The sequence below is a fragment of the Strongylocentrotus purpuratus genome, unplaced genomic scaffold, assembly GCF_000002235.5.
Source record: "Strongylocentrotus purpuratus isolate Spur 01 unplaced genomic scaffold, Spur_5.0 spur5_scaffold_4, whole genome shotgun sequence".
NCBI lineage: Eukaryota > Metazoa > Echinodermata > Echinoidea > Camarodonta > Strongylocentrotidae > Strongylocentrotus > Strongylocentrotus purpuratus.
Window position 1 is genome coordinate 10,515,427 of NW_022145610.1, and position 257,475 is coordinate 10,772,901.

At 37.1% G+C, this 257,475-nt stretch overlaps 10 protein-coding genes across 11 annotated transcripts; 7 read left to right on the plus strand and 3 right to left on the minus strand.

Moving 5' to 3' along the window:
* The first annotated feature begins 6,066 nt into the window (after nt 1-6,066).
* Nucleotides 6,067-7,539, plus strand: LOC752029 (beta-1,3-galactosyltransferase 1-like). The gene has a single exon (XM_011662877.2). The coding sequence runs from the start codon at nt 6,283-6,285 to the stop codon at nt 7,435-7,437; it is 1,155 nt and encodes a 384-aa protein (XP_011661179.2). The 5' UTR covers nt 6,067-6,282; the 3' UTR covers nt 7,438-7,539.
* A 23,540-nt stretch (nt 7,540-31,079) lies between these two features.
* LOC115929304 (protein crumbs-like) lies at nt 31,080-62,173 on the plus strand. Its single transcript, XM_030998027.1, has 11 exons — nt 31,080-31,323; nt 49,530-50,054; nt 50,687-50,809; nt 51,283-51,501; nt 52,241-53,021; nt 54,495-54,509; nt 56,460-57,820; nt 58,610-59,362; nt 60,099-61,036; nt 61,424-61,763; nt 62,148-62,173. The coding sequence occupies exons 1-11, from the start codon at nt 31,269-31,271 to the stop codon at nt 62,171-62,173; spliced, it is 5,136 nt and encodes a 1,711-aa protein (XP_030853887.1). The 5' UTR covers nt 31,080-31,268.
* Nucleotides 62,174-62,261: 88 nt separating this feature from the next.
* On the plus strand, nt 62,262-84,197 carry LOC752446 (fibropellin-1). 2 transcript variants are annotated; one of them, XM_030998139.1, is made up of 6 exons: nt 62,262-62,466; nt 66,829-67,170; nt 72,305-72,550; nt 73,313-73,534; nt 78,500-78,765; nt 79,557-84,197. In XM_030998139.1, the coding sequence occupies exons 1-6, from the start codon at nt 62,277-62,279 to the stop codon at nt 79,770-79,772; spliced, it is 1,482 nt and encodes a 493-aa protein (XP_030853999.1). In that variant the 5' UTR covers nt 62,262-62,276; the 3' UTR covers nt 79,773-84,197. The 2 variants fall into 2 exon arrangements, with proteins under 2 accessions (XP_030853999.1, XP_030854000.1); XM_030998140.1 differs by lacking the exon at nt 66,829-67,170.
* Nucleotides 84,198-89,389: 5,192 nt separating this feature from the next.
* On the minus strand, nt 89,390-117,179 carry LOC752457 (manganese-transporting ATPase 13A1). The gene is made up of 27 exons (XM_030997757.1): nt 116,920-117,179; nt 113,944-114,033; nt 113,093-113,286; nt 112,063-112,182; nt 111,300-111,408; nt 110,413-110,589; nt 109,566-109,695; nt 108,560-108,615; nt 107,573-107,699; nt 106,641-106,778; nt 105,849-105,969; nt 104,663-104,817; nt 103,652-103,836; nt 102,467-102,577; nt 101,816-101,941; nt 100,767-100,875; nt 99,835-99,947; nt 98,938-99,030; nt 97,981-98,077; nt 97,262-97,326; nt 96,303-96,458; nt 95,098-95,215; nt 93,173-93,369; nt 92,241-92,383; nt 91,387-91,498; nt 90,669-90,812; nt 89,390-89,715 (listed from the first exon to the last, which is right to left on the minus strand). Exons 1-27 carry the CDS (start codon nt 117,172-117,174, stop codon nt 89,605-89,607), a joined length of 3,552 nt encoding a protein of 1,183 aa, XP_030853617.1. The 5' UTR covers nt 117,175-117,179; the 3' UTR covers nt 89,390-89,604.
* A 199-nt stretch (nt 117,180-117,378) lies between these two features.
* LOC591001 (anaphase-promoting complex subunit 2) lies at nt 117,379-142,671 on the plus strand. The gene is made up of 14 exons (XM_030997641.1): nt 117,379-117,466; nt 118,280-118,857; nt 119,324-119,394; nt 119,511-119,572; nt 120,798-120,953; nt 121,813-121,954; nt 134,431-134,548; nt 135,125-135,300; nt 135,917-136,154; nt 136,746-137,022; nt 137,950-138,066; nt 138,535-138,673; nt 139,572-139,810; nt 140,670-142,671. Exons 1-14 carry the CDS (start codon nt 117,392-117,394, stop codon nt 140,877-140,879), a joined length of 2,598 nt encoding a protein of 865 aa, XP_030853501.1. The 5' UTR covers nt 117,379-117,391; the 3' UTR covers nt 140,880-142,671.
* A 2,853-nt stretch (nt 142,672-145,524) lies between these two features.
* LOC590919 (pappalysin-1) lies at nt 145,525-155,264 on the minus strand. The gene is made up of 12 exons (XM_011664393.2): nt 155,233-155,264; nt 154,783-154,911; nt 154,396-154,493; nt 153,064-153,263; nt 152,350-152,433; nt 151,559-152,056; nt 150,652-150,817; nt 149,832-150,033; nt 148,882-149,053; nt 147,915-148,050; nt 146,863-147,035; nt 145,525-145,883 (listed from the first exon to the last, which is right to left on the minus strand). The coding sequence occupies exons 1-12, from the start codon at nt 155,262-155,264 to the stop codon at nt 145,668-145,670; spliced, it is 2,106 nt and encodes a 701-aa protein (XP_011662695.1). The 3' UTR covers nt 145,525-145,667.
* A 1,596-nt stretch (nt 155,265-156,860) lies between these two features.
* On the minus strand, nt 156,861-170,427 carry LOC105437602 (pappalysin-1). Its single transcript, XM_030998028.1, has 6 exons — nt 169,626-170,427; nt 160,344-161,226; nt 159,302-159,478; nt 158,645-158,790; nt 157,758-157,992; nt 156,861-157,128 (listed from the first exon to the last, which is right to left on the minus strand). The coding sequence occupies exons 1-6, from the start codon at nt 170,089-170,091 to the stop codon at nt 156,861-156,863; spliced, it is 2,175 nt and encodes a 724-aa protein (XP_030853888.1). The 5' UTR covers nt 170,092-170,427.
* Nucleotides 170,428-178,807: 8,380 nt separating this feature from the next.
* Nucleotides 178,808-193,768, plus strand: LOC581336 (guanine nucleotide-binding protein-like 1). The gene is made up of 11 exons (XM_011664378.2): nt 178,808-179,115; nt 182,829-182,979; nt 183,816-183,903; nt 184,570-184,767; nt 185,567-185,855; nt 187,608-187,694; nt 188,315-188,467; nt 189,350-189,528; nt 189,918-190,089; nt 191,111-191,251; nt 192,537-193,768. Exons 1-11 carry the CDS (start codon nt 178,995-178,997, stop codon nt 192,797-192,799), a joined length of 1,842 nt encoding a protein of 613 aa, XP_011662680.2. The 5' UTR covers nt 178,808-178,994; the 3' UTR covers nt 192,800-193,768.
* Nucleotides 193,769-200,922: 7,154 nt separating this feature from the next.
* LOC115929226 (alpha-tubulin N-acetyltransferase 1-like) lies at nt 200,923-215,749 on the plus strand. The gene is made up of 10 exons (XM_030997809.1): nt 200,923-201,153; nt 202,202-202,265; nt 203,285-203,376; nt 206,980-207,151; nt 207,978-208,079; nt 210,396-210,504; nt 211,349-211,541; nt 212,667-212,812; nt 213,695-213,911; nt 214,849-215,749. The coding sequence occupies exons 1-10, from the start codon at nt 201,062-201,064 to the stop codon at nt 215,177-215,179; spliced, it is 1,518 nt and encodes a 505-aa protein (XP_030853669.1). The 5' UTR covers nt 200,923-201,061; the 3' UTR covers nt 215,180-215,749.
* Nucleotides 215,750-223,211: 7,462 nt separating this feature from the next.
* Nucleotides 223,212-244,252, plus strand: LOC115929170 (sulfhydryl oxidase 2-like). The gene is made up of 11 exons (XM_030997589.1): nt 223,212-223,496; nt 230,350-230,450; nt 231,948-232,002; nt 235,414-235,519; nt 236,660-236,753; nt 237,441-237,586; nt 238,095-238,748; nt 239,287-239,416; nt 240,299-240,418; nt 241,290-241,428; nt 241,894-244,252. The coding sequence occupies exons 1-11, from the start codon at nt 223,250-223,252 to the stop codon at nt 242,529-242,531; spliced, it is 2,430 nt and encodes an 809-aa protein (XP_030853449.1). The 5' UTR covers nt 223,212-223,249; the 3' UTR covers nt 242,532-244,252.
* Nucleotides 244,253-257,475: the final 13,223 nt, after the last annotated feature.

The following is a 257,475-nucleotide window of genomic DNA, read 5'->3' on the forward strand; positions in this document are numbered from 1 at the left end:
CTTATTTATTTCTATTAGTAGGCTGATGACAGCTAGTGCACGCACAGATTACCTGCCTCACACTGTGTACACTGCCAAACTTGAAAATTAGACTATTTACAACTCAAGCATTATAGGTTTGAAAGCTGGTACGGGCTTAGTTTTTTTCACACAAAATGTAAGTTAATACTTTTAGCCAGGTATCTGTGAATTTTCAAATCGTAGGTCATAAGGATTTTTATATATTTTTAAATCTGATTTTTTTTTTCCAGTGCAGCGCCTTGTATGTGTTGTAGTATCACCACAGACAAAATTACTACACGCGCCGTAAAAATGGACTTTCCTTATAATTATGTTTCATTCAATGGAGATCGATGACCTTACAATACAGGCTAGCTGTGATCGTTCTCATGTACGTACAGTGCTATTATATTGAAATTGCAGTTTTGTTTCGTTTGGGAGATCTATACATTACAAAATTCAAAGTCAACTCAAAATGAATAATCTACTCAATTTCAGAGAATGCTTCAAGAGGCGTTAAATAGTCATCTTTTTTTTAATAATAATAATAATAATAATAATAATAATAACAATAATAATATTAATAATAATAATAATAATATACCAGAATATACCAGATTTGAGTAGTTAAATACAGTTTCGATGCATAAGCTCGTATTAGAAGTCCATCGACTGAAACACTAATATCTCAAGTGTCTGTCATTTGAAAACGTTAACACATATACTGACTAGATGTCCCGTACTCGTACATTATTGGCAGACAGGTCAAATGGCTTTCGTGAAAAAATATAAATATTACGGAAAACGTGTATTTTCATGTTGCTAATTTGCATATTTAATGACAAATTACCTAATGTTTTGCGCAGATACAAAATAGTCTCCAAGATAAACATTCTTGTATAGTTTCAGCTTAAAAGAACATTTACAAAGTCCAGATGTTAGGTATGCACATATTAATTACGGCTTTTAGTCACATTCTGGACATTATTTTCTGCACCTGCAGATGTGTCAACTGTCAAGTTGAACAAATTGGCATTTTTGACAACTCCGTGTGTTGAAATACAACCAGTCTGGTCATTGAAACTAACTTTACTTTGAAGCACTATAACCTTCTTACAGAAAATGCAAAGATTTAGGTTTTCAATACTAAATAGCCATGTAAAATTAGACAAAGGTAATTTTTACCTTACTTTTTCCTCATTTTTATGGCAGGTTTTTTCGGTGAATAGTCGATATTGTTTTAGTTTTTTTCCCTCAAGAACCACTAAACCGATTTGAAAATGTTGGTAGCAAAATAAAGCATTTAATTGGTCTTTCGTACAAAATCAAAATTAAACATTTGTGATGTATTCTTATTTTTGGGGTACTCCACTTACTATTAGTAATTGAGATTTGGGCGAACGTGATCAGGAAGAAAAATGTTATTTATGGGAATTTATGTAAACCATTTTTTTTTTAAAGATGTGAATTCACGAACAGTTCAAATTTTAATACTTTTTAGATCACCAAAGGCTCAAAGAGTAATGTGTATGAAGCAGAAAAGGAGAAGGAGAAGAAGAAGAAGAAAAAAACATTGGCTCAATAGTTTGTTTTACCTATTATGTTTAGATTGGTTGGTGTTGGTGGAAGATTTATATTCCGTTGTAATTTCAATGTAGGTCTACCACCTTTTTATGTGCATAATTTGTTGGTGTGGCAAGATATTGACAGTTGTTAGAATTGTGGAGAAAATAAAAATAATCCTTTCTTTTTGATAACGATTTCTTTTTTTGTGCATCAATGCTAAAATGATTTTTGTAAAGTTTGTATTAAAAAATATTTACAAGTCAAATCATGTAGTTGATGATGCAAAAGTAAGACCGTTGTCATAGTATTAGCGTAATAAAAATGTTAATGAATCATTGTATGTATATTTCTAGACAAGAATTAATATGATCAAGAACTCCAATTTAACAATAAAGTTAAAAGTTAAGATATCTTTTTGTGACTACAGTTTTCATCTTTAATTACGAAACTTCGAGAGTTGTCATGTACGTTGCTGCATGGCGCACTTTTTATTTTAAAAAAAATTATGTTAACGCTGGCTACAGACAATTTAGGTTCATACTACAGTGTACCAAGTAGAAACGGAAACATGTTCGCATATATTTTCAGATTGAATACAAATGAAGTATTCACGGCAGGAAGTAATCCATGTGTTTGATTGAAACAGCAACAATATCCCAACAATAAATATGATCAAGAAATGCTCCATGGAATGCTCCTCAGGGAGTGGAGATTGTGTGCACAGTTCTGTGCGGGCGAGTATTGAATCCAATGATCGGGGTAATAGTATTTGTTTGTTTTTTCTTTTTACATGGTAATAATGCATTTAATACTAATCACCTTTCAATGGTACACACATTTGAATATAGCCGATATGGAAAGATACCAAATACATTGTATTTCTCCTCATAATTCATTAAAACGATTAAATATACAGATATTGTAGTTTTTCCTTACTATTTATCATTATCATTATCATTACCATTTGAATATATGTGATTTCCAAGCAAGCATTATTATGCATTACAATTTGGGGTGAAATGATGAAACTTGCCCATTGAAAATTGGATTTTTAAATGTTATTTAACAAGTGCTTGTTTTTTTGTAGAGAAATAAGTCCATATCTGACATGCAGGCCCGTGATCATGCTTAATATGAATAAAAATTCCACTACCTGGTAACATTATTTTTCCAAACCTGTAGAAATAGTACAGGTGGTTTTAAAAATAAACACAAACATGGGTGTCGATCCCGGGGGATGGGGGATGTATCCCCCCCCCCCAATATTTCAGATGGGGGGGGGGGGGTGGCCTGTACAATCACCCCCCCCCCCCCCCAATAATTCACTATCAAAAAAAATGAAGAGAAAAATTAATGAGAGCCCGATGAGAGTAGTTAATGGTTATTACTCGCAAGATGACCAACAATATACACATTTTGCTATCTCATTTTCATAATACATATATATATATATATATATATATACGAAGTAAATGAGACAACTGTATATGAGACAAGAATAAATTGAATTCTCGCTCATACGGCTTCATCAGGAATTTATGAATTTATTCAATTTATTCAATCAACAGCATCATAGAAATGCAGTGCGCCAAATGTAAAGGCGCAGCGTTAAAAAGCAATGAGCTAAAGGTTAAGCGCGAAGCGCAAAAGTAGCAATCTGCATCAAACAATTATTTTGGACAGTGTAGACATAGATGAACTCTGTGACGAATTCGTGATTAGATCGGAGACAAGGAGAAAGATTTTCGGACATTAGTATGACTTATAAGATAGTTCACTAGTTGCTATGTTGTTTCCGTTCACCCTTTTTAAAATTCACGGCATTGTATCTCTATTAATTTTTCATTTTTTTCACTCATTTTATTTCCTGATATTTCATAAAACATTTTTGGAGATAAATTACAATGTCACATCTTATTTTTGTTTTATTGAAAAGCTGATGTAGGCCTATGTCACTGGTGTACTGGTGGGGGGGGGGGGCTTGGGGGCGCCAGCCCCCGAAATATATCACATGATTTTCAACAAAATTCGCGTTTCTCCATTTCTGTTGCAAACTGACACATTCCCAAACAGCCAGGAAGAGCATATATTTTGTATAGTCGCTAATGGGCCTAATTAGTGGCCGATACCACCAACAGTAGTATACAATTCCTTTCCAGAAGCTATTGCGACAAGCTCTGCCGGGAGATAACATGATACCCACCACTCGGGCTGTGCATGCACAAATTTGCGAACGAACATCAAGTGGGGAAACTGAATTCAGACAAGGATTAATATAGAGAACAGTACAACGGATCGTCCTCTTTCTCTAATAATTTAGTGAAACGGCAAAGCTAGGATTAAGAGTTATAATTAAATAAAACGTCAAAGTACACGATACAACGAATCGTCATCTTTTTCTAATAATTTAAGGAAACATGAAAGATTCCGTACTACGCGCGGGATGGGCGAAAATGATTTCAGACGTGATTTAAGAGTAATAATTAAATGAAACGTCAAAGCTTCGAGCGGGTTGAACTGAAATCAGACAAGGACACGATACAACGAATCGTCTTCCTTCTCTAATAATTAAATGAAACGGTAAAGCTTCCGCGCTTCGCGCGGGAAGGGCGAAAATGAATACAGACAATAGAGTATTAATTAAATGAAACGTGAAAGCTTCCGCGCGGCGGGGGGGGGGGGGGGGGGGGGGGGGGGACTGAATTCAGACGAGGAGTAAGAGTCGAGAATGGTACATCGAATCGTCTTCTTTCTTTAATAATCTAATGAAACATCAGAGCTTTCGCGGTACGCGCGGAGGAAGGGGAACTTGACTCAAACAAGGATTAAGAGTCGAGAACGGTCCAACGAATCGTCTTCTTTCTCTAATAATTTAATAAAACGTCAAAGGGAAACTGCCTCCTCCCTGCACCCAACCTCCTAGGGAGCGCGCTCTGTAAGTGATTCGCGAGCTCACTACCGCCCCCCCCCCCCCTAAAATGCATGGAGAGGGGGTGCAATTAACCTGCCACACGCTTCTACCTCTTGGTTGCTTTGATCCATTGCCGAAAATATTTTGGCACCAATCATCCCCCCCCCCCCCCCCCCCAACCACGGATACAAATCGACACCCTTGAACACAAAACACCTGAAATTCAGGAGTGTTGAACCACCACCGAGAGTATTGAGGACGGGTGCATATACAGTCTTTATTCCCGTATCCATTTTTCGCCATACATGTTTCTTGCCAAGAGAGGGCAGCATGCAACAGTAACCATGAATGGTTGAGAATCGTAACTTTTAGGATACTGCACGGAGGAATGAAAGAAATAGAAGTTGGAGGAGTCAGAGAGTCAGGCGCGGATCCAGGATTTCTTAGGGGGAGGGGGGGGGGGCCCAAATTTGAAATTATGCGAGCCAAATATTGGTACGTAATGGTTACACAACGTTCGGAGGGGGGGGGGGTAGACAAACAAAAAAAATCCCCATCACCCCCATTCTAACATGCAGGCCCCGCTGAACGTTTCTCGGCGGGGGTCAAGGGGTGGAGCCCCCAGAAGCTCAGGGGGTATAATCATTTAATTACTGTCAGATGAGCAAATATTGATACCTTATTTGTGACAATGGCAGGACACAAATTGGTGTGGGGTCCAGGGGTTGGAGCCCCCAGAAGCTCAGGGATTACACATTAAATTACCGTCAGATGAGCATATTTTGATACCTTATTTGTGAAGCTGGCGGGCTACGAATTGACGTGGGGTCCAGGGGGCAAAGCCCCCGGGAGCTCAGTGGTTTTATACATTTAATTATCGTCAGATGAGCATATTTTATACCTTATTTGGGACATTTGCAGGACACAAATTGGCGTAGGGTCCTGGAGGCGAAGCCCACGGAAGCTCAGGGTTGTGAGCAATAAATTACGGTCAGAAGAGCATATTTTGATACATATTTTGTGGCACTGGTAGGTCACTAATGGTGTGGGGTCCAGGGGGCGGAGCCATCAGGAGCTCAGGGACTTTAGGTATTAAATTACCGTCAGATGAGCATCCAGGTGCCTGACTTTGGGCCCTAGGTGAAATACAGGGGGGAGAGCGCCCGGGAGCTCAGGGGTTCTAACTTCTAGGGCATTTAATCACGGTCAGATGAGCAATTTTTTTTTTTGGCCCCGGAAATTGGAAAATTACGTCGTCAGATATTTCGTTAAGTGGCTTTGGGGGGGGGGGGGTAGGGGGGGGGGGGTAGGAACACTTTTTGTTGTTGTTGCTTTCTTTAGAACAAAACCAAAAAAAAAACAAATCTTCCCCCTTTTTTTCCTTCTTTTTTTTTGCCAGGGGGGGGGGCGGGCCCCGCCCCCCCCCCCCCCCTGGATCCGTCACTGCTCATCACAGTCTTTGAAGCTCAAAACAGTTTCAAATATCCAACGCTCAAAGAAATCCATACGGAAATCCAATCTATACTGTATGTTTACAGGCAATGCAGTTACTGCGGCCCAGCTTGAGCGCGCATTTGAAATCTTGTACGCTATGTGTGTGTGCAAAAGTCGCGGAGGGGTTAGGAGTACTATCAAACCCTTTGACGCAATGATAGATCGAAATGCTCCTTGTCATGTGATATAGTTTTGACCAATCAGTGAATGACATTCTATGTGTGAGGTTTATAATATTCACTGGCGCCTACCTTCGCTCCAAAACATACTTTCGACTCCCCGTATCATCTCATCATTCGTCTTTCGTCAACATGTGGTCCATAAAGCGGATTTTCTTCCGCATGTCTTTAGTGTTTTCTGCATTTATCTTTCTCAATTACTGCAGGAACTTCACAACGCTTTCTGAAGAAAAAAACAAGCTTCATGACGTTAAGATTACTCTGATCAAAGCGCATTCTGAAGAAGAAAAAAAGCTAGATGAAGTAAAGATTACTCTGATCAAAGCGCATTCTGAAGAAGAAAAAAAGCAACATGAAGTAAAGAGTACTCTGACCGAAACGCATTCGGAAGTGAAAAAAAAGCTACATGAAAAAGAGAAGCTGCTTGGTTGGAGACGGAATGTTCAATGGGAGTCCAAATTAGACCAGCATGAGTATCGCTATCTCATCAACCAGGAGAATGGATGCAAGAAATCGGAAAGCATCACCTTGCTTATCTGCGTAATTTCTAAAATGAGTGGTGCAAAACAGAGGAATGTCATCAGAGAAACATACGGCGCGGCAGTGGTTAAGTACAATGTTTCTGCGAAGATTTTTTTCCTTACTGGAATCTCCGGGGACAATAATTCAACTCTGCAAGCTCAGCTACAAAGTGAGGCTGATATTCACGGAGATATTCTACAAGAGGACTTTATTGATAGCTACTACAATCTAACCACTAAACTCATAATGGCCGCCAAATGGGCATCCACATTCTGTAAAAACAGTAATTATGTAATGTCAATAGATGACGATGTCACTCTGGACATCGTTAACCTCGTCAGCGACCTCGAAGCAAATGTCGTTCTTTCAAAGTTTGTGTTAGCCGAGCCTACATTTGGCTGGAAACCTATTCGGAATCCTGGAAACAAGTGGTATACTCCATATGAATTGTATCCGAAGAAGACATGGCCTCCTTTTCCTCGAGGATACGCGTATATCCTCTCCATAGATGTTGCCCATGATATCTATCGTGCCTCTCAGAAATTGGCTGCACCGATACCCTGGGAAGATGTCTATTGTGGTATGCTCTTACAGAAAGTAGGGGTGAAGATGACGGATATAATATCTTGGTTTCAGACTAGACATGGACATGAGAAACAAGTGGCTCCATTGGGAGCTCGAGACCACTATGCGATTTGGGATAAGCCCCCAATACAGACCTGGAAAGCAATTATTGAACAAAGATACAAGAACATTCACTTGTAGCGAAGTTTGCCTGTCCAGGAAAAATTACTTGTTTTCGAGTGTTTCCTGGAGCTGCTTTGTCCTGTTGCTGGTTAGGAAGTTGGTTCGACATAACGGGTGTCTGTTTGTTGAACTTGTGATAATGTCATGCTCAAATAGTTTCAATTAGGTGTAATTATAGGTGAATTGGTTTACTTTCCTATAAATATTTTTAGTTATTTGCTTATCTATTTTGTTATTTATTATGTTGTATATACTATTCAAATAAGTCATGATTTTAAAGCGCATAGAGAAATTTTCAATTTATTATGCGTTTAATAAATATTCTCTATCATTATTTTTAGAATGAGGCTGGACAAAATACTGCAAATATTCAAAATCAAAATTGAAAATAAGAATTATCATAAGTTCAAGTAATATATATATGATTACTATAACAACAATTATTATTACAAGTAAGGATATGATTACAATTTTTAAAAAGTCAGTAAAAGAACACTTGAAAGTGAAGCAAAATAACCAGCGCTAAAGATAAAACTCTGTTATTTATTCATTGTCAGATAAAATGAAATGAAGCTATGTTATATCATATGGAAATTAAAAAATACCCGAGCAGATGCATAAACAACAAAATAAATTCAAACAACACAAAATGAACACACCAAAAGAATAATAGTTTTCTGATAGCAATACATTTTGTAAAGATTAGTCTTTTGATTCTGTTTCGAATTTATTTTTGTTCAGAGTTTTGAAACGATTGGGGACGTCGTTTCGCAAATAGGTCAAAGTTTTATATACACAAGTAAATAGATGTCAGTTATGAACGGGAGTCTTTCACAGGATATACTTTCAAATCCAACGTAGGGTGCAACAACGTGATCCTCTGTCGCCTTATTTATTTCTATTAGTAGGCTGATGACAGCTAGTGCACGCACAGATTACCTGCCTCACACTGTGTACACTGCCAAACTTGAAAATTAGACTATTTACAACTCAAGCATTATAGGTTTGAAAGCTGGTACGGGCTTAGTTTTTTTCACACAAAATGTAAGTTAATACTTTCAGCCAGGTATCTGTGAATTTTCAAATCGTAGGTCATAAGGATTTTTATATATTTTTAAATCTGATTTTTTTTTTTCCAGTGCAGCGCCTTGTATGTGTTGTAGTATCACCACAGACAAAATTACTACACGCGCCGTAAAAATGGACTTTCCTTATAATTATGTTTCATTCAATGGAGATCGATGACCTTACAATACAGGCTAGCTGTGATCGTTCTCATGTACGTACAGTTCTATTATATTGAAATTGCAGTTTTGTTTCGTTTGGGAGATCTACATTACAAAATTCAAAGTCAACTCAAAATGAATAATCTACTCAATTTCAGAGAATGCTTCAAGAGGCGTTAAATAGTCATCTTTTTTTAAATAATAATAATAATAATAATAATAATAATAATAACAATAATAATAATAATAATAATAATAATAATAATATACCAGAATATACCAGATTTGAGTAGTTAAATACAGTTTCGATGCATAAGCTCGTATTAGAAGTCCATCGACTGAAACACTAATATCTCAAGTGTCTGTCATTTGAAAACGTTAACACATATACTGACTAGATGTCCCGTACTCGTACATTATTGGCAGACAGGTCAAATGGCTTTCGTGAAAAAATATAAATATTACGGAAAACGTGTATTTTCATGTTGCTAATTTGCATATTTAATGACAAATTACCTAATGTTTTGCGCAGATACAAAATAGTCTCCAAGATAAACATTCTTGTATAGTTTCAGCTTAAAAGAACATTTACAAAGTCCAGATGTTAGGTATGCACATATTAATTACGGCTTTTAGTCACATTCTGGACATTATTTTCTGCACCTGCAGATGTGTCAATTACTGTCAAGTTGAACAAATTGGCATTTTTGACAACTCCGTGTGTTGAAATACAACCAGTCTGGTCATTGAAACTAACTTTACTTTGAAGCACTATAACCTTCTTACAGAAAATGCAAAGATTTAGGTTTTCAATACTAAATAGCCATGTAAAATTAGACAAAGGTAATTTTTACCTTACTTTTTCCTCATTTTTATGGCAGGTTTTTTCGGTGAATAGTCGATATTGTTTTAGTTTTTTTCCCTCAAGAACCACTAAACCGATTTGAAAATGTTGGTAGCAAAATAAAGCATTTAATTGGTCTTTCGTACAAAATCAAAATTAAACATGTGTGATGTATTCTTATTTTTGGGGTACTCCACTTACTATTAGTAATTGAGATTTGGGCGAACGTGATCAGGAAGAAAAATGTTATTTATGGGAATTTATGTAAACCATTTTTTTTTTAAAGATGTGAATTCACGAACAGTTCAAATTTTAATACTTTTTAGATCACCAAAGGCTCAAAGAGTAATGTGTATGAAGCAGAAAAGGAGAAGGAGAAGAAGAAGAAGAAAAAAACATTGGCTCAATAGTTTGTTTTACCTATTATGTTTAGATTGGTTGGTGTTGGTGGAAGATTTATATTCCGTTGTAATTTCAATGTAGGTCTACCACCTTTTTATGTGCATAATTTGTTGGTGTGGCAAGATATTGACAGTTGATAGAATTGTGGGGAAAATAAAAATAATCCTTTCTTTTTGATAACGAATTCTTTTTTTGTGCATCAATGCCAAAATGATTTTTGTAAAGTTTGTATTAAAAAATATTTACAAGTCAAATCATGTAGTTGATGATGCAAAAGTAAGACCGTTGTCATAGTATTAGCGTAATAAAAATGCTAATGAATCATTGTATGTATATTTCTAGACAAGAATTAATATGATCAAGAACTCCAATTTTACAATAAAGTTAAAAGTTAAGATATCTTTTTGTGACTACAGTTTTCATCTTTAATTACGAAACTTCGAGAGTTGTCATGTACGTTGCTGCATGGCGCACTTTTTATTTAAAAAAAATTATGTTAACGCTGGCTACAGACAATTTATGTTCATACTATAGTGTACCAAGAAGAAACGGAAACATGTTCGCATATATTTTCAGATTGTGTGCACACTGTGTACGGGCAAGTATTGAATCCAATGATCGGGGTAATAGTATTTGTTTGTTTTTTCTTTTTACATGGTAATAATGCATTTAATACTAATCACCTTTCAATGGTACACACATTTGAATATAGCCGATATGGAAAGATACCAAATACATTGTATTTCTCCTCATAATTCATTGAAACGATTAAATATACAGATATTGTAGTTTTTCCTTACTATTTATCATTATCATTATCATTACCATTTGAATATATGTGATTTCCAAGCAAGCATTATTATGCATTACAATTTGGGGTGAAATGATGAAACTTGCCCATTGAAAATTGGATTTTTAAATGTTATTTAACAAGTGCTTGTTTTTTTGTAGAGAAATAAGTCCATATCTGACATGCAGGCCCGTGATCATGCTTAATATGAATAAAAATTCCACTACCTGGTAACATTATTTTTCCAAACCTGTAGAAATAGTACAGGTGGTTTTAAAAATAAACACAAACATGGGTGTCGATCCCGGGGGATGGGGGATGTATCCCCCCCCCCCAATATTTCAGATGGGGGGGGGGGTGGCCTGTACAATCATCCCCCCCCCCAATAATTCACTATCAAAAAAAAATGAAGAGAAAAATTAATGAGAGCCCGATGAGAGTAGTTAATGGTTATTACTCGCAAGATGACCAACAATATACACATTTTGCTATCTCATTTTCATAATACATATATATATATATATATATATATATATACGAAGTAAATGAGACAACTGTATATGAGACAAGAATAAATTGAATTCTCGCTCATACGGCTTCATCAGGAATTTATGAATTTATTCAATTTATTCAATCAACAGCATCATAGAAATGCAGTGCGCCAAATGTAAAGGCGCAGCGTTAAAAAGCAATGAGCTAAAGGTTAAGCGCGAAGCGCAAAAGTAGCAATCTGCATCAAACAATTATTTTGGACAGTGTAGACATAGATGAACTCTGTGACGAATTCGTGATTAGATCGGAGACAAGGAGAAAGATTTTCGGACATTAGTATGACTTATAAGATAGTTCACTAGTTGCTATGTTGTTTCCGTTCACCCTTTTTAAAATTCACGGCATTGTATCTCTATTAATTTTTCATTTTTTCACTCATTTTATTTCCTGATATTTCATAAAACATTTTTGGAGATAAATTACAATGTCACATCTTATTTTTGTTTTATTGAAAAGCTGATGTAGGCCTATGTCACTGGTGTACTGGTGGGGGGGGGGGCTTGGGGGCGCCAGCCCCCGAAATATATCACATGATTTTCAACAAAATTCGCGTTTCTCCATTTCTGTTGCAAACTGACACATTCCCAAACAGCCAGGAAGAGCATATATTTTGTATAGTCGCTAATGGGCCTAATTAGTGGCCGATACCACCAACAGTAGTATACAATTCCTTTCCAGAAGCTATTGCGACAAGCTCTGCCGGGAGATAACATGATACCCACCACTCGGGCTGTGCATGCACAAATTTGCGAACGAACATCAAGTGGGGAAACTGAATTCAGACAAGGATTAATATAGAGAACAGTACAACGGATCGTCCTCTTTCTCTAATAATTTAGTGAAACGGCAAAGCTAGGATTAAGAGTTATAATTAAATAAAACGTCAAAGTACACGATACAACGAATCGTCATCTTTTTCTAATAATTTAAGGAAACATGAAAGATTCCGTACTACGCGCGGGATGGGCGAAAATGATTTCAGACGTGATTTAAGAGTAATAATTAAATGAAACGTCAAAGCTTCCGAGCGGGTTGAACTGAAATCAGACAAGGACACGATACAACGAATCGTCTTCCTTCTCTAATAATTAAATGAAACGGTAAAGCTTCCGCGCTTCGCGCGGGAAGGGCGAAAATGAATACAGACAATAGAGTATTAATTAAATGAAACGTGAAAGCTTCCGCGCGGCGGGGGGGGGGGGCTGAATTCAGACGAGGAGTAAGAGTCGAGAATGGTACATCGAATCGTCTTCTTTCTTTAATAATCTAATGAAACATCAGAGCTTTCGCGGTACGCGCGGAGGAAGGGGAACTTGACTCAAACAAGGATTAAGAGTCGAGAACGGTCCAACGAATCGTCTTCTTTCTCTAATAATTTAATAAAACGTCAAAGGGAAACTGCCTCCTCCCTGCACCCAACCTCCTAGGGAGCGCGCTCTGTAAGTGATTCGCGAGCTCACTACCGCCCCCCCCCCCCTAAAATGAAATCCTGGCTACGCGCTTGGAGAGGGGGTGCAATTAACCTGCCACACGCTTCTACCTCTTGGTTGCTTTGATCCATTGCCGAAAATATTTTGGCACCAATCATCCCCCCCCCCCCCAACCACGGATACAAATCGACACCCTTGAACACAAAACACCTGAAATTCAGGAGTGTTGAACCACCACCGAGAGTATTGAGGACGGGTGCATATACAGTCTTTATTCCCGTATCCATTTTTCGCCATACATGTTTCTTGCCAAGAGAGGGCAGCATGCAACAGTAACCATGAATGGTTGAGAATCGTAACTTTTAGGATACTGCACGGAGGAATGAAAGAAATAGAAGTTGGAGGAGTCAGAGAGTCAGGCGCGTATCCAGGATTTCTTAGGGGGGAGGGGGGGCCCAAATTTGAAATTATGCGAGCCAAATATTGGTACGTAATGGTTACACAACGTTCGGAGGGGGGGGGGGTAGACAAACAAAAAAAATCCCCATCACCCCCATTCTAACATGCAGGCCCCGCTGAACGTTTCTCGGCGGGGGTCAAGGGGTGGAGCCCCCAGAAGCTCAGGGGGTATAATCATTTAATTACTGTCAGATGAGCAAATATTGATACCTTATTTGTGACAATGGCAGGACACAAATTGGTGTGGGGTCCAGGGGTTGGAGCCCCCAGAAGCTCAGGGATTACACATTAAATTACCGTCAGATGAGCATATTTTGATACCTTATTTGTGAAGCTGGCGGGCTACGAATTGACGTGGGGTCCAGGGGGCAAAGCCCCCGGGAGCTCAGCGGTTTTATACATTTAATTATCGTCAGATGAGCATATTTTATACCTTATTTGGGACATTTGCAGGACACGAATTGGCGTAGGGTCCTGGAGGCGAAGCCCACGGAAGCTCAGGGTTGTGAGCAATAAATTACGGTCAGAAGAGCATATTTTGATACATATTTTGTGGCACTGGTAGGTCACTAATGGTGTGGGGTCCAGGGGGCGGAGCCATCAGGAGCTCAGGGACTTTAGGTATTAAATTACCGTCAGATGAGCATCCAGGTGCCTGACTTTGGGCCCTAGGTGAAATACAGGGGGGAGAGCGCCCGGGAGCTCAGGGGTTCTAACTTCTAGGGCATTTAATCACGGTCAGATGAGCAAAATTTTTTTTTGGTCCCGGAAATTGGAAAATTACGTCGTCAGATATTTCGTTAAGTGGCTTTGGGGGGGGGGGGGGTAGGGGGGGGGGGTAGGAACACTTTTTGTTGTTGTTGCTTTCTTTAGAACAAAACCAAAAAAAAAAAAAATCTTCCCCCTTTTTTTCCTTCTTTTTTTTTGCCAGGGGGGGGGGCGGGCCCCGCCCCCCCCCCCCCCTGGATCCGTCACTGCTTATCACAGTCTTTGAAGCTCAAAACAGTTTCAAATATCCAACGCTCAAAGAAATCCATACGGAAATCCAATCTATACTGTATGTTTACAGGCAATGCAGTTACTGCGGCCCAGCTTGAGCGCGCATTTGAAATCTTGTACGCTATGTGTGTGTGCAAAAGTCGCGGAGGGGTTAGGAGTACTATCAAACCCTTTGACGCAATGATAGATCGAAATGCTCCTTGTCATGTGATATAGTTTTGACCAATCAGTGAATGACATTCTATGTGTGAGGTTTATAATATTCACTGGCGCCTACCTTCGCTCCAAAACATACTTTCGACTCCCCGTATCATCTCATCATTCGTCTTTCGTCAACATGTGGTCCATAAAGCGGATTTTCTTCCGCATGTGTTTTCTGCATTTATCTTTCTCAATTACTGCAGGAACTTCACAACGCTTTCTGAAGAAAAAAACAAGCTTCATGACGTTAAGATTACTCTGATCAAAGCGCATTCTGAAGAAGAAAAAAAGCTAGATGAAGTAAAGATTACTCTGATCAAAGCGCATTCTGAAGAAGAAAAAAAGCAACATGAAGTAAAGAGTACTCTGACCGAAACGCATTCGGAAGTGAAAAAAAAGCTACATGAAAAAGAGAAGCTGCTTGGTTGGAGACGGAATGTTCAATGGGAGTCCAAATTAGACCAGCATGAGTATCGCTATCTCATCAACCAGGAGAATGGATGCAAGAAATCGGAAAGCATCACCTTGCTTATCTGCGTAATTTCTAAAATGAGTGGTGTAAAACAGAGGAATGTCATCAGAGAAACATACGGCGCGGCAGTGGTTAAGTACAATGTTTCTGCGAAGATTTTTTTTCCTTACTGGAATCTCCGGGGACTATAATTCAACTCTGCAAGCTCAGCTACAAAGTGAGGCTGATATTCACGGAGATATTCTACAAGAGGACTTTATTGATAGCTACTACAATCTAACCACTAAACTCATAATGGCCGCCAAATGGGCATCCACATTCTGTAAAAACAGTAATTATGTAATGTCAATAGATGACGATGTCACTCTGGACATCGTTAACCTCGTCAGCGACCTCGAAGCAAATGTCGTTCTTTCAAAGTTTGTGTTAGCCGAGCCTACATTTGGCTGGAAACCTATTCGGAATCCTGGAAACAAGTGGTATACTCCATATGAATTGTATCCGAAGAAGACATGGCCTCCTTTTCCTCGAGGATACGCGTATATCCTCTCCATAGATGTTGCCAATGATATCTATCGTGCCTCTCAGAAATTGGCTGCACCGATACCCTGGGAAGATGTTTATTGTGGTATGCTCTTACAGGCAGTAGGGGTGAAGATGACGGATATAATGTCTTGGTTTCAGACTAGACATGGACATGAGAAACAAGTGGCTCCATTGGGAGCGCGAGACCACTATGCGATTTGGGATAAGCCCCCAATACGGAGCTGGACAGCAATTATTGAACAAAGATACAAGAACATTCACTTGTAGCGAAGTTTGCCTGTCCAGGAAAATTACTTGTTTTCGAGGGTTTCCTGGAGCTGCTTTGTCCTTTTGCTGGTTAGGAAGTTGCAGTTTCGACATATGGGTGTCTGTTTGTTGAACTTGTGATAATGTCATGCTCAAATAGTTTCAATTAGGTGTAATTATAGGTGAATTGGTTTACTTTCCTATAAATATTTTTAGTTATTTGCTTATCTATTTTGTTATTTATTATGTTGTATATACTATTCAAATAAGTCATGATTTTAAAGCGCATAGAGAAATTTTCAATTTATTATGCGTTTAATAAATATTCTCTATCATTATTTTTAGAATGAGGCTGGACAAAATACTGCAAATATTCAAAATCAAATTTGAAAATAAGAATTATCATAAGTTCAAGTAATATATATATGATTACTATAGCAACAATTATTATTACAATTAAGGATATGATTACAATTTTTAAAAAGTCAGTAAAAGAACACTTGAAAGTGAAGCAAAATAACCAGCACTAAAGATAAAACTGTTATTTATTCATTGTCAGATAAAATGAAATGAAGCTTTGTTATATCATATGGAAATTAAAAAATACCCGAGTAGATGCATCAACAACAAAATAAATTCAAACAACACAAAATAACACACCGAAAGAATAATAGTTTTCTGATAGCAATACATTTTGTAAAGATTAGTCTTTTGATTTTGTTTCGTATTTATTTTTGTTCAGAGTTTTGAAACGATTGGGGACGTCGTTTCGCAAATAGGTCAAAGTTTTATATACACAAGTAGGCCTAAATAGATGTCAGTTATGAACGGGAGTCATTCACAGGATATACTTCCAAATCCAACGTAGGCTGCAACAACGGGATCCTCTTTCGCCTTATTTATTTCTATGTAGGCTGATGATGACAGCTAATGCACGCACAGATAACCTGCCTCACACTGTGTACACTGCCAAACTTGAAAATTTGACTATTTACAACTCAAGAATTATAGGTTTGAAAGCTGGTATACGGGCTTAGTTGTTTTCACACAAAATGTAAGTTAATACTTGTAGCCAGGTATCTGTGAATTTTCAAATCGTAGGTCATAAGGGTTTTTATATATTTTTTAATCTGAATTTGTTTTTCCAGTGCAGCGCCTTGTATGTGTTGTAGTTCTATAAAGCTTGATGTCTTATGGTAATTTAAGCAATCTATGCAACAATTTCTGAATTTTAGCGACAATCGTTCGCCTTTGCTGCTCTTTAATACTATTACGACGTGCAGTAACAAATTGAAATTTCAGAACTCATGATAAATTCCTTTAACAGTTGATTCCACAAGGTTGATTCTATTGTTCGGGTTATTTAGCAGAACGAGATAGAAATTGATATTCTCATGGCTAACGACTTTGCGTTAGTAGTTGTTCATCGTCTCTACAATGCTATTTGAACAATATTTGGTGACAAAAGATGGCATTTCTATGTAGCGTCAAAAGCCATCAAGTAACGAAAACATGGCACATAAAAAGATTCACAGTACTGGGTCTGATTTAAAGAAAACTTAATTTGAACCCGGCCATATTCTCTCTCTCTCTCTCTCTCTGTCGCTCTCGTTTGCCATTGCCTCCATTTTCCCTCGTTTCCTTCATTCTTACCACGGAATATGTAATGTGTATGCACGTGTATGCCTCAATCATTGAGAATATACTCACTAATATCGCTGAAATGATTCTTCTCCTACCCCTTTTTCTTCATTTACTTCTTCTTAGTAGTTGTAGTTGTAGTAGTAGTAATCCCAGGACCAAAATCCAGTTGAAACCAATTGGAGCAAAACCAATTGAAACCAGTTGCCAACTGGTTTCAATAGGGAAATTGGAACAACTGGTTCCAATTGAAACCAGTTGAAACAAATAGCCAACTGGTTCCAATTGAAACCAGTTGAAACCAATTGCCAACTGGTTCCAGTTGCCTAATTGGTTTCAACTGGAACCAGTTGTTCCAATTTCCCTATTGAAACCAGTTGGCTTCAATTGGTTTCAACTGGTTTCAATTGGTTTCAATTGGATCCAATTGACTTACAGTTGGCATAAACTTAATTAGTTATAAGTTAATTAGCTCTTGCACTAATTATTGCTCATGTCAACACAGAAGCATTGTCATATGTGTCTACATTAAGTACAATGTAAAGGGCATTATAATATGTAGATCATATTGTATAACAAGGAAGGCATTGGTTATATATGTTTGTATTTGATGTATTTTGTACATGGTTAGTGTTTTACTAATCAACTTTTAATCTGTGTAATTAAACAAATATGTTACTTATGAACATGCTCATCATTGCTAATTATTCTTTAAATTTATCTAAAACAAATGCATTACTTGCAAATGAAAATTAATTAATAAATACATTGTAAATCAACATAAATTACATAAAACATTGATCTGCACACAAGCAGATAATATGCAAATTAACTGGTTTCAATTGGATCCAGTTGGGTAACTGGAAATATTTTCCAATTGGAACCAGTTGGGTAACTGGAAATGACTTCTAACTGGAACCAATTGGGTAACTGGAAATGAATTCTAACTGGAACCAGTTGGGTTACTGGAAATGAGTTCTAACTGGAAATGAATTCTAACTGGAACCAGTTGGGTAACTGGAAATGAGTTCTAACTGGAAATGAATTCTAACTGGAACCAGTTGGGTAACTGGAAATGACTTCTTACTGGAAATGAATGCTAACTGGAACCAGTTGGGTAACTGGAAATGAATTCTAACTGGAACCAGTTGGCTAACTGGAAATGAATTCTAACTGGAACCAGTTGGGTAACTAGAAATGAATGCTAACTGGAACCAGTTGGGTAACTGGAAATGAATTCTAACTGGAACCAGTTGAACTTCTAACTGGAACCAGTTGGGTAACTTGAAATGACTTCTAACTGGAACCAATTGAGTAACTGGAAAAATTATCTTACTGGTTCCAGTTGCACTTCTTATTGGTTTGAACTGGAAATGAGTACCCATAACAATATTTTCCAGTTCGGCAATTGGTTTCAACTGGAAATTTTCTATTCCAATTGAAACCAATTGAAACCAATTGAAACCAGTTGAAACCAATTGAAACCAGTTGGAGATTTCAACTGGTTTCAATTGGATTTTGGTCCTGGGTATATAGCAGCAGTATCATAATAATCATTATTATTATCATTGTTATATTTATTATTATAGTAAATATCGTAATTATAATCATTATTATAGTAAGTATGTGTTATTGTTATTATTCTTATATTTATTTGTATGCTTCTTCTTCTTATCATTATTATCGTATACACAATACGTCATGTGCCAAGACTTTATTGCTATGATACATCCAAGATGTCTACCAAAACTGTCAATTCGTTGCTGAAATATTATCAAGCCAAAAGAAGGAACATTAGAATTTCTATTTTAAATTGAACTAAATTATATAGGAGAAATAAATAGAGAATACAATCATGATTTTAGAACTAGGGGATTAACTGTTACACCCCTATGGCGTGTAGGGATGGTTACTGTAAATAACTGGAAATAATCAAAGATGAGGAGAAACAAGTCAGTTGGTGCACTCAGTGCTCACTCAAAATGTAGAATGACACATTTATTATCTCCATAATAAATATCAACGAATAACAGAAATCATCATACAATAGCAATATTGTAAGAACAAACATTCTAGAATTATAATGTTTCCATCTTCTTATCCTAATGGATACATAACCATAACAATTAATATCAAACGTCATGTACATCACACTTCTTAACAATTTCATCCTTAAGCATGTTCCTTTGAAATTGCTAAATACTACCTGTGAATGTATTATATACGTTAACCAATTACAATATACATTATATAAAACCCGAGCACTAACCCGGTTCATGTTTATATTTAAGATACCATGTTCATATAAACCATGACTTTTCCTTTATCTATCCTTATGCTCTCATGGGCATACATACTCAAAAAGAAGTCATACTATTATTATCAAACAGTATCCAAGTAAACTCCCTTAAATAATCAAGGATTATTTAATACAAGTTCTATTATACCATCCAGTAATACCTATATGAAACAACATGAACCTTAAAATGTAGTTCAACAAGCTACTAAACTGAATCTCAAAACTAGTAATGACACTTTTAATCATCACATCAAAATGACTACTCTAATAACAAACTAACTACTAAATACTATGGATGGAATACCAGTAAAATGTATTACTTTAGCATGAATATATAACTTATACAATATCCATGTATACATACTAATATCAAAATACATTGATAGAAATGATATTGTCTTACCTGGAAATAATCAAAGATGAGGAGAAACAAGTCAGTTGGTGTACTCAGTGCTCACTCAAAATGTAGAATGACACATGTTGCACACTATATGCTGACCGATCCCTGCTCAAGTCTTAATCTCCAAGTTCGTCCATTTTATGCTGGTAGGGTAATGTTTACTAAACTGGGGGGATTAATCCTTAGCCTGTACTTCTGAGGATGTGCTCACTGGACATAGCAAACTCACATAAACTTACTAAACAATACAAAGTTAGGAAAAAAGGGGTGGGCATTTACTAACTAAAGTGGAGTGGGCATTTATTAGGGAGTCATCAAGGAGTATATCTCTATAGGGGTATAACACAGCACAAGAGTATATCTCTATAGGGTAACCCGACACAAGCTCCGCCGACGATTGCTCCGCCGACATTTACTCCGCAAAACGTGACAACTGCTCCGCGACATTTGCTCCGCGACATTTGCTCCGCCGACAATTGCTTCGCCGACATTTGCTCCGCCGACATTTGCTCCGCCGACATTTGCTCCGCCGACAATTGCTCCGCCGACAATTACTCCACCGACATTTGCTCCGCCGACAATTGCTCCGCCGACAATTGCTCCGCAAAACGCGACAATTGCTCCGGTGACAAATGCTCCTCGAACGACAGTTGCTCCGCCGACATTTGCTCCGCCGACAATTGCTCCGCCGACAATTGCTCCGCAAAACGCGACAATTGCTCCGGTGACAAATGCTCCTCGAACGACAGTTGCTCCGCCGACATTTGCTCCGCCGACAATTGCTCCGCCGACATTTGCTCCGCCGACAATTGCTCCGCAAAACGCGATAATTGCTCCGGTGACATTTGCTCCGCCGACAATTATTGCTCCGCCAACAGTTGCTCCGCCGACATTTGCTCCGCCTGAAGCGACACTTTTTGAACAAGTATAGGTTGGCTGGTCTAACTAAAATTTGAGCCAAAATAATGGGCAAATTTAAGATAGCTTATTGTCTCAGCTACAACATACTCAAAGTTCAGCGTAAACTAAGCTAAAACGACGGAGATATTGCTCGCGAAAGACGGGAATGTAGAATCCAGTTTTGAAAAAAGTCATGTCCCGTAGAGAATACACGCAAAAAGTGAAAAATTGATATTCCTCCTTTAATCACAAAAATACGCCATGATGCTTTTGTCAAAATGAAAAATTGTGAAGGCTGCATTCGTAAAAGATTGTCCCAGCTATAGAACATATCAAAATTTGGAAGAAAATCGATCAATATTTACAGAGATACAATCAATTTTCAAAAAATATGCTGTCGTCATAATATGCAAATTAAAATTATGAGTTCGGAGGCCATTATGATGACGTCATGAGTTAATTGAGGGTCAAATGAGACAAGAAATCATATTTCCAATTCATACTCTACAAAATATGAAACAAAATTTGGGGTCACCTAACATCCTAAAGAGCTACAATGGATTCTGTATAGGCATGTTTTTGCCCATATATGCTATGTATTACAAGAGCTCGCACGCACGGACGTGTATCTTAAACGGACGCTCACTCCGTTATTAATGGTCAAAAATATGTTAACAAGGTATCAAAATGCTTGGGAAATATGATGACAAAGAAAAATTGGCGATTCTTTGTTGCAAAATGCCAGAACGCGCGAAAACACGCGCGCATGCGCGTGTGCGAGATTTTTTTAATAAAATGCTTAAAATTGCCTAAAACGTATGTAAAATTATTTTGAGACTATTTTGAGCATTTTAATTTTTTGCGCGGACGTACGCGCACGCGCGCGTTTTTTGACCTGAAATTGACCGGACGAATATTAACCTTAATCATGATAAATATGAATCAAAAATGGCTTTTGGTTATGAAGATAATGATCATGAGTTGATTTTCAGAAAAATTTACAAAATGGCGCCTAGATGACGTCATCAGTGAAGGTCATAGTTGAAAACGTTATTGTGTTTTGTACATATGCCTATACATAATTATATGTGTGCCAAATTTGAAGGCATTTGAGTGAGCCATTTTCAAGTAATCGTGCTTACAAAAAAAGTGGTTAGAAATAAGAAAAATATTCTAACGAAAACATAAGGTGATCTGTATTATATACAGCCCATCTGATAATACATTACATTTATAATGCGCTTCATACAATGTTTCTAAACGCAAGAGAAAGAATAAAGGATAAGGATGTAGGAGGAAAAAGGAGTTACCTAGAGGAGTTAACAATAAAGAATAATAAAGGCGATTTTGACAAAATTATAAGGTGGTCTGTATAACATACAGCCCACCTGATAATAAATAAATAAATAAACAAAGGCAATTCTAACGAAATTATAAGGTGGTCTGTAAGATATACAGCCCACCTGATAATTACAAAAATAACATTAGTAACACCACTAACCATAATAATAATTGTTGTCATTATTATTGTGATACTGCTTCTAATACTACTCCTACTACATGTACTAGGAAGAAGGAGGGTAAGAGGAAGAATCTTATTGTTTATTTTCTGTATTATCGAGGCATACAAATGCACAGGGAGGTAAAAGAGATAAAAGTAAGGCGACGAAGAGGGAGAGAGAGGGAGAGAGAACGAGAGGGGATAGCCTATGGCCCGGGTTCAAATTCAGTTCTCTTTAATTTATTTGACCCAGTACTGATGATCATAATTTTATCTACCATGTGATTGCCATGTGTACGCCACACCAAATAGCACTAGCTAATATTTTGTTATTGTTGTCAAGAACTTATTGGCATGCAGCCAGTAGATTTTCATCATGTGCTTGATCTTGTATTGAAAAAAAGATCAAACACATCATCATAATCGACAGAGTGCAACCAAAAAATTCTTAACAACAATTGAAATTTCTTTCAGGAAGTCTAACACTAAAAGCTGTTTTTGATTCAAAGAGCATCGTAGAGACGATGAACAAATAAGAATAATAATACATTCACTTCTATTTTCCCCGCCAAATAATCCGAACAAAAGAATCAACCGAGGGTAATCAACTGTTAAACGAATTTATCATGAGTCCTTGAAAAATTAATTAATACTGCTTGACAAATATTATTGAAGAACAGCAAAGGCAAACACGATTGTCGCTACAATTCAGAAATCATTGCTTGCATTGCTTTTCTCTCAAAATTACCGTGAGATATCAAGCTACATAGAACTATGATCGACACAAAAGATATTGTCTTGAAAACAGTCAGAAACATTAGAACTTGAATTAATAAAACATAATGCAAATGAATAAGACTAGAATGAATAGGACACAAGTTAATTTCTACCATTTAAATCATCCAGTACCAAATACCTGAGCAAAATTCGAACCAGATGCATTTAATGGTAAACTTAAAGACAATGATTCATGACAATTGTCAATTGTCATGAGTTTATCGTCTAGACGTTTTGCAAAAGATAATCAGAATAATAATGATCAGAATGATATCTCTACTATAAGGCCTAATTCTACATCTACTTTACTACACTACTGCCATTGTAGATTATGCTGATAATACAGATGATAATAATGATATGATAACAATTATAATAATACTATATACTTATACTAATCGTCATCGAAATCATCATGTTCATATTCATAATGATCACAATAATAATGATTATAATAATTACAATGATAACTTTTCTTAACGATAATAATCATGATAAGGATAATAATCACAATAACAAACATAATAATTACAAAAATAACATTAGTAACACCACCAACCATCATAATCATTGTTTTCATTATTATTGTGATACTGCTTCTAGTACTACTCCTACTACATGTACTAGGAAGGAGGGGAAGAGGAAGAATCTTATTGTTTATTTTTTGTTTTATCGAGGCATACAAATGCACAGGGAGGTAAAAGAGATAAAAGTAAGGCGACGAAGAGGGAGAGAGAGGGAGAGAGAACGAGAGGGGGTAGCCTATGGCCCGGGTTCAAATTCAGTTCTCTTTAATTTATTTGACCCAGTACTGATGATCATAATTTTATCTACCATGTGATTGCCATGTGTACGCCACACCGAATAGCACTAGCTCATATTTTGTTATTGTTGTCAAGAACTTATTGGCATGCAGCCAGTAGATTTTCATCATGACTGTGTTTGATCTTGTATTGAAAAAAAGATCAAACACATCATCATAATCTACAGAGTGCAACCAAAAAATTCTTAACAACAATTGAAATTTCTTTCGGGAAGCCTAACACTAAAAGCTGTTTTTGATTCAAAGAGCATCGTAGAGACAATGAACAAATAAGAATAATAATACATTCACTTCTATTTTCCTCGCCAAATAATCCGAACAAAAGAATCAACCGAGGGTAATCAACTGTTAAACGAATTTATCATGAGTCATTGAAAAATTAATTAATACTGCTTGTCAAATATTATTGAAGAACAGCAAAGGCGAACGCGATTGTCGCTACAATTCAGAAATCATTGCTTGCATTGCTTTTCTCTCAAAATTACCGTGAGATATCAAGCTACATAGAACTGATCGACACAAAAGATATTGTCTTGAAAACAGTCAGAAACATTGAATGAATAAAACATATAATGCAAATGAATAAGACTAGAATGAATAGGACACAAGTTAATTTCTACCATTTAAATCATCCAGTACCAAATACCTGAGCAAAATTCGAACCAGATGCATTTAATGGTAAATTAAAGACAATGATTCATGACAATTGTCAATTGTCATGAGTTTATCGTCTAGACGTTTTGCAAAAGATAATCAGAATAATAATGATCAGAATGATACCTCTACTACTATAGGCCTACTTCTACATGACTATACTATACTACTGCCATTGTAGAATATATGCTGATAATACAGATAATGATATGATTAACAATTATAACTAGACTTTAATTCGTCACTTTGACGAATTAGGTGATACGTATGCTATTTTTGTATCATGAAAGTGTGCCGATCATGATCTAATGATAATATTCATAAATACGATAATAAAGATATTGATGATGATGATGTATTGTTTTAAATGACGATGATTAACAATTATAACTAGACTTTAATTCGTCACTTTGACGAATTAGGTGATACGTATGCTATTTTTGTATCATGAAAGTGTGCCGATCATGATCTTATGATAATATTGAAATACGATAATAAAGATATTGATGATGATGATTTATTGTTTTAAATGACGATGACAATGATTAAAAGTGGTAAAGCGCCCCCTTCAGGTATTCGATAGACAATTGTTATATAATTAATTTACTAAACAAGCTCAAATTTTCGCCTGATTGCAGAGCCTACCAATCATTTAACTGATATTTCGACGCACTACATACGCAACATAATGAACAAGTCTAGACTGGAATGTAGTATCATTCACCTCCCATAGGCATAAGACGCATACTTCCACTACCTTGTAACATTATTTTTCCAAACCTGTATAAATAGTACAGGTGGCTTTAAAAACAAACACATAACACCTGAAATTAATGAATGTTGAACCACCACCGAGACTATTGAGGACGGGTGCATAATAAGTCTTTATTTCCGTATCCATTTTTCGCCATACATGTTTCTTGCCAAGATAAGTCTTTATTTATTTATTTATTTATTTTTTTTTTTTCAATGATATTTTATTTTCTGCTTTTCACAAACAAGAACAAAATTTATAATAACAAACAATAACAAAATCAATACATAAAATAATCCGCATGTTCATATTATTCCATAGAATATGATTTTACATTCACAGCTAAATAATACAAAAGAACTTTTACTATTTACATCGATACTTACACCAATGTTCAAGACACTCCTATAATGTTTAAAACAAAAGATGGCGCTAGACCGCATTTGACAAGTTTTTTTCCTTTTCTTCCTTTCCCCAATAATATTTCATTTTCTCCATTGCTTTTCACAAACAATAACAAAATCAATACATAAAAAAATCTGCATGTTAATATTATTATATAGAATATGATTTTACATTCACATCTAAATAATACAAATGAACTTTTGCTATTTACATCAAATAAAGGATGAAACATGCATGCATGAAAAAGGCATGAACATAAAAAGACATTTAAGAGAAGAAAAAAAATGAAAAAATGAAAAATACTTACATACACACATACACACACGTGCACAGACACCCACTTAAAACATGCCTACATTTTGTGGGAATCTCGACCATTATATCAGCCATGTCCATTCCATTGCTTCTATTCGCTTTCCTTATTTTATCTATTCTGCACGAAGCTATTCTAAATTGTCCCACTTTCTAAAATGATATGTGAGTGTACCTCGGTCCCCAGCTAATTTCTTCTCCTCCTTTCTATTTTCTAATAATCTTTTCTTAATCTCCAAATAAGTTGGTGGTTTTTGTCTATTTTTACTATCTATAAATATCATATATTTTATCAAAATTATGATATGATTTAATAACTGTTCCTTCCCTATGTTAAACTCAACTACCCCTACATGGATACCTTTCCAATTTATATTTGTAATCTCTACTAAATTAAATAAATTCCCACACTCTTCCCAAATTGGTTTTACTTTCTCACAAAGACAAAATAAATGCTCATAAGTTTCTTCATATTTACCACAAAAAGAACATAAATTACTATCAACCATTTTAAATGTATATAAATGTAATTTAGTATATATAATATTATAAAGCATTTTAAATTGAAATTCTCTAAGCTTACTATTCAAAGTGCACTTTCTAAGTCTTAAAAATATTAGTTGTATATCTTTTCCATGAATATTATAAGTCTGTTCTAAATGTCGTTCTGCATACGATTTTTCTACTCTCTTATTTAATAAAAAAGCGTATATAATTTTTGAGGTTATTTGATCTAACATATATACCTTTTCAAACATATTAATATCCTTATCTAATTCCCTATCTATATTTGAGTGAGTATTTTTATTTAAAAATTGTTTCCATGAAGACGGGATGCCAAGAAAAATATGTTGTATTTTACTAATTTATAAACTATTTAAACCTTTTCTTTGAAATTCCTCATTAGATTTTATATTACCTTCCTTATCAACAATATGATGCAACTTATACACATTTTTGTTAAATAATCCCTCATCAAAAGGAACATGACCATCGATAAAAACAAATCTATTACTATAGATAATCTCATTCCTCCTAGAAACACTTTCCTTTAACAAAAATATTCTCGTAGCCATCCAAACATCCAACATGTCTCTATAAAATGCTGGTAACACTAATTCAGATATACCTACGGTTGCATTATTATAAAATATCAAAATTCCTCCAGCATCTTTAGTTAAATAATTAAAATATTGTTTCCATCCCATGTTTGCATCCCCCGTTAAAAGTCTCTTTACCCACATAATCCTCTGCACTAAAATAAATAAATGAAAGTCCGTTAATCTTAGTCCACCTCTACAATAATCCAAGAACATTACATTTCGCTTTATCTTATCATTTCCTTTCCACAAAAAGTCAAAAACCAGTTTATCCAAATCTGTAAATACCCAATTTGGTACTGGTGTCAGCGCCGATACATAAATCAATTTTGACAAAATAAATGTTTTTATCAATTGAATTTTCCCCATTAAAGTTAAATCTCTTTGTTTCCACCAAGACAACAACTTTTTTATTTTACTCAAAATTTCCTTATAATTTGTCCTTTCCTGAATTTCAACATCTAAAGAAAAATATATACCTAAAATCTTGACCATTTGTACTACTTTACCAAATGGAAGAGCAATATTTTTATTTTGAGAAGGGCCCAACAATAATATAAAAGTTTTTTCTTTATTAATTTTTAATCCAGAATTTCTAGCAAAATTTTCAAACAGTTCCCCCACCTTTTTAAATGAATTTGAGTCCCGAATAAAGAGAGTCATATCATCTGCATAAAGAATTTGTTTTACATGTACGTTATTAAAAGTAAATCCTTGAATTTCAGGGTCTTTATATATTGAACGAGCTAAAATTTCAATACAAAGTATAAACAAATATGCGGACAGGGGGTCCCCCTGTCTAACACCTCTCTTAATATCAAAGTACCCAGTAGATGAGCCCCCATTAAAGACACAACTTTGAGCATTATTATATATAGTCTCCACCCATCTACAAAATGATGGTCCAAAACCAAATGTAAACAAAACCTTCTGCAAAAAAGTATGTGAAACTGAATCGAAAGCCTTTTCAAAATCAATTATCATCATATATCCAGGTATTTCATTGACTGATGTATGATGAATTATATCATCTATCATTCTAATTGCTTCACCTATATTTCGATCCTTTAGATAACCCACCTGGTCGACAGAAATTAAATCATTTAAAACTTTTTTAATCCTTATAGAAAGCACTTTAGTCAAAATTTTGTAGTCTACATTCAATAAAGATATTGGTCTATAATTTTTTATAAATAAGGGATCTTTTCCTTCTTTATGAATCAAACTAATTCCCGTATTCATTCTTCGCCATCTTGCCAAGAGAGGGCAGCATGCAACAATAACCCAAAATGGTTGAGAATCGTAACGTTTAGGATAATGCAGGGAATAGAAGTTGGAGGAGTCAGAGAGTCACATACATACATAAGCTACACAGAGAGGATGAGAGAGAGAGAGAGAGAGAGAGTGAGAGAGAGAGAGAGAGAGAGAGAGAAGGAGAGAGAGAGAGAGAGAGAGAGAGAGAGGGGGGGGGGGGGTGCAGGCGCGGATCCAGGGGGTCCCCCCCCCCCCCCCCCCCCCCCCCCCCCCCCCCTGGAAGAAAAAAAAGACGGGCAAAAAAAAAATCTCTCTTTTTCCTATACCAAATGCCCTTTCCTGGCCTGAATCAATATTTCTCAATAGTTGTTCAAACCTTTCTGGGTACAATCAGTGAATTGAAATGGAAATTAAAAAAAGATAATCTTCTTCTCAAGATTCAAGATTTATTTCTTTCTTTCCACTTACATAATACATTAATGAACAATAACAACTTCATCGTCCACTAGAATAAATTCTTTAACAATAACAAAAAAGTTATAAAGACGTTGAAAATGTGGAAAAGAGGTCACAGTGGTCTATAAAAAAAAAAAGCACAGCTTGTTAAACACAGACCACCTTTACAGGAACAACAACAATTAAAGAAAAAAAAGAATTACTATACAGGGGGAGGGGCAGTGGCGGATCCAGGGAATGGCCCGGGCCCCCGCCCTTGAGAAAAAAAAATCATGTAAAAACACCTTTTTAGGGGGTTGGCCCCCCCCCCTCCCTGGCGCCCAAGGGGGGGGGGGGGGTGCAAATTTTAAAATTCCGAGGACCAAAAAGAAAAAAAAGGGCTCACTACCCCCCCCCCCCCCCCCTCTCCACTGAGCGACTTTTCGGGAATAAAAAAAAAATGAAAAAAAATAATGCTCACTTCTTCAGCTGTAATAACACAATGGCCAATCATTTTGCAGTTTCTCGATACAATTCTTTAGTATTAAACTGTACCCATAGAGATATATACTTGTAAGTAGTATATATCTCTATAACTGTACCATACTACATGTAGTTTACAAGTAGTTTACACACATAAAGATGAAAACACCATGCAACATAATTATAATATGCGCTTATTGTGCTAGCACCTCTAGCATCTGTTTTAATTGAAGGACTTTACCTGTTTTAATTAAAAGATTTTTCAAAGTACACCAGAATCTTTTTTGCACCTAGTATAAAACCATTTATACACCCCTTTTCAATATAATTTACCTTTTATGTTCACTAAAATGCACCTTTCTTGTACTTTAATTCTTTGTACACTTTCACAACAGAGCTATTTAAAATACATGATGAATATGAATAATGAAAACAATTGAAAACCTATCTAATGTCTGAATTCCTTATTTAAGACGTAGTGTATTTCACAATCTGATGTAATTAACGTTGTTGAATTATATTTAATTATGTCATATTATTTTCGTTCAACGTACTTACCTTGTTAGGCGCCTTGAGCATCTCTTGGGGTGGATATGTGCGCATTATAAATGTTGTTATTATTATTAGTAGTATTATTACGGGTATGAATACACACAAGGGCCAATAGGTATAGAGGTTTGCATCTGATTGAAGCCTGTATTGTTCTAACCCATAGAGGTACAGAGTTTTTGAAAGGTTTAAATGAGTCAGGATTTCGTCCTCAAATTGGCAACAACTGTATCTGTATTTCACTCCTATTTGATAAATGTATATCAAATGACCTACCGGTAATATAAAAAAATTTATACACTCCTTTTCATATGGCAAAATACTTCCTTTATGTTTACTCTATAGGCTTTAACCAATATTCTTGTACTTTCTTTGTACACTTTTAAAGAGAGCTTTTTCAAATACAATGATGAATACACACAAGGTCCAATAACTAGAGTTTAGGCCCCGGATTTATTTAGAGATGGGAGAGATGTAGGCTCGAGAATTAAGGAGCAAATCCCAAAATCCCGGAGAAAATGAGGGAGAAAAGAGGGGAAAGGAATAAATGAAAATAGGGACCCATGTCTAAGGATTTTTTTTTAATGAAAAGGGGACCAATGTCTAAGGATCTTTCCTGAAAAAGTCACCCTTCCGAGCAGCACATCCCCGTATACCTAATATACGTGAGTACCCCCCCCCCCCCATTTTCCGTTTTCTATTCTTTTGAGAAAAAATGTAAGAGCTGAGAGGGGGTATACCCCATTTGGTGACACCTTTCCCATGGCCCAAAAAAAATCCAAGATCGGTTGAACTTTTTTAGACCACTCCCCAGGACGTCGATCGATTACATGTATGTGCCCCCCTCCCCCCCCCCCCCAACATCAAACTCTGGCTACGACAAGAAGGGGGAGGGGAAGGGGGGGGGGGGGTGATGGGCGTGACCCGTCTTCTAACTTTGTGGAATTTAGCAAGTCTAATCACGTGTCGTACTTTGCCGATATGTAGACTAATATTTTTTAAATCTGGCAATATTTTATATGAAATAATAAGGAAAAAGTCAACCTTAATATTGAATAAATTAAAAATGATATTTTGTGTCAAATATTCACTTTTAAAATTAAATAATTAAATCAATTGAGATTGAGAATATATTAATCTGTAAGACGGCTACTTCGATATCTGATCGCGAAAACTAAATTTGTGGTTACGTACATGCATGATGACCGATGATCACAGCATCATCGTAACGGTATGTGGAACCGAAACCGGACATTTGATGAAATGTGGACATTTTAATAATGGATAATCTCTACTGGCTACCCATTTTTCTTCATTAACCAATTTTATTTAGTGGAATTTCGATTGTTGTGGACTTTAACAAAAGAGACATTTGCAAGTAGACGAAATAACAATATGAATTTCGAATCCATCTCGCGGCGTTTGCCGTTATTGGCCTCCGTATTATTGGGTAAGTTGCTCCAGCTGCGCCGCCACAAACTCCCCGATGAGCAAGGCCAAGGCGCCGTCGCTACTTCGTAGTTTTTGGGCTATGCGACCAGCGCGGCGCCAGGTTCTTCTCCTTCTTCTTCTTCTGTTGAAGTAGACCCTACAGGCCACCATGTTGTTTGTGTTTCTTCGTATTTTTTGTGCAGATATATATGTACAGTGATGTGGAAGACTATTTTTAAAACTAGTTGGACCTACATAGTCAATACATACATGTAGCATAGCTTCTTTTTCAAACAAGTTGTTGTCATATTGATCAAGTTGATACAGTCGTCCAAACCTGGAGCGCAATTTTTTAAGGAACATTAAATTATTACATCCATGACTCCTGTAGTCTGTACAATTTTACAAAATATAATAATGAGTAGACTAGGCCTAGAAAATTCAAAAACTACTAAAATTGTAAGAAAACTAACTTCATTTGATTTTGAGTGTAAAAATTAAATTATAGTGAGTTAACACTAATAACAGATGATTTATCCAAATGATAAATCCGTCAATTGTTACATAAATATCACCAATGGCAAGGCAAGTACTACTACTAGATTATTTCTAGATCTATCTTAATTATTATTAGATCTAGACTAGTACACTTTTCAGTAGGCCCTAGATCTAGATCTAAGTTCATTTCACATCTATTTTGATGTCTTCTCTTTTCAGGTCTTTGTCAATTTCAATTTGTTCATTACAAATGCATAGACAGCAAAAATTTGCCAATTACATGTTAATGTTTAAATTGTATTTTTGTATGTAGCATAGCATTTAAGAGAAGTATATAGAATGTAATTTTTCCCAAACAGCCCTGTTGTAGTACAGTTGTACATGTACTAGTTGTAGATCTACATGTAGATCTACATGTACATGTATGATGTAGATTTACAAAAATGTACCGGTATGTACTATGTAGGCCCTATCTGGATCTGAAAATAATTATGGCTCAACACTCTTCGTATAGTGAAAAAGGGCAGCCTGGGCCGGTGTGTGCATGACGTAACAATTGAAAATATGGTTTCACACGTTTATGTTTGGATTTTGAATGTTAAGTACATTGTGTATGGATGGTGATAAAGAATTCCAGTCTGTAATAAACTTGTAAGTGATTTCGGAAGGAATGATAATTTGAAGAAATCTTTCAACTAATTTTAATGTAAGAGACTCATTTTGTGATCTTCTAGTTAAAAGAGAAACGTTACAAGCAATCCTTCTCCTTTTAGAAATTGTACTCCATGCAAGATCTTTCAAGTTTCAACTGCAGTGGAAGTCACACTACTTTGTCTGCCGTAGTCACTGTTGACAAATTTGGCAGCCCTTCTTTGCACTACTTCAAGTTCAACTTGAGATATGAGGTCATTGGTATGGGGATCCAAGACTGATGAACAATGTAGTAGTACCAATGATGGTCTTTCCCTTCTGTTGAAATGGTTCTGTATATTACACAGATCTGCAAGCATCATTAAAGGTACTTTGTCCCTTTTGCAGCGAACCTCAAATTCTGAAGAACTTTGCAAAAATTATGAATATGTCAAGTATGTCCTTTCTGTGAAATTTAAACGTTAGCAGTGTCCTAATATTAAAATTATGCAGGGAAACCTGTTTACTTGTTAGACTTCACTGTCAGACACTATTGAGTGATACTCTTTTCACACTGGTTTTGCTTAACCCCGTACTTTGCTTAGCCCCGTACTATCTTTAACCTCGGGCTATTTTGTTTGGCTTTTCACACACGCTGTTTTTAGTCCCGTACTAGCGCCTATTCCGGAATAAGAAAATTCATGCTGTTCTCACTGCAATTCGTTAACCCCAGATATCCTGAATGTTATGATTGGACATACTTCGCATCTGGCCAGCTGCGATACGCTCCATTGCGTAGTACCGGACTATTTTTTGTTTCTGTTCTCATTCATTTGCTTGGCACCGCAATTGCAGGGTTAGCAGGAGTTAGCACCACAATTGCGGGGTTAGCCCTGCTATTTTGCAGGGTTAGTTAACCCCATACTATAGGTGGGGTTAGCCAACTTTAGCCCACTTTTGTAAAAGCCAGTCTGAACAGAAAGTGGAATAGGCTTAACCCCGTACTATACACCTGTAGGTGAGGCTAAGACCCTCCCTTAACCCCACCTATATTACGGGGTTACCGGTAAGCAAAATATTGCCAGTGTGAAAACAGTATGAGTGACTGACTGGCTTTTTTTCTTCTTTAGTAATAACATACATAAAATGAGCTGTAAAGGGTACATGAGCATTTGTCTACATCAATAACCCACTTCTTGTGATGGCCAAAATTAAACTGATTGAATCTTTGCGCAGCATAAAACGTATGGCCATTCGGTACAATGGTCTGAAAATCAAGACTATTACTTATTGGCTCTATAGCTCCTATTCGATTTGACAACTAATAGTCATTATTTTCCCACTTGAAGACATTTTCAAACCCCACCTTTTTTAGGGAAGTTCTAAATTATATTATCTTTCAAGTGCCGTTGGAATTTAACCTTTTCATTTTTTTGGCCTGCAAATGGGACATATGGTCAGGCAGATTGTTGATGTATACATGCTAAAAAGAGCACAGGGCAGAGTACCATGCCTTGTGGTACTCCGGATTTACATTCAATCCAGTCCTATCACCTATGACAGCCCTCTGCTTCCTACATTTATACAAATATGCATATGCTCCCTCATCTTTATTTTTGGTATTTTAGTCTTTTACTCTTTTAGAAGCTTTTAAAAATAGTTATTTTTACCACTCACTAATTTCTATCACAAAATAGTCTTTGTGGAATCGTAATTATGTTATGTACTGTATTTGCCTTAATTCCTTTTTTGCTCTGTTTTGGTCTTTTTGTTCTCCCCTATTTTAATTTTACTTCTGGTACACAACCATGTAAACTAGTAAGAAGTGTTTTAGAGCAGACTTACATGTACATGTACTGTGCATACATGTGTATGTACAAGGTAGTTACTGTAAAGTATATATATGTGCACCAAGAGGTATAACATAATAATAATAACAATAAAACAGTGCTTATAAAGTGCTTGCCACCAAAGTCTCTATTAAAGCGCTATACAAACAAAATACAATGACAAACAATTAAACTAGAAATTACAAATAAACCTACAAATTACAATACATGTGAAAAATACATCAATGTGAACGGAGTAAGTTATTAAATCATCAAAAACAATTTTAAGAACACCTCAGAGTCATGGATGTCAATGTTGATGTACTTGTATAAAGAGATATTTACAGACATGAACTTGAAACTTTTTCAGGTCAGCCTGTTCAATGTTTTTATAGAGTTTGTGGTTTTATAATTTTCACCAGTAGTCTGGTACTATGTTTTTGTAGCTTTCTGTGGAAGGCCGTCTTGCATGCTCCTTTTTGTTTTGTTGTACATCTACATGGAGTGGTATGTACATGTACAGCTGACGTACATGTAATAGATACCAATACTTGTGTTTGTTTTTGTGATTTTACCTTGAAAACTCCATGCAATTAAGCCCCTGGCTGCCATAAATAAATACCATTTCAAATTTTCAATTCAACTCAACTTCTTCCTTTTTTGAGTTACAGGGTACATGTACATGTACACCTGTATGTACCTGTATACATGTTTTGAGGTGACACATGAAACACACAGAAGTAGCCCCTGAAAGCAGAAAGGATGTCTAAACTCAAGCCGTGTTTAATAATCATGCTCAGTCATTACCAGCTTGCCTATTATTCTTTTCCCTTTACCTGTAACAGTGCCTATTATACTCTGCACATTCCATAGACTATTCATGCAAGGCTATGGCTTTATTGACTTTAGCAAAGGCCAAAAGGGGATTATGAACAAATAACCAAATCAAAATTGATTCCTGTGGCCTTAGCTGTGGGTAGCTGTTCTTTATACATATACAGTACAGTATGTCTTTCTTTGTGATAGCTGTTGTTTATACGGGCGTTATTGATTAGTTCAAAGTTTTGACTACATTGTTTATAAACAAATTCAAGTCATCTCTGTATTGATTACATTACAGGTATACCTGTAGGCCTAGATACATGTACCTTTAGGACTACTCGGTAGTGGGTAAATAAATACCAAAGTTAAAGGTAAAGACCAGTATTGGAAACGCCCCAATTTCAAAAAATGAAATGGAAGCTCTCATTACCAATCATGTGAAAGAATATGTTTTGACTAATACATAATGATAAAAAATTTGCCGGGAAACCGCCTACTAATTCATATATTTGGTAAATTTGTTTCTCTCATGGTCTGTGAGAGATATAGGGTAGTCCCATATACATCTTTCTGTGTATAGTGCTTGTAACTTTACGAAGAATGGGCCAAATTTCTTATCATTTTGATGATTCCAGAACCTTGCAGATGCTAGATGCTAGATGATAAACCTTTTCTGATCGATTCCACAACGTTTCTTTCACGATGCAATCGCATGACCATAACTGGTCTTTACCTTTAAACTTGTGAAGAGCTACATGTACATGTACTGATTGATGGTTTATGTGTTTGAAATTAAGAACAACTATTCTTTAATCAATCAGTCATAATTTGCAATAAAATTAAAGATTGGTTTGTATTCCAAAAACTTGTTGAGGAACAGTTTACTGTACTGAATGTGTATTCAGATTATTACTAAAGTTGCCCCCACCATCTATTTAGTTCACCCATTCTCTTTTTCCCTTCCTGAATGCTTCATAGATATTTATCCAAATTTACCGGGAGCACCGTTAAATGTTTATATTAAATTTTTCTCGAAAGCAGAAGTGTTTTAGGGGCTACATTTTCTAGTGCTTATACCACATCCACAGGGGCATTCAAATATATCAAAATTGTACAGAATCACTATCCACCCAATTTCAAAATTTCCCCAAACTTTGTATTACTTTTAATTCTTTCCATTTCCACAAATCAGACTAATACGCTACCAGTGACATTTACATATTTTTAATATCAAGGAATTGATTTTTTTTTAAAGAATTGATTTTTAAAAGCCAGTAGCCGCTCCTTCGATTTTGGAAAAAATCACAGTATCGGCTACATGTACACTGTATACCAGTAAATGTCAAGGATGGCCTAATTAAGATTCTTCCCTGCCTCTGGTCTAATTAAAATGTACATGTACAGATGTACATGTGCAATGTGGGACCTGGTACAGTATAAACTGCATTTCCATCATGGCATTGCTGGTACCGGTACATGAACAATGTACAGTATACTGGTCATATTGTGTTTCAATCATTAATCATGACTGCAAACTCATGGCTGACACCTGAATCTCCTGATTATACCGAAAGAAAATTAGTACAAATTAAATCATCATTAATTTGGTTTACTTTGCTTACTAATGCTATTCATATTTAAATTGTGATTTGTATGATTAAATTCGGTTTTTGTTTCTCATATTTGTGATATGGAGAATTGAGATCGTGATCAAACTTCACTGATAAGCAGTTGCTTATTTTTTTGCACCATGCCATATTAATTGTTTGTCTTGAACTAACATCATACAAACATGTACAGTGTACATCATACATGTAGGCCTACAGATACATTGCCTAGTATGCCTGTATGGCTAGTAACGATTACGAACATATTCACGTTTTGAGTACTTTCATAGAACACAACTTAAAGGTAAAGACCAGTATTGGAAACGCCCCAATTTCAAAAAATGAAATTGAAGCTCTCATTACCAATCATGTGAAAGAATATGTTTTGACTAATACATGATGATACAAAATTTGCCGGGAAACCGCCTACTAATTCATATATTTGGTAAATTTGTTTCTCTCATGGTCTGTGAGAGATATAGGGTAGTCCCATATACATATACATCTTTCTGTGTATAGTGCTTGTAACTTTACGAAGAATGGGCCAAATTTCTTATCATTTTGATGATTCCAGAACCTTGCAGATGCTAGATGCTAGATGATCAGCCTTTTCTGATCGATTCCACAACGTTTCCACAACGTTTCTTTCACAATGCAATCACATGACCATAACTGGTCTTTACCTTTAAATGACCTGGCATTTTGTTGAATCACCTCTGTAAAACATGAATACCGGTATACATGGTTACTGTACGTACAGAGGTCATATTGTGTTTCAATCATAAATTATGACTGCAAACTCTTGGCTTTAAATGGTTCCTGATTATACCGGAAGAAAATAGTGCTAATAAAATCATCATTAAATTTGTTTACCTTTGTTTACTATTCATATTTAGATTGTAGGATTACATTCAGTTTTTATTACTCATAAACATGGTGATATGGTGAGTTGAGATCTTGATCAAAGTTCACTGATAAGCAGGTGTTAATCTTTTTACGTCATAGGCTATAGCATTGTCTTTTCCTTTATGTCTTGACTTTAGAACATACTGTACATCGTAGGTCTACAAGTATGTACATTTACATGTACATGTAAAGCATGATGCAGCCTTTTCACACACAGCTAAAATTCATCGTATCTAGAGATGATTAGTATAAACGTGTTTAACTCAACAGTTTTAAACATGTTTATAGAAAATTTTCCCAGTGTGAACATCGTTTATACGATGTTGCAATAGATACGAAGTCGCGATTCATAGTTTCATACATGTACGCCCCTAAAAGCAGGCTGCAGATACGAAGTTCGTATCTAGAGAGCTTGACATCTTGTGTGTGAAAGGTTATTCGTGTTTAAACGTGTTTAAACTGGATGGAGAGTGCGCTTTGTTTGATATGACATGACCTTCAATGCGCAATGGCACTACTGCGCATTTTAAGAGCAGTTGTTAATCACGAAACGATTAACGATTGCACCAAAATTTCTGTGTGTGAGTGATGTCGTATGTACAGATGATTAGTTTAAAGCCCTTTAAACTAATCGTGTTTATAGAATTTTAGCTGTGTGTGAAAAGGCTGATGGAGGGATACAGATACATTGTACATGTAGTTTTTGCCTGCAGTGTATACATGTAGGTACATTTTCAATTCAATTTCTTGTGGGCCTACATAAAGTTTTTATTCATTCTGCATACAAATGTTAACATAGAAATTAGAAAGACTTGTATAAAGGTGTACTGTACGTACATGTATACAGCTAAAACTACATGTACATGTACATTGTACTTGTAGTGTAGCCTACACCCACAAACAAATCATATTTAATGCTTTACTTTTAGAGGTCACAAAAATGAATAACTTGCAAATTGGCCTTTTTTTTTTATCATCAACAACTTACCTGTGTACATGTGTATGCCTATAACATATTTTTGCCAAAACATGCTACCAGGTAGCCCAAATTTATGTATAGGTCACTTTAGGGTCAATATTCCACTCCCCCTGTCAAATGGCTGTCAAAAAATAGAGGGAAAATGGATGGAATTCCATAACCATTGACTGGAATAGGAATTTAATAGAAAGGTCAGTCAGGGTTAAGTTGCGGAACCTTGATTCAATTTAAGCTTTATGAGTCTGCTGCTTTTCTTTCTTTCTTTCTTTTGGATTGTAGGGGGAGAAAGAGAGAGAGAGAGAGAACAAGAGAGGGAGATTTATGTACTTGTTTGGAGAGAAAAAAATGTAGCCACGCACATTGTACCTTTTAAGCAATATTTACACGTACAATGTATATGTACAATGTACATGTACTTGATGATCCATTGCATTTAAGGCAAGTTCTAAAAAAAGGAAATCATAATGTAGAATTATGTACTGTACATGTAAAGATTGAAATGTTTGTTTTCTTAGAACTTCATGGAGTACAATGTACATGTATGATGAATAAACAGATATTCTTCTCGGACAAAAGAGACTTGATGAACCCTGGAAGAGATAGAATGAAGCATGTCCGTTGCCAAAGCAACATTGTTATTTTAAGACTTCATGAATTTTTGGAGTTTTCTTTTTATAGAGAACCCCCCTGAATGGTGGCAGTCATTTCCCAGGTTTCCCAAGAGGAGTCCATATTGCTTTTAATCTTTAATACAACTTAATATTTTGTTGTGAGTATTGCTTCATATGCCCCTGAAAAAAGGGCTCTTCAAATGCTCCCACATTTGAAAATGAAATATGATTTTTACCACCTAAAGGTTGTGAACCACACTTTTTTGCCACATGTTTGATCCCATCCATTATCCACATTTTTATGTACATTACATCTTACTTTTAAGAAGACTGGGTCAATTTTTCATATAATTTTGATGATTCCAAAACCTAACAGTATACACTAGTTTTTTCCCCATTGTAAACACATGACTAGAACTTGACTCTATCCCAAAGTATGTAGAAACCAATTATTGCATTAAAACACAGCTCAAGGATGCTAGAGCTTTGTAAATGTAGATCTCACTCCCCTGCTGAAATACTTCAAACTTGTTTCTAAAGAAGCCATCAAGGTAATCCTATTTGTCAAGTTTAATAACTTCCTGGACAATTTCCAAACGCTTCTGTTGTGCCGATTAATAACTTCCTCTACATGTATATTACATGGGTAATACAATCCGGGGTTTCCCCTCTTTCTCTCTCTCTCTCTCTCTCTGTCCAACTTTAATAAATGTCCTTACAAGAACATTGTATAGAGGTTTCTGATGTAATGTTCTGCATTTTGCTATTAAATAGAAAATCCATGTTACTATGGTAACAGTGAACTGTATAAATACCAGTCAGTACCAGGTGCACAACATGTACAATTGGTCTGTATATTATAATACGGACCTATTTATTTAGGATCATGACGGGGCTTTGCAGTCTCTCTCTCTCTCTCTATCTCTCTCTCAAACTTCCATGTCCTTTGAATATATTGTGTTTGAGGTGTCTGATGTAATGTTTTGCATTTTGCTAATAGAAAATCCATGTTACTATGGTACTAACGGTGAACTGTATAAATACCAGGTGCACAACATGTACAATTGGTCTGTATATTATATGGCCCTATTTATTTTAGGATCATGAGCTGGCTTTACAGTCTCTCTCTCTCTCTCTCTCTCAAACTTCCATGTCCTTACAAGTTGAATACCGGTAATGAAAATATTGTATTTACGGTGTCTGATGTAATGTTTTGCCTTTTGTTATTAATAGAAAATCCATGTTTCTATGGTAACAGTGTACTGTATAAATACCAATCAGTACCAGGTGCACGTCATGTACAATTGGCCTTTACATTCAATATTGATTTAGGATCAAGAGTAGACTAGAGTGGTTGTTTGTAATGTACATTTTAATGAGCAACCTTTATTTGAACAGTTCGAATGTCTCCATGGAACTACATGTACTGTACATACTGTACATTGTCATAGTACATGATTTTAGGCAAGGACTAATTTGAGTCTGGAGTCTGGACCCTCAACATTTTGAAGTTATAACATACAGCTCATGTACATACAGGCTGCAAAAAGTTAAATCCAGAACCCCTTCCAAAAAAATTTGTGAGGAGCCCTGATTTATGCCTACATGTACAGCAAATTCAAATTGAAATTGAAATTGATTGAATACAAAGAGTTAAACAAAATAAAAATGCCATTGCTCATTAAAAATCTTTCATAATTATTTTTGTAGTAACAGTGTTGACCAATTTTTCAAAAATGTACGACAACGGTTAATACATTTTACAAAACAATAATAATGTCCTTCTTTTATCAAAAGCAATCTTCATAAAAGTTAGATTTTTCATTTGTAGTTGATGTGGGAAAGATTAGTATCACTATGAACATGACTGACAAAGAAAGCGGACAAAATATACAGTTTCTCAGGTAGACAAAGGAACATCCCTTCACTGCTATTATGTAAAAATGTGTAGGACAGGTGTCACATGCATATTCACTTCTTTACATAATAGCAGTGAAGGGATGTTCCTTTGTCTACCTGAGGAACTGTAATTCTGTCCGCTTTCTTTGTCTGTCATGTTCATAGTGTATGTACTTGTCATTCAAATTTTGTGAAGAAAGTGTACCGGTATCTGTTTTTGGGCACACAAATGTGTAATTTTGAATATAGGCCTACTGTACACCTGTACATTACATTCTGCTTTGATAAATTACAAAAATGATAATTCATTTTTAACTACTGTACATGTTCCAAGATTTTTGCAAAGTAGACTTACTGTCTCATTTTCTAACACTGAATTCATAAAAGCTGAGTCACTACATTAAAGTGTCTTCTAAGCCTCAGTGATCAGAATTTTATCCGTGCAGGAATCAGCTCTCAGACAGGTATTACCGCAATACTCTATAGTACTGTATATTTGCAGATGACCTCGATATCATATTATACATTCCAGAATCCATACTCATTACAAAAACTTGGTGTGGGTTTCTCCACAAAATATAAATGATAATCTATTCTATACACTACTGTTCATGTACATCGTTAAAGCAATAACTGCTTTTTAGATGTACATTTAATAGGTAATTTAACTGACTTTAGGCGATTGTGCGCAAGGTGTCCTAAACAAGATACCTGTACATTTTTTTCCCCTCCATATTTCATCAAAAAATGAAAAATATTTTGATATTACATGTACTTTTAAGTATACATGTATAATGTACATACTGTACATGTACATGTATGTTAGTACCAAAAATACTGGTAATCATCAATCAATTGTAATGTCAATTTTAATTTTTTTTTTTTTTTTTTTTTTTTTTTTTTTTAAATGTGAAATAAAATAAAGAAATTTCATAAGCAAATTATCTGTTTTACAGTAATATGTCTTCTGGGTTTGTTGTACATTACATTACATGTACACTGTACAGTGTATGTGTCATTGTACTTTAATGTTTTGGGAAGTGATACTGTTGACTAAATATTTAGATGATATTGTAAGAGCGAGACAGACATTTCTGTGCTAAATAATGAAACACCCCACTGGATGTTAAAGGAGGAGATGATTATCTAGATCATCTACTTATTCTGCTATAGACAGATCATGCATGATGATACCTGTTTGACGAACAGATTCCTGTTAGGATAACATTCTGATCATCACGCCTCAGACAACATATTGGTCCTGTGAGTCAGCCAAACGGAGACAATATTTTTGGGGGTTTTAGTCCCATTCTCAACTTCTTTAAAGGGCAATCCCACCTTTCTAATACAATGTTCATGAATGTTTGAAAAGTAAAAGAAACATAATGGCGAAAGTTTGAAATAAGGAACAGTGATAAAAGTGTTATGATTGATTGGAAATATATGAAATCACTAAATCAAATCTCAAATACGCAATTTGGACAAAACCGACAATGAATCGTGACATGATGTGTCTTGCACAAAAATATCATTAATTTCTGTCTTTGGGTACTACTCAAAATATATTTAGCATATTTAAAATACATGTACCGTAATTAACGGTGTATAAACCGCCCTCGTGTATTTATTTATTTTTTTGGCCGACTTTGTCGGCAGCAAGCCAGGTCCGTGTTATAAAACCCACGCGGGAAGGCCTTTCCTTTAAGTGCAGGGTGCAGCTGAATGTGTAAGATCATTAATGTAAATTAAAAAACAGTAGGTACATTTAGGATAGAACCTTGTGGTACGCCCTGTAATAGAAGAAAATTGGAGGAATTATTATTATAAACTAGGTACATATTGAGATCTATCAGAAAGATTACTTTCAACCAAGCTGACAGAAAAATTTGAATTTTGTTCTAGTTTCCGAGGGGTGAGTCAACACACTGATTACTGTGCTTTGAGACATTGCCAGGCATAGCGCCAGATGGAGGGGCATAAATCAAAACTTTTTTTTTTTTTTTTTGGTGTACCGTGTATAAACTGCACCCCCGACTTTGAATTTTTTTCGGCGGCAAAAAGGTGCAGTTAATACACCGTTAATTACGGTACAGTACATGTACATGTAGGTCCTCTTTAAGAAAAGACTCTCCTGAGTCATACATTTTGAAAAATTCAAGTTAAAAAAATGTTCATATTGACAATGACATTTATACCGATTTACTGATTCAGCCAAACTTTTTGGTCGATTTCGTTCAAACTTTCCCCAGTTTGCTTCTCTGTTTTGGGGGACTTTTTTCCAGAGTAGTTGTCTATCAAGGTAAGTTTGGATTTTTTCTTTTAAGCGCATTCGAACATAAAATATGAAATCATTTCCTGGTCTGTTGAAACCTGGGTCAATATTTGCAAATTATTCAGTGATATTTTGTTTGCTTATGCATGACACAATGAAATGATTGTTAGTACAGAGGTACATGTATGCATACTGTGCCAAGTTCCTGACTAAATATTTCTGTTTTGGACCAAGCTTTTATTTGCTTTCAGTGATGATGAAAGAAGTTGACTGAACTTTGGTCATTTGGGTCTCGATTTGTCTTTCAATATTGCTATTTGAAAATGGATAAGAACATTTGTTGGTTGATTTTTATTGATTTTCTTCTTGTTTGGACTAATTTTTCAATGCCATTGCATTTAATGTATTGGTGAAAGAATGAAGCAGGATATGTGTCAGAAAGTTGGAATGTATTTTATTTTACCTCTTTTCATGAAATGATTGTAACATTATAATATACAGTACAGGTACATGTATTTTTGAGAGATAAAGTTAAATGTATACTCTTCAGAAATTATTGGATCAATCTAAAGATTTGTAGAGATGGAACTAGAACTGACCTTTCCCAACTTACATTTACATACTGTACATGTACACATACATTTGCAATGATCCTTTATACAACATTCTTATCCCATGTGTATGCCCCCTTTTGTAATACAATGATCTACATGTATTTATGTTTCTTTGTACACATTTTGTTAATGTTTACTTTAGTGTACAAATGAGCTGTAACTTACATCGTTCCTGTTTTCACGAAGTGACGGTAATGAGGAAAATCTGCACGCAAATTGTATGAGATTATCATTCACTACCGTCACTTTGTGAAAATTGGGACGATATGTAGCTTCTTCAAATTACCAGAATTCATCATACAAAATTCTTTTATAACCATTTATTTTTCCCTGTTCTGAATATCGTATAAAGAAATGTAAAATAACGAAACGTTGTATGTAGACTTGTTTGATAAAGATTAAGAATCAGGGTTTCATTCTAGTCTGAAGTTTGTATCATAAGAAAAGTGTATGACTGGGAGGGGCTTTCTGTAAGCATGCACTGTTGATTGGACAGCTGTCACTGTCCGTGGACCTCTTCAAATTTAATTTCTTTGAAGATGTTTCTACCAACGTTTTTTCTATTATGAATGCTCCTTTTGCTCCTCTATGATTATTTTTATTATTATACTACTTTTCCTTTATAAAGAAGTCTGAACAGTCCTTTTTATCTCCAGAGTTGACTGGGTTCAGGAACTTCAGGGGACAGTTTCAGGCATGCATTTTTTCCTTGTCAGGAAAATTATCACGTTTCTCAAGATATGTAGCCTCGAGGGTTTATGGCAAATTAGGGAAGGGTCAGCACTTTGACCTTAAATGACCTCACATGCTGCAATCACTGGCATGTTCTTTATCTGAGTGAGTGAATGTATTTGAACTCCAATCTTTCTTTGTAGAAGTAATATTTGAAGCTCATACAGTGTATTTGGAATATACATGTACTGTACATGTAGTTTAGCGACATGGAACCTCTTACATCAAGAGCAAAACATGATTTGGCTGATTGGTATGCCTTTTAATAAAGGAAACCTCACCCCAAGAAATAACTTTACTTATTCTGAGAGATTTATTATATTCTTGACCATTAACCTACAAGATTCCCCACCAAAGCGCAAATAAGTAGGTGCTCTTTTGGGGTGAAGGTTTCCCATAAATAGAAATAGATTCGTCAACTGCTATATTTTAGTATTTTAAAATGAATTAGTAACAATTGTTCCCCTGTTTAACATGTATGTATTTTTCATCAAATAATAATCTTCTCAGCTATGATTTTTCCTTATTGGAAAAAGTAAAGGTTTTGTTTAATTGATTTTAAAAGTCTTCATTTATATACTAGTATCTCATTTGCATTTTTGTAAGGAATATTGTACATCAAAGGGCAGGAATACTGTACATCTAATTTTTCAGAATACCTACACTGATTCTTTGAGGTGAAGTTTCTGAAGGGTTAATTCCCTTGTACTATAGACCCAACAACTGTAAATAATGACCCCACAACTACCTGACATTTTCAATAATTTATTTCAGTAGGCCCGTCTTCACTATCTCGAGATTGCCAAATATCCAGCTATTTGAACTATCCCGATCGAAACTATCCAGCTAATTTGCGCTAAGCGGTATAGATCGCATGTGCGCGCGATAGTACAACTATAATAAACACGGAAAACCGGAAATCGTTGTGCATGATGGGATCGGGATATTTGACTCCGTACTTCGTTCTAATGAAGACGGTCGCAAACTATCCCGCTAGTTGGGAAATAGTGGGATATTTTGCAAACTAGACCGAGATATCTTGGAATATTATCCCGACCAACTATCCAGCTAATTTGCTACATGTACTTCGTTCTAATGAAGACGCAAATTAGCTGGATAGTTTGCGATCGGGATAGCTCAAATAGCTGGATATTTGGCAATCTCGAGATAGTGAAGACAGGCCTAGTGTGTCACAATCTGAAAGGAATGTCTTGATGTTTGCAAGGCCTGTGATGAAAGACTTTGTGTCAAATGGAATGAAAAGCTTTTTGACGGTGGCAGGGAGTTATAATAACTCTGCAGTATAGTTGTGTTGTGTAGTAGTTGTGAATTACAATAGGATAATTGTTGACTAGTTTGGCACTCAAACTGGAGGTTGAAGCTGTACTGTGTACAGACACGGCCTCTTGAATTTAACAAATCCCTTTCAGCAGAGGTCTAGACCTATAAACACCACCAACAAAAGGAAATAAATAAATACTGGTAAAATAGATATAGATTAAAGTCACATAGAAGTCAGCTCTCATGGGGAATTCTACACTGTTCGGGTGTTTACCAAAATAACAGGTATTGTCAATCACCAGGGTTAGCCTTGAGTTTTATGACCATTACCTTATATAATGTTTTGCTTTTCCTTCGCCCGAATAATCTCCGAGCAAGCTCCGAGAGACTAGGGGGTAATTCTTGACGGGCCAACGGGTTTGCTGTGTGCAGATTTGTACTCCCATTAATGGTATTTCCACCAAGTCTGGTGTCAGCGAATTATAGCCTTCTGCACATGGAAACTGACTACCCACTCCCTTTAAATGTACATATTTAGAATGTGTTTGTTGTTACATGTAAGGCATCTACATGTAGAATGTCTGCAGCTAAAGGTGTTTGCAGTTTCAGGTCTCATAAGTTACATACACATGTACATGTACATGTAGATCAGATAGAAAATGCTTAAATAATAGAGACCTGTCCCTACTTACAGAATGCAGTTCAAGACTGCTTAAATTTCCCAACTCTTCCTTCAACTTTACGTCCAAATGTACCTGTGTATTCGATACCAATGTTTACTAGCATAGCCTCCTACAGGCAATGCTCAAATTCCATTTTGTTTCCTCCTTATAGTCGCACCCTCTTGTAAAATGACCCCATGATTGTCGTTGCATGACTGGATGCAGGGTCGTTCTCGGGGGTACAAGATCATGGGTTGAATTTTACCCCTCCTGGCACATTTTTTTGCCCCTTGTTTTAAATCGGGTGTCAGGTTTTGGAGGATTTGCATGGCCAAGTTTCTCTGAAATGTCTGAAATTGTCTGATTTTTAAAAAAAAAGTTGAATCTTTGAACTTTTTAAAAGAATTGTATGATAATAATATTAAGTTACTCCCAAATTCTTCCCACATAATATACTGTACTTGGTGCAGAGGAAATTACCATGGGGTCTGCAAAGGTCTGATAGGGGATAAACACATAGGCCACATCTATAGTGTTAAAGATGAAGTTGAGTTATGGTCATGCAATCGCATTGTGAAAGAAACGGTGTGGAATCGACCAGAAAAGGTTGATCATCTAGCATATAAGATTTTGTGTGTATTGCAAGGTTCTGGAATCATCAAAATGATAAGAAATTTCGCCAAGTCTTGGTTGAGTTACAAACACTGTACACAGAAAGATGTATATGGGACTACACGAACACGTGGCGCAAAAATCCTACCCCCGAGTTTTACGATGTTACATGACATATTTAGAATATAAAGGCATTTGAAGAGCCATACTTTTCAGGGAACATGTCTTATCTGATGTTCTTCCACAATTGCATAATAAGAATGATAACGCTCACAAATTATTGTTCACCTCTTCCCAGAACTCAACCTTCTCTTTAACTACATTGTAATCATACATGTATTTTGTAAAGAATATAATGCCCTTCTGGCTCTCAGCAGACGATATAATGTACATGTTTGTTTACTGACAGATGGTCTTTAATAGCACTTGAAATATATGGATAAAATCCACAATCATGTCTTTTAAAAAAGATACCAGTATTTGGAAAAGGTAATCCCAAACCCGAATGATGTTGACATTTACATGTGTACAGTACAGGTACATGTATTTCCACCTGTGTACGGCAAGTACCAGTACCAAATATTACCAATGCAATATATATTCCAAATCATACAATTATTTTGGCTCCATTGTATGTGCAGAATTTGCAGGATGTGCAGAATTTGCAGGATTTTAATTAAGTGGCCCATTGTGTACAAAAGTGATTCATTCATACAAGGGTTACACCCAACTTGTTATTTATCAATATTCAACCTGTCTGTTCGATGTTGATTGTTTGCTCTGTTGACAGTAGAATCGTATCGGAGTGTTGTGTTTTTGTTTGTATTTATACATACAGGGTGTATGGGTTTATTCAAATGAAAACAGCAGCACCATACCGTAAATATACAGTTGACAATTAAATTATTCATGATTCATACCCTTACCAAGTTTTGTACATATTTACCGGTATTGTACAGTGTACAGGGTATGTTAAATATTGATTTGTCCAGATTTATGTTTGATGAGAAGGTGACAAGCTTACATCTAAAAGTATTCAACAAAGGTCCTTATTCAACCAGCCCATCTTTCGTTCTTGAGTTACAAAATTCACAAAAAACATCAAATTTACAAGGGGTACATACATGTATGTATGTTTTACCTCAAATATGGGCAAACCGGTATACATGTACATACATGGCACAAAGCAGTCTATTGGCTGAATGGAATTTATGGAACACAGAATAATCATTACTGTACATTCAGATTTGACAGCTAATCATTTATAAAGTACATGTATATATAGATTGGTACATTTATACATGTAATGTACATGCTGTCTGAAGCAGTTAATGAATTATGTTCATGGAGGATATGTACATGTACATGTACCGGTATGCACTATGTAAATGTGTACATGTATGAAATAAACTAAAGACATATACATGTACATGAAGTATTTCCCCACATACACTTGGGACCCATTTCACAAAGCCTTTTTTCTATCACAAATGACAAAAATCAGTGACAAATCTGCTGATAACCACTCAGAAATCTGCTGATAACCACTCAGAAGCAAGGATTTCACTAGCTTACATGTATAACAAGAGCTGTCATTTGTCACTGATGACAAGTTTTGTGAAATGGGGCCTTGGGCTCCACACTACTTTTTTTGGGGAAGGGAATCCGGATTTAGAGTGTAGGTTTTTAGAGTCTCTATGTACTTTTTTTTGTAGATGTATGTAAACAAAAAAGTTTTAAATTATGGGGTCCAGACCAAAGTGTTGGGGATTCGTTAGTGTCGATCCCTGCATACATGTACATGTAAAAATGTCTACTTTGAAAGTACTTTCCTAAATTCGTTGAATTTATTCACACTAGTATAAAGTGTCCATGCACACATAAAGTGTACATGTACAAGCCACACTTTCTCAACCTTGACAGTTGTTTGTCAAAGTGACAGTCAAACGAAATATAAGGATGTGTGTTTTGTTTGTACGAGGGTGCAATTTATTATTTCAATAGCATACACGTACATACCATCATGTTATTTTCTTTTTTACTCTAGCATTTGAATATGACCATAATTCCTCTCAGGTTCCCTAAGAAAGTTCCTCTTGACTACATACATTTATGTAATGTGTACAATATGTACATGTATGTACACATGTACATGTATGTAGTTATTTGTGTAAGATGTTCATGAGTCCACTTGTCGGCTTTAGAAACGATATTTTGACTGTAAAATCTTTACATATATTTTGTTTGTCTTTATTCTCATCTATACCATAGGGCTGGTGCTTCATACAGTCCTATCACAGACTGAAGGACCACAGAACCTAGTCTTCTTCAACGGCACAGCGACCGTCGAAACCAACACAATATTTTCTGCTCAAGGACAGATAACATTACAATTCAGGACTTGCACTGGCGGCGAGCTTTTCTCGCAGACTAACGGTGATCAGACAATCGCAGTGAGCATAAATGAAACGGGCTCCATCCGCATCCGCTGGAACAGTGGTTCGGGCGTGATGGAGACTGCCGTAGGTGAAGGGTTCAACGACAACCTCTGGACGATCGTTGATTTTGTGTATGTTGGGGAGTCTGTGGTGCTGAGGGTGCGGGATGAGGCCATCGAGCTGGCGACGTTCATCAAGAACCCAACGCTTCTGGATCTGGCTTTGTCTCCGGTGATGGTCCTTGGGACAGGCTTTACAGGATGCATGGAGGAGATAGTGGGGATCGATTTTGCCAACGCAGTGTCCTGGTCGAACGCGAGATGGGGAGTCTGCCCTCTTGATCAAGACATCGGATGTGGTAAGTGCCAGAGTACCAGTTTACCAGGTACTGATAGAATAAAAACCAAATGGACAAATTCAAAATTGTACAGTAGGTCTACGGTTGCACCATGTGAGAGGGGGGGGGGGGGGGGAGGGGGGAGGGGGGAGGATTGGGAGGATTGGGGAGTCCTGAAAAGAACTGTCGGTAATCTTTCTTTCTTGAGTGTGTGTGAATTCCGGAAAAAGACTAGGTATCTTTCTTGAGCTTACAGTTCTAAGGAGAACTATAGCTTTTGGTTAGAGAGAATGGGTAGTAGGAGTGGCTCGACAGTTCAAACAGGTTGACTATCCATCGTCAGGAGACAAAAATTGTGTTAACCATCACCAAATTTGCAGCAAGAAAATTTTACAGATTGACCCCCCCAAAAAATATTTGGGGTTAAAAAAAAATAAGGAAGTTTTGTGCCCCCCCCCCCAAAAAAAAAACACCTACCATACTGTACAACACTCTCCATTGCCCTTTCTGCTGCACGCCTGGATGTCTCCCCTAAGTGGGCTGGGACAATAAAACGGTACTGGTATATCAGCCTCCCCAATGAAAAAAATGGTATATGAATGTGCAGCGTTTGACTTATAATAGAATGAAATATTTGCTTCCAATCTTTGAAGGACCTCAAGACCCTTGTGCCAGTCAGCCATGTCTAAACAATGGTGTATGCAGCAGTGATGGTATCGGATTCACCTGCCAGTGCACTTCAAGATTCAACGGCACCACATGTGAAAATGATCTAGGTAAGTCACCATGCTGTCCAAAGAACCTCGCGTACATGTAACTAGAGGTACCTGCTGAATCCGAATGAATGACTGGTGGTGGTACAGTGCTTGCTGAGGATTAGCAGACACATACCTGACTCAGTCACTGTGTAAGGTACATTGCATGAACTGTCCGGTCTGGAGACTTCATTAACTGACATGGACACCCTGTACTATTTCTCCAGATATTCTTGACCATTGGTGTGGGCAAGTCCAAGGTATTTGGTCATGTGGTGTTCCGTGCATCACCAAGTATTGTAGAGTTCTGAACATAAATTGACTATAAGGCCTAAAACAAAAACTTGTTGTATTGCCCTTTTGGTGCCAAAACATGGGTCGGTCGGTCGGAAATACAAAAGAGATTATTGGGAGAAGAGGCCATGAAATGAAGATTAGCAAATCCTGTTTAAGGTTTCCTTTTATTAGAGGCATTGCTTTCACTCTTCTCGTAGGTGAACTTTGCAGCAACCCATCATTCGCTCTGGACTGCGTCAACGGTGCCTGCATGGAGGATGGGGAGTCCAACACCACCTTCTGCAGGTGCAACCCGGGGTACGGAGGACTGGCATGTAACACCAGCTCCACCCTGTGCGACAGTAACCCCTGTGGTGACAGCGGCGAGTGCCAGACCAACGCCGCTGTTGATGGAATCATATGCCATTGTTCAGCAGGTAGGCAATCCAACATTTCCTCAGGGGACATATCGTCGGCCGGCTGGCAGAAGGGCGTCAGCACGCAAGCGACTCAAAAACAAATTTTCAGATTATTCGCATTTAAAGATTTGTTTTATATTTAAACTGCTTTCCGTCCCGAAAATTGGTTTAAAACTTAAAAGACTGATAGAAATGTTATAGTAGAACACAACCACAATTTCTTTTGCGGAAATAAGTCAGTTTTATAAAAGCTTGAGGCGATTTAGTGCTAACGCCCCTCTGCTTAACGTTTCATTTTTTACCTGAAATTTGAGCAAACGCCCTTCTGCCAGCCAGGCGACGATTTGCTCCAGGCTCTGTTTCAATGAAAGTATAGGGGTAGCAGACCTCCCAACCCTCCTGATATTGGCGGAATATTTCAATTTTTACTTTATTTCAGCCTTTCTGATTTCGCCCTTCAAATTTCTGCCAAATCGTAATTTGTATATGCCTATATTAGCAACTTGAAAAACTTGAGGGAGCACAATTTATTTGACTGACATAAAATTATCTATGGAAACTGGGTACCAAAGACACGACAAGATGAAAATTATTTATCGGTAGAGTAAAAAAATTGTCTACCAATCTTTGACAATGTTAGAACTGAAATATATGAATGTCATCTGTTGCTATTTATACTTTTATTTAAATGAACAAATGATATTATAAAGTATCTTTTCTTTGACATCCTTATCTCCTGTTTGTGTATTGTGATTAGGTTATGCAGGCACTCTGTGTACCTTAGAAATCAATGACTGTGAGGTGAATCCATGCTTGAACGGAGGAACCTGCCAGGACGGCATCAACTCCTTCACATGTGATTGCACCGGTACAGGTTACTCAGGAACCCGCTGCGAAACCAACGAAAACGAGTGCCAGAACAGCCCTTGCCAGAACGGAGCAGGCTGCTCCGACACCAATGGTGGGTACTACTGCACCTGCACGGCGGGGAACATCGGGCCCAACTGCGCCGACAACCTCTGCTCGTTGACTCCATGCGAGAACGGTGCCACATGCTCTGTCAACGAAGGGAATATCACTTGCACGTGTGCTGGAGGCTTCGAGGGGGATCGCTGCCAAACGGACATTGACGAATGCACTTCGCAGCCATGCCAAAACACCGGCATATGTCAAGATAAGCTCAATGGGTTTGAGTGTTTCTGCCCTCAGGGCTACATTGGGACTACGTGCGAGACAGAGTTAGATGAGTGCGGTCAGCAGGATGTCAATTCATGTCTGAACGGCGCAACTTGCATGGATCTACCCGTAGGCCACTCTTGTACTTGCGTTCCGGGCTTCACCGATGCCGCCTGCGGGACAAATATTGACGAGTGTGCGAGTTCTCCGTGCTCCAACAACGCTACTTGTGTGGACGAGGTCAACCAATTCAGATGCGAGTGTGCACCAGGCTTCAGCGGGATCAAGTGCGAGATCAACATCGACGAGTGTGCATCGAACCCTTGCCAAAATGGTGGAGTGTGCACGGACGAAGTGAATGGGTGAGAAAACTACTTTTAAACCAACTATACAGAATTCAATGGTTTATATTTACTTTGTGGTGTTTAGCAATATTCTGTACGAAACCATTCCTTAACTCTTCTTACTAAGGCTTAAAAGCAAAGCATAGTTTGGGCAAAGATTTTCATTAAGCCTTGTAGTATTAAAGAATCTTTTACTCAAATTAGAGCATGCAGATGCCACATGTACCAAATACCTATTACACCGAGTCATCAGTCATCATAGAATAGGCAAACACTTTTTGTAGAAAGTTGTGTCTCTGCATATTGCTCAAACAAAAAGTTTATCAATATTGAATTAGCTTAACTTCTACAAAAAAGGGCTCCTTAGAACCGCAAATTAAGTTAAAATTACGCAGCAAATGTGCTCTAAATAAACATTGGAAAAAAATCCAAACTATGCCTTGCTTTTAAGCTATATATGTTATGTATGTGGGGTTGCATGTGGGTATTTCTACTTGGTGTTCTGGGAATTCATATCTTTTCATTTACTGAGGGCTATTTCTCAAGCATTACACCAGATTCATCTTTTTTTGGTACTACACCTCCTTAATGAATATATTTTCCACATGTATATGGATACATGTGGAAAATATATTCATTAAATATTCATCTTAATCTGTATAATATAGATATCTTTATTAAACTGCAGACACATAACTTTTACTTGTTTTAAATTCTTTCACATGTCATAGCAATGTTTATACTTATCTGATATAAATTTTTCATACATTACAAATTTTCAAATTATAGTTGATACATTTCTCCACAAATTTTTACCTTTTTGACAACTCAAAACCACAAAGAAGTCAGTTTCTGTCTTTGGCTGTCAATTCCCTGAATGCAAAATTAAACCAGTCATTTTCATACAATTAAAAAAAAGTTATCTTGAGAAAGTAATATTTACGTAATGAAACATTTCATATCATATTCATGTCATATTCAGGTCATTTTCATGGGGAAATACCATTTTCCCTTTTCCCATCGTTTGAACAAAACAAGAGGGGGAAAAAAAATATTGAAAAAATAACCAGTTTCTTAATACCGAGGTCAGTGATGACTCATAATTCATGATTTTTTTTCCTCCCTAGTATCCATTTAGCACAATTGCTCCTTCTCCCTTTTGAAAGTAAAATTTGCAGATTTGTATCTCTTTGGATCGCAGCATTTCTTGTTCTTCTACCCATTAGATTATACAGATTATTTTGGTATACAATTTTCCTTATACTCTAGTCTCTAGTCAGGCACATCTCGGTCTTAACGTTCATTGGGTTCTAGCATTTTCACTACAATTTAAAACAAAAAAGTATCTCTTTGTGATTTAGTGTGGTGTTTTTTTTTCTGCATTACCTACTTACCTACATCTGCATCTACACTGTACATCTTTTTCATTGATCTTTCATTTTATCGCTGGTGTATGCGTTTCATTTTCTTGCCTCGATCACTTTCATGCAGCAATTTTCAACCAGGGTAAGTTCACACTTTCGAATCTCTGCGCCTCCTTTCCTGTCCCCTTCATAGTGAACCAATCTCCAGACAATGTTTTGCTCTTGTTTGTGATTGGTTCCATTTTTATTCCATCCTGTATTGAATGTGAGCTTCAAATATTGCTTCTATGACAAGATAATGCATACATACATGTTCAAATACACTCCCCAAAAGCACTCCTAAAAAAAGCACTAGAGCACAAAGTAGACTAGTCAAAGTTCCTGTACATGTACGTGCTTGCAGAATAGTGCGGTGTGCTCAGAGCCCAAGTCCGACTTGGGCTCTGTGTGTGCCCTATTTTTGTAACTACCAAAAATTGTACATGTATTTGACCTCTGGTTCCTTAAAAAAATCTTGTAACGCTTCTGTTTAGTTCCTAATTAATTCCACATGCACGTTGAGGTATCCACAGAGTTACATTTATTATTAGTGTCCCTTATTTCTTCATACTTCTTAACATTAAACCATGGAATGCCAGGTTCATTTTTTTTTGCAGTTGATTTTTACACAGTCAATGCACATTGGAGCTGTACACATTCTTGAGCGACTCATGAGCAGACTAGTTGATGAGTTTTAGGGTGGCACTTCACACTTTTGCTTGTGGCTATTGCTTTTCTCCTGTCTTCTGCGAAGTATAAAGTGCCTGGACTGCTTCCGTGTTTTGTATCCAATCAGCTGAGAAACTAACACACCCTCAACGCTAAAACAGAGATAGTCCTTTTTTACCTTACCTTTGCAAGCGATGGGTGTATTTTTGGGTGTCGTGCGGTCAGTGGAGATATCGCGCTGTGTGGGATGGGTGTATAAAGGGAGGAGATTAAAGAGTACCGGTATTGAACAATACAAAATCTTAAAATGACATAATCTGGACTAGCCATTTGGTTGAAGAGCATTGCAATCATTTTTCCTCCAGTTTGAAATTCCGGCTATGTTATAGCTTATTGTAGCACAATACAAAGGTGAAAAAAAAGTACTGTGTGTTGGCGGTGTTTACAGCCTTCTAATTAATTATATGGACCTATTTTTGTGACCTTTATGATAAAAATAACCACTTCAAATAAAAATTGTTTTGGCTGTATGAATTTGTGAAATAACCGAAGCTTGTGGCTTTAAAGCACATTTTCGTATTTGTTTGTAATTTTAAATTGTGCTGTGTTACACGCATGTTTTTAATTCAATTTGAAATATTAACACAATTTGATGAAACTGTAATGTTTGCTTACAGTAGGTGTAGTTTCGCACGATTGCATAATACAGTGTATGTCGTAATCAACATGTATTTGCATGTATTATGATCCCTTTGCTACCATTATGGATCTATGCATGTGATGCGTACCGGTATCTAGTAACGTACATTGCTTCTTTGTGAGAAAGGCTTTACAAGTTTTATTTTTTATAGAATCATGAAGACATATGTTATTTGAGCTTTACTTGTAAATGTATATACTCTGTACTATTAATTCAAAGGAATGCTGTATTATCTAATATTTTGGAATGAGATAACTTTCCTTGAAAACTGCATGGTAGTCCTGTGCCCTGTTGCATACAACTTATTATTAATATCAAATGCTAAATATCTATGACAAATTTACTCTCAGCCAAAGACCCAATCATATGCCATAATTTCAGAAGCTTACATGTAGTTTATTGATACATGTAGATAGTTTTAGGAAACAGGGCCACACCTATGAAATATCCCTTGAAAGAAAGTTTCACTCCTAGAGCGTTAACACTAATATTCCACTATACATGTATTACCAGATATTGAAATGTCATACATGTACATGTATGTTCTTCACAATCAGTGCTTTGTTCCCATTTTCCATTGCATTCATTTTCCTCGATGTTATTCTGCTACTTTACCAATCCAACCCCTCATTTCAAAAGGAACTTGTCATTGACAGTGTACATTTGTTTTCTGTTCTTGTGCAGGTACGTATGTGATTGCTCTGACACTGGGTTTGATGGTCCTGAGTGCAACAACAACATTGATGACTGCGCCTCAAACCCCTGCCAAAATGAAGGGACCTGCATGGACGGTATCAAGTTCTACAACTGTTCCTGTTACCTTGGCTATGAAGGCATTAATTGTGGGATTGACATCAATGAATGCTCGCCGTCCCCTTGCCAAAATGGGGCCACCTGTCTTCAGTTGTCTAATCAGACTCTTTATGAGCCAGGAAACCAGTATAGTGATTACGTTCCGGATGTCTTCAGTTACGCCAATGCCAGTGGTTATGTCTGCGTCTGTCTAGATGGGTTTGAAGGGGTGGACTGTGAGGTGGACATTGATGAATGTGCTTCAGGTCCTTGCGCCAATGGTGCAACCTGTAACGATGGGGTGAACCGCTTTGACTGTGCATGCGCGAATGGTTACGATGGAGACTTTTGTGGAAACGACATCGATGAATGTGCATCCAGCCCCTGCGCCAATGGAGCGACTTGTCAAGATTCCGTCGGTGCGTTTTTTTGTCGCTGTCCGGAAGGGTACGGGGATACAAGATGTGATGTGGTGCTGACCGCCTGCATTGACAATACACAGTGCCTGAATGAGGCAATGTGCAACCCCTTTTTCAGAGAAGGAGCTCATGGTTTCTCCTGCATCTGCCCACCAGGATACGCAGGACAGTTCTGCGCTGAGGACACATCAGCTAGCTTCTATGGCACTGGCCAATATCTTGAGTATGCTTTTCCATCAGCTCTCCCTTTTCAGTTCTCCTTCTCATTTTCCACTACGATCCCCAGTGGGCACTTGCTTCAATCCTTCTCCTTGGGCGACTCGTTGTCAGTTGAAATGGTGGACGGTTCTCTCTCTGTGACTTCCCGTGAGGATGCGACGGGGGAATCTGTGACAATAACAGGTCTTGGTTCTGATCTTGATGATGGAGAGTGGCATGACTTTGAAATAAATCTTATCGACTCTGAGTCTGAACCAGGCTTCATTGAGGCCAATGTTACATCGGACAGCTGTCAGAACAACATCTGCAGCGAAATAGGCACCTTTAACACCCAACTCTCTGTCTTCAGCTCTGTCTATTTTGGTCATGTGCCTACGAATTATGCAGGACCTATTACCAACAACGCCTACACTGGATGCATGAGGGATGTAAAGCAGACGTCATCAGATGATTTCATCATGGCCACAAATCCTACTGTACACGCGGAGAGTGGCTGTTCCAGGACATTACAGTGCGACCCTGACCCTTGCAATGGACAAGGAGAATGCACAGATCTCTGGTGGACTTATACTTGCCAATGTCGGCTTGGATACACTGGACCCAGTTGTGAAACAAGTGAGTACATATCCCACATTATAATGAACATAGGAAATGGACAAGCCTATCAGATAAATGGTGAAGCAGGGTTAGAATGACCTTGTGTTTCTGGGAACTAGACATTTTTAGACCTTTTTATGTTTGTGTGGCAAAATATTTTCTACAGGCAGTTGCCATGTTTCATTCTGCTTGGTCATTTACTATTAAGGGTTACAGTATTTCAGCCTGTAGGATGTGTATCAATGTTAGATTAACACTTTGGGGATACCAATCTATTAGAGTGGGACTCTTTGAATTTTCATGTAGGTTTTAAATGTCAATGGCTCATTTGATTTGTTGCACATTCATGTATATATATTAAACAATAAGAAATATTCCTTATGATTGCAGTTATTTTCTAGTTTTTACAACTGACTGATCAAGAAAAAGACATTTTTGAATATTAGTTCACAAACTACATGTAACGTAGAATCTTTCTTTCTCCTTTGCTTTCATCCAGAATGTTTTGCAGAATCGTAAGACAAATATTTGTTTGTTCCCTTACCTGCAATCCTGTGAAATCAATCCTTGAGTAAGATATGTTTAAGTCAACAGTGTGCAATTTCCTTGATGAATAAACAAATAACGAGCCAAACTTGATTTTCTTCTTTTCTGCATAAAGAATAGTAGCACACCCTACCCTGACTGTTTGGGATGTGTGAAAGTATTTATCGAGAATAAGTCAAGAAGTAGCTAGTTTTTATACTGGAATGGAGGATATCATTATGGAAGGAGATAATCTTGGTGTTTATTTTGTTTTCAATCTAGGCTTTGTGCAGGGAACTTTCAGCTTTGAGGACACTACAAGTTACGCCATGTTTGAGACCTCAGGATATCCCCTCTCCGAATCAGAGAACACCATCAGACTAATATTCCGCACCAGGGAACAGGATGGACTTCTCCTTTACACAGGTTCAGGACAGGACTTCATCGTACTTGCGATAGACAACAGCTCTGTGATTGCTGACGTGTCTTTTGATGGTATCACTGGAAGCCTCAGGGTATCTGATTCTGTCTCGGATGGGCGGTACCATTCTCTAGAGTTCAGCCGACAATCCACCAACATGACCCTCACTCTGGACTCATCGTTGCCTCAGACGGAAGTGCTTGCAAGCAGCAGTGAGCCATCTTTTGACCAGATCTTTGTAGGAGGTGTAGCTGATTTCAACGCTGGTGGCCTACCTTCAGCAGTTTCGGGCTCCATGTACTTCAAGGGATGTCTCTGGGACATCAAATACAACAACTACTCCTTGGAGTTCTTCCCCCTGGACATTGTAGACTTTCAGATCGACTCCATTCCTGTTGCCACCAACTCCAATGTGATCAGTATGTGCAACAGTGACAATACTTGTGATCCTGAACCCTGCGAAAGTGAAGGGATCTGCAGCATCACCTGGAATGACTTTGAATGTGATTGCCCCAACGGTTATGGAGGGAAGAACTGCTCGGAGGAAACTATCTGCTCCGTGAACCCTTGTCCAGGGGGTGCAGACTGTCTTGACAGAGATGAAGGATATGAATGTAAGTTCTATGACCTTAGATGATATTTTATACTGTAATTTGATTTGATCTTCATTTTGGTTCTTTCCCTTAAAGTAGATGAGTGTACTTCAGTTCCTGCTGCCTATTCATACTGAGATAGAAGTCATTATCCAAGATGACAATGAAGCTACTGAGTTCATCAGATTTAAAAAAACAAAAAACCAAGTAAGGTTCTGTTGTTTGAAAACACAAAGAAAAACGATGGATACATGTATATGAACAAAACCCATAAAAGTGACCCTCGAGAAATAACATATAAAGTGTACCAATCGCCAAAACATGTTTTGATCTTGATGTAAAGGCTTCCATGTCGCTAAATTGTATTCAAAATATGAGCTTCAAATATTACTTCTACAAAGAGATATTTCACTTTAAATATATTCTCAATGGTATTCTAGTTAAGGCATGCATACGCTCTTGTATAGGATAGGGCTCACACAGAACCCCAGTTCTACTTAGGTTTTGTGTGGGCCCTGTATGCGGGGTTCAATGTTATCTTTTATTTTTCTTCATACTCTTCAACCCTTTACCCTTTACCTTTGCCAGGTAAAGTTTTTTTTAGATTGATTTTATGCATTTCTAGCTATACACAAATTATTTGTCAGGTAATTGGTACACTTTAAGATGTTGAAGAAAAAGTTATATTCTTTATACCATTTAGGAAAGTATTCTCTGCATTGCAGTAATATTCATTGTCTTTTCTCACTTCTTAAAGGCCTTACACCAGCTACATTCAGTGGTTCTGGAAGCATGATAAAGTACAACAATAGCCTTAACACTACCAGGGAACTCAGCACCATCACCTTCCGACTACAGACACGTAGAGATGTGGGCTTAATACTGCATTCCTCCAACGACGTCCTAGGGTACTTCATCACCATAGACATCCAGGATTCCAAACTATCCATCAGGTTCTTCTTTGGTACCCAAGCTCGCAGTCTGGGTACCGTATATGAAATCGTGCCTGATTATTCTGTCTCGGATGGTGTTTATCATGATGTGAGGATTACCTTTGCATCTCCGGAGGTCACAGTTGCGATTGATAACTTCAATGTCACGGAACAAATCACCTTCCAGGGTGGACTGAGCGACGTGGTTAATGATGGCAGCAGTGGGATAGTATACCTTGGAGGCACAGATATCGCCAACAACGATTACTTTGATGTCTACACTTCATACGAAGGGAATCTAGAGGATGTGCGCATCGGAACCTTCTTGTTGCCGTTCTTTAACCAGTCCGTCTACAACGCGACCAACGAGGAACAGTTCTATGCCATTGACATCACCGATGTCACTATTGGTGATGCCGGTCGCGACGTTTGCGCATCATCCCCTTGTCAGAATGGCGGCAATTGCACTGATCAGTGGAACGCTTTTATTTGCATCTGCCTTCCAGGATTTACCGGGGACTACTGCGAGACGAACATCGACGAGTGTGACCCTGATCCATGTCAGTTCAGTTCAACATGTTTTGATTTGGTGAACGGATACAACTGTTCCTGTGCACCTGGTTATGAAGGCACCAACTGCGGCGTGGATATCGATGAGTGCGCATCAGATCCCTGCCAGAATGAAGGGGCGTGCACAAATGGCACTGCTGAATTCACTTGCGATTGTCCTGCAGAGTTCACAGGGAGAATGTGTGAATTTAATGTAAGTTCAGGCAGTGTATCGATCAGCTCTTCTCTTGAATCTCTACCTCAATGCCATGAATAGAAACATCACAATTATTAAAGGAGAAGTTACCTTTGCTTCAATTTTTATTTTATCTTCCTATGAATCTCTACCTCAATTCCGTAAAGAGAAATATACACTTAACAAAAATTTACTTATTGATGCAAATTTACATCCGTAAAGAGAAATATACACTTAACAAAAATTTACTTATTGATGCAAATTTTGGAAAGATTTTGGATGATTGACTTCCATGTCTCTTCAGTACCAAACCCAGTTCAAATAATCATGTTTTATATTGGAAACACTGTTTTCTGCTACAGGTTTAGAAACAAATAAGATGTATCTTCATTTTTTTTCTTGCAGATATCTGCAACGTGCGACAACGACCCATGCCTAAACGGTGGGACATGTTCTGATGTTCCCAATCCTCCTGCTGGCTCTGACAGCTTCACGTGTGCCTGCGTCCCAGGCTACGAGGGTGCACGTTGCGCATATGAGACCGACTACTGCGCTTCCAGCCCGTGCCAGAACGGAGCTACGTGTGTTTCGGACAGAACGTTGTTGGCCTATGGTTGTCAGTGCGTAACTGGCTACACTGGTAACGATTGTCAAACAAATATTGATGACTGCCAGCCTGATTCTTGTCTCAATGGAGCACCATGTGTGGATGGTGTGAATGAGTTCATGTGTGATTGCTTACCAGGTAAACTTTTTTGTTAACGTTCCTCTCTCTCCCTCTCTCTATCATTCTCTTTTTCTTTCTCACTCTTTCTCACTTTCTCCATCCCCTATCTTTCTCAAAGATAGATAGATAGATAGATACAATGTACATACATTCATAGTAATACAGTGCAATGCAAAACCAATAACTTTCATGTGGATGAAACAATTGTGAAAAATGGCGAGTGGTGTTGAAGTCCAGTGGATAAGTTTCAAGACTGTGAACCGCATAGTACGGGGTTCAAATCCCTGCCGTGGTACAAACATACTTGCTGAGATACTTATCTACATCTTCCGTGCAGTTGATGGAAGCGGGTACCTTGTAGTAAGATTTACCCTTGAATGCATTGCACACTAAGGTTGCCAGGGTTACAGCTGGGGGAGGTCCTCTAGAAGCACATAGAGATGTTATATCAACGAAATGCGCTATGCAACAACAAATAACTGGTATGTTATTGTTATTAAATAAAATAGATTTCTAATTCAATGACTACACATGCTCTTGTTTATTTCACCTACTCTCGTTTATTTCACCTTCATATTTTTCTCTCCCTTATATTATTTAGGCTACACTGGTCAACTTTGTGATATTAATATCGACGAATGCTTATCGAACCCATGCTATGCTGGTACTTGCGATGATCTGATTGACAGTTACACATGCGCCTGTCCAGACAATTACGAAGGTTGGTCTAAGATTACATTTCTTCGCATGAAAATTATTTTCGTTCTTTTTTTCTTTCTCCAGATAATCTTCAGTTCTTGTAATGAAGTTTCAAGTCTAGAGTAACTGTCTAGATCCTGAATTGTTATTCCGGGGGTGCATTGGTTGTTCAGACAAGCAAAATGAAATCAAAATCACTCTGACCCACTAAAAGTTATGCGAGTTTTAAAAGACCAACATAAATTTGCATATGTAGGAAGTATTGAATATAGGCTTAACCAATAAAAGGCCTTCTTCCTTTGCTTGTTGTAATTTTTTTCTGTCCTATTTGTTTTTTGGGATATAATTCATAATCTTTAACAATTTCATATATCCTCTTGAATTATTTGTGAATATTTTTTCTTTATGAGAACTAAAGATAAACGTATATTGGCATAGTTTTCTGACTAAATTTGAGCCAATTCTTGAGGCTAAAATAGTGAGCAAGCCGTAGACCAGTGACATTTTACCTTCAGTGCATAGATGTAACGTTAAAAATTCATTGACTCTTTTAAGTGGATATCATTAATTTATGCATTAGTCTGTGAATATATTTAAATTAACTATAAATGCAAATAGTTGTAAATGCAAATAACTTGTTATTCTATAATTAAAAAGTCAGTTGAAAGGAAATACATTAATTTATATTAGGCTTGAGTCGGTACGGTCGATCACACCGGGACCCGACCGTTGCCGTCGGGTCCCGGTTTCGTTTTTTGAGAACCGACGCTCCGAAAAAAATAATGAAATATGTAAGGAATTGCAGTTTTGCACACCACTAAAATCATTCCACCTTGAAAATTAGGTATTTAATTGTTACCAATCATATTCTAGCTCATCCTGAATCAATCCGAACTGCTAATATAAATATGGGTTGCAAAGCAGTTCGCCCCATGGGGTTGTTGCCAGCTGCTAGCTAGCTACTGTACTGGCCGGGTCTCTCGACCTCGGCAGGATTAATAAATCAGGTTGAAAGAAACATTAATGTTTGAATAATAAAACGGCTTTCTAAAAAGTACTTCTTTACAACATACCGATCGAATAATTTTTAAAAGACAAAATGGATATTATTTCTTTGATTTTGATTACCACATGCTTCTTTTAAAAGCTGATAATTACTTGGTAATCACAAGAAGTTTCGATACGGATAGCTGTTGCAAGGCAAGTTCAGACTAGTCTCGGAAAAATGCGCAGTGCTCCTCGTAGTTAGCTGTAATCCGTGCCAGAACGAACCCAAACAAAGACGTGATCGTAACGAGAAAAAATCATTAAAAACTACGAGAGCACAATTGGAAAGACGACTACTCAAAATTATCGTAAGCAGATACATAACTTGGAGGAATAATACAATAGTTGTCCAAGAAAAGCCACAGAAATGGTGATATTTAAGGAGTTACTATAGGTACAATCATTATCGGAATGGGCCTGCTGATATGTCCGAATTACACGTTATTTGGTTTCTAGCCTCGTGTTTTAACACGAGGCTAGAAACCAAATAACGCCCTCTACGGTAAAAAGCAGTATAACAAAGGATTCGAGTATCAGCAAGCCCCTTGCGATAAAAAATGTACCCAGTTACTCCTCGATTATAACAATTTCTTTGGCATTTCTTGGGCGATTATTGAATTCTTTGTCCAAGTTATTTATCTGATTATCGTAATTTTGAGCAGTAGTTGTCTTTCCAATTGTGCTCTCGTAGTTTTTAATGATTTTTTTTCTCGTTACGATCACGTCTTTGTTTGGGTTCGTTCTGGCACGCATTACAGTTAACAAGGAGCACTGCGCATTTTTCCGAGACTAGTCTGAACTTGCCTTGCAACAGCTATCCGTATCGAAACTTCTTGTGATTACCAAGTAATTTTCAGCTTTTAAAAGAAGCATGTGGTGTTCAAAATCAAAGAAAAAATATCTATTTTGTTTTTAAAAATTATTTGATCGGTATGTTGTAAAGGAGTACTTTTTAGAAAGCCGTTTTATTATTCAAACATTAATGTTTTTTGACCCGATTTATTCAACCTGCATGGATCAAAATGGCGGCTCGATCGTTAATTGTCTTCTATTTTTGCTCCAGTTTTTTTTACTTTTAGAGGCATGATAATGGCACTAAACATCGCCAATCATGGATAAAAATAATGTCAAATGAAAGAATATACTGATCTGTGCCGAGGTATGCATGTGTTGATTTATTTGACTGATAAAAAAGGTCACTTTTAAGGGACATACTGATGATGCGCTTTTTATAGAGGCAAGTGACAAATCCTGCGAGCTGATTTCGGGACACCGGGTCCCGATCCGTGCAAGGCCGTCGGGACCCGGTTTATGAAAATCCCGACATGACTCAGGCCTAATTTATATCATACCTAAATTGTATATTCTATCTTACAATAATCCTGATTAATTCTGATTTACATTTTGTTTAATTTTATTCCTGTTACTTAATTGAATGTACATGTACATATTCAATAAACTAAACACAAATTTTTAGTTTTATGTATGTGCAGGCTTTAAAACTCCCAACGTACAGTTCCAATTACATCAGAACTTTAATTACAAGTGCTGAATTTGTCATAAAGTTTTATGTTTTGCACGATATGATGCCTCCACATAGAATGATAATTAATATGCATGCAAAAAGAATGACCCAATTAACAATAACTCTCACTGCATGAAGGTGGCCGCCAGCGGAACGCTTAATTTGACTAATTTTGCACGTTCTTTTAATAATAATCAATGTCGTGTTTGACATCGTAACTATAACTGGAGAGATATTGCCGTGTTTGAAGTGACAATCTACCTTGATATTAAGTTGGTTTTTGATAATAGCAGACAAATTGGAGAAACAGATCAGTGACAATTTGAATGAAAATTTTATAACAGATAAGAAACTACATGTAGTTATGAAATTTCAAAGGGTAATCTATTAATGCTAGTTGGCAACTTTGTGATGCCTTTCGAGCACCGCTCCAAATTTAATTTTGTACAAGAGTCTTCATAAATTTCCATTTCTCTGTAATAGGAGAGGTTGTTTAAAAATTAGCAATCATTGTATTAAGGATGCATGTGAATGTCTGGAATATTTTCCATTTTGTGCATAGGACTAGGAGTTACTTACTGATTATGCTGCTGATGAGAGATCATTATTGTTTTTGTTTTTGTTTTTGTGTTTGTGTCTTTGTTGTTGTGCTTCTTCAATAACTGTCTTTTCCCCTCTCTACTTGATAATTTCTTTATACTCAATCTACTAATCAGTAAGCCGAAATAACAAAATAAATCACATCCATCACCTTAACCTTCAAACATTGCTTCTTTTCTAATTCTATAATCATATATTTACATTCTTCTAAGTCATTATTTAATATTTTTGTGAATACGTGTGAACACAGAATTTGTGTCAACAGCAGAATTTGCCATACATATTTACACCAGTTTAAACCATTTAATATCATTCCTTTCAAACACTGAAGATATTCCGTGAACATATCAACTATAATCAACTATATCAATTTTGTAATCGATGGCATATTCATTATTATAATCATCATCACTGTCATCATCATTTTTGTCATCACATCATTATGGTCATTATCATCATCATCATCATCATCACCATCATCATCATCATTATCACACATCACTTTTATCAGGAAAACAATAGTAATTTGTTTCTGCTGTTAGTCTGAAATTAAATTTAAATAAAAAAAGGTTCTCCACATTTTTCTTCATTTTAAAATTCATAACAATAACACCCTTCTAACCAAATATTAAGGCCAACGCACTGCGCATTGCTCTCTCATGTTCTATAAAGCCTTGCTTTTAGCTAACCCTGCGGTGTTCCCTACTCCGAGACCACTAACACACTCATACATGTAAGTGTACACGTACATGAAGGAAAGGCATGCCCCATTTGAATGTGAGCCTCCCCCCCCCCCCCCCCCGACCTGTTGGTCAAAAACTAACCCCAGTTGTTGTTTTCATTCAATTTTTGCATGGATTTGGATCGAAAATGAAAATATTTCATTAAACAAAAATCAAACATTGATTCTATTCAATTGAAATTGCATAAAGCATATTTGAATATTTTTTCCTTTTAAATTCTTCCTCCCCTCTCCCCTTTATCTCGCTGCCCTTGGTTTATATTTCAAATGGAACCTTCATTTTTAACTTCAAAATTACCTTATTTATTTGAGAAACATATTACCCCTACCCCTCCAAAATATCAAATTTGTGATTCTCATTCAATTCATACAAAATTAAATTTGTGAATACTGCCCTCTCATGTTTTCTGGCCCTTTGCACCAAAACGTGCATTAATGATGTATACCAAATAATCAAATGTATTCCACAGGCGTGCATTGTGACGTAGATGTCAATGAATGCATGACCCTTGACCCTTGCCAAAATGGGGGCAACTGTTCTAACACTGAGGGCAACTATACCTGCACTTGCCCCAAGGGTGTCTTTGGTCGAAACTGCGAAATTGCCCCGTGCAGTCCCAATCCCTGCCAGCACGACGGTCAATGCTCCGTTGAGTCCCCCGATAGTGTCCTTTGCAATTGCACCCTGGGATATGTAGGGGACGTGTGCGAAGTGGCCGATTGTTCGGCCGTCGTCTGCCAGAACGGCGGGCTTTGTAGTGTGGACTGGGGAACAAGCTCCTGGTGGTGCATCTGTATAGAGTTTAACGAAGGTACTATCTTTCTCCTGGAAACTTCTCTTGGCTTTTCCATATTTGTTAGCTGGATGGGAGAAGGGCGTATGGACCTGGGAAAGTTTTTAAAAATCCTTGTATATTGAATTAAATGCTATTTAAAGCCATGTGATGCTTTCTAGCATTAATGCTGCTCAAACAGCATGCCTGATTGCAATTAATTGTTTATATGGTAACCTGCTTTATAATATCTAAAGAGGATTAGAGCAGTATGCACTAAGCTTATAACCGTAAAAGGGGAACCAAGCTTTTTTTTGAAAGGTTATATGAATCTAAATCCATCTTCTGACAAGAAGCTTTCAGAGTTTGTGCATATTTGAAATGGAAAATGTACATGAGGTGAAAAGAATGCCTTAATCGTCTGTATACAATATTGAAAAAAATATTTGAGAAAATATGAAAATATTAATTTCTTCCTTTCTAGAGATGTTTACTTGCAAATAAAAACTATTTAAACAAATTATTAAAAAAAAAAAAGAAGAGACTTTTGTGCGTATTTAATACATACCTGTTGATTTTTTTTCATATTTATTCCTGTGGTCCATAGTTAGATTTTAGCGTATAATGCGAATGCCTGCATACTCATATTTTGGAAATTGTTTCACTTTACCCTAGACCTTAAATTTTCTTGTTTTCTCTTTGAATTATACTCGAAACATCATTACCTTTTAGCAAAATTTAGCTTGAGAGTCAGGAGGCTGTTAAATTGGTTTAACCATGTAGTAGGTCCATGGTTCAACACTCTGCAAAATGCTACAATAGTGGAGCTAACACCCTTCTGGCTCTCAGCAGACTTGTTAGATATTCTCTTTTTACTTTCCATGGTCTATACTTCCTTTCTCTCATGCAGCGGACACATCTTTGTATTGTCTTTGTGTGTGTGTGTTACAGTCTAGAAACAATCATAATGTTCTTTAATATTCTGTTGTGAATGTCACTGCCACTCAGATTTGTTTCATGTAGAGTACGCAGACATGAAATCAATAAAGCTATGTATACAATGTAGCTCATTTATAACAAAGTCTCTTGCCCATGTACATTTTTTGATAAGGACGTTCCGAAGTAATGTTCATGCACACCTTATCTGCGCTGATCATAGACACAGAGTACCAGGAAATCCAGACATTGTGAGCATCCATGTGAATATATAACCAGCTAAGGTGCAAACAAACATTACTGTGGAACACCTCAAAGTGAGCCAAGAGGTTTAAAGTTGGCCTGTTTGGGATTTGTTTTCCCCCTTAAAATTTGGCTCTGGCTGTATGGAAAAGAAAGTTGTAAGCTGACATTTAGGTATCAGGTATATACATGTACAATTTTTAGACGTATGTGTTCTTTGAAGATCTGCATGCAGATTTACTTTTCAGAACAATGCAAACTTTTCCTTGGGAATGAATATGTAGATATACCGAATAATTCTTGTCAAGCGTACATGAAACAAATCTAATGTGAATGCAGTGTGAATGGTTGTCTTTTACTAATATCTCTTTTTGAAATTCTTATTTCAAAATGTATCTTTGTTTGTCAAAACTCTAATATTATGTCTTTAGTACTACAGTTACATTTAGTTCTGAAATATATTTCATTCTTATGTAGTATAATGTGTAGTTGGTTGAAAAGTACCATATAAACAGCTAGACAACATTGTAGCCTGCTTTAAAGGAACTAATGGGTAGTGGTGATCTAATTCCTCTTCTTTCAACTAAAAATGAACAAATTTCTTTTACAGTCTATCACATTATTACAATCTAGAAATAATTTGAACTCCCATCTCACTGGGACCTTGGTCATATTCATCATTACTTCATATTCTACACTGTAAATGTATATATAATTTGTACTTTTGTTTTTTTAATAGTTATTTTTGCATTGAACATTCCACTACATATGAGCATGCATGTATTAAACTAAAAATATCCAGACCCAAGTTCTTTTGTACAAGTACAATGTAATATCCAATAGTTGGTGGAATCCAGGAGAATAAGGAAAAACAGACAAAGAAAGGAAAAAACAAACAAATAAACAAAAGCAAAAACAAACAAAAATATTATTGAGAATTAATTATGAATGTACAGTACCGCTACATTTTGTTGGATGTTATTTTAATAGTTCCATGCTGTAACTAAAACTCGCGTGGTAACGTATGCAGAATAAAATACAATGATGTGAATGTTTTTCAGTTACTTATTTTTAAAGTTTTAATCATTAATTTTTCAAAGTTATTAATTTATTTATTCATCTTATTTTTCATTTTTTTAATTATCATTAAAATCATTATTATTGTGTTGTTTGTTTGTTGTTGTTGGAGGGGGGGTATTTATCTTAATGTAAAATAAATTATTAATATTATTCACAATGCAGATATATACTTACGGTACATAAATGTATGATAAATATATACACAGACATTGTAACTGTATTATACATGCCTATGTATATGTACATGTACACATACTTCATGACTCACATACATGTACATGTGTATATACATCCTACATGTAGCTAGTCAAAACACTGTCATATTAACCCATTCCTTACTGAATTCTCTCATTTCTAGAGACTTTAATTCATGAGTCACTCACTTTTTGTAGGTAATGTCATAACATGAACAGAAAGAACCTCCTATATTATCTCAAAAATCAATCATACAAAACAATTGTATTCTTATCAACTACCCCAATCTCTAAACATATTTCTAGTAACATCTACATGTCGTTGTCATCGTCATACGACCAGCTGTTGAACAACTGAGGACAACTTTAATCAGATAGCACCTCGTTTTCTATTCAACACATCACAATACTCTTGTCATTCCGAGTATCTCTGTCTCTCTCTCTTTAACTCACTCACTCTCTTGCTCTCTCTCTCTGTCTCTGTTTCTCTCTCTCTCTCTCTCGCTCTGTCTCTCTCACACTCTCTCTCTCTCACTCACACTCTCTCACTCACCTCTATGTATGTCTCTCTCACTTCTCCTGATGTTTCTCTCTCTCTCCCTGAATCTATATTCTACTTGCTGTGTTTGTGTTCCGCCCTGTGTCGTGTCGTATTTTGTACATTGTTTTATGTTCCTGTTTGTGTAGGTGAGTTTTGAATACTGATTGTTTTGAAATCTTCCGTTGTTCATATTTGATCGTAAGATATTATACAGAGACCTTTATTATAGCAGGCAGAAGACTTTAATACACATTGATGTTAAATCGATGGTTAAAGTACACTGTAAATTTGTGATTATGTGGCATATACATGCACATGTTCCTGTATATTACACTGTAGATGTACATGATACGTTCATTCAACAGTTTTTTTGTGCGTGTTATATGTTGTGTTATTTTTGTTGTTGTTCTACTGTTTATATTGAAAGTGAGTGAATATTTTTTTCTTCTTCTTGTTTGCATTGTTGTAAATGTTTATTTGACGGTCCCTATGTTTGTGTGACTTTTGTATTGCATGTTGTTCTTTGTTTTCTGTGTCTGTTGTATGTTTGTTTTAAAGTTCACCACTACTCTTTATATTGATAAAGAAACTGTGAACTTACATTATAAAATTGAGTAATCAACCACAGAACTTAAAATTCAAGACTTGCCAGAGAGAAATAGTATCATCAAACTAAAGAACAGATCATGTTTATAAAAAACACTGGTATTTGTAGAGAGATATTTTGGTTTAATTGCCTATACACAATAGTGAGTCATGGTGCTTTACAATATTTGTTGGCCTTATACAGTAATTTTTCTGCTCATTAATCTTCTTTGAACAATTATTTTAATTGGGAATGAATTAGAAAAAAGAAAAAAAACAGATTATCAAGGTATGTAATACTGTATGTACACTGTACTATGTCACAAAAATGTAAAAACAAATTTTATTTTATTAGAAGCATATTTGTCATACTTCCTACATAAAAGAAGCAGAGCTGAAATAATATAATTCTGCCACATATATTCACAATGATTTAATTTGTTTAGGCATAAGAGGTTTGTTGGAGACTGATTTTATTCCTCCCTTTCTACAATGTTACTATCGTAGTTTGTTGGGAATTATAAGTTCATGTATCAGTGATTATTATTCCCAATAATTCAAATATATATATGTGACAAAAATGCCGCAAATTCTGACAAACTGTAGCATAAAGAATGATATAGTCTTGCCAAAATTTAAGGTATGAATCGCATAATGCTTTAATTACATTGATGAATACAGTTCATGAATATTATGAATACAGGCAAATCTCCGAAAGTAAATTGTGTACATATGAAATGAATTTCTCACATATTGTTAAAACTAGATGTTCTTAAAGGTAAAGACCAGTATTGAAAACGCCCCAATTTCAAAAAATGAAATGGAAGCTCTCATTACCAATCATGTGAAAGAATATGTTTTGACTAATACATGATGATAAAAAATTTGCCGGGAAACTGCCTACTAATTCATATATTTGGTAAATTTGTTTCTCTCATGGTCTGTGAGAGATATAGGGTTGTCCCATATACATCTTTCTGTGTATAGTGCTTGTAACTATAATAAGAATGGGCCAAATTTCTTATCATTTTGATGATTCCAGAACCTTGCAGATGCTAGATGCTAGATGATCAACCTTTTTTGATCGATTCCACAACGTTTCTTTCACAATGCAATCGCATGACCATAACTGGTCTTTACCTTTAAGGATTTTTAATTTGACTGGAGTGAGAGTACATGTATCTTTGGGGTTAGGAAATATAGGAGGTCAAAAATTCATTTCAAAATATTTCTTAATCTATAGAAAATTAGGATCCCCCCATCTTCATTTGCCTCTGTACATGTTTGCATACAGTTAGGTTGATCTATTGTGTCAAAGGTTGTGATAATGATAATACAACATTTCATAAACCAAGCTTGACGAAGTCGTACCTGCTGTAGCAAACACCTGTATAGAAAGAACACTTCTATTAACATTGATACATGCATTAAAAGGAACCTGAACATTAAGACCACCTGCCTATAGAGACAGATATTCTTGTCAGATATTCTATTTGATGGTCTTTACACACAGGTTTCACTGTACTTTTTTTCATTTTTTCATTTTTTCATTGTTCCATGAGTATAAACATTTCCCCCTTTCCCCGACACACAGGTACGCGTTGCCAATTTGCTGGCCCCTGCATCAATCCCCCTTGCCAGAACGAGGGCACGTGCTCCCAGACGCTGGACCCCGCCGACGACTCGTTCACGTACCAGTGTTCCTGCCCGACGGGTTTCAACGACACGAACTGCCAGAACGAGATTGACTGGTGCGACAGCAACCCTTGCCAACAAGAGGGAAGTAACTGTACGTCCGACAGGGTGACTTTTACCTGCACGTGTGCGCCGGGTTACAGTGGTAAGTGAGCTCATTAGGAATGATTAACAAGTGTCATAGTTACACGTCTACGAACATGTAATAGCACCGTACCTGTACATTGTGTAAGGAGTCTTTTGCTTGTTAGATGATTTGTGATCTTGAATCTTGTGATTGCAGTTTGGAAATGACTCTTTTTATAGTAAAGATCAGAGATCTGTTTCATAAAACTTGTTATCAATAAAAAGAGCGATAATAGTTATTAGCCACTGAAATCCTTGCATTTGATTGGCTAGGTTGTGATCATATTATGCTAGAATTCATCAAAAGTCGATCAAATTTAAATCGTAGCTCCTTTTTATGTGTTGGATACATGTACATTGTTTGAATAACATACATGTACATGTACTGTATATTTTGGAACTGTGCATTACAACTCATGTCATTTTTTAAACCAAGTGGTAGTCTGCGGCACCAACTTTTGTGAAAACGGGCCTAGCTACCATACTCATCATCACTTCCATCTCCTCCTGTACTTCATACACTTTTAGATAGAGTTTGTGAATTCAAACTGCCAGACTATGCCAGCAACTTTTGTGAAAACTGGGTTAGCTGCACAAACTTGCCCTATTATCTCCCTCCTTAATATCACTTTCATCCTTTACATTACACGTATTTAGAGTTTGTGAGATCAAGCTGCCAGACTGCACCAGCAACTTTCATGTATGTGAAAACTGGGCCATCTGCACGAGCTTGTCCTAAAACCACACTCATCATCTCTTTTATCCCTTGATGTATATTCAGGTATAGTTTGTGAAATCAAACTGCCCGACTGCGCCAGCAACCTGTGTCTAAACGAGGCCACCTGCACAGACCTGCCTTACGACTATGAGTGCACCTGCGTAGCGGGATATACCGACAAGAACTGCGGAACCAACATTGATGAATGCGTCGATAACCAGTGCGTCAATGGGGCAACCTGCACAGATCTTGTCAATGGCTACGAATGTAACTGTGAAGGAACAGGTAAAGTACACAGTATTTCTTTCAGATTTTAAATTTTTTCCTGTGACTGGAACAAGTCAATATATTTCAGATTTTACACCTTTCTTGTGTTTGTGACTGATATTTGTAACACTACATTACATAATTTTCTAGACACAAATATTTCATTTTTTCGAATTTTCCTATTTTTGTAATACTCTATCATTTTGATTTTTAATACATATGTATTTTTATATGTAGTTTTCTTGTCGGTATTAATGACTGTATGATGATAAAGTAGCAGGACATGTAGGAGTAGTGAAAAACATTTTTTTTTTTGGGGGGGGGGGGTAGTAGAAGTAGTCATGGTTATACATGTATTAGAAGTTTTAGGAAATGGTAGTTGGTCAAAATACATGGTGTAGTTAATAATAATAATAATGATAATAATTTGATATAGCACAGCTTTTATACAAAATATATTCAGCTGCGCTGGTCCAGAGCCTCTTTTTACTAAATTCTACAAAATAGGATCTCTCAATTGAACAAATATATGCCTTCAAATAGTAAAAGGTACATTTGTATACCGCTCAAATAAAGGGGGAAAAGAAAATTAATGGCATTTTTTTTTTGTCAATCAAAAGTCATCAAATCAGATATAGTTTAATAGTTGTCCATTCATTTCATGATTCAGTGAATCCATACAATTCTGACCCTAGGTTGACCCAGTATACAGAAGAGAAAGAAAAACATTTGTTTCCGCATATTTGTTTTCAACTCATAAAGCGTTGCCTTGTCTCTTGCATCAAATATTTTACCATTTAGTTTTGAGGTTGACAAACAGAGCAGTAAAAAAGCTCTACAGGTCATGTGAAGAATGAAACTTTTGTAGGCTTTTGTTGGCTCGATATTTGTGGCTGGTAACACAATACATACATATGTATGTACATGTATGTATGATCAAAGAAATTTCTGATTTTGTATCATATAGAATCTGACCAAAATAGATAATCGTTTGTTTGTGTCAAGATATTAGATTTGTTACAATCTTTATAAAAGTGCAGATAATTTCAAATGCCTGTGGCTCTGACAAGGTTTATTAGTAATTTGTACCCCCCCCCCCCCAAAAAAAAGGGGGGGGGGGGGTGGGTAGGAAGGAGGGGGGAGATGAAAAGAGGGAACCTTATTTTATCATGATGGTTACACTACTGTAATTGTAGGCAGACAGAGTCGGATGCAACTATTAACAAAGGCAGAATCCTAGCTATTCCAAACATGTTATAATTTACAATTCCGCAAATATTTTGGCTGTTATGACTTATTGTCACCTTTACACTAATTTGACTGTGCTTGGATGTGGAGCAAGGACTTTGGTCCATGTTAATTCATTGTTTGAGAGCTTAGGAGGGTTCACTAGAGAGATTTATTTTAGTCAACAAGGAAGGAAAAATAAATGTTGCGTTGTACAAGAAGTACTGTGCATGTACCATTAGAGGAATTCATGCTATATTTACATACATGCACAACCTTATATCTGGTAATGTATCCTTTCAAGTATTACTTTCTGTAAATTTATATCAGTTGAAATAGCATACATTTACCGGTATGCTAGAATGTGATAGCAACATGTAGATGTTTAATTAGTTCATGATGATTTGCTTTTAAAACCTGACTGCTACATACCGGTAATGTGTTATAGAAAGCATTTGCTTGTAAAGAAGCAACTAGAATTCTGACAGTTTAGCATTTTCTCTGCGGGACTTGGTTATGATGATTAATGCCTTACCAAATGGCATTAGAGCGTCAAATTAGTTTTGAGCCCGGGACCTTGTGGTAACAAGATTATCGCTCTACTACTATAGTGCTATTTTTATATTCAATTGTGATAATCACTGATCAAATCACCTTGGTATTTTATATAATATTTTGGAGTGATAGGTAAATGTAAATGTATAAGAAGTGAGTGTTGCCTATGGAATTTGAATGAGTATCTGCTTATATGTGCTTACAGGAAAATCCCTTTAGAGAGAGAGAGAGAGAGAGAGAGAGAGAGAGCGACCGACAGCATTCTGAACATGAATTTACAAGACCTTCAAATGGCCAAGAATCAGTTGATTTGGGGTTGGTTTAGCATTCTTAACCTGCAGAGTCTGGCAGCTCAGCAATGGCTCAGTCCAATTTAGCCTGGAAGTATGAATGAGGCACGGAACTGCGATACAGGTATACAGGCATCGCATTCCTGACTGCTTGGTGGTACATGTATTTGATATGGTTAGGCTGAAAGAATGAAGAAAGCGTGAGTCCTGTACTTCTATGTATGTGCAGTGTATAGGAAGAATAATAAAAATCTGGGTCCTGTCAGATGCAGATAAAGTGATCAAGTGCACCTTTATGATGGCTAATTTTTAAGTATGAACAGGACACAAGACTTCCAAGTTTGATCACGTTCCTGTCTCTGCTTTGCAAGGCTACATGGATCATTCTAGTCTGCAAGAGATCCTAAGTAGAGACTCCTAAATGTAACAGATTAATCTGTGATCCTTCACATTAAGACGTTCAGAATGAGACAATATTACTTGTGTTCAATCAAACAGTCTAGATTTGTCATGTCATAGACAAGGAATTTTGAAGATCAAGGTTAAAAGGTTGCTTTATATATATATATATCTCTCCCCTCTCTCTCTCTCTCTCTCTCTCTCTCTCTCTCTCTTTTCTCTCTTCCTCCTTCTTCCTCCCTCTCCCTCTTTCTCTCTCTTCCCCCTCTCCATTTCTCTCTCTCTCTGCCTCTCTCTTTTTTTTTCCCAATTTTTGTGCTGTACCATTGCAGTATGATAGTTTGTCTGTATGATGGGATTTGATATTTGTAGCATCAGTAAAGGACTCAATGTCTCTTTGAAAGTAATCTTCAGCTAGTTGAGATTTGAGAAGTTCTAGATGTACATGCACATTGAAGTGCTGGAGAGGGCATTTCACACTCAGTCACAATATGGGAGTACTTCAGAGGGCTGTTCACATAAGTTATGCTAATTTTTGTAATGATGCTATCTCTTCCTGATGAAACAGTTTTTTTGTCTTTGCAAATTTTGTTGGATGACCCTAATTAATTAGTCTATCACGATTCACTGAGTAAACCTTTCTTGGAATTATATGTTTAGAAACAAAAGTCTATGAACTGTTTGTGGATAGTGCAAACACTACAGTCTGTGATACCAATAGCCCATGAAACTGACATTATCGGTCTAGGGAACCTTCTGCAAAGTTTTCAGAAGGCCCACTGGACCGACAATGTTTAATAGTCTCGCAAACCTTCTGACAAGTTGCCAGAAGGACCACAAAATAGACGGCCCAGGAGATCGCAAGCCCACAAGGCCAACAAGTTGGTCTCATGTTCCTTCTGACAACTTTTTTTTGTAGGGGTCACCAGACGAACATTATCAGTGTATACTGGGATGCCCAAAAATTAATTCTCCTTCCCAAATCAGGCGATAAGATAGTTAGGTGTGTATTGTTCACATGTTTGTGACATGGAAAATCTGTGTTATCTCGCAAGGTGGGTTTCCCCTCCGGCGAGTTTTCCCCCCACTCTGTTGAGTGATGTAAATCACACATTACACAGTGAAATCTACATTGAGCTGCCAAAAAGAACATCCAACTATTTCCTAATTACATAACCTCAAATTTCCTGAGCCGCTAACGAAGTAGACACCATGTGCGCGTTCTCTCTCTCATTGAGGCTAAAGGTGTTTATTAAAGTGCTACTGTCTATTTACTTGTAGCTTGTCTGTTTCTCATTTTAAAGGCAAAGCTGAAATCAAACAAGCATATATGTAGCAGTTACTTACAAACATGCTTTCCAACTTTAAGACAAACTTGGGACTAATAATTTTTCAAGAAATGAAATGGTGTAATAACATGTTTAAAGCCATGTAGGCATGGGCATCTTAAAGCCCCTCTAAAGTGTTGGGTGCCCAAAAAGTTGACAGGCAAAATTTCACTTAAATTGTATCATAATGTGAAAGAGGATGTCATTGAAGACACATTTCTGCAAGGATTTTCAAAATATATGTGTTTGAAGTTGAATATTGATGAAAGAATACAAAATTTAGGCTTTCTGCCTACAACAGAAACTTAAATTATGTACCAGTACTCTTTTATCAATATTTGTCTTCAAACACAATTTTTTGGGGAAATCTTTGCAGAAGTGTTCCTTTAAAGACATCCCGTTTCACATTATGTTACAATTTAGGTGAAATTTTGCCTTCAAATTTGGGGCTCCCAACACTTTAGAGGGGCTGTAATTCTTTGAAAAATGTATGTGAATGTGCCGTTTGTTGAAAGAAACCTGTATCTCTTATGACAATGCGTACTCCTAACAATAACAAAAAACCCTATCTTCTGATTCAGAGAAGGTCATGAAGAGTACATGTACAATACACTTTGTGTGTTTGATATCTTTGACTGATCATGACACTGGAATTGGTGGTCTGTGACTCAGTAAACATTTACCACAAAGTCAAACCAGCTTTTATCACGTGTTTGAGGGGAGACATAGGTTCATGGAAAAAAGTACATGTACCATGTTAACAATCACCTACCGGTAAATGATTTTATTTTCTAAATTGTAATGTACCATTATGATATATTATCTGTTTGACATATACGTAGGAATATTGCTTTGGATAGGATTGGAGCCATAGGTCCCATAGGACATATTTGACGGGCTCTGGGACTTTTGAGTGCTCGTCTTTAGCAAGAGTTAAAACATTTCCTCCTTTTTTAATGTTCACATCATTGTGTTTTGAGAGTGATACTTGGGAGTTGTGAAGCACATTTTGTGTCCCTTTTTGCAAATGAAACGTGTACTAGGGCAACCTGTCTATAAAGACCACCTGCTTGTAAAGACTGTTTTGCTTGTCTCCCTTAAGCGGTCTTTATAAAAAGGTTTCTCTGTATTATATAAATAATAGGAGTGAGATACTGATCATCATCATAATTCATCTCTTCTAGGTTTCCAAGGAACTTACTGCGAGGAAGACATCCTGGAGTGCAACGCGACCATCAACCCTTGCAGCAACGGAGGGACATGTATGGAGGAACCTGGCAGCTACAAGTGTGAGTGTGTAGAAGGGTACCTTGGACCGCAGTGCCTTATTATGGACCCCTGCTTCACGGAAGGTCTCTGCCAGAACGGAGGAACGTGTTTCCTCTTGGACGCGACGCCGACCTATGAGTGTGAATGTGCGGACGGCTACTCAGGCGACAACTGCGAAAATGTAAGTCAAACTGTTTATTAGAGGTTGAAGTTGAGTGTGGATGCTTACACTCTTTTGATATGTAACACTTTAATGAGGCACAGTCAAACCTGCTGTAGCGACCACCTGTATAGAAAGACCACCTGTCTACAAAGACCACATTATTGGTTTCCCTTGAAAATGGTTTCTCATTGAAACTTGTACTGAAAGAACCTGTACATAAAGACCACCTGCCTATAAAGACCACTTTTCTTGTCTCCCTTGGGTGGTCTTTATAGACAGGTTTCACTGTATCATGCTCTGAAAGCATTGTCAGAATTTTTTTTGTGTGTGTGTGTGTGTGTGTGCTGGTACGCTGAAAAGCGTTGGGATTGTGGTAATCTCATGTGGCTGGTACAACTGAAATAACTAACAGACATATAAAAAAGAGAGAAGGAGATTTGATAAAAAAGCAGCAATGTTAGAAATATTCCTTACAAAAGTATATTCATTGAATACCACTAGATTATCTTTACTGAATGATAGATATAAACGGTAGTAGTTTTATCTCCTTTTAATAACATTAGTTTTATATGTAAAATGTGATTAATGTTTTTACACATGTATTACAGTTTTTTCATCTTCCTTTCTGCAACTGTTGAAGTCTTCATATTCCATTGGAACTTCTAAAAAATAATTTCTCTCATATCAATCTGAAATCTTGAAAGAAAAAATTGAAAAATTTGAGTATAATATAAAATATAAATTACTCTTGTGTTTGAATTAACCTAGAACCAAGTCCTCACTTATTTATCCATTCACTTTCCTTGCAGACGGCAACTAACATCAATTGGATCATCATCGGAGCTTCGCTTGCCGCGGCGGTCGTGCTTATCATCGTCATCATCTTACTCTCCTTCTTTGTTTGTTCGGTGAGGAAAAAGAGGGCGACGCAGGGATCGTACAGCCCCAGCCGGCAGGAGATGACCGGCTCGTTCGTCGAGATGGACAACGTCCTCAAAATGCCTCCAGAGGAGCGACTCATTTGATAGGGCACCAGACTCATGGACAATTTTTTGTTTGCTTTTGGAATAGAACACAGATCAGTGCCTTCCATCTTCGATATAGATGATATATATATTAAAGCAGAACCTTTGCAGAGAGGTAGTGCGTGAATTTTACACCCGTGCATTCCAATTTGAATATTAAAGTGTGTTGCAAACTAGACGTGTGGATGCTGTTGCAGGTAGCACCATTGTAGTCGACATTGGATAGATCGTAGCAAACCTGAATGGACGCAGTAATTGACTATTGCCAACAGTACGTCTCCAAAGCTTTTTTACGACGTACTACAGTTTATGCGTAGGCCTTACATGTACACCTTGAGGGAGAATATCCTGTAATATGATGTGGTGGGATTCCAAAGTCTGCATTCCTCGCTTGTAGAAAGAATGGATATATTTTGAGCAAATTTAGTGAGCGTAGCCTAGCAGTGATTGTACTCATGTACTGCTTCAAGTTTCACAATGCTTTAGAACGTCACTTATCATCTAAATTGATTGATTCACTTGATGATAGGTTTCGAAGGAGATCACAGAAGCAGATGAAGTCTATAATCCACTCGCATTCAGCTGTTTAATATTTGAAGTCCGGCAACAGATCACAATTGAAGGGACCTCTATCCACTACCACTTGCCTGGGAACATGCAGTGTACATGCACATGCACCATGATAGAAGGAAGAGAGAATTAGTGGAAGCACCTCTTTTAATCCATGATTCTTTTTTAGGAGCTTCAAAAACTTCTTTCGCAAATATGTTAATTGTTTAAAGAAATGCTGTTTGGAGGATTGAAATCATCTGCAATAAAATGTATTTGAAATGAGGATCGTTACGGTTATGTGGATTATTCAGAACGTGATGGAAAATTTTGCAACCAAATATTTTTTGAGAAGACGTAAAGTTTGGCTGATGCAGCTTGAAAAAAAAAAAGGTTCTATTTGGATTTTGGATGGATAATATTAAAGCTCAAAGCAAAATAGAATGACGGATTATTCTACTGTGGGTTCCAGCAAGTAAGCACATGTTCATGTCATGAAGAAACTAGGGGACCTATAGCTGTGAGTCTTATCCAAAGGATAAGATAAATCCCTATACTGTAGAGCATTCGTGCAGGCTCATAGATTCTAAAATTGATCTCTTGCTTTAAAAGAAGGAGGGGGAAAAATGCGTTGATAATCACCGGGTTATAGTAATAATAAGAATCTTGAGCATTTGAGTTCTTGTATAAATCTATGTCCGTCAAACTTGAGACCCTGTTTCATAAAACTTGATATCAATAACAAATGCTAAAGTTCCATGACCAATTTGCTCTCAGCCAATCCAATGGCTTGATTTCAATAGCTTATAACAGTTACTGTAACTTGTCATTGACGACAAGTTTTGTGAAACAGGGTCCTGGTGCCCCACCAGTGCCTATATTAATAGCTCACTCTTTGCACATCTCATCTTTATTTTTGCATCGTGTATCGCGTGTCACCTTTAAGCTCAGTGGCCTGTCGTTATCACCTTGCGAATTGCTACGTCACTCACCAAAGATGATCCCTGTGGCTTGTGCAGTGTGCCTGACTACCTGAAAGTTTGGATTTACTGATAACATGTAATTAAAAGCCAGTGTGTTAAATGAAGCAATGTGATTGCTACGTGTAATAGACTATCATATAAACATCTATCGATTGTATATGTTGAATTTGTATTCCTATGTACTTAGTGTGCCAATCGTGAAGGGAGATGTCATCTGTTTAAAGCCAGAAACGATGGAACAGTGGAGATTTAAATCTACCATCCCCAAAACAGATGTGCTCCAAAGACCTTTGCATAAACCCACAAAAGAATTTCAAAAGTTCAGACCGAAGGATATTGCTAGTTATCTCATGAAATATCTCCATGAAGTAAAATCGTTAGTCGTTGAAGTAGAGGCGTTAGTCGTTGAAGTTGAGTAGTTTGGAGATTTATACTGGTGCTTTGTTGTATTAAAGTTATACGCATATTAGGTAGGACAAAAAGTTGAAAATACTTGTATTTGTAAATTATTCACATTATTTATATATTCTTATCTGTACTAACCTTATATATACGATGTACATATAGATTTGTACATATATTCTGTTGGCAAAAATTATAACCGATGTTAGCTCTTTAATATTCACTTGAAACAGATCAATTGGACATCTTGTAAAGTCTAGTTTAGACATTTCACATGCATTTTGCTTGAATGCAGTGAGACTTGTGCGATTGCAATGAATTATAATTATGATGTGATTATTTTTTAGAATGATTGCCATATTCTTCCATAACTTAATCCTCGATGCTGGGCTTCATTTTTTGTTAAAAATCAGGTTTAACAAAAGTAGTGCTACTCTATGGAAATCAAGTATTAGACCGTTCAAAACATACACGTACACCCCTAGAAAATGAACTAAAATCAAAATTTATTAATTGAATTTTCAAAGATTTTATTCATAACTTACTGTATAGCATGAATAGAATTATAATGAAGTTATAAAGATTTGAACACATACTAACACCTACATGATTTTCGTGTTTTTCATGAATGGAATTACAATGAATTTGTAAAGATTTAGATGCATACATGGTTTTAATGTATCGCATGGATTGCATAATTTCCTGAATATGATATTGTACAACTCAAAGTATGTATTCCAGGGCATTTTCAACTTCAATGAAATGTATTCATGAAATTGTTTTATCACTTGTTACATGTATTCAGAAGAATATTAATAGAATATTAAGTTTGTATTCTGAATTTTCCCTTCATGGTTAACAGTTGGTTGTATTCAAAAATTATATAAATATGATCTTTTTGATAGATATTTTATTCTAAGGTCTAAACTGTCATGAACCAGAGCGAAAGTGCACTTAAATTAGTATGAGATGATGACAACTTACAAGAAAAGGTTTTGCAAAATAAAGTTATATTTGTTTCTGTGCCTATATTTATAGTTTTGTCCTCGATTATAATTGTTAAATATAAAAGCAAAATTAACTTTGCAGAACTTAGACAGATAAATTTTGGTAATTTGTTTTAAATATTTTCTTTTCACAAATAAATGCTATGAATATTTTGGAAATTGCCTGCATATAAAACTTATTACTAATGAATTCATTGTGAAATACATTCAGTAGACATTATTATAAAGTGCTTCAAACAGTTTTGGCTGGAGCAATTACAGCAAATTCACCAAGTGCTTTTTGTCTCTGTATTTTTCAGCCTTATACATTTAGAAAACCAAACAACTCTTCATTGAAAAATTCATACTCTTAGAAATACCATAACAATTGTGGGAGGAGTTTGGCCCAAATTTGTTGACATTGTGATCAGCATGTGATATTTTATGTATATATTAACTTGCCTCAGCTTGCTACGCACTTTGTGACAACATTTTTGTCAAAATGCACGTCTGTCAAAATGAACTCCTTCCAAATGAAAATAATTATTAAAGTGTCTTTTTTTAATAGTACCGGGTAAGTGAACTTTATTACAAAGTAACTTGTGCAAGTCGTTTTGCTACTTGCCACAAGTTAAATGTAAATATTATTGATTTGATAATTGTTTGATTAACAGTAAATGAAATACTAATTTATCACTTAATTTGCTTTTGCATTTGAATTGTGCTATAATGAATTTAAAAAAAAAATATGTTGTAATATTGCTATTCAAGGATAAAATGATTGTATGTAGGTTTTTAATATGATTTGCAAGAAATTTGAAAAAGAATACTGAATCAGCTTTATGTAATGTACAAGTACATGTACATGCATGGGGAAGGTTTTCAGGAAAAAAATTTGTGAAATTTTGCCGTGCTGTATTCAAGTTTGGGGATTGTGTTTGAGGGCTTTAAAGGGTAAATCTATAATTTGAATGGCTTCGACATCAAAGTAAGCAATAATGTAAGTTATGGGATAGTGATAAACTTGGAATTGTCGGGATAAGATACTGTAAGTATAGAGGAAATTATCGACTTAATGATTGATTTGCAGTTGTGTGGACCTACATGTATATGTATGCTGTGCATCATTATTTTGCCTTTTGATGTAAAAGAAGGAATAATATATTTATAACATGGAGATTATAGTAATGTTTGACCCTTATACATGTATCGTTAAAATAAGCAATTTATCATTTGAAAATGTTCAGTTCCTTGTTAATTAAATAATGTATGTTGTAGTTTGTGATTACATGTACATCTAGATCGTCATTCAGACTGAAAACTGAAAACTAAACAAACTTGCTGAAAACAATACTCTGACAATGTGTCAATGTTGTAGTCTGACATACATGTACATCATATAACATTATGTGTATTGTTTTCACCAGGTTTTTTTGTTTTTCATCTTTTAAAGTCTGAATAACCCTGTAATAAGCATTCTTTAATAGCTGCTATGTGATCAACAATCTAAACTTCCTCAAAAGATATTTTATCAAAATTCAGTTTCATCATTGCCAACCCCATCACATAAAACAAAAATAACATTGGGAGATCAAGCATTTGAATGAGCAGGCCCAAAACCGTCGAAATTAGGAATTCACTGTCATTAAATAAAATCTAAAAGTAAATCTTTTCATTTAAATTTATGTCTTAGATTTTAACATCAAGAGCTCTTGCAGTGCATTAGAATATATTTGCATAGTGTCTGTGTTTCATTAATGTAACTTATCATTACAATTATTATTATTACAAGAACTCAAGATAACGTGTGAACCATACATATATAGTGTATGAACAGTCAAACCTGCTTTAATGACCACCTGTATAGAAAGACCACTGTCTACAAAGACCACATTTTTGTTTCCCTTGATAATGGTTTCTCATTGAAACATGTACTAAAGGAACCTGTACATAAAGACCCCCTGCCTCTCAAGACCACTTTTCTTGTCTCCCTTGGGTGGTCTTTATATACAGGTTTCACTGTACCTGTATTTCATTCATTCCATTAAAACGTTGATTCCCTTTTGTTACCTGCATGTAAATGTATTGCTATTCCGAAATTGTATTCCCTTTATACATGTAGATAGAAAAAATGTGTGCCTTTGAAAAATATGTAAATTAGACAAAAATGTGATGAACTATATATATATTCGTATTGACATCAGTACTACTAATGATGTGTTCAGCTCTAGTTCCTAAGAGCATTAGTATTCTTGTTCCATTCAGAAATATAATTACATGTATTCAATACGTAATGTAATAGGCATGTATTCCATATTTGGTAGGTATGTGATGTATTCAAAGTTCAATTCATTCATGACAGCTTTTACACAGATTTGCATCCCCAAAATTCATTATTCTAGATCTGCATCTATTTTGTATACTGCAGTTCTGAGACCAAAAATGTATGTATTTTAACTCGATTCAGATTTGTGTTTCATTTGTGAAAAGTTGATCACCTAGATGTAAGGATATATTCTCTTTCTTTTTTTCTAGTGTCTTACTCATTGTTATTGTATTCATTCCTTGTTGATAAATTTGATTATGTACATAGCTATCAATATTTACGTCATGAACAGAGACATAGTTCGTTTCAGTACATTGTTGTCCCTGTTGTTGTTATTAATGTTTTTCAATTAGTGAAAAAGAGAAAGTTTTGAAGTGCAGGGGGTGTTTCACAAAGATACTAAGTAGAACTTAACACTAAGTTGGACTTAAAAATTATGGACAGCCATTGGAGCCTTAAAATGAAATATATTCAAAAGCAGAAATTCAAGTATTTTAGACTTTTTATAAATTCCACAACAAGAATATGAAATCTCCTTAATGATAGAAAATATGAATGATTTGAATCAACATTTTATGCCTTTCAAAATAACTTTTACAAAATATTTTCAAAGATGCTAATGGCTTTCCATAATATTTAAGTCCAACTTAGAGATAAGTTCAACTTAGGATCTTTGTGAAACACCCCCTGACAGGAAGAATTGGATAGGGGGAAGAGATGTTCATGTAGAGAGGGAGAGGAATAAAGAGATGGAGAAAGGGTAAGGGAGTGAAATAGAGAAAGGAAGAGGGAGAGAGAGAAGGGGAGGAATATGGCAAGTTATGAACAGAGTAGGGGGAGAATTGGATAAGGGGAAGAGATAAACATGTAGAGAGGGAGAGGAATAAAGAGATGGAGAGAAGGAGAAAGAGGGAGAGGGTGAATGAGAGAGAGGGAGAGGAAGAGAGAGAAGGGGAGGAAGAGAAAGAGAGGGGAATATAAAACGTTATGAACAGAGTAGGGGGAGAATTAGATAAAGGGAGGAGATATACATGTAGAGAGGGAGAGGAATAAAGAGATAGAGAGAAGGAGAAAGAGTAAGAGGGTGAATGAGAGAAAGGGAGAAGGAGAGAGAGAGAGAGAGGGGGGAATATAGAAAGGGGAAAGAAGAATGCATGTACATACAAAACATGCAAGGTCAAGAGAAAAAAAAGAAATAAAAGAGAAATACAAAAATTGATGGCTGAAGAGTGAGAGAGAAATATGAAGAGAAATGAAGAGAGAGAGAGAGAAGACAGAAAGCATGAGTGAAAGAAAAGAAGAACAAAATGCTACTTGTTACAACAGATACCTGCACAAATAAAAATGATACCAAATGGATGCAAATTTTGTTGGCATTAGCAACGTTTAATGAATCTGCACATACAAGTATATCGGTGAGAATATCAGAACAGTCAAGTTTAATAAGTTTTAGTGCATGAGCCTGTAACAGTAATAACCATTCAACCAAATTGTTCTATATCCTATTCATACTTGTTCAGAAATATTTCAGTTGGCAAATGTTCCAAGTATATATTATTCATAATATTACTAGACAAGAATCTAGCATATTGCCAAACTGACGTTTAAATCTAAGCACTAACAATAATACAGATTGAATTTGAATTTAAAATGCTGCTTTATAATTTGTGGTGTTCAAATTGGCAATCACAAATTGGCAACCAATTAAAGTGTCTCGCCCAAAATACTGATCACACACAAGCAATAACCTGTCGAGAAATAACGACTAAATCTAAGAATACTCTATATACATGCATGTGGAATGATTTACTACAAATAAGATTAGAATTCAACATTAAAATGCATGATTCAATATCGTATGTTTCAAAGCAATTAATGCTTTTCAACAATCACATCTACAAAATTTGAAAGAGAAGGAGAGAAAAAAAGACGGAAAGATAGAGAAATACTGTGAGGGACATAGAAAGCTATAAACTTGGACAACAAATAACATAAACCCGTAGAATACAAAGCCAGACATATGCATTTCTTGAATGCTTTGAATGCTTATTATTAAAATGCCTTTTAATAATTGTGTGTTTTTTTAATTACCTTTTCTCTCCTAAAAAATGGGATAATCTACTTTTACTAGCGTGTCTGCACAAACAGGAAACGGAACACCCACGGCTTGAATAAAAACAAGCCCATATTTGCCGAAGAGAAGTGAAAATAGCCAAACTCAATTAAAAATGGACCCAAATCGAAATTTTTATTTTGTTTTCTGTCAACTCAAGATTATCTCCTTGAATTTGTCTTTTTTTGCATGAATGTATATGTCTATTTAATGTATTCATATACCATGTAAATAACACAAATCTTCCATTGTGAAATGGACAATAAATATGAATCTTATGAACCTTATTGCAAGTACCGTTACCCATTTTTGGCCACCTAGCACATAATGTACAGAGCAGGAGCCCTGATCAGGACAAACACGGAGCTGGCCAGAGGTATCTTGTCAAGTATCAGAAGTACATGTATGTCTGGAGCCAGAAGGGTATTAAGTAATATCATTACACAGAGTTAAAGATAAACTTGAGTTCTGGTAATGCGATTGCATTGTGAAAGAAAAGGTGTGGAATGGATCAGAAAAGTTGATCATATAGCATGTAAGTAATGATGTGTAATGCAAGGTTCTGGAGTCATCAAAATCATCATAAATTTGGCAGAGTCTTGGTAAAGTAACAATCACTTACACAGAAAGATGTATATGGGACAACACGCATGGTGTCGGGGCTAGTACTACCCTGATTTCCGTATCTTTCTATGTTCATTACTCCGCCAGTATACATTTTCTTCCAAAATTGTTTGGCACATGACATTTATTTGTAATCTTGAACATTCAGTGTAAGTTTTGTTAGATTCTGTGAGAATTCATTTTCTTTTTTTTACCAGAACTCAAGTTTATCTTTAATATCCTTCTTGCTGTAAACGTTGATACATCTCCATTTGATAATAATAATATTTAGCTTTTACATGTAGCGCTTAATACAAATGTCTCTAAGCGCTTTACAAATATACTATTACCCCAGTAATTGGATTCAGTGCTTGCCCGCACACACTGTGTGCACAAGCTCCACTCCCTGGGGAGCATTCCAGCCAGACTGGTTTACTAACATATTCATATTTATAGATTTTTCTTTCCCGGGGACCTAATGAAGAGGTTTTCCATTAAGAAATTATTACCGATTGAATGAACTACAATATTTAGAATCCAGTCTGTATACATTACTTGATGCTATGTTGGGCAAGCTCTGGTAAGCTTACGGTTGTAAAGAACAACCTTTCCCTAAACGGTATGCATAACATGTGAATATGTTAGTAAACTGGTCTATTGGACATTGCTTAGCATGTATCACATGCAGCCTACCCTGAATTGTGAATGAATACAGCAGAAAAAAAATCAAAGCTAATTAATTAAACTCTAAGGAATTTAAAGGCCTAATGAAAATTGGTGACCATCACCAACTTTTCTCTTTCTCCTTTTAAATATGTAAACCTCTTCAATCCGACAAACTGATTCTAAATCTTGAATTGTCCCAAATCTGATTAACACATCATTTCTCACTACACAATTTTTCACTATTTCCTAATCATAGTTTCATAATATCCTCGTCTCTAAAATTGTCTTCCACAGGCAAGGTAAATAAATATGTAGACTGATGCATGAGAAAATTATCAATCATTTTTGGGTCTGAAATTCTAATATCACTCATAGATGACAAATACTATATTGTGCAATACAGGGCTGAAAACAACACCGGCAGAGTGACCTTGCTATTATATCAGTTTTGAGCAAGATATTCTGCCAAACTGAAAGTTACCTTTTAGGAATGAATTTAAGATGTTCAATTCAATTGAATTCAAACACAGACGTGCAGACATAAAGCTCCCTATAGAAAGTATAAATATGTTTCTAACACAGATATTTAGAAAATTAACTTGACTTTAAAATTGAACAACATCATGTTGAGCATATCTAAAAAAAGTGAATCTAGATTCCTCAAATTCATCTACCGAGGGTGGATAATGCAATGACATAAGGTCAAACTTGTTATAGCAATCACCTGTATAGAAAGACCACAATTTTGTTTCCGCTCAGCAGAGATTCTCATTGAAACCTGTATCAAAGACCACCAAAGGAAGACCACATATCTTTTAAAAAACCTGCACATAACACGATCACCTTGTCATAAAGTCCTTTTTCCTTTCTCCTGTGAATGGTCTTTATATACAGGTCCCCTGTACTTGATTTTAAAATGTGATCAAATGATGGTTGAATTTATCAAGTACACAACTATTACTACCAGGTATTTCCCTAACATTTCACTATCGTCATTGTCTATCAAATCAAATAAATCAATATATCTTTGCTACATACATCAACAACAACAAAACAATGTTTTTGAGTTTCGACATTCACTTGTTGCATATGAAAATATCCTTTGCATTGCTTCACGACATCACCACTATCCACGGTGACAAATTTGAAGCCCTACATTCCGTGTAGTCCCAGCCATAACAATACATGACAGTTTTATGCAGGACTAATGTGCTCCTCTTAATTTTGCTGCTCCCAAAAGGAATTGGAGGGTCCTGTCAATGACGAATGCAGAAACCATGTCTCCTACTAGAACCTGGAACACCAGCAAACGGTACTGGAGAAGAAAGAGAAAACAAAAGTATTAAAACCTTATTTTAGAGATGTCATTTACAAAGAAAATGAACAGACCATTAATCAATCATCTCTACAGAAGACTACTTGAGATAAAATTTCTTACCATTTGATAATTATAATTGTCTAATAAAATTTATCCTGCATCTAATTGTAAGTGAATTGAGAAGAAAAATTTTGTGTTAAAGTAGGGCTCTGCATGAATATTTCTTGCACATCTACAACCGAAAGAGAAATCTGGACTTAGAAGTTTGATTGATTTTTTTTCTCTAAAAGTGCTGGACATAGTCTTTATCCATTCATACCATTTCTTTGCTTGTTCCAGAAATGTAATTCTGGAATGTTTATTCATCATATTTGTGGTTCCACAACATACCTCTCTTGAATAATGAGCAGTATTTTATAAACACAGCTTTCAAAACATTAAACCAACTATATTTTTAAACAATCAGGATCCCTTATTTAGAACTTGTGATTGAATTTTTGGAGTTAATGATGATAATAATAATATTCAGCATTAAAATAGCATTTAATACAGTGCTTTACAGATATATTTTTTACCCCTGTCATCTGCTTGCTCGCACACAATGTATGCACATTCTCCACTCCAGGGGGGGGGGGCATTCTACAGATGCCATTCTACAGACGCTCACAATCCTAAGCAAATGACATCAATGTATGCATCCTACTAGGTACACATTTAACACCTGGGTGGATATTGGCAAATGCAGACTAACGTCTTGCCAAAAGGACGTTAGTGCCGGGCTGGGATTTGAACCCCATACCTTCTGATCTACATTCCAGTCACTTATCCACTAGACCACAACACCTCTACGAAGTGGATTTAAATGCAACATTTATGCAGGAGGTTCTGAACAACTTGAACCCAATAACAAAATAAGTGGGTATAGAATGAACTTTGAACTATGAACTTACATCGGCCGTGAATTCTACAATTTCAAACTGGTCGGAGATGTCTGGGAGGACTCCAGAGATGAGGGTGAAAACGGATATGGTAGAGAATGCTAGACTGTATAGGAGTGGCTTGTTGTCCCTCAATGACTCCATGAATGGATGACCCTAGGGGTTGGAAAACAAGATATACATTAGATGTTGCTTACAAGTATCGGCTTGCATGGTGATGTAAATATACAGTAGGCTTACGGTTGCACCATGTGAGAGAGAGAGAGAGAGAGAGGGGGGAGCATTTGGGAGACCTGACGACAGTAAGTCAACCTGCTTGAAACGTCGAGCCACTCCTACTACCCACCCTCTCCAACTGCCGCAATAGTTTTCCCTAGAACTAGAAGCTCAAGAAAGATTACCAACAGTCTTTTTCAAGAATTCCAACAGTCCTTTTCAGGACTACACACACACTCAAGAAAGAAAGATTACCGACAGACATTTTCAGGACTCCCTAATCCTTCCCCGTCTCTCTCACATGGTGCAACTGTAAGCCTACTGTATAAGATATACATTTAAAGACATAGGAGAGAGATAGAGAGAGAGAGAGAGAGAGAGAGAGAGAGAGAGGGGGGAGGGAGAGAGAGAGAGAGAGAGACAGACATGCAGGGATGCGGGAGAAAGAGAGATAGACAGCTAGACAGAGGGAAGAGAGATGACTCTGAGATTGTAGTAGAAGTAGTAAGCTTACCTTGTAGTTGACAGCAAATGTGCTTATCTGTAGCATCATAGAGAGTATATAGACTGTGCTGTTGACCAGGTTGGGTTCAAACTTCTTCTCTAGATCGGGAAACTCTGACTCCCTGCAAAACATTTAGAATGGAAATCAAATCAATCAATAACCAGGACCTGCTGGCCCCTCCCCCTCCTCTACCAAGGACAATCATCCAACAAAGAGCTAGCCCCAAGAGACAAGTTTACCCCCTAGGACAACCATTCTAAAGTACTAACCCCCTATAAGTACAACAACTGCATGTAACGCTATGAGAGATGCCCCTTAGGCAAATACCTGCTAGGACAACAACTGTCCAAAAACTCCTCATTGCAGTGTTTCAAACATCCTTCATCAAAGATGATTTTGCTCATTCCACAGAGTTAAAGCCATAAAGTAGTCAGTGTTCATGTGTATTGCATCATAATTCGCTGACACTGGATTTGGTTGAATTACCAATTAACATGTCTGTGTGTGCGAAGGTCTCTGAAGCAGCGAACCCGTGGTTCTACCCCAAAATACTACAACTTGCCTATATCTCGAGGGCCAGGGAAATTTGATATATATGATGAAATTTCTATACGGTATAAGGCTAGGGGACAGTGTATTACAAAAGACCAGCATGTTGTAAAAGTGAAGTCTTGGTGACTGACAACACCTGTTCGTGCGTAAACACCAGAATGGCGTCAAATTCCCAATTCAAACCCACCACTATGCGTCTTTCATGTCCAAGATTAAAAGTTGTCCAAACGGGAGTTGTGAGAACCTCATCCTGCTCAAATTTTGAAAACTAATTACGCCCTGAATTTTTATCATCAGTTTTAATTACTGACCTGGGAGGCGACCTTTCTTTTGCTTCCCGTACGAGGTACATCATGACCATAAAATGGACAGCAAACTGAGAAATGACCGTCAGGACAGTATACACATTGAAGATGTTTGGTAGAGGACGACTCCTAGATAATACCTTCAATGGCTATCACCATCACAGGAGAGAAAAACAGAAAACGGTTAACATATGATTGAGAATCCATTCTGTCCTGTCAGAGTAACATTTATTATCTTCTGTTTTTTTTAATTACATTTTACAAAATATTCCCAAAAAATAATAATACAGACGTACATTGACACAAGCTTTAATTCATTAGCATGGCTGAGATTTGAATCCTCAAGATCAAAACCTTGGATTGAGAGCCAAGTGAAATGAATCACTATACCACGACACCTTGTCCCATACATGCATATCAGTGTTGTCGTCTCTCAGCAAAATTGAGTGGTCATGTTTATAATTTGTTTATTCTTCTTCACTACATGATCAATTAGTCCAACAAAATTGGGGCAGTTTATTAGAAAATGCCACTTAAAATTGGCACTTACACATTTCTACACATAAAAGACTGACAAATGATGATGCAAAGTGCTTTGATTAGCTTAGCAAAATGTAGTAACACGAAAAGATGCCTCCAAAATGCCAAATGCATAATTGTTAAAAATCATAATTATTATAGAGGTAGAACCACAACAGTGGGATATGGAGCTGGGAAATTCATAAATCGATGAGGCTCAATGTTAGCTCACTTTCATTTTCGTATGTCAAAAAAAGACTTACAATTGACAAATGTCACTCAATAAATATGTATTTTACATTTTTGTGCTACTACATTTCACTATTAAAGCTACTTGAGTTACTTGAAAGTAGAAAGGTAATATATAAAAGTTATTTTCATTATCAATATCACCATCATTTATCAATATCACAACTGACCTTTGACCTAGATATAAAGAGGAAACAACCGGCCAATAGGAGGCCTTGCAGCGTGGCCTGGGCGTCGCTGAACTTGATGCCGTCCAGATAGAGGACGCTCTGACTGTACGCTAGGATGAGGGCGTTGAGCGCTAGAATCTTGAACATTTGAAGAGTGGTGACCAATGTACAGCGGCCTTGCTTAATGATGTGACATACTGTGGAGATATGGAGAAAGGAACTCAGTCTTCTTTCATTGCAATAGCCAACATGAAATAAATAATAATATGGTTATTTATATAGCACCGGTATCTGCCAGACTCTGACGCTCATGTAGCCGAGCTGCCAAAGTAACCAGCGCTAAAGCATATCAGGTACCCATTTACGCCTGGGTGGAGAGTGGCAAATGTAGATTAACGTCTTGCCAAAGGACATTAGTGCCGCAGTGGGACTTGAACCCCGTAGCTTGTGATCTGCACTTGGGTGACTTATCCACTAGTCCACAACACCTCTACATAACATCAGACAGATGAGAAAAATTATATTAAGACTCGGTCTGCTTTTATTTCTCCCCTTCTTAAGACTAACAACAGACATCATGTACTTGTCATAACAAATCCTGCCCATCCTGCTTTTCCACAGATAAAATATATGTACGGCTAGCTTTTACCCTAGTTTGAAAGCTTATTTCTCATTATCGAGAAGATAATCAGAACGTCAGCATTATGGCTGAATGGATCATTCGTCAAACTGTACAAGCACAGACAAGGTATAGAGATTGATTTTAAAAAAATAAAAAAATAGATCGAAGATCAAACATGTTTTAGAAATACAAACTGACTTTATCTTGAAAGTAAAACATTTAAGAGAGATAACTGTGTTCAGAATAGCACACATAACAGTTTTAGATAAAGTTTAACATGAAAAATCATATTTCTGAGGGGTCTCTGGACTCATGATCAACACGAATATGAGAGCTAATATAACTAGATGGAACTTCGACTGCACGCAGTCGAAATGATGCCTCCGTCATAGAGCAATTTTACAAACCAAAACAGAAGAAATTGTTCAAATTCAAGTTCAATTGTAATCCATTAACAGGTTCTCAGAATATCGTGATTACAAGCAATTTCTCATATACATATATGACCCTTTGATCTTTGACCACATGACCCTAACATCTACTCAGTTCATTGGCTCTGCAAGATGTCCCGAGTTAAATAGTAATCCATCTCTCAGTTCTAATGAGAATGCGTTCACAAGCTATTTTTGCATACATAATGAGCCCATGACCTTTGACCTTTGACCTCATGACCCAAGAATCTACTTAGTTCATTGGCTCTGCAAGATACATACATGATCTAAGTTTGGGAGGAATCCATCAATCTGTTCTAATGATGATGCGATCACAAGCTATTTTTGCATGCATAATGAGCCGCATGACCTTTGACCTTGACCTCATGACCCAAAATTTAATCAGTTCATCGGCTCTGCAAGTAACATACATGACCTAAGTTTGGCAGGAATCCATCAATCGGTTCTTGAGATAACGCGATCACGAGCTGTTTCAGCATACATAATGAGCCCTGTGACATTTGACCTTTGACCTCGTGACCCCAAAATCTAATCAGTTCATTGTCTCTGCAAGATACATACATGACCTAAGTTTGGCAGGAATCCATCAATCGGTTCTTCAGATAACGCGATCACGAGCTGTTTTTGCATACATAATGAGCCCTGTGACCTTTGACCTGTGACCTCGTGACCCCAAAATCTAATCAGTTCATCGGCTCTGCAAGATACATACATGACCAAAGTTTGGCAGGAATCCATCAATCGGTTCTTCAGATAACGCGATCACGAGAACGGGACGTACGGACGGACGGACAACCCGAAAACATAATGCCTCCGGCTACTTCGTAACGGAGGCATAAAAAGGAACTCACCACATTGCACTGATGATAGCTTAGAGGTGAAAGGCGATGCTATACTTGCATCTCCTAACTTGACTACTTGAGCTTGATCCTGCTCCTCTATCTCCTTCATCATGGTATTCAACTTTTTCTGTTGAAGGTAAAAGAAAGATTTTCTGGTTAATAAATCGTTGTACAGTCAAACCTGTCTACAGCGACTGCCCAAGGGAAACAAAACATGTGCTTGTTGTAGACAGGTGGTCTTTGTAGACAGGTTCCTTTAGTACATGTTTCAATGAGATACCATTTTTCAAGGGAAACAAAAAATGTGCTTTTTGTAGACAGGTGGTCTTTGTAGACAGGTGGTCATTAAAGCAGGTTTGACTGTATCTGACATTCAAGAGATTTGATGGATCCAAATTAAAAATTGCTCTTCCTGTCAATCCCAAACTTACAATCTCTAATCTTGCACAAAACATTAAACATCGATTGATGGAAGTATTGCTCTGTGTATAAACAACATGGCTTTTCAAAAATACTGATTTCCGGTCGTGATTAGCTCCATGACAACCCTTTTAACACTGGTATAGATTAATTTTACACTAGGAACAGTTAAATAATCTTGAAACCTTTAGAATTATCCCACGATAAATACAATATCGCTAAGGGTCATGATTACGTTCATCACAACCCTTTTTTCACACCCGTATAGATTCATCTTGCACTGGGAACGGTAAACAACCTTGAAGCCTTTGATATATCTACTCCATGATAAATAAAATATGGTTGTTGTGATTGCCTTCATGACAACCATTTTAACACCGGTATAGACTGATTTTGCACTAGGAATCGTTAAACAATCTTGAAGCCTTTGGGATATCTATCCCATGATAACTACAATATCAGATGATGGACCACATCTTGCAGTGCAGCGGAACGGGTTGCACAGACGAAGACCTGGCCCTTGTAAATGAGACAGCCATTGCAGCCATCAGGCGACGGAAGAACTTAATTTAATTCAATTTAATTTAGGAACTTGACATTAATCTAGATCTAAGGAGACACGAATGAACTAATACAATATTGCACAGGGAGATGATTTGTATTGTATAAAAAGAGCAAACCCATTGCCCCCTGGAAGCGGGTGGTACCTGTATTAAACCTATGGAGAATATGACAATTTGGTAGTCGATGGCTTAATCAGGGCGACTATCAACAGCCAATCAGTACATACGTACCCTAGTGAGGTCTTCTCCCTTAGCGAAGGCCCTCTGCCTGGCTGCTCGCCCCCCTCCGCCCCCATGCCGGCCCCCGCTGTGATGGGAGGCGGAGGGTATCCTCTCTGGGCCAGAAGAATTCTTGAGTTGTTTGTTCTCCCCACTGGTCTCTGCTGTCTGAGGTTCAAAAAAGAAAAAAAAAGAAGAATATTTAGGCAGAATTTTGCCACATGTCTTGGCTTTGTTATCACTCTCCATATTCCTAACCAATGTTTGATGATGTTAATTTTGATTTGTTACCCGCCTGCTATCAAAGAAAGCATGTATATGCTTATGCTTGTAAATAAACAACCAGAGGACCGACGGCTTTAAGTCCTCTATGAGGGACTTGGTTATGAGAATTAATGCCTTATCAAACGGCACTAGCGTTTCGACTTGGTTTTGAACCCGGAACCTCCAGGTTATGAGACCACTGCCCTACCACTGAGCCATTGCGTAGTACACAGGACATTTTGGCTTTCGTTAAGGAACTCAATGCCACTAATAACAACACAATGTGTCTTCTATCTTTTGGTGTAATAAGGTTATTCCCAATGTACCTTTAGATTGTGATAATCAATGTGGCTACTGATGAAATTCACTGTAATACTGCTCATGTAAATGTTATCAAGGATGAGCTTTATGTATTAGTTTAATACATAAATATGCTACAAAGACACTAAATTTGCAGTATTGAAGAAATGAATAATCTGGTTCGATGGCGTTGCAATTGGTTCATTTCTTACATCAATCTTTGTAAATTTACTGCAGAAAATAGAGGTTTAAGATTCAGTAAGAAAAACTTTAACATAGGGCTTGGATTTGAATCCATGTACTGACTGCAAAGGTCATTCTCCTAACCATATTCATTAACCGTATATCAATTGGCAATTGATAGTGGTTTCTTCAAATTCATTTTCATCATTCTTTAATTCCTTTACCTCTTCTTTGGGCCTTTTCTTATCTCGTAAAAACCTCTCAGGAACATTTGAAAGAAGAGCAACACCTGAAATAAAGAAAAGGATAGAGAAAAAAGTTTTGAGTGCCTGATATGATAAATGACGATTCTGTTTCAGTTCAACTTAGAGCATAAACTTGAGTTCTGGTAAATATAGAAAACAAATTCTCACAGAATCTAACAAAACTTACACTGAATGTTCAAGATTACAATAAATGACATGTGCCAAACAATTTCGGTATAAAATGTATAATGGCTGAGTAATAAGCATAGAAAGATAAGGAAATCCGGGTAATAGGCCCGACACCATGTGCTTAACGCAGGTCACTATGTGCAAGTGGGAGTTGTGGTTTTTATCGAAGATGATGCCAAGCAAGTTTTGTGCGTTTGTTTTTATTTCACTGGTTTGAACAACCAATCTACTGAAGGATAAACAATCCAGAATAAATCATAGCAATTTTCTCTAAAAATATGACTCCCATACCATAGCTCCAGATTAGTTTTAATTCAGAATGTCATGCCAAAAGTCCACAGTGATTACTACGTAAATGTATGAACATGTAGGTACAGCTTTAATACTATATACCAGCTAATGCCCGTTTAGAATTGCAAGGGTCTAATGATTTCAAGTTTTCTGTATTTAAACAGGAAAAAGGCTGTTGGATTTGTATGCCTTTATGTCATTAACTTGATCAAACTCACCAACATGTGCATGCTTTAGAGCTCCCACGTCATTGGTACCGTCTCCGCACATAAGAGTCGTATATCCAAGACTTTTCAATGTGGTAATCACATACTCCTGTAAAAAAAAAAAATTAACAATAAAAATCATAATAATAATAATGATAAAGACATTTATAATGCACAACATATCCACAGAGAGGGTACTCGAGGTGCTTACAATGAGCTACATATAAACTATACTTAGAAATAATTATGCTTTCATTACATTATGCATGGTAAAAAAAGATGATAATAGTTAAAGTTGGCCATTAGAAAGTTTCAGACTGGCCTTGAAATTATTTACTGATCTACAGGCTTCAGTGTGTTAGGAAGGCCGACTCATTAAATGTAATAAATAAAAGATACACAAAACTATGGCAACTGATAATGCTCATTCTCATACCTGCCAACCTTTCAAATTTAAAATTAGGAATCCCTCAAGGTAAAATTAGGAATACAGTCATTTTGTATACTCTTCACACAGAAGTTTTCAGAAAAAGAAAGGAATCTAGGATCCATAACATTAGTTTGAGGGCCAAAAAGTAGAAATCAGTCCTCTAAAATAGAAATGGTTGGCAGCTATGCATTCTCATGAACTCAAACAACAAAGCCATGGCGAACATGGACAATCGAACAGAATGAAAGTATATACAGAAAACAGAAACACTTTTATGTACTGCAATTTTAAACAACAGAAGTTGGAGCAATTTCACATTTTGACTTGGAAAACAGTGTTATGGTATTTCATAAAAACAGCCACACATTTTCAATGATTCTATCAAAACTTGATGAGAATAATCACGGATTTGAGAATTGAAATATAAATATAGAGATGTATGTTTTCTAAATTCACGATAAAAAAAGTAGATTCAATCAATTTTGATGAAATAAATCCATTTAGGGATTCACAGCACAATTAAAATAGGTAAACCTCACCTTTTGTTTTGGTGCTACTCGAGCGAACACTTTTACTTTGGGTAAGATTCTGTTCAGAAAAGGTAAATTGGTGGTTTGGAGATGGGTGATGGCCTGAAACGAAAGAGAGAGAAGAAATATATACCACCATAATTAATAACAAAAATATTTTGTGTTTGTAATGTACATTCTGGTAATATATCACGACCTCACACAAGCTTTGACCATGCTTCGTCTGTCTCGAGATCCAGCAGAAATTATTTGTGCATAGCACAACCAATATGAAACAGAATCCTATCAAGGTACAGACTCCTATTCTGTCCACAATCTCAGAACTGTCTATACCTTACGTCCCATCAACATGTCTACGATAATCTTCACAACACCTTCTTACCATCAATCCCTGAGCAACTATTAAAGTCCTATGGCGACAGAGCACTGGCATGTGAAGGCCCAAAACTTTGGAAAGCTCTCCCAGACATAGAAGTCTTCAAAAAAATTGTTCCAAACTTATCTTTTTGATTAGTGTTACCATTGATTGTAAATTTCATTGGGACTGAAATGCGCTAAAGAAGAAATTAACCAAGTGACAAATATGGATAATGCAAATACAAATATGTACAGATAATACTTGCATCAGAATTAAAACTATACGTACCTTGATATAAAGTGTGAAGGGAAGTAAACAATTGTTTATAACATGTGGTCACCAAGATCAATTACTAATAACCTTTATTTCCCATACACTCTCTAAAAAAAAACAACAGTACTTTTATCTTTTCATCTAATAAAATTACAACCTTGATAGAAATTGGAAGATGATAATGATACTGCAAGGAAGACTTTCTAGAAAGATTGTTTAGAGGTGTCATCAACAAAAAATATTTGTCGTCGTTAAAGATAGTGAAACAATCCTACCTCTCCGGTGAGACAGAGATCTTTGGCCAATAGGAGGCGCTCTTCCTCCCGAGAGGGGATCATGGGATACGTCACGGTGTCGTCGATAGACTGCCAATGCCATTCATCAGATTCTGAAGAAAGGTGAAAATAAATCATCAGAGAAGGCATGCATAAATACATGTATACATGGATCTCTTATTTCGAAACTGACTTTATATTCTATGAAAGCTTTCTCAATGGCAAATGGATAAAGTTCAAAAATGGAGAATTGGACTAAGTTTCTTTTACTGTATAAACAGTATTTTTCGTTGGGTTTTATTTTTGCAATTTGTGTGAATCACTCATTGGTCAAAAATTCAACAACATTTGGGTGTTAACCCCAATAGCAGGTGTTGTCAATCACCAGGATCAGCTTTCATTTTTATGACCAACAGACCTTATGTAATACTCTGCATTTTTCACCCATCCCCGAATATAGTAAAGTCATTATCCTACATTGCCCGTACCTGAAGACTCTCCAAGAGACTACGGGGGGGGGGGGGGGGATTTCTTGATGGGACCACCGGTTTGCTGAGTGCCGAAACTTGTACAACCATTAATGGTTTTTCCACCAAGTCTGGTGTAAGCAAATCATGGCCTTCTGCGCATGAAAACTGAAGACCATCCCCTTCAACTTAAAATGACATAACCCTAAAATGTACATTACATACAATAACAATACTGTAAACAATGTTATTTTCGGGTGATTAATTTTTCACACTGAGCGACCGCAAAACATAATCGCAGGTTCTTAAATTCGCGCTGCACGCAATTCAGCACGAAATCAGCGAAAAATTAATGTACCGTTAATATTTCTGCGATTACAGTAATACACGTAGTGAAATCATGAAAGGGAAAGATAGATGAATTACATGATATCCACCAGGGCAGCTGAAACTTTGAACACTTACCATTTTCAACAGGTGGCTTGAGGATGAGGGTGTGTGGTTTCTTGGTGAAGTGAAGTTCCTTGGCGACATGACAGGCAGTCAGAGGGTTGTCACCGGTAATCATGGTTGTCTGTTGGTGTTCCACAAGAAAGGAATTTAACAGGATTAGTCCATGTTATGGAGGTACTGGCATGAAGCTAAAACCAATCCAAAATATTATGACTGACAAGATTTCCTGAAAAAACATATTTAAAGCAAATACCACCCTGTGTTTTTTATTAAGAGCATTACTTGAAAGGGTTGTCTTCGGTAATCAAGGTTTTTTGTTGGTGTTTCACAAGAAAGGAATATAACAGGAATTATTCCATACTGTGGAGGTACTGGCATAAAGCAAAACCAATCCGAAATGTTACGACTAACAAAATTTCCTAAACAAACATAAATGCCGATAAAAATAGCAAATACCACCATGTTTTCGACAAAGAACATGTATCTGCCAAACAGATTGTGATTTTAAAAAAAATATCAGAGGAAGAAAGTTATATACTTTTTACGATGATAATATTAACTTAAACTTTCTTAGGGATCTGTCACAATTTCAACCTGTTGGAGGCGTTTTAATATCGGTTTAGCACTGACTTTTCCTTGACTCCATCCCAAGTTTTCTTAGGGAGTAGCATTCAATGGGCTAAAAGACATTTAGACACAATTCAACCACAGGATAAGACTTTTTAATTTTCTACATATCATCTTTGACCCAGCAAATAGTATGCCTGAGTTAACTCTGGATTGGCCCTTTGGATAATGTGCCAAATAAAAAAGGTGCGGTACCAAACATGTTAAAAGAATAAAGATTACCAATGATTAAAGGCATCGTTTAACAATGTTAAATCTAAAATGAAAACGAAAAATTTTATTTCGATTTCCAATCTTAAAAGACAGGCAATCGGTTTGTAAAAGTCATGGGATTCCTGACTGACCTAAAGGTTTATAATGATTGTAGCATGAGCTAAATCCAGGATTTTGTTTTAGGATCTAATACAAAGTTACCGGATCCCTTTAATGCTTACATAGTGAGATGCATGCTGGATCTCTTTGATGGCTGCTTTCGAATCAAACTTCAGAGGACAGGAAATGATGACAAAACCAACGAAACTGAGGTCTTTCTCGACGTCATCACGAGACAAGTCACGCAGCTATGGACAGAAAGAAAAGAAGTTGGAAAAGATTATATGATATTTTAAGTTTACAACTGGGTACACCGAACTGGGCCACTGATTTCTAGCATACTGTACAGAATGCAAAGTGAGTGAGTCACAATTCCACCTATTGAAAACTAGATTTGTGCGTTTAGGGCTGAAATCTGTCAAAAACATTTGTTACTAATCATATTAGGACATGGTTATTAAATTACATGTATATAGAATACATAAGCATATGTATTTTAGGTCTATTCATCTTTTCTGGTCAGAACGGAATTGTTTGTTTGGGTCGATCCTAATGGGATGGCCTCAGTTTAGAAATTCAGGTTTGCAGCCACAGGGCATTACAACAATGACAGTTACATTAAAAGGACAGTTTCTTGCTAAGAGCAATTCCACTAACAGACATAAAGATAATCACACAAGCATAAAAGGGGTTTCATGTCTGAAATTCAGGGGCAATGTGGCGATGACAGCTGCAACGAGAAGAGCGACTTCATCCAGGTTCTAAGGCCTCACCTGTTGTGAAGTCATGTGTCCTAGCTTCCTGTGTCCTAGGGCAAGAACCCTGGCACCTTGTCTGGACATCTGAGAGTGAACCTCGTCATAGTTATCAGGCACAACGGTGAACTGGAAAGTGTGATCAAGAAAAAATGTATATCATTGAGGTATAGGGTTAACACACGAGGTTTTTAAACATGGTCATTACCATGTAACATGATTGAATTATACATAAAATTCCTTTGACAGTGTTTATGATAAATTAATTTAATATAGGTATTGGTTTGGTTGGTCCTGTCATGAATGACATCCTGTGACCTCAACAGATGAGTGAGGGATAATCCAGTAAGGTCTTTGACTTTATATATAAACTTCACTGTATCTTTTCCTTGTCCTCTTCTTCTAGATCCTTCTAATTCACTATAATAAGAAAGTATTTTATACTTTTCATGTCTACTAAAAGGAATCAATCTTGATAAGAACTCATGGGAATGTGATCATGGTGTCATCATCTGCTGAGATCCTGAAGGGGGTTGGCTCGTTTCCTTTCAGAAATAGATTGAATGCCCTTCAGGCTCTGAGCAGACAATATAACTTAAATGCACAGAGCACCTGATATGCCTCCTCTGCTAAAGCTGAGGTAACTTCTGATACCATGAAGCCTGTAATGTGCAGATTTATTATTATAATCATTAAGTACTTGGCGTCACCTGTGCCTGGAGGGTGAAAGTGAACTGAATCACTGTAACCCTCGGGTCTCTCCTTTCGGTATAACTGATTGGGGCTGTACAGGTGGACCACTACACCCCGGGGTTTCCCCCTACTCTTATACAAATATTGCAGTAAAACATGTCCATAGTATTCACATTCACATCATAAACCAGGGGGGGTGTTTCACAAACTTCCTAAGTCGAACTTAACTCTAAGTTAGACTTAAACATTATGGAGGGCCATTTGTAGCCTTAAAATAAGATATATTCAGAAGCAAAAAGTACTTTAGACTTTTCATAAATTCCACATCAAGAACATGAAATCTCCTTGATAAAAGAAAATATGAATGATTTGAATCAACGTTTTATGCCTTTAAAAATAACTTTACATAGCTTTCCATAATTGTTAAGTCCAAATTATAGTTAAGTTTGACTTAGGATCTATGTGAAACACCCCCCAGGGGTCAGATAAGTCCTTCCACCGTTCCCTTACCATGGCTCGAAGGGTCTCTGGTGCCCCCTTGACCGAGGCCAGATAGGTGCAGTCCACCGAGCCTTCCCAGTCGGGGGTCTGGAGGGACGCGATGACCGCCATCCTCTTGAGGGCACTAGAGAAGTGAAACCGCTGGACAATCTTCAGCGGCCGACTCTGGATGCGATTGGGGATCACGACGTCACCTACAGAGAGAAGTTATAAGAAGGAGTTACTGTAATGAGAAGTACAGTCAAACCTGCTTTAGCGACCACCTGTCTAAAACAACCACATTTTTTGTTTCCCTTGAAAATGGTTTCTCATTGAAACATGTACTAAAGGAACCTCTCTACAAAGACCATCTGTCTACGAAGACTACTTTTTGTGTATTCCTTTGGCGGTCACCTTAGACACGTTTGACTGTATAACAACGGCACAAACTTTCTTCTTGCGGACAGCGGATGATATGACTTTCGGGTATAATAAAAGATGGCTAAGCTCAAAGAAACCTTGTAACCTATATCACAAAGTGGTAGTTCTTATTTATCTTAAACATACCCTCAGAGTATGATTATGTATTACCATCAACCACTGATAAGATGTGTACTTGGAAGAAGGGTTCAAACGCAAATTTCTATCAAATTTCTTAGATTTAAAAACAGACAAGTTACCTATAGAATGCCATGTGGGTGTTTCACAAAGACTAAGATCAACTTAAGTTGGACTTGAGCTTTGGCAGGCCCTTAAAAAATCTTGAACCAGATGTAAAATTAGTGGGAAAAAACCTTAGAAATTATGATCTTTAGATTAAAAAAATGTCAATATAAATAAAAATGTGAATTCTGTAGATTTGTGACGTTCCTTGAGAGACCAATGATGAGGGCAATCAGTGGCATGAATGTCCTGCCATAGTTAAGTACAAATTAGAGTTGATCTTAGTCTTTGTGAAACACTCCCAGGTCTAGTAATTTATCCTATACCTATACACAAATTGCATTTTCAAGTGATTGGTACATTTCATCAGAGTCTTACCTTTGGTCAGTGTCCAGTCCACAGCGGTCAGTGTGGCCTTCTCCAGTGGATCGCCCACCAGGGTGTCGTCCAGCTTGGCCAGAGAGTGACAGGTAGCAAGCACCTGGGCAGTGTCCAGGGGAACGTCGGTGATGGAACATAGCTTCTCTTTACCCCTGTCAGGTAGGAAAAAGGTAAATAATAATAGTGTTAGGTTTAACTTATACAGTCAAACCTGCTTTAGTGACCACCTGTCTAAAAAGACCACCTGTCTACATAGACCACCTTTTTTTGTTTCCCTTGATAATGGTTTCTCATTGAAACATGTACTAAAAGAACCTGTCTACAAAGACCACTTTTTGTGTTTCCCTTGGGCGGTTGCTATTGACAGGCTCGACTGTACATAAAAATCTAGAGGTACCTGTAAAGCTCCGTTCAGATATGAAGTAGCAAAAATGTGGCGTTTTTTGTTTGTTTGTAATGACGTAATGTGTTATACAATTCACATTTTGTATCTTATAACAGAGAGCTCAGTGAATACACGTAGGAACTTTCTTGTGCATAGTGCAATTCTTTTACATGTTAGCAAAAACTGTCACATTTTTTTGGTTGCATCGGTTTTAAACATGCCAGATCTGAACGAACCGCAAGGCATCATCTTGTACCATGTTTATTGATTAAAACAGAAATCTTTATTAAAGATTTCTGTTTTTGGTGCAGTGGGGTTTTTATTCTCCAAGTATACACTGGAGTAATACTTGGAGAATAAAAACCCCACGGCGCCAAAACATCGCATCTACACTCCATATGTTTTGTATATATTTCAAACCCACCAATATCAAACAGACAGATTTCATATTGAATAGATAAGAAAGCAAAATGTCAGACAGAGTAGTGAGAACATCTAGCATCCATCTTTTAAATTTTCACAGAATGCTCTTTCCCCGAAGAAAAGCTAAATCAACTATGTTAAATATAAACCAACATATTGCAAGAGACACCCTACTGAAAATCCATAAGCAGAAAATAACTACCCTTATTTTGATACAAAAGGGTATTTTTTTATGCATAATAGTGGCATTTCTAACGGAAGGCAAACTAATTAACAAAAAGAAGAATAATATGCATTCTATTAGTAGAAAAGCTATAATATCTAATGTCTGAAGAAAAAATAATTGATCAACAGAGAGAAGATCGAAATACTTACGGGAGACCCGCAACGCCCTCTACCACCAGGTTATCACTGGTCAGTGTTCCAGTCTTGTCAAAGCAACAGATATCGACCTTGCCTGCAAACGGGATACGGAACGGCTCTGTGCAGTACACACCTGTTTAAGAGGCAGAAAGGAGATGACGTTTAAAGTTATAACAAGAAAAACACGGTCCTTATATATGAATACAGTACACAACTCTAGACAAGAAGGATTTTATATTTCTCTTTTAGCATTGATGATTTTTTGCACAAAACAATTGAAAACCCGTTTTTTAATGATTAAAAACAAACTTGATGACTTGGAAAAGTGTTCCTTTAAAGCCCCTCTGCATTAGTTTGGCCAGGAGGGATTAAACCACCCTACAAGGTCACTGGCAGGTGGTTACCTCATCAAATCAGCTCTCAATTAACGTAAAAAAAGGGAGACAATGGGGGACCAACGGTCACCGCTTAGGCATTGCTGGCTGTATAGAGGGCGCAAGTAACTCCCACCACTCATCCTCTCCAAGCGCTATAGTTCTCCTTAGAACTATAAGCTAAGAAAGATAACCAACAGTCTTTTTCAAGACTACACCAACAGTCCTTTTCAGGACTACACACCCTCAAGAAAGATTACCGAGAGTCCTTTTCAGGACTCCTCAATCCTCCCTCTCTCTCACATGGTGCACCCGTAAGCCTACTGTATAAGTAGCTTGTTCGTTCGTAGCTATATAGCTATATAGCTTTATAGTTATATAGCTGTATAAGTAGCTATAAGTAGTACAGTGGGGCCTTAAAGGAATTTACCTAGTCTTGTGAGTGCCAAAAGCGATGAGTTGACAGCCAGGGAGAGCTCGATGGGGAGCTCTGGGGGTACGACGGAGGTGAGGATCAGGGTGCACTCCAGGAAGAGCTTGTACTTGTTACGATCTGGATCCTTGGTGCCTGCAGGATGAACGGATGGAGACAGAGGGACGAGGAAGAAGAAGAAATAAGTTAACAAAATGAGCACTTTGACCTCACGACCCCAAAATCTAATCAATTCATCAACTCTGCAAGATACATACATGACCTAAATTTGGCAGGAATCCAACAATTAATTCTTGAGATAACGCGATCACGAGAACGGGACGTACGGACGGACGTACGGACAACCCGAAACAAAATCTGAGTCAATCAGAATCAATTACAGTCAAACCTGCCTTAGTGGCCGCCTCTCTATAATAAAGGCCATCTGTCTATAGTGGATACTTAAATTGTCTCTCTATGTCTAGTAGGAAATGTGTATTGAAGAACCTGTCTAGAAAGGCAACCTGTCTACGGTGGCCATTTTTTGTGTTTCCTTTAGAAAATGGTTTTTCACTGAACATGCACCAAAGAAACATGTACTTAATGACCATTTTTCTTGTCTCCCTTGAGCAGTCCTTACACGTGTATACAGGTTTTGCTCTATTTCTTATATTCCTATTGATTTTAATTGAACCTTCTGAATGTGTACTGAATCACAAATTGAAAAGGCCCCATCTTGAGTCTATTAAAGCCTATCTGCCCAAGTTTGGCCAGGAGGGATTAAACCATCCATCAAGGTCACTGGCAAGTGGTTATCTTAACATAAGAAAAAGGGGACCACGGGGGACCAACAGGCACTGCTTAGGCATTTGTTTTCTATATAGAGGGAGCAAGTAGTTACAAGTAGTACAGTGGGGCTTTAAGTTGGGGTTATAGGACTATTTTCTCACCTTCTATCCAGACGTAAGAAGCAGCAGCAATGGCAAAGATGAGAAGGAAGAGGATGAAGAGGAATGTTTCTAGATTGTTGGCCGTCACCCGCTTCACTCCATACAGGATGGTGCTCAGCAATTTGCCCTTGGAGAAAAATTAATAATACTTGAAATTAAATACCTTAATTGTAATATAATGATGATAATAATAACAATAATAATAATAATAATAATAATAATAATAATAATAATCATAATAATAGATGAGGCCCATTTACACAGCACAAAGACCATTTTGAAAAAACATTTTTCTTCTTCTTTTGGACTGTCATTTACACTACTTCAATAAACCACCTTCCAGAATTGGGTTTTCTGATTTGGGTTTTTCGTTGTGTTTACCTGCAGTTGCTTAGCAATGAATAACCACAATGTAAGAAAAATTGATGAGTTTTGCTTGCAGTGTAAATGCAGCTTCTGTGTGGGGTTCTGGCAAGGGCAATAAAAGTGATTATAATTATTGTCATCTACAGTTCAACTACATGAACCTGAGCATTCCTTGTAGAACTTAAGACTATTGTAGATGTAAATAAAATCCCCAAACGTCTCTCAAACCTATATGATTTATGATTGACGATTGTTTTACCTGAATGCTCAAAGTCCTCTCAGAGGGACTTGGTAACGAGGATTAATGCCTTACCAAATAGCACAAGGACATTGACTTCGTTTCAATCCCGGGAACTCTCGGTGACAAGACCACTGCTCTACCACCGACCCATCCTGCCTCCTCATATGGTTCATACTCCCAATAGAAAAGTTACCAGCTTTGAATAAACATTTCCTTTCTTTTAACGATTATTCTATTTCTAATCCCAAATATCAAAACCGAAAAGAATGTTTAATCATACCCATGTCATATGCCCATCATGTAATTACTTAGGAATTTCTATTGCTGAACCCCCCCACACTCACACATATTCTGTTCACATACAACATTGTTTGACTTACTTGTGAGGTATTAAAGCCAGTTCTCAATACGTATGCTATGCAGCCATTATCAGTAGCTGTAATGGAAAGATAAATAAACAAAATAGTTTCAATTGAAGATGGGGATTAGCAATCTCTTTAAATCCTTCTTATCAGACTTATCCTTCCTATCATCTAGAATTCTACTGTAATTCTCTTCACACACAATCAATATACCAAACTAAACATTGTACATTGAACACTAAAACGGTCAACATAAGAAGTTAAAAATGCTATACTGTACACATGTTATGCTATTTTGTAATAGTATTTGAGATTGTTGATTTTTTCCAACAGTTTGGGAGAAGAAAACAAAATAAAGTTAGAAATGCCCTCTTTATCTCCATTTGATATATATGTTTTGTATATGTATCATCTATGACCTTTAATGAATGAATTCATATGAAATTTACACAGAGCTCACTTTTTTTCTCAGTCATCAAATTCATATAAACAGAAATGTGAACACTTCTCTCAACTACAGTGCACACTAAAGTCTAATACAAGAGGAGTTTGAATTTTAATATGCAGCAATACTTATTGCATCCTTAATGTCTGCTAAGAAGCTGGTAGCCATTTATCAGATATTGAAGGGGACCTAACAAAAATTATATCAATTATACAATTGTATTATAGAATTGTTTGTAATTAGCTTTACTTCATAACATTTCAAATTTGTTTCTTTATTCAATGACCCTAGCAGTGGTATTTAAATGTTCGAAGGTACCAGGCTCGATTTCTGATTCTTTTTCTTTTTATCCTTTTATGTTATTATATAAAACTGTCTACACCTATTGTTATGTGTTTATTATTGGATGTCAAATTTCAAGTTCAAGTTCATATGAACAGGTAGAAACTAGATGTAGATGTCATCACCCCCCCCCCCCTCCCCCCCCCCCAAAAAAAAAAAAAATGGGGGGGGGGGTGAGGGGCTAATGAAATCGCTTAGAGTTCACATCCCATTTCATTGGGGTTGCAGATTTCATACCTTTGAGTCCTGGACCTGATTTGTTGGGAGGGGTGTGCTGTACGACCTTTGTACCTCCAGATAGAACGTGGAGCTTGGTGTCAAACTGAAGGTCCAGGATGTGATCCCCTTCTAGACCCTCTACTGGCTCCTGTCGGGGAAATGGAAAAAATACATAGTTTAAGGGGGAGGTAGGGCCATTATTCTGCATCCACAGCTTTGATATTGTGAAAAATCTTCCGTTTCCAACTCTATCCACTGAAACTCTGAAGAAACTTGTGAAGATTCAACTATATAAGTTAAGTATCTTCCTAGCCCCCTTCCTAGAGAAAGAATATTGAGATAAAAAGACTACGTTGATGTGATGTACCTTCATTTGTGGGACAGACTCTCCAGTCAGCATGGACTCGTCCACAATGCAGAGACCCCTGAGAAGCAGAAGGTCACAATTCATTATCGTGTGATTCACAGTCTGCCAACTTGACTAGACCAAGAGACTAAATACATACCAGGGTATTCCACCATTTTGGGCTCTTAGAAGAATCCCCCTAGCCCCCTTCCCAAGGAAAGAATATTGAGAAAAGATTGTTTTGAAATCTGTACCTTCAACCATGGGACAGATTCTCCAGTCAGCATGGACTCGTCCACAATGCAAAGACCCATCAGAAGCAGAAGGTCACAAGTCATTACCACGTAATCGATAGTCCACCAACTTGACTACTAGACCATAACACTAATACATACCACAGTGTTCTTACATTTGAAGATTCTTAGAACTCCTCTTCCCCATCAAAAAACAAACACACAAACAGAAGAGAAAAATAGTTTGTATTTTTTTTTTAAAGATCTTTTTTTTTACGTGACTTACCTTCATTTGAGGGACAGATTCTCCAGTCAGCATGGACTCGTCCACGATGCAGGGACCCCTCAGAAGCAGAAGGTCGCAAGGGACAGGGTTGTCGTTCTGAGACCGGGTGATGGAGCAGATGTCCCCTGGGACCAGGTCGCTGCTGAAGATGGGGCGCCACTTGCGGTTACGATACACCTGGGGGCGGGGGTTGGGTAAGAAAGAAAAGTGGTGGATCAGTGGTGCAAGAGTATGATGTAGAGCACAGGTTTTCCATCAGTATCCTGATAATGTACCTACTGACAATGCGCATACTTAAAGATAAAGTTGAGTTCTGATGATGCGATTGCAATGTAAAAGAAACGGTGTGGAATCTATCAGAAAAGGTTGATCATCTAGTATGTAAGTATTTGTGTGTATTGCAAGGTTCTGGAATCATCAAAATGATAATAAATTTGGCCAAATCTTGGCAAAGTTACAAGCACTGTACACAGAATGATGTATATGGGACTACACAAACACATGGCGAAAAAATCCTACCCGGATTTTTACGATGTTTCATGTCATATTTAGAATATGAAGGCATTTGAAGAGCCATGCTTTTCAGGGAACATGTTTAATCTGAGGTTCTTCCACCATTCAATAATAACAATGATAACGCTCACAAATTATTTTTCACCTCTTCCCAGAACTCAACCTTCTCTTTAAGGCTCAGTCAAACACGAGGCAGTAGACTAAATAGAAACTAGTATTTCGAAGCAAGTATTTGCTGCTGCAGGTTTTTGAAGGAGTTTACAGCATCATGTCTGAATAGGGATTTGATTCTGGTTTTGGATCTCACTTTTACATTATCTATAATACTCCCATGTTCACATTATTAGAAATATATTAAATGCTGAATATCTTACCTGTATCATATAAGGCTTGTTCCCCATTTTCCTGATTTCTGTCAGGTTGCGGAGCTGTTGATGAACCAGAGTTGCCTCAAAGGTCACCAGCATGAACAAAGTGAAGACACTAGTGAAAATCAGAGACAAAAATAAATGTTTTTCAAGAATCTGCTTTGTAAAACAAAAGTATTAAACAGATAAACTAGTTACAAAGAATCAAGATCACAACATTTCTCATTGTCTGAATAGGATAGAATACCGGTAAGGGTAAAAATATACATTGAGATAGTGGTACGGATAAGATGGAGAGAATAGTACATAAGATGAAGAAGGGGTGTCAGAACTGCAGTTAGCTCAGTTATGCATCAAATCAAATTGGTACATTTTAACGTTGAGATGAGGGAGGGAGGGAAGGAGGGAGGGAGGGAAGGAGGGAGGAAGAGTAGGCAGGTATTAGAGATGGACAAACAGAAACATATAAAGACAGAACAAGGAATATAAAGATATAAAATGATGACAGAGAGAGAGAGAGGGGTGGGGGTGGGGGGAAGGGAACGGGAGAAAAGGAAAATGAGAGGACAAAATACAGACAGCAAGGGAGAGAAAAGAGAGAAATTAAAAGAAAGTCAAAGACTGAGAAAGTAAAACGGTAAAAAGATTGAGAGACAAGAGAGAGAGAGGGAGGGAGGGAGAGAGAGAGAGAGAGAAAGGAAGAGAGGGGGAGATATATACAGACAGAATGATAGAAGAAACAAGGGACAATTTTCTTTTTATAACTTACCTGTAATACCAATATTCATCAAGGCACCAGAGGGCCACACAGAAAACTTGAAATACAAAGAAAGGTGCTGTGGCCCTCTCTAAGAAAAGTTCTTTGAACTCCGGAGGGTCCATTGCCACCCTGTATATGAACGAGACACATGATTTTATTACTTTACATTATTGAATGATCAACATTATTGAATCAATCAGTATATATACAATGTAAATGTCAAGGGATGTTATATACCGACTAATAATATGGTCTTCTTAGCCCAGCTTAGTTTCATCAGTATTCATACTGCTCTTCCCGAGTCCCCAGCCAATATCTCAGCAGTGCCAAATACCAACCCAATACACCTATGTTAAACGGGACCTTGCCTAAGGAGGGGAGCACATAGCACAACTTAACCCAGGACCTCTTGTACGAGTGTCATAGGCATTTGAATTGTATAAAGCAGTTGACAAGACATTATTTCTTTGTTAATAGCTCAAAAAATGCTTGACAATGATTTTTTCTTCTTCATATACATCATTCTCCTACAATAATACATTTTAAGTGACAACAAACACAGAGCTGCCAACCTTGTGCGACAAAAAAAGGAATCATGATGGCAAAAAAAAAGGAATTCATAAAAACGAAACTTACAACCACGCGTGACACACTTCCAATGCAGAAATGTTCATTCATCATGCTGTTTTTTTCATACAAGCAGGAATTTTTGTTGGTGGATATTTTGGTATCGGCATTTCATTCTTTTTGAGAATATTTTTCTTTTCAAGTATGTGTTAAATTTAGTTTTCTGTTGAATTTGTGATCACCATTTTAGGGCAGTTGTTTGATGTGCGGTATGTAAAAAAAAAAAAAAAAAAAAAAAAAGAAATTATGAAGAAAAAACGTAATACCGTAATTTGGAGGAAAAAACGGGAGTAATTCCGGCAAAAACGGAATGGTTGGCAGCTCTGCAAACATATATAACTGCACCATTTTCCATTTACGTATTTTCCTTCTGAAACATTATATCAATCAAATCCTTGCAAACACCACTCACTGATTGTCTCCAAACTTCTTCTTTGTCTCGGCAACCTCGCTGTCATCCTGGTACCCCTTCCAAGACTGGTAGGTCTTGAGGGCGTGGCTGACCGGGAACTCCACCGCCTGGAACCGCTTCTTCTCCTCTGCATCGTAGACGTACTTGGCCTTCTGGAACATAAACCACAGATCTCGCTTCTCCGTGGTCGGGTGCTGCGGGAAGACCAACGGTGGAAATGGTTAAAGAAGAATTGGGGGGAAAATGTTTCAAAGGCTAATTTGAATGTTCAGGAGACCTAAACCCTTCTGTGCCACAAATTGTTTAGACAGTTGTCGTAAATTGAAGACGTTTGGATTCCACAAGGAAAATCAAGTAATTTTCAGTATTCAATTGAATTCAATTTAACCTGGCTTATCTTCAAGCACCAACATCTTAAGACCACCACTTAATCATGAATAATATCCTACCAAACAGGAGCAATGTTGTTTTTCTAGTTTCTTCCTGAACTTGGAGTTATTCTAAATTAAAATTGGGGCAAGTATAAGTCAACTTATAAACAAACTTATAAACAAATCCTTAAAAAAACACTTTGACCCAAGACTTAGACTGTTTTGTTTCATAATTAGAACGAGTACAACAAACATGAAAGGTCAACTGTCCACTGTTGAATATTCCTCTTGGTCAGCCAGTGGATAGACAACATTTAGTTTCCCTCATCTTATCAAATACTGCACACTCCTTTCAATGCAATATTCAAATCACCCTTTTCTGGTATATACTTTAGTGGAGATCTTGCATACACAGGACTGTGCAGCATTGAGTGCACTTGATCTTGAGGCCAGTGGCCAGGGGTCATCAGAATTACTTACAATCTCCGTGTGGAGCTGGACCAGTTCCGGATAGCCATTGTTGGCTGTAGGGACAACCTTCACCCAGTCTGCGTCAAAGGGATTGGATTCCTGCAGGAAAAGAAGAAAAAAGGGGAAAAATGTCCTCAAAAATGGATTACGCTATGATTTTCTTGATGCATTTTAGTTAATACATTGACTTTGCACAGAGACTTTCACATTATGAGCAATAAATCCTTGGGAAGTGGACAACCCAGCAAAATAGACGGCGAACTAGGGTTATTTTCTCACGGAGAATCCATTTTTCGCATCGCCAGCGGGCGGTTCGGTAAACCTAAACCTGCAGAGCGCCGATGAAAAAAAACATCCGCGAAAAGGAAAACAATTCTTATTTTTGAGGGCGCATATTGTCCGCGTTTAAAAGAATATCCTCGTTTTTTTAGGATGATCCTCATTCTCGTACCAGCGCCCCTAGATCTAGAGTAAAGGAGCCCGTTTTCGGCCACTTAAGACAAAATCCTTTTTTTAGGACCCTTTACTTCCTATTTATTATCATTTTTTGTTCAAATCATGAAGCAAATATTATTGTTATTTAAACAAAAAAAAAATCCCAGAAAAAAATCACGAATTGCCATGACAATATTCATTTCAATTTTCACTGTTTTGGAGCCAGTTATCGGCCGAGCGTTTTAGTTTACGGCCGCATGTACAAAGTCAATAGGAAGCGCTCTTCCGCGCTGATGTACAGCACAAGCGGGCGGAGCAGGTATCCAACGCCGGAGCTCCCGAGTGCTTGCCTGGCCGAAGACAGGCACAGCGGTGATCGGAAGTTGGAATCTGAATTAGACAGAGATATCGTGTGTGCGTTGCGGTGTGCGGCTGCATTGATTTAATACATGCGATGAGATACTTTTGAGCTTGCGACTAGCACAAAATCGGGCTCTAAATCTGAAAAATACTTGAAATAAAGCTCATTTTATGGTACCCATATTTCTTACAGACACGCGTAAAATACTCAATTTTTCAAATTCGGGTAGCGGGACCGCCGATTACATCGCTAAAATGTGATATTTTAGGATATATTTTTCATTGCAAATGTGGTTCTTCAGTGACACTGGCATGGTATGGTATGTGTGGGATATGTGTTATGCTATTATGCGATGTATTTTAGAGTGATTTTACCTTGCATCCAACCAATCGGCCGAAAACTGGAGCTGGCCGATTATCGGCTCCTTTACTCTACTGATAAATAATCAAAATCAAGTTAGACCTATTGTTTCACACAACTCAAGTAGAGTAAAGGAGCCAGTTTTCGGCCACTTAAGACAAAATCCTATTTTTAGGACCCTTTACTTCCTATTTATTATCATTTTTTGTTCAAATCATGAAGCAAATATTATTATTATTTAAACAGAAAAAGAATCCCAGAAAAAAATCACGAATTGCCATGACAATATTCATTTCAATTTTCACCGTTTTGGAGCCAGTTATCGGCCGAGCGTTTCAGTTTACGGCCGCATGTACAAAGTCAAGCGCTCGCGCGCGCCGTGCGTTTCCGCGCTGATGTACAGCACAAGCGGGTAGAGCAGGTATCCCACGCCGGAGCTCCCTGGTGCTCGCCTGGCCGAAGACAGGCACAGCGGTGATCGGAAGTTGGAATCTGAATTAGACAGACATATCGTGTGTGCGTGGCAGGGTCCGGCTGCATTGATTTAATACATGCGATGAGATACTTTTGAGCTTGCGACTAACACAAAATCGGGCTCTAAATCTGGAAAATACTTGAAATAAAGCTGATTTTATGGTACCCATATTTCTTACATACACGCGTAAGATGCTCGATTTTTCAGATTCGGGTAGCGGGACCGCCGATTACATCGCTACAATGTGATATTTTAGGATATATTTTTCATTACAAATGTGGTTCTTCAGTGACACTGGCATGGTATGGTATGAGTAGGATATGTGTTATGCTATTATGCGATGTATTTTAGAGTGATTTTACCTTGCATCCAACCAATCGGCCGAAAACTGGAGCTGGCCGATTACCGGTAGGGTGTCTGATCGCGCACCCGATGTTGTGTGCTAAAATCTTTCCCATAGAGATTGCACACATCCCTATGTGGTCTACATGCATTGCGCGACCAAGCAAAATTGGTCAATGATTTTATGAAAAATTTGAAATTCAAACCTTTATAACAAATGATCCTGAAGGTGAAACTCAATAAATGTGGTGTCATATGAAAGAGCAGGTTTTTCTCCATATTCCCCATAGGGGGCCACCCCCGGAATTCTAAATATATCTTGCTCAAAACAGCGATTTAAACATCGTTTCCATGGTAACTCGGAGATTTACCAATTTCACGAACTGCCCCCCCCCCCCCCCCCCCCCCCCGAGGGATAAGTTGGGCCAGCTGTAAAGAATATATCCATGCACTTATTTTTTTCTCTAGTCCCAAGGGATCATTTGTTACAACAGTTTGAAAATACCCTTGCTCCACGCTTTGCATATCGTGCTGTGCATTAGCTGTGCAGCTTTTGAGCAGAAATTATAACTCTGCATGAACCACTTTTCTGTCCATTCTGACCAAAATGCTATGAATATTGCACAGTTTTTGAGGGGCTGTATCTTTTGATAGAAACATCGGTGAGTCTTGAAATTTGAAAGGTATTATTCTGATTACATTTTTTACTCCAATAAGGCAACAAAAATGGTGAAAAACGATCCCAAATTGAAAATTGAAAAATCGTTCAGACACCCTATTACCGGCTCCTAGGCTTTACTCTAGTCTAAGTGACAAGGTCACGGTCAGAGGCCTAGATCTAGACATAAAAACATCAGTTAACTTTTAACTCATCAAAACAAGATCATCAAGATAAGACGCAGGCTCAATGTCGCATATCTGTGTTGTTATCTTCCTATGTTACCACCCCCACCCCCTCCCCACCCCCACCCCATCCCATCAACGGGCCCGATCCCCGGCCCCGTCAACTCACCTTCCTGCAAGTGAGTGAACATCTCACGTGTATTGACCAATGGCAGAACAAGCAGACCAAAATTTGGACACATCCTATGGCTGCTAAAACGATCAATCCCGCTTCCAAGTAATCATTGACACCATAGACAATCACTAACATGTACAACCAAGCGATGTATATGAATACAAACGGGAATATATATCCATGGAGGACTAAAGGCCGCAAATTATAAGAGGTGACACTCTCAATTTGCTCTTCCATGGAAGGTGCCATATTGGATAAAATGAATTAGAAACATTTTTATTGAGGATATAATTAAAAAGTCTTTCTTATATCATATAGGTAATACCTATTGCAATTTATAAAAATATTTTAATGCATAAAATATTATCAGTTAACTAATAACTAATGGTAAATCTGAAGTTATACATATATTTTAAAGATATTGTTTAATTGTATTGAGCGAGCCACAATTTCGAATTGTGTGAAAATGGCAAAGTGCACTTCTATCAACTTTGCTTGGGATATTGCCACGAAATGTCTCTCAGACAACACTTTCCAAAAGGTGAGACCAATAATATTTTGTTTTATCGTAGATTATTAAATGAAATTTACTCTTGAAGTGTTAATTAGCGATTATCTATGTGTGGTAACTTATGATTTGTGATCAAACAATGGCTTAAAATTCGTCTCATTAGCTCCGCACCAGCATATAGGGTACAAGGGACACGACTGTACTTCCCGCGCCCTTGCCTTCGGGGAGGCGGCCCGTGCTGGGAATGATAAGGTCTGTTGAGTGTTAATTATGGGGATGGACTTGAAAAACTTGAAAGTTGACAAAAAACCGATGAATGATGATCAAATATGATTTTGTGTCTTCCAATTTTGAATGATTAATTTAAATAGTAGAAGAGCAAATTTGACATTTCGGACAATAAATCATTCAAATTTCAATCATTGTTGTGCGAATTTAAAAGAAACAAGTTTGGGTTTTGTTTTGTTTTGTTTAGACTAGGTTGGTTAGCAGAAAAAATTAATGGAAAATGAAGAATTGAAATCCAGGAAGTGATTTTCAATATCGACACTAATTTTTACTTTTAATTAACTTTTTTGATGTAGAATCATAGTCGAACATTTCATCATCATAATGTGAAGTCCATTTCCTTGTAGGAATATTTGTTGTTGAACTTGTTGTTATCTGTTGACTTGAATATCGTAATTGCTACGTATTTCTCCAAAAAAAGGAAGACAAAAATGCATTTACCACATTCTTTTCTTGTCTTCTATAAGTTCTGACGAGAAATAAAAGACTATTAAAAACCTGATGAGTGAAAATTTGGTAAACCTATACTGACAAGGACTTTTGTTTCATATACAGGAGCAGCATATTGACAGATTAACAAGGTTCAAGCCCGCGGTCGAGTATCTGCTCGAGCAGGGTTTGGAGATCCTAGTTACAGAATGGTTTATGGAGACTTTCCAGCAAGACCTGCAAAGCAGGATCGCGCCAAACTTCTGGTCCACCTTCAAGATTGACGACACCTCGTCGTCAACGATCTGCCTGGATTGCCTCGCGCATGGAATAAACATCCTCCACTCCTCAATCGTTCCATATGCTAACAGCCTCAGTCTGCTTGCCAGCGTCCTCCCCAATGGGGGCCGGTCACTCGAGGAGCGCTTTGATGTCCTCGTGAAGGCCCTTCTCTTCTATCGCACTCCGATGCACTTTTCTGAAGTCGTTAAGACGGTGTACTCGTCTGTCTTTAAAGCATTTAGCGATGGTGATGACAAAAAGGAACGAATCAGAACGAGCGATGACAGTGAGATGGACATGGATGAGAGTACGGACATCGAGAAGGATGATGGTGATGATGATGAGGGAGGAGACACAGAACATATATCGGCCCCCTCTAACTCGGATACCCTGACAGCTTTTCACCAAATAAATGCACAGTTGTAAGGATTTCTTCATGGTTCTCTTTTAATTTAATTTATTATTGGGTGGTATTCCGGTAGCGCGTACTAACTAAGCACGTACTAAGTTAGTCCACACTTTTATGGAGTGCCTGTTGCCAACTCATTTACCCTGTACAGATTATTTTAATCCTGCGAAAGTGTCCAAAGAATTAATTTTGCAATGAAATACGAAGAAAAAGATAATATGAGTGTGAACTGAATTTTAACAAAGTCTTTGTTAGAATATCTTGTCATGAATATTGAAGGAGGAAGATGACACCTGCATTCCATAGAAGTATGAACTATAATTCTTGTTTAGTCTGGACTTAGTCACTGATTAACTTATGAGAAGTCACCCATTATCATTGTTGTTGTTGTCGTTGTCGTCGTCGTCATTATTATCATTATTATTATTACAATGTGAGGGTAATACACAAATAATCTCAAATTTGGACTCATTTTGCAGGTATTCCCTGGGCTTGCTTGAGAGGGTGTGTGGTGAGCCTGTCACATCTATTATCCATCAGAAGATCAAACATCACGTAATACACAAATAATCTCAAATTTGGACTCATTTTGCAGGTATTCCCTGGGCTTGCTTGAGAGGGTGTGTGGTGAGCCTGTCACATCTATTATCCATCAGAAGATCAAACATCACGTAGACCAGCAGTGCGCTGGAGAGTTCGAGAAGTCGTTCATTTTGTCGCTAGAAAGTGTGAGTGATCCTCAAGCTTGTTATACATTTTTGCCCCAAAAATCTGCATACCCATACAGTGTCCTTGCTTGCTTGGTGCCTTAATCGATCTGTTCCAGACATTGGTAATTGATCTTAAAACGTGTTTGAAATGCTTCAAAATGTGAATCAGGGACCCGTTTCACAAAACCTTTTTTCAATGACAAATGACAAAAATCAGTGACAAATCTGCTGATAACCACACCACTTAGAAGCAAGGATTTCACTAGCTTATAACAAAAAATATTGCACTGATGACAAGTTTTGTGAAATAGGGCCCAGATTGCACCAGAATGCATCTTAGAACCATAGAGCCCTTTTCAAAGCAAACCCTGGCCACAAGGGGCTTTGTACACATCCTTCCACATTGAAATTGTACATTATTGAATTTTGTGGACCTCACAACTTTTAGGGTTAGGTACAATAATAATAATAATGGTGGCTTCTTGTATAGCGCACATGTCCGTCACGTTGTGACGCTCCTGGCGCTGCCCCAATTGTTGGCTGCAAGTGCTAATTGACTCCATGGTTGATGTTGTGAATTTGACAAGTGTTAGAAAGTGACTGTAGACATCCCATTGAAACTTGAGCTAATTTTGATACACACTTTTCAATGGGATGTTGGCGAATTTTGTACTTGCATCAGTTTCGTGAAATGATACCTGCCAGGGGGGTGTTTCACAAAGATCCTAAGTTGGACTTAACATTTACGTAGAGCCGTTAGCATCTTTGAAAATATTTTGTAAAACTTATTTTAAAAGGAATAAAATGTTGATTCAAATCTTTCATATTTTCTATTATCAAGGAGATTTCATGTTCTTGATGTAGAATTTATGAAAAGTATAAAATACTTGAATATTTATTTTATTTTAAGGCTAAAAATGGCTCTCCATAATGTTTAAGTCCAACTGAGAGTTAGGTTCGACTTAGGATCTTTGTGAACCCCCCCCCCCCCCCCCCCCCCCCGTATGTCATACTATCTGGCTTTCAATCTGTCCTCGGGTATTTAAAGCATTTTCATCAACTATACCAGTATTGGGGTGACAGGGGGAGAGTTTGATTGGCTAAATAGTACCCAGCAAAGGTTGATATTTGAACTAGTATCATATATGTACAGTAAGCATGTATTTTGTCAAATGAAATCTAGTAGAGTTGCTGAAACAGAGCAATGCATCAAAGATTTTTGCTGTTATTGTCTCACTTTCAGTGGTTAGACAACAAAGTGATGGGATGGCTACATCTAGTCTTCTTTGGCAAGAATGCAGAGCGCCCTCAAAGTCCCGTCATGTCACAGTCCCTGCAGCAGTGGAAAGAGAGGCTTCAGTACTACTTGTATCAGACATTAGCTGAATTGAGAATTCAGGTAATATCATCCGTTTTTTTCTTTATTATCCCATTGTCTACGGTATTCGGAGAGTCCAAGTGTTCAGTAGTCAACAGATTCAATGTACTAGGGGGCGTTTCACAAAGACTAAGATCTAAGTTGGACTTGAACTATGGCAGGCCATTAATGCCACTGGTTGCTCTCACCATTAGTCTCTCAAAGGACGTCACAAATCTACAGAATTTACATTTTTTTATAGTTTATTGTTGAAGGAAAAAAAATGTGCATTTGTGACCTAGATTTGTACCTCCCTTGACTGCCTTGAGAGACCAATGCCAGGAATGGTGAGAGCAACCAGTGCCATGAACGGCCTGCCATAGTTTAAGTCTAACTTAAGTCAATTTGATCTTAGTCTTTGTGAATCACTCCCAAGGTTTAATACATTCGATTTGCCAAACTACTCCATTAAATTCTTGGAATTTATGTATAAAATCTTAAATTTGGAAGTAAATAAAATGATGCTATATTTTTGTCTGATCCATGCGCTTGTATGGATAGCAAATTGATAATTGATACAATCAAAATCTATACACTAAACAACTAGGGTAAGCATCATATAATCTTACTATTGAAATTAAATTAGTTTTATGCAACTGATCAATGCTAAAAAAAGCATCCATAATCTTAAAGCCTATCTGCACAAGTTTGGCTAGGTTTGCTTGGTCACTGGCAGGCTGTTATCTCATCAAATTAGCTCCCAATTAGCATAAGAAAAGGGGGACCATGGGGGATCAACTGGTACCGCTTAGGCATTGTTGGCTATACAGAGGGTGCAAGTAGCTACCAGTAATGCAGTCCCGCTTTAAATGAAGTGTGAACTGTCTATTGATTGTTGTAGGAGCTGTTCAACATTATCGTTGAATTCCCCGAATCGATGAGTGCTCTGAACGACCTCAAGAGCTGCCTGGAGAAGACCGACCTGAGAACGAAGCTGGTCCAGTCTCTGCGGAGTGCCTTTGAGAACAGACTTCTTCATCCAGGTAGGTTTTGATTGATTGATTCAGGCCTGATAATTACCCATTTTAAATTGGTTTCCAGATTTTTAAATTTTTCTCCTGATTTTTTCCTGATTTTTATTTTTATGCCTCCGCCACCGAAGGTGGTGCCGGAGGGCGTTATTTTTTTATGCGGCACAGATTGGGGCTTTTTTTAAAAAGGGGTCTTGATTTACAGACTAATACTGGTCGTGTGCGTACTAGACAGTATAAGTAGTAGAGGTCAGTTTTTAATAGTGTTATATTTAATCCACTACCGCATAGAAAATCATTACATCAACAATTAAAATCAAATTGGAAATCTGAAGAGGAGGCAGCACGTCAATAAGGAGAACATCACAATAATTAGTCAATAAAACTTAACTAATTTAAACGAAGAGGAATGTTATCTAAACACATAGTTCGCGATGGATATACAAACTTCTTCGCAGCGCTAATGCGCTAGCTATAAACATGACTAGTCTCACGTACGTGCAGACACTATTCAGAAGGGAAAGAACGTACTTCCCATAGGTTTAACACGCGCCATGCCCCAATCTGTGCCGCATAAAAAAATAACGCTGCCGGAGGCATCATGTTTTCGGGTTGTCCGTCCGTCCGTCCGTCCGTACGTCCGTACGAGTTTGCGATGGTATGCTTGTGTGTTTAGTTTTACGTATGAGATATCCTTGTGTGTCACTTTAGACTTGTGTGTCTAGCCACACAAGAAAACTATCATATTCAGTGTCTAAGATGTCTGACATGTCATTTCTAATCAACTAAGATTTAGTCACACAAGAAAAAATTTTCCCCCAAAAAGGCCCAAAATAAATGTCCAAATTTTGGAGAGGGGTTGTGTCCAAGTAGCCAAACGGAATAGTGCCATCTACAGTTAACATCCAGGTAGCTAGGTACTATGCGCATCTACAGTACTTGTGTGTGTGTGTGTGTGACTTGTTAGTGTGTAGTATTTGTAGGCAAAGTAGTAGGCAGTGTATGGCTCTGTGTATGTGTGTGTCATGGGTGGATGGTTTTGTGTGTGCAGTGTATATAATACATGTAATGTTTTTTTATGCCACACAAGCCTTAATTTTCTTGAATTGGACAGGGGTAGACAATAATGTCGTTCTGCCACACTAGCCTTAATTTTCATGACTTGGACAGAGGTATATAATACATGTAATGTCTTTCTGCCACACAAGCCCTAATTTTCTTGACTTGGACAGGGGAAGATAATAATGTCTTTCTGACACACAATCCTTAATTTTCTTGACTTGGACTGGGGTAGATAATAATGTCTTTCTGCCACACAAGCCTCTATTTTCTTGACTTGGACAGGGGTAGACAATAATGTCTTTCTGCCACACAAGCCTTAATTTTCATGACTTGGACTGGGGTAGATAATAATGTGTTTTAGCCACACAAGCCCTAATTTTCTTGACTTGGACAGGGGTAGACAATAATGTGTTTCTGCCACACAAGCCTTAATTTTCTTGACTTGGACAGGGGTAGACAATAATGTCTTTCTGCCACACATGCCCTAATTTTCTTGACTTGGACAGGGGAAGATAATAATGTCTTTCTGACACACAAGCCTTAATTTTCTTGACTTGGACTGGAGTAGATAATAATGTCTTTCTGCCACACAAGCCTTAATTTTCATGACTTGGACAGAGGTATATAATACATGTAATGTCTTTCTGCCACACAAGCCCATTATTTTCTTGACTTGGACTGGGGTAGATAATAATGCCTTTCTGCCACACAAGCCCTAATTTTCTTGACTTGGACAGTGGTACAGGTATATAATACATGTAATGTTTTTATGCCACACAAGCCTTAATTTTCTTGACTTGGACTGGGGTAGACAATAATGTTTTTCTGCTACACAAGCCTTAATTTTCTTGACTTGGACTGAGGTAGATGACAATATCTTTCTGACACACAAGCCTTAATTTTCATGGCTTGGACAGAGGTAGACAATAATGTCTTTCTGCCACACAAGCCTTAATTTTCTTGACTTGGACTGGGGTAGATGACAATATCTTTCTGACACACAAGCCTTAATTTTCATGACTTGGACAGAGGTATATAATACATGTAATGTTTTTTTATGCCACACAAGCCCTAATTTTCTGGACTTGGACAGGGGTAGACAATAATGTCTTTTTGCCACACAAGCCTTAATTTTCTTGGCTTGGACAGAGGTAGACAATAATGTCTTTCTGCCACACAAGCCTTAATTTTCTTGACTTGGACTGGGGTAGATGACAATATCTTTCTAGCAACACAAGCCTTAATTTTCTTGACTTGGACTGGGGTAGACAATAATGTCTTTCTGCCACACAAGCCCTAATTTTCTTGACTTGGACAGTGGTACAGGTATATAATACATGTAATGTTTTTATGCCACACAAGCCTTAATTTTCTTGACTTGGACTGGGGTAGACAATAATGTCTTTCTGCCACACAAGCCTTAATTTTCTTGACTTGGACAGGGGTAGACAATAATGTCTTTCTGCCACACAAGCCTTAATTTTCTTGACTTGGACAGGGGTAGATAATAATGTCTTTCTGCCACACAAGCCTTAATTTTCTTGACTTGGACTGGGGTAGATGACAATATCTTTCTAGCAACACAAGCCTTAATTTTTTTGACTTGGACTGGAGTAGATAATAATGTCTTACTGCCACACAAGCCTTAATTTTCTTGACTTGGACTGGGGTGAATGACAATATCTTTCTGACAAACAAGCCTTAATTTTCATGACTTGGACAGAGGTATATAATACATGTAATGTCTTCCTGCCACACAAGCCCATTATTTTCTTGACTTGGACTGGGGTAGATAATAATGCCTTTCTGCCACACAAGCCCTAATTTTCTTGAATTGGACAGTGGTACAGGTATATAATACATGTAATGTTTTTATGCCACACAAGCCTTAATTTTCTGGACTTGGACTGGGGTAGACAATAATGTTTTTCTGCCACACAAGCCTTAATTTTCTTGACTTGGACTGGGGTAGATGACAATATCTTTCTGACACACAAGCCTTAATTTTCTTGACTTGGACAGAGGTATATAATACATGTAATGTTTTTTTTATGCCACACAAGCCCTAATTTTCTTGACTTGGACAGGGGTAGACAATAATGTCTTTCTGCCACACAAGCCTTAATTTTCTTGACTTGGCCACACAAGCCTTAATTTTCTTGACTTGGACTGGGGTAGATGACAATATCTTTCTAGCAACACAAGCCTTAATTTTTTTGACTTGGACTGGAGTAGATAATAATGTCTTACTGCCACACAAGCCTTAATTTTCATGACTTGGACAGAGGTATATAATACATGTAATGTCTTCCTGCCACACAAGCCCATTATTTTCTTGACTTGGACTGGGGTAGATAATAATGCCTTTCTGCCACACAAGCCCTAATTTTCTTGAATTGGACAGTGGTACAGGTATATAATACATGTAATGTTTTTATGCCACACAAGCCTTAATTTTCTGGACTTGGACTGGGGTAGACAATAATGTTTTTATGCCACACAAGCCTTAATTTTCTGGACTTGGACTGGGGTAGACAATAATGTTTTTCTGCCACACAAGCCTTAATTTTCTTGACTTGGACAGAGGTATATAATATAATACATGTAATGTTTTTTTTTATGCCACACAAGCCCTAATTTTCTTGACTTGGACAGGGGTAGACAATAATGTCTTTCTGCCACACAAGCCCTAATTTTGTTGACTTGGACAGGGGAAGATAATAATGTCTTTCTGCCACACAAGCCCTAATTTTGTTGACTTGGACTGGGGTAGATGACAATATCTTTCTGCCACACGAGCCCTAATTTTCTTGACTTGGACAGAAGTATATAATACATGTAATGTTTTTTTATGCCACACAAGCCTTAATTTTCTTGACTTGGACAGGGGTAGATAATAATGTCTTTCTGCCACACAAGCCTTAATTTTCTTGACTTGGACAGGGGTAGATAATAATGTCTTTCTGCCACACAAGCCTTAATTTTCTTGACTTGGACAGGGGTAGATAATAATGTCTTTCTGCCACACAAGCCTTAATTTTCATGACTTGGACAGAGGTATATAATACATGTAATGTTTTTTTTATGCCACATAAGCCTTAATTTTCTTGACTTGGACAGGGGTAGATAATAATGTCTTTTTGGCACACAAGCCTTAATTGTCTTGACTGGGACAATTAGGGTAGATGATAATTATGATGTATTTTTTTTGCACATAAAGTTTACTTTTTGTGACTTTGACAGGTATAGATGATTTGGTATCATCCTGCTACACAAGCCTTAAAGGTAATACAAAGTTTTGGTATGGGGTCGTGAATTTGGTTCAAATGAACATATTGGAAGCATATGCGATCCTACAATATTCACTGATCGTTGTCGCGGTCGAAATCGACTCTAAAGTTATGAAATTATAAATAATAAACACTTTATGTTGTATAGCTCCCTCTCAAGGTCAAGATATTAATTAAGCTATAAAACAATGTTTCTTGACTAAAATCGACCGATAAGCTATTCCCGTTCGGAAATTATATACCACAACTACATATGGTCGCATCTACCATTGTACGGCCGTAGGAGCTATTTGAAATTTATTAAAATTTACCGGGAGCACCGGTAAATCTTAATATTAAATTTTTCTTGAAAGCAGAAGTGTTTTAAGGGTTAAAATTACTAGTGCTTTTAATACATCCACATCCACAGGGGCATCCAAATATATCAAAATTGTAAAGATTCACTATCCACCCATTTTTCAAAATTTCCCAAAACTTCATGACTTTGACAGGCATGGATTATTATACAAATAATGAATGGTTATGAGTTCAATAGTACAAATATTTTCATGAGTTGAATAGAATAAATGTTAATCTTTCAACGAATGAAAATATTCGCACTATTAAACGAATGAAAAACATTCATTATTTGTTTTATACTGTACAACATCAAAGAAGATCTAATAGAACGTTAATCAACAAATTATGCTTTACTCCTTATATTAAAGATAAATTAAAGTTGGAGTCAAGTGAGCCTTCTCGATTACATTCAGATTGCCTTCGTGTCAGATACACGCGCATACACGGGATACGCGCAGGGCAGAGAGGTACGCAGTCTGCATATAACCAAAAATGCACGGCGCATATAACCAAAAATGCACGCCAACAAGGTTTGGATTGAAAGGCCCTTGCCTCCCCCCTCCCCTCAGCAAAAAAGAGAAAGGGAAAGAAAATAAAGAGGAAGAAGAAAAAACAAGGGGGAAAAGATACGTTTTTGCGCCCCTCTCACCCCCACCCCCCTCCAAAACGAAAACAAGCGCCAGATACGCCACTGGACACCACAGGCATACTCAGTGGCGGATCCAGGGGGCCGAAACGGCCGCGGCCCCCCCCCCCCCTATTGGCGGCGCAAAAAAAAGGGAAAAAAGAGGAAAAAAAGAAGAGAGAAAAAAAAGAAGCATAAGAAAGGAGAAGAAAAAGAAAATAGAAGAAAAGAGACAAGAAAGAAGAGAAAAGAAACACAGAGAGAGGGGAAAAGAAAAGCCCCCCCCCCCTTTCTCCCTCCCACTCCGGGGTCGGAAGGACAGAACTCGTGTTCCCAAAATCTCCGGTAAAGGAGTACTTTTCACCCAACAAAGTCTGACCCGTAATACACAAAAATCCGGCCCGTACTGACTTTACACACCGGAGATAGAGGGGTGCTTTCAAACAGAGGGAAATACGTACGCGTACCCTAGATAACACTGAGTGGGGGGGGGGGGGGAAGTCGGGTGAGAAAGATGGAAAGACAAGGAAATGGCGCTTAGTGACAGTAACTTTCGAGCCACGGAATCAAAGTTAAACGTTAAAACAGCCCCTGCGCTGTAAAGTCAATTTTGTAATTAACGGTAGGGGGGCCGCTTCACAACTCTTATTTTGCTCTTCATTTGGCCTCAGCTCATATAAACTCGCTTGAGCTTGTATTTGAGCTCATGTTGGTAGTAATCATGGACACGGGCGGTGATCCTGGGCCCGATAGGAGGACACGTCCGCCAGGAAATTTAGAAATATAGCTAGAAAGATATATAGCGGAAAGAACTTACAAATTGGGCTTAGGGATTTCCTAGAGTGCATAATGTCAGCATTCAACATTGCAAAATCTCACTTGGTCGCTACGCCCCCTCACCCAATAACACAAAACTATGATATGACACTCGGCCCACGCTCCCGGCCGTGATTTATCCATGGTTGTTGCAATAATTTTTGTTCTTTACTATTTCTACTAACATTATTGTGTGCTATCACAATCATAATTGTTTCATTTTCCCTTTAAAGCAGGCGCGTAGCCAGAGTCGAGAATGGAACAACGAATCGTCTTCTTTCTCTAATAATTTCATTAAGCTATGAAAGGTCAAAGCTTACGCGCTTTGCGCAAGAGGGGGGGGGGTGGGAACTGAATTCAGACAAGGATTAATAATCGAGAATGGTACAACAAATCCTCTTCTTTCTCTAATAATTTAATGAAACATCAAAGCTTCCACGTTTCGCGCGGGAGGGGGGAAACTGAATTCAGACAAGGATTAAGAGTCGAGAATGGAACAACGAATCATATTCTTTCTCTAATAATTGCATTAAACAATGAAAGGTCAAAGCTTCCGCGCTTCGCGCCGGAGGGGGAGGGGGAACCAAATTCAGACAAGGAAAAAGGGTCGAGAATGGTACAATGAATCGTCTTCTTTCTCTAATAATTTAATGAAATTATGAAAGGTCAGAGCTTACGCGCTTTGCGCAGGAGGGGGGGGGGAACTCAATTCAAACAAGAAATATGAGTCGAGAATGATACAACAAATCGTCACTTTCACAAAATACATATTATGCTCATATTTTTGCTCGCTCATTTCGCTCACTAGCCGAATTGTGAACTAGAAAATTACCTTTTCGGGCAAGAGGCTTCAGCCCCCCCCCCCCCCCCCCGATGAAAATGTCAAAAAAATGTGTAACTTAAAAACGGGGAATGTTGATATCGGACAAGAGACGTGAAGTGAGCTTGCCCCCCTTTCCAAAATTGTGCCTGCTTGTAGGTACCGGCATCGTGCTTCTAATATGACCTTGTCAGTATTGGTATGTTGAGTTGAAAAACAGTCTGCGCATTTTTCAAATTTCCGCCCCCCTCCCCCTATTGGAAAATTCTGGATCCGCGCCAGGGCGTACTGATGGGGGGGGGGGGGGGGGGGGGCTCAGTAGATACTAGGCGTATGGTCAGGTCCAATCCCGCTCAATAATTTGTAGGTCCATGAGTCCTAATAAAAATTACTTTCTACAAAAACATTATTGTCGTATAAACAATTACTAGTTTCTTAAATAGCAAACTAAAATGGATAATGGGCCTGCTTGGCTTACTTAATGTCTCAGTGGCGTAGCCTGGATAAGATCAGTCGGGGGCAGGGTGGTGGGGCAAGATTTCCAACAAGGAGGACAATTTACGATAGGATTACATGTGTGTTATGTTTTACTCTTTTTTTTCCCTGTCACCACATGAGCGGGGGTTGGCTCTATATAATTATCAAAGATAACAGATAAAATATAACTACTTTAAAAAGAGACAACTATTCAGGGCTATATGTCACCCCCTACAGGACCAGGACGGGGGGGGGCACGTGCCCCCCCAAATTTCCAAGATCGGTTGAACTTTTTTAGACCCCCGTTTTTGTTTACCTCGATCGATTACATGTATGTGCCCTCCCAAACATCAAACTCTGGCTACGTGCCTGTACAGGACGCCATAGCTGTGGGGATGGCCTCCATCCAATATTTCCCTTTGTTATTATTATGAATAGCGACCCTCTTCTCGTTTTATGAACGGCGACCCTCATTTTGTTTTATGAATAGCGACCCTCATTTCGTATTATGAATAGCGACCCTCTACTTCTATTATGAATAGCAACCCTCTTCTTCTATTATGAAAAGCGACCCTCTACTTCTATTATGAATAGCGACCCTCTACTCCTATTATGAATAGCGACCCTCTACTCCTATTATGAATAGCGACCCTCTACTCCTATTATGAAAAGCGACCCTCTACTCCCATTATGAATAGCGACCCTCTACTCCTATTATGAATAGCGATCCTCTACTCCTATTATGAATATCGACCCTCTTCTTCTATTATGAATAGCGACCCTCTACTTCTATTATGAATAGCGACCCTCCACTCCTATTATGAAAAGCGACCCTCTACTCCTATTATGAAAAGCGACCCTCATCTTCTATTATGAAAAGCGACCCTCTTCTTCTATTATGAATAGCGACCCTCTACTCCTATTATGAATAGCGACCCTCTTCTTCTATTATGAATAGCGACCCTCTTCTTCTATTATGAATAGCGACCCTCTACTCCTATTATAAATAGCGACCCTCTTCATCGATTATGAATAATGACCCTTATGAATAGCAACCCTCATTTTGCATTATGAATAGCGACCCTCATTTCGTATTATGAATAGCGACCCTCATTTCGTATTATAAATAGCGACCCTCTTTCTGTGTTATGAATACCGACCCTTTTGTAATATTATGAATAGGGACCCTCATGAATAACGAACCCGATTTTGTATTATGAATAGCGACCCTCTTCTAATATTATGAATACCGACCCTCTTCTTTCATTATGAATAGCGGTCCTTATGAATAATGACCCTTATGAATAATGACCCTTTTCTCCAATTATGAAAAGCGGACCTTATGAATAGCGGTCCTTATGAATAGCGGACCTTATGAATAGCAAACCTTATGAATAGCGGTCCTTATGAATAGCGACATTGACCCTGCAGTACAGTGGTCTGAAATCAGATTATTAATTACTGGCTCTATAGCTCTTAAAGAGAAGGTTGAGTTCTGGGAAGAGGTGAAAAATAATTTGTGAGCATTATCATTCCTATTATGCAAGTGTGGAAGAACATCAGATAAGACATGTTCCCTTAAAAAGCATGGCTCTTCAAATGCCTTCATATTCTAAATATGTCATGTAACATCGTAAAACTCGGGGGAATAGCCTTTTTACGCCACGTGGTTGTGTAGTCCCATATACATCTTTCTGTGTACAGTGTTTGTAACTTTACCAAGACTTGGCCAAATTTCTTATCATTTTGATGATTCCAGAACCTTGCAATACACACAAATTCTTATATGCTAGATGATCAACCTTTTCTGGTCGATTCCACACCGTTTCTTTCACAATGCAATCGCAAAACCAGAACTCAACTTCATCTTTTAGTTGATTAAACTACTAATAGTCGTTATTTTCCCACTTAAAGACATTTTCAAGCCCCCTTTTTTGGGAAGTTCTAAATTAATATTGTCTTTCAAATGCTGTTGGAATTTAACCTTTTCATTTTTGGGGCCTGCAAATGGACATAGTACCTTTAAAGTTCCAGATATGTGTAAAACGTATTCCATTAGCAAATAATGAAATACTCAACTTTGCCTCTGAAGAAATAAAAATTCTTCATAGTTACGTGACATATTCTTTTTGTCAATACTCCTCTTTGAAAATCCATCGGCAAAGTGATGTTGAGAATTTTAATGGATATCTGCATTTAAAGTGAATTTTGATGTGGAATTGGGAAATCTTAATGAATTTTGATATTTGGAATCTCAAAGTTTGTGAATTTCAAAGTTTAAATTCATCCAATGTACAGAAAGCCAGTGCTGTAAAGTCTTACTGCCACACAAGCCTTAATTTTCATGACTTGGACAGAGGTATATAATACATGTAATGTTTTTCTGCCACACAAGCCTTAATTTTCATGACTTGGACAGAGGTATATAATACATGTAATGTCTTTCTGCCACACAAGCCCTCATTTTCTTGACTTGGACAGGGGTAGACAATAATGTCTTACTGCCACACAAGCCTTAATTTTCATGACTTGGACAGAGGTATATAATACATGTAATGTTTTTCTGCCACACAAGCCCTCATTTTCTTGACTTGGACAGGGGTAGACAATAATGTCTTACTGCCACACAAGCCTTAATTTTCATGACTTGGACAGAGGTATATAATACATGTAATGTCTTTCTGCCACACAAGCCTTAATTTTCTTGACTTGGACAGGGGTATATAATACATGTAATGTCTTACTGCCACACAAGCCTTAATATCCATGACTTGGACAGGGGTATATAATACATGTAATGTCTTTCTGCCACACAAGCCTTAATTTTCTTGACTTGGACAGGGGTATAAAATACATGTAATGTCTTACTGCCACACAAGTCTTAATTTTCATGACTTGGACAGAGGTATATAATACATGTAATGTTTTTCTGCCACACAAGCCTTACTTTTCTTGACTTGGACAGGGGTAGACAATAATGTCTTACTGCCACACAAGCCTTAATTTTCATGACTTGGACAGAGGTATATAATACATGTAATGTTTTTCTGCCACACAAGCCTTAATTTTCTTGACTTGGACAGGGGTAGACAATAATGTCTTACTGCCACACAAGCCTTAATTTTCTTGACTTGGACAGGGGTATATAATACATGTAATGTTTTTCTGCCACACAAGCCTTAATTTTCTTGACTTGGACAGGGGTAGACAATAATGTCTTACTGCCACACAAGCCTTAATTTTCTTGACTTGGACAGGGGTAAATAATCTTTCTGCCATGACAAGCTCCTTGGCTTTTCATTGGTTCCTCCACAGCATTGGAATATTATTGCATTACCTGTATTATATGTGTGTGATGTTTCTATTCAATGAGGAAAAAAGATAAATCAATTTTTTGGTCATTCAAAAGTCACAAATAAATAGTTGTATACTTTTTGGACATCAAGTTTTTTAGGCACACAAGCCTTAATTTTCTTGTCTTGGACAGGGTAGCTGATCGTCTTTTCTGCCACACAAGCCTCAATTTTCACGACTTAGGCGGGTAAATGATGTGTTTTTGCGGGACACAAGCCTTAATTTTCCTTACTTGGATAGAGGTAGACAATAATGTCTTTTGGGCATACAAGCCTTAATTTTAATTTTAAAAACCAGTCTCAACACATATTGTATTAAAAAACACACAAGATGCATTTTCATTTAATTTTAGACAAACACACAAGAAGTTGGGAATTAAGACACACAAGTAGTCTTTAGAAGGAAAAAATGAAAAGACACACAAGATACCCCTTTTTTTCAGACACACAAGACAAAAATCTCACAAGCATACTGTCGTGAGTAGTACCGTCCGTCCGTCCGTCCCGTTCGACCGTTATCACAATATCTCAAGAACCATTTAAGATTTAAACTTAAGACTCGGGAATAGTATTTATCACCATAGGAAGACGATCTGATTAGATTTTGGAGTACGTAGGTCAAAGGTCACAGGTCACAGAGGTCAACTTATGAAATTCCTTGTATTGAGTTTGTTAGCGCGATATCTCAAGAACCATTTGAGATTTAAACTTCAAACTTAAGGATAGTATGTATCACCATAGGAAGACGATCTGAATAGATTTTGGAGCACGTATGTCAAAGGTCAAGGGTCACAGAGGTCAACTTATGAAATTCCATACATTGAGATTGTTATCATGATATCTCAAGAACCACTGGAGATTTAAACTTCAAACTTAGTGATAGTGTGTATCACTATAGGAAAACAATCTGATTACATTTTGGAGCACGTAGGTCAAAGGTCAAGGGTCATAGAGGTCAACTTATGAAATTCCATACATTGAGATTGTTATCATGATATCTCAAGAACCACTGGAGATGTAAAAACTTCAAACTTAAGGATAGTATGTATCACCATAGGAAGACGATCTGATTAGATTTTGGAGCACGTAGGTCAAAGGTCAAGGGTCACAGAGGTCAACTTATGAAATTCCATACATTGAGATTGTTATCATAATATCTCAAGAACCACTGGAGATTTAAACTTCAAACTTAATGATAGTGTGTATCACCATAGGAAGACAATCTGATTAGATTTTGGAGCACGTAGGTCAAAGGTCAAGGGTCACAGAGGTCAACTTATGAAATTCCATACATTGAGATCGTTATCGCGATATCTCAAGAACCACTGGAGAATTTTCACTTCAAACTTAATGATAGTATGTATCACCATATCATAATATCTCAAGAACCACTGGAGATTTAAACTTCAAACTTAATGATAGTGTGTATCACCATAGGAAGACAATCTGATTAGATTTTGGAGCACGTAGGTCAAAGGTCAAGGGTCACAGAGGTCAACTTATGAAATTCCATACATTGAGATTGTTATCATGATATCTCAAGAACCACTGGAGATTTAAACTCCAAACTTGTTTAAATTGCTCTATGGCGGAGGCATCATTTTCGACTGCGCGCAGTCAAAATTCCATCTAGTTTTTAATATTTTGTTTAACTTGATTTTTTTTTCTTCCCGTTTTTTCCATTTCTTTTCCCCATTGTCTTCCAGGTGTGAACACAACTGATATCTTGACCCAATATATATCGTCCATAAGAGCATTACGGGTGCTGGATCCCTCTGGAATCGTCCTGGAGCTTGTGTGTGAACCCATCCGCAAGTACCTCAGGTAGGGCATTAAAAGGATAAAGCAGTAGAAAATCCGTCTTGTCAGTGTTCAAGAACCCATCTAGACATAAAGTTGGAGTCTGAATTGATATTTATGAGCTTTCAAACTCTTGTGATAGTTCACTCAATGAGGACGTTGAATAAAGGTGATTCTTTTTTAAGTATCACAGCCAAATATATTAGCATGGATTAATCTATAGTGATACAGCAGTTAGCTCACCACCTCTAAATCTTATTCTACATCAATTAACCTCATCAATAATTGTAACATTGCATTGAAAACTAATCAGATAGATAAAAGACTTGAGAAGTCCACCCCCACCCCAACGATTATTTTGATATATTTATTCTTCTTTAAATAGGTTCTTGCCAAATTTTTCTTTCTTCCATTATATAAATTATTGATTTGATTCATTTTTATGGTTATTTATTCCATATATTCATCAACATATTCATTTACATTCTTATAAGTTTATATGTTTGATAGTTACATGGTATATACAGAAAAGGGGTGGTCTTAATTGAGCAGGAGCTTGAAGTGCTGTCGTCATGAAATTCAAATTATTTTTTGGAACAGAACAAGAGAGGACACTGTCCGCTGTATCGTATCCAGTCTGACCGACGATAGTTCTAATGAGTTGGCCGACGAACTGGTCAAAGCTCAACCAGTCAACGTGGAGGAGGGAGCAGCGACAGGAACAGAGGAAGCTAACCCTTTCGACTGGCAGCCAGACCCCATCGATGCTGACCCAAGTATGACCTCTTTCAGATGACCTTTAACCTCACATAGACTAGTAGTTTGAACTGTGAACATGATCAGCAGGGCTTTGGTGAAATATTTTAAATGATTGAAGGGTTTGTAAGTTGGGAAAGCCAAGCGAATGAATTTGTTACGTAAGCTTTGTCTGCGAAGTAATGCCTTTACAGGTTTTGTGTACTTGTAAAAAAATACTTCTACTATAAGAAAATAAATAAGATATCATGCTGTCTTTATTAGGGTTTAGAACTTTACAGGATCTCAAATCAAATCAAAGTTTCCTGACTTGTCAATTGAAAATTCCTTTGTTCATTGCGGTTTTAGAATATACTGTAATCTCCTGTATGATATTTAGTTAAAAGTGTCCATGTAAATTTATATTTTTTATGACAATGGGAGTGGATTACTGAAAAATGACCTTTGAATCTTTGTACAAGCCATTCAAAGAGCTGTTGATATTTAATTTCTAAGAGCTATTGCTTAATATAACAATATCTGTAGTCTTAGTTTCGGGGATCAATGTGTTTGAATAAACTTAGAAAATTATTACATTACACTTGCTCAAAGTTGGTTTTTAGTGAAATACATGTATTTCAAACACTTTTCACCAAGGTCAAACATCCAAAAGCAGGAGAACGTCTGACATCATCAGCACGTTGGTCAACATCTACGGGAGCCGCGAGCTGTTTGTCAACGAGTACCGTAACCTGCTCGCGGACCGGATCCTCTCCAGCTTCAGCTACGATACGGCGAGGGAGCTGCGTAATCTGGAGCTTCTCAAGCTCCGGTTCGGCGAGACGCAGCTCCACCAGTGCGAGGTCATGCTGAAAGATGTTGCCGACTCCAAGAGGTAAAAACTTTTCCAAAACAGAAATTTCTATTTTTTATTTTTCTTCAGCATTTCCTTTTTAGGGCAGGATTTTTATTTAGGGCTGAATTGATCCACATTGTTCTTCAAATTGGCAACAATAATAAGTTTCATCTATTGCTATATTGTTGAAATAAAATGGAATGTCTCTGAAAATTTGCTAGTTGTTCATAATTTAAGGTAATTTGTTAGTAACTAAAACAAAGACAAAAACATATTTATACAAGTAGGTATTCTGTTTTAGGTTTGAAGGCACAAATCAGGATTTTTCTTTTCTTCCACAGAACAGATTCAACTGTAAAGTTGCATTACAATTTTGACCTCTTTTGAATGATTTAATAACTTTTGGTAGATATTGTGTATAAGAAATCCAAAATACTTTCTTTTTAATCCAGTCCATAGACTGAGAAGTCTTTTTTTTGCTAAGGATGCACTCACTTTTGTTAGGTTCCATACAGTTTCATACTTTGTATTTCTTCATTTTTTATTGTTTTACTGTCTTAAAGCGATCTTAATTTGGTCCTTTGATCAAATATGAAATTTGTTCAATGAAACCTTCTGTATACACTACAGGTGCAATACCCATGTTCTGAGTGAGAAGGAGAAGAAAAGAAAAGAGGAGGAGAAGAAGAAGGAGGAAGAGGAGAAGAAGAAGGAGGCAGGAGAGGAAGAGGAAGAAGGAGGAGCAGCAAAGGGAGGTGGGAATGTGGAAGATGGAGGGAAAGAAGAAGAGAAAGATGGAGAACAAGCGGAGGATGCGATCGATGGAGGAGAGGATAAAGAAAATGAAGAAGTGATTACTCCCAGTCCCACTCATCCAAGTCCAGAGGGGGTACCAAGTTCAGAGGAGGTAACGTTCTACAGGCTTTAAGAGTGGTCAAGTGTGACGTCATCAAAAACTATCTTTAGAGTTTCCAAATTTGAACTTCATTTTCCGAAAGAGCATCAAAAATAATGTCCAAATGTCGAAACCCAATTGAATATGTTAAATATTGGCTTTGATATGACCATCCAATAAATAGAATAATAGATTTCAATAGGAAATCACTGTTATTTTGCTCTGGTTCGTAATGTTATGAACCAAAGCAAAATAACAGTGGTTTTCCATTGAACTCTATTTATTGGGACGGCCATATCTCAGCCAATACTTAATATATTTAAGTGGTTTTCGACATTTGGACATTATTTTTGATGCTCTTGCGGAAAATGAAGTTCAAATTGAGAAATTCTAAGAATAGTTTTTTTATCATGTCACAGCTTCGGTACTCTATTAACCCTAACAAAAAAGGGCTATTTTGGAGGTTTTGAAGACGTAGGCGGAGGCATTAAATGCGACCATTAAATATTACGTGACACCATAACTGCTTGAAGTATATATACACAAATTAGATATTGAAAGATGTGCAAGATTCTAACGGAATATTCCTCAAGTTACGGGAAGAGATCTTCAAAACTCTGAAAGTATACACCAAAGATGTGACACCATCAACCAAGGTGTAAATGAGTACCTGGCAATCCATGGGTAGTGAAGCATTAATACTGAGGTGGCTACCATGGGTTACAAATAATTTGAGACATTTAGAATGGAAATTAAACCTAGGAGTAATTCAGCATTTGTAGGGGGTGATGAGTTGGTCATAAATGTGGGTCACGTTTTAATGAGTGTCAGTGAACTTGTATTTATGACAGTTTTGTGAAACACTGCTCAGTACTTTATCTTGAAAATAGTTCAGATGATACTTGTTTAAATCACTGAATGGCTTTCTCTCTTTTCCAGATGGACTTCAACACCATGATCCTGTCCGCCCAGTTCTGGCCTAACCTGAAGGAGGAGAAGCTTGAGGTGCCACAGGAAATCAAACAGTGGATGGAAACCTACACCAAATCCTACGAGGTTAGCAGATGAAAGTGATATCTCTTTATGTGGTTGCATGTTTGTGCAAGTTTGAATTGTAATGTCCTTTTTTCATTGATGCTCTTGAAACAAAATTCTTTTGTGATGTCTATAAACTTACCTGCTTTTCAGTGGATCCCTCCATTTCCACAGGTTTATCTTAAAATTTAAAAAAAAACACTATTATACAGGATATTTATGTATACTTTCTGTTTCATAATTTTAAACCATGTAAAATGTATTATATTATTGAATATTGAATTGTATATCTGATTTCTTGTCAAAATTACTGTTCTATTGGATATGAAAAATAAGCTGAAACTGAAACCTATGAATTTCAAACAAAAAGCCTAGTTTTACTCTATCCCAAAGTATTAGATACGTAGCTTATGGGCAGTTTAGACTGCCTCTGGCAATGGAAGATTTTGATTGATTAAACCGTCAAAATCTTCTGTGTTCAACCAACAGGTGTTGAAGGGTATGAGGACATTGAACTGGAAAACAAATCTAGGCCAAGTGACCCTTGACATAGAGCTACGAGATAGGACAGTGACCCTGACGGTCTCTCCTATACAGGCTACAATCATCATGCACTTCCAAGAGAGAGGTAGGTTGGAATAAGATACATGTATGAATGAAAGACAATAGAACTGTATTAATGAATCAGTGGTAGTTTAGTTTGTTTTTTTGTTTTGTTTTTTTGTTTTTTTTTTTTGGGGGGGGGCACAGGGGTGTATTTGACCTTTGACATTGAGCTAACAGATAGGACAGTGACATTAATAGACTCTTATATATGTGTAACCACCTGACATGCACTTTCAAGAAAGAGGGAGGTTGGAATAAGATTTGATATTGGGTCTATCACACACAGTAGAAGACAACAAAACTTTGTTAGGGAACCAGTAGTGGATCAGGGGTTGGGAGGGGGCAGGCACACATGGGGTGTATGTGACCTTTGACATTGAGCTATTATCATAGGACAGTGACACTGACATTCTTTCCTGTACAGGCCACCATCATCATTGACTTCCAAGACAAATATTAATATACACCCATAGAATACTTGGATGGAGTCTCAAACATATAGAGCAAAACAAATTTTGGTGATTCGTTCCCTTTAAAGGCATCGTTTAACAATGCTAAATCTGAGATGCATGGCCCTACCTGTTATCAGTGTCTGTGATATAGCATGATATTCAAGCCCTAAAAAAATTGCACTTCAAAAAAGTAAAAATCTTTGAGTGACCGATTTATCATACTCATTTTCCCCAATAAACTGTAGTGTTATGAAACTGTTAGGAAACCCAAAATTTGGTTTCGATTTCCAATCATAAATATCTTGATAATCAGACAGGCGATCGGCTTGTAAAAATCATGGGGTTCCTGACTGACCTAAAGGTTTATAATTATGATTGCAGCATGAGCTATATCCAGGATTTTGTTCAGAATCTGAGACAAAGTTGACCAATCCCTTTAACAGAAAAGTTTAATTTTGCATTCCACAGAGAGATGGACCATCCAAGAACTGAGTGAGAAGATGCAGGTGCCTGGGGGCGCTGTTCGTCGCAAGATAGCGTACTGGCAGAGCCAGGGCCTGCTGAAGGAGGAGTCACACGACACCTTTGTCTTGGTGGAAGAAAAACAAGGCTCCACCCAGAACCAGGAGATGGTGATGATTGACAGCGACGAGGAGGCGGAGTCAGCGACTGCGTCAGTGGAGGACCAAAAAGAGGAGAATCTTCAGGTAACTAGACAAGGGGGGTGTTTCACAAAGATCCTAAGTCTAACTTATCTCTAAGTTGGACTTGAAAATTATGGAAAGCTGTTAGCATCCTTGAAAATATTTTGTAACAGTTATTTTAAAAGGCATGAGATATTAATTCAAATCATTCATATTTTCTATTATCAAGGAGATTTCATGTTCTTGATGTGGAATTTATGAAAATTCTAAAATACTTGATTTTGCTTTTGAATATATTTTATTTTAAGGATACAAATGGCTCTCCATAATTTGTAAGTCCAACTTAGAGTTAAGTTAGACTTAGGATATTTGTGAAACACCCCCCTGTTAGTTTAATTTAATCTTTAGAGCAAGTTGGTTTGAAGGAAATCAGACTGAGCAGAGAAACAGAGTCTTGGTAATCCAATAAAGAATATGAAGTGATGCATTTTTTAAGGGTAATATCACTGCATACATAGGAATTTCATTTCCTGTTGGTCGTGTCACTGTGATTCATTGTTGGACAAATCTCCTTTTGCTCTTAAACACAGATGGAATGAAATCAGGGATGCCAGTTTTCAGGCCCCGACTCCTTTCCACATCAGGGTTTATCAGGCTTCATATTGTACCTAACATATGAGGCTCTAGCATGTCTGGGTCTCTCTTCAGGCTCATCTGGAGAAACCAACTGGTATCCCTGTAAAATGTAATTTTTCAAAAAGTGATTGTAAATTGGGCAGATGCTGTCCAAGTGAAAGAGCCCGGGTGCATAAAACCAAGGGGTCTTTATTACACAATTTAAGCTAACAACCAACCGCTCATGGATTTTGATTTTTCTTAAACCTTCAGTGCTGATTTGAGATATTATTATTTTCCCTGACAGATGTACTGGTCATTTATCACTGGCATGCTGATGAACCTTGAGAGCCTTCCGTTGGAGCGAATCCACTCCATGCTCAAGATGTTTGCCATCCAGGGCCCTTCCACGACGGAGTTCACCGAGAACGAGCTCCGACATCTTCTAGAGACAAAGGTCAGGGAACAGCAGCTTGTCTACTCGGCAGGGACCTATCGCCTTCCTCAACAAAGGTAGAACCGGTTTCTGAAGGACTTTGAACAAAGTTTTGATTATCCAAGGGCTTTCCCGGATAGAGTTTACGGAGTATGAGCTCCAACATCTTCTAGAGACCAAGGTTAGGGAACAGCAGCTTATTTACTCGGCCAGGACCTATCGCCTACCAAAACAAAGGTAGAATAGGTCTCTAAAGAACTTAAAGGAAAGTTTTGATGTTCCAAGGGCTTTCCCGGATAGAGTGTGCAGAGAATGAGTTCCAACATCTTGTAGATTGGGTTTAGGAAACGACAGCTTCTTCTTCTAGAGACCAAGGTTAGAGAACAGCAGCTTATCTACTCGGCAGGGACCAATCCCCTTCCTCAGCAAAGATAGAACAGATCTCTGAATGCCTTTGGAGAAAGGCTGGATGTTCCAGGGGCTTTCTCGGACAGAGTTTACTGAGAACGAGTTCCGACATCTTCTAGAGACAAAGGTCAGGGAACAGCAGCTTATCTAATCGGCAGGGACCTATCGCCTACCACAACAAAGGTAGAATTGGTTTTGAAGGACTTTGCAGACAGTTTCGATGTTCGATATGGCTTTCCCAGATATACAGAGAATAAGCTCCAACATCTTGTAGACAGTGCTTAGGAAACACCAGCTTATTCTTCTAGAGACAAGGTTAGGGAACAGCAGCGTATTTACTCTGCAGGGACCTATCGCCTTCCTCAGCAAAGGTAGAGTAGGTCTCTGAAGGATTTCGAAGATGTTTGCCATCCAGGGCCCTTCCACGACAGAGTTCACCGAGAATAAGCTCCAACATCTTGGAGACTGGGTTTAGGAAACAGCAGCTTGTTTCCTCAAATGGGACCTATCGCCTTCCTCAGCAAAGGTAGAACCGGTTTCTAAAGGACTTTGAAGAAGTTTTGATGTTCCAAGGGCTTCCCCAGATATTATTGACAGAGAATGAGCTCCACCATCTTGTGAACTGAGTTTCAGAAACAGCAGCTCATCGACTCAGTTGGGACCTATCGCATTCCTCAACAAAGGAAGAACAGGTCTGTGTAGAAGATGTATCCAGTACCAATTGGTTTGTAACAAAGACAAGCTAAAGCATATCTAAGACACTACAGTCCGAGAACTGCAGCCCTTCTGCTTGACTGGGACCTAGTGCTTCAATCAAGACAGAACTGATATTTCAAGGAATATAGGTAATTTCTCAAATTCATTTCATTGGCCTACCTGCAGTACCAAACATAGGACACTCATAAGAACTATGCCTTCACTTTGACGACCACCAGCAAAATGAGGACGCCCCTGTTCCGAGAACTCTGTAAATACACCCTTTAACGGTTACAAGAGTACGCATGCGCTGACATGGGCGCCATTTCTAATTACGAGTAATTAACAAATACTCGTAATTAAAAATGGCGCCCATGTCAATATGATTTCATCGCACAGCACAGGCAGTGACGCAATAATACATGCGCATCTGAAAACACTGATGACGCAATGATTACGCGCATATTAAAATGGCGGCCTTAACTGTGAAAGGGTGCATAGTTTAAAATTTGATGCACTTTCACATAGGGGTACCGGTAGGTTTATTTAGGTGTTCCATTTGGATGGAGAAAGTAGGTCCTCGGTTTATATGCTGTGAATTTCCAGATCGTCCTCGGGATGTTTTAATGCCTTCAAACATTTGGCTTTGAATATCTAATAACGCACACCCCATCGCAGCTCTAACTATTTGGACTTCATTTGTCGCCATTGTAATAGAAACTGTAATAAGGTGTATATATTGAATAAAATTATACATATGAACTTTGTAGATTACTTGTCAGTTAGTCTTTTATTATGGACTGAATTTCCTTATGTTAGATTTCTTGTCAAGATGGCAGTACAGTACTCTGGATTCAAACCCCATACCTAGTGGTTCATAATCCGGAGACTTATCCACCGGACCACATCATCTTTACTAGTCTATGTGCAAGTTTTATGCATTCATTTCAAACACAACACAGCTTGTCAATAGATGGATATAATGAATTTATTTTATAATAGCCAAGTATGCGAGATTGAAGGAAATACATGTACTTTACTAGATGCAAAATATAACTCTCCAAAAGGATTTCATTGAGAAGTAGATTTCATCTGTTGAGTAAGAGCCAGAAAGGTGTTAACTCATATACTGTAATACAGAGTTAATGCCTTTCTGGCACTTCGCCCTTTCAGGATAGGATTTATTAACAAGGCTAAATTGATCACATATTCTTCAAATTGGCAACAATAATATTTTTTCTTCTATTGCTACATGTACATCGTTAAAATAAGGTTTAATCTCTCTGAAAACAATATACATGGGCTAGGATGTTGTCGAAAAGTTAAAAATATGCCTACATGTAATTTTGATTGAAAAACAATCATTTCTAATCGCTAAAGGCTTTGCCAATTTAAGGATTTCAAACTTTATTTTCTTTTCGAAAATTCTTGACAAGAATGCAAGATATTCATGAAACAAAAATGGATGCAGTATGTGCACAAAATTTTGCCTTTTCTACTCGTGCATTTGGCATATTTTTGAAGGCTCTGATTCAAAAGTTATTGAGTCACATCACAACATGTGGCATGATTGTACATGCAGTAAGAAATGCCTTTTGAAGAATTAAATTTGCATAAAGAATATATAAAAAATAGAGTTTAACAGTTTGATACATCTAAGTGAAAACTACATGAATGTATAATGTTGGCTGTATGTACAATACATGTACATGTAAGGCCTTTAAAAAAAATGTTATATTGCCCTTACGGTGCCAAAACATGGGTCAGTCGGTCAGATTTTTTTTCTTCCCTCTTTGGGCTGGTATTTCTCAATTTTGAATATTTTTTTTTTTTAATATCTTTTCATTCTAAAAAAACGGTTAAAAAAAAACTGTTTTAAAAAGCCGACCATATATTTCAAGATTTTTGGGCCAGTCACAAAGGGCAATACAACATCTTATTTTTAGGCCTAATTATATGAAAGACTCTATTACAATTTTATTAAATATGAAAATATACATCATTTGCGATCTCTTTTTGAAAAAAAAGAGAGAATAGTGTCACCTTAAAAATCATAATTAAATCGAGGCACCTTGTGAGTTGATTCCAGTAACTTATGTTGTTCCCAAAGGAGGAATAACTGGCTGGTAAAGTCACATTGGACTACTATGTTCAAGTGTAATTCACATCTCTTAAAAATTTCAAAGAATATATAAATTTTATTCTAAAAGTATATAAAAATGATATTTTGAAAATAGTTAAAGATAACTTTTGCTACATAAAATTGTAAATGTAGGCCATTAATTATGACCTTGCATTTCTTTGTGCGTTTGCAGCATTCTTAAAAAACAAATGAAAAACAAAATTCCTTTTTTTTTATATCAAATTAGAAATTATCATACGAGCAATGTCAGAACTTTCTGTGGCAAGATTATTTAAATTTTTGTAATGATTTCTTTTTCTTTCCTCTTTCAAATTTTAAATAAACAGTATGATTTCCATGTTTGATTTCAGGCTACATCATTATCATTTTAATTATATCAATTTCACCAAGCCATAATTCTAATAATTTCACTGTTTAGGAAAATACAGCACAATTTAAGAACACCATCAAAATGAACAGGAAATAAAATATAGAGTTATTAACTTAAATCTCAAGTATGCCAAATTGTAAATTCATATAAGATTACACTTATGAATACAAAACTAAGACTCTCACAATGCTTAATGAGTCTGACAACAAGGAATACAAAATGCCAATGCCATCTGTAGGCATATACCACGATCAAATTTTTAAAAAATCCAAGAAGCATAAATTTAACTACCGATAGTTGAAATATATTAAATGCTATATTTATGTGATTAATACAGTTATTTTGAGCTAAAAAAACTCTTTGTCAAATATAATTTATTTGCCCTTTTACACGAGCCTGTTGAAAACTTTAAAAATTCTATACAATCCTCAATTTTGACTGGCTGTTTTTGATAGCTCGAATGGTTTTATACAGTTATAGCAAAACAAGTATATATGCTAATTGATTTCACTGGTGAAAATAAGTTAATTGGAACTGTGCTCTTGAAGATTTGTTCACATTCAATTCTTTTAAGGTACTAGAAAGTTTTGGTATGGGGTCATGAATTTGGTTCAAATGAACATATTGGAAGCATATGCAATCCTACAATATTCAGTGATCGTTGTCGCGGTTGAAAGTAAGTCTAAAGTTATGAAATTGTCAATATTAAACTCTTTATGTTGTATAGCTCTCTCTCAAGGTCAAGATATTAGTTAAGCTATAAAACAATGTTTCTTGACTAAAATCGACCGATTAAGCTATGGTCACAAAGGCTCGAATGAATCTCCCTGTTTTTCCATTGTTTTCCCGACTTTTCGTACAGCGTTCGTAGCAGTTCGTAATGGCATTTGTGACCGAGGCTTTAGCTATTCCCGTTTGAAAATCATATATCGCAACTACATATTCTGAGATTTTCATGGTCGCAGCTACCATTTTACGGCCGTAGGCGGTATTAGAAATTTATCAAAATTTACCGGGGAGCACCAGTAAATTTTTATATTCAATTTTTCTCGAAAGCAGAAGTGTTTTAAAGGGCTAAATTTTCTAGTGCTTAAAATACATCCACAGGGGCATCCAAATATATCAAAATTGTAAAGAATCACTATACAGCCAATTTTCAAAATCTCCCAAAACTTAGTATTACCTTTAAGGTTAAAAAACAGGGAGTACAAATGTGATTTTCTACGAGTGTCGTAGGCTGTAGAATGATGTTCTAGGGGGGTGGTCGGTTCAGCTGTCGCACCCAACCGCTCCTCTGGCGGATGTTCTCGATGGCGTCTGGGTCGTGGCACTCACACCCCTCGCCACAGTTTTCGGGGAAGGTGATGACTTCGCCCGTCGGGGCTGTAGAGGGGCAACAAGCCCCACTATCCCAAAGGCAGTAGGCCCTGTTGTTTCTCCACTCACATTCGTCGTCACCGATGAAATACTAAGGAGATGAGGAAATTGGAAGAGGAACTTTTTTAATTTTTTTCAGTAGAATCAAAATCTTTGGGATTCTCACTCTCCATGAGGTGTCATCAGCAGAGGGAGAATGGCATATACACGCAGTGAAACCTGTGTATAAAGACCAGTAGCAAGAGACTAGATAAAGGGTATTTATAGGCAGGTGGTCTTTATGTACAGGTTTTCTTGACTAAAAAAATGTGGTCTTTATGATCAGGTGGCCTTTATGATAAGCTGGCCTTTCTGAACAGGTGGTCGCTATTAAAGCAGGTATGACTGTATATCAGTTCATTACTTGAGCTGAATATTCTGCAGTAGCATATGGTATCCAGAAATTTAATGAAAGTAGAAGCATGAAACACCAGTCTGCTTCTCTAGTGTTTCTTTTTCCTAGTAGTTGTCTATAAAGGTTGGATTTCCTTTAATTACTGTGTATATGAAACACATTTTGTAAGATCCCGGGAAGATAGTAAACAAACTTCTAAGGATTGGAATAGGAAAACTATCACATGGACATGATGACTAGTACACGTTTATGATCAAGAAGACAAGTTCAAAGGCCATTAGTTTTGTTTTCAGTCAATGGTCAGAGACAAAAAGTAAGATATTTTGTTAATGCTAATGGACTATAGTCGATTAGAAAAATAATGACTGATGATTCAATAATGGTGTCACATAGAGAGAGAGAGAGAGAGAGAGGAAAGAGACAGAGTAAGAGAGAAAAAGAATAGTAAGTGGATTGAGAGACAGGGATGGAGAAAGAGAGAGAGAGGGAGAGAGAGAAAAGAGAGAAAGTGAGGGAGAAAGAAAGAGAGCGAGAAAGAAAGAGAGAAAGAGAGAGAGAAGGAAATGGAGAGGTCCACTACATGTATTACATATCAGTAAGGGTCACTCCATTGTACTCTATTTCACAAGTGACCTTGATACAAATCTTTTGCTGTAGCAGATTCACATTAACTCACCTCCAAGCATTTTTCATGACATACTATCTGGTCGAGGTTGGGGTACCAGACACCACCGGCCGTGCACAGGATGACCTCATGCCTTCCCAGCAGCCCCCGCTCTCTGTAGTTAGCGCCCTCCAAGGCAATCTGGTATGTACGACCCAATCGGCACTTGGCCTTGCAGATAGCCCCTATGAATAATTGATAAGACGATGAGGTAGAAATTGAGTTAGAGAGGGAGCACACATCAATTAATAAAGACTAATTTATATGCATTTAAAGGTATAGACCAGTTTTGGAAACGCCCCCCTCTCATAAAATGAAATGGAAGCTGTTATTACTAATCGTGTGAAAGAAAATGTTTTGATTAATAAGTGATGATACAAATTTTGCCAGGAAACCGCCTACTAATTGATATATTTGGTAAATTATCATATCTACCGGCCTGGATAGATATCGCATAGTCTCATATACATCATTCTGTGTTCAGTGCTTGTAACTTTACCAAGACTGGGCCAAATTTCTTATCATTTTGATGATTCCAGAACCTTGCAGTACACACCAATACTTATATGCTAGATGATCAACCTTTTCTGATCGATTCCACGATGTTTCTTTCACAATGCAATCGCATCACCAGAACTGGTCTATACCTTGAAACCATGATGTGACATTTTCATTTGGTAAGTTCACATCTAAGTAAGAAGTGTTGAAATAAGTGAAAGAGAAAAAAATGGGAAATAATACTTGTGATATATCATGAATCATAATAACAAGTTGATTTGTGGCATACATTCATTTGCATTAAATATTTATTGGGTCCTACATATATGGATACAAAATAGATAATCCCACACACATTAACAATCGACAGTCATGCTGGTCTACACCAATGATATATGACAGTAATCATTTTCCTCATTATTCTAGAAAGAATAGTAAAGGATATGAGTGGGTTGATGAGAACAATGCCAGGGGAAATGAAAGAGAATGACAGTATAGATAGAGAAGTGAGGGAATGGACAAAGAAAGAATAATAAGGATTGAGAAACAGGAGCAAGTTTGACTACCTGCGCCGTGCCCTTGTGGGCAGTCAACGATGACATCAGAGGGTGGTAGTGGTTCAGGGCAGGTGATTGATGGATCACAAGGGGTGAACTCTTGGTCCCACTCACCGTCTTTGGTGCAGGTAATGGTGCTCGGAACCTGGTAATTAAGAAACAATTGACAATATCGGTGTTATTACTACAGAGGTGTTGTGGTTTCGTGGATACGTCACCAGAATGTGGATCACATGGTTCGTGGTTCAAGTCCTGCTACAACACTAATAGCAAAATAATGTCCTTTGGCTTTGGCAAAACATTTAATCTGCATCTGTCACTCTCTGCCCAGGTGTATAGTGATGGGTATGGGGCAGAAATGTATTCCTGAATGCTTTTAGCAACTCAGGGCAGCTGGGCTACTATAAAAGCTAGAGTAATAAACTACTTTGTAAGAGCCTCGAGGCTTGAGCATCCCCTGGGATGCACCTGGCAATTACTGGGGTACTAATAAATGCAGGGTAAACAAAACTATGGTCATTATTTTAATTATTATTATCATTATTAACATCATTGTAAATATAATAATTAATATTTTATTTAATTATTATTATCATTTTCAATATTATTATTAGTTTCAATACTTTTATTATTATTTTCAATATTATTATTATTTTTGACATAATCATTATTTTCAATATTATAATCATTATTTTCAATATCATCATTATTTTCAATATCATTATCATTATTTTCAATATCATCATTATTGTCAATATCATCATTATTTTCAATATTATTATTATTTGTATTCTTCTTCTTCTTCTTCTTCTTCTCATTATCATATGATTATTCTTATCACCATAATCATTGCTAAAGCAGATTGAGAGTGCATGAGCATGGTTCACTACTCTAGAAAGAATAGTTAAGAATGTAGAGTTATATATACTAGCAAGATAGCCTTCTTTCTTACCACACATTTCTATCAAATATTTACCACATTTTCACCGGGGCAGTACAGTGTACATTGGCTCTTGTAGTTGAAATCGTTGGTGCAGTTGAAGAGTCCGTAATGGAGCAAGCTAAGTGGCGGGCAGGTCACCTGTTCACATCCGTGCCCAATCCACGTCGCGTTCTCGCTGCACTGGTAGCGAGCAACCCGCGATGGTCTACAGCAGTTAGTATAGGATGAGTGAAAAATGAATCTTTTAAGGCCCACTGTACTACTTGTAGCTACTTGCTCCCTCTATACAGAAAACAATGCCTAATCGGTGACCATTGGTCCCCCATGATCCACTTTTTCTTATGTTAATTGAGAGCTAATGTGGTAAGATAACCATTTGTCAGTGACCACGCTGGGAGGTCTAATCCCTCCTAGCCAAACTAGTGCAGACAGGCTTTAAACAGCCTGTAACTATTTCATACTAAATATATTTTATGTATATTTGTCGGGATATTTGTTATCTGTTTTTCTATATTCTTTTTTTAATCTACCGGTATTCTAAATATGATATATGGTTTAAATTTACATATTCATTATGTTTCATTGTGGAGCGCCAGGGTGGTCAAGTCTGACATGTTATTATGAGCTCTGTATTAGAACCCACTATTTTCACCATTATTATTATGTGCATTATGTTCACGTTTCACATGTTTGATATAGTTCACACAACTAAGCATTATACATTTCTATCCATGGACCATAAATGTTGATTAAGCACAGACTTTATACGGCAGCATTTATTCGGTGCCATATGTCTGGGATTCTTTAAGGACTTTCCAAGGCGCAGCTGAAGTCAATATGTTCATATTTATTGCCGAAATGGAAGGGTTTTGAGGCATGATGTAAAGTTAGTGTCCTAAAGATTGGCAATATCAGTTTACTGGCGCTTTATCTTGCAGTAAAACTGAAAGATGAAAATATAGACAAAACAACATATGACTTACCGGCCCTTCTTATAAACAGACGTGAATCCAGCCTTGCACCTGAATTTACAGGTGCTGCCGACATTGTGGCCATCGCTTCTGCAGTCTTGGCTCTGTAGCATGGCATGGGGTGGGGTGGGTGGGGCATCGCACAATACCTGACAAAACGACTGGGCAAGTGAGAATAAGCCGTCTTCCTCACATCGTAGGGTGTTATCCGTGCCTGATTAAAAAAGTTACCATATTATGTTTGGTTGTTTAATAAGGTGAAGAGGGCATAAGATTTGGAGTAAATTTGATCAAATTATCCAGGTGAGTTGGTTCAGTTGGTAAAGCGTCTTCCTGTCGAACCAAAGATTATGTAGGTTCAAATCTAAGTTCTAACCCAAATTATGGAAAAGCCTTTCTCCTCTTCTCCAAAATGCTCCATCCCCTCACATTTTTAAAACTATATATAAAAAAACACTTAATCAAATCCTCTAAGCAATTAAACAAATTATATTCATGATTTCGTTTTGTAGTAATTATTCCTATTCGTATTCTTATAATGTAGGCCTATATGAAACATTGGAACTTTGGTGCTGTTGTCCTATAGCTCTATATTGGGTAGAAATAAAAAAAAAAGTAACCGTGCCAGCGGTGGGATGCAAATCCACATCATCAAAATGAAAGTGGCGTTGCCGAATGCTTCTGTCTACATGGGTGCACAGTTAAAGTTAGTCTTCTATGTATACGATATAAAGACAACAGCACCATGACACCTAGAAACATAGTATTAGGCGCGTTAAATCTTATCATCATTAATATTATTATACAGGCATGACCCACAAAATAATATTACCTTGCAACTTTGCGGGTGGGATGCATTTAAAGGTGCACTCGCTACCATACCGCGTCCCAGTCGGGCAGGCGGCCGTAGCCAGACTAGAGTCGAGCTGAGGCATCCCGCAATCCACCGCCTTACACATAATCGGAGGTCCCTCCCAACTTCCGGCAATATTCTGGAGCTTTATTTTGCAGTAAAATTGAATGAAAAAAAAGTGAGACATTGATATTCACGTACGAGGAGGCGCGATGGCTCAGTGGTTGATCAGTGTTCTTGTAACCGGAAGGTCCCAGGTTCGAAACCTAGTCGATGGGCTACTTTAATTGGGTAAGACATTAATCCTCATTATAAAGTCCCTCGGAAAAGACTTAAACTCATCAATTCCCTGGCTACTTCAATCTTACACCTTTGCTTTCTTAGCCGTCAGATAAAACAAACTACCAAACAAAACCAAACAAGAATTCTTTTCAAGATATCCCCTAATTTTTGTCAATAGGCTTGGATTTGAGGCCTCATTTCAGAGTGTTATTTAAAACGGATTTGAAAAGAGAAAATATCCCGCCTGATATTTTGGGTCTAGCTAGCATTTCCAGTGCACCCTTTTCATAAGAAATTATAATTTAAACTTATATAAACAGTCTTTATGCATGACACAGAAAGTGCTTTTAATGGATATATGCCGTTATAATTATATTTATCAAAGAGATGTTTATTGCTACGAATAGATTAAAAGTAAAACTTTAAAAAACATAAGTACACTGATATGAATAAATAAAAACAAGAGATTTATTTAAGCTTTTTAAGTTATTTAAGCTTTGCCCCTGACTTTTGAAAACCATTAATGTTGTGTGTGGGGAAATTAAATTTTTATATAGGCCAGTATATATTGCTTCTAGTAATATGAGAAAAAAACTCTTCTTACCTCAATCGGTTTAGTCGGTCTGTATCCCGACATGCACTGCACCTTACAGGTGTCGCCATCCAGGAGTCCAATACAAGTCACATTTGCGTTCCGAATACTCGGTTTCTCCGCAACCGGTCTGTCGCATTGATAGTTCATGCACTGTCCCAATTTCGGATTGAAAACCTGGTTTCCCTGACAAGTTGATAGCGCTATAGGATTCAAATAATCGAACGATCGAAGCCGGATACCTGAAATAGCGATTTGCGGTGTGGATAACCATATCTTAATGAATTGTGTGTATGCAAACGGTTTGCTCAGGTCATGGCTGATGTCGAAGGAAATCTGGTTCGGATCACAAGTGACCGGGACATAGTCGGTTCGTTGAATGCGAGATAATCCTGTCGGATCGAGAAGTTCAACGGATATCCGAGGATGTGATTGGTCAAAATCGAAAGAGCTGACTCCTGCGATGTGGACTATGACGGATGTTGCAATAACTGGACTCTGGAATCCGAGCTATATATTGGGAGATAAAAAGTTGTCTATACATTTATCTGCAACAAAATTATCATGCATGGATGTGGAAAATAGAATGTAGGGACATTTTATTATAGTCTGACTTATTAAATCCCTTTAATTCCTTTTTGGTTTTCTGAATAAATCGGAGATGTTTGTTTACTACAAAGATACTCAAAAACCCCTAAACAGGCGACAATACAGCGAGTTATATACAGATTATTATATTTTAAAAACATTACCTTATTGTATTATTCATTCATCCTTATACATTTTTGGTTTGTAGCCGTTACCTTCAGCCAATAATCTGTTGAATTTTCGCGCCCTTCTCCGCACGGATACCACGCATCATCTGACGTCAGCTGTTGGATGCACTCCTGAAAAGGAAATGAATGAGATGCGGTTTGGCACTTTGTATAATCTAATATACGATCACTGGGATACTACTAATACTAGTCTAAATAATAATAATAATAAATGATGATGATAATGATGATGATGATAATAATAAACCGTTCTCGTATAGTGCATATCACATTATGATATATAATGTCTCTATGTGCTTCTATGAGTTCCGGCAGTCGTAATCAGCGCACAGTGCATGTCAAGGAATAAATCCTGTCAGGTATTAACACCTGGGTGGAGAGTGGCAAATATTGATTTCTCCTACTGGAAGGCATACAATGTCCCGTGATTAAAGTCGTATATCATTACGAATACTGTCTTACTTTCTTTGGTGGTCACCTCTCTATAAGGACCACCTGTCTACAGTGGTCAACAATATCGCCTGCCTCTTGAAGGAAACATGACATTGTGTTGAAGAAAATGTAAAGAAAGGCCACCAGACTACAGAAGTTGGCCTTAATAGACAGGATTGACTGTATTCGGAAATTCAAAAAGAAATGCGTTCACATCTACCGCTGATAACTTTTTTCCACAAAGTTGAGTAGAGACTGATTATTTAGGTGTGAAGGGAATTATGATACAAACTGAAGTTTTGAACTAACCCGGCCGTGTCTTGGTTGCCCGAGTAGTGGTGCCACGGGGCAATCTGGAGTCTGGTAGATCGGGTTAGCCTTGGCGCTAGTAGCCCACTGGTCTGTGTAACCGGGTGGGGTATAGAACCCACAATCTAACTCGCTGGTCGTCCGCTCAAACTCCTCGCACACGCCGTCTCCAAGGTAGCGACGACACCGGCTTGGTTCCCCTTCGAGAGAGGTGAAAAAAGATTACCATAAAATTCATTCTCAATTTTCTGGTGCAGTTTCAGGAAAAACACTACAAAAAGAGAAATAATGTTTATACAGCGGGTTTTTCGATAATTGGATATGAAGGACAATACTGAAATAACCTTTTCAAACTATTCTTTCAAAACATCTGAAATGATGCAATCCTATTTTTAGGACTTCCCCGTCCTTCAAAAATAATCTGAAACCTGTATTGTTTTTACATACACGGTAAGAGTAATAGTTTTCTTTAATAATATAAACAACAAAAAACTATAAAAACAAAAAAAGCCTGATATCCTAACCGTCTGAAGATCAGGTATTGAAAGCGTTAATTTGCAGGACATTGCTCTATTTCAATAGGTAATTGACGTCTTTATTTCATAGACAAAGGAGGTCAACTTTAAGGTGCACCCAGACAGAAGCATTCGGCAACGCCATTTTCAATTTGATGATGTAGATTTGCATCCCACCGCTGCCACCGTTATAAGGAAAATAGAGTACAGAAGTGCTAATGTTACATTCGCTCGCCATCCGGTTAATGGTTCTAATCAATAGAGCCTGCGCATGAGGTGCGCCGCGAAACCATTCAAGCAGCCGACCGGAGCCGGGCATTTTCAGTGTTTAGCGCCTGTGTGATCACCACTCTATTAACTGTTTACACAAAATTGTTTGGAACCAGCAACCTTGACAACTTTACCATAAGTGGTATGGTATGGTATGATATACATACCAAATACGCGTTATATCTGGCGAGTTCAGCAAAGAGGATAACTTGTCAGAGTAGGACATAATGGTGCACTTTAATATTTTTATTATAATATTTTAGTTATTTCTTCTTTTGGGGCGTTTATCCGAATGAACCAATTATTATTCTATATACCTCACATGAAACAATAATGTATGATTTCAAAACGATTAATGCTGACGAATAGGCCTACTCATCTTTGGATTCAAAACTTAAAATGGCTGAATTCCAAAAGACCCTCGACAGGTCACTTTGACTGAATGTTACAGCTGAACATGGCTCTCCATTCGCGTATTTACCCAATTGTTATGTTGTTTTTAAAAGAAAATATGTAAATGAATAACTCAAATGGCTCATTTTCCTACCTTCACAAATGAAATTCCTTTCCAGATGGCACAGTTTGTCGCAACCATCACCATCGATATGGTTACCATCATCGCATTCCTCGCTACTATCCGGAAACCTGCAAAAAGAAGCAAAAGATCAATTTTCTGACTTAATCATGTTAATCCTCTCGCTTTTTAACCCCCTTTTGTTCTCTAAGATGACGGCCGCTTCGGCCTCTTCAAACTACCTAGCTGCTGCGTTATCAGTACTGCCACAACACTAACGTCTTTTGGCTAGACGTTAATCTATATCTACCGCATTCCGGGGCCGCACTCCACCCAGGTGAGGTATATGGCTCTTTGGAAGCGCATAGAGACGTTAACACATAATGTGTTATGTGCTATATAAGAACGAAATATTATTACCTCTCTGTTCTTCCGTTGCCGCAGAACGGCTGTCCTCTCTGGTACCTAGCCGGTGGTGACGGGAGGCCGCTCAGCTCCCCTGATATGGCTTGGATGCGGTACGAATAGTCAACTTCATCTTCTATCCCCCTGCAGAAAGTACAGCATACAGAACATATTTTAATTGACTGATTTGATATAAATTATCTAAGTAACAAATAGTTTTCATTTAAAGATGTATGTATTGGGTGCCTATTATCGCCGAATTTAAACAAAAAAATGGATTCGTTACTTTAAAAACTCGGTCGAATTTACACGGGGTATTTAATAACTCTTTTGAGGCATTACCGAGGTAAGCAAATTCTGTTTGAAATTGTACTATTTTTGAAATATTAATCATCTCATGTATAATCCCATTTGAAATAAGTATCGTATCTGCACATTGTATGATTTATGTTCATAATGTTACGCCCTGCTTTTGCAAATCCATTGACCTGGGCCATTATGCTATAATATTGTGATATATATATTTGTATATTTTGTACCACTGTCTATTTTCATTATCAAATAAACACTCACATCTAGAATTAATATATTTATGTTATTATTGGTAAAGATGATCATGTCCGAATAAACTATACCAATCAATATGAAAATGAATCACTGCTTTATAAAGCATATTGAAAATATGTTGTCGGGACATTGAAATGTTCAATTCAGGTTTATGAATATTATGCATCAATAGTATAACCCCCAAAAGCTAAGTAAATTAAATATTGTATTGTACGTGCAAATGACCACTGGTTATCAACATCATGTAAACGAACCTGTCTTCAAACCACGTGTTCTCAACAACAACAATGACGTCATCGTCGCTTTCAAAGGGAGGATCCCTAATGACACGGTAGCGATGGGGCGTGCACGCTTGGCAGGCGGGCGCGTACGGGGCGGAGACGACCTGTACGGCGTCGATGATGGTGTATAAGCCGCTGACATCGATCGTGATGCCGACCAGGTGTTTGTCGGTGAAGAGCCGGGACGTGAAAGGGATGTCGCAGTCCACGGAAACGGGGCCGAGCGATTCTTGCGAATTGTCTGGTTTTATGAGAAGAAACAAATAGAGCAAAGGGTGGAGATCAAAATACATAATTTTCATAGAACAGTATTCGATATTGTCGCCTCTATTTTGGCTTGTTTATTAAATGGTATAGAATGTCATTCGATTTAATCTGGTTTAATAGGATAAATATATCATCATGAAGTTCTCTGTTGACATCTTGCACATTTTACTTACCATCGTACCGAAGGATGACGTCACGGATTGCGTCACGAGAGCGGTGAACATAGCTGGCCCAGATGGAGAGTCGAGCTGGAATGACATGGTGCTCGAACTCGAGATCGAGATTGCAATCGCTGCAGACAGCGCTACCCGACGTGAACGCCATCCAGCCTTGCTGGTTTACATCACATTGCTTTGCATCAGGTGGGCCTGGCGGTAGTTAATGACATTTTAAGATTTGTTTTATCAACAAAGATTCAGTTTCAGAATCAGATTTAGATTATTGATGGCTCCATATTGTAAAAACAAAACAAAACCAACAAATAACGAAGCAGAATCGCCTCTACTAGCATTACAAACAATATACAAAACAAATACTATCGATATTATAATAACAAGTAGAATACATACCTCATAATAAACATAAATACTCAAATACAGAAGGCGACGAAAAAAGATGAGGAAATAAGAGACAGAGAAAACAGGGGCTCGTTATTCTCTTGAAATTGAACACGATTGCGTCGGCAAAGTTTAATCAGTAACTATATTAGTTAAAGGGAATGTAGTACGACGAGACTACGTGTCTTTCCCGCGGCCTGACTCGGGGCCAATCGGGTATAGTACGACTACGGACGACATGACCGCAGCATTCACGTGTGCGCAACATACGCGAAACCGAAGCGTGAGCAGTTGTCCAAAAGAAGACATAGACGGTGTTAACCAGTATTTGCCAAGCTATATTCCCTTTAACTTCAATTTGTCTTTAGAAGGAATATACGAAGGTGTATAATTACCCGTTGCTTGCGTCAACCTCCCTTTCTTAGCGGACGTTGCCCTGGACGCGTACTGGACGAAGGCGTTCTCCGCCGTGCACTCTGAGCACCGTGACTCGTTCTCGCCATGGTACCCGTTCAAGGGCGGTAACCAGGCGATCGTCACCCCGCCCTCTGGACCCTCCTCCATGACCCTGGGAGGGAGGGGTACGGTGCCGGGGGTTGGGGAAGGGTCCCATGAGGGGTACATGAGGTCGATGTAGCAGTGCATGCGGGAAGCCTGCTGAGGGGTAAAGTGACTGGTACATGAGGAATCTGAAAAGGGGTACAAAATAAAGGAGTGGTAGAAAAAAATGGGTGCAAAATAAAGGAGTGGTAGAATAAGAGGGATGCAAAATAAAGGGGTGTAAAAATAAAGGAGTGGTTGAAAACAAGAACTTAATACAGTCATGTACCATAAATATGTCATGTATCATAATACAGTAAATCTCGAGATTCAGATTCGAGAAGGTTATATGCGTATCGACCGAAAGATATTTTTCATATACATGTATATCAAGTGGTACGAGATTGTTGTGCTTAGGTGTTTTTTTTCTCGATGCAAATTGACTTATTCTGTACGATGATTTCAAGTATATTCCGATCGTTTGTGTATCATGTCAAATATATTTTAAAAAATCTCCGCAAGAAATGCCGTAATACCTGTTTATATTTTGCTCACTTAGTAGGCAAATCGTCTCAACTATAATGGAAATCTCTTTGTTTTCCTTTTTCTAATTTTTATAGCACTCGTGTTGTCTTCTTGTTCAGATATTATGATTTAAACTAGAAATACATTAAGATATACATTAACAAGTTTTAGATGGCTCTTCAAACCTGAATAGCTCATGTAATTCCTAAAGGGTGTATCAATAAACGCCCTCCATCGTTCTTCGTCTCCGCACGTCCCGTCTCGACTCTCCGCCGAAGTAGGATCTCGACAGTGATGGTTTGTCGGCGTCGGGTTGGTGTCTTCGACGAGATCGCCGCTCTCCAGCGAGGCAGCGAGCTCGTAGCACTCATCGGTGCAGCTCATCTCCGAGACGCCGTGGTGAACGTGGAGCAAGCCGAGAGCGTGGCCCATCTCGTGGATGAGCGAGTTATTGGTGAGACGAGCACCACCTTGGATGACGACGCCGCCTGGAAAGTTATGAGAGAGAAAATGTTCGACTTAGCATCTAAACTGGGGTCGGATGCCCATCAGATTCATTGGCTTGATCTAAATGCGGATGAATTAAGCTCTCCGTAAACTATACTACCCTACTGCGTCCCGATTTTTGAAAGAAATGGTAAATAGTTGTATATGGAAATCAAAATATTGAATCATTAGGAATTTACATGTCAGGTCGTAGTCGGATCGTAGTTAGATCGTAGCAGTGTCGAAGCACAGGTCAAAAATTAGAGGGGCACTGGTTTCGTGGAAGAGGGGACACTCACTCGAACGCAATATGATTAACAAGGCTAATGGATAGGTGGAATGTGTGGGAGGGGCTGTAGCGTCTTTTTTCACGTTGCTTTTTTTTAAGATCTAAAAACGGTTCTTCCCTGCTCTGCAAACTTGAAAATCTGAAGACAATTTTGTTTAATAGTATGAACATTTTTGGGCAACGAATCACTTGGTTAGACAACATCAAGCAGTGCATGGACTGGACTTTGTTATGAAGAGGTCAGAGCAAGCTCTCATGATCGAAGACGATCCCAACCTGAATGAATTAGTAATTATGGTCCTAACAGTCTTTAAACATATGAGTGACACTCCTGTTTGCGCATCATACTGTCTCCAACATTTTACCTTTGACCGAATGAGCGGTGACCTCCCACGGCATCGTCGCAAACCCTTCGATGTCAACGTCGACGAAGTCCACAAAGAAGACATTGAGGGCGTCAGAGTTGTTGAGATGAATGACTGCTTTGAGCTCTTCTGCAGAAATGTAGGACCTGAATGCCACAAAATTATTAAATTTCGTTCCTTAAAAAAAATGATTGATCGTTGTACAGGCTTTTTGTTGTTGTTGAGACAAAGAGTGAAGAACAGATGGATGGGAATAAGAATGAAAGGAAGAAAGAGTGGTGAATGTGAGAATGAAAGATGACGAATGCGTCGGAGAAAGCAAGTCGGGTGAGAGGACCAATAATATTATGCTATCCATAACATATAATAAGTATTACCCAAAGGGAGAAGGCACTTCAGAGGGAAACATTAATTGATTGCACACGGAAAAACGTAACGGGAGATCTAGTTTTCTGTGACTATACGTCACAAACTACTGACCACGTCGCTAATTTGAGATTCGCATAGAATTTAGTGATCTCAGCTTTCAAACATTCATAACTCTTTTCTTATTAGTCCGATTTATTTCAAACTTTCGCCAACACGTTTCTTTTATGTTTCCGCTTTTATGCAAATCAACTTGTCACAAAGGTGGATTGTCAGACATGTAACCATTACCTGTACGGCGAGGTGGGATCGGCACAGGAAGGGGGGTAGGTGGTGTTAATAGGGGTACAGCAGTCGCCCTCATCCCAGTCATGGTACGCCTTGTTACATTCAGGTTGGCACACCCCGTCACCTTTCAGATCATCAGGACATTCGGTTTGCACCTCGTCACAATCACCGCCGTCATAACTGAAAATATAATTGATTATTAAACTCAACGCTCACTGTATGATCATGCTACGATCCTCTTACGATCCTCGTACGATCCTCCTGCGATCCGATGTTCGAATAAATGGAAATTATTTTAAATCTAGAAATCTAAACCAACGTTATTTCTTTTAATATTCTGGTTCTAAATAATGATAAGAATACTAACAACCGGAATTTTAGAGAATTTAACCGGGGAATTTAAGCTTTCTAAGAATAAGAGCCGAATCGGCTTCAAATCGTAGACAATCGCACTACTAGTGTGACGTCACCACGATTCTGAGCCGATTCCGTTTCCTCCTCCAAAAAAGCTTGAAATAAACTGTAATTTAGATGTTACAAATCATTTGGCAATCCAGATCCTTGACCATTAACATTTTAAAAGTTTGAATATTCACATCAAATGTTATAGCAAATTATTCCGAAATTGGATAGTAGTCAGATCGTATAGTTTGCGGTTCTCTTAAGTATCATTTGTCGTCTCTAACAAAGCGCATTAATTATCTAAGTAGTTTTTATTATGATCACATAATATGGCTTTGGGACTTTTTCATTAGCGGATTCTTTCCATTAAATTTGTTTTCAACTGTTGAATTTATATGAGATTATTGTTCGCTTTTTATGTATAATGATGACAATATTCATGTTCCCTTGGCCGTGTCTCCACTTTATCTCAAATAGCATCTCTTTCTATTTAACTTATTATTGCGGGCAATAAAATCGCTTTGCAAAGAATCTTTTATCACAGTTTCAAGTTATTTTTAATTTTTGTCTGTTAAATTGAATACGAGAAGACATTTGGAAAGACCAAGTATCATTTGTTTGTTAAGATCATCTGATAATTTACCCTGTAATGTGATATTTGCAGTCCAAGTCGCATCTTCTGTTTCCAATCTTATGGTCGCATCCCGCTATGACGAGCCGACGGCGTAACGACGAATTCCGCACCACTGTTACCCCGACGTCACGCCACGTAATGTTATGAGCCCCGTATGCCCCCGATAAAAGCCGATGCTGCATCTGAAGATCAGCCGAACTGACTGTCGGATTGGAACCGTCGTCTTCGGCTAACACGATCGGACGGAATCGGAGGGTCACAGGGCTTCGAAGTTGCGGGTTGTTGATGTAGCTTCGCGCAATTTCGGGGTTATCACAAACGGTGACACCACACTTCGGAGCGGTCACGTGAGGGTAAGATGGATGCCTCTGTATATCGGAGATCACTGTCTCTGGTTCCCTCATCTCGCTTGGACTCCAGTTGACGAGTTCGGAATCAAAGTCTTCGCTGATGACGAACTCCGGTCCTGCGTCTGTTTCGAGGAGTGATGCAGACGTTTTGATGTCTGCGTGCGATCTTATTTCGTCCGAAATCCGAAGTTGTCCGATCGCTCCCCGAAACGGCGCCCAGTGTACTCGGCTCCCACCGAGGCTGAAATCCTTACATCGCTGTGACGCCATGCTGAAAACGTCACCCCGTTGTCCAATCGCAGCACCAACCATGGCGCCATCCAGGTATAGCCTCATCATCCAGCCGTCGTAAGAAACAGCAACGTGCACCCACGTATTGGGCAGATAGGGCCGGTGAGATCTGACGGTGGTGTTTTCGATGGAACGATCAGTCTGGAGGCTAAATTTAAACTCAGCTCCACCCATACTCCACGGAGAAGGAACATCAATGTACAGAGACCATCCCCAGACAATATTGGATGCTTTGCATTTATCCGAAAGTTCTAAAAAGATATACAAAATGAAAGACAGAACAAAAATGTTTTATCTATAATAAATTCTTTAAATATGTGAATAAGAGAAAACAAATTTAAGAAATCATTTTTTAATTGGAAATGCAGTCCATCGAGAAATGATTCAATGGAAAATATACATTTATATTCTGTATTGAGAAATGATTTAAGATAGACGATATAACGAAATGACGCGCGAACTTAAATCGGTTGGAAAACAGCAATTGACAATTCCCTAAGATAGTAAATGCACCGTGAAGAAGTCTGGTATTAAAAAAAAAAAAACATTCATTTTGTAATTTTAACCACTGAGAGAGTCTTTTCAAATGTATATTATGTGCCGAGAAGCTAATTAAGTCTTAAGTGTGACGACCGTTGAATTGCGGATGTGAATTACTGTTTAAAGGAAAAATCAACAACGTCATTGAAAAAAGGTATTTTCACAACGACATATTCACACATTTAACATATCATTACATTTAAAAACAAAAATCATAAAACCTCATTGATCTTCGTCATCATTATGCTGGACCTTAATGATACTGCAGAATCTAGAATCTAGAATCTAGAGGAGCTTGTTAAAAAGAGTTTATTTGTTGAATCATATTGAATAATATTGAATATATATATCTATAATTCAAGGTTTCATCAACTACGGAGGGTGCGTCTAGCCATTGAGGGGGGCATTTGTGTCATGGGAGGGAGTGGGAAGTGTGCACCGAACTTGCTACGTGAATAGAATGCGAGAGATTTGGTATGTGAATTATTGTGTAAAAGAATATTCAATAGCGTCATGATTAGCGAACTATTTTCACCACAATGAATCAGGGTAAGGTATAAGGGAGTTTACAGATAGCACATGGTACAAATGACCCCCAAATATCCACAGATCTTTTACACATTGAGAAGTTCCACTTTGAGCATCTTAGAATAATAACTGCCAAAGTCCTAGATGTGCTTCATGAATACCTTTTGTTTGCCCTCTTGAAAAGAATACTTCCACCTGCGTATCATAGAATGTACCGTTGGTGCATAGATGAATAATGTTACATAACTTTCATGAGCGCATATCCATTATTCCTCTCTGTGGGTTTTACAATCTGCCCATGCGCAGATTGTATCTGTAAACTCCCTTATTGGAGTGGGTCTTATCGCCCATTTTCATTTAACTTCACCTTTTCCTTTTTCGTTATTGCTATATCTTTCTTTCTTTCTTTCTTTCTTTATTTCCTTTCTTAATATTTTCGTCATTTGATTCGTTAAATGTGACTATTGAGATACAACTATTCATAGCTGGTGAATGAAATAATATGTAACTTGGCACTCAACAATGATTTTGCATTAAATTCGATTAAACTACGAAAATGGTCTATTACTGGATTGATTTATTGCAAGTCATCAGCGATGGAAAAAAATGCCTTGCTCGATAACACAATGCTCGTTAGAGATGTAGATTATTAGATGATTAAAGATGAAGTTGAGTTCTGGTCATGCGATTGCATTGTGAAAGAAACGGTGTGGAATCGACCAGAAAAGGTTGATCATCTAGCATATAAGAATTTGTGTGTATTGCAAGGTTCTGGAATCATCAAAATGATAAGAAATTTGGCCAAGTCTTGGTAAAGTTACAAACACTGTACACAGAAAGATGTATATGGGACAACACGAACACGTGGCGTAAAAATCCTACCCCGGATTTTTAAGATGTTACATGACATATTTAGAATATGAAGGCATTTGAAGAGCCATGCTTTTCAGGGAACATGTCTTATCTGATGTTCTTCCACACTTGCATAATAGGAATGATAACGCTCACAAATTATTGTTCACCTCTTCCCAGAACTCAACCTTCTCTTTAATTCAGTCGTGCGCGAAAGCTATCAGGCCTTACAAGGCCTTACGAGTTTGGGAAATGGACCAATTTGAGGCGTGAAATGTCTCTACTCCGGTGTGACGAAAGAGAATAGGGGGCATTATTGTTGAACTGATTTAACTTAAACCACAATCTCTGTCACACTTAAAGCCATGTGAAACAGAGTGTGGGAAAGCTGCATTAGACCGCCATGCATGGTTAATGGGATACGAAGGGCCATTAACCAATTGTCCTCATAGACACTTGTATAGGTAAATCATCGACCATTCAATTAAAAATATTTCCTTTTCTTTTAATTAAAACAACGATAAGGCGAGACCGGTTCTACATTTGATTTATTCTCATTGATTGAAAAAAAACCTCTTAATTGTTAGTGATTTGAAATATTTTGAACTGATATGTGTATCTCCGGAACGAATTTATTTTGAGCTTTTAAGTCACATTTAACACAAGTTCGCCAGGAGGGCAAGTGAGCCTCGTATATAATCATTCAGATATGAAATTATATATTTTTATTGTTTACTTTGTGAGTTTTACAGAAAAAAAACGAACAACAGAGACTGACGAATTCAATTACTTTGAAGGTGACTTTCTCGTACATTGTTAAAAAAACGATATAATATACATTTTTTTCTTCAAAACTTAAATTATTATGAAGGTGACTTTCTCGTACATACAGTAGTTGTAAAAGAAATGAAACTATATAATATACATTTTTCTTCAAAACTAAAATTATTTTGAAGGTGACTTTCTCGTAAATTGTCAATAAAACAAAACGATATAATATACATTTTTTTCTTCAAAACTGAAATTATTTTGAAGGTGACTTTCTCGTATATTGTTGTCAAAGAAACGAAACGATATAATATACATTTTTTTCTTCAAAACTAAAATTATTTTGAAGGTGACTTTCTCGTACATTGTTGTTAAAGAAACGAAACGATATAATATACATTTTTTTCTTCAAAACTAAAATTATTTCGAAGGTGACTTTCTATTAAATTGTTGTCAAAGAAACGAAACGATATAATATACATTTTTGTCTTCAATACTAAAATTATTTTGAAGGTGACTTTCTCGTACATTGTTGTTAAAGAAACGAAACGATATAATATACATTTTTGTCTTCAATACTAAAATTATTTTGAAGGTGACTTTCTCGTACATTGTTGTTAAAGAAACGAAACGATATAATATACATTTTTTTCTTCAAAACTGAAATTATTTTGAAGGTGACTTTCTCGTTAATTGTTGTCAAAGAACCAAAACGATATAATATACATTTTTTCCTTCAAAACTGAAATTATTTTGAAGGTGACTTTCTCGTATATTGTTGAAAAAGAAACGAAACGATATAATATTCATTTTTCCTTCAAAACTTAAATTAATTTGAAGGTGACTTTCTCGTACATTGTTGAAAAAGAAACAAAACAATATAATATGCATTTTTTCTTCAAAACTTAAATTATTTTGAAGTTGTCCTTGCTATACATAATTTTTTTTTTTTTTTTATGCTCGAAAATTGATTTATTAGAGGAGATTGGAATATGTCAATTGTAACGCTTTTAACGTCCTTGAAATTGAGTGATTTGTCATCAATCAAGTCTCCTTACACAAAATGTATACATATACATTGTAACTATATCCCATTTGCCGTTCCTGAAATTCCATAATAATTAAATGTATTTTTATTCAATCAAATGAAAACTGTTTATGCTCCGCATGTAATAAATTAAACAATTCGAACAGCCACAAATGTCGAGAAAAGAGGAAATTTTATAGAAGATTATTCGCTTGTCAGAAATTTGGGACATACCAGACAGTTGTGCTTCACCACTATCAACAACACTGGATTATGCATGGATTGAGTTTATGCCTGACTGACAAAAAAGCAAGTGAGCTTACTGTTAACAACTAAATTAATCATACACTTACAAAGTTAACCCCCCAAAATAAGTATATGAAAAATTGATTTGTCCCGATTTGTTTCTTGAGAATGTGACATACTAAAGCTTGCATCTACAAGTATTCAACAGAGTAATAATTCAACCACTCCACATTTCATTCCCTAGTTACGAAAAACACAAAAACATCAAATTTACAAGGGGTTCATGAATAATAATTGAGTATAAGTTTGTATGTAAGCATTGTATGGCTTTAAGTCATATGGGGGAATTGAGTAATAAGTGTTCGTGTCTTCCGAAAGGGCATGAGTTATTGTTTCGTCTAGGTTTGAAAATTTGGTTTATACTTGCGCCCTATTACCGAGCCGCTGGGGTATAGTCGAGCAGTTATGAAGTTTATGATTTGTTTTTGTAAGAAGATATATATGCAGGAAATGTTTTCATTTCCTTTTTGAGGAGATAGACAAGATGAATGAAATGCGAATAAGCAAGGCCATCGACTGTGTGTGTGTGCATGCGTGCGTGTCTGTGTATGGTGTCGTATATCGTAATGTGGTATAGTGGTCCATTCACTTGACTTTCAATCCGAGGAATAAGGGTTCGAATCCCAGTCATGCACTAACGTTCTTTGGCAAGACATTAATCCACATTTGCCTCTCTCCACCCAGGTGTAAATGGGTACCTGGCAATTGCTGTAGTAATGATAATTGCAGAGCCCTCAGGATACAACATAATTGTATTATTTTCATTGTTACTATTATTATTATTATCATTGTCGTTTATGTTGTCGGTATTACATTATTATCTTCTTTCTTTTCAGGTTGACTCCCCTTCCTCCCCTCCTCCCCTCTCTCTCTCTCTCTCTCTCGCTTTCTCTCTCTAGTTTTTCTTCCCTTTTCGCCGATTGCCGCCCCCACATATAGATACTCCACTGTTTCCGAGTAAAACACAATGTCTTGGGAAACATGAGAAGAAAAAAAGGTCGAGTGAAAGTTCATCGCATTTTAGGTTAAAAGAAACAAAACTTTATCCCGCTTCGTTCCCAATGCACCACAACTTCAAGGTCAGCGCACTTTTTACCAGTCTCCCTGAAGGTCGTGCTGCTGTCATGTGTTATTGACTTGGATGTCACCGAAGTTGAAATGATAACATAAATAAACCACCTTTTTGCTTTCATTTCTATTTTCATCGTCATGATACATAGTGACAAATGAGACATAATACCAAGAGCGCATGTCATAGGCTATTACGTTTTTAAAGGGAAACCCTACCCTAGTAGAAAATTGCTCTGTATGAAAGCCGATGTTGAAATAAAAACATAAATAAAGCACCACTTTGCTTTCATTTCTATTTTCATCGACATGATACATACATGATTGTAGTGACAAATGAGACATAATACCAAGTGCGCGTGTCATATTATGTTTTTAAAGGGAAACCCTACCCTAGTAGCAAATTGCTCTGTATGAAAGCAGACACATTATAACGAAGCAGCCGGGTGATAGTTTGAATGAAATCGGGAAAAAAAGAAGAAGCTATGAGTGACTGTTTAAGTTGTTATTACTGAAAGCATTGGCCGAATCGGTAATGACAACTTTTCCCTTTGTTCCAACACAAGAAATGACTATATCATGTTGAAAAGTATGACGCATTCTTTCCTTTTTGTAGAGAACCTATAATAATTATGCTTCTATAATATGCTTCTACACTGTATAATATATTTTGAGTAGTGCCTTAAAGTGACTTGGTAACATTTTCTCAGATTCTGAAACAATATCCTTGATTTAGCACATGCTGCAAATTGCTGATAATTATAAACCTTTAGGTCAGTCAGGATCCCCATGACTTTTACGAGCCGATCGCTTGTCTGATTATCAAGATATTTATGATGAGAACCATTTCTGCCCCATTTCGTGCAGACGGACGATAGAAACAAAAAAGGGATTTTTCTTCCATGCCGTCAATTTTTCACAAAGCTTGACTTTTCCTTGAACTAGATCTGACGATGGACAATACAATTCATAACTAGCAAGGCTAGCGTGCTGTCGCCACAGTAAGTCCTTGGCTGCCATGTTGCCAGGCATAGCGGCATTCAAGTTCAACGCACGGCAGGGAAGCCGGCGACGGCGTTCGGGGTTTTTACCTATTTTTCCACCAGCGCGCACGTCATGATAACACGTACATTATTATGATTACAACTTAAAGAGGGTCCCGCCTGTCTCTTTCCGATTAACCCGCCGCGCCGGTGTCATCTAAAAGGCGTAGCCGACAAAGGTAATCAAGGTGGAATTCGGTGGTGTATTTCGTACCATTTTTGTTTTTCTTGGCATCGCCTATCGGGTTGTGGGCCTTTGTGATGCTACGTGCACCGCCGTTTGCAAAGTGTAAGATTTATTTATTAAAAAAACATAAAAGCATATTTCGTACAATTTAATGAATACTGATCTCGCCCAAAGGGCGTACCTAACGTAAATCTTGGAAGTCCAGGGCCCCCGTTCCATTGAATCTTATGATTGACGGGTGTGGATTAATAACATGCATTGTTCTCCATTCACTCGCAAAATTAGTTATACGATTCACTAAATTTGGCTCTATACATTATTTTGGATCCACTGGACGAAACAGAACCCCGCCCCTTGCCATTGAGGAAAGTAGGGAAAGGTGACGAATGATGGCTCATTTTAAACGTCTCAAATACTTTATAGTCGTAGGGGCGCAAATCTTGTTAAAAACCTTTCCTAATAATGGCTCCATGTTTTAATAAATTTGTAAGAGGTATATATTTTAAAGTTGTTCAAAAGCACTGAATGCTTTTCTATACAAAAAAAAAAGAAGAAGAAAAGATTATCCCAACTGTTCTTTTTGTAAAACAGGGCCAGGAGCTTTTTAAGTAAATTTGATTGACTGTGACATAATAAAACCAGTTTGGAATCAAATTAGATCGATGCTATATCAACATTAACAAAATAGAAATATAACCATAGATCCCACATTACCTTTGATAGAATAATTGAATATGCAGATTAAAACATGTGAGTTACTTGTTTCTTATTTTGAGGTATACTGTGAAATATTTACATTTGTCAATTCAGAGTAAATCCCCCAATTTTCAAAGTTTTAAAGCTAAAATGAGTTCTAACAAGAAAAGTGAGTACCAAGTGGCAAAATGAATGATATAGATATACTAAACATTTTCGTAAATAGAAATTTTACTTGTTATAAACTCATACTTGAAACTGCTTTACTTTCCATATGTATCCATGTTATATGCTGAATTTTAATACGTTATAGATATCTTGTTATTTGTTAACATTTTTTTCTGACATTCTATCTTGATTCTGATTTTAATCAATAAAAACTGGAAAAAGTATAATTATATTTCTATGAGAGAGATCAAAAATTGAGGTAAATACTGAGGTGGTTATGCATCCTGCCCCTCTGCTACCCCCGTGAAAATGATATTTATGAACCAGTGTTGACATTCCATCTCAGCTATCAAGCTGGCATCAATATTGTGAATGACTGGTAAAAACACTGTCTGCTGAAAATGCGTCATATTAAAGCACCGAACGAGTCAAGGATATTTCAAAGGAGTGAAATTACCTATATTTTTGTTTAAAGGCCCACTGCACTACTGGTAGCCACTTGCGCCCTCTATATAACAAACAATGCCTAATCGGTGACCATTGGTTCCCCATGATCCTCTTTTTCTTACGTTAAGTGAGAGCTGAGTTGATGAGATAACCACCTGTCCAGTGACCCTGCAGAGCGGTCTAATCCCTCCTGTAAACTACGGCAGATAAGCTTTAATCTAACTTCAGGGCTATTATACGGTATAATACCATTGCTAGACATTCGGCCTGGAACAACGTACTGCATTACCAAAAAATCAGATGTTTAGTGCTGGATGTATTGTGATTAGTAAAAGGAAAATACTGTGAAGTCAATCCTGTATATTAAGGTCACCCAAGGGAAACAGAAAAAGTGGCCACTGTTAGACAGTGGGACTTTTTAGACAGCTTTTATATACTACAAACATTTCACTCTCTCTCTCCCTATGTCTCTCGGGGTAACAAATTTAATGGCTACTATGAACAGCCTTATAGCGGTCACTGTTAAAAATATAAAGAAAATAAATAAATAAACGTTGCTTATAAAGCGCTTACACAGGTGGACTTTATAGACGATGGCCACTGTGACAGGTTTGACTGTATTTAAAAAAAAAGAAAAGAAACAGTTACCATCCGGTTGGACAGATAGTCGCCCTCTTATCATGAATTTTAAAGTTAATTGAAAAGATAAATGACATGGATTTGGTCTTAGATCGGCTTGATGTACCCAAAACAAGACAAAGGAGGGGAAAAAAACATATTCAACCAATTCATGACATTGATCACCAACTCCATCCTTCAGCTGTCATGTTTATCTTTTAGTTTTATTTATATTGTCTAAAAGTGAAATTAAAACATGGATAAAAATGTTTTGACTAACATTTCGCTTCGTCTATGCATATCACATTCCGATGAGCATATAGACTTTAAATTTCAAGATAAGGGGTGGGGGGAGGGCGTAAATGGACAAAAAGACGAGTAACATTGAAAAGTTGCACATACCTGCGATAACGGCGGGGCTGGACTGCCCCCCTTCTGGTTTAACCCACAGCTCCATCGTGAAGCGTTGCCTTGGAAACGTGAAGCCAGCATCCCCGATCCTCTTATAGAGGAGCAGATCCGATTCTGCGGTGAAGTAAAGCGCTCTACCCAAACCCCCGCCTTCTTCGTCTTGAGGGGCGGCGCCGGTGTCCATCCCCCGGGCGTGGCGGGGGTAGCGAGAGTGATCCTCCCGTTGGAGTTTTTCGCTACTGTGGCAGCGGTTCGCGACAGCATCCCTATGTCTCCTCTCATGAGCATCTCCCAAGGACCCGACGTCGTCCTCGACATCGAAGAAGACACGCTCGGGAGCACGACCACCGGTCGCTCCACTAGATGCGTTGACATTGTTAATCAACACAGCGGAAAACATTAATAGATGATACATCGCTATGGAATGCCTTGGGGTAACCCGACTGCCAGCAACCATGGTTTACGGCTATCGTGACCGGTTGGTTATCTTTGTTTATATCTTTCTCTCTCCTTTTCTCTCTCTCTCTCTCTCTCTCTATCTATCTACCTGTATCCCACTGTCTACACCCTTCAACAGGCCCTGCCGCAACAAATCTGCGGTTACAAGACCCAAACGATTAGTGACAAAGGCCCTAGTTAGGAAACAAAAGAACAGTCAATAGCTCCTGGGTTTGAGATAATACCCCCACTTCCGTTTTGTTTGCACCGCTTCTAATGAATAAGTTAGACGAGCTCTCACGTTTTTCTTACTGGATGAACACGGCTAGAGGGGCGTTATGAACCACTGCGCAAGCTACTCATGCTGACTGAGCTTGGCCCGACCCCCTGTGGTGAGTCTTCCTGGTCAAACCCCTCTACCACACCTTAGGGGTGCAAGTATACACCCCTCCACCATGGATAGGAACTCAACAGTATCTAATTCAATATTTACTATGTCTCTTCATAAGAAAAGACTTCAAAGCAGCTAGCAATTTGGCGAAATATCAAATTCGTAATGGGAAGGTCCTGTTATAACGAAATAATATTCTAAGAGAGTCCATGCGAAACATTTTTGAGATAAACAAAGGGTGAACATCAATGAAAATTTTGAAAATGTTCACATTGTATAATATTGCAGGGTTTTGTGTACACGTACATTTCCCAAAACATTAACTATAATTGGTTTAATTAAAAATGGGAATGCCCTTGAAGTTGACGGATCAAATGTATATTATTGTGTAATAATTCTATATTTTTCAAACACACATCATTTTGAATGATATCATTCAGAATTTCGGATATGGTCTCGGGAGATGATATAGTCTTGAACTCTCCATTGCATTTTCTTAAGGACATAAAACTTGTAAACAAGTCGTAAACCGTTTTGTTTTTCTTTCTTCAAACCATAAAGCAGCTGTGTTTGTTGGCATGGTCTGCCAATTTCATTTTCTTTTCCCATGGAAAAAATAACTAACTTTACTCATATTTTGATAAGTGTCATGAGCATTTCTAGATTACTTATTCTTTTCTAGGTTTTAAGATCAGAAATGTGATAAATGATAAACATGCACATTTCTTGAAATATTATTTTTCACTTCAGTTATAAAGGTTTTAACTTTCCCCTCTTTTTACAAATTGTCCTTCACAACATAAAACAAGTATATTTTTATTCGTGGTCTGCTAATTTAGTTTGCAGTGAATAAAAATGCACTTTTAGGCTAATCATAATAATATTTATGTGTGATGTCATGTTTCTGTTGTTATTTCACAGAGAACTAAAATGTTCCAAACTGTTATTGTCATAAATTAACCAATCACCTTATCTCAAAAAAAGAATCATGTAAATTTTGAGCAAAATTAATCGGAAAGGTTCATGATTATTTTGACAAAAACTTCATAAGACATATCTTTCGTAGTATTATGTTTTGAATGCATTTCATTTATTTACCTCTGTTCTCACTTTCAGTATTTCAATATTTTCCAAATTCATATTCCTTTATTTTTAATAAATTTTCCTTTTTGCCGATTTTCATTTCCCTTTTAGTTCATTTGCATAATAAGTGTGTCATTATAAAGGGGGGGGGGCAGATATATAATGAAAAGAGAGGGAGAGAGAGAGAGAGAGAGAGAGAGAGACGGACAGACAGAGGGGGATGTATGTTATACTACATTATCAAAGAATGTAAGTAAAACCAATCCTTATCCTTTATCAAGGTTAATAGACCAATTATAGGCGCTTTTCTGGCTCGGCTCCCAAAAACATCGAAAGCGCCAAAAAAGACATATTTTCGCACTGCCAAACTCATAAATCAATGAAATAGTACAACTATACTTTCTAAAGAATAGCAGAGATATACAAATAAGAAAATGGGCGTGACATAAGTTGTACCCTTGGAAAGGTCTTCACCCTTTTACAAGAGGTGAACGCACTTTCTGCCCAATGTTTAATAGTAGGGGAGGTTGGCAGATGTAAAACTTTGATGGAAACGGATTCCCATATGACTTGTCTAGTCTGAATGGTTGTCGCTTCACTGAAAACTTTCATCTCGAAGGGCTGGAGAAGTAAATCAAATACACAAAATTTGGGGGAGAGTCAGATCATAGACTTAGAAGAGAGAGGGTCGGTTAAAGAATAAAAGGAAATCAAATGAATACGGTTTAGCTTTTTCTAAGAAAAACATAAACAAAATATGATAAATCCACGAACTCGTATATAAGCTATACATAAGCATTATGAAATGAAGAGAGAGCAAGAGAGTGAGAGAGGGGAGCGGGAAGATGAAATAACGAAAGAGAGAGAGAGAGAGAGAGAGAGAGAGAGAGGAAAAGAAAAGGGAACGGAAAAAACCTTGTATAATACCGATGCCCCCAATGATGTCAGTGCCCCTAAGAAGTCTGAACCCACTCTACGCCAAAGTGGGCGGATACGGTTAGTGTTTCTATTGTACAGTAGTATTACAACTAACATAACAAAAGTTTGTGCTACCATTACTACCGAATTCATTCATACAATACACGAAAGAAACAAAGAAACACCACGACTCTTTCAATGAAGTTTCCTCTTAGTTTCAACTAAACACCTGTTTCAATGAATAGAACACTACTGGCAAATAAAACGCCCACTCCCTTTTCAAAAATCAAATCAAACACAAGACGATGCGATCCGCACGAACTACTACGACTGCTATGCACCCGTGGGAAAATACTCAGCTTCTATCAATGGATCATTTCCGAGTATATACCCTAGTAGTGGCTATTGTACTTTCTGAAGTTTGTTTACTTCAAAGTGGGCTAGTAGTGTTCTTATAGGACGTATAGTATTGCAACCTTACAAATTCATGCAAACCTTGTGTTGTGACTAAATTGTCTGGGTGATTCGAGTAGCCATTCCTTGACGCAGTCTTTGGATTAAGAAGAGGAAGAGAGAGAGAGAGAGAGAGAGAGAGAGAGGGGGGGGGGGAGGAGAGCGAGAGAGAGTAAGGGGAGAGGGGAGCGAGGATGGGGGGAAGGATTGATAATAGCGGTTCTATAGAGGATTTCGAAGAGAGGAGAGAGAGAATTAGAGAGAGAGATAGAAAGAGAGACTGAGGGAAGAATTAGAAAGAGAGGGAAGAAGAGAGAAAGAAAGAGAAAAAAAAGGAGAGAGAAACATAGAAAGAAGGGAGAAGTGATAGAGAGAAAGAGAGAGATAGAGAGAGAGAGAGAGAGAGAGAGAGAGAGAGAGGGAGAGAGGGAGAGAGAAGGGTTGGGGAAAGAAGGGGCGGGGCGAGGCAGACCGAACAGACTAGACAAACAGACGGAGACAGGATAGAGCCGAGACAGACAGAGAGAAAGATTGAGATAGAACAAATTAGGAGGGAGGAATAAAACGGACATGACAGGGGGCGAATGGTGCTGCTAAACCCACACCCCTAACAAAGGCTCTAAGTAAAACGATGAGCTTAAAATATAAAGATGAAGACATAATTATTAGTACGCAAAATAACTGCATGATAAATTTTGGAGAGAGCGATCTCGAACTGGACCCTATTTGTGGATGGTTTTTGGAGCTAAAAGGAGATTTATCTGGTAAAAAAATAAACGAACGTTCATTCAACTCAATCTACCAAATATTAACAAGTTTTTTTAATCACCTTTTACTTTTAGGCTTTCCATAAATATCTCCTTTTTAAACTCCAGTTTGTTTCTTCTTTTAAAAAAGACGGAGTCAATCAGGATAAGTTTCGCTAGCTCGAGATTCGTTCAAAGTATAGGTTAATGGAAAATCTAAAGATTAAAGGTAAAGACCAGGGGGGTGTTTCACAAAGATCCTAAGTTGAACTTATCTCTAAGTTGGACTTAAAAAATATGGAAAGCCATTAGCATCTTTGAAAATATTTTGTAAAAGTTATTTTGAAAGGCATTCATTGTTTATTGAAATCATTCATATTTTCTATCATCAAGGAGATTTCATGTTCTGGATGTGGAATTAATAAAAAGTCTAAAATACTTGAATTTCTGCTTTTGAATATATTTCATTTAAAGACTCCAATGGCTGTCCATAATTTTTAAGTCCAACTTAGAGTTAAGTTCTACTTAGGATCTTTGTGAAACAGCCCCCAGTATTGGAAACGCCCCAATTTCAAAAAATGAAATGGAAGCTCTTATTACCAATCATGTGAAAGAATATGTTTTGAATATTACATAACGATAACAATTTTGACGGGAAACCGCCTTCTAATTGATATATTTGGTAAATTAGTATACTGTTGAGAGATACAAATGCACGTGTCGCGCACGTGTGTGTAGTCCCATATACATCTTTCTGTGTACAGTGCTTTTAACTTTATGAAGACTTGGCCAAATTTCTTATAATTTTGATGATTCCAGAACCTCGCAGTACATTTATGCTAGATGATCAACCTTTCTTGCAGATGCTAGATGCTAGAGGATAAACCTTTTCTGATCGATTTCACAACGTTTCTTTCACTATGCAATTGCATGACCATAACTGGTCTTTAGCTTTAAGGTTTAAATATTTTACTTGGAAATGTTCCAAGAAAATCAACCGGCACAGCTTTTGACCGATTTGTTGCGGATTTTGTTGTATCATAGTTTTAGTATTAGGATCTATAGAATTGACGTTACAGAGTGCAAGATTAGGAGAACCGCTTTCTTTTGCTCTTACCTTAAAGGTAATACAAAGTTTTGGGAAATTTTGAAAATTGGGTGGATAGTGAATCTTTACAATTTTGATATATTTGGATGCCCCTGTGGATGTATTATAATCACTAAAAAAAATTAGCCCCTAAAACACTTCTGTTTTCGAAAAAAATTGAATATAAAAATTTACCGGTGCTCCCGGTAAATTTTGATAAATTTTAAATAGCGCCTATGACCGTACAATGGTAGCTGCGACCATAAAAATCTCAGAATATGTAGTTGGGATATATAATTTCCAAACTGGAATAGCTAATCGATCGATTTTAATGAAGAAACATTGTTAAGTAGCTAAATTAACATCTTGACCTTGAGAGGGAGCTATACAACATAAAGAGTTTATTATTTATAATTTCATAACTTTAGACTCGATTTCAACCACGACAACGATCAATGTATATTGTAGGGACGCATAATTATGCTTCCAATATGTTAATTTGAACCAAATTCATGACCCCATACCAAAACTTTGTAATACCTTTAAAGGGCTTCTTCTCACATCTCATATAGTATGATAGGCATGTATTAAATGGAAGGGAGGATCAGTCTCCCGTGCATGACAAAATAGGATGAGGGTTCATTAGAGTGGAGAGGGGGTTCATGCCGGGGGGGGGGGGGGGGGGGTACTCCATAATGACATACGGGGTGTGCCGCTCTAATGGGTGACTTTTTCACAAAAAGTCCTTAAACATGGGTTCCACTTTTAACCAAAATATCATAAGAAATGTGGCAATTTTTCCAAAAATTTCAAAAAATTTGCATGGCAAACACCCGAAAAAACACCCGAAAATTGTGAAATCATGTCTGTCTGGGGGTACAAACTTATTTCTATTGGCTTACTTCGAATCATCAGATTATCGTGTCGGGTCGGGTGGTCGCATCACCAATTCTTTTGTGAAAATGACCCCTTATTCACGAAATGTCATGTATAATGTTAGTGAAATAACCCCTCCCATCTACATAATTCTGGTCCAATTTACCAGACACTTTGTGAAATCCCTGCTGCAAACTACAAAAGGTCGCGTCCTTAACGTGCATCTTCGCATGATCTTCCGTTTTCGTTTCGTAACGCGACTACTCGACCGGACGTGATGATCCAATAATTTGCAGTAAACCTTTCTATTTTATGCCACTCGATTTTCTTTGGGCATTCATTCTTTGGCAGCTCTGGAAACTGTCGCCTTGGGCAAGTTGGGAGCGCAACTAGAGTTTCTGCCAATATGGATCCACATGAGTTCTGTGAAATAGGCCCATACATCAAGCGGATCCAGGATTTCTTAGGGGTGGGGGCCCAAATTTGAAATCAATTTGAAATTTAGTGTGCTGAAATATGAAAATCGTACCGGCCGGAAAAGGGGGGGGGGGGGTGGGGGGGGGGGATTAGTGAGCACTAATTTGGTTTTGGTTTTTGTTCCCAAAAAATTGAAAATTCGCTCAGTGGGGGGGGGGGGGGGGTAGTGAGCTATAAAAAAAATGGCCCTCGAAAATTTGAAAAATGGACCGTGTGCGTTGGTCAGTTGGTCTACTATTCTTTAGACTGGTTTGATTGAAAAGTGAAATATGCCATTGCATCTATCTATAACTCCGGAAAAAAGAGAGATAAATGTTGGAATCTAAGGAAACGGTATTGCTTTAATTCATACTTTAAAGGTAAAGACCAGTATTGGAAACGCCCCAATTTCAAAAAATGAAACGGAAGCTCTCATTACCAATCATGTGAAAGAATATGTTTTGACTAATACAGTCATGATGATAAAAAATTTGCCGGGAAACCGCCTACTAATCCATATATTTGGTAAATTTGTTTCTTTCATGGTTTGTGAGAGATATAGGGTAGTCCCATATACATCTTTCTGTGTATAGTGCTTGTAACTTTACGAAGAATGTGCCAAATTTCTTATCATTTTGATGATTCCAGAACCTTGCAGATGCTAGATGCTAGAGGATCAACCTTTTCTGATCAATTCCACAACGTTTCTTTCACAATGCAATCGCATGACCATAACTGGTCTTTACCTTTAAAAAAAAAAATTCCGATAGAATTTGACGTACATTAGAAACCACACTGTAGGATTTTGTAAAATGTATAGTCTATGCCTTTAATTTGTGTAAATATCATGATACAGAATGTGGTAAATGGTATGGGCCTACATGCAGGTGCGTCGCTAGACCTTTTTCAGTGGGGGGGGGGGGGGGGGGGGTAGAGGCCAACGATTACCGACAACACTAGCCATAAATTACCGACAAAATTAAATGTCCTAATATTATCTACAAATTTAACCCTACAAATCCGGGGCCAAAGGCTAAATTGTTTCTCCTATGAACTATCTATAATACTTGCATATGCGCAAACGGTCATTTCCTCGACGACATAAATATACGAATTATTTCGTCAACCTAGTCAGCATCATAGCTATATATTTTAATGCAGGTGCGTAGCTAGGATTATATTTGAAGGAGGGGCGGAAGTGAGTAAGCGAATCACTTAAATAGGCTGGTAGGTGAAAGGCCTCCCGCGCGAAGCGCGGAAGCTTAGACGTTTCATTAAATTATGAGAGAAAGTAGACGATTCGTTGTACCGTTCTCGACTCTTAATTCTTGTCTGAATGAAGTTTCCCCCCTCTGCGCGAAGCGCGCAAGTTTTGACGTTTCATTTGATTATTATAGAAAGAAGACGATTTTGTTGTACCGTTCTCTACTCTTAACCCTAATTTTCTGAATTCAGTTTCTCCCCCTCCCGCGCGAAGTGCGGAAGCTTTGACGTTTCATTAAGTTATTAGAGAAAGTAGACGATCTGTTGTACCGTTCTTTACTCTTAACCCCAATTTTCTGAATTCAGTTTCTCCCCCTCCCGCGCGTAGAGCGGATGCTTTGACGTTTCATTAAATCATTAGATTAAGAAGACGATTCGTCGTACCGTTCTCGACTCTTAATCCCAATTTTCTGAATTCAGTTTCTCCCCCTCCCGCGCGTAGAGCGGATGCTTTGACGTTTCCTTAAATTATTCGAGATAGAAGACGATCCGTTCTCGACTCTCAATCATTGTCTAAATGAAGTTTCCCCCTCCCTTTGGCGTTTCATCAAAATATTGGAGAAAGGAAGACAATGCGTTGTACCGTTGTTGACTCTTAATCCTTGTTTGAATTTAGTTTCCCGAAAATTTTAAACCTCTGATTTCTTTAGCTGATATTATAGGAAAGTTAAACTTCGAGAAAATACAAATATTGTAGTTGTAGTCACTCTCGAAGTCGTCACAGCGGATAAAAAGTCAAAGTTCGTCACAGGAGAAAAAAAAAACTTGCCGACCGACATTATCCATCTCATCGACTTTAAATTTCTGCGTTGATATAGTACACGAGGATCGAGCAAGAATACCGACACAGCTGACCCGACAGAGCAACATATTTACGTGCATGCGTGTCTTTCTTGCTCCCTCGACGAGACGACTCCACCCAACATCCCCATCTCTCTTTTACTTCCACTCCTCCTCTCCAAGGCTCTTACCTCCCCTTTTCTCTCCTCTCTTTCACCCCCCCCCACATCTTTTGTTTCCCTTTTCCCTTTTTTTCTTCCTTTTATTTCTTTTCTTTCTTTTCCTTTCTTTCCTCTCCTCCCTCTTTTTTCTCTTTCTTTCTTCTCTTTTCTTTCCTTTCTTTTCCTTTCTTTCCTTTCTTTCCTTTTTTTTTCCCCGACGGCAGCGCAATTTTTACCGACAATATCCTGACAGGGTGGGGGGGGGGGGGGGGGGAGTGTCGCGCCTACATGTTCTCTGTTGTTAAAACCTATGCGTGCCGAAGGTAGATCTACTAATAAGATAAATCAATCGTCTATTTACTTCATTACAACTTTTGTCCATGAATCCAAGTGCGGGAACTTATTTATTCAATTGACGGAAAGAGGAGCACTAAAGACGTTTTTAACTACGAGTAATAATTTGTTAGCACTTGTAGAATTCGTTTCAAGGCACATCATCGATGCTAGTGCGGAACGGACAGTAAATTATAATTGCACTTCCCGTGATCGCATGCTAATTTCTGAACGTAAACACACTCTGGGAAAATTCACGAACTCCAGCAATAACTAAGATTTTGTCATCTCATTGTAGTAGATTTGAAAAGACAATCTACTGTGGTGCTGGTGTCAGCTAGTTCTACCAGTCTGAAAGAGAAACCAGAGTCAGAAATGCCTCGTAAGAAGCCATTTAGTGGCAAACAAAAGAAGCATCAGTTGCAGGAGAAACGAGATCGCAAGCGGCCAGATAGGCCAGATGGACACCATCGCCCGCCGCACGGGCCCCATGCAGGTATGACATGTTCCCGTTGGAATGTAAGAAGCCGCTGACAGAGTGGCTATAGCTAGCTATGGCCTAGATGCAACATGAATGATGAATGCATTGCATTGCATACCGTTGTGTATGCGTCATAAAACTTGAATGTGGTCTTACTAAGCGTTATCAACTTGTTTGCCACTTTCCAGCACGACATGATTATAATCATGATAATTTAATTATAACTTTATTGTGTGCAAGAAAAAAGAAAAGGGAAATGTAGACCCTGATTGAACTTGAAGTAAAAACTAAAATTCAAGACTAAAGGAGGAGGAGCTAGGAGGAGGAGTACTTTTAATTTTTTTTTTTTAAATGGGATTGGATTATGATTTAATCATGAGGAATGGTGACACAAGTTGATTATAATGGAGAATAGAGTTTAGCATTTATTAAGGTGATATTACATGGAGATGCAACTTATGCAATACAATAATCATATTGAGTTGAAATCTATATATGATGTGAAGCAACTCCGATGTTGGCTATGAATTATTCTGACTCGAGTCTAAAGCAAACTCCTTTAATTAAGGGTAAACCCTCTATTGGGAGTTGGTTAACCTTGAGTGCTTGACTAAATAGCAACCAAAAAATTACTTTTTTTTTTACGAGGGCTCTTTTCAGATTTTCCCTTAAAAAAATAGCCCCCCTTAATTATTTTGCGGTGGCTATTTTGGAGCTCAGGGGGGCTTTTTTTTTTTAAAGGTTGTATTTTTTTTAAACGCGGTTTTACCTAATTAAATTCCAAGCAAAGGCAAATATAGATACAATTGTAGGGTACATATGTCTTGTAGAGTATTGCAGACATTCAGATACCCATGATTTATTCACTTTGTGTTAAACGTGTGGCTTTATGATTTACATATACATGTAACTAAAACTTGTCAAAAGGAGTGTTTTGTTTAACTGTTCGTTTTTCATATCCTAAGAAAATATTATCACTGACACGCAGGCTAGGAATTAATTTTTTTATGGGGGCTACTTTTCCCCATTGCCTAAAAAAACCAAGGGGCTACTTCCTTAAAGCCATATTGTAAGCTGTAACAATAAGTTGTGTTTTTCCTTAGCCATCATACTACTAGCAACCAAACTGGTAGGTAATACATGGCCCTCGCGTACACAGATAACGCGTGGCGCGCGCGCCACGCGTTCCTGATGGGCCCGACCTAGCGCCACGCGTTCTTAAAAAAAAAAAAAAAAAAAAAAAAAAAAAACATTTCTTTTTTTTTTTTTTTTTTTTTGGAAAAATCAGAAAATTCCCGATTTTCTGGTCCTAGAAATCCCCCAAAACAGAATATTCTGAATTATTCGTAAGGGTTGGCAGGTATGTTATTAAAAATTCATCAAATTACTTGTAATACTTGTAAAAAATAAATTTAAATTAAAAAAAAAAAAAAAAAAAAAAAAAAAAAAAAAAAAATCAAATTTTTACTTTTTTTTTTTTTTTTTTTTTTTTTTTTTTTGGGGGGGGGGGGGGGGTCAAATTTCCCCTCGGGTCGCGCCACGCGTTTTTAATTTCTTGGCGAGAGGCCTGAGGTAATATGTTATTTAGTCTTTTTTTCTGTCCCAAATTTATTTGTTATCATGGACAATGCAATCCCATTAAAAAAAATGTAGACCAACTCCCTTTAAAATTGTGTTATTTAGACCATTTATAACCATTAAATGTGAGTAAATATTTTTACTGTTGTCCCACATACCGATGTAGGGTCTATTTGTTATGCCGAAACATGCAAAATCATGGCCTTATTTTTTTTTTATAGACTCTAATTTTAAAGGCCAAGCCAAAGCTAGTTTCATTTCGTAGACAGAAATTGATGTCATCATCACTCATGACAATTGGCCTGGCATCGATCGTATATAAATAATTTAATTTAATTAAACAGTTGTAAGAAAGATTCTGAGGAGTAGGAACATCCTTTATATATTTATTTACGGTTTTTTTATAACAAAATTCAATTTCTGTGTAAGAAACTTGCTTTATACCGATTTTACAGGAAAAAATCCGGCATTGATTTTGCACGTTTCGTTATTACAAATATATCAGTATGTGGGACAACAGTAAAAATATACTCGCATTTAATGGTTTTAACTTATAAATAACACAATTTTAGACGGAATAACATTTTTTTTAATGGGATTGCATTGTCCATGATAAAAATTAGGGCCAGAAAAAAGACTAAATAAACATATTACGTACCAATTTGGTCGCTAGCAGTTGAGCTCTCGTCACTCGCAAATACTTATTTGCTTCATACAAGGAGCGTGCGGGCGCGCGCTGGAGCTGAGCTAGTACGTTGTGAACGTGTGCGAACTGCGTATGCATTCATGCTGTGCACGAAACTACATCGGGGCCGGTGGCCTGTACTGTCCGGCCGCCGGGAGCTTAGGCGCAGGCAGGCGGATACCGCTGTAGATCTAGCTACAGTAGGTACGACCGCCGATCCGCTGCAACTCACAAAACTTTTAAAATGTTGATGGAAGTTTCTAGTTTTGGAGTTGGTAGTTGGAACGGAGATTTCACTCAGACACATCAATAAATTGGTTTATTAATTCATAGGGAATATCAATTTATGGCGGGGGCGATTTTTCAAGATATATTGATTTTTTTTCGCCCTCGTCTTGATTTTTACCGTGGCGATTTCAGAGGTTTAGGGGGCGAATCGCCCGTCGCCACCGTGTATTTTTTTCGTTGCTAAATAGCCTAGAGTACATCATAACTTTTACTCAGCAGCAGGGAGTGGGTCTATTATCTGGAAAGAGGGATGTTGTGATTAAGAAGATCATGAAGTTACCAGTGCGTCATGGACTTTATTTACTTGGAAGTTGTATGAGTCATAGTTTTGAAGAAAGTGTAAAGTTTGTAAACTACACTGACACTGTAGTAAACTTCCTATTTATTTCTTGTAGAGGTATTGATAAAGTATTGATAAATCGTTGATGAATGTGGATGTCGGTCATATCATCACATGATAATAATAATAATAGGTCCATTTATTTAGCGTAGATACAAGATGAATACATTCCTCTGCGATTAATACAAATTATTATGTTATTACCTTGGCTGTAGCTGAGCTGCCATAATAAGGCGCTAAGACATTCAAGGAATTTTTTCCTACCGGGTATCCATTTACCTCGCCTGGGTGGAGAGTGGCAAAAGTAGATTAATGTCTTGCCAAAAGACATTAGTGCCAAGGCGGGACTCAAACCATGAACCATGTGATCCACAGTCTATAATAATGAATGGAGAAAAAATCTAGAGTATCTTTAAAGGGATTGGGTATCTTTGTCTCAGATTCTAAACAAAATCCTGGATTTAGCTCATGCTGCGATCATAATTATAAACCTTTAAGTCAGTCAGGAATCCCATGACTTTTACAAGCTGATCGCCTGTCTGATTATCAAGATATTTATGATTGGAAATCAACATTTCAAAAACCGTTTTCCTAACGTTTTTTATAACACTACAGTCTATTGGGGGAAATGAGGTATGGTGAAACCGGTCACTCAAATATTTTTTTCTTTTTTGAGGCACTTCATATCTTTATGATCATTTTGAAGCGCAATTTTTTAGGGGTTCAATATTACACCATATCACAGAGACTGATACCATGTAGGGCCGTGCATCTCAGATTTAACATTGTTAAATGATGCCTTTAAATTAATATGTTGTTCTTGATTTGTATGAACAGGAATGGGTCACAGATCTCGGCAGCAGTCCCAAGAGCTCCTGAGCAGTGAGGATCGGAACTCCACCTCGGAAGGGGAGATGCCCGAGGTCAACGTACTGAACCAGCAACCTAATCAGGGAATGGGATTGGACTCGCAGTATGACCCCAACAGGTACGACGTTAGGTCGCATGTAGACCAAGGGAGCGTTTTACAAAGACTAAGATCGACTTTGAGTTGACTTAACTATGACAGGCCATTCATGCCACTAGTTGCTCTCACCATTATGATCTTTAGAAAATATTTTTTCTTCAATAATGTAGATTTGTGACTATGAATACCAGTAATTGGTGAGAGAAAACAGTGGCATGAATGGCCTGCCATAGTTAAGTCCAACTTAAAGTCGATCTTTTGTCTGTGATACGACTAGGAAAAGAAAATAAGTAGACAAGTCCCAGGTATTTGGTCCTACGCTGTCCTGTATGTTACCAAGAAGATGGAAACTCTGAACATCAGTTGACATAGATGTCTTTTTCCTTGATATATGATCCGATTCAAACTGAAGAAGGGCTTTCGACTGACACAATTCTCAGAATTTCTAGAATTGTATGTACACTGTAGTCAGTGACATATGGAACAAATTACTTTGTACATGCCCAAGTACATTTAGACTCAATTAGCACCACACAAGGGGAACAGAAAAGTGGCCATTATTCTACACATTTTGAAGTATTGACAAATTGTAATAATAGTTATAATCATATTATTATAATACCCAACTCTGACCTCGGTTCCATGCATACCCTGTTCTATGTGTGTGGAAGAAGTCTACCCAACAAGGCATTTTACAATTAATTGGGTGTGCATTGAAACTGCAATATCTCTCTAGAAAAAATATTTGAAGCTCAGAGTTTGAATAGCAACATGGAGCCCTGTATAAAATTAAGAGCAAAACATTTTTTTGGCGATTGGTACACCTTTAAATCTTTCATCTTTTTTTTCTCCTGCAGGTATCATCTTCACTTTCAAAAGGATTCTAAATCTGAGTTGGCATCCCGTAAGAAACGGGCCATGCAGCCCTATGACCCGCTACCAGAGGTAAGTTAATTCCATAAAAAGCTCTGTTTTGGTTAATATTCCTGATTTAAGGCCCATTCACATATTTTGCAGTAAACCACAGCATATTTTTTTTGTACTAAATGAATGGCATCTGGGATGGAAAAAGCAACTTTGCACAACAATAGTCCTTCCAGACTCACTAGTTATCTGTGTGTTATAAGATACGAAAATGTGCATTGCAGTACCACATAACGATTTATCACAGCATATGTGAATAGGCCTTCACAGTGCCATCACAGTGCTCGTCTGTATGCACATTACAGGCCAAAAGTTCTGCTTTATATCGCTATAAGCCTAACCTAAATTTTTATAATTGAATCTTTTTGATGTGTGCACACAAAAATTTCACACATTTGATATTCTGGGTGAAAAGTATACAAAATAGAGTGCATTCCTAATTTTGCCTCAAGAGAATTCTAATCTTTGCAGTGAAAGGTTGGCAGGTAAAGTATGAAAATGTTCAATGTTACCATAATCTTTCTAAATGTACTATGGAATTTTATTTTAACCGTTCTGTATAAACGTTCATTATGTTCATTATTATTCACGGCCCCATGGAAGACCACTACTTATTAGTGAATGGGCTACCCTGACAAACGATTAGAAATAAATGAATAAATAAATAAATCTGATTGATTGCTATAGAGTGCCCTGGAAGTGGATATCGATGACATCTACCAGCCAGGTTCGGTCCTGGACATGCCTAAGAGACCCTCCTGGGACTATAACGTCGGCAAGGACAAGCTGGAACACAGAGAGGAGCAGGAATTCAGAAACTACCTCCAGACAATCTACGAGAAGTTCCCTTCAAAGAAACTCAGCTATTTCGAGATAAATCTAGAGGTATGTACTTTTTCTGCTGATAATTTTCTGTGTCAATTGCAAGCAGGTGTTAAATTGATCATGGGTGTGCCCAGATATAGAGATGTCCTTAGAAACAGAATTGTGCTTTATCTTAAAATGAGCTGCATATACAAATTTACAATCGAGTAACCTTAATAGCTTATTCTTCCAAAGGCTATAGTAATTAGTATGTGGCAATGTTGAAAGGGAACAGACCTATTTTATTTCATTGGACATACAAATGTTTTGAACGCTGGCCAAGTTATGAGGACTGTCTGTTTTCACAATATCAATTACTTTAATCTAATTCTGTTCAAAGCAAGTTGTGATCAAGGATTGTTTCCATCTTTTTCAGGAAATTAATGTTGCAAAATATCAACTTACATTGTCAAACAACGGAGAGTTATGCATAGCAAAAAGACAGGAACTACTTCGTGTTTTGAGCATGGTCCCTGCCTCGGCAGTCTCCGTCTTTTGTGTTTACATCCCCCTTACAGTGTTTGGAGTGCGGTGCGGTGGATCCTTGTTTCTACCGGGGCTGCGCTCTCTGCACTGGGTGTGGCAGGCAGAGATGGTTCGGGCAGTGGACTAATTTAATTAATTTAAGCCCCGAAAATAAAATATTGATTTCCTGTGTTATATTTCACAAGATGTAATAGAATGCTTTTATAATATTGTTTTTATTAATCATGTCACAACTCAGTATTATATTATATCATATTATATTGTTTTGAGTGCCAGGCAAAATATCACTTGAAAAACAAACAAAAAATTACATTCCTATAATTTTTTTGAACAGACCTGGAGACAGCTTTGGCGGGTGCTCGAAATGTCCGACATCGTGCTCCTGATCACCGACATCAGGCACCCGGCCCTCCACTTCTCGCCCGCCCTCTACGACTACGTCACGCGGGATCTCAAGAAACACCTCATCCTCGTCCTAAACAAGATCGACCTGGCCCCGCCCCCTGTGGTGGTGGCGTGGAGGTCGTACCTCAAGGAGAAGTTCCCCCAGCTTCAGGTGATCTGCTTCACGTCTTTCCCCAGGGAGTCACAGACCCCTGAGGGCGGTATATCTGGTGTATCAGGTAACCATAGCTGCCAATCAGTCCTCTATAGGCCTGTTTTCATCAGCTCGAGTTTGCCAAATAACCCACTTTTTTAACTATCCCGATCACAAATTAGCAAGTTAATTTGCGTCCTCATCAGCCCGCAGTTGCAATTAGCGGGATATTTGGTCGAGAAAATATCCTAAGAAATCTTGGTCTTGTTTCCAAAATATCCCGCTATTTGGGAAATAGAGGGCTAATTTGCGCCCGTCCGAGCTAGTTTGTGATGAGCATATATGGGTCTGGTGAAGACGCAATTTTGAGCTTTGGGGAAAATATTCTGAGTCTGAAAATGGCGGGTTATTTGGCAAACTCAAGCTGCTGAAGACAGTGTTTGAGGAATGATTTCTAAATTCACCTTTCATGCTGACATTATGAACCCTTGATACCTTTCTCTTTCTGAATTAAAAAAATATATAACGGTGTACACATTTCAGTGTATTCCTCCTGATTTTGCTTTAATAAAGACATCCTAATTTTTTTCTGAGGAAGTTTGGCAGGTATGGGCAGCAAATATGAAAGATGCTACTTAATTTGGGTCCATCTATGCAATGAGGGCCAGCTTGTTAACATTGAAAGAATTGCCTACCCTGTTGTATTATTGTGCAGTAATCTATTTACAATTTTTTTTTTCTTTTTTTTTCTTCAATACTTTGCTTAAAAATTGTGGATGTTGTTATTGGGACCAGAATTTGACCAATGCGCATTGTCAGTCACTACCGGTATGTGTAATTATTCTTTTCATGTTAACTATGTTCAACACCTGCATGTATCATTTGACAATTTTTGTACTGGTAAAATATATGCCAGAAGTGTGCTGCGGCACTAATGTCCTTTGGCAAGACATTGATCTACATTTGCCACACTCCACCCAGGTGAAGTAAATGGGTACCATTAGGAAGGAATTCTTTGAGCCTAGCATAGTCGGGGCAATATTGGAGCGCTTTGAGCACCTTGAAGGATGGATATGTGCGCTATATAAATATCCAATATTATTATTATTATTATTATTATTATTAAAAAGTAAAGTTGCATATGCATATTAAAATCAGGATGTAATGGGTCTGCAATGCACAGGGAAGATAAAAGATGGGCGGCAGTCAAATTGTAATCGTATGAAATTTAATTGTAAGAAATATATCCTGGGGAGCGTTTCACAAAGACTAAGATCGACTTTAAGTTAAACTTAACTATGGCAAGCTGTTCATGCCACTCTTTGCTCTCACCATTTACTGGCATTGGTCTCTCAAGAGACGTACAAATCATGGTCACAAATCTACAGAATATACATTTTTTGATGATTCATTATTGAAGGAAAAAATATTATCTACAGATCATAATCGTGCGAGCAACCAGTGGCATGATTGGCCTGCCATAGTTAGTCCAACTTAAAGTCGATCTTAGTCTTTGTGAAACTCCCCCCAAAGATACTTTGTTGTTGCAGATCCCATCTATCAAAACAAAAATAACGCTAGGTGATCGAGCAATTTGCTTGTGCAGCCCCAAAACTCTGGATTAACTCACCATTTGAAGTCAGGAAATCACCATTTGCACATTTTTTGGATTAACTGTAAATCTAAGCATATCAGGAGCTCTTGTAGCGCAGTAGAATATATACTTAATTTTGGATAGTTTCTGCGCTCTATAAATGTATTGTTATTATTGTTATAGTACATTTATTTGATTGAAAATACATTGATGGTCAGCATTGTGCTATGTAATGTCTTTCAGGATTCAAGAGAAAAAAACGTGGGAAGTTCACGGCAGTAGGTCCTATGCAGCTACTCCAAGCATGTGAGATGGTAACACGTGGAAATGGTACGTTTAATTCCTTTCATACAAAAATGATGTGGATGATGATGCTGATGATGGTGATGGTGGTGATAATGATGATGATGATGATATCGATGATGATGATGGTGATGGTGATGATGATGATGATGATGATGATGGTGATGGTGATGGTGATGGTGATGGTGATGGTGATGATGATGATGATGATGATGATGCTGATGAAGATGTTGATGATGATAAAAATGAAGCTGATAATGATGATGCTGATGATGATGATGATGTAGATATACGGTAATCATAATCATTAACATAATGATTATAATAACAATAAGGATAATGATGATAATAATGATGATAATAATGATTATAATTAAAGTTAGAATAATAATAATAATAACAGTAATAATGATAATAACGATAATAAAATAATAATAATAACGATAATAAAATGATAATAATAATGATAATAATAGTAGTACATGTAGTCGTAATGTTGATAATAATATTAATAATAATGATTATGATGATAATGATGATAATAATAATAATGGTTATTCCACAGAACGAGACTACTGTACTATTACTCGTCTGTAAAGGCACACAATGATTTGGTCCTAAATGATTTTCATTGTTTTTACTTATAGTTGAACTAAATAGTTGGAGAGAGAAAATTGAGGCCGACATGAGAGGTGAGGACAGCCTAGCCTCGCAGGTCATCGCTTCAAACACCGAAGAGATGACAATGTATGAGGAACATGAGGCATTTAAAGATGGCATCATTACAATAGGATGTGTCGGTGAGTGTTTATTGAAAAGAATGTTTAAATAAAACCTATTTTCCTCAGGGTTATTTTCTCTTGATGTACCTTGAAACTGTTAATTCTCAGAAAGATAGGTTCATTGAATATGATTACATAAGGAGTTTCACCTACCAAATGTTATCTAATGATCATAATTGAGAGACCAATTTTGAGAGCAACCAGTGGCATGAATGACCTGCCATAGTTCCAAGTCCAACTTAAAGTAGATCTTAATCTTTGTGAAACACTCCCCTGGAACCTTAGTTTCAAAATCCTCTGTTCTATCTACTAAGCATTATAAATGAAGAAAAATGTTGGCCCTATGCCTTTCAAATCCATCCAAAATTATATTTTCTTTATACACTGTGTACGAATGTCTTTTTGCGAGACATGAGTCTGCATTTGCCACTCTCCACTTGGGTGTTTATTGATAACTGGTAGAAAGAAACTCCTTGAATGCTGACATCAGATGAATATGGTAGCACCTTGTGTGGTGGCTATGTGCGCTTTAAAAACATCATAAGGTCTGTCCTCATCAGCTTGAGTTTGACAAATAACGGGCTATTATAACTATCCCGATCGCAAATTAACCTGTTAATCAGCCCGCAGTTGCAATTAGCGGGATATTTGGTCGAGAAAATATCCCTGGAAATATTGGTCTTGTTTCCAAAATATCCCGCTATTTGGGAAATCGTGGGCTAATTAGCGCTAGTCTGAGCTAGTTTGTGATGAGCGTATCAGTCTGGTGAGGATGCAATTTCGAGCTTGGGGATAAAATCCTGAGTCTGAAAATAGCAGGTTATTTGGCAAACTCGAGCTGATGAAGACAGGCCTATAGTTGCCTATGGTAAGGGTTTAATGTTTTTCTTATCCCCTCAGGTCATCCTAACGTGGGCAAATCCTCCGTGATGAACGGTCTGTGTGGTCGCAAGGTGGTCAGTGCCTCCAGGACGCCTGGTCACACCAAGCATTTCCAGACCATATTCCTCACACCGACGGTCAAACTGTGCGACTCACCCGGTCTTACGTTTCCCTCGCTGGTTGACAAACAATTTCAGGTTAGTGTTCATGCTTTGCTTGTTCCCTCTGTTCCTTTAAATATCTATTTGCTTCTTTGGCATATAATGTTAGAGAGCTGTTTGTGTGTTTGAGAATATGTGGAGGTGTCATGGTCGAGTGGATATGTCACCTGACTGTGGATCACAAGGTCGGTGGTTCAAGTCCCGCCGCAGCACTTATGTACTTTGGCAAGACATTAATCTACATTTGCCACACTCGACCCAGGTGAGGTATTTTGGTACCTGGTAGGATTATCCCTTGAAATGCACTGTGCGCTGATAACGGCTGCCGAAGCTAAAGTGTCGACAATGAAGTTCTTTTCCTCCAATGTGGTGATATGTAAAGAGTATCAGAATTGACTATTCTCTCTCATCCATTTTTATTTCAGATACTGTCGGGTATCTACCCCGTAGCTCAAGTCCAAGAGCCGTACACAGCGGTTGGCTACCTGGCACAGAGGATACCTCTTACTCAGATTCTAAGGATACGCCATCCTGAGGCTGACGGTTCACCAGAGGGGGCCTCAGGGGCACATTGGACCGCTTTCGATATATGTGAAGGTAATTGATTGATTTATCTGTTGGTGTCTATTGAACCCATAGTTTTGGAGACCATGTGTTTACTTGTGTGTATGTGTGTGTGTGTAATTGGGTTTTTACAGACGTGTAGCAATCAGATATGATTATTTAAGTCTGGGGACAGACCTTTAACGTCACCATCCGAAAGACGTGACTCAGTTTCGAACCGGGGTCGTCTGAGCCAGTTATTAGGCAAAGACTGAAAGCTGACCAAGTGAACGTGTCGCTAGACAAGCTCACATCTCTCTTATACTGTACTTGTTTTAAAGCATACAAGATTTATGAAGGTCAAAAGTGATAAAGTTTTAGGGTTATTGATTGAGTGATTGATTATTGTTCAGTTTTGTCAGATACATGTTGCTAAGAAAATAAACTCATGCTCGTAGTCGATCTTATGATACTTTGTGGACATGTACAGAACCTTCTTAGTATTTGTCCGTTTCGTATTCGTAAATACCTCTGTACTCGTAATTAAACAAGCATATGGCTAAAGAATATTGCTGATTGAGCTCTCCAAAATTCCTTTTTGAGGGAAAAGGAAAATAAAATAAAGATTGCTTTAAATGAATTCCTTCAGATTTTAACACAAAGCCATATAGTTTAATAGACAAAGCGTTGTATTCAACTGGGCCATCTGGGAGGTGTTTTACAAAGACTAAGATCGACTTTAAGTTGAACTTAACTATGACAGGCCATTCATGCCACTGGTTGCTCTCACTATTGGACTCTCAATTATGATCTTTAGATAATGTTTTTGCCTTCAATGATAAACTATCAAAAAATGTAAATTCTGTAGATTTGTGACCACGATTTATATGTCCCTTCAGAGACCAATGCCAGTAAATGGCAAGAGCTAACAGTGGCGTGAACTGCCTGTCATAGTTAAGTCCAACTTAAAGTCAATCTTAGGCTTTGTGAAACACCCCCTGATTTGTATTCTGGAGCCTGATAAACGGTCACACCACACAACCAAAACTTGTTTTTTCTTTTTCGTCCCATGCAGCTTGGGCAGAGAAGAGAGGCTTCATCACAGCTAAAGCAGCCAGGAAAGACACGTACAGGGCTGCCAACAATATCCTAAGGATGGCCGTAGATGGCAGGCTATGCATGTGTATGACCCCGCCAGGCTACACGGCTCAAAAAGGTACGGTTTCTTCTTCTTCTTCCTCCCTCCAGATAATCTGCCTCCTTCAATACTGAAGATTCTTGCAGATGCCGTATATACTCGGCCTGATTGGGGTGTGTAGATGGACCACTGCACCAGGGTTTAAAGGGCATTGCAGGGATTTGCACTGTCAAAATCTCCAAGCTTGAAAAAGGGCTAAATATATTGTAAAAATTCATAGTTGAAAACTTGACTAAAAGAATAGTGGCAACATTTCAGTCATTTTTTTGTTTCAAATTAATTTTGCAACTGGCAGTGTTTTATTCTTCCCAGTTGTTGAGTACAAATTGAGGTCTTCAATTTTCACTCAAAGAGAGAAAACCCAAGAGACTTTTGATCTTAAATTTTGCACGTACTTCCATAAACTCATCTTGCTGCCACAGATAAATTTTGACTTGAGTTAAGTTTTTGGTGGCTTGCAAATCCCTGATAGTGGCTTTCAGGTTGTGCAACATTTTCTCCTGCAACAACTGCTGTGCATCAATTTCCAACACTTACCGACTTCTTAACTTAATCCCTAGACCCAACACTATACCTCACCCTAAACCAAAACTTAGCCTTATCTCAATTGCAACCCTAAAACTACAGAGGATAATGATGTGACGCCAATATTTGCCAGCTCAAGCGCTCATGGCGCTTCTTCAAAAAATACATATTTCAGTTTAGGTTTCAATGAGATGAGAGTTTGAGTGAAACTAGCTAAAATTAATTCTGAATGGTTTATCATATTCTTATTCATGGGTTGTTTAAACCAGCATAATGTAGATAATTTAACCCAAAATTCTCATACTCACTGAAAAGTACAATTTACAAGAGAATGCAACTTCTGCTTTTGATTCAGGACATTTAATTTGAACAAGAATTGCTAAGCAAGCAATTCCTTGACTTGACTTCCCCACGTTTCATTGGTCATTCTTTACCTAGTACTCTTGTACTTTTCCTACCAAACTTATTTGCATATATGGTGTGGGACATTCATTGTAAGTTTGGATCAATTTTCTGAAAAAATGAATTCCTTTGATTGCCGTAAATCAATACAGTCAAACCTGCTTTAGTGACCACCTGTCTACAAAGACCACATTTTCTGTTTTGCTTGAAAATTGTTTCTCATTGAAACTGTTGTACTAAAGGAACCTGTCTACAAAGACCACCTGTCTTCGAAGACCACTTTTTGTGTTTCCCTTTGGCAGTCACTATAGACAGGTTTGACTGTATTATCTTTAGTATCTTATAAGTCTTCATGTTTTCTTGAAACCCACAAAAGAATTTTGGGAGCAGCACCAAGAGACGCTCGAGATTGGTCGACTTCAGGATCAGCACAGACGAGTGGAGGAGGATTTGGACAGAGAGGGCGACAAAGAAGATGACCTCTCGGACCAGTTCACCAGCAGCGGAGAGGACAGCGATGCCGACGTCGAGAGCAATGATGTCGACAGGGAGTCGGACTCGAGGAGGAAGGAGCGGAGGCGGAAAGGGAACTCGAGCATGGCGACTACGAACCCGTTTGATTTACTAATGGATGCATGATAGTTTGGAAGTCAGTGGAAAAGACTAATAATCTGGCATTTCATCGTGGAATCTCTTTGGATGCATGATATTTTGGGTGTCAGTGGTAAAGAGGAATAAAGTGGTATTTCATAGTGGAGTCCACTCAATTTGCAGTTGGTGCAAGATAATTTGGAAGTCAGTGGAAAAGGGTAATAAAGTGGCATTTCATAGTGGAAACCGTTTGGTTGTTGATGGATGCCAGATAGTTTGGAAGGCAATGGAAAAGACTAATAATCCGGCATTTCTTTGTGAAATCTACTCGATTTGCTAATGGATGCATGATAGTTTGGACGTCAGTGGAAAAGACTAATAAAGTGGTAATTCATAGTGGAAACCGTTTGGTTGTTGATAGATACAAGATGGTTTGGAAGTCAGTGGAAAAGACTAATAATCCAGGATTTCATAGTGGAAACCGTTCAGTTTGTTGATGGATGCCAGATAGTTTGGAAGTCGGTGGAAAATGCTGAAAATGGGAGCATTTCGTTGTGGAATCCATTTGATTTGCTGATAGATGAATGATCGTTTGGAAGTCTGCAGAAAAGACTAATAATCCACCGTTTGTTTTTTTGACGAATCAAATGATTGTTTGGAAGACAGAGACAAAGGCTAATAATCAAGCATTTCATTGTGGAATCCATTTGATTATCTAATGGAAGCAAAATAGTTTTGAAGTCGGTGGTAAAGACTTTTAAAGTGGCATTTCATAGTGAAACACAAACGGTTTGTTGATGGAGGCAAGATAACTTAAAAGTCAGTAGAAAGAACAGATAATGAATGAATCAAATGGATTGAATGAAATTAGAGTGAAGATGAGGGAATGGTTTTTTTTACAGCTCAATCAGAACGCCAAACCGACTCCTAACCAACCAATGCTTTGGCCGTTTTAGAGTGTTATGTACTGTTGTAAGACTACTATCAGATTCTTCATTATGACTGGGGTATCTTTTGAATGTTAGCTTTCCAGACAGAGAAGCGAAAAAAGACACCCTCAAAACAATCACCTACACTGTATGTCACTTAGCATTATAATAATAATAATAATCTGAATTTATATAGCGCCTAAAGGAATACTGTCTCTAAGTGCTTTACAGATATTATTACCCTGGTCAGTGCACTCATTCACGCACAGTGTGCACCATCTCCACTCCCTGGGGAGTATTTCTACTGTACATGTATGTCACTTAACATTATGATACACATCACGTTACATGCAGAAAAGGTTAAATTAGACACAATGCCTACTTGTTGCCTCAAACTTCAATGGAAAAAGAAAAAAGATATTGAGTAAAATGATTGGTACAGTGAAAGTACAGTGAGACAAGAAAAGTGGTCTTTATTGGCAGGTGGTCTTTATGTACAGGTTCATTTAGTACATGTTTCAATGAGAGATCATTTTCAAGGGAAACAACAAATGTGGTCTTTCTATACAGGTGGTCACTAAAGCAGGTTTGACCATAATAACAAATGGGGAGGGGCAGTAGATTGTCTGTGCAGAAAGTTTCACCATCTTCACGTCACATGTAATAAAAAACAATATTTTAGGAAATGTAGAAATATTTCTGTACATAAAACCAAAGCAGTATTTTATTCATCTACTATTCTAGTTTCTACTGTGATTTAGCATGTGACTTGGTAGTGACACTGTGCCTAACCACTAACTGCACTGTTCGAATCTTGCCTGAAATAGTTACACATTAAAAAGCTACACTATTCGCACAATAAAGCATGTACAACAAAGCACATTTTATGTATTTTATTAAAGAAATGAAGACATTGTCATATTTTTTGCATGGCCCTTATGTCGCAGTGTGAGCTTAAAATTGAGCATTGCCTAGTTTCATGTTGATGCCATAGTACTGTTTGATGATAAAATAGAGTAGGTCTGTTACTTTGTTGCATGAATAAAGATGGTTGCAGTTGATGTTTGCAGCTCTGACAAATTTTGGTTCCTATATATATGTCTTTGGTTGAGAGCCAAGTTCATGCATGAAAAACCTGGGATAAGGCATTAACCCTCCACCGTCTAGTCCCTCTGATGTGACTTATAACTGTAGGTCCCCTGGTTTCTAAGCAGCAGACACGCATGAACAAACAACAAGCATTAGTTTTCGCGGCATTCCATATCGAAGTGATATCATTATCTTTCCACATATTGTTTTTAATACTGGGGCCCGCCATTTCAGGCTATACTTCTGCAGTTGAAAAGCTTCAAATCAAAAACAGAATTTACTAAAAGTGGATTGGTAGAAATGTTTGATTTAGTTTGGAGGAAGTTTAATAATTGATTCTATCCGACACAGTACTTATGATCACCAAATTTATTTGTTTTTGTTGCAGAAAGGATGGTTATGTCTTTTTTATAATTATGTGTGATTTATTTATTCCACTTCTATTCCTTGGTTGTTTTGTCATTATATCCAATACTTCGTCAGAGACACATATGCATAGAAAATATTAATGCTATAAATCATTGGTTATGTATTTCTCTAAATTTACTTATTTTTATTTCCTTTTTTTCTGACCAAAAAAATAAAAAATAAAAACAAATAAATAAAGGAGAGAGATAAAGAAAGCAGAAATTCAAATATGAAGAATTGCACTTTGAGTGTACATACATGAATGAGGAATATTAAGAGACTGAAAATAGAAAAAGAATAATTGTGTATGGATTTATGTCTTCCACTGTAGTAAGTCACTTTGCTGTAGCATCGTTTTTGCATCAAATGCTAGATACACAGAATATTAGAATATATTGCAAAGTATATAGCTCCGTTCACACATGTGTGCACAATGCACATTTGGGCTTTTAGAGACTGGAAGCGGGATACATGTACATGAGATATGTGAACTGAACAAATTGCAATTCTTTTTGAGAAACATCTATTTTTCATCATAGTTGATGTCCACACAGAATCATTCAGGGGGGCGTTTCACAAAACTTGTCTTCAGTGACAAATGATAGCTTTTGTTATAAGCTACTGAAATCCTTGCTTCTGATTGGTTATCGGCAGATTTGTCACTGATTTTTGTCATTGGTCATTGAGAAAAGGCTTTGTGAAACGGGTCCCTGGTCATATCGCAAGGTAGATGAATCAATTGCTTTTGCGTGATGGTAAAGCAAGGAAGAATAGTAACTTAGTTTGGTATACAAAATGCAAAAGGCCAAAAATGAGGGAAATGTATTTTGCTACATATTTTGTATGACACGCTATGCATTTTGCAGGAAAATTCAGACTGTTTGTACAGGGTTTGAAGATTGAAGATAGAGAAATGATGCTGTTTTTCCTATGAACAGATTGATATTCTACATGATAAAATGTATGTGTTGCATAAGATTGAATACATTATAAATACCAGTACCGCTATTGAGATGCATCTTGCCTGTATGTTTTTATCGTCAGAAACCAAAGTTGAGACATTGTAAAATGATAGAATTTAAGCCTTATGAGTTCAATTGTTTGGTGTGGGAAAATGCTGAGTTATGATGCGAGGTAAATGAAGCCTTATGAGTATGAAATATGTTGGAATGTTTTATTGTGAATATTGCAACATTGCCAACAATGGTTTTAGTTAAAGATCTTTTGTAGATATTATGTTGTAATAAAACATGTAACAATTTATTTCAGTAATTTAGTAATGTAATACACGCTCCTTTTCTGTACAAATCATTGGGCTTTTTGCCATTTATTTGTTGTTCTGAACATTCATTGTTTGTTATTTAGCGATGACTTATTTTCTTTTTTTATCAGCACTCAACTGTCACCTTAAGCCAAGTTGTGACATGATGCAGCAAAATCACAGTGGTTTTTGAATGACGTATTAAAAGTGTAATACGCTTTATACATTTCCGTATCTATAAGTCTGCTTTAAACAATATACATTTTGAAAAGCTGATAACTCGGTCCAAAATTCGGTACACTTTATGAATAATGGCAAAATCATCGGGCATGAGTGATTTTTATTTAAAATGTAGCATTTTTGAGAATCTGAAATACAGTGATATGGAATTCAAATGTTTTCTTGTACAATATTCAAATGATGTATACTGTATCAATCTTGAGATATAAATGTACCTCTGTTTATTAACTGTATTTTAAACAATGCACACCCTAGTTTGCAATAATTTGATGGACTCTTAAGATAAAATGAATTGAGTTTAGATATTCTTTGTCAATAGATCATTTTGATATTGTATGTTCATAGCCAGAAAGGTGTTACATCTGTGTTTAAGATACTATGTCCCTTTTGCAGCCAACCTCAAATGCTGTAGAACTTTGCAGGAATTATGAATATGTCATGTATGTCCTATCTCTGAAATTTAAACGTTAGCAGTGTCCTCATATTCAAATTATGCAAGGAAAACCGTTTACTTGCTAGACTTCACTGTCAGACACTATTGAGTGACTGACTGGCTTTTTCTTCTTTGGTAATAACATACATGAAAAGAGTTGTAAAGAGTACATGACTATTTGTCTACATCAATAACCCACTTTTTGTGATGGCCAAGATTAAACTGATTGAATCTTTGCGCAGCATAAAACGTATGACCATTCGGTACAATTGTCTGAAAATCAAGACTATTACTACTGGGCTCTATAGCCCTAAAGTCGATTTTACAACTAATAGTCATTATTTTCCCACTTGAAGACATTTTCAAGCCCCACCTTTTTTAGGGAAGTTCTAAATTAGTATTATCTTTCAAATGCAGTTGGAATTTAACTTTTTCATTTTTTTGGCCTGCAAATGGGACATAGTCCCTTTAAACTATATGAGTTAACACCCTTCTGTCTCCAAACAGATGATGTATGTACATGTAACTTGATTTGATATTTGTTTATATTTGATATGATTATGATGGTGTTGCAAGTTTGAAAGACTGTCATTTATTGAAGGACATTTAAGAATTGAGATAAATGGAGGTTATAGAACAAAATTGATATATACTATTGTGTATGGTTAGATATTTGATTGAATGGTTAGTTTTATTATATATTTTGTAAACACTATAATGAAACATTGCCTTACCAATACATGTAAGTGCTTGATAAGCTTCAAACTTTCTTTATAAATGTTATATAGTTATGGTTTAAGCCTTCAAGCCTGTTCTTCAACTTTCTGTTAAAGAAAGTTCCCATGTGTCTTAAAAAGATGAATGCAACTTATTACTTAAAATAGATTTCACAATAGATATTATTGCATGTGCTAACTATTTGTATTGAATGTAGTTTGGTAGATTGAATCATTATGGTATAGTCTTTGTTTATGTTTTAGAAATGGACTAATTTAAGGTATGTAAGTTCTAACATGTAGCTGTGATTCTTTCCTTTTTAAAGATGCAGATTATACTATAAAAATTGTGTTTTCGTTTTAAAGATTACTTGATGAAGCATATAATAATCAAGTAGACCTACAAATCAACCAAAAATAGGAATGATAACATTTCAAAATTATACACACAAACAGTCTATTAATGAATTGCATGTTGCATCATTTATCTCATTTATTTGATAATATTTGGTTTTGTAATCATGTTGAGTTCACCTCAACTTGTGGTTTTAAAGAATCTGCTTACATATATACAAATGTGTAAAAATATTATTTTATGGAATAAGGGAATGCTGGGTGCTGAAGAGGCTTGTTCAGATATGATATTTTATGTGTAGAAAACAAAAATGCAGTGGCTTAACAGCCATATCTGAACAAGCCTTAGGAGAGGAAAAACGTCTTTAGTAAATCGTCTTCTCTGAATGCAAGTTAACATTTATTTACTACAACTCATTCATCATTGTGAAATGTTCAAATCAACTCTAAAAAGAGTCGTTCTAAATACTTAATTGATATGTAATGCTGCATCTTGGTTAAAATACTTTGTTTGGATAAGTAGAGTAAGTAATAAAATCAGAATTCAACCTTGATATTTGCTAGAGATCAAGGTAGTTGCCATTTTTTTTTGTAGGGGTGTTTCAATCAGCAATGAGATAACAGTTAAATGTTATGTTTGTATTGTATTGAGCAATGCTATATATTTTGGTGCAAATTAATATGTGATGAAAACACTGTTGAATTTCAAGTTTGTTCAAGATTTTAAAAAAGGTTGAGAAGTGCTTGTTTAGAGTACTTAAAACATACATATGCACTGTATGTGGAAACGTTGACTATCCCAGTCCAGAGTTTGTTCTAAAACCAGAAAAGAATTAAAATTAGAATACAATTAGGGCCTACTGTGCAAATATTCACAGCAATTGTCTAAACTGTATCGTTGCGTAAGATTCATAAGATGTTTGATTGAGAAATCACCCTTTACTTGTCCTGTTGTCGTAGATCATTTTCAAATCTAGAAATGCATCACTCTTGATGGTTTTGGTCAAACAAAAATAGGTCATTTACTTAGCTTGTTTGAAGTTATGTCAAGTTTCCTAGAATTAGAGCTAAGAAGTGCAATCTTTTCACATTTAGTGAAGCAATAAAAACACACTTTTTGCCAGTACTGTAAAAACAAAGAGTATTATTTGTGTATTTATTGAATTGTGTGGGGATTATGGACCGATGGCCTTTATATAGAGAGGTGGCCACTAAGAGGAGAATTGCTGTTTGGTCTACAAACAGTTTTCCTAATACCTAATTAGTCTATTCCAATATGGTCTACACCAATCAACCCCGTCTACTATCCACATGGTCTAATGATGGTTTTCTATACTTGGTGTAATGACCATTTAGACAAACTGGGTATTGGACCGACTGGGAATAAGAGTAAATGAGCAATAGACCAAATGGGTATCAGACTCATTGGAGATTAGACAAAATGGAAATTAGACCAAATGACAATTAGCCTAAATGGTCCAATTAGACCAAATGATCAGCAGACAAAATGTTCATTAAACCATATGGGTAGAAGACGGGTTGGGTGTAGACCATATGGGAATAGATCAATTGGATAGTAGACCAAACGGCAATAAACCCACTAAGACATGTATATTGATGTAGCAATATTTCGATGGTGGCTTTCATTTTCATGGAGAAAGAAAAAAGGGTGCTTTGAAATTTCAGGAAACTTGCACAAAGACTTACCTAATAATTTGAGACAGAATTAAGGGCGTTAACTATTTTAATCTGATGTTAGAAAATGCCCTACTGGCTCTCACCACACACCCTTTTTGGGGGAGGGGGGGGGGGTAGTTCACAATATGATTACACACCCATAACCACAGGTTTTTCCAAAAAACCCTGAACTAGTTTTAGCCATAGGTAACAATCACACCCTTTTCTATTTTTTTCTAAAAATTACGCCCTAAACAAGTTTAATCCTCTCAAAACATTTTTTGAACACTAAACTTTTAAAATAAATCTCTAGTCTAAAAAGGGTGCCCTGAATGAGTTTTGGCAAACAATTAGAATTTAGTTTTGCAATTAGTTTTGGAATATGAATGCTCCCCCCTTTTCGGTCCCCGGATCAATGTTATGTTTGTTCAATTTACATCTCAATAATCTGTCTACCTTGGAAAAATAATCTTTCCTCCAAATTTCAATAAAACCATGCGAATGAGTCGTTTTTTATAAGTTGTAGGCCTACCATTTTTGTCTGAAAATTAAGGTAAATGAGTGACGGCTATTAAAATATCAATACTTGCATGGTTGATAGGCCTGACGGTTAACATTTGTTCTGTGATTGAATCACCTTGCTCCATCTATTTGAACTTCAAACGGCACTTTAATACTCACTCTATTACCAGCACTATACTCGTCGGGAAAGTTCAAACTAAGTTTAAAAATGTCAAAAGTATCAATCTCACTTTTAATATCAAAGCAACATTATTCTGCCTGACGCCTATGTTGACAAACATAATTAATTAGACAAGGGAATTATTACCCGCTTCCCTTAAAATATGCATATTTTTCTGTAAGATAAAACTCATTAGAGTCCCCCCCCCCCCCCCCCCCTATGTTTCCACTGTCAGTCCCATTTTATATCGCTCTTTTTTTTTTGTACCTGACTGTAGGCCTAGCTGTTTTGCGGCTGGCTATCTAGGCTATCATGTATATACTGCGTATTATGTGCAAACGTGTAATTGATGGAGTCAGACCTGGCAGACTACATGTACTACTGTTTGTTTAGGTAGCGACGGGAACGACCGTTCGAGCACCAACATTTTTACTGGAAACAATCGAAAATGGACCGTTGATTCAATCAGTAAAGAGGTATATGATTGATTACATATAAGTATCGTCGAAAATCTTGGAAAAATGGAGTTTACATTCAACGTTAATCATCTTTTTGGTGAAAGTATTGCAGTTGTCGACAGAGATCTGAGGCCGTATCGCACACACTCTCATGGGTGAGTAGACAGCGGGGCGGAGCGGGCGTGAAATATGTTGCGAATGTGCTGTGTGGGTTCATGCATAGGCCTAACGTTATAGCGGCCTAATTGCATTGTTCAACCTCGTTTTCCATTGACAAAAAAAATAAATGAGAATAGACCTTGAATTCATACTGTCAGTACAATGTCAAAAATCTTGAGGTGATAAATTCTTCGCTTTTGCTTGTTAGAGAATATTTGGACCAAAAATGGCAAAATCTGAAACCCTGATGAAATTCTGAAGTCTGACCCGTACCCCCACCTTTTTTTTTATGATGGAATTTTTTTTAAATCTTGGATTTGCACCTGATGTTAAACAAAATTAACTACCCCCCCCCCCCCCACGCCTCCCAGAGAGAGAAGGAAACAAATTGTCTCTCCCAACACTATGTTTTTGTTATATTGATGTAGAGTCTACAGGTGTAAATGTTTTACACACAAGCTGCTTTAAACTCTGATTTTAAGCGATAAACTTTTAATATGATTCAAAACAAAATCGTCAATATTATGAGCCGACAAATTTGTACAATAACATACTATATATGACAGATTCGTCGATTTATAATAATGCCGACAAAATGTACAGTTAACAGCTAAATAATTCATGAGTAGCCTTGCCAAGTTTTGTACATTTTGTAACCATTCTCTACTGGAACTGGGTGGTTCCTGCATTACATACTGTACATTTACATAGCCATTGAATAGACCTAGACACTATATGAGTATTCATTTGTCATTGCAACGGGTGAAAATTGATTTGTCCAAATTTATTTTTCTTGAGAATGTGACACATACATCTAAAAGTAATCGACAGTGGCCCTAGAATTAAACCAGCCCACCTTTCAGTCTTTAGTTATGAAAAACACAAAAAAACATTGAATTTACAATGGTGTACATGTATGTCTGTATGAATAATTTAGTTGTTAACTGTACATACACTGTACACCTGTACAAATGTAAATGTAATTCCATCAATGGGATCTCAAACAACCTTGATCACATGACATTGTCACATTTTTGCCCTCAGATCCGAGGACCACCAAGCGAATCTGGAGAAGGTTATTGATCAGATGGGGATGGCATCATCAAAGGTAGTGTATTCCATCACAAATTTGTTTTCACAATTATATTTTTTAGTAGCTGGCCTGTAGTGACAGATTTCATATGATCTTATTGCACCAACTGCAGTTCTCCAAACTGGGGGAAGCCAAGCCAAGAAGAAGAAGCTTATAAGACAGGTTCTAGAATCTAAGCAATCCGACTGGTCAATTGAAATCATGTGGGCGTGCATTTACATGACCATGTACATGTACATGTACATGTACATGTATACAGTGTACATGTATCTCCTTTGTGAAAATATGTTTTTGTTAAATTCCATGAAAAAAAAATGAAATTTGAAATTGAAACTTAATTATATGTTCAGCATTGATTTAAATATAAATGTATCATCATATTTCTTCAGAATTGGTGAAGCATAATGTTATTATGTTAATCTGTCCAACAAACATGTACCTCAGAAGTTCAAAAGTTCAGTTGGGGGGGGGGGGGGATAAGTCTTAGATTTGTATGAATCCTTAGTCTGGATGTGGATCACAATATGTTGCAAAAAATTGATCTTTGTCTATCCTAGAAAGTAGAAACAATAATAGAAAACAAATTGTATTGACCTTTTATTTACCATCTGAACTTCTCTTGAACATGGTTCATATATGGTGCATTAAAGTTAAGTTTGAAATTAAGATTTCCTGTTACATTCATATACATGTACAATTGTACAGTACATACAGTACATGCTCCATGAATATAAAGTACATGTACGTGTAAGAGTTATGATGTTTCTGTATTACTTACTGTATATTTTACTTATACACACATGCCAACTGTTCAGATTAAAGAGGAACATTCCTCTTTTTGGGAGAAGATAATTATCATTTTAATGCAGGTGTTCCTCTTCCTGTACAAATTTGTCTGTAGTATTGAATAGGAGAGTTAGGATTGTTCCTCTTTTTTTTTTAAAATAGCATAATTTGTACAGATTTCTGATTTTCAAATGTTGGCATGTATGCTTATATCTCTCTTGTTTGTATGTATTTTTGTTTCATTCTAGGCCCAAGGTTTAAAACATGTCATCACCACGGCTCGGAGATTACGTTTTACAGACAATAAACTGTATGTTGTCACAGATCCCATGGCTAATGGGTATGTTCAAACTCTTTATTTTTTATTGTAAAGTACGTTAAATTCTGATTAGGTGAATAAAAAACTATTTATTTTGATTTTATTTGTGTGCTGTGAGATTTTATGAACATGAACATTGTAAAATGATCAAGCATTTTGATGAAAAGGATTTAAGATGATGCGGGTAAGTATTCTGAAAACGATGTTGTATTTTCATGTTTGTTTGTAAAATAATTATTGTAACAAATATACATTAAGAAAAGTCATTTTGTTAATGTTTGCAAAATGCTTTCTGCAAATGTGATGAATAGTTATTATGACAATTAAACAAAATTTTCTCAAACATGAAAAAGAAAACATCATTTTCAGAATATAGCCATATACTGCAGGTGTGCATATCGGGACATACTGTACATGTATGTTTCCTTACATGTATTTGTGACTCAATTTTCGCCTAATTGATGAGAAATGCATGCCTCAGAGAATCCAAGTGCAAACACAAAAGAAGAAAAAAAAGAAAGAAATGGTTCAAAATACAGAAATGCACTGTATCGATTGCATTACACTTTCTATTCGAGTCAAAGAAGGACAAGGAACTCTTCCACGTATTGATGATGCACTCTGCATCACTTGATGAACGCATCACTTTGGAGTTAAGGCCTAGTCTCTGCTTGCAGACACATAACGCTCTCAACGGAATCAGAATACTGAGCATAGTTTACATGTTATGTGATTAATCAGTACTTACAAGAGACCAATGATTACCAAAAACGGGCAAAAAGAGTCTTTTTTTTCTGTAATTTGGGGGTTCACATGCTGGTGTTTTAAAATATCACCTTCAAATATCCTTTCTGTTTTTGCACTGTAATGAATTGGTTTAAAATGACTTTTGAATGGTTACTTGAGTTGATCCACAGAAGCCTGGTTCTGATATGATGTGGCAAAATAGAGGCCCTTTTTATGATGAATTACAGTTTAATATGGTTCAAATTTCTGTACCCAATATTAAATACAGAGCTCAGTGAATACACGTATGCGCAGGACTTTTGTTGGTGTTTACATGTAAAGCAATCAGTATTTTATTGCGCCATATCCGAAAGAGCCTTTACCGGGAAATGTACAGTATGTGCAGAAGTTAAAGCTGAGTTACCTTCTGAAAAGGCCTTTACATGTATATTCAATCATTTTCTCATAATACTCTTTGATGGCTAAGCATTTGAACATTTCATATAATATGGGGATGTTTACCTCTTTCAAAAGGTACATGTACACTGTATATGTACATACATGCACATGTACCGGTATACAATATTTTGTTTAAGACCCACATGTACACTGTACATGTATACAAGTCACAATTTTTGTCCATATTTTATGTAATTCTATACATCTCCACAAACATGCAACATATATATTTGCATCATTGTAAACTCTACAAAATTGCATATAGAACTTTCTATTTCAATAACAAGAACGGATAACAATTAACAATACATGTAGGTCTGTTTAGTAGACTACTCACAGCTAGTCTTGCATGCAGGTTGTCACGCTTGCATAGATTTTGTGACACGAGTCAGAGGCCCACCTGTATAGTATAGGGGTAACTTATACAGGTCAAGTGAGCTCGCAGTTCAGGTGCATAATGCTAAATAGATTAAAGATCACTCTTGTGAAACATATGGGTTTTGACAAACAAAAGTATGAATTAAAATATGAAGGGCACAGTTTTGTGAATTGTCATATAATTCAGTTCAGTTCAGTTCAAAGTATGAATTAGAAGAAAAACAAATAAAATTTAATATTACATATGTCATATAAATATGTACTGAAAAGATGGTCAGTGCTGGTTATAAGTTTGTAACTTGTACATGTAGTAAAATAGTCATACATGCATAGTTTATTGCATAATATAGCGTTGCTAAACTTTTATCAAGATAAACTCTGTGATCTATATTTGGAACCAATGGATAGGCTCTGTTATTACTCTGCGTGAAACGTTAAAATGTCTCTGCTACAGTGTACATGTTTTACAACTTGAACTATCATGGCCAAACTGACTCAATTTCATTGATTTTTATGTCCATGGCCCTATCTGTAGCATTGATACAGACACTTTCTCCATTGATCCTTTAATTTACCTTCATGGATTTAGTAATTAAGCATCTACATGTATGGCTACACGTACATGAAATGTAGTACTGTAGGTAGATTAAAATAAATGAAATTGTATGCCATCCCATTCAAGTGAATACATGTACATTTGTAGGTCATCTTGTACAGGTTCATATTCAAACGTTAGAACTGTACCGTAAGTAAATGTACATGTACAGTTGTACATGTACATGTAGCTGTGTGTTTATAGTAAAACGACCACCACCACCACAACCATCATCATCATTGTCATCATAATTATAATATTTTTCATCATCATAATCATTATTATTGTTGAAGTCATTATTTTATCATCATCATCATCATCATCATTGTCAAAGTCATTATTGTCATCATCATCATTATATTTATTACAATAATAGAAAACGAAATTTGAAAAAAAAATGGTTAAAGCTTCATGTACGCAAGCTACATGTACACTGTATGTACATGTACATGTAGCTAAAATGTACAATGTAAGTTGTAGAAGCCTACAGAAGGTCACAGAAATGTAGATCAATGCTTTAATGACATCAATGCTTTAATGACATCATTTAATGTCATTGAATTCAACACGGCAGAAAAAGCAACAGTCACACTAGAAGTCAATTAGGGCTCTATCAAAGTGAATTAAATAGATAGAGCTCTAATGATAAATGCATTCGTTTGTGGATGGATAATTGGTGAGTCATTGATCTAGATTCATGCTCATCTGTAGCTAATGACCTTCTGAATTTATGTGCAATTAGAGAGCCATCAGAAATGATTAAGGAGACAAGTATTAGGTGCATAATTGTACAGTTTAATTCCATTTTATAATCATGACTGAACCGTATGTGAATGTTCATGAATGTAAATTTAAATACCTGTTCATGCATTTAATGTGTAATTGTAAGGCCTATTATATTTGTAAAAGTACTTAAACCATAGCAAGACAGCATCTTCTTTTATTGAAATTTGTGCAGTATCTTTTGATCCAGAATGCTAGGACTCGTACACATTATACAGAAGTAGGAGCAAAGATCACATAATTTTTAAAGTCCATTTCCAATGCTGTAATGAATTAAGAACGATTTAATTGTAACTAATCATTATAAAAATCTTTTAATTGGTAACACAATGTAAAATATAAATCACTCTTTTGTGTACAAATTGACAATTTTTCAATTAAATTTTACAATTTTTGTATAAATTCAACTTTTTCGAAACCATGATTGAATGGAAAATAAGATTAATTGCTCTCAATTTGAGTAGGAAAAATTACTAATTTTAGAAAATAAAAAAACTCTGAACTGTTGCATTAAAAATACTTGGTAATTATGCAATTTGGTATCACTTAGAGTAAATGTGGAAATACGCCACTAAAATCAATTTCACTATGGAGTTCAAGTGTAAGAAAAAACCTGTTAATCTAGGTCTAAAAATGGCTGACATTACATGACTTAATAACATATTTTTTTCCTCCAATTTTAGTGAACTTGGAGCAGTGGTAGGCATCCTGAAAACAGGGAGGAAGAATCTATTCGTTCTTGATCGCCATGGTAACCAGACAGAGATGCAGCCTATCTGCGTCCTGGATTTCTACGTCCACGAGTCGTGTCAAAGGAAGGGATACGGCAAGAAACTCTTTACACACATGCTTCAGGTTAGTATTATGAAGTGGTGAAATATGATGATGATGGTGATGTTGGTGATGATGATGATGATGATGATGATGGTGGTGGTGGTGGTGGTGGTGGTGGTGGTGGTGGTGGTGATGATGATGATGATGAATATGATAATGATGATGGTGGTGGTGGTGGTGGTGGTGGTGGTGGTGGTGGTGGTGATGATGATGATGATGGTTATGATGATGATGATGATGATGATGGTGGTGATGATGATGAAGATGATGATGTAGGTGATGATGATGATGATGATGGTGGTACATGGTAATGATGATGATGATGATGATGATGATGATGATGATGATGATGATGATGATGATGATGATGATATGATAATGATGATGGTGGTGGTGGTGGTGGTAGTGATGATGATGATGATGATGATGATGATAATGATGGTGGTAGTGGTGGTGGTGGTGGTGATGATGATGATGATGATGATGATGATAAGATAATATGATGATGATGGTGGTAAGGGTGTTGGTGATGACATACAGATGATATTTGCAATTTTTTATTTTTTAATACCTATTTTATTTTTTTATACAAATATTACTGTAAAATAGGAACATTCTGGTAATAGAAATTCAAAATTCATTACATCAATTACTTTCATCATCACCACATCCTCATCTTTATTTGTTCATACATACCTACATACATGTACACACTCCTTCATCACTACTTTTATATAATTTTTCTTCAAAAGGAAGATTCTTGTATTTAACACCAAAAGAAGTTTAAACAAAAATAGTATGTTCCTTAAAATATGTACATGTACATCTTTCTTTCCATTTTGTACAGGCTGAAGGCGTGAAACCACATCACCTCGCAATAGACCGTCCATCACACAAGTTCCAATCTTTCCTTATGAAGCACTACAGGCTCAGAGCTACAATTCCTCAGGTAAGATTCAGCAAATTCAGCGATCAGGCCATTAAAAAAACAAAAATCATGTTTAGCGTCCCTGTCTGTTTCCTCTTTGGGGGCCGCCTTCTTTTTTTTCTTCTTTTAATTTTTTTTTTTTTAATTTAAATTTTTTATTTTTTAAATTTTTTTTTAATGGAAAAAAAAGAAGAAAAACATACAGCTAAAATGATCTATTTCTGATTTTGAAATAAAAATTTTAAAAAAAGGGCCTCCTCCTCCTTCCTATTTTTCAAAAATGCAGGATGCTAAACATGTTTTTTTCTTTGAATGGCCCTATACTCTTTTCACACTGGTTTTGCTTAACCCCGTACTTTGCTTAGCCCCGTACTATCCTTAACCCCGGACTATTTTTTTGGCTTTTCACACTCGCTGTTTTTAGTCCCGTACTAGCGCCTATTCCGGAATAAGAAAATTCCCGCTGTTCTCACTGCATTTCGTTAACCCGGATATCGTGTATGTTATGATTGGACATACCTCGCATCTGGCCAGCTGCGATACGCTCCATTGCGTAGTACCGGACTATTTTTCGTTTCTGTTCTCATTCATTTGCTTAGCACCGCAATTGCGGGGTTAGCAGGAGTTAGCACCACAATTGCGGAGTTAGCCCTGCTATTTTGCAGGGTTAGTTAACCCCGTACTATAGGTGGGGTTAGCCAACTTTAGCCCACTTTGGTAAAAACCAGTCTGAACAGAAAGTGGAATATGCTTAACCCCGTACTATAGGTGGGGCTAAGACCCCCCCCCCCCCCTTAACCCCACCTATAGTACGGGGTTAAGCAAAATATTGCCAGTGTGAAAACAGTATTAGCCTAATAATCAATAAAGGTGGTGTACGTGTCCCTTTTGCATGCTGATCATGTGTGTGAATCCTATGGTAAACAAGAGATTATAGATAATACCATCTAAGAACTCACCAGAAAAGATTAGAACTGGCAATTGCCTTTATGTGGAATTATATCGACAGTTAGGAATTTTTGCAAGGCATGTAGAAAATAGTCTGATTTTCAGACCCTTGTACCATATGGTTGTGTGTTTTGTGCTGCGCTAAGATTCAATCAGTTTTATTTTGGCCATTACAAGAAGTGGGTTATTGATGTAGACAAATGCTCATGTACCCTTTACAGCTACAGTGAGTATTACCAAAGAAAAAAAGAAGTCATTCAGTCACTCAATAGTGTCTGACAGTCTAGAAAGTGAATGGGTATCCTTGCATAATTTGAATACTAGGACACTACTAACGTTTAATTTTCACAAATAAGACATACCTGTACGTGACATATTCATAATTCCTGCAAAGTTCTGCAGAATTTTGTCTTTGTTTTCTTGTTTTTTCTTTCTGCATATGGCACTCTACAGTTATTTTGTTACACAGATAAATTTAAATGTCTACAAGTACAATACTCCCTACTGCACATACATGTAATGTACATACGATTGTGAAATAATGCTTTAACAATGTTGGTGTGTATAGACTTCTAGACTTCCTGATTCTTCTTTGTCACATACCAAACCAAGCATGTATAATTACTGTCGAGCTTGAGACGGTTTGCAACCACAATATTTTGTTACCCTGGCTACTATGCATTCATGTATTGTAAAGTGAAGGCCTTTCAGAGTTAGACTTTTCCCTTGTAAACAAGTTGACAGTAGAAAGACGGGCAAGATGATATTAGATGGTTCCTCATAGAGAAATTCTAAGTACATATAGGGTTCATACATACTGTACAGGTCAATTTGTAAAAGTTGATTTAACTGATATGAATCTTAAGCCCCTACAGCACTATAGCTACTTGCTCCCTCTATATAGCAAACAATGCCTACCGGTAAACGGTGCCTGTTGGTCTCCCATGATTCTCTTTTTCTTATGTTAATTGAGAGTTGATTTGATGAGATGACCACCTGTCACTGACCTTGCAGGGAGGTCTAATCCCCCTAGCCAAACTAGTACAGACAGGCTTTAATATCCTCATAAATAATTACTCACTACTGCATTAGCTCCATATATATTTTCTTTGCTGGTTGAAGCTAAAAGTATACTAATAAAAAATTCTCTCTTTAATTATGTGGGATTCTTTTGATGTTAAAGCATCTTATGTTCATCCAATAGTATACATGTATGTTCATATGATAGCGTAATGCATCACCTGATCTTATAATGGTTATGTTAATCATTGGGACTATGGCTCCAATCCATGACATACTGTATGGAAGTCCGACATGGGAGCCCTGAGTGCTTTGTCCATATAATGCCCTTTATTTAATACCAAGGCTTTTTCTTTTTTCATTTTACAGGTGAATAATTTTGTAATATTTGAAGGTTTTTTCAACAACCAACCAGAGAGCAGCTACTGCAGGAAGAGGGCCATGGGTAAGCCCCCTGTCCCCCCTAACAACAGACTAGGTGAGTAGCAGGGATGGTGTATGTAGAGGGGAGGGGGAAGAGCGGAGGAAAGAGGGGGGGGGGGGGTTAGAAGGGGAAGGTAGAAGCTCTTGGATTTAGAAAACAAGATAGATAGAGAGAGAGAGATATATATTATGTTCCTTTCTGAATGTTCCAATGTTTTATCAAAATGCACTGGGCTGGCATACAAAAAGTGTAAGATTATGTAGATGAGGGAAGTGATCCATATGTGATTGGGGGGGGGGGGGGGGGCAGGGTAGTATATAGATGACAGTAATTGCATACTGACATGTTGACAACCAGAAAGCATTCACTCCTATCACTTCCCATCAGACGATAATGGATGCCAGAACGTTTAACTCCAGAAGGGTGTTTAACTCTATGTTACTACATTCTCGGCCAGCAGAAAAATCAAAAGATGCATAGAAGCAGGGAGCCATTTAGCTCTGGAAAGCCCCTAAATTGCTCTGGTAAACTGCAAATCAATCAAATACCTACATATCACTGTGAGAAAATTGCACTTTTACTACACCTGGGCCCGTTGCAGAAAACTTATCATTGATGGTAACTTTGCCATTAATGGTAACTACCTTGGAAACCATGATTTTGATTGGCTGTTGAGTCCTGTTACCATGGTAGTTGCCATTGATGGCAAAGTTACCATCAATGTTAAGTTTTATGCAACGGCCCAGATCCTGAAAAAGCTCCCACAAACAGAATAGTACTTTTTTACACTGCCCTCAACAGATGATTCATCATTCAAAGGACCCTGTGCTTAATTTCATTTCATTTCTTTTCTCTATGTATTCCACCATCTCTTCCCCCCCCCCCCAATCCATCACAGTCCACCAACCCTCGCCCACAACGCCCCATCGCAATGCTACCTCATCGGGTGTGTGGGGCCAGGGGACCAGTCCGTCCCCCGTGACGGCCAGAAAGAGGGACAAAGAGGTTCTGAGGGATGTCATACCGCCCTCTAGAGGTTCGTCAAGTGGCTCCAACGATGGTGTCGCTGGTTTAGAGCTGTCAGGGTTGGAGTGAGTATCTCAGATTCATTGTGTTTTCATGTGTACATCCATATTGCATGATTTACATTTACATGTAATACAGTGAAACATGTATATAAAGATCACTCAAGGGGAAAAGGAAATATGGTTTTTATAGACAGGTGGTCTTTATGTACAGGTTCCTGTAGTACAGGACTTAATGAGAAAATATATTCAAGGGAAAAACATGTGATCTTTATAATTGGTGGCCTTTCTATACAGGTGGGTCGCTAAAGCAGGTTGGACTGTAATATGCAAGATATCTGTTGAAGTTGTTAACAAGTCATGATTTATCCATAATCAAAATTGTAGAGATGTCAATTGCCTTTCTCTTATACCTGGAGAGCTTTTTTCTGGATTGCAAGCTAGAATTTTTCTCTTTTTGTTGTTTCTCTTTCAGATGATTTCTTTCACATTTAAATCAGATAGAAAAGAAGAAAAAAAACTTTAGATTGTGTAAATGTATTGCAATGTATTAAAATTAAGACTTGCATAGGTGTTATGCTATGGTCACATTACCCAAAAGTAGCCTGCTCGGCGGCCGAGCGGTGAGTTTTTAACCAATTTTGCCCGGCGGCTGCCTGGCCACCGAGCGGCGGCCGCCCAGGTACCGCTCGTTTTTAGGGCATCGCTCGGTCGCCGCTGAAGTTTTAGCGCGGAGTTAAAATTTGGGCGGCGCCTGCTCATTTTTCACTCGCCGCCCAAAATACGCTCGGTGCCTGGGCGGTCGCCGCCTGGGCACCGACCTAATTGCTGAAAATGCTTAATTCCAGCAGCGACCGAGCAGGCTACTGATCGGTCGGTCGCTGCTCTGATTTGTGACCAAAGCTTTAGTTACGTACTCTTATGGAGTAAATTTTGCATCATTTCATCATACATGTTGATTCAAAAGTCTCTAAAGGGATTTCTTTACAATTGAAAATTGGGGCTGTAACTGTTTAGATAACTGTAATAAAACAGTGTTTTCGCAAATGTTGTTCTACATATCTATACAAAAGTTTCCTTTGACAAGTTTTCATTGAGAAACACTTTTCATAGCAACAAGATAAGATCATGGAGATGGTTCCTGTGTAACATCTCCAAACATCATTTTGTTATGTTCCTATTCTTTATCAGGATATCAACCCGGGGGATGGGAGCCCAGGCTAGTAGCTACAGCAGGTACGCCCAGAACTCGACCCCGCCCGTTGGTAGGACAGGTAGTGCAGGGAGTAGGCGTAGCTCTTTCACCAATTCACCCATTGCGGGCAGTCCTTTACAAGGTAAAGACATGTTGTTCTTTTGGAGCAACAACCTAGATAACAATATGACGTTGGGCCAAGATCACCATTTTTTCACTGATAAACAGTGAATATTGGTTGGCTGTACAACGTTTGGCCAACAACATTAGCTAAACGTTGGGCCATGGCACATGGTGGGATAGGTTTGGCCCGACGTTGGCTGACATCAATTTGTCGTTGTTGAGCCAACGTTGGCTCACCAGCCAAAAAGACGTTGGGCCAACGTAACAGCACACGGCCCAACGTCGTATTGCTATGTGGGAAGAGTAGATCACCTAAAACGTGTTTTTAGAAGAAAAAAAAACATACAAAGGTTTCAGTATATTTATGTTTAAAGGAAACCAAAACCTTCATACTAAGTTACTTTTATTGTAAAGTTTAAGATATTTGAAAAATATCAGTGAAAATTTGAACAAAATCGGGCAAGGAATAAGGAAGTAAGAGCTTTTTGAAATGACTAGTCACTAGAGGGCTGTATTCAATTTGATGACATCATCTGTGGACAACTCTCCATGCCTTTTGTACATCAAATTTCATGTTTTTCCTTCTTTCTTGTGATTGAGATAATGTACTCCCCTGAAAGCAAGATATAGAATGCAAAATGATATTCTACTTCACATGTTATGAAGTCGGACCAAGAACACAAATAAATACGAAGAAAACAAAAAAATGGTGAAATTTTATGTACAAAAGGCATGGAGAGTTGTTCACAGATGATGTCATCAAATTGAATACCGCCCTCTAGTGACTAGTCATTTCAAAATGCTCTAACTTTCTTATTCCTATTGACAAAACTTTGTGTCAATCAATATGATGATTCAGTAGTTACACTATTATAATAATGTATTAACACTCCTGTGACAGGCTTTTCTGTGGGTGAGCAGAATCGAAGGAACTCATTGGACAACCCCAGAAGAGGAGTCGCAAACGGCAATCAACCCAATACTTCCAAAGTGAGCAGTAGCCCACCCCCTTTTGGCCACATCGGTGCCTTCTCTACGTACAATAGCCACCTTCAGACGCAGTCCAGAAACGGCCATCTCAAAGTTTTGCCAAACAGTACTCCGATCACGAATAACAGGTAGGGAGTCTTTTGTTCAGCTCTGTCTATGAAAAAAAAATAATTTGGGGTTATGCGCTTAACCAGGATTTCATTTTAGGGGGGGGGCGGTAGTGAGCACGCAAAGCGTGCGAATCACTTACAGGGTGCAGAGAGGGAGGAGTTTCCCCCCTCCCGCGCGAAGCTTTGACGTTTCATTAAATTATTAGAGAAAGAAGACGATTCGTTTTACCGTTCTCGACTCTAAATCCTTGTCTGAATTCAGTTTCCCCGCTCCCGGTGCAAAGCGCGGAAGCTTTCACGTTTCATAAATTATTAGAGAAAGAAGACGATTTGTTGTACCGTTCTCGACTCTTAATCCTTTTTCTTCCTACGTCCTCTTCCTTTCTTTTTTTTTTTTTTTTTTTGCCGGCGTTTTTTTTGGGGGCTATCGCCCCCACCGCCCCCGCCTGATGCTTGGTGATGCTAATGGAGAGGATAGGAGTTCTTGTTTGTACATGTAGATTGCCATTTTAAAACTTACTCAGAATTTAGGGGTATGTGTTCTGTCAGTTTGACACACCAATCTTCTGGCTCTTGTATTCACCTAAAAATCTTATCTAGGATTGCAGCATCCTGTGCTAGAATATTCCTTTGCCTGAACCATGTGAACATGAATTTCAAAAGCTACTCATGTATATGTGGACTTCATGAACCTGTTCATAACTGGGCCCTGTCTTTTAAAGAGTTGCGATCGATCCAAATCAATCGCAGGTTTGCAGTCCCCTATCTCTAATATGTACATAGTTGCGATATCAACTCCTTATAGGACGCGGCCCTGGTCTTTTGATTGAAATGTTATCCTCTTATATCTTTCAACAGTCTAATTAAAGATCAAGCTATAATATTTAAAATCATTTTCCAAATGGGATTTATTCAGAAATTGATAATTTTTCTTTTCTCCTGTCTTCTACTTCAGACTAGACAATCAGGTAACATCAAACACGGCGCCAACGTCTAACAGCCAGCAACAGCAGCAGCAGAACTCCGCCCACAACCCCTCAGGCAACTATGTCATTGACTACACGCCCCCTCAGAAGGTCATGCACTCTTCCTGGAATGTGATGGGGATTCCCCCCAGCGGCAAGACCAGGGGAAGCCCCAGCAGCAATCAGAACAATACCCCATACAAGGGGGGAAGCCCCGCCTACCAGCAGAGCCCCGCCCAGGGTCAGGGTCAGCAGGGGAGCCCCACCAAGCAGAGTCCGGGGTACAGGAACCAGCACTGGAGCTCCAATGGGATATTTTGACGAAGGCCTGAAGGTGTTGCCGTGGTGGGTAGCAGAGTAACAAACTTGTAACAAATTTGTGACAAATGTGTGACAAATAAATGTCATAACATGTAACAAACATATTATAGACACGTATTCGATTGTGTTGCAGGTGCGTACCAAGCAGACTACAAAAAGTTTTGCCAGTGTGTAACAAGCGTGTAGCTGTCGTGCTACAAATGTATACCAAACATGTCACAAACATGTAGCACATGTGTAACAAATGTGTACCACCATGTCACAAATGTGGCACAGATACATGTGACAGCTTGTAACGCCATGTAATGCCTTTGTTCCACCTGAGTTGCTCAAGTGTGTAACAAGTTTAAAAACATGTGTATCAACCATGTTATTTGTATCAATTGGCTACAAACATGTGGTAATCAATTCAATTCAATTCAATCCAAACTAGGTTTTATTCAAGACTTGTCAAAACGTCCAAAGACTAAAAATGCAAGTTTACAGAATTGGTCTTTTGCATATCTTCAATCATATTTGAGCCCAAATTCTCAACATTTAAAACGACATTCCTGACAAAAAAGTTTACATATATATACATTTTTTTTCTTCAAGGGGGGGGGGGGGATTACAAGTACATGAAGGTTTAAATTGAAAAAAAGATGATGCATATTTTTATCCTCTAATGGGAACAAAGAAATCTGTTGCACCTTGTATTTTATTCTGTTGATATCTGATATGGAAAAACAAACAATTTATTAGCTTTGACTGTGCATACACATGAATTGTATAAACAGCTGTAAAGACTGATAAGTCTTCTGCAAAACTGTCTGATGAGAACAAATATATAGCAAAGCTTGTGTGTGATGTTCTTGCGAGATCTATTTTGCTAAAATCAGCTTGCAGTTCGTATTCCAAATTAGCTTAAATCAAGTACTTCATGTGCTCTCTGCAGATATACAAGTCTTCTTTTGCAATCTACTTTTGTACTTAAAAACGCATTCTTCTAAATGTACATATACATGTATGATATGAATCATTATATTTTTGTGTATTTTGGTGGCTGTAGTACAAATGGCTTAATTTTGTGTCCATATTGAAGCTACAATGTATGTGTAGTATACTCATCTGTTTCATCTATTTATTGTATACTTGTGTGTTTCATCTAGCTGTTCAACACATGATCTAGCGACGATTGCTCTGTGGTTAATCCCATGCACTAAGCATACTCCTAACTTACACCCTGGACCCACATTGTACCTAACCCTTACCCTAAACCTAACCTTAACTCCATTGCAACTCTTATCCTTACCATATGTCTCAGAAAAAATAAAATCTTGGAGCAATTGTTGCTGGATCAAAAGTTGAATCATCATATCTTCTATCGCTAGTGCTCTTAGATTTCAGGGAAAAAAGCATTACTTACCTTACCTCTATATCTAGTCTTCTCCATTTCAAGAATGTAGTCGCTTTGTTAAAGATAAGCAAAGAGAAAGAACTACCGATGAAATGCTAAAACTGGTAATGATTGCTTTTAAAGTTTGAATGAAAATTGTTGTAGGGTGAACGATAGGTTTTGCTTCATGTATTCATGCTTAATAGTTGTGATGGAATCATCACAAATTATATTACTTACTGGTATTAAAATAAAAGAAGGTCATCAAATCAAAGAAAACTTGAAGTTGTCTTTAGAATTACAGATTACTCCAAAATATGATGTCTTTTTAGTACATTTTGCAGTGGAAAACTGCTCAGTATTTGAAATTGGGGTATATGGTTTTACTGCTTGAGGTCACAGATATTGATTTAAAAAGAAGATTTAAAAAAAAGAAAAACAGAAAAGCAGGGTTTATTAATGCCAAGGTTACATATTGTATCAATAGTATTCGTTTCGTTGGGTTCATAGTAAAACCAAATTATATATATATTTTCTACAAAAGAACTGTCTTATTTCATATACCCTAATAGAAATTAAATCAGAATATATCTATTGCCAAGATGTCAACAGTCTGTGTTTGTATGCCATTTAGTGGAAAGACATTTTAAGATACAGAATTTCAAATAAATATTGAGGGAAGACTGTGCTGCCATTTCTGTAATATTCTGAAAGAAATATGATTAACATGTCTCTTTATATACATGTATTCTATATCTCTAGAAATCTGCCAAATTATTCAGGAAGATAATTATTTTTATGAAGTTCTGCTGATGACAGAATAGGTATTCTTCTCGGAGTATTAGCATTTCTAGAGGATAAAAATCTTAAAGTTTTCTACACTTTCATATACATTCATACATTTTATCAGTATTTCCTCAGGACCTGACTCATGAAAAACATTTGTATCCAATTGATATATTTTAAAAAGTATCATCAGGTTTCATAACAAGATGTGTCGGCACTTTGAATACTGCCATGAATTTTATCTAACAAAGGCCCATATACATAACATTGCAATGTAAGAAGTGATTAGGAAGGATTTAGAGTTTTTAATCAAAATCTAGTAGATTGTGATACATGTACATGTATGTTATCCTAGATACATTTATATAATTTGATTTGTAGATTTTTTATATACATCTGTACTTGTATACATTGTTGAAACTATTTGGTAAAATTATTGACTGAACTAATTAAAAAAAAATGACATGTAGTATGTATATTTGTGTCAATAATAACATATGACAATGCTGATTTTCCTTGAAATTACTTCTTAAAGTTTGCTTGAAGCATTCTCTCTTAAACTATATTATAATATATTTTATTTTCACAGTAAATTACTTTGTATGCAACCTAACTGACAACAGAGAGTTGTTAAATAGAACATTTTTAAATATTTTTTTTTCATTCATAAATTTTGTATGGATTAGTAGGCAATGGGCTGACAGCTGCTTAATCATTTCTGTTTGTCCAAATCTATTTTAGTTGAGTGTAATGATCAAGCTTATTTTGTTTAATATTTTTTTAGAGGTTGTGTTTGTGTTCATATTCGTCACATAGTGATGCCCAATAGCTTAGACATTATTTGCCTGTTTCTTAGTGGTGTATATGCAATGTGCTGGTAGTTAAAAAAGCCTATTTTCCTTTTCATGCAAATTTCTCATAGTTTATTTAATATATGACATGTGAATCTAATAAATATATGCATGTATAAATAGTTGCTGGCATAACAAACACATATGTAAGAGATAGTATTTCCCCAGACTGTACATAAATAGCATATGGGTGTGCAATATGTTTTGAGTGCTTTTAAAGGTTTTTTTTATTATTGCAAATGTTTAGAAAATATAGTTTGATATATTTCTTATGAACTGTAAATTCATAGCTACCAAATCTGGTGTGCATAGTACAATTTTGTTTTTAATTTGATCACATCTAGATCATTCATTACAAAGAGAAGGCAGAGTTTTGGAAAATATATTTTGACTGCTTTTTATATAAGTTTTATTCTTATTGCAAATGTTACTATAATATAGTTGATATATGATCTGTAATTCTATGACTGCCAACCTGGTATGCATATATTGTAATACAATTATTGTTTTTATTTGATCACATTAATAATATATAATTTAATATAAAACAGAAGGTTAAGTTTTGGAAAATATGTTTTAAAAGGATTTGTGAGCTTTCTAATTCTTTGTGTGTGTTAGTATTAAAGGGAGAATATCCAGTTGAAATGTCCTCTGACAAGGGTTGCTCTTCAAACGCCCTCATGTTTGAAATATGATGATAAATAGCTGAAAATTTTGGGGTTTTTCATGCCACTTGTGTGTGTGTAGTCCCATATACCTGTTTCTTTGTGCAGTGCACACAATTTTTCAGCAAGTTTGGATAAATTTCTATTTATTTTGATCAAACAAAACCATACAGGATACATATTAAAGGAGCTACACAAAGAAAATTCACTAACAACTTATCATTAGAACAAATTACATATGGATGGAAAGATTTTCTCTTGAAAAACACGAATAATTTGCTGAGAAATCATATAGATATCATGGAAAGGCGTGCAATTTTTCAAGACCCTTCTTAGACCCCCAAGCACCCCCGAACGTAAGCCAAACACACGAGGGTAGCGAGCTCTGAATAGTGACGTCACACACTGGACAAACGGCTCGGTACCGGAGTCACGCGTGTATTAGTCTGCAGCTAGCCAGCCGTGTCCCATGTGTGACGTCACAAATATTGACGCTCTACAAAGGACCGCTGAAGGCAGAAAATCTGGATCTCAAAACTAACATTTTTGAGAGTTGATTACTGCTGGCCCCTAACATATTTTGAAGAGGAGAGTTAGGCTTCCCCTTCGCAATGATATGAGTTTTGCATCAATTCAAAACACTTTTGATTCTTTGTGTGTCTACTTTAAGTATTTTGTACTACATAAACAATCTTTGCCAATAGGCCATTTTCGTAGTAAAGTTTAATGCATACGTCTTCGTGAAGTGCCTCAAGGCAACTATTTAATTCAAAAATAATTAATATTGTATTTTTACAGTCAGAATGCAAAATGCATATAGTTTATTACCTTTTGTTAGGCAGGGCAAGTCATGTTTATCCTACCTGGCAACTACTTACGTAACATGCAATTCGCATTCTGACTATTGAAAATTTAGTTGTTTATAACAGGTGAATGAACTAATTTGTAATGAAGCAATTGACAAAGATTTATGCATTAAATTTGATTACATTACAAAAAATGGTATATTGCATCTAGTCAGGATCACAATGTAATCGCACGACCATGTTTGTATTTATTTATTTTAATTATTATTACTATTTAAAATATTAACACTAATGTGAATATCAGCATGAGTGCATGTTCTTATTTTTTACTTTTATACACTACCTTAATATCAGACAGCTCTAAAGTAATAAGCTGAAAACATTAAAAAAACGCATCTTAAAATCAAGGTAGAATATATGTTCATGATATCTTTCAGGGTGGAGGGGAATATAAAAGTACTCGGTTGGTACAAATATTTTCTATTTTACTGGAAACTGGAATATTTAAAAGGTATTTAACATGATATCCAACCATTGATTTGTAAATTTCTTTTTGCTTTGACCAAAATTTGTGTGTGCAGGATTTTGCTTTCAAATTAAAGATTTTGGTTCTCTTTTTTAGAAAGAAGAAATGAATGATCACATCTATCCTTTATTTGGTATTGAATTTTACTGCTCAGTAAAGTAAGGAAGGACAGTGGAAATGGAGAGAGAGAGAGAGAGAGAGAGAGAGAGAGAGAGAGAGAGGGAGGGAGGGAGAGAGCAGGCGCGGATCCAGGATTTCTTAGGGGGGGGGGGGCCAAATATTGGGACGTATTGGTGACCAGCAGTGACATAATGCAGGGAGATGTAGGGAGGGGCGAGTTTCCCCCTCCCTCCTTTGCAAAGCGCGGAAGCTATATATGACGTTTCATTAAATAGTCCAGTAGACGGTACCATAGACCATGTACATGACCTGGAAAAGTTTATAAGTACAAGGTTTTTTGGTTGATTCATGTTCTAGATGGGTATTGAAGTAAATTCAGCTTGGTTGCCAGCTTGGCAACCTTCGGCAACCTTGAGCAACTTTTTTTTATAGCCTAATTAGCATAATCATCTAATTATCACAGCCGCGGATCCAGGATTTCTTAGGGGAGGGGGCCCAACTTTCTTCTTTTTGTTTTGCTCCCGAAAATTTGAAAATCGCGCCGGCCGAAAAGTCGCTCAGTGAGGGGGGGGGGGGGGGTCTCGGAATGTGGGGCATCTCGCAAAAGACATTGGGAAAAAAATGTGTCGTGTGAAAAGCCAGGGAAGGACACCGACACAAAGGCCCGAATTCACAAAGGCCCGAATTCACAAAGGAGGTTTGTAGACAAACCTATGTTTATGTGCGTCATAATTATGACGCGTTTCAGACAAAGGTTTGTCTAAACCTTGGTCTGAAACGCATCGAAACGCGTCATATGAAGCACATAAACCTAGATTTGTCGACAAACCTCCTTTGTAAGTTCGGGCCAAAACCTCCATGGGTGCGATGTGACCTGTGTGGACGTTGGCTCCACCTATTTTGTGTTTTGCTCAAAAAACTATCCACAAAAAAGGACTATGTATGCCCCTTTTGTGAAGCGACCTATCAATATTAATGTTCACATATCAGTCCCTTTTTGGATTGCCCTCCTCCCGTCCCCCCCCCCCCCCCAAGAAAAAATATTATCACATTGTTACATGTGTGCACAATATATATTGATGTGTCAACCTTACGAAAGTGGTGTTTTCATAATGAAATTGACCTCCTTAAAATTTATATTTATAATTATGGAAGACTTAAGAAGACAACTGTTTACAGTCCAACTAAGGGTGTAGAGCATGCCGTGTAGACTAAAATGTGCAATGTTGTTCAATTTCTGAATTCTTTGTTTAAAAAACTTGCTTGCTGTCAATAGTGTATACATTTTTTATACATTTCAAATGTCTAGTCCGGTTAAAAATAGCACGTAATGATTTCATTATTTGACACGTACTTCACATTTATTTATCTTATCGATAAGCGAAACGATTTGCTTTAGTATCATATAACAAATATAACAATAATGACAAGTTTATGGTTTTCCTGAAAATTGCATTATACAATGTATATTCATCGTTATGGAAAATGTTGTATAATATACAACAATGGGCATAACATTTTCCAGACCAATGATTTAATTACGTTTAATATTGAAGCTGTTGCCCTATGTATATACATGAACTTGAAATAATAAGTAGCCTTGAAAGTGTCGCAATAAATCATGTGTGAGTGAGCTTGAAGTTTAATGGTTTAGGTTTGTTTGATACTGTATAGCCTTTACTCTGTTTTCAATGAGATATATCTCCAATCAAATCAAACTGAGTGATGTTATCGTACAACTTAACAATATCAATCTTCTGTTCTCCTAAATAAGCCTGGGAAACTTGAAAATTGCATTACAATGTGAATTCATTGTCAGTGAAAATGTAATACAATACACAACAATGGGCAAATAATTATTTCCAGACCAATGATTTAAGTAAGAAGAACTGACATTTTATATTGAAACTGTTGCCGTTGTATATACATCAGGCGCGGATCCAGGGATTTCTTAGGGGGGGGGGGGGCAAAATTTGAAATTATGCGAGCCAAATATTGGTTCGTAATGGTGACCAGCAGTGACGGGTTGGTGGGTGCAGGGAGGGGCGAGTTTCCCCCTCCCTCCTAAACGCGGAAGCTTTGACATTTCAATAAATTATTAGAGAAAGAAGACGATTTGTTGTACCGTTCCCAAAAATAATCCTTGTCTGAATTTAGTTTCCCCCCTCCCGCGCTAAGCGGAAGCTTACGTTTTATTAAATCATTAGAGAAAGAAGACGATTTGTTGTGTCTTTATCGACTCTTAATCTTTGTCTAATTTCAGTTTGTTTTCCTAAGTTCTCTTCCTTCCTTTCATTTGCCCCCCCCCCCCCCGATCCACAAGTTGTTGGCGGGAAAATTGCAACTGATATCCCACTTCTTTTCTTTTCTTCTTCCTCTTTTTTCCTAGCCTGGGAGGCAAGTCCTTTTGCCCCCCCCCCCCCCGATCTACTTCTTCCCTCTTTTCTTTTCTTCTTCCTCTTCTTTTTTTCCCTTTCTCTCCTCTTTCCCTTTCCCTTCTTTCCTTCTCTCTCTCTCCTTTTTTTTTTTTTGCGGGGGGGGGGGCAAGGCCCACTCGGCCCCCTGGATCCGCGCCTGGGAGAGAGAGAGAGAGAGAGAGAGAGAGAGAGAGAGAGAGAGAGAGGGGGGGGGGGAGAGAACAGAATACAAAATAGAGTAAAAGGGTGTGGCAGGGGGGGGGGGGTAGAAAGTGGGGAGGCAAGAGGGAAGCGGAAAGGAGAATGATAATAATAAGAAGAAGGAGAATGAGAAGAAAAGTAGAAGAAGAGGAAAAAGAAAGAGAACAATAACAACATCAAGAGGAAGAAGAAGGAAAACAAAATTGGGAAAAACACTGCAACAACTGAAAAGCGCATCTACAGCTAGCTTTCCATAGAATTTAAAGAGCATCGAATATTCAGATATTAGCTTTCCATAGATCTTGATTGACACGGTGACAAAAATGGCATCATCCGGAGCTCATTTAGGTTTCTCGACCTCCAAATTACTGCTGATTTTCACGCTTTCTATTGGAGTGAAAGCAGTACTCTATGAACCGACTGGCGATGTCTTTGTCCTGGATGATTCGAATTTCGCAAATAATGTTTTCAACTCTGACAAAATCTGGTTTGTCGAGTTTTTCTCGAGCTGGTGCGGGCACTGTATCAATTTTGCTCCTACGTGGAAGTCTTTCGCGAAGGATTTGCTGGGTGAGTACATCCGTGCCGAAGCTGCCGGGGCCGTGGGCGGGCGCGGCGCGGGCCCGACGCCTAAAGTTCGGCATCGCAGTTTTGCTACTCAGGCTTACTGTAATATAGACAGAAATAACCGTCTGATTGGGTCATTTCTTTAATACAATTGACATTTGTTGACATTCCCCAATACAGACGGCAACCAGAGATCTCGTACCGTGGGGGTAATTTAGAGCCACAGCGGAACATGTTTTCGTTCCTGACATTTCTCCCCCGATTTTCTTTATTTAGTCTAGATCTAGATCTAGATCTAATTTTCTGATTACTAAATCAGATGTAAATTAGGTCGGTATATATACCTCCTAATTACAGTTTTTTAAATTTGCTAACCTATCATAGAATGTGAAATTTACGGACTTACTTATTATGAGTTAGATCTATCCAATTTTATCTCAGAACTGCGAAGTAGTACGTTCATGCATTCGAATTATTACCCGGCGGCCGATATATTTCCGGTTCAACCTACCAAAACATAGCCAATGGCCAATCAGAGCACTCATTTCATGGGAGTTCGTTGGTCAAGCCAGGCTGACTCGTACGTAGCTACGGTAGCTATTGGACGTTCGAAAATAAAAAATGAATATTCATCAACTAAAACCAAGACGGATAATGTTGACGGCGAGACTTTCTCGGATTAATCATTAATTTAGGATCTAAATGAGCAAGCTATCGTAAGTCAAATTAGCTATATATATGTTATTTTTAATTTTTATTATAATTGCAGCAGTTATGAGGATGTAAAGAGTGAAAATCTCGTTGCATATCTCATTCATCGCGGTCCGGTCGAACCGAACCATTTGTTCCGTACAGTCCCGTACAGTCCCGATAGGCCATACTTCAGTCTCTATAATCGGAGGTCTAGTGGAGCCAGACGTAGTCTCAGTGGAACAACCGACGATTAGAGAGACTGAAGTTTTCGGTCTAACTGTAATACTGCATTTCTGATGTCAATTCAGAGTTTCAGACCAGAAGATATTATTGGTTTGACTGTAAATGTGACTTTTGATGCTAATGCTTTTAAAGCTAGTCTCAGCACATGTTGACTCAAGTCTAGCTAGATTTCAAAAACAGATTGATGAGCAAGCGGCCATGATTCTACATCTTCAGGATGCTTCCACCGAGAGGGAGAGAAAGCTCGAGGAGTCAATAGGAAGGCAGGAGGCAAGGATCCTTGACCTTGAGCTTTCTGAAGAAAGAAATAGAAAAGAAATTAAGCTGCTGAAGGAAAGCCATGATGGCACGGGTCAACGATTCAGTCTGCTGAGAAGGGATGTGAACTCCCAAGAGCAATACAGTAGGAGAAACTCTCTCAGATTTTTTGGTATCCCCGAGGTTGAAGGGGTGCCTTCAGAGGATGTAATAGTTGATCTGGTGAACACCTCCCTTGGCGTTCACCTCCAGAAGGGGGACATAGACCATATTCAACGGGTGAATTCCGCTATTAAGCCTGGTCCAAAGGGTCCAAGCACCATAATTGTCAAGTTCCTGTCGTTCAAGAAGAGGAACGAGGTCCTCGGGAGTCGACGCAAGCTCGCGGGTACGAGAAAATCCATCCAGGAGGACCTCACGCGCGATAACGCCAAGCTCCTCAAGATGACCCGTGACCATCAACGGGTGAAAGCTGCTTGGACACGGGATGGTCGAGTCATCGCCTTGTTGCCAGCAACCGATGGCAAAGAAATGAAGAAAACCATCTTTTCTGAAGCGGACTTGGCCAGGCTCTAAATTCAACCTTTGTCTATAAATAACTTGATAGCTCTTGCCACATGATATTTAAAACATCTCTTTTTATTTACTACACTATTGGTACTGTTGTTGTTTTGTTTTTTTCTTCATATGAATTGTCTTTTTACTTATCTGCGCAATGTATCCTGTGCGCAGTTATATATATGTTTTCCATTCTGTTCTTTTTGTCTTCCTTTCCCTGTTTATACCTTCCTTTTTCCTCTCCAACTTGCTGTCTCATATTCTATATGTCTCAAGTGTTTATCTTTCTAGTTGTATTTAAGTTAGCTAACCGTTTCCTTATGTCTATGTTATCAGTACTCGTGTTTATCCTGTCACCTATCTTGACCGATCATGGCTCAAATAGATGACCATAATATTTGCAATTTTCTTGAAGCTAGCTTGAGTGATATCAGTGACAGCATTGAAAATATTTCTTTAAGATGTAATTATTCTACAGAACAACAGTTCTTTGAGTCAGTTAAAAATGCCACAGATAAAGAGCTTTCCCTTCTTCATTTTAATATCCGCAGCATGAGTAGAAATTTTGAACATGTGACATCATTTGTGAACAAAATCAGCTCAGGCTTAACTGCCATTGGTGTCACTGAAACTTGGTTCACCAATGAAAATGATGCAAATTTGTTTGTTATTCCAGGTTATAACTTGTTAAGCAATAGTAGAGTAGACAGACGTGGTGGTGGTGTTGCCCTTTATGTTCCGTCTGGGCTCGATTATCGAGTATGTCACGAGCTTAATGTTATGACTGAAAATCTAGAAGCTTTATTTGTTGAAGTCTTTATTTCTGGTAAAAATAATATCGTATTTGGAGTCGTGTACAGACCTCCCAATGGTATTTTGAACATTTTTTTGGACGAAATGCAGAGAGTTTTGGAAAGCCAGTCACTTAACGGTAAATCCTTATTTTTGGTTGGAGATTATAATATAAACCTTTTACAGCACAATGTTGATGCTCATGTTGATGATTTCCTGAATTTGATGTTGTCGTTTTCTTTGTTGCCCTTGATAACAAAACCAACAAGAGTAACTGAATCCTCTGCTACTCTAATTGACAATATCTTTAGTAACTTACAACCTTTTCCCTTATCTACTATTGTTGTGTCGGACTTGTCTGACCATTTTCCTGTGTATACTGTAATTCCTTTGGGAAAACAACTTGTAGTCACCCATAAGAACATTTATGTTAGAAGAAACACCCCAGAAAATATTAATCAGTTTAGAGAGGCGTTATTGGCGACAAACTGGAGTGATGTTCTTTTGAATCAGTGTGATGAGAGTGCCTTCGATATTTTCATGAATAGGTTTTTATTGTTGTATGATGCTAATATTCCAGTAGTAAAGAGTAAAAACAACCGTAGAAGAACTCCACGTATGCCGTGGGTCACCAATGCTATGCTGAAATCAATAAATAAGAAAAATGAGCTGTTTTATAAGTATAAGAAAGCAGGGACGGTAGCTCTAAAAAGGAAATATTCCGTTTACAGAAATACTCTGACTTCTGTGCTGCGTGCAGCCAAAAAACAATACTATTTAGCACAGTTTAAAGCAACTTACAATAATATCAAGGGCACGTGGAAGGTGATAAGAAATGTATTTCAAAAAGCATCTAAAGTAACAAGTATAATACAAATGAATATAGATGACCAAATGGTTGAAGATAAAAATATTATAGTGGAAAAGTTTAATGAATATTTTTGTAATATTGGTCCGAATCTGAAAAAAAAATATTCCTCACAGTCAAACTGATTTTCATGATTACTTAGTAGAACCTAACATGCAAAGTTTATTTCTGGTGCCCACAAATGAAGAAGAATTGCTTGGTATTGTTAGAGCCCTCAAGAACAAGAAAAGTCCTGGGTATGATCATATTGGGAACGAACTTATTAAGCAAGTTATTGTCGGTATCCTTCAACCACTAGTTCATATTTTTAATTTGTCTATGTCAAGCGGAGTTGTACCGATAAACATGAAGATCGCAAAAGTTGTACCAATTTTTAAAAAAGGTGACTCTCAATTACTGACAAATTATCGTCCGATTTCTTTGTTAACCTGTTTTTCAAAAATTCTGGAAAAAATTATTTATGTAAGAACTATAACATTTTTAAACAAAACATGTGTCTTCAGTAATTATCAGTTTGGTTTTCGGGAGAAGCATACAACAACACATGCAATCTTACACCTTATAGATAAACTTGCTTCTGCCTTAGATAGTCGCTTACACACCATTGGTACATTTTTAGACTTTTCCAAGGCCTTTGATACTGTAGACCATGAAATTCTCTTAAGTAAATTATGTCATTATGGTGTCAGGGGAGTCGCCTTGGATTGGTTTAGAAGTTATCTAACTGAAAGAAAGCAATATGTGTCCTTAAATGGAATTGACTCTAGTCCCCAAAAAGTAACATGTGGTGTTCCCCAGGGATCCATTTTGGGACCACTTTTATTCATTTTGTATATTAATGATTTTCAACGCTCATCAAGTGTATTATCATTCATATTTTTTGCTGATGACTCAAGTGTATTTTTTTCTCATAGATGTCCACAAACATTGTTGAAAACTGTTAATGAAGAGTTTCGAAAAGTAATGAAGTGGATTAATGCTAATAAGTTATCCTTGAATCTTCAGAAAACTAATTATATACTGTTCAGTAATTCAGTTAATATTTTGCCAGGCGAAGTGGCATTCAATAATAACCCAATTGAGAGAGTAACTTCAACGAAATTTCTTGGAATATACATAGACGAGAAACTGAATTGGAAAACTCATGTGGACAAATTAAGTAAAGTGGTGTCAAAAAATACTGGTGTTATTTATAAGTTGAGATCATGTTTACCTCGAGAGGTATTGTTCATTTTGTACTCTACTCTTATTTTATCATATATCAATTATGGTATGTTGGCATGGGGCAAATCATCCAAAACTCAAATCCACAGGCTTTTTGTTGTGCAGAAGCGGGTTATTAGAATAATTTGTAAAGCAAATTATCGTGCACATACAAATCTACTTTATTATGAAAACAGTATTCTAAAACTAGAAGATCTATATTCAATGCAACTTGGAATGCTCATGTTTAGCATTCACTCTGGAGACCTCCCTCCTGCCCTTGCTCAAATCTTTAGAAGAAATAACCAAATTCACAGCTATAATACTAGACAGGCTTCTGCTCTCCATTTACCATATGCAAGGACAACCTTCACTTTGAATACACTAATGTCCACTGGCCCCAGGTTCTGGAATTCACTTCATACTACCATAACAAATGCTTCAAGTATCTCAGTTTTTAAACGTAGACTTAAGTCATATTTTCTTGACAAGTATGTCGATGACACATGAATGTGTTATCAAGCTTTATTGTTAGTGTACTGTAGCATATTTAACTCTACTCTTGATCTTTTTTTCGTTAATTCTTGACTTTGACATATAACCCCCTTTATCCCTTTTCTTTTTTCTTCTTCTTTCTCATCTGTACATACTACATATACCATATATTCCTACTTGACCTCTGCACTCAGAGAGCAATAACTCATTGATGTCTCGACTTGGTGTCGGCTTGGGTTTGTCCATATTAGATCATATTAGATGCAACGTTGGGTAGTTGTTCTCTGAGAGTATTTTGTAAATAGTTTTATATATTCCATATTTGTTGTTGTATTCATAAATAAGTTATCTTTGTCACATCATATGAGGGGGCCTTAACTTAACAAGCTGTGCTTCAACCAAGGTCTCCTCGTCTTCCTTTGTTCTACATTGTACTGTTATGATTATACTCTATTATATTTTGTCACATGTGTTTTCTGGAAGACAAATAAACTTGAAACTTGAAACTTGAAACTTGAAACTTGAATCTACTACTGCTCTGAGACTGTAAATTAGTAAACCCTCGATAAAAAGATGAAATAAAATTGACAGATGTAAATAAATGAATCATGTTAAAATTCAAAGTTAAAGGGATAGTTGAGTTCTGTTGCAGAGGGCGTTACACAAAATAATTTTTTTGTGAGATAATGAAAAACTGAGTGTCGAATTTGAAAGAACATAATATTTAAATGACAAAATCATCTTTGTTTGATCAAAATCGGTTCAGAGACGGCTGAAATATAACAATTTCTAATTCTTGTGTACCACCACAAATATTAGATATTTTGACAATTTTTAAAATACCATTGAAAAAACGAAATAACGCCTTTTACGTCGTATTTCAGCCAATGCCGCTGTTGGCATTTTCGTGTTGCATATATTACCCACAATTAGCCGGCTCATGTATTGTTATTTTTGATTAAATAATTAATTAACGGTCACCATGTTTTTTGGAAAGTGGAGCTGAATGGGATGATCGTATTGGCTAAATTTCACACATTTTGGGGTCTAAAATTACCTTCATAGCAATTTTAGGTTCTAAAAGGGCACTATAAATGTCATAGATAAGAATAAGAGCAATAACCATGCACTTTAAAGGCATTTGCGGTCTGAAAACAGAACTCAACTATCCCTTTAAACTCAATTTAAATTTTGAACTTTCGACAAAATGAAAGTTTTAAATGTAAATGATATATTCTCAGTGACAGTGCAGTCTGTGCAAAGCTTTATAGTGATAGAAGCGTAACTAAAATTTAAATTCTGATTAATAAACTTGATTGATTATATTAAAGGGATATTTGAGTTCTTGTCTCAGACGACAAATGCCTTCAAAGTGCAAGGTTGTTGCATTTGTCAACAGAGACGATGCAAACAAGAATAGTAATTTTTATTGGCAATAATTTGTGTACCCATTTGATTTGTATCTCCCAGGGGACTCTAGGAGACAGGATTTCCATGTATTATTTATGTCAACTATCAAATAGGTCCCAGAATCAACCCCCCCCCCCCCCATATGATCATCAGGACAAGGTTTAATTAAACCCTCCTGCACTTCACAACAAACAAAAATCAGCAAAACATTAAAAAATAAAGACCACAGTCATAGTCACAGGTTAAAACTTGGTTTGTTTGTTTTAATACTATTGCTAATGCTATTTGCTATTATTTACAGATACATATACATATGATCTCTCTTTTATAATTCAGATTGGAGACATGTTGTCAACGTAGCTGCTATAGACTGCTCAAATAAGAAAAATACTGAGGTATGCAGGAAACATGATGTTCATGGATATCCTTCATTGAAGGTAAGATGTAATTATATTTCTGGTATCATTGAAAAGTTTGTTTATTCCTGATTACAAGGATGTCTCATTTGTAATGATTGTGGTATACAATGGTATTCTCATAATGAGTGGATTATTTAAAGGCACACTGTCCTACTTGTAGCTACTTGCTCCCTCTACATAGAAAACTTCCCAAATCGGTGCATGTTGGTCCCCCATGATCCTCTTTTTCTTATGTTAAATGAGAGCTGAGTTAATGAGATAGCCACCTGTCACAGTGACCTCGATGGCTCACTGGGCGGTCTAATCCCTTCTTGCTGAAGTAGTAAAGCCTCCCTTTAAAAACATGTTTCGTCTTCTAAACAAAAGATAGTTCATGAATGACTACCTCATCATCCAAAACACATTTCCTCCCCCAAAATAGGCAAAATACACCATTAGCAGTTGTGCATGACCCCTTTGAACATCATTAAAACACAATCCACCTTCCAAACAAATGAAGAAGTCGCTGTTCACAATAAATCATTCAACTTTTCAATTGTGATTTAGTCCCATATTGAGATTAATTGCACATTCCATGAGTAATTAATCATCACAAATGCCATCCTATTAAAGAGGGAATAAACAAGCATTTAGAATGATGCCAAATTAGATTACAATAGTGCATTTAAAACAAGAGATGTCAATATTCTAACTTGAATTGCAGAACTCTTTTGAGGGGTTTAGTAAAAGTACATGTATGTTAAAAGTTAAGTGATAATCATAGATTTTGACACCCAAGGATATACAAGGCCGTTGTGGAAACTAGTTTTTTGGACTTACAATGCTACCCTGTAAAAATTAAAAGGACAAATAAATAAATAAATGAATATGTTATACTGCCTGCACTTGGCTGTGTGCCCTTGACAGCAGTGTAGCAAGGCCATTTGAAACTGAAAGAGTGCAAAAAGAAGAAAAATAAAGTGCAGTCAACATGGCATGAATCAAATCGGTTGGGGCTGAAGAGAATACTTTGACTTACACAATTTTTTACTCATACAGTATACAGTTAAGCTTGTATTTACAAGTCAAATCTTGTGATGAGAAGTCAATAAAAAAAAAGAAATCTCCTTTATTTTTGTTCTTTTGGTTTGAAGGAACTTATCTTTCCTTAGTCAAAACGAATGTGCTCATATAGGTATTGTCTTCAAATTTAATGTGGGCACACTGTTTTCTTGATAAATGTATTGTAGGAGTGGTATTAGTACTAGGAGGAGGACTAGAATAATTGTAGTAGGGAAGTACATTTGCATATCATGAGTGTAGCAGCACTACATTTAAAAGTGGTTACATAATGTATGAGTATCAGATAAATATATACATGTACAATAGTAGTCAATATTACAGCTTTATACATACATTGTAGTTAAGTTTTCAACCCTACAAAGTATGTAATTGTTAAGATTAATAAACTTTGTTTTTGTGCGCGTTTTTTGCTTAATTTCATTGATGTTTTTCATTCTGCCATCTTACCTTCAGTGCTTTTTTCCATTTACAAAACCGGAAAACATGACGGGTGTCAAACTACACAGAGGTAAGATCCAGATGTTCATTATTATCTTTTGCTAATTTCTTTTAGTTTTGGAAACATCAACTTGTTTGACCAATCTACACATGTAGTAACTCAGCTTCAAACTTATCTTTTAGTCTTCTTTAATTGCTATACTGTACATCATGTACAGTATAGCAATTAAAGTACATGTAACATGTATCTAAGTTTAATTTTACCTGCATGTACAGTTTCTAGCTCTTCTTTGTATTGTGCTAGGGACCTTTACACTTACATGTATATGGTTTACAAATTACGATCTCTATCAGTCTTTATGGGCTAAGGTCTACAATGTACTACGCATTCTTGCAATAAACATGTAAAGTATAAATTTTCAATTTTTTTTTGTCAAACAAATGGCAATGACATTTGTATATCACTTCTAAATATACACAGTACTTGTTCAGTTTATATATCTTTGTAATTTATTATAAATGTACTTTTATGCCATATACTTTTTACTCTGTAAACTGAATAACTTCAGCTCTTAGCTGATGTTCAATGATTTTTATATCAAGAAACCAATACAATACAATACAATACAACTCCATTAAGTACCGGTATCCAAATGTTGACTGCTGTCAGGAATTAGGGTCATGGTATTGCCGAAGGTTATCTTGAAACTGCATTGTATATTGCAGTCTCAAGGTTAGGAGCTATAGTCATAAAACTAACAGTGACTCAAAAGATAAACAGTCAATATTTGTTTTACATACCCATAAGGTAATTTATAGTGGGGGGAAAGATGTTTAAAATGGTAGAGAAAGTTACCTGTCTAAAAGTATCACTGCATGTACCGGTATTCATTGCTAACTTCACCATTGCATCCTTGCATTGTACTGACAAGTAGAAATATGCACAGTCAATATTTTTTGCAATACTGCCCAGCAGTCGGTAGTGAATTTCATGCCTTCAGTTGTGACCAATCAGAGACCTAGAATCTTGATGTTTGTATAATAAACTATAAAAAGGGTTCAACACTATTTTTTTTGGAAGGGGCCCGGATTTAACTTTTTACAGTCTGTGTGCATGAACCCTATGTAAAAACTTCAAAATTTTTGGGGTCCAGTCTTAGATTTTTGGGTCCCAAGTGTCCCAGGTGCCCTGCTATAAGATTGTGGGATGCAGTGTAAAAACCATTGTTCTGCTCGCGGGAGCTCTTTCATGATTTGGTGTGGTTAAAGTGCGATTTGCTCCCAGAGATATATAAGTATTCTATTTTAGTTTTTAGTTATTCCTGTATTACCAGTGAGAGCTCTTTTGCAGTTTACCATATGGAGTTATTTTCCCAGTTTACCATATGGAGCTATTTTTCGAGTTTACCATATGGAGCTATTTTTGAGCTTTCAGGAACAAAAATTGATCACCGCTCCTGTATATATTTTTTGCTGGTGGGGTGAAGTTGGAAAGGAAATAATACTTGTGAGATGCCTTTAGATGTAAATGTCCATGTACATATCTGGTGCTGCCAAGTTGAAACTTGTTTGAAATAGCTCTTAATTGCATTTGAATGTTACTTGTACTTGTCAGAGCTTTGAAGTACATTTTTACCAATTTATAAGCAACAAAATTTCTATGGGTGTATCCATATTCCTATACCGTTAGCATATTTGGATATCATACGCCTCAACAATGCAAAGGCAAAAAACAAACAAAAAAGTATAATTGATTTAAAGACTTGCATCGTTTAATTATCTATAAAGTCATTTTTTACAATGTGAAAGAGAGTTATATTATAGACTTATTTTTTTATTCATTCTTAAATTTTCCTAATCTTTGCCTAGGGGATGGTATATTGTTGTTTTGAATAATTTTTATTATTTTATAACTATTTTAAAACAAAGAGTGAATTGGATAATATGAATAGAACTGAACAATATAAAATGCATTCCAAGAAAACTAATTTAATGTTAACAATTTGGCACTGAGTCATACAAAGCAAAGAAAGTGGAATTATGAAGTTACCACTAATATTTGCCTTCAGATTTTAATCTCTCTTTGGATTTGGAAATCAAGGGATTAGTATCAACCCCCATGAGACCTTTGCATCTACCCTTCCCTGTTTATGGATTAGGGCTAATCCATTAATTCATACATGTACATAAAGTTATTTTCCTCTCTCACTGTCTCTCTGTTTCTTGTTCTTTCTTTCTTTCTCTCTTTCTCTCTCTGTCTCTCTCTCTGTTTCTCTCTCTTTTGTTTGGATCTGTCTCACTCTGTCTCTCTGTCTCTCTCTCTCCTCTCTCTCTCTCTCTCTCTCTATTCTCTCTCTTCTCTCTCTCTCTCTCTTCTCTCTCTCTCTTCTCTCTATCTTTCCCTCCTTCTCTATCTCTCTCTTTTTCCTTTTTTCTATCTCTCTCACTTTCTTTCACCCTTTCACTTTCCCTCTATTTCTCTCTCCAACTCTCTCTCTCTCTCTCTCTCTCTGTCCCTCTATTTCTCTCTCCAACTCTCTCTCTCTCTCTCCCTTTCCCTCTATTTCTCTCTCCAACCCTCTCTCTCTCTCTCTCTCTCTTGCTTTCTCTTGCTTTCTCTATCTGTTTCGGTCTCCTTGAGAGGTTTTCAAGGAGGAGTACATGTATATACAGTATGTAATATTGTATTCAGTCTAGTCCATTAAATTATGCATAACCAATTAATGCTGGCACTCTCATTGTACAAGTTATAGCCAAAGTCAAATGATGTGGGTTTTGTTCAAATGCATTACATGTATTGAAAATCAAAACAAATATTTCTGTGATCTTTTAAATGTATATTACATGTATATAAGTATTTAATCTTACCTGTACATGTATATCACATTGTGATATGTGATAGATTATACATTAATGATTTGTCTTCCTCTCCATATATACATGGAATTGTAGTATGTTGCCTTTAATAAAGTCTATTATGTTTGGTAAAATTTATAGATAGTGCTGTTTTCAGCATTCAGCTTTTTTGGCTCTTTTATTATATTATTCTTCCTACGTAACTTGTCTGCAATTATTTTAAAGTCTAAAAAAAATTCTATCATTTAAAAAAAAATGCATTAATAAATGCTTATTTGTCAGGTTTAGCCATTTTGGAGATAGCTTGGACGTAATTAGAGTAGCTGGTCAATTAACGTGCAGAATTTGCTTGTTCAATAAAAATTGCACACATACATTTACTGATGCACTGTTTGTTTTTTGCAAAGTTGTGGGTTCAATCTCCGGCATGGTACTATATTTGTTAGCAAGACATTAATGTTTAATTTTGTCGCTCCATATCCCGGGGAGATATGGGGACATGGTAAGATGACAAAAACCTTTGCGATAGTAATTATCATATTGGCAATTGGCATCAGAAGAAGTGTAGTTGAACTGCACAATGGCTCTTCATTTTGGTTTGATTTTATTTGTCTTGTTATTGAAGGTGGTAGAGATGTGCGGGCTTTGAGGGAGTATGTGGCCGCTCAGATTGAGGAGGAAGCTCAGAAACCCCATCGTCTCAAGCCCTGGCCAGATCTACAACCAGCAGAGTAGGTTTTCTTATCATTCAGGGCAGCGTTTCATGAAACCGTCATATAGGTACAAGTTCACCAACATCTTATTGAAACATGTGTTAAACTTAATACACACATTTCAATGGGATGTTGTTGAGCTTGTACTTATGATGGCTTTGTGAGACACTCCCCAGGGTCCTGTAACGCAAAACTTAGCAAAATTGATCGTACGATTGATGTTGCGATTGGTTTCAACTTTCACACAAGTGATCAATGCGATCAGCGCAAAAAGATCAATCGTATAATCAGTTGCTAAGCTTTTGTGTTTCGTGAAACCATCGTAACAATAAATTGGCTGGCATCCCATTGAAATGCAGGTAGTACAAGCTTTTCAATTGGATGTCGATGAACTTGTACCAATGACTGTTCCTGATATACTTCCCAGTTGAACATGAAGCCCATTACAACTCGATAATTTGTGCTAGAGTCTATTGAAAAGGCTTGTTATACAGAAATTGAATTTCTCCCAATAGAATAAATAGCATCCCTATAAATGTACCCAGTGTTCTGCCTCGTTCAAATACTTTTTTTTGCCTGCAGTTGCCATTCAGTCACACTAAAAAAAAATCTCCAGGAATTTGTTGCGATGTTGTACAGCTTCACATCTGAAGGAGCCTTAATTAACAAAGAAGGAGATAATCATCCTAGTATGAAATGCACTAATTGGGTACCCTCTTTACTTGATAGAGAACCAGGGGAGTGTTTCACAAAGGTTAATGCCACTGTTTGCTCTCACCATTTACTGGCATGATCTCTCAAGGGACTTACAAATCATGGTTACAAATCTACAGAATTTAAATTTTCTGATAATTTATTATCATTATTTATTATTTATTAGCATTGATATTTCTCTTGTTACTGAGTTATCATAATGGAAACCGGTATCATTGAAAAGTTTGTTTATTCCCAATTACAAGGATGCTCATTTGTAATGATTGTGTAATCGTGGAATGCACAGGACACCTGAAATTCACCTAAAGTTCATAATGGTGAGAGCAAACAGTGGCATGAACAGCCTACAATAGTTCAGTCCAACTTAAAGTCAATCGTAGTCTTTGTGAAACACTCCCCAGGTAACCAAGAATGCCCTTCTTTTATTTTCTTGTACCTGTACAGAGCACCTTGGGTGAGTGACTTCTTCACTCATCATCCTAATCATCAGTTTCTGGTGATCATCTTTCAAGGTACTGACAACTTCATGGGAAAAGAGGTAAGAAATTCCATATTCTTAATTGTCATAATATAATTGTTTGAGTTCTGCCTATTTTTATTTATGAGGAGTATACATGTTTGTGATTTAACATTAGCCAGTTGTGTGCTGTCTAGATACAGGATTGGTACAAGTATGCATATAGAAGCATACACAATTCTATAGATTGTCTATGTAATGACAGGCACTCATGACCATTGTAAATGTGTCATCACCTGTAATGTAAAAAGGGAAAATTGATATTCATATTTGCACAAAAATAATACTTCCTGACCTCAAAATTAAGAAAACTCAAAATATTTAAAATAGTTAGAATGTTATGGATGACTGAAATTTCCAATGCGGCGGGTAACATATGAAAATCATTTTTAAAAAGTCCTTGATTGCCTAAAATAGCTCCTGTGAAAGCCTTTACGAAGGCATTTTTTTCATGAAAAATAGCAAAAGAACCCTGTGTTTTTTTTTTTCTTCCTGTCGATATCCATATAATCTTGCTTTTAATCATGCTTTTGAGAATTTTTTGTAATATATTTTCAAAAGTCAAATTAAATATATTTTTTTAATGGAAGGGGACTTACACAATGTAAGGTTATCTCACATTAAGGTTGCATATATTTATCACCTATAGATGTTGGAAATTCACCTATCTGTATACCGGTATCATAAACCTTTCTTATTTCTTTGTAGATCATCTTGGATGTTTCAAACATTGAGAAGGTAGAGGCAAGATGGATGAGGAAAGCAGATAACCCTCTTATCGAGAAATGGGGTGTGGACTCGTTCCCCTCGGCATACATCCTAGACCGCTCAGGAGCCCCTACCAAGATTGTAGGGTAAGATTCATAGATACTTTGGCTTGAAGCTGGGTCATACTGTGGCTGTTGGAGAGGGCATATGGGGTATACTTTTAATTTAAGTTTAGACATAAAATTGTGAAAAAAATGTATCTTATATTGTATAAGATTCATAAAGTTCATGATATATAATGTTTTAATGGAAAATAAGCCTTGAAGTCTTTAAATTGGCAACTTGTAGTGTCCTACAGTAAACATGTATTGTAGGAGAAATTCTGAAGTGCTGAGATGCATTGGTGATAAATACAGTGATTAATTGGAGGATGTACATGTATGTACAGGTACCTAGACAGATTAAATTGTTGCATTAACATATTAAAGTTTTGGGGAACAGACTAAGAGATTTGGATATGAATTAGAAAAGAATTTGATGCGAGAGGCAGCAAATAGCACTAGTTTGGGGGACAGTGTTAACAATTAATTACAATCATACGTTGATGTACCGGTATTCTCCATTTTGTTATTTTCTTTTTTGTGCTCTTTGTAGAACCGACAGGGGCAGCTTCAGTGCAGCCATTAAGCAACACATCAAAGACAATGCAAACAAACAACCCCCAGTCGAACAAATCCTTGATGATACCAACCATTACCATGGTGATGAGATGCTGAAAAAGGAGCATCTATTGGGACCAGGAGGAGTGGTTGGGAAGGTCATCAAGAGCGAGGGAGACAACATCGAGAGTGACTTTGATGGGAGGGACGTGGACGAGGATGGGAATTTGGAGATTAAGGAGAAAGAGAAGGAGGAGGAAGAGAAGAAGAACGAGATGGGGCTCAGTCTGCTCTTGAGGCCAGGCGACAAGGGATTCGTGGAGATGAATAAAGGAGGAAGAGGAGAGAATGATGGAGGGAACGCAGGAGAGGAGGAAGAAGGACAAGGCGGAGGAGCGGAAGCAGGGAGAGAGAAGGAAGCGGAAGGGGTGGGGATACTACGGGAGGAGGTGGGAGGTGCCGGAGTCGGGCTCGATGATGTAGGAGTAGATGAAGGACTGGTAGGGGATGAAGGAGAGGCTGGTGAAGAAGGAGGAGAAGGAGGAGGAAAGCAGAAGATGATGTGGAACAAAGTGCTAGAGAAGAACAAAGAGAAAGCATTGCAGAAGAAGACCAACGTCAGGATGAGCGATCAGAGGCCTAGTGAGTGGTGAGTAAAACACAAGATGTCCAGCTTTGAAATATCTCTTTAAGGATAATATCTGAAATACACTAGTCCTGATAGTATTTTCTGAGAGTAATTCTCGTATGCTTCTCTTACTCAGAATACAAGACAACTTTCTTTAAAACTGGAAGAAACATGATGTACATTGAGTAACAGAAATTTATGATTTCAATAGAAATGTTGCAAGTTCTAGGCATAGTGCTTGAATAAATTCTGAATGTCTAGATGTCATCATATATTATCATCATCAGTTTGTTTAAAGAGATTTCTTTCCTCTGTAATCTTGCTTCTTCCGATGACAATACACTAATCCACATTTGTCACTCTTCATCCAGGTGTAAATGGGTACCTGCTAATTGCTGGGGTAACAATTAATTACAGAACCCTCAGGAAAAACAGCACTGATGGCTTCCTGGGTATAAAACGGAATTCTTCTTTTTATATATATATATAATACATTTTAAATACATTTTTAATGTAATACTTTTGATTGAAGTTGATTCCATTTCCGTTGTACTCCTAGGCCTAAAGTCTACATGCTGGATCTCGAGTCAGCCATCCAGTACTCACTCCGTCAGGAGGTGTCTCTGCGCAGTCACATAGAAGGGGAGGAACTCCAGGCTCTAACCAACTACGTGGGTGTCCTCAGCAAGGTCAGTGTCTCATGTAGCCTATATTGTACCCGGGTATCGCACCATGGACATACTCAAAATGGACGTAAAGTTGATGTGAAATTGGAGTTTAAATGGAAGCAGATAAAAATCAGAGAGTAATTATGATAATACAGTCAAACCTGTACTTGTATATAGCAACCGCCAATGGGAAACACCAAAAGTGTTCTTTGTAGACAGAATCCTTTAGTACATGTTTCAATGAGACATCATTTTCAAGGGAAACAAAAAAATGTGGTCTTTGTAGACAGGTTGTCACAAAAGCAGGTTTGACTGTAATTGCAGTTCCTTACGTTTCTTCTGGCCTTTTCCCTCGGGAACCTACGCCAAATATATTATGGATAGCATAATTATCATATGACGTCTTTAAAGAAAAGACCCTCCGGAGTCATGTTTTAAAAAATTAGCATGTTAGTAATTTTGTGTATTGAAACAAATTCAAAAGTTGTCTGGCACTTTGTCACAGTGATTACAACTTTTAAATATTCATAATTTTTTTCTTCTTTTTTTCCCCGGTTTCATTCACACTTTCACCAGTCTGCTTCTCTGATTTTTCTGCTTTTGAGTTTGTCAATTAAGAATGAATTTTCCTTTAAATCCTTAATTTCATTACACAATTATTTTTGTTTGTTTTACCTGACTGCTATTAAAGAAAGCATGTGTATGGCTTTAAGTCTTCTCCGAGGGACTTGGTAAAGAAGACTAATGCCTTTACAAAGGGAACTTACGAGACCACTGCTCTACCACTGAGCCATCACGCTTCCCTCTACAACACTCATGAATTTGCAAGACTCACAAATTGTGTTGAAAATCAATCAAATCATCTTGGAATAATACCCCTTTTTTCTAATATTTGGATTCCAGTATTTTCCAGGGAGACCTGAGGTGATGTCCTTTTTGTCCACCATCCATCAATGGTTGCTTGAGAAGGAGGGCACCAGCATACCCATACAAGAATGGTTGACCCTCGTTGACCCAACCAAGGTAAGGTCATATCACTCTAGCACAGTCAAACCTGTCTATACGGCAACCACCCAAGGGAAACACAAATAGTGGCCTGTGTAGACAGGTGGTCGTTGTAGACAGGTTCTTAACTACAGTGTACATGAAATCTCACGCAAGCATTTTAAGTGGTCGTTATGGACAGGTGGTCTTAACACAAGTTTAACTGTAGTTTCCTACTCTACATGTAGGTATTCGGTGAGCACGGTGTTGGCTCAGAAAGCTATTTATGGGGTTTCAAAATCCATTTCTATTTTGAAGGAAGGATTCGTATTTTCTGGTGTTCAGAATAGTGTTATAAATCCTAGATTCCTCTCTTTTGCTGAAAACTCCAATGTAATATCATACTGAAAAAAATCCTCTGCCTTCCTAAGTTTGTCTTGAGAGATTCCTATTTTTTTTTCTTCTCCTGAAGGGTGGCGGGTACATGCATGTGTATGCACCTGCAAATCTGCAAATGTGACGTGTGCGTTGTGCAGATCTGTAGAAGACGCTAACAGAAAGACAATTTCAGGCTGCTCAAAAGAATAGACATTTTTAAACAATGTCATAAAACCACAGCCATTATTATTGACCGAAATGTGTTTTGCTGACACATTCAATTGAATAGAACAGTCTACTGCATTAAAAGGGTTAATAAAACACACAGGGATATCCCCTAAATACAATTAACCAAACAAAATCATTAACATTGAACTGCTACAAATGTTTGAGGTGGTTGCTCGTTAACAGTCTTTTAGGTACCCTTTTCTTGTCACATTAGATGCGTATACAAAATATTTATTTAAAAAAAATTAAAAAAAATTTAAAATCATAATTTTTTTCATAATTGTTTTTTAAATTTGTGGACCAGGAACCAGGGATTGGACTCCCTGATCGAGTGGAATGGATTGGATGTCGTGGCAGCGAGCCTCAGTTCCGTGGTTACCCCTGTGGCCTCTGGACGCTGTTCCACACTCTGACTGTCTCTCAGGCTTCACTAATCAGGAGATGTAAGTACAAAAATTTGACGGCAAAATTTCACTTAAATAGTATCATAACGTGAAAGAAGATGTCATTTAAGACACACTTCTTCAAAGATTTCCCTCGAAAGATGAGTTTGAAGACAAATATTGATAAAGGAATACTTTATTTGGGTTTCTGTTGTATGCAGAAAACCTAAATCTTGTATTCTTTCATCAATATTCGACTTCAAATATGTTTGTTTTGAAATACATGTCTTCAATGACATCCTCTTTCACATGATACAATTTAAGTGAAATTTTGCCACCATTTTTTAGCGGCTCCCAACACTTTAGAGGGGCTTTAAAGTAGAAATAATTTCTGCAATGATTAGTTTGTCTCTTAGTGTAATCATTGCACTTATATAGTGAGAGGATACCTTTCAATGATGCAAAATTTTATCAATTAACATATATTTAATGATTTATTTGTTTGATGTTCCGTTTTACCTCTAGATGATAATGTCAGCTACATGGAGGTTCTGCATGCCATGAGGGGCTACATCCTCGCTTTCTTCAGCTGCCAGAACTGCCGAGAGAACTTCCGTCACGAGGTCGCTGACCTGGACGACTCCATCACCTCCCTCGACAGCGCCATCATGTGGCTTTGGCAGACCCACAATCACGTCAACAAGCGTCTCCATGGCGACCCCTCGGAGGACCCCACCCACCCAAAGCAGCCTTTCCCCTCCCGGACTATATGCGCTTCCTGTTACGCGAGCACCAACGTAGAGTTGTGGGAAGAGAGGAGGGTTCTTCGATTCTTGAAGGACTACTATGGGTTACGGAATTTCGCGTTCAAGGGAATCCACGCCTCTAACAGCGGAGCCGCGGACGACACGGACATGGGGACCCGCGCCACCCTGAACCCTGAGGGCGTTAAGCAGGATGTTTTGAATCACTTGCGGCAGAGGGAGATGAGTATTCGGTTAGCGGTTGGGACGAGGAGAGCGGGGTACTTTGGTCTCGGGATCAACGGGGTGGACCTCAGCATGTGCATGGTGCTGAATGTCAGCTGCGTGATGCTCATAGTCTGCGTTTACTTCGTCCTGGTATGGAGGAGGAGAAGGAGAAAGAGGCTCCTGCCTCGATGATGAACCTTCTCTCATTTTCTTTCGCACTCTTGGAGAGTGCCGAAACCAGAGACATGATTAAGACATTTTTGCTATTTATTTACACTTGAGGGGAATGATAACCTGTGGTGAAGTGAGACCAAAGTCGGATGAAAACCGAGGGTTATGTTACTCGTGTTCGACAGGTTAAAGTATCGTGGTGCAATTTGAAATATCCTTTGTAAGGTCAGTTTGTTACTTTGTGGTCAATATCTTCTCTTTGTAAGTATGTGGTAATTCCATGGTAATGAAATGATGCAAAAACACTGTTTCTCAGCCTTTAATTTGCTTCTCAGAAATGTAAGATTCCTATTCCCCAAGTTTAAAACATAGATATCTGTGGTTGGCCTATCAATTTGATGGCTACATTTTTTTCTTCCCCTGACAGAAACATTAATTTGTTTCCGTCATGAAGTTGATGTCCAGGTTAGGTATTTTTTATGACAAATTTACCAATGGGATAAAGCATTTTTGGTCCATTTACACTCTTTAAAGTTCATTTATGACAATTGTCACAAAAAAGGGATGTCCCAGAAGGGGTTAAACAATTATCCACAAAAAAATAATGTCTCCATAGCTTCCATATCTTATAAGTTATAATGATTGTTATCTGTGGTAATAGATTGCCATTAAGAAGTCTTGATGATAATCGTGATAGCAACAAATAATTGGTTGTTACATTTTGTTGTTGATTTTTTTCCTGAAAATTATACAGGGTTGCAGATTTTCGCCCAAAGTGGGATTCTGCAATGTGCCCCGCTTGGTTTCAAGAAACTGCAATAACAATCATGAATATAAATTTATAACAATAATAATAACGGATAAAAGACAGAAGAAAATAAGTACATACATGTATACAGATTCGTTGGTATCCTCCTAATAAATGTGGACCTTTTCAAGATAATACTGACTTGCATATTTGTAATATCATATACATGTGTAGATGGTAATCTGTTTTTAAATCGGGAGAAATATAAATATTAATTTGTAAACATGTTTATTTTTGAAAATAGCCTCATATAGTTTACGGAATCTCATAAACAAAGCAGAAAGTTGATCTTGGCTCACATAGATTCACACTTGAGATACCAACATTTGAGATTGAATTTCTTGTTAAATAATAGAAAATAATTTAAATGACTATATTGTACATGCATTGTGATAAAATCTTTCTTTGATAAGTATTCAACTTATGGCTATTTATTCTTAATCAACTTTGTCGGTGCAGTAATCTTATATCTCAATCAAACAATTTAAATGTTGAGAAATAGTGTTTTTTTTCTCTCTAATCTTGGAAATGCCTAACTTGTACAGTTTAGATAGTTAAATGATAAACCTAACAGTTATATTTGAATCTACTTACATTAGGTTACAAGATCTGAAATGCTTGTGAATATGATTCAGACTTTTATTTTCTTATTTTAAACTCATTGTTCACTCATTTTCTTGTATATGTAATGATTTCTTTCCCTTGCCTGTATTTTATTTTTGTTTATTTCGATGTGATATTTATTCCACACACTTTGGATTGAAATGTCATTCAATGTAGTTTTATCATTGAAAATGTTCTTAGATGGCGTTTTAGTCATTATCGGATTCTTATGGTTGTTGTTTAGATGTTGTTGAAAAATATGTGCGAGAATGACTGCTATGTGGTAAATATGGATAATATGTTCCCAAAGACTTTATAGATATCAACTCGAGGACAATTTGCTGTTTTATATCCCATTACAATTATGTCCTGATCATGTACAGTCAAACCTACTTTAGTGACCACCTGTCTACAAAGACCGCATTTTTTGTTTCCCTTGAAATAGGTTTCTCGTTGAAACATGTACAAAAGGAACCTGTACATAAAGACCACCTGTCTGTAAGCTGTAAAGACAACTTTTCTTGTCTCCCTCGGGCGGTCTTTATTGACAGGTTTCACTGTTATATGATCCCAAAGACTTTCTAGAATTCAACTCAAGGATATCAATGTTTTATTTCCCATAAAAATGATAAAAATCATGTAATACGTAATTGTAAGACTCACATATTTGAAACAGTAATTAACAAGGCTATTGAAGTTGCTTTAGGTGGCTTATCTCGAAAGTTTTTGCACTTGTGTTAAATAATTTTCTAGCTGTCTGTATTACACAGCAGTGCATGTGCCAGTATAGAGTGGTGAAGTGTGACGTCATCAAAAATCTATTTTTATAATTTCTCAATTTTTTCTTTATATTCCAAAAGAACACCAAAAATAATGTCCAAATGTCAAAAACCAATTGAATATGTTTAGTATTGGCTGAGATATGACCATCTGAATAAATATACTCCCCCATAGGAACTCAGTGTTATATGCTCTGGCTCCTAATGGTTAGGAGCCAGAGCATATAACACTGAGTTCCCATAGGACATATATTCATTCAGATGGTCATATCTCAGCCAATACTTAACATATTCAATTGGTTTTCGACATTTGGACATTATTTTTGATGTTCTTTCGGAAAATGAAGAAAAAATTGAGAAATTCTAAAAATAGATTTTTATGACATCACAGCTTCGGTACTCTATATTGTTTTTATTGGAGCCAGAAGGGTGTTAACTCATATACTTTAACACAGAGTTAACCCCCTTCTGGCTCTGAACATGCAATATAAGGTATAGAAACATCTCTGTTTTATATGAAGTCAAATCTGTGTATGTATCGAGAAGTTGGAATTTTGTAATAGGTAAAAATGCGTATGAAAAGGAGAAACTTATGTCAACCTATTTATGTTGTAATGCCTGAAAATGTACCATTTTCGTGGTGCTTCATGTAGTGGTACCTTATGATTTGACCATTTATGTATCCTTGAATCCTTTAAACGTTAACAAAATCATGGTTATTGATATATTCCTAAAGAATCGTTGATAAATGGAATTTGATCCAATTCATAATTTTTCAAAAAAACATGCTGTTTACCGGTAGTTACTTAGATAAATTTTGGCTCGAAACTTTCAGGTAGTGCTTGAAAGTAGGGAAAACTTGCCCCTTCTTTTCTTTGTATTTATCATATTTCATCGTAATATTGTTCAATTTGTTTGTTCTTACATTTGTAAGATATAGCTTATTGTAGAGAAAGCAATATTTTCTAGTCGCTTGTTGTTAATCAATGATAAGAAAGTGTGCATACAGATACTCACCCTTGCATCACAGTAGATTTAGTAATGTCTTACACTGCCATTTTAACTCCCAAATTGTCACATTAAATCTTGTATACATGTACATGTAGTCTTTCACAAGAACTAGTTTTCACTGCACCTTTCCTATCATAAATCAGAGCCAATTATTCAAAACAGTTTGGCCATCATGTTTGCCCAACCTAGCAACATGCTCCATAGTTCTCCCCACTGCAAACAAGTAGGCCAAAATGCTATACATAGCTAGATATCTCTGCCATACATTTTTTTAAAGGAATAGCGCCATCACTTGTTGGATATGAATAAGTTATCCAAATTTCTTATCCAGAAAATGCTTGCAATTCTTTCATCAGGCTTTGATGTCCAATATGTTTTGTTGCATATTTTTTTGACAGTCATGATTGTGTTTACTTCAGCTTCCTATATATATATATTTCTTCATAGTTTTTGCTCCCAAATTTTCATTTTGATTTAAGTTGTCATTAAATATTTAATCTTTTCTTACATTTATGAAAGAATTTGAATTTTTAGAAGAAAATTACCTTTGATTATTGAATTTTAATTGTTGAACTATAATAGTATAATATTTTCAGCTGGTATATAATTATATGTCAATTGTTTTGTTTAAATTTGAATGTATGTGTGATTGTGTTCCCTCTATCCATATATGACTTGGGTTCTTCTCTTTGTCTCAGCATTCCCCCTGTCTCTCTGTTTCCCTTTCTCTCTGTCTCTCTCTGTCTGTCTCTCTCCCTCTCTCTCCCTCTCTCTCTCTCTCTCTCTCTCTCTCTCTATATATATATATATATATATATCTCTCTCCCTCTCCCTCTCTTATTTTCCTTCTATCTGCCTGTAGTAATCTACTTAAAATAACCTATAATTATGTGTTGATTAAAATAACAGGGTAAATGTGTTCATATATAATAATTGTGTGGGTATTCGGTATTCCAGCTTCCTCTTCCTCTTCATTTTTTCCATTCAATTTTAAACTATATTTTGATTTTTGTTTCTTCTCACGATTTTGATATATGCACATGATATGCAAATTTCAATCAAGCTATGATTAATTTTAGGTATGAATTGCAAAATGAATGTAAAACAATGTGTTTGTCTGCAGATGGAATCTTTATTTTTCTTCAGTTTAAAAAAAAATTGCATATGGTAGTATGCAATGTTGTATTATGCACTATACAAGATATTCAGCAATGGAAATATAATTTCAATGTCAACTATTCTTTACTTTGGTAAATGTATTTTGTCGTGTAAGGTGATCTATTTGTGACTTGAGAGCTTCTGTGGTCAAGTGGTTTGGAAACTTGACCAGGGATGTGGAGGTTGTTGGTTCAAGCAGCATCACACCTGTTATGTCCCTTTGTCAGACGTTAGTCTATATTTGCTATTCTCTAGCCAGGTGTAGGGGTTGATGGTCAGGGGAGTGTTTCTCAAAGACTAAGATCGACTTTAGTTGGACTTGAACTATGACAGGCCGTTCATGCTACTAGTTCCTCTAACCATTGGTTTATCAAGGGACGTACAAATCGTGGTCACGAATCTACAGAATTTACATTTTTTGATAGTCCATTATTGAAGGAAAAAATAGTATCTAAAGGTAATAACTTTTAAGGTTTTTCCCTCCAATTTTACGTCTGGTTCAAGGCTTCTTAAGGGCATGAATCGCATACCGTAGTATAAGCCCAAGTCTTAAATATAAGATGTACAATATACAATCTGAGTAACTTTTTTCTTCAACAATGAACTATCAAAAATGTAAGTTCTGTAGATTGTTGACGTCCCTTGAGAGACCAATAGTGAGAGCAACCAGTGGCATGAATGGCCTGCCATAGTTCAAGTCCAACTTAAGTCGATCTTAGTCTTTGTAAAACACCCCCCCCCCTTGTAGAATTTATTACTTGAAATGCACTGTGTACTAGTAATAGTTGCCGAGCTAAAACCAATGTAAATTTAATAATACTGAAAGCATTTTCAAAGCGAATAGTTTCCTTTATACAAGAATAGAATACAAACCATGTTTAAAAGTTTTATAGAATTATCTAACCTTGCACCGCTAGAAATCTCCTTCATATTATTTCCTTCAATTCAAGAGAACATACCTCATTTTTTTAGAACAAAAAAAACACATTGACGTTCTATAGCTTTATTTCTTTGACATCGCACCGCAAAAAATGTCCATTTTCACCCTCTGTTTTTGTGCAATAGTATTCACTGTATAGAAACACAGCATTTATAACAATTCAGTCTTATCTAATTTCTTTTTTTCTTTTCTTACAACCTTTAAAAATCCTTATTACTGTTATTATTTTAACCCTTTATAGAAACAAATAATTTGATAAAATTCATCCTCATCTGGGCCCCATTTCACAAAACTTGTCATCAGTGACAAATGACAGTTTTTGTTTTAAGTCGTGAAATCCTGCTTCTGATTGGTTAACAGCAGATTTGTCACTGATTTTTTGTCATTTGTCATTGAAAAAGGGCTTCATTTGGAAAGCATTCTCTATTTTGCCTCCCACTTTTTGCTTTTTGGGTCTTGATTTCACATTTCGTCCACGTGTATAAAAGTTTTGAAGAAGAATATGCAAAGATGTGAAAATAATTGCATCACTATATATATAAAGAAATTCATACAAAGTGACCCAAAAATAAATAGAAAAGTGATCTCAATGCTGAATTTTTTTTTTTGGGAAACAATTTTGACTGCATTGGCTACATAATGATGTTCCTATTATGTATATTATGAATTTTTGTTTTTGCTATTTTGTGGTGCCTAATTATGACAAAAAGGAATTTTAAACATTTATCTCAGATGTTAAAAGTTAGTCCTGCTTAGACATATTTTATGTCCTTTTTCAAAAACTTTTGTTTTTACTCATGTTTGTCTAGCAAAAACCTGACAAACAAATTTGAAATTGAAGCATTTTATTTATTTTAGAAATTATAAGAGTTGTTGATTATGGGAATTATGTTTTTTTATGAATTATTATTATTTATTTTTTGTTTTGTTAGTTTTTTGTTTAATGTTTATTTGTTTAGCCAGATATCTTACAAAGTGAATATTACGTAGCATCATCATGTTTCTATTTCATGCACCGATTTGCATGAATGTGCACTTCATTTTGGAAATAAAAGTTGTTGTGAATCATTGATTTATATTCTCAAAGAAAATGTAATTGATGTGTAATTATGTTGCAGTAATTTTTTAAAACAGATTCCAAGTTATTTAGAGAAGACTTAAAATATTATCAAAAAGACGATCGTACGTTCCTTTTGTATTTTGTGAAAACTAACAACGAATTTAGATTTTGTTTTAAGGAGTGAGGGAGAGACAGAGACAGAGACAGATGAGCATAAAACAGAGGAACAAGAAGAGTGACGGAAGGAAAGGGGGAATATGAAGAAAGTGGGAAAGGAGAAGAAGAAGAAGAAGAAGGAGGAGGAGGAGCGGGAGGAGGAAGAGGATGATGAAGAGGAGAGAGAGCGAGTGTGAGAGATGGAGAGAGAGAGAGAGAGAGAGAGAGAGAGAGAGAGAGAGAGTGGGAGGGAACCAGAGACAGACAGCATATTGAGAAGAGAGACAAAGAGGGGCGGAGAAAGAAGGAACAAAAATATAAAACGATGATGATAAAAATTGGTCTTCCAGGTGTCACTCTCTGACGTACTCTTTACTCCTTTCTCTCTCCTCCACTCTCTCTCTCTCTCTCTCTCTCCCACTTTCTCTCTCTCTCTCTCCATCTCTGTCTCTCTCTCTCTCTCTTTCTCTCCCTCTTTCTCTTCCTTTTTCTCTTTCTTTATATATTTTTTCCCACTCTTTCTCTATGTCGATCGACCCTCTTTGATAATTCGACCTCTCCATGACTCTCCCGTGCTCTCCGCTCTATCCCCCTCTCTCTCTTTCTTTCTCTCTTTCTCTCCCCCTCTCTCTCTCTCTCTCTCCCTAGCTCTTTCTTTCTTTCATTCCCTCTCTCTCTCTCCCTCTCTCTCTCTCTCTCTCCTCCACCAAGACAATGATTGAAGAGGGCGGAAGGATTGGATTAACCAAGCGTCCTTCGTCCACTTATTTTACCTCTTTAATTCAACCCCCTTCATACGCTCCCAAATAATAATACCTCTGCGGTGTTTAATACAAACGAGTTAGGGTCCCTCTCTCCTCACTCTTCCGCCGAGCTACCGGGAGGATGGGCCCTGAGTCTCCGTTGATGAGAGATCCCCTCGTGGGGGAGAACTCACAGTGAACATTTTTTTTTTACACCCCTCCCCCTTTAAAGGTAAAGTTGAATATTGATCGTGTGATAATATTGTGAAAGAAAAATTCTAGAAGTTGTATGGAAATCTGATTATTTAGGAAGTCTATACATAGTAATTGGTGTACGCCTATACTATTATATAGTATGAGGTTTGGAGTCATCAAAATGACAATAAATTGATTACGTCTTGCTTAAAACCAAGCGCACCTGACAGAGAAATAAGTATACTGGACTAAAAATTAATGCAAGTGGCATACGCATGAAAGTTTGGTCCTAACTTTTTACCTGTTTCCTGCATTATTTCGAACAAGAGGGCACTTTGATGAGTTATCCCAGGGAGTTGGTATGGATCCTTTTCAAGCGACAATTCTATCATTACTCTCTTCAGAATGGACATGAAATGAACGAGATAGCTCAAAATTATTTTCACATTTTACTAATAGAACTCATGCAATATTCTCTTTAAAGTTTTGTTTAATAACGGAGCGGTGAAAATTGTCGTACTGCCACCCGCGTGATATATCCCTGGCTTATCGGGTGTTGATGGGCTGGACTTGTGCTTCAGTCAATCTACACTTGTGTTTTCGCACTTGTTTTAATGTCAAGTCGTCGCGCGTGTGCCCCATGATCATGTATTTCAAACTTTCGACCCCCATTCGCCGTATATTATAAAAGCCTTCTCTCTTTTTCATTGTTTTCACCATCCCCATCATCATCATCATCATCATCATCTTCTTGTTCTTGTTCTTGTCCTTGTTCTTGTTCTTGTTCTTCTTGTTCTTCTTGTTCTTGTTCTTCTTGTCCTTTTTCTTCTTCCTCTTCCTCGTCTTCTTCTTCTTCTTCTTCTTCTTCATCATCATCATGCATCATCAAAATCATTATCATCTTCTTGATCTTCTCTTCATCTTCTTCTTCTTTTTCTTTTCAACGTCTTCTTCATCATCATCTTCTTCTTCTCCATCATCATCATCATCATCATCATCATCATCATCATCATCATCATCATCATCATCATCATCATCATCATCTTCTTCTTCTTCTTCCTCTTCAACGTACGTCTTTTTCTTCATTTTCTTCTTCTTCTTTTTTTTTCTTCTTCTTGTTATTGTTCATCTTGTTCTTCTTGATTTTGTTCTTCTTCCTCTTTGTGTACTTGTTCTTCTCCTTCTTCTTGTCCTTGTCCTTCTTCATGTTCTTCTCATTATTATCATTATTATAAATGGAGCTTTCACAGATTTCACCATGGCAACGCCAATGTTCGAGGTTTACTTGGCAAGACAGATTGTTCACAAGCAGCCAAGTGCTGGCGCTCTAGCTCTTGAAAGTTGAAGTTTGTAGAAGAGCCAATCTTGACAGTTTGGCTTTACCGCTGAATCCCAAACATTTTTGTGAATTCCCACGGAGAACTATAAATGGCTTCCGATCAAAGATTTTGCATCAATTTATATATCATTGTCTTGTAATACTTATTCCACTTTCCCCATAATTCCATTTGCTTTTTATTTCTTCGCATAAACTTTAATATTTATCATGTAGTCATCTTTTTTCTTGACGATTATTTTTTTCTTTCGGCTTCCCCCCCCCCCCCTTGTGCATCTTTCTCTTCCCAATGTTCCTGAAAAGGTACCCCCTTTTTTTCTTAAAGCGATGAAATGGTATGTTTAACTATAACCTAAGAGGTTTATCTAAAATATTGCTACAGAGGGTGATTAAATTTGTTTATTCTTTATCTGAACATGAATGTTTATCATCAATTCCTTTAAAGTTTCCTAATTTCCCGCTCTCTATTTCTTTCTTTCTCTCTCTGTCTCTGCCTCTGTCTGTCTGTATCTCTCTTTGTACTATGTGTTTGTGTATCTTTCTCTGTCTCTCTGCCTCTCTCTGCATTTTTTGTTCTCTATTTGTCTGGCTCTTTGTCTGTTTCTTCATCTGCCTGTCAATCTTGTGTTATGTTCCTTCTCTACTCTCTGTTTTCTCTCTCTAACACTGAATCTATCATCTTTCTTTAGCCGTGATCAAAGTATCAAGTCGAATCGCCCACAAAATTACTCCTTGAGACGTTTTGGCGCGAACCCTGTGTATCGTCTGCGCAGGACAAATCCCATGGATCTTAATACGCGGTGGAAACTTTCTCACAGCAAAATCAATAAACCGTCAGAAAGCCCGGGTAAAATTGACTTTATGAGATTGGGGGGCGGTCGAGGAACAAGCAAATGTAAAGTTTTATAGATTTGGTAATTGCGAGAACTCCTCATCAAAGCCATTTGCGGTAAAAAGAGAAAAGGTTTCTTTCTTTTTTGTGTCCTTGTTCTGGCCATCCTTCACCCTGAACGATCTTTGTTCTGGGTCGAAGACATTTTCGAAGATGCGTCCCAAGTTTTGTTTAAACAACAGGTTGTTTGGAGTCATCCGTTCTAGCTGGACCGAGGTGAATTGTTTTTTTCGGAAGCCATGGGTCATTGGTGTATATAGTGTGACCCATCTAGGGATCGATTTGGAGGGGGTTGAGAGGCGGTGGTTGTGAGGGGGGGGGGGGGGGGTGGTGGTGGTAGGAGTAGTTCATTATTCGGTGTTCTAGCAAGACTTCTCTGCAGGGTAATGTGACATTAAACAAAAAACGGATATTTATCTCCTTCATAAAATCGTAATATAACAATGAATATTAACTTATGATTGATTCGTACGATTGATTGACAGCAAGATTAGAGAAACATTTGATTTTTACGATCGATTGTAAATTAATTTTAATCTCACAGGGACCAGATATGAAAGTTCCTCAATGTCTAATTATTGTATCAATATTTTATTCTTTATTGATATTGCCATTTTATCTATATTCCATCAATTTCACTGACTCAGCCAAACTCATCCCTTTATTTGTATATTGCTGATGATGTCATACCCCACCCCTCCATCCCACAATCACCCCTCTCTCTCTCTCTCTCTCTCTCTCAAACACACACACCCTCTCCCCCTAATCCCTAATTCCCCTCTCCTCACCTCTCCCCCTCTCTCTCTCTGTTTCTCTCTCTCATCTCTCCTCTTCTGTTATTAATGTTCTCCTTCTCTCCTCACTCATCAGTCTTCTCTCAGTCTCTTTAATCTTTCGTTCCAATTACATCATGTCTCCTTTTCATCCGCATCACAATTATAGATTTGATGAATATTGTTGAATGTTATTTTTTTTTTTCACGAAGCAAAATTACGAAGCAACGCACCTCGTACAGCATTGTACAGTTTTGTCACATCCAGTAATAACATGTCCACTTACTTCTTCGTTTTGTCTAAATGTATTCTTTCTTAGAATCATAATAAACTGTAGCTCGTTATTCTTTAATAAAATGTTCGAAAACCACTTCTTATCATGTTTATTATCGGCTCTTTGATATGAGTCTTGTCATTCGTACTGCCTCTTTTGTGTTTGTAAAATAGAAGGTGAATGATAAGTTTGTTCCCTTGCCGAAAGACACTTTTTTTTGTCGTTCTTTTGTTGCTGTTGCTATTCATGCGTGATACAGATAGATTTACGACACAGTGTTTTCCCAAGCATGATGTTCGTAGTTTATACTTTTGTGTTTCCGTAATCAACACTCAAAAATCTTATCACTTTATCAAATATGAAATTGAGAATTAACAGAATGACACATGTTTAGGGAAAATAATCGCATTGTAGTGAATTAATTAGTATAGCGATCATTGGTGATAAGAGCGTTCCTTCATTTTTCTGCAGGAAAGCTTATATCTCTGTCTCAGAGAAAAATAAAAATATTGAAAAAAGGGGTTTTACAAAAATTAAAGGTTAAACGGATTTTAATAATTACGGCTTCCTCTAAAAAGATAGTAATCTCGTGCTTGTCTTAATTGGTTCAAGTGTGTTTAAGTGCAGCTATGTTGCCTTATGCAGTCTTTACTGGTACACAAGCATCCTTTAAGGGGTTAAGCTTTGCCTGAGGCCCATCTCACTTAGCGGTTTATTTCCGACTATAGGAAAATAATATTTCCACTACTTCCCCCTTCTCGATAACGTGGTCACTATTTAAGTGGTCTTTGTCCCCCTATAGGGGTCACCAAGCGTTTACATAGGGGTATAATCGGGGCGCCCTGAGGGGTGCAAAAAGGGTGTGGTGGGTTGGTAGAGGGGTGCACAAATCTGGTAGGTGTAAAGAGCGATGTGTTGTCAGTTCTTTCTTGAAAACCCACAGTTTGGGGGATTCTTTAAATTGTGTTGATTTTATTATTGATGTTGTTGTTATTATTGCTATCATCATCATCATCATCATCATCATCATCATCATCATCATCATTAATATTATTATTATTAGCATTATTATATTATGGGACCCTTTCCCGAAATTTTTGTCAGATAACATTATGTATGTATATTTTTGTATGTATGTATTTATTAATTTGTTTATCAATTCATTAACCTTTTTTGAGGGGGGCATATGGGACTCGTAACGGCGGCCAAACAACCTACATGATTGTATATCATGCCTGTATGCTTCAATACATTAACTAATTTTCATTCAAATTTCACCTTAACATTTTTCTTTTGAGGCCGCCATCCTAGTAGTCAACCGTCGCTTATCATGGTTGTCTCCTGCACTTTTTTCACAGATAGTTCGGATAATACTTTAAATTCATAATAACATATTATAGAAATATTAAGTTCATTATGTATAAATGTAAATCACATTTCGACATGAAATTATTATTGTTTACATATTTGTATTTTACTTTATTATTCAGTTATTGTATTTGTAAAAATGCAGAAATATAATCAAAATCAAACATACAAAGCTTTATTCTTGCGACCCCACCCCATCCCGGGTCAATTAATATAGTAAAGTAATACGATTCATGATAGTGTTAACCAGCATTACATCCTTTCAGAAGTAAAGCTTGACAAAGAATGTGGTTGAAAAACAAATATATTTCTTTCAACTGGATTTTCGATGAGTGGTCTTCCAATAAATTGCGGTGGAGATTTCAAAACCACTTCTAAGTGCGAAACAAAATTTACTCCTCTCCCTCTTACCACTTTTCTCTCTCGAAGTAGCTATGTTAAGCGAGTAATGTGCACATTGATGTAAAACGTATCTCCCTTAAACCTTAGATTGAAGTATTCCTTTCGACGAATAAATCCAGTCAGCATAATAAAACTGGAGTGTTCGCCACACTGCAGCACTCGACATATGGACATTAATCATTTTGCGGAGACAGGGACAAAAGTACGCGGTGGCAAATTGAAATGTCCAACTTCAATTTGTCGAAACCCAAACCGACAGATTATTTCAAATGACGATGTCATTGCCAAGGACACGGCATATGGGTTATGAATATGAGTTCATCGAATCATTTTCTTTTCTCACTATGCTTCCACCGTTTTTTTTCTTCTCTCCCATAGCCTTGTTTTGCTGATAAATGACAGTTTTGGCTAATTCTCAAAACAATGCAAACGCTCGTATTGCGTGAATCTATAGCCTATAGCAGAAGGCATCTTCACTGCGCCCAATTCATTCATGCAACCGATACAATCTGCGAATTTATCGCTTTAATCATCCATAAAACCGCAAGCGTTTGTATTTTGTTCTCCTCTTTCCTTTATTTCTTGCCACGATAGAATTTGTGATTATCCACTTGTTATACATTTTGATGTGATACATACCGGGTTTGGCACGATCAGTGACGATAGCCAGCTCAGGGGCGGTCTCGGATCGATACACATCATTACGCGCGACGAAAATATGACGAAGAGGTTCCCGCCTTTTTTCTCACCACGGCTCGAACGTCTGTCTCTCTCGTTCTTGTGCGTTGCACATTCAGAAATGCCAATAAAATGAAGAAGAAAAAAAATAATGAAAAATTATCGAATTTCTTCCCATTTCTAATGGGCTGTGGGGTTTCGCTTATTTGCTAATCACATTTAATTTTCATGTTCCAAAATGGTTTAACTAAAACTGCAAGCACAATAAATGTAGGTTTTGAAGGTAGAAACAAAATGTTACAATATAATGGATCTATCGTTCATAAATAAACGTGAAATTAACTCAAGGTTACAAAGGAAAAAACGAAATTGCATGACGAATTCAGAAAATGGATGCAATTTGGTACACATAATGCTCGATCAGCAATAACGTTTGAATGCTTTGCTTGAATATCACTGGTAGAGAATTACTACTTTTTTTAAATAAAAAATTAATGTCAACCTGTCTGTTATTATGAATACTATTATTTCCAATTGTAATGTAATATTGGGCTTCGCTTCTTTTTATTTTCATACTTTTAAGATTCTTTTTGATAAGACGTGATGACATTACAACAAGGTAATCTAACATTTGCAAGAACGGGAATTAAATTTTAGGTATTCAATTGTAATGGATCTGTTGCACAAGCGCACATCTACATCTCACCCTTTTTATGTTTTGTCTTGTATCTCGTTGTAGCACGCACTGCTAACCTTGCGTGCGACGTAGGAATGGGGCATATGTTACTTTCGTTCCTAAAGTACAGGTTGAGTTGAAATCGTAACTTATAGGTTATTGTTATTGTTATATAAAAAAATATTAAGAGCAACAAAAAAAAACCAATATTCATTCTCTCACCCCTTCTCACTTTCTCTTTATCCCTCTTTCGCCGTGCTCTCTTTATCTATACACTCTCTTTCTATGTCCGTCTATGTAGTATACTGTTCTTTACCACATTCTATTTGGTTGAATATGCTTCAATAACTGGGGCAGATCAACGTTGATTTTTCGTCACCACTGTTACTGCGGTATATAAAAATATATACACACAAGAGGCGATGCGGGATGAAGAAGGATCTATAGGTCCAGCGCTTTTCAGAATATTTAAAAGACACCAAATTTCAGTGTCTCTTTGTGCTTTTTATATCATATCGGATATATTTCTGAACAGACAAACAGTGCCTTCACATCAACGAGTGTCACCACTGAAAGTCAAAAGATTTTTTTTTTTTAGCTCGCTCCACTCATTGGCATACTTTTAAAATAGATTTTCATGCTGTCTGTCTTTTACTATTTATGTTTTTAACATCTAAATAGTCATTTTCATCACCAGTCCTATTGAATTGAATTGAAATGATTTTCTTCGGCAAAACATACAAATCAAATTACATTTCAACAATACAACATAAATACAAAATATTACAATTTTTAAAACCTTTTCCCTATAATAAGAATAATAGGCCTCATAGAAATGATGATATTAAAACAATATATTGAATTGTTAATTATTACAGTAACCCAGTAGGTAAGTAATGTTGCTTATGTTATGATTCTATGGGAATGATGGGATAGGATATTAAAATTGCCCTTGAGTTGATAGTCTGAAAGGCTTTACGATCGTTTATGTATACTATATACTTTTTAATTATACACATTATCGGTTTTTTATTATCATTTTAAAAAAAAGTTTAATAACGCGAGTAAGTTATTCGAGGAAGAGATGCCCATAATGCTCTCTCCTCTCTTACT

What these genes read in the sequence shown, in the direction of transcription:
- LOC752029 (XM_011662877.2), top strand. Translation starts at nt 6,283, where the DNA reads ATGTGGTCCATAAAGCGGATTTTCTTCCGCATGTCTTTAGTGTTTTCT.
- LOC115929304 (XM_030998027.1), top strand. Translation starts at nt 31,269, where the DNA reads ATGAATTTCGAATCCATCTCGCGGCGTTTGCCGTTATTGGCCTCCGTA. An exon ending in ATTGGCCTCCGTATTATTGG is followed by an intron (nt 31,324 to 49,529) that starts GTAAGTTGCTCC and finishes TCTATACCATAG; the next exon opens with GGCTGGTGCTTCATACAGTC. An exon ending in TGATCAAGACATCGGATGTG is followed by an intron (nt 50,055 to 50,686) that starts GTAAGTGCCAGA and finishes CAATCTTTGAAG; the next exon opens with GACCTCAAGACCCTTGTGCC.
- LOC752446 (XM_030998139.1), top strand. Translation starts at nt 62,277, where the DNA reads ATGCTCTTGTTTATTTCACCTACTCTCGTTTATTTCACCTTCATATTT. An exon ending in ATGTAACTGTGAAGGAACAG is followed by an intron (nt 73,535 to 78,499) that starts GTAAAGTACACA and finishes CATCTCTTCTAG; the next exon opens with GTTTCCAAGGAACTTACTGC. An exon ending in CAGGCGACAACTGCGAAAAT is followed by an intron (nt 78,766 to 79,556) that starts GTAAGTCAAACT and finishes CTTTCCTTGCAG; the next exon opens with ACGGCAACTAACATCAATTG.
- LOC752457 (XM_030997757.1), bottom strand. Translation starts at nt 117,174, where the DNA reads ATGGCACCTTCCATGGAAGAGCAAATTGAGAGTGTCACCTCTTATAAT. An exon ending in GACACATGACTTCACAACAG is followed by an intron (nt 101,942 to 102,466) that starts GTGAGGCCTTAG and finishes TTCTGTCCATAG; the next exon opens with CTGCGTGACTTGTCTCGTGA. An exon ending in CAAGCCACCTGTTGAAAATG is followed by an intron (nt 99,948 to 100,766) that starts GTAAGTGTTCAA and finishes ACCTTTCTTCAG; the next exon opens with AATCTGATGAATGGCATTGG.
- LOC591001 (XM_030997641.1), top strand. Translation starts at nt 117,392, where the DNA reads ATGGCAAAGTGCACTTCTATCAACTTTGCTTGGGATATTGCCACGAAA. An exon ending in GAACAGACTTCTTCATCCAG is followed by an intron (nt 121,955 to 134,430) that starts GTAGGTTTTGAT and finishes ATTGTCTTCCAG; the next exon opens with GTGTGAACACAACTGATATC. An exon ending in AAAAAGAGGAGAATCTTCAG is followed by an intron (nt 139,811 to 140,669) that starts GTAACTAGACAA and finishes TTTCCCTGACAG; the next exon opens with ATGTACTGGTCATTTATCAC.
- LOC590919 (XM_011664393.2), bottom strand. Translation starts at nt 155,264, where the DNA reads ATGGCCCAGGTCAATGGATTTGCAAAAGCAGG. An exon ending in GGCAACGGAAGAACAGAGAG is followed by an intron (nt 154,494 to 154,782) that starts GTAATAATATTT and finishes TTCTTTTTGCAG; the next exon opens with GTTTCCGGATAGTAGCGAGG. An exon ending in AAGGAATTTCATTTGTGAAG is followed by an intron (nt 153,264 to 154,395) that starts GTAGGAAAATGA and finishes CCTCTCTCGAAG; the next exon opens with GGGAACCAAGCCGGTGTCGT.
- LOC105437602 (XM_030998028.1), bottom strand. Translation starts at nt 170,091, where the DNA reads ATGGTTGCTGGCAGTCGGGTTACCCCAAGGCATTCCATAGCGATGTAT. An exon ending in TGCAAATATCACATTACAGG is followed by an intron (nt 159,479 to 160,343) that starts GTAAATTATCAG and finishes TTATATTTTCAG; the next exon opens with TTATGACGGCGGTGATTGTG. An exon ending in CACCGCTCATTCGGTCAAAG is followed by an intron (nt 157,993 to 158,644) that starts GTAAAATGTTGG and finishes ATAACTTTCCAG; the next exon opens with GCGGCGTCGTCATCCAAGGT.
- LOC581336 (XM_011664378.2), top strand. Translation starts at nt 178,995, where the DNA reads ATGCCTCGTAAGAAGCCATTTAGTGGCAAACAAAAGAAGCATCAGTTG. An exon ending in GCCGCACGGGCCCCATGCAG is followed by an intron (nt 179,116 to 182,828) that starts GTATGACATGTT and finishes TTGTATGAACAG; the next exon opens with GAATGGGTCACAGATCTCGG. An exon ending in CATTACAATAGGATGTGTCG is followed by an intron (nt 188,468 to 189,349) that starts GTGAGTGTTTAT and finishes TTATCCCCTCAG; the next exon opens with GTCATCCTAACGTGGGCAAA.
- LOC115929226 (XM_030997809.1), top strand. Translation starts at nt 201,062, where the DNA reads ATGGAGTTTACATTCAACGTTAATCATCTTTTTGGTGAAAGTATTGCA. An exon ending in ACAGATCCCATGGCTAATGG is followed by an intron (nt 203,377 to 206,979) that starts GTATGTTCAAAC and finishes CTCCAATTTTAG; the next exon opens with TGAACTTGGAGCAGTGGTAG. An exon ending in TCTTTACACACATGCTTCAG is followed by an intron (nt 207,152 to 207,977) that starts GTTAGTATTATG and finishes CATTTTGTACAG; the next exon opens with GCTGAAGGCGTGAAACCACA.
- LOC115929170 (XM_030997589.1), top strand. Translation starts at nt 223,250, where the DNA reads ATGGCATCATCCGGAGCTCATTTAGGTTTCTCGACCTCCAAATTACTG. An exon ending in GGGTGTCAAACTACACAGAG is followed by an intron (nt 232,003 to 235,413) that starts GTAAGATCCAGA and finishes TTGTTATTGAAG; the next exon opens with GTGGTAGAGATGTGCGGGCT. An exon ending in CCCTCGTTGACCCAACCAAG is followed by an intron (nt 240,419 to 241,289) that starts GTAAGGTCATAT and finishes TTTGTGGACCAG; the next exon opens with GAACCAGGGATTGGACTCCC.